The sequence below is a fragment of the Loxodonta africana genome, chromosome 4, assembly GCF_030014295.1.
Source record: "Loxodonta africana isolate mLoxAfr1 chromosome 4, mLoxAfr1.hap2, whole genome shotgun sequence".
NCBI classification, from domain to species: Eukaryota; Metazoa; Chordata; class Mammalia; order Proboscidea; family Elephantidae; genus Loxodonta; species Loxodonta africana.
This window is the reverse complement of record NC_087345.1, coordinates 15,567,016-15,846,937: the sequence shown is the minus strand read 5'-3', so window position 1 is coordinate 15,846,937 and position 279,922 is coordinate 15,567,016. Positions and strand designations below refer to the sequence as shown.

Here is a 279,922-nt window from a genome sequence, read left to right as displayed (position 1 = left end):
ACGGGGAGGTCATTACATGTGGGAAGGTCTATGGGGAACATCCATTGGCTAGAACTCTGCCACATAGCCTCCCTAACAGGGTGTCTGGGAGCTGAGAAAGAAGAGAGGAAGCACCATCTCTGCCCAACTCAATTCCCACTGAAATGTAAGCTCCCCAGTGCCAGCCCTTGTGCATCTTATTCAGAGCACTTGACACCATGCCTGGCACAGAGGGGACATTTGGTAAATGCTTGTGGACTCTACAAGTGAATGAATGGTGCTCGGATGCATCCTGGGCGTGGGACTGCGTGGACAGTTTCTTCACAAATGCCCTGTGGTCCCCAGGCTCAAACCCAGAAAGGCTCAGCTGCCAACACCTGTTCTTTCCATTCCCCAGCTGCCTTTCCACAGCGCGCTGGCTGACTCGGGGTCTGGTTATCTTCTGGGGTCTCGTCTCTCTCCTTTCTAGCAATCAATGAACCTGTGCTTGGACAAGGCGGGGGTTCCACCTGCATCTCATTCATCCCTACATACCCTTCGGCCACCAGCACAGCCCTTGAACACAGTAGGTGCTCAAACCATGTGTGAGGGATTAATTTGTTCATATTGGCTCAGGCTTCATGCTTTGATGCTTGCACAGTATGGGGCTATCTTACAACCTATATAAGGAGCCAAGTGAATATTTATGATACGGCCCCTGCCGTCTTCTGCAGCAGACCCAGCGCCTGCTCTGAAATACGGGTGAGAACTGTGTACATGGGGCCAAAACCACAGGTGTCAGCTGGCCCCCATCAGGATTGGACTATGAACCCCCTCCCCCCGCCCATACGCACATACACCTGGCCCCAGCTAGTCCCAGGAAGGAGAGTAGATGGCTGCACTGTGGGTTCTGTCCGTGGTGCTGAACTCTACCTTGCTTCATCTCTACCTCATTCTCTAACCCAGCAGCAATTTAGAACCTGGTAGTAGTGGTGGAAACCCTGGTGGTGTAGTGGTTAAGTGCTACGGCTGCTAACCAAAGGGTCAGCAGTTCAAATCCACCAGGCGCTCCTTGGAAACTCTATGGGGCAGTTCTACTCTGTCCTGTAGGGTCGTCGATGGCACTGGGTTTTGGGTTTTTTGAGTGTAGTGGTTAAGCACTATAGCTGCTAACCAAAAGGCTGGCAGTTTGAATCCACCCGGCACTCCTTGGAAACTCAGTGGGGCAGTTCTGCTCTGTCCTGTAGGGTCGCTATGAGTCGGAATCGACTCAGTGGGAAGGGGTTTGGTTTGGTTTTGGTTTTCGGAATCAACTCCACAGCAAAGGGTTTTATAGAGAGTGATGCTCGGAAACTGTATGGAGCAGTTCTACTCTGTCTTCTGTCCTCTAGAATAGCTATGGGTTGGACTCAACGGCAATGGGGTTTTTGGTTTAGGGAGCACTATGTGTCAAAACTGACTCAACAGCAATGGGTTCTTTTTTTTTTTAGGGGTCCAGGTAACAGAGATTCCCTGGCCCTTTCTTTGGTTACTCGGATTCTGAGGGTAGAAGGTGGGGCCCTGGAATATGCTTTCACCAGGAACTCTAAGCACCTGTGGTTCTGATACAGCCAGCTTGGCACTGGTCCAAAGTTGAATCATTCACCTAAACAATCACTAGGTCTTTGTGGAGTGCCTGCTGTGTGCCCAGCAGTGCGCCAGGCACCATGAGACGCAGAGATGAATCTCTCAGGGTCTCTTCTCTGGGAGGAAGGTATACAGCCATCCAGCAGGAGATGGAAGGAGCGGTGAAGGGGAGGTACCCCTCTGTGCAAGCTCCCTATTGAGGGCAGGGCTTGCTTGCACCTGACTTCCCTGTGTAGCATCTAACATAGAAACCATCCCCCTGAGAGGAAGAAGCAGTAAACGTTTCTTGGATAGATGACTGGTGAGAGGGAATGGAGGGAGGAATCTGCCCAATGAGCGTGCACAGGGAAAGTGCTACTGGGTTACAAAGCAGCTGGGACAGTACGCAGGATCAAAAGAAATCGGGGTGGGCCTCAAGGAAACCAGGCAACAGGCCAAATGCAAGTCAGGCAGGGGCCAGCCTTCAGTCAAGGTCTGCCTCTCCTTATCTGGGTGTTTGGGGAGAACAGGAAGGGAAGCCAGGACAGTTGTGCCAGATGAAAACAGATGTTCTCTGGGCCTGAATATGGGGCATAGTGAGGAGGGCAGGAAACGGAGGGGAGAGGAAGAGCCACAGCCAACAAAACAGAATATTCACAACCCCTCTTTTACTTATTTAATTTTACTTTTTATTATGGAAATTTTCCAACACACACAAAAGTAGAAAGAATAACACAATGTACCTATCTCTCAGGTTGAACAACTGCCCACATTTTTCTGTTATTTAATCCCTTACCCAATCATTTTTTTAAAGAAAATTCCAGACATATCATTTTACCCATAAATTTGAGAATGTGTCTCTCGCAGATAGGAATCTTTACAGAAATAATCTCAATGCCATTATCATACATAAAAAAATAACAATTCCTGAGTATCATCCAATACCTAGTCCATATTCAAATGTGCTCATTTTTTTCAAAAATGTCTTTCTAGGGTCTATTAATTTGAATCAATTTGTTATACTGTGGTGGCTTTTGTGTTTTGGCATTCCGGAAGCTATGCCACCAGTAATTCAAATACCAGCAGGGTCACCCATGGTGGACAAGTTTCAGCAGAGCTTCCAGGCTAAGACAGAGTAGGAAGAAAGACCTCGTGATCTACTTCTGAAAATTGTTGTTGCTATTGTTAGGTGCCGTCGAGTCAGTTTTGACTCACAGCGACCCTATGCACAACAGAACGAAACACTGCCAGGTCCTGCGCCATCCTCACAATCGTTATGCTTAAGCCCATTGTTGCAGCCACTGTGTCAACCCATCTTACTGAAGGTCTTCCTCTTTTTCTGAAAATTAGCCCATGAAAACCTTGTAAATCATGATGGAACGTTGTCTTACTTGCTTTGGACACATCAATTGCTAGAGGAGGATGCCAATTTTGGTGAAGAAGAGGGCCGTTGAGGGCAAGGGAGATCCTTGGTGAGAAGGATTGGCACAATAGCTGCAATGATGGATTCAGACATGCCAGTGACCATGACAATGGCACAGGAACAGGCAATATTTTGTTCTGTTGTACATAAGGCCACCATAAGTCAGAGCCGACTTGATGGCAGCTACCTAATTTGAATCAGGATCTAACCAAGGTCCGTACATTGCATTTGGTGATACATCTCTTAAGTCTCTTCTAATCTCTAAGAGTCCCTCCTCCCTTCTTTTTTTAGGCCATTTTACTGGTTGAAAAAACCATATCATTTGTCATGTAGCATTTTCCCCAGTCTTGATTTGATGGGTTGAACACTCACTCATGGTGTCATTCAACATGTTCCGCTGTTCCCTGTATTTCCTGTAACTAGTATTTAGATCCAGAGAATTGATCTGATGTGGATTCCATTATTTTGGCAGACAGACTTCCTGGGTGGTGCTGTGTCCTTCCCATCGCATCATATCACCATATAAAAAGGCACTTAATATTGGGCTTTCCCTTTTGGGTGATGCTAAAAATAACCAGTGGGTTCTGGTGTCACCAGCCTGACCCTTCAGGATAAAGCCCCCTGCCATCTTATCCAATAGTTTTAGCGCTTTTCAAATAATCTTAAAACACAGACAGTCAGAGCTGGAAGAAATCTAAGAAACCTACTCACTCATTTTTCTAATCATACCACAAATACTTGTTGAGCATCTACTAAGTCCTAGGGGTGAACTGCAGTGAATAGAACCAACACAGTCCTTAGGATCATGGAGCCAACATTCTGGTGGGGAGAGACAACAAATAAATACACAAGGAAGCAAACACATGAGCAAGAGGCATATCCGGGAAGGGAAGGCTTATGCAGAGAGTTACGGCAGGGTGAAGCGGCTGACAGTGACAAGGTGGCTACTTTATGAATGGGTGATCAGGGAGGGCCTCCCTAGGAGGTGACACTGGAGCTTGACAAGAACAAGCCAACTGTTACAGATTAAATTGCGTCCCCCTAAAATGTGTTGGAATCCTAACCCCTATACCTGTGGATGTAATCCTGTTTGGAAATAGGATTTTCTTTGTTGTGTTAATTAGATCATGTCCTAGTAGGATGGGTTCTAAATCTAATCACTTCTGAGTTACAAAAAGAGTAGATCAGACACAGAGACACACACACTATGGGGAAGAAGGCCCCATTTGGGAATCGTCTACAAGCCAAGGACCCAAGGAACACCCCGGACTACCAAGGAAGGAATCAACACAGCTGAAGCCAGTGATCAGTGCCTTGGACTTTTAGCCTCAGAACTGTGAGAAATACATTTCTGTTCTTGAAAGCCACCCCCTTGTGGTATGTTACTGCAGCACTAGGGAACTGAGACACCAACCAAGCAGGGGGAGAGTGCATTGCAAAGAGAGCGAAGAGCTGGTGCAGGCAAAGAACCAGACACATGCCAGGGGAAGCAAGGAGACCAGCATGCTCAGAGCCAGTGGCATAGGGGGTGAGGGGCTGAGGGGAGCGTGGGGGTCCCTAAGGAGGCTCCTGCCATAATCCAGGCAAGGGTGGCAGTGGCTGGGCCTTGGGTGGTGGAGTGGCCATGACAGTGACTCCAGCACCTGTCCCACCCCCTTTTACGGCTGAGAACATTGAGGTCAGAGAACAAAGGGGGTATTACTTATTGAGCAACTACTCTGCACCAGGAGCTTCTGTGCGGCATCACAAAGCCTCACAGTATCTTCCTCGGAGTCACTGTGCCTGCCTGACAGATGAGACCAGTGACAAGGGAAGTCATCTGCCCAAGAGTACAGAGCCTGAAGGGGGGAGAGAAAGGAGCCCAGGCCTGGTGGCCTCTTTGACCCTTCAAAGTCATCCCACATTGAGGTGACCCCTGTAGAGCCAGAACCTGGGCTCTGGCACCTAGGAGCCCACAACGTGGAACAAAGGCACTTCTTCCCCCTCTGTGCCTCAGTTTCCTAAACTGTAAAATGGGAATCATAATAGTACATGCCTCGAATGGGTGAGGATTGGATGAGCTAATTTGTGTAAGGTGCTTAGAACAGTACCCAATACCCCGTATGCACTTAATAACATAGACTTTTGTTTCTATTTGTATTGAGGTATACCTACAGCAGGGCAACTCGGAGAAACTTCGCCTCCTGCCTCCCAGTGTGGTGTCCATCCCTTGACTATACAAGGCCTGGCTCACTCACAGCAGGTAACGGTGCATCAATTAAGATGCATCAATTAACAAGTTGCTGGGTAGAAAGATGACAGGAGCTGCCATGGGCCAGGACAAGGGAGGCTCATACTGACCACCTGCTCAATCTCTGCTAGGGTGGGGGCTAGATGGAGGGGCGCAGATTCCTGTGGAATATCTCCAAGCTCCTTCCAGTGCCTGTCCCAGGCCAGGGCTCCCACCCCTCAGCCATTCCTCGCCCTTCCTTAGCACAGGGGCCCACTCTCAGCTGCCCAGCTCAAAGGTCAGTGGCCATCCACACCAAAATCAAACCCGTATGCATTAAGTCGATTCCAACTCATAGCGACCCCATGTGTTACGGAGTAGAAGTGCTCCATAGGGTTTTCTTGGCTATAATCTTCACGGAAGGCCTTCCATCCACGGCACCATTGGGTGGGTTCGAACTGCCAACCTTTAGATCAGCAGCCCATCACAAACTGCTTGTGCCACCCAGGGACCTGTGGCCACCCACACAGCCCTCCATTTTTCACAGCCACAGCACCCTGGGATGGGCTGGCAGGGCTTGGCAGCCCAGCTACAGGTGAGGAGCTGAGGGCAAGTACTTGCCCCAAGGCAGAGCAAGCCCAAGACAGGGCTAACAGATCTTGCCCCTCCCCTTCCCCTGCCCCACCTCTGTGCCCCTCAGCACAGGGCACAGGCAGCTTCACAACCTCCCACATAGACACACAAAGGGTTAAACCCCAGAACCCCCCTCCCTTCATCCTAATTCTGATCCTGCTCACTCTGCCCCTCCTGCCACCACCACCACCCCCAGCTCTTCTGGGACAATGGAGGCAGCAGATGGCCCAGTCCTGTTCCCATCACACCCTCAGGATCTGGGAACAACCCGAAAATCTGCTGCTCCTTCTAAAAGCAGAACTTCCACATGCGGGTGGGGAGGACAGCAGCCATGAAGCACCACTTCGTCTGTCCTCCGCCAGGCTGCCGGCCAGACCCAGACCGCCCCCACTCAGCTTGCATCCCACAAAACCAGCCTCAGGTCAGCCCAGAAGGAAAGGAGGCTCCGGAAGAGCCCAAACAGCCCTGCTCAGCACCTGGCTCACTGTGTGACCACAGCACATGGCCGTCCCTCTCTGGGCCTCAAGCTTCTTCCCAGAAAACCAGGGCTAAGGCTCTGGCGCTCAGTGGGTCCTTGTTTTGACAAGGCTTCTGGTCCAAAGGAGCCTGGGTGACGATTCTGACCTGCCTGGTCGGAGTCCCCCGACCCATGGCTCAGGATCTTTCCTCCCTCTTCCCCCACCCCAGAGTCCTACCGTGACCCTAACTCCCAACATGACTGGGCACGATGGGAAGAAAAGACTTCTTATCTCTGACCTTCCCCCACTTACGTGCCACCATGCCTGAAATTTCACCAGTCACTTTCATTCACTCACCCAATCTCTGTGGACCCCAGTACTCTCAGGACACCTGTGGTATTGAGTACCTACTTTGGCCATCAAATCACCGCTTTATCTATGCCTGAGGCTGAGTCCCTCAGCTCTGAGTCTCTACTCTGCCTCCCCTGATTCTCTGAGCCCCCAACCCAGGCCCTGAGGTCAGAGAAAAGGAAGAACAACTTCCAGCACACCAACACCTAATGGCGCGCACACACACTAACGTGTGTACCTCATGCACACATGTGTGACACTTGGGCACAAGAGCATACATATGCTGCACACATGTCCTTATGCACATACATGTGTAAAAGGGTACACGCCACCCACACATCCATGTACACCCTCACACACCCTGACATGCCGTAACACACACACACACACACACACACACAAATCACAGCCACCATTCACTGAGCCCTTCCTTTCTCCTCCCCAGACTCTGTGCTGTGTCCTGTATCATTTCATCTACATATCAACCCGGGAGGTAAATATCCTTTTTCTCGTCTGTAAAATGGGAAAACAGACCAGAGAGATCAAGTGGCCTGTCCAGGGTCATAGAGCCAGAGAGGGTAGAGCAGGGCGGTCTAACTGCGGAGCCTGCATCAACACCAACAGTGTCTCATATACTCTTCCGTAAAAGAGCCACCACGACAGATAGATCAAAGACCCTGCCCCAGTCAAGAGCACTTTGGCTGCCTATAACAGAAAACCTGACCAAGAGAGGCTTAAACAAATAAAAGTTTAATTTTCTTACAGAATCAGAAGCTAGAGGGGGCAGCTGTGGATGCTTATCTTGGCCTTTCCTTCATGGTGGCAAAGTGACTGTCTCAGATCCAGCCATTGTATCCACATTCACATCAATAAGATGGGGTATGGGACTGCAAAACCTTTCCCAGAAGCCTCTCTTGACTTTGCTTAGTTCATACTGGCCATAGCTGGGTCACATGGTAGCCCTTAACAGCAAGGGAAGCTAGGACAGTGAGCAAAACAATCATCATGATTGGCTGGGAACCATTATGGTCCATCATCTGGGCCTGGGCATGTTGAGGCTTCAGACAAAACTGGGTTCTGTTAGCCAGGGATGGGGGCCGTGAGCAGGGCGTAGGAACAACAGTACCTGCTGCAGATCCTGGACTTTACGTTTATTCCACCCAGGGTCCCTCAGTGGTTGGAGATTTGGCCAGGGCCGCCAGGGCTAGGCGGCCCAAGGTTTGAACCCCAAGGTAATGCCTGAGAAAACAGAGCCTGGGCTGGTGCCAGGCCCCACCTAGGGGCTCTCATCATTCTCTGAGGGTTAAGGACCCCTGAGTTTCATACCAGCTCAAATACCCTCCTCAGCTTTGTCTAGTTCAGCTGTCCAAGGCCGGTGGAAGGCCAGTCCCTGGGGTTTCTCTGGCCCTCACCTGGACCACCCTGTCCCTGGGCCACCCGACCCACTTCCCAGGGGCCTGGGATGCCTCTAACACCAGCCACCATCCAGATCCGGGGCCTGCCCACCACCTGGAGGCTTCCTGTGACAGCCAACACAGAGCACTTTCCAGGGGCCCCCAGGGCTGCCTTCAGAGGCAGAAGGACAACCAGAGGCCTCAGCCCAACCTTTGCCCAACAGGTCAGCGTCATCGGGCCACCAGCTGTGGACACCAGGGCGTATCTGGGAAGAGGAGACAATGGAGGGAACGAAACCTGTGAAGAGACCAGAAATGAACAAGATGGTCACCCCATTCCTACCTGCACCCCCAGGGTTCCTAGAGGGGAGCACGTCACAGAGATGGTGCAGAGCAGGGTTTCTCCGCCTCAGCACTACTGACATTCTGGGCTGAACAGTCACTCGTTGTGAGGGATGTCCTTTGCATTGTAGGATCCATCTTTGGCAGCTACCCACTAGATACTAGTAGTCTTCTCCTGTCCCCCCACCCCCACCCCGCACTGTGACAATCAAGTCTCCAGACATTGCCAAATGTTACCCAGGGTGGGGGGTGGGGGGTGGGGGGCAAAATCAGCCCCAGTTGAGAACGCTGGTTTAGAGAAACTTCCAGGCCAGAGAAGCCATGAAGAGAACTCAGCTGAGGCCAGACTGCCTGACAACACGTATCAAAGCCACCAGCTGACTCCAGTCCAATTAGGCAGGAACTTATGGATCCTAGAATCTTCAGGCTTGGTGGGAATTTAACATTAATTCTTAAACCTCTTGGCGGTACAGCCATAGCTTGCATACCTCCACTGACAGGGCGCTCACCCCATTAGAAGGCAGCTCCTTTTATTGTGGAATTTTGAAAATTTTTTTCCTTATATTGAACCAAACTCTGACTCCTTATAATGTCCAAATTGGTCAATTCATCCCTGGCCCCTGGGACCCTGAAAAGAGTTGTGAGCCCTCTACCCCAGGACAGAAAACTCTACAGGGCTTCAGAAGAGGGTCCTGGTCCCCCCCTCCCCGCCCCAGGGGTTACACACTTCAGAATAAATCCAAAGTCCTGACAAATCCTATAAGGTGTTGGGGAGGTTGCCTGCCACCTCCCCAACCCAGCGCGATGTCATTCCCGTCACACTGGCTTCCCTTACTTCTTTGAGCGCCTTGCTGCCTTTACACAGGCTGTGCTCTGCTGGAGCTGTCAACCCTCCCCTCTTCTGGTTAACTCCTTCAGGTCTCATCCTACATGTCCTCTCAGTACATGTCCTCTCAGAGAGACCTCCCTTCAGCAGCCTCCATCCCCAGTCTGTTCTTACACTTTCCCCAATGGCCTGCGCTTCCCCTTCCTGGCACATGTCTATACCAGTACCTATATCACCCATATCTATGTATACTTTGCTACTCTCCCCCCACCCCCTCCTTAACGACAGTGTCTCAAGTCCCTCGTCCCCCTGCACCTTCTCTGGACAAGTCACTGTCTCTCAGATGGGCCCAAGCTCATTCCCTCGCCTCCCCCACCTTCGCCTCCCTGCCTCTAATGGCAGGATCAGGGCTCCTGGCCTCACTCCCAGGCCCTCACTGACAGGGGCAGGAATGGGAGTACAGGGATGGTGGGACAATCAGGTCACCCAGAGACGGAAGAGTGCCATGGAAGGAGGAGCTCCCCGTGGCTGGAGGCATGCAAGCTGAAGGCAGCGCGTGGCTCAGCAGAGATGCTGGGAGGGGATCGAGCATCTGTTTCGGAGTTGAACTGTTGAGCTCAGAAATCATGTTCCCCCTCCAGTCCTCCACACTCCACCACCCCACCCCACAAGAAGCACAAGCCGCAGCTGGCCAGCAGCAGGGTGAGGAGGAGAGGACACTGGGGGTCACAGGTTGTGCTCTAAGACTTCTCTATACTAGCTAGGGGCTGAGTTGAGCAGCCCCCAGTCTCCCTGTGGCCTGATTTGGGCCAGAATTGGAAGGTGCTGGGTAACTTTTAGCCCCCATTCCAACCCCTACCCACCAAGAACTGTCGATGAATACCAAAAACCAAAGAGCCTAAAAAACATAAAATAAAAATTGCCAGCAGTGCCTGAAGTCCCACCACTAGAGCATCAATGAAGACCTTTCAGCCTTCTGGCAGCTCCTGAAGAATCCCAGAGGATCAGGGCTGGGAGAGCCCTTCAGATCCAGGACACCCAGCCTCCTTGTGTTCAAATGGGGAAACTGAGGCCCACAGAGGTCAAGACACTTGCCCACGGTCACACAGCAAGCCAGCGGCAGAGAGGAACTGAGATCCACTCTCAGTACCCCCAGCTCTGTGCTCCCTCCCCCCAGCTTACCCATCTTTGGATGCCCCAATCAGCCCCCACTCCTCCTATCCCATAGATTCAGCCCCCAGACCCACCTGGAGGGGTCCTCCTCAGGAGAGAAGGGACCCGGCAGCTTAATGACATTGAGTTTCCCCTCAAAGACACCATAGCTGAGGGTGACCTGAACAGACAGAAAGCGAGAAGAGGGTCAGTGTTGCCGGGCTGTCCCACCAGGATCTCCACTGCCCACTAGGGGGCAGCATTTGGCACAGGAAGAGAAGGCACAGAAGACATTTTGAAAGGCACAGAAAACGGCCCTCTTCTCCAGCCTGCTTCTGTGCCTGAAATTCTACCACTAGCAAGAGGGGCTTCACTAAAAGCCCACCCATTGGTGCTGTACTGCTTGTGGAGCACTTTCATGCCCATAATCCCATTCGCTTCCCCAGCAGTTCAGGTTACCTGGGAGGCTGGGACAACACCCTCATCCTAAACCAAAACAGCCAAACTCGCCGTCGAGTCCATTCCAACCCATAGCGACCCCATAGGACAGGGTAGAACTGCCCCCATAGGGTTTCTAAGGAGCGACTGGTAGATTCGAACTGCTGACCTTTTGATTAGCATCCAAGTTCTTAACTACTGTGCCACCAGGGCTCCACCCTCATTCTACAGATTAGGAAACTGAGGCTCAGAGAAGTCACCTTCCCAGTAAGTTATGCACATGGACTAGAACTGAGGTTTTCTGCTACTCACGGAGGGCCTTGGCAAAGCCCTCTCCACCCCAAGCCCCAGGTTCCTCTGCTCTACAATGAAGGTGGGATGATGACCTCAAGTAGAGCGAAGCAATTAAAGACTGGGGGCTTAGAGGCCACCCAGCCAGGGTTCAAATCCTCTTCTGCCCTGTATTAGCTGTGTGCCACGGTTAGCTCAGCTCCCTGGGCCTCAGTTTTCTCATCTGTAAAATGGGGATAAAGTTAGTAGCAACTTCATGAGGGCGTTGGAAGTCAGGCTCCCACAAGGTGCCTAGCATGACGGGTGTCAGAAACCCTGTTAGGATGTCCTGATTTTGGCTTCCCAGCATCTGCTTCATTCCTGGCTCAAGCCTCTCTCTCAGGTTCTGTGGTCCTAATGGGACCGACCTGCACCCCAGTTCCAGGCCTGGCCAATCAACACTGATTCCAGTCTGTAGAGGGCAGGTCATGTGGCCCAAGCTGGGCCATCAGACCAATGAGTACCAACCCTGGGATCTGGGGAAGGAAGATGCTCTTCCCACAGTTAGGGTGAAAATCTGGGGCTGCCACCTTGCCAATACCAGGGGTGACCTGCCTGGGGACGAGGTCATCATAGAGGAGAATTCACAAAGAGGAGACAGAGTCCCAGGATGCCAACTGAGCAACTAGACCCAGCCGACCTAGGAAGCCAAGCCCTCAGCTGCTCAGTTATTTGAACAGATACACTTCCTTTTTCGTTAAGCGGTCTATATTGAGTTTCTATCACTTGCAACCGAAAGGGTTCTGACTCAAACAGTTTGGCAGAAGACCTCAGGGGCCTCCCAGTCAGGCCCATCTATGGGGCTGGAACCCATGAGTTCAAGGGCAGCATCTGCAAGGCAGGCCCAGGTTTACCCACAAGCACCTGCCAGGTGGTGGGATGGGGCCCCATTCCTCCCCCACCTAACATTATGTCTGAGAGTCTCCATTCACGACAGTTTCCCAAGTAACACCGGGGTTCAAATGAAAAACAGGGAGCAGTGGACAGGTAAGCTTTAACGAAGGAGACCCTACCCATGGGAAATGCCAGACAGGGCTGCCCTGGGCCCTTAGGGGGCTGGGCTGGCCAAGAGGGATGTTGGGGGGGGGGTGGAAAGGTGGAGGAGGGACACAAGGTGGGGGAACAGGATAGTGGGAGCTTGAAGACAGGTTTCATCTGTCTGTGTAGGTCCTTCCAGCTGGCATTTGGGAACCAGATCATAGAATTTTCGCATCATAAATGCTGGAGCCCTTGTGGGTTAGAGGAGTGTCACCCTGGGCCTGTTTCCCCAGCCACAGGGGATGGCCCAGGCCTCACAGTCTAGGCTTCCAGGTTGATTTCAAACACTAGGAAGGAGGGTCAGGAGAGATCCCATGTTCCTTTGGGGGCACCTGGCCTTACAGCCCTTGCCCCATCTCTGCCTACCCCGAGGCCAGCTCACCTGCTCTGGGAGCTGGGCCACTCCGAGCAGCTGCAGGGTCTCCAGGTGGGAGTGGAAGAGGGGGCTAGGTTGTAGGCGGCCGCCCAGCTTGCACTCGACAATATAGCCCACAGTGCAGTCATCGGGCAGCCGGATGAGGGCGGATGTGTCCACAAAGCGGGGGCCACTGTGGGAGAGAGGATGCTGCGGTCACTGGTCCAGGCCCTCGACACCCGGAGTCCTCCCCACTCCCAGAAGGCCCTCCCCAGGGACAGCCAGGAGAGCAGAAGGCTGGTTCCAGCATCTGCCTCCCACGTACCGTGTGACCTCAGAAGCCTCAGTTTCACCATCTGTGAAATGGCCCTGCCCTCACAGTGTTGTGTGGATTAAGTGGAAGAATGGCAAGGTGAAGCCCCTTATAAATGAATTCTTTCCTTCTCTCCCTTTCTTTTCACTCATTCATTCATTCATAGTTGAGCATCTACTGGGGTGCCAGATACTGTACTAGGGCTGAGAATACAGAGAAGGGATGAGAAATGTCTTAGTTACCCAGGGCTGCTATAACAGAAAAACCACACGTGGATGGCTTTAACAAAGAGAAATTTATTCTCTCACAATTTAGGAGGCTAGAAGTCCGAATTTAGGGTACCAGCTCCAGGGGAAGGCTTTCTCTCTGTCAGCTCTGGGGGAAGGTCCTTGTCATCAATCTTTCCCTGGTCCCAGAGTTTCTCAGCGCAGGGACTCAGGGTCCAAAGGACACACACCACTTCTGGCCCTTCTTGCTTGGTGGTAATGAGGTCCCTCTCCTCTCTGCTCAATTCTCTCTTTTATACCTCAAAAGAGACTGACTCAAAACACAACCTAATACTGTAGATTGAGTCCTGCCTCATTAATATAATTGGCTCTAACCCTGCTTCATTAACATCATAGAGGTTAGGATTTACAACACATAGGATAATCACAACAGATCACAAAATTGTAGACAACAACACAATACTGGGAATCACGGCCTAGGCAAGTTGATACACATTTTGGAGGGACACAATTCAATCCATAACAAGAAAGAAATGCAACCTGCCCTCAACAGCAGATCCCATTCCAGGGAGAGACAGATACATGAGCAACTATGTCAGAGCGAGACTGGTGTAAGTCAGAGGGAAGCACTCAGCCTGTGGGATACAGGGAGGATGAGGCAGGCTTCCTGGAGGAAATGGAGTCTTACAGGATGAGCTGGAGTTGGCCAGGTGTCAGAGGGAGGGAGGCCCAGGGTTCTAGGCAAGGACATCACTGGGCTGTACATACCTCATCATGCCCCTGGAGTCAGGGCCGCCTGGTATGGTTGGGCAGGCTGCCGCCTGCACAAGATGCCTGGCTGAGGGGGTGAGTGGAAGCAGAATCCCAGCCCCGACTCTACTCCGCAGGCTGGGTGCTCTCAGGTTGTACCTGCCCAGTTGTTGCTGGGTGCTGTCAAGTCAATTCTGACTCCTATTGAACTATAGGACAGAGTGGAACTGTCCCATATGGTTTCGCAGGCTGTGATCTTTACAGGAGCAGAACACCAGGTCCGTTCTCCTGCGGGGCTGCTGGGTGGGTTCGAACCGCCGACCTTTCAGTTAGCAGCTGAGCGCTCAACTACTGTGCTAACAGGGCCCCTTCACCCACCCAGAGGGGGCTCCCTTTTCTAATTCACACAAAGGTAACGTAGAGTGGGCAGGAGCCCGGATGGGGGCACCCCAGGCACAGGAATGACCCCTGGTCATGTGCACACGCGTGCTGTGGACATACCCTAGGAAAATATGCCCACTCCGGCCCCGAGTACGAACCTTCCCTGGAGATCCCTTCTCATTCAGGGCTGGGCGAGGCAGGATGGTGAGTGAAGCACGAAGATCTTGGAGCCAAACCCAGAGCTTGAGTGACCTTGGATCAGTCACTTGCTTCACCTCCCAGTGCCTCAGTTTCCTCAGCTATACACAGTAAGCTAATACCACCTTCCTCCCTGGGTCCCACGAAACTCTAGGAGAACACAAGGCCTGGCTCAGAGTCCACCCTTAAAACAGGATAGTGACCACTGATACTGTTGTTAATAACAATAACAACCTGCCCAGGCAGAGGCCAGCCCTTTGCCACTTCCTCTCAGAACACCAGTACCCCCCAGTATTCCCTACTGATGGTTCCCACTTCCCCTAGGAGTCCCTCATCTGAGGCCCTCAAAGAACAGAAGTTCAGTGCTCTCCCAGCTCAAATGCCACCTCTTCCAGGAAGCCTTCCAGCGCTCCCCACCAGGAGGCCCTTCTCCCTCCCCTGAGTGCCCCACATGTGGTCTGACCTCCCCTCCTGTGCACTGCAGGTCAGAAGAGAGGTGTAAACAGGTCCTAATGCTTGCCTGCCACCTACCTAGGCGCCAGCCCAGACATTTTCTCATTGAACCCTTACATCAACCTCTGCTGTCCTAGTGACAGGTCCATTTTACAGATGAGGGGACTGAGGCTCTGGAGATTACGTGACTCGCCTGTGTGTGACAGGGGGTCTTAGGCGGCAAGCCACCTGAAGCAGGGGTGGCAGGAGGCCTGCTCACCACTAACCCCCAGGTCTGGCTCTGCAACAGAACCAGTGAGGGGCAGTTTCTTCTGAGCTTGCTCCTGGCCACGCACTCACACACACACAGCAGCAGCAGCTGCCCCTGCCCCACCCTCCCACCCTCCCACCCATGGGTCTCTGCTTACCTGGCCCACGGGGCCATCTTCAAAGCCAGTTTGCGGTTGATGCAGAAGCCAGCGCCCCCAGTGGCAAACCAGAACTGTACCAGCCTCTGGGGGAGAGGAGGATCAAGGTGCAGGGAGAGCCTAGGGGTGCGGGTGGACTGAGGTGACAGCCAGGCTGCCCCTCACCCCCACCAGCCTGGCTCAAAAGCTCTTAATTTCATATCTCACTAGATTCTCACTACAGCCTGGCATCATTATGCCCATTTTATAGATAAGAAAACCAAGGCCCACAGTCACATAGCTAATTAAGAGTACAGGGACATCAATAAGACCCAAATCTTTCTGGATTCTGGTTAAAGGAGACAGGTGTCATTTTTGTCCACCCAGCACGCCTTCCCTCCTTTCCCTGGGAGAGGTCTCTACCTCACTCGCTGCAGTTCCGAAGGGCCTGCCAAACACAGTGCCCACCCCCCTGAGGCCACAGGGGTGGTCAGGTGCCCCAAGAGTGGCTAATCGTAAAGCTCCACCCCCTATTCCAGTGATTGGTTCAGCGATGGGCACTTGACTTGCACTGGCCAACCAGAGCCCTTTCCTGAGATCTATATGCCAACTCTGGAGAAGAAGCTCTAGTCCTGACACCACCTACATCAGCCCCCACCACCCCTAATCCCTGGGACTAAGAAAGCTCTTCCGCAAAAGGAGGGGATGAGGCTTCTCAGGGAATAAAGAGAGAGAGGGGCAGGCCTCTGAGTCCATGAAGCCAACTCAATCACATGAACCTATAGCATCTCTTTCGGGTCCGCCCAGCATCACCACACCCCAAGACTTCTTCCCCTCCCTCCCATTCTGTGAGGACCCATGAATTCACCCATGAATCTCTCTAAGGCTTTTGGGAAATGTTTTACCCTTTTCAGGTGCACCATCTCTCGGTCTAACAAGTTTCCTACAGTTATCTTCTCCCAAGTATACAGTTGGTACTTAACCAAAGCATGTTGCATTGGGCTGAGTTATCCCCCACGATGCAACCGTGAGAGAAGCAGGGCATTAGGAACCCTTCCTCCACCACTGCTACATAGCTGTGTAACCTTGAGGAAGTCACTTCCCCTCTCTGAGCCTCAGAGCTAGTAGTACAAACCTCGGCTCTGGTTCTGAAATCTGATGGTTCCCCTGCCTGGAGGTGTCCCCCTCCTACAGACCTCTATTAGCTGACTTCTGGAAACTCTGCCCTTTTAGAGAAAGGACAGGACTCAGCAAGGCAGAATTAGGGGGTCCCTTGAGGACCTAACACAAAGAAGGTGCCCAATAAATGCTTGTTTAATGAGTGATTTCAGCTCCCAGGTAGTTGTAGTAATAGCAATGACAGTAGGGATATAAACGCCTAATCCTGAGCAGTGATGGTGCCATGCCCTATGCTAAGGGCTGGGCCTGCCTTCTCTCATTTTCCGTCTCCATGCCAGACAGGTTCCTGCACATTGGTACTGTGATCCACCAGTCCTCTTGAGCCCCACTTTGCAGAAAAGGCGACCGAGGCTCAGAGAGTCCACCCCAGGGGACCCCAGAGTCTGAACCAGCCCAGACATGCTAGGGTTCTGCCACACTCCAAGGAACAGTGTCCTGGGATCCCACTGGGGGCGTATGTGCCAAGAAGGCATTGGGGCACGTTGTGGGGACAGGCCTGAGTGTGCTCAGCAGGGCGCTGAGCCAGCAAAGGAAAGTCTGCTCAGAAATGCACAGTGGGCGGAGGCAGATACTGATGGCTAACACTTACTAGTGTCATGGCGCCACCTCCTGTTCCAAGCACCTGAGAGATTACCTCATTTAATTCTTTCCTTGATGCTCACAACCACCCTGTGCAGTGGGGACTGTTAGCAGCCTTGTTTAACATATGAGGAAACTGAGGCCCAAGGAGGTTAGGTGACTTCGCTCATGGGCAGGAAGCCAGGAGGTGGCAGGGCCAGGTGTGAACCCAGAGAATGAACCCAGGGACTCCGGCTCCAGAGTGGTGTTCCCAACGTCTAAGGCAAACTGCTCAAGCAGAGGTGAAGGTCAAGGGCGAGGGGGTGTGGGAGACTGGGGGACCCCTGCTCACTGGAATTAGCTCACACACATTCCTGCCTCCACACCCAGGGCAGTGTCCCAGGGCCCAGGAGAACACTACTTAGGGCTCAAAAGCTGATTCGCTTCTGAAAACTAAGGCTTTGTGTTTTCAGCTCCTGGTTTCCCCATTGGAGCAGATGGTGGCCTGGGCAGGGAGGGGGAGCTCCACAGAGGGCCCTAGCCTCGGGGCACAGCCTCTGGAGCGGAAATCCTCTGATCTGCCTTTTCCATGGGGCCAACGAAGCCTAGGAGCCTGGGCCACCCAAGGCCTGCAGCCTGGTAGATCCTGGGGGCAGAGGAAACCAGGTATATTTGGGGCATAAACCAAAAAAAAAAAAACCATCGCCCTCTATTCAATTCTGACTCATAGTCACCCTATTTGGGGCATGCTTGTTGTTTATCTGAAAGTCAAATTTAACTGGGTGTCCTGGCATTTTGTTTGTTTTCTAAATCTGGTAACTCTAATTAGTGTCCGTCCAAGTCTGGAGCTGGAGTTGGTGGGGAGTGAGCGGGGGGCCGTGGTGCCAGCTGTTAACTCTTTTGTTGGAGATGTCTGGAGGTGGGGACCCAGGGGAGGGGCATACCAGAGACTCAGGGCAGTGGGGACCTACCATGTGACCCCAAAGGACTCCAGCATTTTAACAACCAGTACAGCCACAGCGGTTAAGGGCTCCACTGCAATGGGTTTGTGTACAGCCACATGATGAAACCAGGTGTCGAGGGGCCCTGCCGTGGGGTCAGGACGCCCCAGCTCAGCCTCATGCTTGCTGTGTAACTAAGGCACACTCCTACTCCCCGGTGACTGAGGCCCTCCCATGCACCAGCTTGTGCCTTACCTGCGTGATCGCAATCTCCCCATTTCACAGAGGAGGAGAATGAGGCTCAAAGAGGCAAAGCCACCGGCCCAAAGACACAGGTTTGAAAGGGATGGGGCCTGATCTGAAGCCCAGAACCCAGCTCTCTCCATTCCCGCCCCACCCCTGGGATTGGCCTCACCCAGACCCAGCAGTCATTGGGCAAAGGAAGAAGGGAGAGACTGACCGTGCGGTTGCGGGGCTGAGGCTCTGAGGCATGGATAGGCCGGTTCAAGCTGGGTCTGCCCACGTAGACGTTGTGGGCTGGTGAGAAGGTGGCCAGCAGCTGCAGCAGCGCCCGTGGGTTCACGTAGTTGTCATCATCCACATGGCAGAACCACCTGAAGAAATGGAAGAGGGGACGATGAGCCTAGGAGCGTTCCTGGGGTCGAAGGGCCCCCACACCGGGTCCCCCGTCCTCAGGGTGGAGGTGGGGAGAGGAGAGGGAGGGAGAGTGTGACATCGAAGGCACCAAGCAACATCTCATGTAAGCTCGTTAAGAAGGTGTGCTCACATAACAGGTGAGGACCAAGACTCAGAGAGCTTAAGACATTAGCCCAAGGCCACACAGCCAATGAGTGGCCGGATTTGAAGCCAGATGGACTGACCAGCCCACTGAGCACTGCCTGCCAGGTGGGTGGGTGGATGGGGAGAGTCAGCCCCCAGGAGTCAGCCCCTACATAATTACACTCACTGGGCCTAGACCACTTCACTTTTTGACAAGACACCCCACTCAGAAGCTGGCCTGAGGCAAAGGCAACTCCTGTCCCCAGAGACCCAAGAGCACTCACCTCAGCCCACTGGCCAAGAAGGCATCGAATTCAGCAGCCATCTTGCAGGACAGGGCTGGGTGGCTGTGTTCTGCGGAGCAGTTGGTAACCACAAGATGGGGTCCTGGAGAAGTGAGTAGGGGTCAGGGGTCCCTGCCAGGCTCCTCCCCAGTGCCCTGCACACCATGAGAATGCACAGCAGGACTTGGCCTCGAAGAACCTGGAGCAGCCCACCCACTCCCGTTTTACAGGTGGGGAAAGTGAGGCCCAGGGAAGGCTGCCATTGTTAGGACCACAGAGTTAATCAACAGTAGACTGGGCCTTGTCCAGCACAGCCCCTCCCCACACCCACACTCTGTTTCCAGGGAAGAAACCTGCTCCCCTCCTTAGCAAAGAGGAATCCCCACATGCCAAAGGTATAGTCCTGTTCCCAGGAATTCCCAGGCCAGGGCACAGGCACCCCACCCAGGCTAGGCAATTAGTTACCCAGTCTTTCCTGGATGCTTTCATCTGGGCTGTCGGTGAAGACAAACGTCTGGGGAGGAAACCGAGGCGTCAGGACTCAGGTCTGCCAAGGGCAGCCCCAGAGCCAACCACACCCCCCACGGCCAAGTCCCTGAAGAACTGCCTGTCCAGGTGGACACCCAGCAGACTGCCATCCTCCTCACTGATGCGCGCACATCCCTCTCATGGTCACACACTCCTTTAGGATCATGTAATCTCCTCCGCTACCCCCTCCCACGGAGCACACACACATCCCAGCTTTTATAGCCACACATCATCACAGTCTACACTTCCCATTCATCTCACACACACCCATCCCCTCCACGGACCTGCACCACAGGGTCCAGCTGTGTTCACACATCCTTGGCAGAGCCACACCCTCTTCTGTCCCTCCCTCACAACACACACTCACCCACACACTCTGTTTCTGGCAGTTCCCTGTCGATATACTGCTGCAGCTGTTTTTGAATGATCTTCAGCAAAATTTTACTTGCATGTCATATTAATGATATAGTTCAATAATTTCCGCGTTCAGTTGGATCACCTTTTTTTGGAATAGGCATAAATATGGATTTCTTCTAGTCGGTTGCGAAACCCCATCAGTTTCGCAACCGTCCACGATCACATATACACGCACATTGTTGCTGTTGTTGTGTGCGGTAGAGTTGATTCTGGCTCATAGCAACCCTATAGGATAGAGTAGAACCGCCTCATACGGTTTCCAGGAAGACAAATTTTACTCAGGTAGGCATGTAGGATTCCATAATAGAAGATAAAATACAATGCGTATTTCCCACTGTTGAAATTGCTTGACGCATATTCCTAACTTTAATGATCACCAACTGCACAACAGAACACTCATTTCCATCCCTAAAGGGACTCAAAAACCCTCAGAGTGCAGCAATCATTCAAGAAAGACTTGATTCATTATCATGATCACATATGGAAGTAGACATTGTTCCTGAAATTTCAGGAGGTGCATATGCTCAGGAACCGATGGCACTGAAGGAAGATGTCCACGCTGCCCTGAAAGCATTGGCAAAAAACAAGGCTCCAGGAATTGACAGAATACCAGTTGAGCTGTTTCAACAAATGGAAGCAGCTTTGGAAGTACTCGCTTGTCTATGCCAAGAAATTTGGAAGACAGCTATCTGGCCAACCGACTAGAAGAAATCCATATTTATGCCTATTCCAAAAAAGGTGATCCAACTGAAAGCGGAAATTATTGAACAATATCATTAATATGACATGCAAGTAAAATTTTGCTGAAGATCATTCAAAAACAGCTGCAGCAGTATATCGACAGGGAACTGCCAGAAATTCAAGCTGGATTCAGAAGAGGACGTGGAACCATGGATATCACTGCTGATGTCAGATGGATTCTGGCTGAAAGCAGAGAACACCAGAAGAATATTCACCTGTGTTTTATTGACTGTGCAAAGGCATTCGACTGTGTGGATCATAACAAACTATGGATAACATTGCAAAGAATGGGAATTACAGAACACTTAATTGTACTCATGAGGAACCTGTACATAGAGCAAGAGGCAGTCGTTTGAAGAGAACAAGGGGTTACCGCGTGGTTTAAAGTCAGGAAAGGTACATGTCAGGGCTGTATTCTTTCACCATACCTACTCAATCTGCATGCTGAGCAAATAATTCTAGAAGATGGACTATATGAAGAAGAACAGGGCATCAGGATTGGAGGAAGGCTCATTAACAACCTGCATTATGCAGATGACACAAGCTTGCTTGCTGAAAGTGAAGAGGACTTGAAACACTTGCTGATGAAGATCAAAGACCACAGCCTTCAGTATGGATTACACCTCAACATAAAGATAACAAAAATCCTCGCAACTGGACCAATGAGCAACGGAGAAAAGACTGGAGTTGTCAAGGATTTCATTTTACTTGGATCCACAATCAACACCCATGGAAGCATCAGTCAAGAAATCAAAAGACGCATTGCTTTGGGCAAATCTGTTGCAAAAGACCTTTTTAAAGTGTTAAAAAGCAAAGACGTCACCCTGAAGACTAAAGCAAACCTGACCTAAGCCATGGTGTTTTCAATCGCCTTGTAAGCATTCAAAAGCTTGACAATGGATAAGGAAGACCAAAGAATTGATGCCTTTCAATTATGGTGCTGGCGAAGAATATCAAACAAACCATAGACTGCCAAAAGAACGAACAAATCTGTCTTGGAATAAGTACAACCAGGATGCTCCTTAGAAGCAAGGATGGCAAGACTTTGTCTCACATGCTTTCAACATGTTGTCAGAGGGATCAGTCCCTGGAGAAGGACATCATGTTTGGTAGAGAATCAGTGAAAAACTGGAAGACCCTCAACTAGATGGATTGACACAGTGGCTGCAACAATGGGCTCAAGCATAACAGCAGTTGTGAGGACGGCACAGGACCAGGCAGTGTTTCATTCTGTTGTACATAGGGTCACTATGAGTCAGAACTAACTCGACGGCACCTAACAACAACAGATACTGTTCGGCAGCTAAACTGTGATGAAATCATTGAAGAATATATAAGAGCAGAAGAACAAAAAGAAATGTGTCTAATTATAACATGTTAGAGATGAAAGATCTAAAAATAAAACAGAGTAATTTGTTGTAATATTTGTTTCCTGATCTTTGACTTTTCTTTTATGCCATCTCTTTTTTTTGTTCATTTATAATTATAGCAGTTATTGCAAAACAAGCATCAAAACTGACGTATGAGCCGTTTAGAGCAAAACTGGTGAGAGTCAATTTTTTGCTGTGGGAGATCAACAGAATTTTACATTGATTGTTGAAACAGCTAAGTTCACTGACTCATTTTCTTTGTTGTAGACTATGTGGAATAATCTTTTTGCAGAAAATGTGGCATACAGTAAAAATCTTGGCACCCCGCATCCACTAAAAATTTTATAATCCAGTTTATCTCATTCCTCTAAAGTGGCATATACCACTTTCAAATTCAGTCAATAATACTATAGTTCCATTTAAAAAGAAGTTACATCACAGATAGCTAAGACATACACACACACACATGCACGTGTATATATCTAAGTCACATTAAAAAAAACCAAACCCATTGCCTTCAAGTCAATTCTGACTCATAGCGACCCTATAGGACAGAGTAGAACTGCCCCATAGAGTTTCCAAGGAGAGCCTGGTGGATTTGAACTGCCGACCTTTTGGTTAGCAGCCACAGCACTTAACCACTACGCCACCAGGTCACATATCCCATTCAAATGTGTGAGTAAGCAGAGGAGGGGGCACTACAGATTATCAATGTTTAGGGCCCTCACATGCCTTAATCCAGCCCTGATTAGTATAAAAAAAAAAAAATTATTAAGGATTCTGTATGGTCTATTATGTGGGGAGGTCCACAGCGGTGACGGGCGAGGGGAGAGGGATAGGAGGGGTAGCACCAGGAGTTACCGCACTGGGTGACACCAACCCCAGCCACACCACTGCTGGCAGATTAGAGGCACGTAGGAGGGGGGTGATCTGTCACAGCAGCCCCAGGAAGCTCATAGAGCAGTCATGTAAGACTTACGACACTTGAAACAGCCTTAGGTTGGTCACACACAAGTGTTTTTAAATTCAAGTTATATATTTATGTTATTGAGGATTAGAGAAATCACACTAATGACATAGTGCTTCTCCTTGAAATTAAGCAAGTAAGTTGCTTTAAAGAAAAATAATAATAGTAACTATGTTGTTGTTGTTGTTAGGTGCCGTCAAGTTGGCTTTGACTCAGTGATCCTATGCACAACAGAACGAAACACTGCCCGGTCCTGTGCCATCCTCACAATCATTGTTATGCTTAAGCCCATTGTTGCAGACACTGTGTCAATCCACCTAGTTGAGGGTCTTCCTCTTTTCCGCTGACCCTGTACTCTGCCAAGCTTGATGTCCTTCTCCAGAGACTATGGAATGAGTCTTATGTGTCAGGCTTGGTGGTTAAGTGCTTTTTACATGTTCTAGATTTTTTCATCCTCCTTGTACAGCTGAGAAAACAGAGACCCAGAGAGGCAAAGTGACTTGCCTAAGGTCACACAGCTAGTCAGTGGCAGAGCTGGGGTTCAAACCCAGGCCATTCAGCACCAAAGCCCCTGCTCTAACCTGGATCAGCCTGTTGTTAAGTGACAGTAACATAGGACAAGAGGTGTATAGAAACAGCAAAAATCATGTCATCTCAGTAGTGTAGAAATGATCACCATTTGGGTAACTCTTACCCCTCAGAGATGAGGGCCTGATGGTTGAGAGGGAGCAGGGGAGAGAGACGGAGAAGAAAAACATAAAGACAGAGACGTGCCGGGCCCAAGACTGTACGACACCCATTCTAGCATGCACAGAGCCTCTTGGTGCCCACACAGATCCTCTCATCCCTGAGCACATCAAGTGCTGCCCCTGGCCCTAAGACAAGACAGTTTTGAACCCCATCCAAGTGAAGACCAATGGGAAGCCTTTCCAACTGTTTAAAGCTCCTCGGCTCCCCCATCTCCCGCTCAGGTCACACCTATGGACTACCCCTGTCCTCCCTCCAAGCTCAGAGCCTCCAGCTGCAGTGCCCCTCTGTGCTCATCCACAAACCCCTCCCTTCTTTCCAGGAATCAGCCCTTTGGATCAGAACAGCCCCGTCTGAAGCTTCAGTTTATCCACCTATAAAATAGGGAGGGCGGGGGTCAAGGTGGCTGTGGGAGTAAATGAGAGAGTGTGTGAAAAAACAAGGAAGAGTTGGGTAGTGAAGCGCTCAGTTCCTTGTATCAGGGGAGACTGAGGCATAGGAGGCCAGAGCCAGGGCTGGACATAGGGAAAGATGAAAGGCAAGCAGGCCTGTCTCCCCAAAATGCCTGGCCAGCTTATGTAAAACTAAACACCTCAAGAGATTTGGTTTCTTGGTTCAGAGGTTTAGGTTCATGGTCTCATGGGATATCCCAGTTAGTTGGCCTAATATCATTTTTAGCTCTTCTGTTCTGCTTCCTAGTTCATTGCGTAATGGCTAGGGTCTTAAAAGCTTGCAAGCAGCCATTCAAGGTACAGCAAGTGGTCTCTATGCACCTGGAACAAAAGTGGGAGAAGGAGAACAAGGAATAAGACGAAAGGGAATGTGCAGCTGATTGCCTGTATGAAAATTGCCTCCTTCGCCATGAGACCAGAAGAACTGAATGGTGCCCGGCTACCATCACTGAACATTTTGATCAAAGAACCTATAGAAGAATCTTGATCAAAAGGGGCTTGGGGGGAGGAAATACGGAATAGAATTTCAAATTCTCATGGAATCCAGGCTTTCTGGAGCCATTGAGGCTGGGAAAGCCCTAGAAACTATTGCCCTGAGAAACTCTCCAAACCTTAAACCAAAAATAAGTCTTTACACCAAACAATAGTCAAGCTTAATTAGTAAAGAATGTTTGCCTTGAGAATCGCGCTCTTTTAAAGAACTATGAAAGTAGGATTAGATCGACAACAGCAACTCAAAAGGTTGGACCGGAAGCTTGGAAGCAGTGAGTTTGTTAGTGGGGAGGAACAATTAGGAAAAGGAGGGTGAGAAGGGTTGTGCAACTTGAAAAATACAATCAATGTAACTGAATTATACGTGTAGAAATTGTTGAATTGGTGTATGTTCTCAGCAACAATAAAAAAAGGAAAGAGAAAAAATGGCCCTGGGCTTTCTTCTAAGCCACTATTCCCTCTTGCGAGGTTATTGCAAAACCTTGCCTTATGCCCTCAGGTCTGCTTTCCCGTCAGGATCAGTCATACAACACCCACACCAGCCATCAACCCGCTAACTTTGGAATAAAGTTATCGCTACTGCCATCCTACTACCCACCACCCTACTGTCTTTGGGATAAAATCCAGCCTCCTAAGTGTGGCCAGTGAGAGCCATCATGGTAGTAGCACCTGCTGCCTGCTCAGCCTCATTTTATCATTTCCTGCCCCACCCCTGGCTGGGGCTTCTCTTAGCTGGAAGGTCTTTCAGTTCCCCAAACATGCCACACACTCCTCCCAACCCTGGGGGTGGGGTGGGGAGCCTTTGCACATGCTGCACCTTCTTCCTAGAACACTACCTCCCCATCTCAGCTCAGGCATCACTTCCTCCAGGAAGCCTTCCCTAATACTCTTTGGGCTGCCTTAGGGGCCCCTCCCATATGCTCCCCAGTTTCCTGTTCCTCTTACGAACAGAAACTACTCAGGTATGGAAATTTATTTCTTGGTCTCTCCACCAACTGGTGACATCCTGGAGGGCACAGACCTGGTCTGATTCGCCTCCTGTCCTGGCACCCCTCTGGTAGGCCTGGCTGTGTCCACCTTCTGAGTCCCTCTCCCCTCGGGTCTGTCTCCCACTGTCGGCTTTAGCTAACACTGGGGTCCCTGGATTTCTATGGGGGAAAATATTGGGCCCCGCCTCCTCTGGTGATGCCATCCCGTCTCCCAGCTTCAAGCACCACCAATAAGCCAGGGCCTCCCACACTGACGCCTCCAGCCCCAGCCTCACCCCTGAGCTCCAGGCTCAAGTCCCACTGTGCAGGCATTCGCTCTGGCCTCCCCTCCCCGGTCTTCCCCATCTCGGCAGGTGGCAGCTCCAACATCCCGAATCTTGAAGTCACCCGCCCATGGCACCTCCCTTTCTCTCACCTCAAACCACTTCATCAGCAAATTCTGTTGCCCCAACCTTCAGATTATTCAGGGTGCCCCCTCTTCTCACCACCCCACGGTCCAACCCACCATTGTCACCTCCCCCCACCACAAGTCTGTTTTCAACACAGCCCCTGAAGGATCCTGTAAAACTTAAGTCAGACCTTTCTTGCCCGATTCCCTGGCGAACTTTTGCCACCAAACCGTGGAGCCCTCTTAAGTGCAGGGTACAGGCCACGTGGGCCAGGGAACCCTTGCCAATGAAGAACTGAGTAGATGGAATAAATAAGTGGGAAGTCGTGTGAGGGGAGGTGGGTGTAGAGACGGAGGGCAAGGAGGCACTTGAGGCTGGTGATTTCCATCCCTGGGAACCCTGAGGTGGGTGCGTGCGGCATGGAGCCCAGAGCTGCGTTTGTTTTGCTTAAGGAGGGGCCCTGAAAATGGTTAAACCCTCAGAGGCAGCGGGAAAACAAAGGGGCAGGCAGCCCGCTGGGGGCAGGGGAGGGGGTAGCCTGAGACCATCTGCTACGGAGAAGGAGAGCTATGGGGCTGCCGCCTACCCCCCTCGAGCAGAAAACACGCCTCCCAGCCCACCCCCTCCTCTGGAGACAAAAGCCACACACGAGCCCAAGACTGCTGCCACAAAGACCCACCTGCCACTGCTGCCCTTAACCAGCCTGTGAGGGCGCCAGTGTGGGAGTTAACCAGCTCAGGCCCGCTCCCGATGGCAGAGCTGAGAGAGGCCCAAGACCCTCGAGTACTGTGTGTAGATGGAGAAACTGAGGGCCTTGACCAAAGTCCCAGAGAGAGACAAACCAAAGGGAGCCCAGATGGGATGGCGAGCACGGGTGTCGCTGTCCCCCCCATCTCTTCTTCCATCTGCGAATCCTCTCTTCTTTCAAATATGCCTTAAAGAACAGGGTTTCTAGACTCTGCCCCTTGTCCTGGATCCAATGACTGGATTCATCTCCTCCTTCTGCTCAATCTTGCCAAGCCTCAGTTTCCTCACCTGTAAAATGGGATTAGCATTACCTACCACTTGGGGTTGTCGGGGAGATTAAATAGAGTGTTGTGTCAGATGTGCAGCCTCCTAGTAGGAGCCCAGGTGGCACAATCGTTAAGCACTCAACTGTTAACCGAAAGGTCGGCAGTTCTAACCTACCAGCGGCTCCAAGGGAGAAAGTCCTGTCGTTCTGCTCCCCGTAAAGATTACAGTCTAGAAAACCCTATGGGGCAGTTCTACCCTGTCATATAGGGTTGCTATAAGTCAGAATCGACTCAACAGCACCCAACAACAACAGATCCTGAGCAGCTGGCAGGTACCCCCCTGGCTGACTGTTTGGCATCTGGATGGCACAGGGGGTGGGGGACTGGGATGGAGTCCTAACCAAGGCCCTACACCCCACTTCACACACCCTGCCAGATGGGCAGGGGGAGATGGGACAGAGGGAGCCTTGATCAGGTGGGTCTGAGCAGGGGCTGGGGGAGGGGCACAGAAAGGGCTCGGAGTTTGCCTCTCCCCGGCAGGCCTAGTCCTGCCAGCCCAGCTGCCCAGGCTGCGGGCCCAAGGGCCCTCCCCTGTAGCCCAGGCACCCGGGCAGCTCTGGGCTCCCAAGCCCTAGCAGAGAGGGAAGAGACCCAGCAGGTGGGGGCCTGGTCCCACTCAGGCCTCCTGGGGTACTCTGGAGAGTGTGTCCTCCTCTCTGGCCTCAGTTTCCTCATCTGGGGCCAGGGCTAGACCAGACAGGAAAGGGCCTTGGACCACATGAGGCCACGCTCCCGGGTACACACAGGCTCAGAGGCATAAACAGGAAGGTCTGTGGGAAGGGCCAGGCTCTGCAGCTTCCGCGGGCGGAACCAGAACCTCCCTGGCTTGAGAAGCTCTGTGGGGCCCCAGGAAAGAGCCAGGGGTGTCTGGGGCCCCTGCTGGGAAAGGATTAATCTAGGGTGCTAGGGGGTGCCAGGGGGCCTGACCAATTCCGGGCACCACCTCCCTCTCTCTGTAGTCTCTCAGAAGCCCCCAGCTCCCCCGGATGGCTCAGTCACTTTCTCCCACTGAGCCAGCTGCCCAAGTGGGGGACAGTGTGTGTGTGTGTGTGTGTGTGTGTGTGTAAATCCACCCCTCCCCCTCCCCCAGAGATGGCCCCCAATGCCCCCAGATTGCTGACTTTGCTTAAGGAAGGTAGTGGGTGTGGGGACGGGAAGGGTAGAGGAGACTCTGCTGTGAAAGCTGCCTCCCCTGAAAGGCATAAGCCACACGCTTCTTGTCATAGCACACCTAACACTGACACTTTGGCTCCATGCACATGAGCACACACACTTATATACACACTCACATACACACACAGGCTCACACTCACACTCATACACACACACATACTCGCACATGCTCACACTCACACACACTCACAATCTCACACATACTCACACATATACTCACACACACACAATCCACGTGCCAGGCCTCCAGCCCCCCACCCTGTGCCCACCACTGCCTCAGTTACCACTAGCACAGCACACACGCCCTCCTCTCCTCCCTCAGCAACAGCCCCACAGGAAGTGAGCACAGGAGGGGAGATGTCAGCTCCTCTGGCACAGCCTGGGCAGCAGAGGTGTGGGGGCAGGGCTGCCAGCATGCCTGAAAGGACTGGGGGCTCCCCCTCCAGCTCGGGGTCGGACTCCTCGGCAGCCTCGGCCCAGCGGCACGGCATCCACTGCTGTCCCCGGTGCCAGGCTGGGCCAGGCTGGGCAGGAGTGGGAATAGAGGGTACCCCCAGGAGTAACCCAAGGGCCCAGGGCGGGGGCCCAGTCTGGCCCCTGAAAGAGTCGGAGCCCTGGCCTGAGGAGCTGCTGGCCATGGCACAGAGGCTGGGGATGGGGGAGGAGTGGGAAGGTGAGCCCAGATGGGGCAGGTAGCCAAGGTCGCCAAGGACCCCAGCCCAGGGGAAAGGCCTCCATGAGCCCCTCAGGCCAAGGGTCACTCCCAGGGCTCCAGTCCCCTACTCGTCACCTGCTCCCTGGTCCTGGAGACCCACGTGTCGAGCAGCAGCTCCAGGCGCGAGTGGTGGAAGGCCTGGGTAGTCTTGATGGCGATGAAGATGTCCCGCATCTGCAGCTCAGGGGGTCCAGGTCTCAGTGGGCGAGGCTCAGGGGTCACCTGCACCCCCTGGGGGGACAGGCTCGGGTGGTACCGCAGGGACAGGAGCCCCATGCATAGGAGGGTCAGAAGGGCTCCAGCCAGGCCCTGGAGGAGCCGGCGCTGCATCAGCCCCAAAATTCCAGACGGGCAGGAAGGGGGGCTGCTCAGGCGGGGGCCCTGGCAGAGGCCAAAGTCTGGCCGGCATCAGAGGCAGGCCGGGAAGGGCGACCAGGGGGCTGGTGCTCTGAACCCTGAGGCTGAGCCATGCAGCCGGCCAGCCACCAGCCTCCACCTGCTCCCTTGGCCTCCGCTGCCGGCTCTGGGGCTGCCTGGCCCCGCCCCTGCCCCAGAGCAGCCCGAGGGGCGGGGCCGTCCCAGGGAGCCCCAGAGGTGACTCAAAAAAAGACACCGGCTGAAGGGACAGCCCCAGCCCTGCCAGCTGCTACGGTGGGGGTTGGGGTGACAACAAACCTTCTATGCAGGGATGGAAAGGAGGGGCCCTCCAGCCGTCTCACTCCCCAGGGACGTGTCAGCTTGGCGCGATTCAAGCCCCATTATTGCAGTGTCCTGCTCTACCCAGCCTCTGCCTTGTATTCATGATGTTGTTCCTCCTGAAACTCTTCCCAGTCCTCTGCCATGCTCACACACATCCCACCCCGCCCCTCCACCAGTATGAATTCTCCTTGGACTTTAAGACATAGCATAAGTGTGCCCTCTTCCAGGAAGCCTTCCATGATGTCCACCCAGCCTCAGTGGCTCCCACAATACTTCCTCTGGTCTTAACAGCACTGGGATTATTGTTCGCAGTCTATAACTGAGGACATAAGGCACAGAGCGAAGGTGATCTGGTAACTCAGTGACACAGAGTGGTTAAAGCCAGGTTCGTGTCTGGTCCCTCATCTAGGCCACAGGAGGCCCCCGTGGCCACTTGTCCAGCTGTGACTGCCCCATGTCACATCTCTTTTGTCAGTCTCTGTTGCTGCCTCTCTCCCTGGCCAGGCCATCCCCAGACACCATCTCCATCTCGTTTTGCACAAGGTCAGTCACATCCTCCTCACCTCAAAACTTGCACTGGCTCCCAGCTCCCTCAGAACAAACATCAAAATTGTACACCGGTCTAAAAGGCCCCTCTGACCCTCCAGCCCCATCTCCCACTACCCTCCCTTGGCTCCCTCCACTCCAGACCCCCTGGGCTCCTGGCTGTTCCGGGCACACGCCTACCTCAGGGCCTTTGCACTTGCTGCTCCCCCCACCTGGGGTGCTCTTTCCCCAAAAACAGGCACATCTCACTACTTCACCTCCTTCAGGTCTTTATGTACATGTCACCTCCTCCAGGAAGTCTTCCTTGACCACCTTATTTAAATTATAAAACCTTCTCCCCATCCCTTCCAGGCTTTCAGCCCTGCCTTCCTGGGCCTTCTTCTCTGCTGTATATTTTACTGTTTGTCTCATGCAAAGGTCAAGGCAGAAAAAAAAATTTTTTTTAACTACCAATTCCTCAGTACCTCACACAGTAGAAGCTCAATGAGTATCTGTTAATTAGATGTATGAAAGTACTACTGGCTGGTGAATTAAACTGGGCCGCCTGTGGGCCAGCCCTGTATTAGGACTCTGGGGTGAGAGGAAAGGAAAAGCCACCCTCTCCAATCACCCTGCCATTATGGGCCGGCCACATGCCAGGTCCCTTCACAGCCCATCTTCTCAGGACATCACCAAGGACAATCCCAGGCTTTGTACCACACAGATCAAGGTTCATTTCTTAACTGGGCCACTCATTGGCTGTGTGACTCTGGACAAGTTACTTCTCCTCTCTGAGGTCTGCTTTTATCATCTGTAGAATGGGACAAAAATGCAACTTGTTGAGAGTTATGGGGCTAGTGGACTTCTTCACTCCATGGGAAAGTGGCATCTAACACAGTGTCTGGGCGAAGGTGGCTGGGCCACTAGGCTCCAGCATATGTCCACAGACCAGCCAGTGGGCCAGGCACATGGAAAGGTTTTCCTGAATGAGCATGACGAGTCCCCATGCCCAGGGAGCCCAAGGCCACTCACAGAGACAGCCACGCAGACCCACCATCCTGCAACAAAGCAGAATGTGGCATCAACCAAGAGAAGTCCCAAGTGCTGGGAGGGCCAGGTAGGCTTCCTGGAGGTGGTATGTGAGCCAGCCCTCAAAGGACAGGTAAGATTTATATGGGAAAAATGGCTCAGGCAGGGTGATCAGTGTGAGCAAAGGCATGGTGATAGAAAAGCTAAGGGCAGGCCGACCAGGCACAATTGGTCTCTATTCACTTGGAGCAGCAGATGAAGGAGAGTCAGAAATAGGAAGAGGAGGATATGAAACATATACCTTAATTGCCTCCATGAACAACTGCCTCCTTTACCATGAGACCAGAAGAACTGGGTGGTGCCCTGCTACCATTACCAAACATTCTGATTCAAGATTCTATCAAATCCTGACCAAAAGGGGGAAAATGCAGAAGTCAAATTCTCATGGACTCCAGATTTTCTGGAGCCATGGAAGCTGGATGAACCTCTGGAACTATTGCCCTGAGGTCATATTTAAACCTTAAGCCAAAAATATCCCCTGAAGTCTTCTTAAAACCAGACAATAACTTAATATAGAATCTCTGCCTTGAGCATTATGTTCTTTTATGAACTATCTATATGGGAACAAACTGAAAACAACTCGAAAGATAGGAACCTTAGGGGCACTGAGTTGATGTTAATGGAGGAGGAACAACTCAGAAATGGAGGATGAAAATGGTTGTGCAACTCATCAATGTAATCAATGTCACTGAATTGTACATGTAGCAACAGTTGTCTTGGAATATGTTCTGCTGTGTATATTCTCAACAACAAAATAAACTACAAACATCTCAGAAAGAAAAAAAAAGCTAAGGGCAGCTTCAGGGGGTCACCAGCTGAAGAGACGATGTGGCTGGAGTGACAGATGGCATGTGGGTAAGGTCTACACTCCTGGGCATGGGGGCTGCCCTTCCTCCAGGGGAAGCACCCTTATCAAGTGTCCAACTCCCCAGCCCCACCCCATACTGGTGATGGTTGGGGGCCTCAAGCTCTAGGTCAAGGCCCCTTCATTTCCCCTGTCCCATCCAATCTGCACCCTGTTATGGGCACCCCCTCTCTTGGGGGAGCAGAAAGTGCTGAGTTTTTGTGACCAATGGCTTTCTCCTAGCCACACTCACCCAGCCTGGCCCTGTCCACAGCTGGCACCTCCGTTCCAACCCCCACCATCTCCACACACAGTACTGGGCACCTCCACTCTACTGGTGAGGACCCAGAGCGCAGAGATGCAGTCTGGTGCAGCCTGGGCCCCCTCCACCCAGGTGACTCCTTGCCTACCCTCCCCATCTCCTTCATCCCTCCTGGTCCACTTCTCCCCACCCCTCAGCCCTCCTTGTTTCCTCTTCTTCCTCCCACTAAAGATGGGGCTGCAGCCCCCCCACCAGCCACCCAGCCCTCATCTCGGTTTTTCGCTCCCCTCGATACCCACCACCCCAAATCCCCAATCCTGCGCCAAAGCTCAGGACCTGTTTCCACCTGCCTGCCGAGAACGAAGGTCCAGTCCCAAGCACTCACCTTCCCCAGGCCCAGCCCATCTCGAGTCTTCTGCCTGCTCCTCCCCTCCACTGCCCAGATCCCCACTCAGGCGCCATCGTCACCCCACCTGCCTCAGACCCAGAGTTGACCCAAAGCAAAGCTCCAGACAAGCCCCTCCGTCCTGCTCCAATGCCCTTGGAGGCTCCCACAGCCCACAGCCAAGCACCTCAGCCTGGTGTCCCGCCCCCAGCCCCACCCACCTCCCAGCCTTATTTCCTACCACTCCCCAAATGGCCAAGTTCATCCCATTTTCCACTTCTGAGCCTTTGCTCTTGAGGTTCCCTCTACCTAGTATGTCCCCACTTCCCCAGAGCACGGGCCTCGCCATCAAGTTCATCATTGTGGCCTGCACCAAGGACAGTCACCTCCATGCTGTAGGTCCAAAAAATATTTCTTGGAGAGAGGACTCCCAGCCCCCAAGCTCAAGTGGCACCTCCTCCAGTAAGCCCACCCAGATTTCCCACATCTGAGGTGGTCGTCCTCTCTCTAGGGGAGCTGACTGTGCACTCAAGGGTTGCCCTGGTCCCCTGGCCTTGAAGCTGGGCCCCTTCCACCCGAGACCATGCTAGCGCCCCCACTCCAGGGCCCACTCTGGGGATTGACAGCAGGCAGGGCTGGGCAATGGTGGTCCAGCTGTGAGGCCTTCCTTCGGTCACTTGGGGGACAGGTAAAGTGATGCCAGCACAGATGGCGGGCAGCTCCAGGATGCCTGAGGAGTGAAATTCGACCCTCCCCACAGGCGGGCCAGCACCTGGCGGCTGGCATCAGCCTGAGGTGGGGGTGGGGACAAACCGGGCCCCAGGCCGGAACACCCGCAAGCAGAAGACCACCAGCTTCTACGACAGTGTTTAATGTTCATATTTGTGCAGCTTATGAGTGAAAAAGGCCCGGTAACCTACGAGCCATACATTCTGGTACATTCCAGTGGTTGAGCAGCTGGCTCCTCCCCAGCTGCCCGAGAGAGGCAGGACACAGGGCAGAGAGTGGGCGCCGTGAAGACATGGTCCTGCATGTGCTCACCAGGAACACACACGTGGTAGTGCACAGGTCACAGGGGTGGGGACATGACATTTACACAGGAGAACCACTGACACGTGTTTAAGAGGACACACACGGGAGAGGACACGAGGGGCACGTACTGTGGCAGTATCGTGGATGGGAGCCCATGACGCCCACACGTGGAGGCATCCACAAGATTGCGTGCGCACAGGGGGACATCACACGTTAGCTGGCTTGCCACCCCGTGAGCAAACTGAGAACTGCACACACGGGGTACACCCCTATGAGGGCTCGTGTGCCTGGGGGTGGGGGACAGAACGTGAGCCCGCCCCAAGGAGAACCTGGGTGTGCAGACATGTGCACATATGAGAGCCCGGGTGCTCCAGGGAGGCAGTTACGGAGAGGATGAGGACTCGCGTGGGAACATGGAGATGCAGTGGGACTCAGGAGAAGGCCCGGAGCAGCAAGAACGGACAGCAAAAGCTCTCGCCACCAGGCTCCCACAGCCTCAGCAGGACCAGCGATGAACCCAGGTGAGAGCTCAGGGCCCAGGGCCCGGTGTCTGAGAGCCCAAAGGCCTAGAAGGCTCAGGATGGAGAAATCCAGTTCCACCGCAGACACCAGAGTCCCCCCTGGCAGCTTCCAAAGTGCTGGAGGACGTCAGGGCACCCAAGGGAGATGCTCAGGCCTCGCTGCTGCCGTTGCGGCCTCTGCTGCCGCTGCTGCACTCAGCCCACACGAGGCGGGCCTGCTCCTGCAGAATGCGGCCGCGCACCACCTTGGCCAGCTCCTCCGCATGGGCCCACGCATCGGTGGGCACCTGCACCCAGGAGCAGGGCAGCCCCCACAGCACCTGCTCGGAGCCTCGGCACTGCCGAACCAGCTCCGAGTCCCGCCAGCCCGGCCGACCCAGCAGGCCCCTGCAGAGAGGGGAGGGGGCAGCGGTTAGGTGGATCAGGGGACAAAGATGGACAGAGACAGAGGGACAAAGATATGGAGAGTCAGAGAGAGAGGAGGACAGACAGACAGAGAAAAAAGAGAGATGGCAGACAAAGAGGGAGGCAGCCAGAGAAAAAGACACACATACAACAGGTAGCGAGGACAGAGAGACACAGAGACATAAACAGGAGGAAGGTCTCAGGGTTCTGCCCATCCCCGCTCCCCTCCACCCACCTCACCTGACTTCCCGGACATTCTTCTCAGTCACCTCCACATGGATGACAATGGGGTAGATTTCATTCAGGACCAGCTCCCGCACGCCGCGCACGCCCAGCTCCAGAAGGCAGTGCTTCTTCTCGGGGGGCCAGGGAGGATTGAGACTACAGTTTAGTCCCAGCCCAGAGACACTGACCTCTCCACACCCTCCCCTGACCTCCCGCTTCCCCTCCACCCAGGAATAACCCTGACAGCAAGGAAAGAACTCAGAAGGGGAGGCGGGAGACCTGAGGAGATAAGTCACTTCCCCTCTCAGGACCTCAGTCTCCCCACCTGTAGGATGGCGCTACTCCCACGAGACCCACCTTCGCAGCTCCTGGCAAGCTCCCAGGGTAGTGGCAAAGGCAAGGACGAGGTGTGTCAGTACTGTGTCGGGAACCAAACACCTCAAGGATGACCCACACAAGGTCAACTGACCCAACCCACCCATTTCACAGGTGAGGAAAATGAGGCCCAGAAAAGGGAAGGGACTTGCCCAGGGTCACCCCACAACCGAGCAGTAGAACAAGGCCTGCACTCAGGCTCTGGCTCCTGGGCCCAGGATGGCAGCCCCACCACCTGTACCCCATCCAAAACATGGTACCTTCCCGACAGATTCCTGGATGGCGCGGATCCTGTTGCCCAGGCCAAGGGTGGCAGGCCGGGCCTTGGGGGCCCCAGGGGCTGAGGATGTGCACTGCTCCTCCCCAGAGAGGCTTTCTGCAAAGGAGGGAGGAAGAGACAGGGATGACAGGTCAGTGTGCCTGGCTGCCCAGGGTGTCAGCCACCTCCCTTCCCAGCCCTCAGGCTCACCCGCTGGGCACACATGGAAGTCTAGCCGGGAGCTGGGCAGGTCGAGCAGGTTACGAATGAGCCGGGGCGCCAGACACTCAGGCAAGAGCACCACGGGTCGCAGAGCAGACACCAGCAGTGGTCGCACCAGGCTGTAGGGTTTGAGGCTCCGCTCTGGCTCTGGGGTGGGGGCAGGGACAGAAAAGACAGGGTGTAGGCAGGGCCCAGTTCCTCTGACACCCAGAAATTCCATCGCCTCCCCCCACCCATCCCCTCCCACCTCCTATGTCCCGTTGCTGCTTGTCTTGCAAATGTGCACAAATGCAGGTACAAGCACCCAGCTGCTGAGACCATCACGGCACGCGCCTCACTGCTCCCTTGCCTCACCCTTGCCCCCTACAGGTCATTCTCTACTCTGCAGACAGAAGGAGCTTTTTAAAACTAAAGTCAGATCCTATCACTGCTCTGCTTTCAATGCAACGATGACTTCCCATGATTCTTAGAGAAAAGGGCACATTCATCACGTGGGTGACAAAGCCCTGCAGGTCAGCCTGGACAGGCAGCGAGCCACGCACCCATCGGACTCCACCCTTGCTTCACAGACCATCTTTCAGTTCCTCCACCTGAGAGTGCTGCCTCCAATCACAGGGCGTTTGCATGCGCTGGGGCCACCCGCCCCCACCCCTGCACCCCTCAGCCCCTTAACTCTTAACTCCCCCTTCAAAGCCCTGGTCACACAGACAGCAGGACTGCTGGCATGTGCTCCTCCATTACCCGCCTCACCCTCTGTGTAATGATGTTCACGAGGGCAATTATCTGACTGGCGTGTGCCTCCCCATGGCGGTGGCCCCCATGAGGGTGGGGACCACTGCGTTCACCGGATGGAGCACAACGCTCATGGACCTGGTGCCTGATGCACACACTTACTGAGCTGAATGTTCTCTAAACACACCACCCACATCACTGTGCCTTTGCACAGCTGTGCCTCCCACCTGAAACAAACTCCTATTCATCCTTGAAGGCCCCAGTTCAAATGCTACCTCTTCCAGGAAGTCTTCCTCTGAACTCTCAAAGTTGCTACTCCTTCAGTGGGCTCCCCCAGTGCATTCTCTCCGATCTGGTCTAAGGCCTCACCCTACTGCTCCAGGAACCCCTTCTCTGGGGTCCTCACGACACCTGCACCATACACGTGCAAAAGACGCAGCTATACACGCTTTCCCAGATTAGAATGGGCCCATGCTTGTGTGTGCCTCAAACACATCCAGACCCACAATCACAATCATACACATAGCCTACTCCTCTCATCTCCCCACCTCTCTCAACCCCAGCAGCCTATCTTCCACCAGGGGGAGCCCTGCCTCTCAGGCCCCCAGCATGGGCCCCACCTTCCAGTGGAACCCCCTCAACAGGCCCTTCCAGGGACACCATGCACAGCACAGGTCTGCACCATTACGCCTGGGCACTCACCTGAGCAGGGCTCCAGCTGCAGCTGCTCCGGGCAGTCCCCTGCAGGACTCCCCACAGGCTTAGGCTTTACCAGTCGGAGTTGGTCCAGGGCTCGCTTCTTCAGCTGGGAAAGAGTCAGGAGGGGTACCTGAGAGCTCAGCTCCACCCCACCCTCAGGGAGTCGGGAGAATAAACGGCCTCCAGAAGAGGGTATCCCCCCAACCCCCCACCGCCTGGGTCAGCACAAGGCCCCACTTCCCCACCAGGCCCATCCCAGGCCCTTGTCTGGCCCAGGGCCACTTCCTAGGCAGGTGAGGACAATCATCGCTAAGGGTCCAGAGAAGAGCCCAGTCAGAGCCAATTAGAGCTGGAGGAGTCTTAGGGATTGGCTGGTCTGCCCCCACTTTATAGATGGTGAGACTGAGGCCCAGAGACAGGAGAAGCCTAATGTCGCATATACTCCTTCCATTCCTTTTGCCACAGCCCTCACACCAGCCACGCGGGCTTGGCTTCAGCCAGTGGGGAGGTGGAAATTCTGCCCGGGGAAGCAGCATGGTACAGAAGGGACAAACTTTGGGGGCTCTGTCAATGAACTAGCAACATGACCTTGGGTAAGGTTAATTGGCCCAATAACACTGGCACTTATTATACCAATACTTAACACGCATCACATGCCTACATCATGCCAGACGCTAAGCACCTGACATGGGGTTAACTCACTGAAGCCTTATACTACCTACTGGGTAGATAGCATAATTGCCCCCATTTTACAAGTGAGGAAACAGAGCCTTAAGGGAGGCTAAGGTGGTGGTCTAAGGTCACACAGCTGGTAAGCAGCGGAGCTGGGATTTAAGAGCCCACGTTCTCAACACCTCTCTAGCGACAGAGCCTCCTGAGTATTGAAGTCTGCTGAGCCCCAGCACACAGTGGGGACGATCGCCCAGCCTAGCCCTATCCAAGAATGGCAAACAGATGTGATGGCTGTTTGCCAAGTGCCTGCTATGGGCCAGGCATCCTCCTAGCACTGGCACACTCTGGCTCATCCAATTCTCTCAGCTAGCCTGGATGAGGCCCTCTGTTGTTCTGTTTGTTTGTAAAGCGCTAAGAAAACACATGCTAGGTGCTTATTAGATGACCACCTAAGTCCTGTGAGGGGGGACCTCCCTCCTCTCCTCCCCCAGGGCTGCCAGAGAACAGAGCCCACCCTCTCCGTTTCTCCAGGCCCCTCCTGCCCACCCAGGCCTGCTTACATTACTGCGGGGACCTCGGTGCCGGCTGGAGGGCAAGCATTTTTCCTGAACTTCCAGGAGCTGCTGGGCTCTATGGAGGTGGAGGGGAGTCATGTCATGTGTTTGTAGGGACCATGTGTTTGCAGAGACATGGGGAGCCCCCTTGCCCCTTCTCCTCCTGCCTCCTGGACCACCCCAGAGGATGGTGAGGGATTGCAGGGGGGGACCCCCACCCCAGTTCCCGCTCCCAGTGGGACCAGTTTCTAGGCTCCTAGTTTTTGTCACCTCTGATAATTGGGCACAGTGCCTCGGTCCAGGTCCCGTAGTGTGAGGGGGTCAACCCGTATACAGAACCACTCCTGCCGCCGCTTGTACGCCGGGTCCAACAGCCGCAGGATCTCCTGGGCTTTCACGCACAGGGCATGGGGGTCTGCCCGCTCAGGCAGAGTGAGGTTGGCTCGAATGTAGAAGGGCTCAGTGCCCGGCCCCTTTGCCCAGGCATCTAGGGCCTCGTGGAAGGACTGGCAGGCTGAGCATGAGGTGGACAGGGGCAGTGGGGGGAACAAGAGGAGAAAGGTGAGGCCAGGGATCGGCTAATGGTGAGACCACCAGCATGGCCCTCTAGAGGCCTGAGCTGCCAAGACCCCACCTCCCCCTTCTTAGAGTGAGAGTCTGAGGTCCAGAGGGGGTGGAGACTTGCCCTAGACCACGCAGCCCACTAGGGACACAACGAGGACTTGAATCCAAGTTCCCGGACTCCTCATCAGTGCACTTTTCACCAGACGCTGCTTACTGAGGACAGGGCAATAGCACAGGAGACAGGGTGACTGGGGTGGGGCCATCTCCCTCTCTAGCCCTCAGTTTCCCCACCTGCATCCTGGACTGGTCCCAGTCACTCCCCAGCCTCCATGCAAGACCAGGCTTACCCTTGGAATCCACCAGGAAGGGGTGTGTGGACACCTGGCTCCAGGGCGAGGGTCTCTGCTGGACCTCCGCATCCAGGCATGACCCTTCCAGGCCAGCAGCTTCAGCCCTTGGCTGGGGAAAAACCCAAGCAGGGAGGGAATGAAGCGACCCTCCCAGGTCAGGACAACTGGGAAGCTAGAGGAAGACCAGGGTGTGGGGGCGACCATGTCTCACAATTCAGACCCCACCTCAGGGGGCACATGCCATGTCCAGCCCAGTCAGGCCCTGTTCCCACCAACAGGACTCTGGAATCAGGCTTCCCACCCCACATACCCCATCCTGGTCAGGTGCTATCAATCCGCCCCACCTGGAGTTCCTGCCCAATCAGACTTCCTTCAACGCTGGCTGGGGCGGGGCAAAGAGCAGCTAATCACCCATCTCTCTCTGCTCTAGCCAATCCCCAGAAGCTCCACCCAGTGACCTTCATTCACCAATCAGAGGCTGCCCCACCCAGGCTAACGCACTGACTCCACCTCCAGCCCAGGGGAGAGGGCCCTCACCTCTCGGGGTTCTGCCCGGGCAGACCCCGGCCCAGAGAGCACCCGCCGCCTCACGGCCCCAGACCAGCTGTCCCCAAGGAACGAAAGGCCGTCTGGGCTCTTGTCTTGGGGCTCAGGGCCCCCTGGGGGGCTCCAGCCAGACAATCGGACAGCCAGCGACCTGAGAAGGCAGAAGAGGGGTGGGAATTAAAGCCCAGTAGTATTTTCATTCCCATTCAACATTCTTGCAGAAGGACAGCAAGCACAAGAGTCCCTGGGTGCCATGGCTCCCCAGCCGCTACACCTGAGGGGCCCTCTGCCTGGGATGCCCTTGCCCCTCTCCTCAGCCAGGCAGTCTGCTCATCCTTCAAAGCCTAGGTCAAAGCGGCCTCTCCTCTGAGTGCCCAGGGAGGTGGGAGCTCCCTGGACTAGCACTTGCCTTTGCCCTTGCCCTTTTGTTTCTTCCATCAGGAAAAACAACCTGAGAAGTCTGGGTGGCACAAGTGGTTTGCGATTGGCTGCTAACCTAAAGGATGGCAGTTCAAACCCACGCAGCAGCTTTGTGGAAGAAAAGCCTGGAGAACTGCTTCTGTAAAGATTACAGCCAAGAAAAAAAACCCTACAGAGCAGATCTACTCTGTCGCATGAGGCCACCATGAGTAGGGGGCTGACTCAGTGAAAGCAAACAAAAGACAACAAAATCAAATACAAAAAAAAAAAAATCCTCAGAACCAGACTTCTGTGGTTGTCCAACTCTGTACCCCTTATACCAAACACAGTGCCTGGCCCACCAAACCAAAACCCGTTGCCATCGAGTCGATTCTGACTCATAGCGACTCTACAGGACAGAGTAGGACCGCCACACATAGTTTCTAAGGAGCGCCTGGTGGATTCAAACTGCCAACCTTTTGGTTAGAGGCCGTAGCTCTTAACCACTGCGCCGCCAAGGTCTCTGCCTGGCCCACAGCAGATGATTAATAAATCTCCATCCTGCCCACGGTCTGGGGAGGGAGGTCAACTAGAACCCTAAGCAGACCAGAAAAGGGAGCCAGCTGGCCACGAGGCAAAAGGGGAGCTTCCCAGAGGAAGGGGTACCGAGGCTCCCCCTTCATGGAGAAAGGTGGCGCTTCAGTGATGGATGGAGAACGAATAGCATGAGCAAAGGCGTGGAGGGCAGAATACAGGGCATGGGAAGAATTTGATAACAGTACTAACAGCAGCAGCAAACACTGGCACTTCCCATGGGCCAGGCACTGTTCTCAGCTCCTAATTAACTAACATCCTGGGAAGCACCTCCCAGAAGAGACAAGCTGGAGCCAGCCTGTGGAGGACGCAGAACGAAGGTGTCTGGCCACCCCGTGGGCAGTGGGAGCCACTGAAGGTTAAGACAGTCACCCAGGTCCCCATCACAGCAGGGCTCTCTGCCTGTTCCTGGGTGAGAACTAGTGAGGCCCCATGGTCCGTTCAAAGACAAACGGACCTGAAGTCCCCTCCGGGATCCCCTGGGTGAGGGGAGGCCCAGGTTAAAAGGTGTGCCCCAGCCAAAGACGTGGCTCAGGCAGAGTGCCCACATCCCCACCCACACAGCTGTGGCACAGATACAGCCACACTGCCCTCTGCTGCCAGCCTGGGATAGGCAAGGCGGGAAGGACCTTCACCTGGGCACCACTGCTGGGGAGCTGGGAACCTGGGCCATGAAGAACCCCTGTCGCAGCCCCAGCCCTCCATGCTCTCACCACCCCCTCGGTCGCTCTCAGACAACCAAGCCCAAGGGGCTAGGGCTGAACACTGGCAGTGGAGGCATCGATGCTGTGTTCATGGGCTCCTTCAGCCCTAGACTCACCCTGGCTGCACCAAGGGGTTGCGGAAAGGCCTGAACCACAGAAGCCTGTGGCTGGGCTGGCTATGCTGCCCTGTGGCTGGAGATGGGCCATGAAGAAACAGCTATGGCTCCAAAGCCCAGCGCTAACCGTGCCTAGACTCGGGTGCGTGAGCTGACCACATTCGTAAAGTGAGGAAAAGATGGAACCTGTCTCCCAGTATGGGTGTGAGCGAGGGGAGGGAGAGTCTGAGCAATGAAAAACAATGCAGGTAAACAGGTGGAAGCAGAGGGCTGCGGGGGGAGGAGGTTCCAAACTGCAGGCCTGTCCCTCGGGGTGTGGAATTGACTGGGCCAAAGCCGGCACTGTTTTTAGCGGAATGCAACAGAAAACATAAACCAGCCTCCTACCAGGTCAAACCAACTGCTGTCTCATGACCCTTTAGTTTCAGGCGTGTGGACTAGGTTTCGATATAAAATAAATTTCTCACTGTGGGTTGTGGTCAGAAAATTTGACCGACAGTGGTATGGAGGTCATGAACAGGAACTCTGGGCCAGACCGCCCAGCAGCTTAACCCTCCGATGTCCCCAGCTGCACCCACTCACAGCACTGAGGAGTTAAATGAGTGAAAGCACCAACAGTGTCAGGCATGCTGAGTCTTTAATAAAAAGCAGGCATTTACTGTTATCAGGTGTGACTCAGAACAGATCAGCTCTCTCTCGGCCTTTGTCTTCCCACCGCTTCAAACCCACCGAAAGACCATCACAGCCACCCTAGATGAGGGCCTAGCCCTCCCACGTTCTTCCACTCTCCCTGTAATTCAAGATGAGGACCGCAGTCCACAGGCCGACGGCTCTTCCCTTAGGGCCTGCCAACTGCTGCCGCTCCCTAAAAACCCAGCTCAGGCATCCCCTCCTCCAGGACACTCCTGCCAACCTCCCAGACCTCCCTGAGGGAGAAACTGCCTTCTCTGAACCTCCACCTCCTTCTCGGGCTATTGCCCTGAGCATGCTCAGAAAACGCCTGGGGGCCTGCTGAGGGCAGGAACCAGATCCTCTCAGGCCCAGGCCTCACCCCACAAGCAGGAGGGGGTGGAGAGGGGAGCAGGGTGCGGGAAACGGGCTGCCTGCCCAACCTCCCGGAACTCCTGAGCAGTGTGGGAAGGATGGGGTTTCCCATCTACCCAGTGAGGGCTCTCAGTACTGCACCTCCAGGAGGGTCAGGAGGTCAGGTCACAGGCAGAGGAAAACAAGCAAATACTTCACTCTCCCAGCTCTGCCCTCCCTTCCTGCCCACCACCCCAGAGCACTGTGGGAAGATCTCCAGGCAGTATACAGGATGCTTGAGTTCCTGCTCAGAGCCCTATAATGCTTACAGAAGCCAGGCCTACCTCACTTCTCTCCCACCCCCGCCCCACCAGCCCTGAAGGCCATCCCAGCAAAGGCCCAGTATGACCATGTCACTCCCCAGCTCCCAGAGCCCTCGTAGCTCCCTATTACCCACGCTCCTTGGCCCCATACCCATGGGCTCTTCCACCTGGCCCAGCCTCTTCTCCAGACACTCCCTCCCATTCCTGTCCCATGGTGCTCCAGTCTTTCCAGGGTCCTGTTTTCTCAGCCTCCAAGCCGTTTGCACACACTGTTCCCTCAGCCTTGGACTCCTTCTCTGCAAGTCTGCCCCCACTCTGCCCAGTGCATCTTACCTTCCCCCTTGTCTCACCATTTTCTCCTTCCCTTTTACCTGTGTGTGGGTCACCACTTTCTCACTGTTCATCTTTCCACCCCCTGCCACACTCACCCCCTCCAGGCAGCCCTCCATGACTGATCAGCCAAGCTGTGCGAAGATTCTTCCTATTCCCCTCAGCCCCCATGCTATGGCACTGATGTTGTTGTTGTTAGTTGCCCTCAAGTCAATTCTGACTCATGACGACCCCACACGTGCAGAGTAGAACTCAAAGCTGTGACCTTTCACATGCAGATCACCAGGCCTGCCTTCCAAGGCACCTCTGGGTGGGTTTGAACTGCCAACCTTCCAACTAGTAGTCGAGCGCTTAACCATTTGTACCGCCCGCTCTGCTGAAAATGGATACTCGCTGGCTGACGGTGTGCCAGGAGCCGCGCTGTGTCACAGGTTACTTCCTTTAATTCTGACAACCCTATAGAAGGCACGCTGATTCTTCCAATGAGGAAAACTAAGACACAGGGTGGTTAGTACCTTGCTGAGAGTCACACCGGTGGTGGAGTCAGGAAATGAGCCCACTCTCTTAACCACGGCCCCCTAGACCTATCAAACCCTCTCTGAGCAAGGACAGGTGCCAGAGATCCTCCCAGTGCCCTGTCAGCCCTCCTCAGGTCCTCACTTTCACTCCTCAGCTCTTCCTCACTGTCTCCCTGCCCATCCATCTGTCTGTTCATCCTTCAGCCTGCAGGCGCACCCCCACTGTCCATCCATGGTCTGCCCCCACGAAGGCCCCAAGAGCAGAGAAGGGCAGGGAAGACCAGAAGAGGTGGCAAGGAGGCTAAGGAGAAGAGATGGGCAGAAACTGGGAAAGGGACAGGCGCCCGGCACATAGCAGTGGCTCAGCAGAGAGTCGAACTTATATGGAAAGAAGGCACATTGGAACCCCCAACTCCACCACCAAGTGGCCTTATGACTTGGACAAATTCCTGACTCTGAGTCTCAGTTTCCTCATCTGTATAATAGGGCTAAAAAGACCAGTCTTTACAACTATCAGTCTCTTCTCATCCGAAGCAAAAGAGAAAGAAGGAAACCAAAGACTCAAAAAACAAGAAACTAGTCTACGGGACTAACAGCCTACATGAACCATGACCTCATCTACCCTGAGACCAAAACAACTAGATGGTGCCCGGCTACAACTAGGCCGTTCTCATCAAGGCCACAATAGGTGGATCCCAACAGAAGGGGAGAAAAATGTGGAGCAGAACTCAACTTCCTAAAAAGTCCAGGCTTACTATACCGGTTGAGACGAGAGGACTCCCCAAGACTACTGCCCTTCAATGCTCCATAAACCTTGAACCAAAACCACCCCGGTGTCACCATTTAGCTAAATAACAGACTGGCTCATAAAATAAAGAATATCACCAGTGAGTACTGAGCACCTGTACAAAATCATCTGTATGAGACCAAACCGTCAACAATTACTCTAAAGCAAAGATGAAAGGGGAAGGGGGAAGGGAAACCAGATTACTAGAAATGAAATATCCAGAATGGAATTAATGAGAATGTTAACACATTGTGAAAAAATGTAATCAATGTCACTGAACAATTCGTGTAGTAACTGTTAAACGAGAAACTAATTTGCTGTGTAAACTTTCACTGAAAACGCAATAAAATATTAAAAATACATATATATATTAGCCTTCAAGACTGCTCTGTGAGTTAAACAGTAGCAATCGTATTAACAGCTAAGAGCTAACATGTATTTACCACTTTTTTTTTTTATGAGCCAGGCAAAGAGACCTGGTGGCATAATAAGCGCTCAGCTGGTTCAAACCCATCCAGTGGCTTAGCAGGAGGAAAGGCCTGGCAATCTGCTTAGGAAACTTTATGGGGCAGTTCTACTCCATCCTATAGGGTCTCTAGGAATCCCAATTGACTCGAGGATATACAACAGTATGAGCCAGGCACTGTTCTAAGCACTTGAGATGGAATACTGGAACCCCCCACAATAACCCTAGGGACAGCCACTATTGTGGGTCCCATTTTACAGAGCAGGAAACTGAGGCACTAGTAAACGAAGCGACTTGCCTGAGGCCCTACAGTCGCAAGAGATAGAGCCAGGATTTCAGCCTAGGTAGCTGGCTCCAAAGTCCACTCTCCCGGCTGCACAGCGCCCCACCAGGGCACCAGGCACAGTTAGGGCCCCCGACTCTGACAGTCCACCTCCTTCTCTCTCGGTCCCCCACTCCCTCCAGCACCCCCCATTTCTATATCTCTCCCACCCCCACCTCAACTCCCTCCTCCCCAGGCGTGGGCAGCAGGAGTGACCCCATGACCCCATGGGTGGGGGCTGAGACAGCCTCCTGCCCACTCTCCCAGCAGCCCCTGGACAGCAGCCAGGACCCCTGCTATAGCCAAGCAGGAGGAAGGGAGGAAGGGCCAAGGCAGGCAGGAAGGGAGGTACCTCCGCCCCTTCCCCTGAAGCACGTCCTGCGTCTAAGAAACAATGTCACACAGGGCCGGCTGTCTAGCCAGGGCGAGGTGGGGGCGGGAGCCTGACCACAGGCTGGCCAAGCTGCTTCCAGGAGGCCACTAGTCCTACCCCACCCATGGTTTTTGGGTGACCTCTTCCTCTGGACCCAGCATCCCCCCATTCCAGTTCCACCATTCAGTGCTCCCCAAGCCCTTGTCTAAAATCTAGATGGATCAGTTCATTCTGGACCTTGGCTCAGGCACTTCCCAGCTGCGTGACCTTGGACAAGTCACTTAACCTCTCTGAGCCTCAATTTCCATCTCTAAAAAACAGGGATAATCCATATAATGTCTACATCCCAGGACAGAGAGGACACTGTGGAGCGGCCATGACTTGCTGGTCTTGCATTTAATAGCTGAACGCTCTCAGGTCTCCCAGAGTCCACAAGCCAAAGTCCACACTTTCCTGGCCTGACACAGAGTCTACGGTGGCCGGCCCAGCCTCAAATTTCACCTTTCCCCTCACCTCCCTCCTTGTGCTCCAGTCTCAGCCAAATCACGGGCACTTCCCTGGATTCCCTCTGCCCGCTCCCTCTGCCACAGTCACCCAGCTCTTCCCCCCACCTGCTGAGCTCCCAGCCCCCACCACTCCTGAGAGCCACTGGCAGTTCTGACCAGGGAGCCACTCCTTGGCCAGCGCTAACAGAGCCCAGCGCCTGCACTCTGAGCTCCCACAGTGGCCCAGCTGCACCCACAGCACAGAGTTTTGCTGGATGGCTCAGTCCTGTCCAGAGTGTTGGGCCAGGGAGGCCTGGCAGGCAGGGATGTTGATACACGGGCAGCCATTTACTAAACACCTATTGTGTGCCTGACAGAGTTATGAATCAGGAACCTCAAAACACCCACGTGTAGAAGAGATCACTGTCTCCCGTTAACCAACGGGGAAGCTTGAGGCCCACAGAGGTAGAGTGACCAGCCCAAGTCAGGGACAGTGAACGGTGGTGGCTGGATTTAAACCCCAAGGTCTAAAGTAGGGCTTTGAACCAGTTCGTTCTGGTTAGAACCCCTGCTGAGAATATGCATTTCCACCCCAGATACACTGAATCCGATTCTACAGTTTAACAAGATCCCCAGGTGATTCTTATGTACAATAAATTTTGAGGCCCACTGTCCTTCCAGTGGTTCTCAGAGTTGGTCCCTAAGCAGCAGCATTAGCAGAGCCTGGGAACTAGTCAGAAATGCAAATTCTCAGCAGGGGTTCAGACCAGAACTAACCAGTTCAAAGCCCTGGCCTAAAAAAAAAAAAAAATTTTTTTTTTTTTTTTTTTTTTTTGCCTAAAGACTTCACTATTTTGGCAAAGGCTTAGCTGCCTCACCCCTGCCCACCCTCTCAAGAAAGCTGAGGCCCAAGCCCCCCAGCTCCTGCCCCAGGCAGCTGCCGTACCTGTTGAAGAAGTCCAGGCCACAGCCCCGGACCAGGAGTCCATCCGGCTTGCCCAAAGGCCACACGCTGTCAGAGGACGAGGACGAGGATAGGCCGGGGGACCAAGGCTTAAGCGTCACACTCCCTGGGGAGGAACAACGAGGGTCAGGGGACCCGGGCTGGGAGACGGGGAGGCAGGGGGCATGAGCAACCAGAGCAACCCAGAGGTGTGAGCTGAGGCCCCAGGAGCACATCAGACCCACCGAACTCAGAGCTGGCCCAGGGCCTTTTCGGTGGCCCTTCAGTTTCCCAGGGAAGCGTGGGGGCAGGTGGGGTCTGAGGAGGGGCCCGTCCACCACAGCCAGGATGGCGATGTGACCAGGACTGGGCTCAGGGTGAGAGGTGGGAACCAAACGCCCCAGGGCCACAGTGTGGTCTCCGAGAACAGTGGGGCTTCGCCCTCAACAAGGGCGTCTCAGGTAGAGCAGGTGGCATAAGCCTCAGGTGGGTTGAAAGCACTCCCTCAGATGACCCATCCCCACAGAGTTCGAGGGCATTACCTGTGATGTCTGACATGCTGCTGAAGGACCTGGACAGAGAGAGGGTGAGGAGGGCGCAGGAGATAAGGCACAGCAGACACTCTGCCCACTCTGTCCTGCCCCATGCCACCGCGGTCCTGCAGCCCCCAGGCAAAGGCAGAGAGACCCAAGGCAGGGGTCCCAGGCACAGAGCACCCACACCACCCTGCTCCCCCAAGCTCATGAAGCAAGAAGCTAAGACTCAGGCCCCTCCTGCAGATTCTTCCACCCACAGTGCCCTGGCCTGGCCTTCAAAGCCAGCCCCAGTCCCCTTCTTGGACACTCGTATCTCACTCACTTTCTACCTTGAACTGCCACTACAGGGTCTACCTCCTCCCTCCTCCCACCTCAGTCATGGTGTATTCATGACTCTGATCAGGCCCATGTTGATCACACCTCCTGGTGCCCAGCATTTCATGAGCAAATGAACAGATGACGGGCACCTTCTAGGGGAAAGTAGTACAGGGGAACGACACCAGGAGGCAGGGTATCTCCTGCCCTTGGTCTTAGCGCCAGCAGACATAGCTTGGTCCCTGTTCGCTGCTGTTGGCTAAACCTGGGGCCAGGCTTCCCTGGCTGAGTCCCTGACCCCCTGAAACATTCTCCACGTCCCCTAGTCCTGAACCACATGGCTTCCCCCGGGATTTAGGATCCTCAAGGCTTGACTTTCAGTGATCTCCTTTCAAGGGACTCAGCTGAGGCTGGGTCCACTCTGTCCTTTGGACTGCCTTAACCCCTGACCTCAGTCACTCAGAGGATTGTGGGGCCTGGGTCTGCAGAGCTCCCTGTTTAAGGGTAGTAAGGGGAGGTGACTGCCTGGACTTGACTCTGCACAGGGAAGCTGGGAGGTGGGTCTGTCTTTCAGGAAACAGCAGCCTCACCTCCCTGGGCCCCTACTGCTCTCTCCAGGGCCTGTTTACCTCTTAGCAAGTGCGGGGTCTTCCTCACGCTGCCGGCGGAGAATGGAGCCAGCGCTGGGAGGGAAGGGCAGGATGGAGAGCCGGTTGATCTCCTTCTCGCTGTCTGTGGCCTCTTCCTGCAATGCCACATCAGGGCCTGGGTCATCTACCCTGCCCAGCACCTTCCCAAACTTCAGAGCAACTGGTTTGTGCCCATTCCACAGATGAGACCATAGCCCAGAGTGGGGAGTGGGCTCAGCAAGATTACAGCATGTGAGGGGCACCCCTGGTCCCCTGGCACCCAGGCTCAGCACCAAGCTGGCTCTGAATGAGCCCAAATAGGGCACTTGGATTCCCCGGGCCTCTATTTCTTCACCTGTGAAATGCGACTGTCAGAAACTGAAAAGTACTCTACAAATCAGTAGCTGTATGAAGGTCATCAGCAGCCCCCCACCCCATATCCGGGGCAGGTGGGCATCTTACCGAGGTATGGGGCTCAGATCCCCCTGCGACAGCTACCTCCCCCGTTGTGTCTGAGCCCCCCAGCAGGGAGGGGAACTCGCTCAGGCTCCAGGTGCTGCTGAGGTTGGAGCACAGGGAGTGGGAGGAGGCACAGGCCTGGGAGAGGAAGGAAGGAGGCGGTCAGCAGGGCTGGGCCCAAGCCAGCCACCATCATCCCGTGAGCACCACCCTGGGCCAGGCACAGGGATACAGCAGGAAACGGAGCCAGACCGCTGCCCTGGCAGAGCTCACAGACTAGAGGGGAAAACAAACTGCAAACATGAATACAATAGCCCCAAGTTGCAATGAGAGCGGAATCCCTGGGTGGTACAAATGGCTAAGCACGGCCACTAACCAAAAGATTGGAGGTTCGAGTCTACCCAGAGGTGCCTCGGAAGAAAGGCCTGGCGATCTGCTTCCAAAAAATCAGCCATTGAAAACCCTATGGAGCACACTTCTACTCTGACACACAAGAGTCTGAGCTGACTCAGTAGTAGCTGGTTAACTGAGGTGAAGGAAGAAGGTGCCTGGGGCCAGAAGGAAACGGCCCGGGGGCCTCGGAGGGCTTTCCAGGGAACTCATGGTTTGAACTGAGAACCCAAGGGTAAGTAGGTGCTAAGTGGGGAAGGTGGAGGAGGATGTGTCAGGCAGTGGAAACAGCATGGGCAAAGGCCCGGAGGCAGGACTGTGACACATTCCAGGATTAAAAGGGCAGTGTGGCTGAAGCACAGAGAACCAGGCTAGAGAAAAGGAGGGACTCACCCTGTAGGGCCTTGTAGGCATGATCAGGGGCTTTGTCTTTACCTAAGAGCCACTGAGAGTTTCAAAAAGTGGGAAACCATAGATTCACGCTTCCTTCATCCCATTCTGCCAGGCATCATCGCACCAAACACCTGGCTGGTTGAACCCTTCTTCAAGCAAATACAAAACAGGAAAAGGCAGAGCAACCCAGCAGACACCTGAAGGCCAGTGTGTCTGTGCCCAGCTCCAGCACTGGCTGGCTGTGTGGCCCTGGGCAAGCCCCTAACCTTCTCTGGGCCCTGTGCAATGAGGGGTCTGGGCTAGCTGGACTCCGAGGAGCTTTTAGGTCCCATGTTTTGTATTTCAGGATGCTCTCAGCCCTTGTGCAGCCAGGCTTCCCAAGTCTGTGTTGAGAGAGGCTTCAAACAATTCTCAACGGCCTAGGAGCAACCCCAGGAACTCAGAGGCCCATACGCACCCACCACTCCCTGATACAACAAACCATACCCACACTGGCCTGGGCCCAGGTGTTTCCACCCCAGCCAAGAGCTCCCATCAGGGCCTGTGCATTCCCCACCCTGCTGGAGAGCTCCCTCCAAGACCAGTGTGTTCCTGGCGCACGGTGAGGGCGCCTGCCAGGGTTCATGCATTTCCATCCAGGACCTGGATATTCCCAGCCAAGAGCTCCCACTGAGCGTATTCCCAAGCCCAGTCAAAGGCCCCCACCAGGTCGTGCCTGTTCCCATGCCTGGCCAAGGGCTCCTGCCAGGATGCTCGTGATTTCATAGGACCCTCTTGTTCCCAACCCTGCTCACCTTGAGGCAGGAGCCTCCCTGGGCCCGCTGCAGCTGTGCTTCCAGCAGGGCCTTGGTGCCCTCCAGGCTGGTGAGTGTGGTCAGCAGTTCGTCCCGCTCAGCCTCCAGGCCCCGCACCTGCTTGCGGTACTGATCCTTCTCGATGAGGCTCTGTGAGTACTGCAGCTGGATCCGGTCCCGGCTCTGGATGGCCTGAGGGGAGCGGGCGGGGAAAACGCTGGGGACCGGCAGCTGGGAAGCCGCACTGGCTCAGCTGTCCTGGCCTCTGACCCCAAGAATGGGCCGATAACAACGAGAGCCATTGTTACTGTCAGTTGCCCTGGAATTGGCTCTGCCCCATGGCAACCTTACGTATAACAGAATGAAACGTTGCCCCATCTTATGCCATCTTCACGATCGTTGGTATGTTTGAGTACAACAGTAAGAGCAGCTAACATTTATTGAGCACTTCCTGTGTGCCAGGTGCTATGCTAAATATCAGCACTAGGAGGAGTTGGGTATTGTCACCTCACAGATAAGGAAATCAAGGCGTGAGGGTTACACAGCCAGTAGGCACGGAGCTGGGACTCAAACCCATGCTCTAGTCTCCTTGCAGAGTCCAGGCTCCTGCCACTTCACTAAGACAACTTAAAGCTCTCCTGTGAGACCTATTGTTGTGGTTAGGTGTCATTGAGCCAGTTCCAACACATAGTGGCCCTATCTGCACCAGAACAAAACACTGCCCAGTCCTGCACCATCCTCACCATTGTTGCTATGTTTGGACCCACTGCTGCAGCCACTGTGTCAACTCACTTCCTCTTTTTTGCTGACCCTCTACTTTACCAAGCATGGTATCCTTCTCTAGGGACTGGTCCCTCCTGATAACACGTCCAAAGTACGTGAGACAAAGTCTCACCACGCTCGCTTCTAAGGAGCATTCTGGCTGTACTTCTGCGAGACCTACTGTGTGCTTTATTCACAGCATCCCGTTAGTGGAACAGCCAGGTTCAAGCCCAGGTGGTTGCAACCAAAGCACTTTTTCCCATAACGAAGACCAGGGTCCCCATGATAGTGGGGCCCATGGCCCAGACTTGCTAACATTGCCTCGGAGGGAGCTGGGGCTGGGAACAGCCTGGTGAAATGCAGACTCCTGGGCCCCACCCACCCCCCAACCTGGAATCAAAATGTCTGGGGGTAAAGCCCAAATTGGCAATTTCACCAAGCCCGAGGTGGGGCTCTGAGGCCCATTCAAATGTGAAGGTTCCAACTCCTCTTGTGGACCTGAACCTGAGCCAAGGACAAAACCTCCTGCCTTTCCACTCTACAAGGGGCGCCTCACACAAGGCCGGCTGGGGGCCTGGAGGAACTGGGCTTGGGATCGTCACCCCACTCCATGGCCTCAGAAGAAGACGAGGCCACGGTGTCCAGGGACTGGGAGCCAGAACTCTGGGAAGTTTTTCATCAGCAGAAATCTGCATGCACCTCCTCTGTGCAGGCCTTGTCCTTGATATGCCAGAACAAGGGACTCAGAAATGAAGGCCACTGGGACCAACTCCTGCAACTGTCACGGGAGCACAGGTGAGGCAGGTGCCTTCAGGTGCAAGGTCCACAGATCTTAAGTACTCAAGGTCCCACGTCTCTGTTACTCTTTGGCCCACCTGCTCCGTCCTAAGCCAACAGTGCACCGTCAACACCTTTTTCTGACCTGTCCGCTTCTCCTGCACTCCCCTGTATGACAGCCAGGGCCTGGTGCACAGCAGGCTAGGGCTCACCTGGTCCCGCTCCTTCTCAATCTCCTCCAGCTGGGCCAGTACAGTGGCCATGCGGTGCTTATACAGGTCACAGTCCTTCTGCAGTGTGCGGTGTTTCAGTCGCAGGTCCTCCATCTCCTGCAGGTACTGTGGGTAGGGCGGGGCCTAGTCAGAGCAGGGCACTGGCCAGGGACCCTGAGCATGTGTGGGCGAGGGGGAAGTAACCAGCAGGTGGCCACATTCCACTGAGGGAGGCTGAGCTCCCTGGTCAGACAGGCCTGAGCCCAATTTCAATTGCCCAACTCTCTAGCTGGGTGGTCGAGCCACTAATTCACTGGACCTCAGCTGCCTAATCTATAAAATGGATGTTTAAGAAAATTGTCACACTACCCATCTGGCTATTTCCACTGCAACCCGTCCCTCTGCGTCTTCCACAGTGCCCTCATCCCCTACTGCACAAAATGGCTGACTTCTTACTACGTGTATGTCCAACTCTGAGCCCCTGCTAGAACTCACACCACAGAAGCAGGGACCTTTGCTTTGTTCACTGATGTCCCCAGCGCCTAGAACACTGGCGCCTTGATAGATTATTTGCAAAGAAGTGAATAGATAGTTCTTAGCCCACTGCCTGGCACACAGAAGGTGCTCAGGGTTGCCTGTCGCCTTCTGCCCCCAGGAGCCGGGCTGTTAGCAGGTGGTCAGGAGGATGGGGGCGGGACGGGGCAGGCGACAACTACCTTGTCCCGCAGCGCCTCTGCCCAGTGCAGCTCGTCCTGCACGTCATGTAGCTTCTGGCACAGCTCCTGCCTGCTGTCCTGTGCCTCCTGCCAGTCGTGCTCCAAGATGTCCAGGAGGATACGCTCCGAGCCTGGGGCCCCCGGCCGGCTCATCTCCTGGGGCCAGAGTTCAGGGCTGCCTTGAGCGTGGGGAGGAAGGAGGAGACAAAGCCCCCAGCCCTCGGACATACCCCACTAGCTTGGCCACCCTGGCCAAGGGCCTGGATCTCTGGGACCTTCTGTAGAGTGAGTGTGACTGCACCAACCCTGCCCGGCCTCCAGGGAGCATCTGAGTTAAATGGATGAGGGTGAGCTCTAACAAGTTCGGCCAGGATTTCATTCTTAACAAGAACCAGCTGCCTTGCTCAGGCCCCCACCCAAGGCTTAGGGCGGCAGAGTGCATCTATTTCCAAAGCCTATTCCTGCCCCTCTGATAACGGGTCTTCACAGGGGCTGAGTCTGACCGAGGAGATGGGCCCTGGGCCCAAGATCCAGCCCCTAGACCCAGAGCCCAGCCAGGTACCCCGTAACCCCATGAAATACACCAGAGCCCTGGCTGCCATCCCTCCACTTCCTGTGTAGTGATGAGCAATGAGCAAGAGGCAGGCCCACGCTGCCACTGACCTGCCACAGGCCATTAAGCAACCCCCGGGACCAACCACACCTCAAGAGTCTCAACTTTTTAGCGTCACAAAAAATCAAACCACATCAGCTGCCATCAAGTTGATTCTGACTCACAGCGACCCTATGTCTGTCAGAGTAGAACTGTGCTCCACAGGGTTTTCAATGGCTGATTTTTTTGGAAGTAGATCATCAAGCTTGTCTTCCAAGGTACCTCTGGGTGGGTTCCAATCTCCAACCTTTCGTTTAGCAGCAAATCGCTTAACTGTTTGTGCCACCCAGAGGCTCCTTTGGGATCACAAACTACCCTAAAAATCAAAGGAAAGCTGGAGAACCTCATCCCAGGAAAATGCTCACCAAGGAAATGAGTCACATGGTTTCTGGGAGTTCAGAGACCCCCAGGAAGTCACCCCTAGACCCCAAAGCAAATGTCCAGGAAAGCCAAGCTCTAAGGGCCCTATACCCAGCAGGATGCCAGTCAGACCTCAGACTCCCAGTTCTGGGATCCTCACCTTTCCAAGAGTCAGGAGGACGGAGTAAGGAACAGGAAGGGTCCAGCAAACATCTACCCCCCACACCCCACCTGTACCACCCCGGTACCTGCTGCAGGCCCTCCTGCAGCTCCTGCAGTGACGCCGTCAGCCGCTGGTTCTCGGCTTGCAGCTCGGAGACAAGGTCCGTGCTATCTGGCTCCTTCTCCTTTTCCTTCTCCTCCGCCCCTGGGAGCAGCCCCCTGGCCCTTCGCAGCAGGGTACACTCCTCCTCCAGCCGGCTCACCTTGAGCTTGAGCTGATCCACCTGCAGCCCAAGACATGGGTCAGCCCAGGAGGGAACACTTCAGGAGCCACCAGCAAGGCCAGTGGGGAGAGAAGCCCTGCTCCTTCACTCCTGGGCAGTCAAGATTCCCAATGGGCCAGAGCAGGAGTCCTCCCCAAACTCGTCTATGGAGAAGGGATGGGCTGGGCAAATACCAGGAGGGAAAGGGGACAGTGAGGCAAAGGCCACCTCCCCCCACCACCCCCGGACTCTCTGCTTCAAGGACTTCAGGGTGGACATGCTACGTTACAACATGCTCACTTGTCGCACAATTCCACTGAATACAGGTAGTTCCCAACTTACAACGTATTCGAATTATGACAAACCACACTTACAACCATCTGGTTTTTGTTTTTTTTTTATATACATCTTATCGTTAGTAATACGTACTATGTGCCACGTAGCAGCGCGATGTGGAATAGCTCACAGATCACCAAGAAGGGGAACCGGCAGACCAGGACTTAATGGATTTTGGAAAGGAAAGAAATACTGAAGAAGACATAACGAAAGACAAAGGAGAGAAGTTGCCAAAAAATTTTGCAGTGAAAGGATTAGCTAAAGTTTTAGTTTAGAACTAAATCAGGGGCTTCAGTTGCTTGAAAACATGGATCCGAACACTGGTCGTTTTGCTAAAGTTGACAGGTAGATTCAGGAAGCAGTGAGATGTTACCAAGAAATACATGAAGAAAAAAAAGAAAAGGACCGTTCAGATGATTCTCATTAATTTTCTGACTAGAAACACCACCCCTAGTCTCAGGGAAAACCCAGATGATCCAGAACCTTCCACAAATGAAGTTATTACTACAAATGACAAAACGTCAACATTGTCCAACTCTTCTTCATCATCGGAGTAAATTTTTATGATTCGTGTATTTTTTTAATGTATGTATTAAAACATACCTGTAACTTAATGTGTACTGTTTCCAATTACAAAGACAAAGATGGGATCTATAAAGGTACTCATAATAAAAGGCAATAATAATGAAAACTAAAAAAAAAAAGAGAGATTTGACTTACATTCAAACAGACTTATAACGGAGTCACTGGAACCACTAAAAGGAACCCCATTATAAACTGGGGACTGCTTGCACAGTCAATTAGCCAAGTTATCAGTGTGACGGAAGGGAAGGAGGGCTGGACCAATAATAGGAGGAACCAGGGCCTGGGCCCTGCTCTGCCTCTAACTTGATGTGACCTTGGGCAAGTCACAGCCACTCTCTGTGCCTCGGCCTCCTCATCCATACCTGGGGGAAGGGGGTGGTGGTTCTGAGGGTCTCACCTAGCCCAGGACTGAAACTTTCTTAGCAATAGCAGAAGCCAACATGTCCCCTCCCAGCTCAACACACGCTTATGAAACGAACTGGAGTCTGATCCTGCCTTCAAGAAATTCTTAACAGAACCTCGTCTTGGAAAGCCTCAGTTTCCTCATCACTAAAATGGGCCCAATTAGATCAAACTGACAACGGCAACTCGAAAGCTTCAATGAGAAGTTCAGGGGCAGTAAGTTTATCTTAACAGTGGTGGAATAACTTGGAAAAGGACAGTGAGAATGTTTGCACAACCTGAAAGAATGAAATCAACATATAGAAATTGTTGAATCAGTGTCTGTTTTGCTGTGCGTATTTACCACAAAAAGGGGGCGGGGGGGCAGTCAATCCTCTGCCCCCACCTGTCTCCCAAAGTTGTTGCAGGAATCAAATAAAGGAGTAGATGAGCAGAGGCCTTCAGATGGTAAAGGTGCAACTGTACAGCTGCCAAGGGTATGACTATGGCTGTCTTCACAGTTTTAAATAAAGTCCCAGAACCCCGACTGTCACCAGCTCAACCTGTGTAGCCACAGGCTGGCACAATACGGTGGTGGGCAGCTGTGTGGAGGCTGCCTGGCTGAGGGCAGATGTGCACGGCCCGTTTGCTGGTCTGTGCATCCACTCCACGGGGTTATCACTTTCCAAATTCACGCGGAGTCTGAGGTGGCCAGACAATGACGAGTGCAGCAGCAGGTGGCAGGACATGAAATGAAGTCATTGTTGGAAAGAGTCACAATGAGCTCTCATGGTGTCGAGTTCAGGCGTGCCAAGGTCTGGTGACCTCGAGTGTCCCTGACTTCTCTTGGAAAACGACTTGCTGTCCCCACCCTTCTGAGCCGAGAATGGCACACCACACACACACACACACACACACAGAGCAGTCTGGAGGCTGGGGCGGGCAATTCCACAAATTAACAGTCCATTCCTCCTCCGCAGAAGACTGAGAAAGAAATTCATGACTTCGCATTCCTTTCCACTCACAAAATATGCTTTGTGAACTGCCAGAGAAAGACAGCTAGTTACAAGGGCAAGCACGGTCAGGCCCTCCCCAGCAAGCCGCAGCCACACACCACAGCCTCCAGCCCACCCCTCAGCCGGGCCAGCTCCCCCGGCGTCAGCCCAGGGAACGGGGCACCTCCAGTCTGCATTGCACACCAGGAAATATGGATGCATTTAATCCTGGTGTACAAACTCACTTAGCTCAAAATTACAGCGTTCGTGCTTAAGTTTATGTTCCTTAGAAATAACAGCTCATTAAATTTGCACCTTATAAAACAAGGTATTAAATCACAGCCACAGGCGCACCTGTCCATGGGGGGAGAGGACCCAAGCTGCCAAGCCAGGCTCGCTTGATCAGCTGTTCCGTTAATATCCACCTGCAGCTCCTTTGTTAATTTGCGGCGGAAAATCTCCGAGAAGGTAACGCAAATTTACAGTAGCAGAGTTTTCGGTTTTATTACTGTGGTGAAAATATAAAAAACATTTGCCAATTCGTCATTTCTAGAGGGAGTCCCTGGGTGGAGCAAATGGTTAAGCATCTGGCTGCTCCCCGAAAGGCTGGCAGTTTGAACCTACCCAGAGGCACCTCAGAAGACAGGCCTGGAGACCTGCTCCCAAAGGTCACAGCGCTGAAAACCCTACAGAGCTCTCCATGCTGTGCAACCGTTATTGGTTAGCTAAGTTTTAAACAAAGAAAATCTTATTTATCAATTTAATTTTATCCCTTACCTTCTACCCCGCCAAACTGGGAGAAAGCAGCCATTATCTGATTCTAATGGCAGACCACCCTCCCCCCAGCTGGTCATACTACGCGCACCTGCAGCTGACCTGAAGACACACAGAGGCATCTACAACTGCCTCGCTCTCCATCCCCACTGCCAGAGCAGATTCTAGATGGCTGGGCACACCCAGGACACTCCCCCAAGTCACAGGCCCACACCCGCCAGTCCTCAGGTCTCAGCTCACCATCACAGCTGACCCAAAGGTGCAAGTCATGGCAGCCACAGCCTCTACCAACCACGCAGCCAGTGGCCATCACTGTCCTCACTGAAGCCACAAAGCCCTCTCCTCTGAGAAAACCTGATGCCAGCCTATGTCTGTCTCACATCTGGGTAGAGAGGGGAACCTCGGCTTTCCCCTCCCGCCCCCTACCCCACCACTGGGCACTGCCAAAAGCAAAGTCAAGAATTGCTCAATCTTGAGAAAGTGCTCTAACCAAGCTCTCTGTGCCTCAGTTTCCTCATCATAAACGGGGAAAATAGCAGCGCCTCCCCTAACGCCACAGGATCGCTGGAAAATTAAAGAGGTTTGCACATGGCAAGCCCTTAGGACCGCGCCTGGTGCACAGGAAGTCTTTTATAATTGTTACTTTAAAAAAAAAAAAAAAATTGCCGACGAATCAATTCCAACTCACAGCAACCCTATAGGACAGAGTAGAACTGTCCCATGGTTTCTGAGGACCATCCTCATTAACGATCTCCCGCTCTGAGGCTGAGGAAACTGAGGCACAGAGAGGGAAGGAAGCCTTGCCTGTGCCACACTGTTCCTCAGCGGCACAGTCAGGCCTGTGCCCTGCATCCCCTGGCCCTGCCAGCCACCCCTCGCTCAATCTGCAGCCAGTCTGTGGGCCTCAGGCAGCCTCTACCTCACACCAAACATCAAGCCAACCCTCAGAAAACAGCCTCACGCTCGCCTCACACGCCTCACAAGCCCGAACTGGCCACCAATGCCCTCAAGAGGGACCAGAGATCTGGGCCCTTCCACGTGTGGCTTATCGCCCCCAGTCAGAATGCGTTTCCCCCAGACAACAACCTGCCCAGCCACGCACAGCTGCGGGCACTGACACACTAGTACACCCACAGCCTCACGTGTGCCAACTGTCGCCATGGACACATGCCACCCTCTGCAACACCGCAGCCACAGCCCAAGGCTCGTGGTGGGAGGGGACTTCAAATTCCACAGTCTGAGTCCCACTTTGGGACCTCACACAACATTCCTGGAAAGAGTCTGCTGTGTGCTGTGGGCACTGGCAAATAAGCCCTTGACATGGATTTGTTCATTAAATCCTTGGGGCAACTCCCTGCAGCAGTAAAATACCAATATTATCCCCAAGCTAAATCCAAGAAGTAAAAGCAAGTGAGGCCTGGTGTCCTGCCTGTACGAGGCATGGCCCCACTTGCTGCCGGAGACAAACACGTGGGATTTCACTCAGACGGTGAGCAGGCAGAACGCCATCCCCATTAGTGGCCAGCACTGTGCCAGGAGGCCCCGGCTCAAACCCAGGCTGTGCCTCTTCCCAGCTGCGTCACCTTGAGCAAGTCCCCCTGACTCTCGGAGCATCCATGTCTGTATTTTGAAGCGAGAACCTGGCACTTTGTTTTAGTAAAGACTGAATGACGTGATGCGTGTAAACTGCACAGCACACTTGCTAATAACGTCAACAACAGCAACTAACAATGCTACACGTTTTGAGCACTGAGCTGAGTGCTGTGCAGGCCTTAAACCCACTGAATCCTCATAACCCAGAGTTTCTTAACCTCAGCACTAGTGCCATTTGGGGCCAGATAATTCCTCGTTGTGGAGGACTGTCTTGTCCCCAGTAGGATGTTTAGCAGCATCCCCAGCCTTTAATTCTAGATGCTAGTAGCATCCCCCTAGTTGAGACAACCAAACATACTTTCAGACATGGACAAAAGTTTCTACAGGGCAAAGTGGCCCCATCTTGAGTACCGTTAAACTCCAATAAATGTTATCAACATCCCCATGGTACAGATGAGAAAACTGAGGCCAGAGTGACTTGGTCACCGTCAAGTAGCCAGAACATAGTGGCTCTGGAACACGAGTTGGTACCACAGTACCATTATTTTCCACAGAGGCTGCCCCCTCCCCACCTGCCCCACCTGCTCCCCAAGGCCTACCAGCAGCTGTAGGTCGCGGCTGCGCAGCACGGCTGAGTTCTTCTCCTCGCTAAGCTGTGCCAGGCGCATGGCGATCATGTAGTTCTCATCCTTGAGCCGCAGCAGCTCTAGGCTGCCCGCCTCCCAATCCTCCCGCAGCCGCTGGCAGCGCTCCTGGGCCTGCTGCTGCTCCCGCAGCCGCTGCTCCAGCCCTGCCCGCTCCTCCTCTAGCACCCGGCCCCGGGCCTGCAGCTGCTGCTCCCGCTGCAGCTGGTTCTTGCGAGCCTCCCGCAGCCGCCGCACCTCCGTCATTAGGAACTGGGTCAAGCCCTCAGGCCCCTCCTCATCTGCCGAGGACAGGGGAGAGAAAACTCAGGTCAAGAACACAAAATGCAAGGGGATAGCAGACTGTGCAGAAAAACACAAACCACAAAAATACTAGAAGAAAATTCTGGAATCTATTTTTATAATTTTGAAAGTAGGGAAGATCTTCCTAAACAAGGCAAAAGATCCAGGTGCTAAAGAGAAAAGTTGGGCAAACCCATGCAAAAAAAAAAAAATTTAACCTCTGAATGACAGAAAGCATAATAACTAAAAGACAGGTAATAGAATAGAAAAAAATATTTATAACATATACAATAAAGGATTCTGAGCCATAATACAAAAAGAGCTCCTACAAATCAATAAGACAAAGGCAAACAATCTAATAGAAAAAAGGCAAAAGCTATCAATGGGCAAGTCCCATAATATAAATGACTAACAAACATAGGGAAATATGCTCAAACTCACCAGCCATAGTAACAGTAGCCACTAACATTTGTTGACTTCATTTTTCACACTAGATTCATATGTTAACTTATTTAATCTTCGTGATGGCACTATAAGGTAAGTACTGTTATTATTCTCACTTTAAATATAGAAACTGAAAGGTCAAGCCATTTGCCCAAGATTCACGAGCTAGTAAGCTGTGAACTGTATGTCTTGAGTACAAATTTAAAACAATTATATACTTTTTTATATATCAAACTGGCAAAAACGTTTACAAGTGATCCCCAGGATTCATGAGAATAGAGCAATGCCAGAACTCATACACTGCCGGTGGGAGGTATGTTGGTTTAATGTTTAAAATACACATACTCTGAGAAACTGTGCTTCTCTGAACCTGTCCTCCTGAGACACACTCACATTTGCACAAAGGCCCCTGGGATGTTCCCAGTATCACTGTTTATAATGCTGCAAACTGGAAACAACCTAGATGTCCAACAATAGGGGACTGATTAAATGAATAATGGCCAAACTTCACTAATGAGCACTATGGAGTCATTTACAACAAGTGTAACAGGTGGGGAAAAATCACTAAAAGCAGTTGGTCTGAAAAAAAGCAGAACACGGGGCAACACGTGTACAATGATCCCAGGTGCTCGTGTACACACACATGTACAAACGCAGACAAAAAGGAGACTCTCCCAACTTGTTACCAGCAGAGCGAGCTGAGGGAAGGAGTGAGGGCCTCCTTTTACTCTAAGCATTTTTCTATTTCTCTCTTGATTCCTTCTCTTACCCACTGGTTGTTTCAAATTAAACCTATTGCCATAGAGCTGATTCTGAGTCCCAGTGATTCCACAGGACAGAGCAGAGCTGCCCCATAGGGTTTTTAAGGAGCAGCTGGTAGATTCGAACTGCCAACTTTTGGCTTAGCAGCCAAGCTCTTAACCACTACACCACGAGGGCTCCACTGGTTGTTTAGAAGTGTGTTATTTATTTCCACATATTTGTGTATTTTCTCTTTTTACTCTAAAGTCTCCTGCAATCTTTGAATATTTTACATAAGAAACTGTAAACCCATGTATGCCCGATACATACATGTCTGAAAACAATTTTAGAGTAAAAGAGCAATGACCCCACCCCACACTCAGCTTGCTGTGGGGCCTTGGACAAGGTGCTTCAGCTCTCTCTGCACCTCAGTTTCCCTAATCTGTTCGACAGGGATAATGAGAGTGCCCCCCCCACCCCCACCCACATGAGGGCAGGGTAAGGAGCCTCTGCACTGTGTCTGAGCCACGGCAGCCCCACTCACCGAGGATCATGGAGCAGCGCTGGGCGGCTTCCTGGCCCGTGAGCAGCGTGAAGTGCTCAGGGTAGTAGAACTCCAGGGCTTCCAGAAAGGCCTCATAGCCCCTCTTGCCACGGCAGCGCAGGATGTCCATCAGGCGCCCTGGGGAGCATCGGCAGTGAGGGGGTCACAAGGTGAGAGCCTCCCCCAGCACCTGGCCACTTCTTCCCCCCATGCCCCAGGGCCTGCGTTCCCCAGATTTTTAAGCCACTGACACACACGGGCCTGTTCGAACACATCAGGGAGGGGAGCCTGTCTGCCACAGCCAGGAGAGCTGGGCCCCCCAGGGCACCCCCTAACCTCTCCACATACTCACAGATGCAGGGCCAGCAAATGCAGCCTGAGACCCTTCCTATGGCACAGAGAAGCCCCCTTCATCCCCAAAACAAAGAAGTATTTCTCCTGGTGACCACTGCCTGAAATCCACAAGACCCTCATCCCTTTTCCAGCTCAGGTTCAAAGACACACCCTGTGGTAAAGGGAACCCTCCTAAGGCCGCACTGGGTCTTGGACACTTGAGGAGAAATAACTATCCAAAGAGTGTGTCAGACACAGGAGAGGAGACAGACAAAACCAAAGGGATCAAAGGGCACAGAAAAGGTGACAATCCTCCAGCTGTGACCAAAAGGCCCCAGGCCTAGCCAGCACAGGCAACCACATCCAACCCCCTCCTCTAACATGAGCTCCGGAAGTGGGTGAAAACCCCAAGACAGACAAAACCCTGACGCCGGTGTGGGCACGGTGGACCGGCTGCGCCCCTAATGGTGGTTCAGGAGAAGGCGAAGTGGTTGGGCACACCCAACCGGCCCACTCTACAGATGTGGACACGGAGGCCCTGGGAACCTGACCCCTGGCCTCGCGCTCCAGGGCTCAGTGCTCCGCGCTCCGAGGAGTCATGGTGGGCTACGGGCAGGCCTCAGGCACTACCCGCTCCAGCTTGACCCGGTGGCTCCCCGTCGGCTCACCGGTGCGGTTGACACGGCACGGGAAGCGGTAGGTGCTCAGGACCTCCTCCTCGTCCTGCTCGTCGATGACCCGGCACTGGCGCAAATACGGCGTGAGCTTGGCAGGGTTCAGGGCGCGCGTCAGCTTGTGCCGGACGCCCTCGATACGCTCCCACAGCGCATCCTCCTCCGCCTCGGACCCCGAGCCGGCCCCGGCCTCCTCCTCGGCTTCCCCAGCCTCGGCCCGGCCCGGCATGGCCTCGTCCTTGGGGTCTGCGGGGAGAGGCGCGCGGGAGTCAGCAGGGGCTCTCCGGGGCCGGGCGCGCCTGCCAGTCCCTCCTCGGGACGTCGCCCTGGAATCCAGTCGCCGCCGGAGCCCCTCTCCACGCCCCGTGGGCCGACGGCTGCGTTGCCCCGCGCCCCGGGACTCACCCCGCACGCCGCCACCTCCGCCTCTGGCTCCCGGGTCCGCGCTCGGGCGGTGGCTCCGCCGGCGCAGGGGGGCGGCTCCCCCGGCTCCGCCCCCGTTCCCAAGGCCGCCGGGGCTGCCCGGGCCGCCCCACATCGTCGCCCCGGCCCGGGCCAGCGTCCGCCGGCAGCCGTCCGCACGTCCGCCCGCACGCCCGCCTCCGGCTGTCCGGCCGCGCGCCTCCCCCGCTTCCTGTTTCCCGCCGCCCGCGCTCCCTGCCCGGCGCAGCGGGGTCCGGGCGGCCCGCCCACACCTGGCGGGCTCCAGGCGGAGCGGGGCGGGGCGGGCCACGCAAGCTCACACCCTCCGCACGCCGCGACACACCTGGGGGCAGCGCTGGAGGCAGCGCGCCGCTCCCGCGGCCACAGCGCGCCCACCTGGCCGGGACAGCAGGCACACAGCCACATACGACCACACGAACACCCTGTGCGAGCCACAGGCCCACCCTGCACGACACCCACATCTTACACAGCCCCGGCAGCAGCCATGCAGCGTATACGTCACACCAACATACAGGTACACACCATACGGGCAGCGTCACACAACATACCGTGTCACGGCATACTACTCACACCCAACACACCATGTACTCACACACAGGGCTCACCTATCACACCCGCTGCACAATGGCCCACACATAATGTGCATCTCACCCCCACCCTGGGCGTATGCCACACACCTGGTCACAATCCTGCCTGCTCTGCTTCCCAGGAAATGACCATCAAATAGCGGAGGAGAGCTCTGGATGCTTCCAAGAACGCCTCTGTGTGTCTGTCCCACAGCTCCCCTCCTGCCCAAAGCACATCTGTGGCCCTGGTCAGCTGTGGGGCCACTGGGGTCCTCTGTGTGAGGAGCCCTGCCTGGGGGCACTGAATCTTAATTCCAGCCAGGCGGCTGACTCACTAGGGGAATCGGAAAGGGCTTGCCCTCTCCAGGCCTCTCTCTCCCCAAACTGACCTCAAGCCTCAAGTCAGCCCCTGAATGGGTAGCAAAGGGCAGAGGTCACCACTGCCTTCTCAGAGATGAGAGTCTGAGCCCCCAGGGCACCATTGCTAACTCCTCCATAAAGTCTCGTGGTGAAAGTGGGGACCTGGAACCTCACATTTCCCAAAGGGTGTCCTCGAGATGCTGATCCCAGAGATGCAAGGAGGGAGGGGTTCTGTGGTCAAGGTCGAATGAGTTTGAGAAATGATGTATCTACACCCTGCCCCCTTGGGAAACTTGTGATTGCTTACCATGATACAGTCTGTGTCTGTACTCTTTATCAGCTGGCACCTGCGATACCATCTCTCTATGCGCTGGAAGCAGTTGCCTGCTGGAGGTGAGGGGCAGAGGGACACAGCTGGTACAGAAAGGAGGCACACTGTTCCCCAAGCCTCTTCCAGACCTTCTGGATTAGATGCCATGTGCACCTAGATTACTTACCCAAAGACTTAAAAGTTTTCAATGGATAAAGGCTCTGACAAGTCCTGCAGTAAAGAAATCAGTTTAACTTTATATGTCTTGGGGTCATTTCCCAAACCTAATTGCCACAGAGGTTTTTATTGTTTTTGTTTTGGGTATTACCTGTTTATATCCAGGGGAAATGCTTTGGAAATACTAATTTCTGGTAGAAATTCCTCAATTCACAAAGGAGGAAGCAGAGGTGAAAAAAGGGCAAAGAACTGGCCCAAATTCACGGTGAGGTGGCAGTGGGCTGCAATCAGAGCCTGGCCCCTGGCCTGTCTTTTTCCCTCCCAAGCTCTGTGCCCAGACACACACCTTCCCTCTCTGAGCTCCAAATGCCCTTGGCCTCCTGCTGCCCTCCCACAGGGAGTGACTCCTCCTACCAGCAGCCCCGCTCATTGTGGATGTTTTTAACTTGGCCATTAGAACAGAATGAAAGCCTTGGAAAATGAGCCTATGGTTAATCATTTTCTCATCAAGAAGCCTAGGCAGGGCCTGGAGATAAGACACGGAAACCAAGGGACCAGCAGATAAGTGGATAGGGAAGTGAGGGGGTTCAAGGTGTGAGCAGGGTGCAGGCTGGGTGCCCCTGGGTACCTGACCCTCCTGGAGAGGCTGGACAGTTCCCATGGGCACCACGCTCACAGACTCACACTCACTCATGGACACACACAGTCATACACCCACTCAAACACACTCACATACATGGTTACACACTTCCAGACACACATACAGTCACACACACCCATGGACACACACACATCAAGGAGACACTCAAACACACAGTCTCTCTCACACACAGGAACACACTCACAGACACTTACCCACTGTGGGCATCGAGCCAGGCGTAGGCAGGAGGGGATGTACTCGTTTCCCCACAAATGCACTGTCTCGGCAGAGCCTTTTCCTCCATCTGGGCACCCACAGCACTGAGGGTGGAAGTGCTGAGCATTACCTCCGTTATTGTCTTCTTGTGGGTTCTGCTACATTCATCTTGTCTCTACAGCGAGGAAGGCAGGCACGATGTTGGGGAAACAAGGAGGTGTAGACCTCATACCTGGGGACCTGGGTCCTATCCCAGGCTTGCCCCCAGGAGCGCTGTCCCTCCCTGAACCTCGGTTTCCCTGTCTGCAGAAGGAGGGTAATGTAGCCACATCTAGAGCAGAAGACCGTCTAGGAGCTGAGAAAGTGCTCCGGGGCCTAGGTTTGACCTTAGCTAAGTCTCCTTGGCCAAACCCCTTCCCCTCTCAATTTCTATATCTCTAAAATGGGATAATAATCCCCACATGGCAGGGAACTTGGGCGCCTCAAGTGAGAAGGCCAGCACAGACTAGGTGTTTGGTAGATAGATGAGCCCCACGGAGGCCGGGTGGCTTGTCCCAGGCCTCTCCCCCTGCAAATGGATGGCAGAAGGGCCAGTTCAGTGGCTAGAAAGCTCCACGGATCTCCCACAGCCCACCAGACCAGCAGACTCATCCATGTCCAGCTCCCACAATCCTCCTCAGAAGGTGCAGCTGCTCTAGCGAGCTCTGCAAGGAGAGCTCAAAGCCCCCTGCGGCCAGACGGGGAGGCCCAGGGAAAGTGAGGGGCCTGGGTTCCGGGCCTGGGTTCCCCAATTCCTAGACCCTGAGTGCCTCTGAGCTGCAGTCCCCTCCACGTGAAGCGGGCACAGAAATGTCTGTCCTCCTCCCGCCTCACAGGGCTCTGTGACAGTCAGCGGGAGAAGCACGTTTCACAAAGTCCTCTTCTGACCACCTCTGCCCCCACTCCAGTCCGCACCTTGAGCCCCCTCCCCACGGGACCCCAGGCTACAGCCCATTCCCCACTCTGCAGTCAGGGAGAGCACTTTAAAAGCAAACAGGCCTCTCCGTTCTTAAACCCCTCCAATAGTTCCCCACCAACCTGGAATTTTGGAATAACATGCAAACTCTGTCCCAAGCCCTGCCCACTGCCCCACTCCACTCCCCCGATTCACTCTCCAACTTCCAGAACTGGCCAGCTTTTTCCACCTCGGGGCTCTCGTCCAGGCTATTCCCTCCGCCTGGTATGCTTGTCCCCCAGCTTCTTCCAGCCATTCAGGTCTCAGATCAGTGCCACCTCCCTTGGGGCGAGAGCCCCCAGGCTGAGCTCCTCTGCATGGCTCCCAAGCTGAGTGCGGGCACCCGTCCTCAGTCAGCCCGGGTGGGCCAGAAGGTATTGGAAGCAGTGAGGATGAGAAGTGGCATGAGGGAGGAGAGAGTGGCAAGGGGGCAGCAGGACACCTTGAAGGTCATTAACAGGACTTGGCTTTCACTTTTATTAGTCACAATACTGTTGTCTTCTCCAAATAGCCACAAACCCCATAGAAGCAGGGATCCCCCTTTTCGTTCATTCATGGACGCCACTGGCCTAACACTTTCTCTGTTCCTCGGCAGCCCCTGATTGCATCCCAGGAGTTTGGGTCTTAATTGATCTTGCCTCCTGGACTGTAAAGGTGGGTGCATGGTGGTGACCTAGGCTCCCCACCTCAGGCCCCAGACTAAGCTCACTTTGTCAGGCCATCTCTTCTCTTCAGTAAGAACCGGGGCCCAGCACACGGCCTGGTGCACAGCAGGGGCTCAGTAAGAGGCTGTTAATGGACCAGGACTGGGGACAATTCCTTAAAAGGTCTGCCCCACACCAGAGCCAGGCTGCCCAGCGTTCAAATCCCAGGATAATATGTGCTTCTGATTTTAGGCAAGTCTCTATGCCCTTCTGTACCCCTCATCAGAGGGGTCCTGGCACAAACCTGAGCACAGGGGAGATGCTGAATTAACATATTAATTGAACTCCCCCAGAAATGTCCCTTCCCCTCCCTGCTGCCCAGTGTACCTACAGCACCTCTATACAGTAAGCCTTCCCTGGGACTCATTCCAGGAGGGTGGGTGAGGGCAGTGTCTGCTGTGGCCAATCACAGGAGTCAGGGCTGGAAGGATCTGTGAGACTACCGTTTTACATTAGTTAGGGAAACTGAGGCCCAAGGCCAGGGCCCCAGGAAGCAGAGCAGGGAACGGCCAGCAGGAGCCATGCCCTGGCCTAGGGAAACTGACTACAACTCCTGCTTGTACTTGCAGGGTCTCTGGCTGGGCAGAAGGAGGGAGGAGGGGCGACCTGTCCCGGCCTCCTCTTTCCGCCATGGCCACCCTCCCACCCCTACCCCACCTCCAACCCTGTAGCCTTGACAGTGGGGAGTAGAAACGCTGAACACTGACTCACCCTTACCCCAAGTGAACCAATTACAGAGATCTGCATGCCTGACCTTGGGCTGAGTGTGAGGCTGGGTTGAGGGGCAGGGGACAGGCCTGGAGTAGGAGGTGAAAGTCAGGACTGGGAAGAGCTGGGAAAAGACATAGGAGTAGGCCAGGGCTCGAAGCTGGGCTTCTCTGGCTGGGCCTCCCCTTATTGTGTCACCTCCACCTCAGACATGACATCAGCCTCCTCTGTGACTCAGTTTCCCCAAGTACACCATGAGGGGATAAAAGGGAAAGTCCCCAGAGCCCCTATCTGCCCAGTTAGCCATCAGCCTTCCTCTGAGAGAGGCTGGTGACCCCAGCCAGCTGCCATAGTAAGACAGGGAGCAAAGGCCCTGAGATCGGTGGGTGCCTGTTTGAAGAATAGCAGAGGCCGGTATGGTTAGAGGAGAAGCAAGTAAAAGAGAGATAGGCTATACTATCAGGAAGGTAATACGGGGGGGGGGGGGGGGGTGGTACCTAGGGACTTAATAAAACAGAGCAGAAAAAATCTGCAAAGTAACAAGAAAAGGGGCAGGGCGCAGAAGCAAAGCCATTCCCTAGAACAATGGGGCAAGGTATCAAAAAATAGCCAGCAAACTTCTTTAAAGTTGTCTTTTTCAGAAGCAGCTGGAGAAAACGAGCCCCGAGGACATATGCAGAACATCCACCTGTGACCACTGTGTGACCTTCCACCAGGGGCAGTGAGGGGATGTAGCAGCAGCTGGGAAGACTGTGCAGGAGCGACACCCCATAATAAGTCCTGCTAAGAATCCCAGAGGCCTTCGGGACAGGAGCCATCTTGGAAAACTGCTGCTGCGCGCTTGCACGTGGGCACGTGCGCGCTGTAGTTAACATATCCCCGCCTGTGCCTATGAATAAACATGAATCTTTTCTGCCCAGGAACTTTTAAAAACCCAGGCCCGTCTTTTGTTCTGTGAGATGGGGGTATACATTGCTTTAGGCCCTCCTTGTCTCCGCTTGCAATCCTCTTCAATAAAGCTTTGCCCATGTGGAAAACTCTACATGCCTTACCTGCTCATTCTTGACCAGCAAGAGACAAGAACCTTATTCCGGTAACAACAGGAGCTCCAGCCACCTGTAGGAATCTGCAGGGAGGACTTCCTGGAGGAGAAGGCCGTCTTCCGGGGATGCCACCTGGGGCCCAGAATTCCGGAGAAAGGCCCTCAGAATCATCAGGTTTGAGTCAGTGAGAAAGGGCGGGCCTGAGGCCCTGCAGGCTCTGAGTCACCACAACCGGCGGGCTGGTGTGCTTTCCCCGCCACCAGCCCAGGCTGTGGGGTCACAAAGACCCGGGTTCAAGTTCCAGCTCGCCGCTTCCGTGAGGCCATGACTCTGAGCAGGCCTCCCAGGCCAAGCGGAGAAGTAGGGACAATTACAGCTTTGTCTGGTGCCAAGTTGGTGCTCAGTGACAACAACAGCAAACATTTTTGATAGCTTATTATGTACCAGGCATATTATACACTAGCTCTTTCCAAGTTTAACTCCTTAAATCTGCTGAACAAACCTGTGAGGTAGGTCTTCCTATTACCCCCATTTTTCAGATAAGGAAACTGAGATTGGGAGAGGCTACACAGCTATACATGTGGAGCTAAATAGGCCTTATTATTGGTGTTGGAGCCCTGGTGGCACAGTGGTTTGAAAACTTGGCGGCTAACCAAAGGGTTGGCAGTTCAAATCCACCAGCCGCTCCGTGGAAGCCCTATTAAAAAAACCACAACCAAACCCACTGCCGTCGAGTCGATTCCAACTCATAGAAACTCTATAGGACAGAATAGAAATAGAACTGTCCTATAGAGTTTCTATGAGCCGGAATCGACTCACAGCAACGGTATTGTTGGTATTGTGTTAAGTAGGGGAGTGGGCCTGCCTGCCCTGCCTCTCACCCTGTAGTCCAGGCTGTGACCCTCCCTCACCTGCCAGCATAGTTCGCCACCTAGCATCTGAGCCCAGCCCTGCGTGAAGCCCTGAGGATTGAACTGCATCCACCCGAACCCTGCCCTGGGGAACAGGCCCACAGCCAACCACTTTAACGCTGTAGGTTCAGTTGCTTGGAGCTATAGGAGGAGGGAATCATCAACTCTACCCAGAGCTATCACAAACTGAGGCTCAGGCAGAGAGCAGAGGGCAGTCCAGGCAGAAACAGCAGCCGGCGCAGAAGCCCTGGTCCCACTCACTTGCTTTAACTTGCACCATTCCAAGCCATCAGTCCTGTTTGCCCCAGTCCCATGACTCAGCTGCCCCCTCCCCACCCTCACCCCCCAGGAGATGAGGTGAGTGGGCAGTCCCTTCCGGAAGGCTGGTGAATAATTGTCAAACTAGTGCTCAGGGAAGGAGCACCGCTGCCGGACCAGGTGCTAAACTCGTTCATTCTCACGCAACCCCCCGGGTGCAGGGTCTGTTACTATTCCAGATACAAGCAAGGAAACTGAGGCCCAGGAAAGGCCAGGGACAGAGTTGTCCCTTCCCAACCAGTAACCTATGTTGCCTTCAACACTACCTCAGGAGAACAAGCAGCCTTGGTGTGGATAAGGAATCCTGGGTTCAAATCTCCACTCTGCTTCTCACTTGATACTGGGCTTTGAGGAAGGGTCACCTCCTTTCTTGCGCTCATTTTCTCCATCTGTGCAGTGGGGGTGGCCTGAACGAAATGAACCTGCAACACAGAAGGTGGCCAGGAGCACAGGCTCTGCCTGCATTCAAACCTCTCCGATCACCTGTAAAATGGAACAGATAATGATATCATCCTCAGGGTTCCACTGAGGACAAAACGAGTGAATTCGTATAAAGGGCTAGCGCAGTGTCCTGAGAAGAGCAGGTGTTCACTAAATGTTGACTGTTATTCTTGAGTACCCTACCTGCTTGGAAGACCCTTGGTTCTAGCAGTGTGGGATGGTCATCTATTTCCCCCCCCCATGCCTCCCCCACCTCCACGTTCATCCTGCCCTACCTTCTGGCACAACTTTCTTATGATGGGCTCTGTTACAGATTGAATTTTGTCCCCAAAACTACGGTTGTAAATCCTAACCCCCATACATGAAATACATGTGAAGTTTTTCAGTACAAATAAGCATAAATAAGCCGGTGCTTACCTTGTTGTTCTTGTTAGGTAGCGACCCTATGCACAACAGAACAAAACACTGCCAGGTCCTGAGCCATCCTTACAATCATTGTTATGCTTGCGCTCATTGTTGCAGCCACTGTGTCAATCCACCTCGTTGACGGTCTTCCTCTTTTCCGCTGACCCTGTACTCTGCCAAGCACGATGTCCTTCTCCAGGGACTTATCCCTCCTGACAACATGTCCAAAGTATGTAACACGCAGTCTCGCCATCCTTGCTTCCAAGGAGCATTCTAGTTGCACTTCTTCCAAGACAGATTTGTTCATTCTTTTGGCAGTCCGTGGTATACTCAATATTCTTTGCCAACACCACAATTCAAAGGTGTCAATTCTTCTTCGATCTTCCTTATTCACTGTCCAGCTTTCACAGGTATATGATGTGACTGAAAATACCATGGCTTGGGTCAGGCGCACCTTAGTCTTCAAGGTACATCTTTGCTTTTCAACACTTTAAAGAGGTCCTTTGCAGCAGATTTGCCCAATGCAATGCATCGTTTGATTTTTTGACTGCTGCTTCCGTGGCTGTTAATTGTGGATCACTTTAAGTTGTCAAGGATTTCATTTTACTTGGATCCAAAATTAACAGTTCTTACCCTGCTTACGGGGTATTCCGTCCCTGTCAGGGATGATAAATTTGAAAAGAGGCTTTGATTCTGTAGGAGGGTGCTGTAGGGTTGGGAGAGAGACAGATGCCAGCCATACCTACAAGCAGAATCTTTGGAGTGATAAAAAATGTGGAATTGTTCAGTACATACGATGTGGTAAGCCAGGTAAGCACCGCACTTATCTTGTCTATTGGATAATCCACCCCTGTGTGGCAGTCGGCTTCCGTAAATATTTACAGCCTTGGAAACCCTATGGGGCAGTTCTATTCTGTCCTATAGGGTTGCTATGGCAACACGTTTGGTTTTTTGGTATATTGTCGTTGTTAGGTGTCTAAAAGTCAGTTCCGACTCATAGCGACACTATGTACAACAGAACAAAACACTGTCTGGTCCTACGCCATCCCCACAATCGTTATGTTTCCACCCATTGTTGCAGCCACTGTGCCAATCCATCTCATTGAGGAGGGTCTTCCTCTTTTTCACTGACCCTTTACTTTACCAAGCATGATGTCCTTCTCTAGGGACTGGTCCCTCCTGATAACATGCCCAAAGTACATGACACAAAGTCTCACCACCCTCACCGCCCAGGAGCATTCTGCTGTACTTCTTCCAAGACAGATTCGTTCATTCGTCTGGCAGCCCACGGTATATACAATAATCTTCGCCAACACCATAACTCAACGCATCAATTCTTCTTCAAGCTGCACTGAAGGCATTGTCGAAAAACAAGGCTCCAGGGATGACAGAACACCAACTGAAATGTTGCAACAAGCTGATGCAACACTAGAAGTGCTCACTTGTCTATGCTGAGAAATTTGGAAGACAACTACTTAGCCAGCCAGCTGGTAGAGATCCATATTGGTGGCTATTCCAAACAAAGGTGATCTAACAGAATGCAAAAATTATCGAAAATATCATTAATATCACACACAAGTAAAATTTTGCTGAAGATCATTCAAAAGCAGTTGCAGCAGTACATCGACAGGGAACTGCCAGAAATTCAAGCCGGATTCAGAAGAGGATGTAGAATGAGGGATATCATTGCTGATGTCAGATGGATCTTGGCTGAAAATAGAGAATACCAGAAAGATGGTTTACCTGTGTTTTATTGACTATGCAAAGGCATTTGATTGCATGGATCATAACAAAGTATGGATAACACTGTGAAGAATGGGAATTCCAGAACTCTTGATTGTGCTCATGTGGAACCTGTACATAATAGACCAAGAGGCAGTTGTTTAAACAGAACGAGGGGACACTGCGTGGTTTAAAGTCAGGAAAGGTGCACATCAGCATGTGTCTTTTCACCGTACTTATTCAAACTGTATGCCGAGCAAATAATTCAGGAAGCTGGACTATATGAAGAAGAATGGGGCATCAGGATTGGAGGAAGACTCATTAACAACCTGCGATATACAGATGACACAACCTTCGTCCTGAAACAGAAGAGGACTCGAAGCACTTACTGATGAAGATCAAACACTACAGCCTTCAGTGCAGATTACACCTCAACATAAAGAAACAAAAATCCTCACAACCGGACCAATAAGCAGAATCGTGATAAAGGGTGAAAAGATTGACGCTGTCAAGGATTTCATTTTTCTTGGATCCACAACCAATGCCCATAGAAACAGCAGTCAGAAAATCAAACAACATATCGCATTGGGCAAATCTGCTGCAAAAGACCTCTTTAACATGTTAAAAAGCAAAGATGTCATTTTGAGGACTAAGGTGTGTCTGATCCAAGCCATGGTATTTTCAGTTGCCTCATAGGTACGTGAAAGCTGGACAATAAATAAGGAAGGACAAAGAAAAATCAATGCCTTTGAATTATGGTGTTGGTAAAGAATATTGAATATACCACGGACTGCCAGAGGAATGAACGCGTCTCTCTTGGAAGAAATATACCCAGAGCGCTCCTTGGAATTAAGGACGGCGAGTCTTCGTCTCAAGCACTTTGGATGTTATCAGAAGGGGCCAGTCCCTGGAGAAGGACATCATGTTTGGTAAAGTATAGGGTCACGAAAAAGAGGAAAACCCTCAACAAGATGGAGTGACACAGTTGCTGCAACAATGGGTCCAAACGTAAGGATTATGAGGGTGGCATAGGACCAGGTAGTGTTCTGTTGTACATATAGGGTAGTTACGAGTTGGAACCTACTCAGTGGCACCTAACAACAACAACAAACTGAGAAAATAAATTTCTCTTTGTTAAAGCCAGCACTTATGGTATTTCTGTTATAGCAGCACTAGATAACTCAGACAGGCTCCTACATACCTTTCGGTTCTCTGTTCACATGCCCCTCCTCAGAAAGGTCTTCCTGTCCACCCTGTGGGAAGGACACACTCCAATTATTTTTTTGTCTCAACTCCTTGTTGCTTCCTTTTGGAGCTCGCATATTCTGTGAACTCTATTATGTTTTGCCCACTTCCTGGTGTTTTGTCTGTCCACCCCCAATAGAATGAAAGCCCCTGAGGGCACAGACAGTGCCCACCTCTTCACTGCTGCATCCCTAGAGCCTAGCTCCATGCCAGGCATACAGATGACACTCAAGAGCTATGTATAGAACAAATAAGCAAATCAATCAGTGAATAATACATACTAGGTACCCAACAAGTCTCACGCCCTGAGTGCGTTCCCAGAGCTCAAAGATGACGGGACCCCAGGGCCTGGGAAAATAATGATTGCTGCCATTATTGAATGCTTTTTGTGTGCCGGGAACTGTCCTGAATGCTTTAAATAGGTTAATTCCTTTAATCCTCACAACAAACCTGTGAAGTAGGCACTATTACTCTCCCCATTTTACAGATGAGGAAACTGAGGCTCCGAGTTAAGTAATTTGTCCAAGGGCGTCCAACAGGAAGGCACAATCTAGTTCTGCTTGTGTTTAAACACTGCCCCATATTGCAAGCAGGACGGCTTCCTGGAGGAGGTGGGGTAGAAGCGGGGCCTGGAAGAGAGGAGCAGACTCCTGCACCACAGATTGGGGAGGGCATTCCTGGGGCAGGGAACCACGCGTTTCCGGGTGCAGCTGGCATGAGTGGGTATCCAGAGGGCCTGAAGGAAGCACTGGGGGATCAGGTTACTGGATGTTCCGATTATCTAATGCTGCATAGCAAAGCACAGTATCATAAGACAAGGACAATCATTGACTTAGCTCATGAATGTGTGGTTGGGTAAGACTCAGCAGGCACAGTTCAGCTCTGCTCACATGACATCAGCCGGGACAACTCAAAGGGCAGCTAGATGCTGGACAGCTGGGGCTACTTAGCACAGCTCGTCTCTCTGGCTTCACCACATGGCCTCTACAGCACGGTGGTGTCAGGGCGGCCAGACTTCCGGCAGGGTGCTTCCCAGTTCCAAAGACTGGTGTCAAAGGGAGTCACAGGACACTATCGCCTTTTGTGACCTGGCCTTGGAAGTCAGCCAGTGTCACTTCTGTTGTACTCCATTGGTCAAAGCAGTCCCGAGTCTGGCAGGTCCAGGGGGCGAGGGGTGGGACATAGACACCATTTGCTAAAAATGGAGTTTTGTATGGCAAAGTTCTGGAAGAGTATGTGTGGGCTGGAAAATCCGTTCTATCACAGCAAGTGGCTGGGGCTGATCAAAGTGTTGGTCGAGGAACCTGCTCTGCCTGTGCCGGACAGAGCCAGCCCCAGAACCTTGTCTTTAAGCTTTTCTTTTCCCTATTTTATTTAGGTATATATATATAAAAAACATTGCCGTCAAGGCGATTCCACTCACAGCAACCCTATAGGACAGAGTAGAACTGCCCCATGAGGTTTCTAAAGAGCGGCTGGTGGATTCAAACTGCTGACCTTTTGGTTAGTGGCTGAGCTCTTAACCACTGCACCACCAAGACTCCTGGGTTTTTACTTTCTCTGGGTAGTGCAAATGGTTGACTGCTCAACTACTAGCCAAAAGGTTGGCGGTTCAAACCCACCCAGAGGTACTTTGGAAAATAGGCCTGGCGACCTGCTTCTGAAAGGTCACAGCCTTGAAAACCCCATAGAGAAGTTCTACTCTGCACACGTGGGGTCACTACGAGTGGAACTGACTCAAGGGCAATTAACAACAACAACAGGTAAAGATCTTTAACATGGATCTTCCCAGTCAAGACCTCCCCCAGAGGCAACTGTTCTGTCTTCTATGGCCACAAATCAGCTTCACCCGTTTCCACATAAATGGAATCAGACAACCTGTGCTCTTCTGTGCCTGGCATCTTACATTCGTTCACCATGATGTCAGCAGGATTCTTCCACGTCATTCTGTGTGTTTGTAGCTCGTTCATTCTCATTACTGTATAGTATTCCACTGTGCAAACACATTGTTGACGGACATTTGAGTAGTTCCTTCCTATTTGGGGGCTGTCTTCATTACCTAGGAGCCCTGGTGGCACAGTGGTTAAAGGTCAGCAGTTCAAATCCACCAATCGCTCCTTGGAAACTGTATGGCAGTTTTACTCTTTCCAAAAAAAAAAAAAAAATTTTTTTTTTATAGGGTCGCTGTGACTCGACGGCAACAGGTTTGGATTTTTCTTTTCTTGATTAGTTACCGAATGCTGCTGGTAAGAGAAATACCACAAGCAGGTGGTTTTAAAGAAGAGAAATTTATCTTCTCACAGTTTAGGAGGATAGAAGTCCAACTTCAGGGCACAGGCTCTGGGAAAAAGCTCTCCCTCTGTTGGCTCTCGGGGAAGATCCTTGTGTCCTTCAGTGTCTGTACCCCCGACTGAATGCCTCTGCCTCCCCAATTTGTACTGGTTTGTCTGTGCCTAATCTGCTCTTTTTATAGCTCAGAAGTGATTTTAGACACACCCTATACTGAAATGGCCTAGTTAGCATAACAAAGAAGACCCTATTCCCAAACTGGATTACATCCACAAGGATAAGGGTTAGGATTCCAACCCATATTTTGGGGGACACGATTCAATGCATAACAGAAACTATTAGGAATAGTCCTTCTGTGAGCACTCACGTATACTTCCTTCCTCCTCCCCGAACCCCAGTATAGAAGCAGCTGGTTTTATTAATGAGGAAACTTAGGTCCAGGTTGGTGAAGGGACTTGCCAGTTTGGCCCACATAGGTAAGTCCCTGATAATTTAAGTTCAAATAACCAGGTCACTGTCGGCATCAACCCATTTTTTCACTGCTTTTTTTTTTTTTATATATATATATACGGAAATCCTGATGGAGTAGTGGTTAAGTGCTGTGGCCGCTAACCAAAAGGTTAGCAGTTTGAATCCACCAGGTGCTCCTTGGAAACTCTGTGGGGCAGTTCTACTCTGCCCTATGGGGTCACTATGAGTTGGAATCAACTTGATGGCAACACGTTATATATATGTATATACTTTTTTTAATTCACTACATAAATATCCCTGTTCTCCTAAACTGAGTACACAGAGCAGAAGTTACTCCTTTCTTGATGACAGAAATGGTCAACATGTTGTTGTTAAGTGCCATCGAGTCAGTTCAGAGTCATAGCGACCCTGTGTACTGCAGAACAAAGCACTGCCTGGTCCCTCGCCATCCTCACAATCGTTATGCTTGAACCCATTGTTGCAGCCACTGTGTCAATCCATCTCTTGAAGGTCTTCCTCTTTTTCGCTGACCCTGTACTTTTCCAAGCATGACGTCCTTCTCCAGGGCCTGATCCCTCCTGATAACACATCCAAAGAATGTGAGACGAAGTCTCGCCATCCTTGCTTCTAAAGAGCATTCTGGCCGCACTTCTTTCAAGACAGATTTGTTCGTTTTTCTGGCAGTCCATGGTATATTCAGTATTCTTCGCCAACACCATAATTCAAATGGTCAACCTATGTGTCCGTTATTTGTTCTGATGTAACAGGGATGCAGTGGGGAGGGACATTCCTCCCCACATGAAATGGCTCTAGACTGTGGGTTTTTTTTCCCCTAAACTTTGTTTATTTTGTTGTTATTGTTGAGAATATACACAGCAAGATATACACCAATTCCATAGTTTCTACATGTACACTTTAGTGACACAGATTACATTCTTCGAGTTGTGCAAGCATCCTCACCCTCCTTTTCTGAGTTGTTCCTCCCTCATTAACAAAAACTCACTGCCCCCCTAAGGTTCCTATCTAATCTTTCGAGTTGCTGTTGTCAGTTTGATCCCGTGTAGGTAGTTCTTAAAAGAGCTTACTGCTCAGGGGGCAGACATTTTTTACGAGTTAAGCTGAACTATTGTTCAGTTTTAAGATGACTTCTGGGATACTTTCGGTTTAAGGTTTAAAGGTTATCTCAGGGCAGTAGTTTCGGGGTTCATCTACACTCCACGGCTCCAGAAAGTCTAGAGTCCATGAGAATTTGATCAGGATTCCTCTATGGAATCTTTGATCAAAATGTTCAGTAATGGTAGCCAGGCACCATCTAGTTCTTCTGGTCTGTGTCCACTTCCTTTGATGGCATCTACAGTGAAACCTGTGAGAGCCGGAACTCGATGCGACAGCCTTGTTTTTCTGGTTCTCAAAAGTTTTCCACCTTTGACAGGGTGCAGTGTTACCACTTCTCTCTGGCTCTTTTTAGTGAAAATATTTGCACTTTCCTTTTCTGACTGGTTTCTGCCTTACACAAGTTCCGGTTTTCGCAGGTTTTACTGTATCTGCATTCCTCTTGAGTACATGACCATGTTGTTGTTGTGTGCCATTCAGTCGATTCTGACTCATAGTGACCCCATGTTTCAGAGTAGAACTGCCCTATAGAGTTTTCCAGGCCGTAATCTTTATGGGAAAGAGCCCTGGTGGACCAGCGGTTGAGCATCTGGCTGCTAACCGAAAGGTCAGCGGCTTGAACCCACCAGCCGCTCTGCAGGAGAAAGATATGGCAATCTGCTTCTGTAAAGATTACAGCCTTGGAAAGCCCTACGGGGCAGCTCTGCTCTGTCACAAAAGCCAACTATATGCTTTTATAAGAGACATGATTTAAACATAAGAACACAGAAGGTCGAAAATGAACAGATAGAAAGATTTATCACACAAACGGTAACCAAAAAAAAAGCCACTGTAGCCACCCCGATGTTAGAGTAGAATGTAAGGTGAGAAAACCGCTAGAACTAAAAGGGACATTTGATGATGATAAAGGGGTTAATCAAACAGAAGGGTATCAGCATAAGCCAAACGTGTATGCAGAGCGCCAGAATATAAGGAGTTAATGGAACTTACAGGAGGAATAGACAAATCTACTTTCATGTACAAAACATATCTCTCAATAAATTCTATGATTTTAGCAAAGTTGCTAGATATGGGGTTTGTTATGGACTGAATTATGTCCCCCCCCCCCCAAAACATGTGTTGAAATCCCACCACCGTACCTGTAAATCTGAAGTCCCTGGCTGGTAAAAACTATTAGGCACTCAGCTACTAACTGAAAGGTTGGCAGTTTGAACCCACCCAGAGGCAGCTGGGAACAAAGTCCTGGTGATCTGCTTCTGAAAGGTCACAGCAATGAAAAGCCTATAGAGGGAAGTTCTACTCTGAAACATATGAGGTCACCAGGAGTCGAACTGACTCAATGGCACCTGGCTTGGTTTGGTTTTGGTACCTGTTAGTATGACCCTTTTTGGATATAGGGATTTTGTTTGTTTGTTATATTAATAAGGCCATACCAGTATAGGGCAGATCCTAACACTAATCACGTCTGAGTTATAAAAAGACCAAAATAGACACAGAGATACCAGAGGAGGAAGACAGATGCCATGTAAAGGTTGTCTACAAGCCAAGGAATGCCAAGGGTTGGCAGAGACACCAGAAATTAGGTGACAGGCCCACAGAAAGAATTGAACTGTGAGGAAATAAAATTTCATTCTTTAAAGCCACTTCCTCATGGTATTCATACTACGGTAGCACTAGGTAACTAAGATAAGATCAATACATACCATCAATTGTATTTCTATCACCTAAAGCCACAAGCAAATAGAAAACAACATTTAAAAAACAAAGTCATTGTCAGGACCATCAAAAACATCAACTTCCTAGGAATAAACCAGACAAAAGACATGCAAGATCTCTACACTGAAGAGTGGAAAACATTATTGTGTAGTGCTCATTTGGGAAATGAAAACCAAACCACAATAACATAGCGCTTAATACCCACTAGGACGGCAATTATCAAAAAGACAGACACTAACAGTGTTGGCGAGGACGTGGAAAAGTTGCAACCCTCGTACGTTGCCGGCAGGAATGTAAAACGCTGCAGCTGCTTTGGAAGGCAGTTCGGTAATCCTTCCAAAAGGTAAACATAGAGTTACCATGAGACTCAACAGTTTCACTCCTAGAAATACACACAGCAGAACTAAAAACATATGTCCACACAAAAACTTGTACACAAATGTTCAAAGCAGCATTATCCAAAAGAGTTAGAAAGTGGAAACGACCTAAATGCCCATGAATTGATGAATGGATAGATAAAATGTGGTATATTCATACCAAAAAACCCAAACCCATTGCCGTCAGTTCTGACTCATAGCAACCCTATACCAAAAAACCAAACCCATCGCTGTTGAGTCAATTCTGACTCACAGCAACCCTATAGGACGGAGCAGAACTGTCTCATAGGGTTCCCAAGGAGCAGCTGGTGGGTTTGAACTGCCAACCTTTTGGTTAGCAGCCGAGCTCTTAACTACTGTGCCACCAGGGCTCCGTATTCATACAACGGAATATAATGCAGCCATAAAAAGGGATGCAGTACTGATCCATGCTACAACGTGGATGAACCTTGAAAATATGCAGGGTGAAAGAAATCAGACACAAAAGACACTGGTAGGAGACCAGTCATAGGAAAAGCCCAGAACAGGTAAACCATGGAGACAGAAAGACGAGTGGCCGCCAGGGGCTGGGGGGACAGAGAAATGGGGAGCTACTGCTAACGGGTACGGGGTTTCTTTTGGGGGTGATAAAAATATTCTGGAATTAGATAGTGGCGATAGTGACACAATTTTGTAAATATACTAAAAATTACTAAATTTTACACTTTAAACAGGTAAATTCTGTGATATGTGAAATATATCTCAATTGTTAAAAGATTTAAACAATTATTGTGTGAAATTAAGTAAGACCTAAATAAATGGAGGAATTCACATTGTTCATGGACTGGGAGACTCCATGTTGTAAAGCTATCCATTCGCCCCAGATTACAGATTCTATACAATCCCAACCAAAATCCCGTCCATTTTTTTCCCTAAAATTAATAAACTGATTCTAAAATGTATATGGAAATGCAAAGGAAAAGCCATTTATATAAAGTTCAAAGACAAAGGACAAAACCAGGGGACTTACTGAACCAGATATCAAGAACTATTACAAGGTTAGCAGTTTAGACCATGTGGTATTGGTACAAGAATAGACCAACAGAGTAATGGAACAGACTAGAGCCTGGAAAGAGACCCACACCTGCAGCCACCTGATTTCTGACAAAGGTGACAATGCAGAACAATGGGAAAGGATGGTCTTCAATTGGATAGAATCTGGGGGAGGACCGTATCTTGGCCTTGTAGTTTCCCGTGGCTCTGTAACATGCTCACAAAGTCAATTGCTCAAAACAACAGAGCTTTATTCTCCCACGGTTCTAGAGGCCAGAAATCGGAAATCAGTGTCAAAAAAAAGAACCCACTGCCATTGAGTCGATTCCGACTCACAGTGACTGTATAGGACAGAGTAGAACTGCCCCATAGAGTTTCCGACAAGTGCCTGGTAGATTTGAACTGCCAACCTTTTGGTTAGCAGCCGTAGCTCTTAACCACTAAGCCACCAGGGTTTCCAATCAGCATCAAGGGGCCAAAATCAGGGAGGTTTCTTCCCTCCAGAGACTCTAGGGGAGATTCTGGTAGCTGACAGCATTCCTTGGCGGCATCACTCCAATCTTCAGGGCTACCATCTTCAGATCTCTGTCTGCTCCCTCTTCACATGGCCTTCTCCTCCATGTGCGTGGGTGTGTGGGTGACACATCTCCCTCTGTCTTCCTAAATGTGATGACTCTGGGCCCACCTGAATAAGCCAGGATAATCTCTGCATCTCAAGATCCTTAACTTAATCCCATTGCAAAGACTGCCATATAAGGTAACATGTACAGGTTCCAGGTATTAGGACACGAGTATCTTTGAGGAGAGGGGCATTTTTCAGCCTCTCTACCTCATGCCATAAACAAAAATAAATTCCAGACCTAAATGTAAAAGATTTAAACAATAAAGTCTTAGAAGAAAGCACAAGGGAGTATCTTCATGACCTTGGAACAGGCAAAGGTTTCTTAAACCAAAAACAAAGCACTACCCATTAAAAAAAAAAAAAGAAGCAGCAGCTAAATTGGACTCTGTAAAAATTAAGGACTTATATTCAACAACAACAACAAAAAAAAAAACACTGTAAAAAGTGAAAAGGCACCCCACAGAGAGGATGAAGAGACTTAGAACACACATATACAGCAAACAGCTTCCACTCAAAATAGAGAAAGAACTACAAGTTAGTATGAAAAAGGCAGACAACCCCATAGTAAAACGGCAGAAGACAAACGAGGATACCCAAATGGCCAATAAACACACGAAAAGGGGCTCAACTTCATTAGTCTTCAGGGAAATGCAAATTAAAACCATAATGCGATTGCACTGTATACCCACTAGATGGCTAAAATGAAAAAAGCAGAAACTACCAAGTGTTGGCAAGGATGTAGAGCAGTAAGAACTGGCGGGGTTGTAAATTATGATAATCACTCTGGAAAACTTTTTGACACTTTCTGCTAAAGCAGGACATATGCAGACCCTTTGGTCCAGCCATTTGCTCTACAACTGAACAAATACCCAACAGAAATGTGTATACATGTTCACCACGCTAGGATACTCGTGTGATTGTTACTTGTTGTCAAGCTCATTCTGGTTCATGGTGATTCCATGCGCTACAGAGCTGAACTGCCCCACAGGGTTTTCTTGACTGTAATCTCAACGGAAGCAGATCATCAGGCCTATTTTCAGTGGTGCCGCTGGGTGGATTCGAACCAACAATCTTTAGGTTAGCAGTTGAGAGCAAACCGTTTGTGCCACCTGGGAGCCTCTATGATGTTCACAGCAACACTTCGTAGCAACGCTATCTGTAACAGGCAAGATATGAAAACCACCAAAGTGTCCACCAATAGTACCAAAAACCAAACCTGTTGCCTTCAAGTTGATTCCAACTCATAGAGACCCTATAGGATAGAGTAGAACCACCCCATAGGGTTTCCAAGTCTGCTTATGGCGGCAGACTGCCATATCTTTCTCCTGCATAGCGGCTGGTGAGTTCGAACCGCCAGCCTTTCAGTTAGCTGCTGAGCACTTAACCACTGTGCCAAAAAGTGTGGTATACTCACATCGGAATACTACACAGCAATGAGAATGAATAACGTACAACAACAGAAAACAACACAGATAAATCTCACACACAGAACGTTCAGCAGAAGAAGCCACAGACAAAAGGGAATATACTGAAAAGGATTCCATCTACGCAGGAGACAAAGCCTTGGAGGGAAGTTGTTGGGAGAAGACAGGAAGAACGATTGTGGGGAGCTGGACACCTTGTGTCTCTATCTGGCTGCTGACTACAGGGTGTGGTCATTCGTGTATACCTGTGATTTGTGCTCTTTTATAACCATTTAATATTTAATTAAAACTTGTACTCCCAAAATGAGTAAACTATATGTGTCGTTGTTGTCTGTGGTCAGGTCAGCCCCGACTTGCAATCTCATGCACAACCAAACGAAACGCTACCAGCTCTGCAGGTCAGGCAATGTTCTGTTGTGATCCATGGGATTTTCATTAGCTGGTTTTCAGAGGTAGATTGCCAGGCCCTTCTTCCTAGTCCATCTTAGTCTGGAGGCTCCATTGAAACCTGTCAGCATCCCACACAGGCCTTCCACTGACAGATGGGTGGTGGCTGCACTTGGGAGTACACTGGCTGGGACCCAAACCAGGTCTCCCACATGGAAGGTAAGAATCCTACTATCAAACCACCAATGCGTCCCCAAATTATATGCAATCATACAGAATAACTGTAAAAATATCATTGACAAAAAAATACAGAAATACATTGAATTCCAATGTTTGTTTAAAAAAAAAAAAGCAGGGATATATATACACACACCTGCATAGGCATAGATCATCCTTGCAAGAATGTGAAAGAAGCTTCCATCACATACTGCCTTTCAGAGGGGAACTAGAGACCTGCATAAAGTTTTCACCCAGAAAATATATTTTTTTAATTATTAAATAGTTCACACATATGAAAATGTTTACAGAGAAACGATCAACACTCAAAAATTCAAAAAAGACCAATGTTCCAAAGACTTAAGACCAAGGTTTGGGAAGTAAGCTGAAGCAAAGAGACCCACAGGACACCTCAGCCAAGGGCTGTCTGGGTTCTTCGGGTTTCTCTCAGGGTCATAGCACCGGGGAGAACCACCCTGGGGGGCTCATCTGCGCCTCTTCACAAATGAGGAAACGGGACGCTGAGCAGCCCGCCCGACCCCCACACAGTCTGGTTTCTGCTCGTCGGTTAGTGCTGTGCTGCTTTGGAGTTGAAGGCTGTGTGACCTTGGCAAGTCTCAGTCTCCTGGTCTGAAAAATGGGGTAATAACTCCCACTTCATCCCGTCACGGACGCCTGTGGAGTGGCTGGCACATAGCAAGAGCGCTCTACGTAGTCAACGGGCCTCCGGCCGCACTGCTCCCAGATGGACACACGGTGGCGCCCGCCCCCGCAGGTCCAGCGAGGTGCCAGCCTCTGACCGTGACAGTTACCGGAGCCAGAAGCGACTTACTAGAAGAGTAAAATCCCCTCCATATGAAATGGAACTGTCCTGGAATTTTTTAATTCTCTTCCGGCAGCTCAACCAGCTGACCCCCAGTCCCTATCGTCTACAGGATGGTGCCCAAGACCCCCAACTTCTGAGCCCACCTTGTCCCCAAACCCTAGCTCCACCACGCTCACCGCTCCAAACACCCAGGCTCTTTCACCCCTCCACCCTTTGCTCTTGGTGAGCCCTCTGTCTGGGCTGCCTTTCCTTCATGAGCCCCCCCAGAGAACTCCTATACACCCTTTAAGGTCCTCAAACACCCTCTCTTCCTAAGTATATTAGTAAACCCTGAGTCAGGGGCCCTTAGTACACCTGAAGCCCTCCATTTCCCTCAGCCCACTGTGTTTGCTGTTAGTTCAGCTGCACGTCCCACCACTACTCCTCATCCCCTGACCTCTCCACCCTCACAGCTACTACCTGAGTTCAGGCCTCCCCATCTCTCACCAGGACTCCTGTGCCACCTCCTCACTGGTCTCCCTGCCCTAATCCAGCCCCTCCAGTCCATCCCCGCTCTGTAGCCTTGGTGCTCAGATTGACCATGTCACTCTCTTGCTCTAATGCCTTCCATGGCTCCCTGCTGCCTTGAGCAGAATGTCCAAAGGGAATGCCAGCAACTTCAAATACCCTTTCTGCCCTTCCCCGTTTTTCTCCCCATGGATTCCCAGTACACCCACGTGCTGGGTCTTCACACTTGGAGGTGCACTTCACCTGGATACCCTCTCCCCATCTTCCAGACATGCTCTTCTATATGTCTCAGACAGCACCCCCCCTTGGTACCTGCCACTCAGCAGTGACAACAGCTAACACATCACAAGGCTGACCATATTCCAGGCACTGTTCTAAGCCCTTTACACACGTTAACCCTTTGAATTTTCCTAACAACCCCAAGAGAAAGGCACCATCACTATGACCAGTTCACAGGTGGGAAAACTGAGGCCCAGATGAAAGAAGACCCATTCAGAAGGGGCAGAAGGTCTGAACCTAGCCGGCACTGCCATTCCTCCTGGTAGGGGCTCCAAAACCATTGAACTGAACTGTTGAAACGTCTCCTAACTTGAACTCCAACCACTCAACCCTAAATTAATCTCTTTCTCCTCCATGGGCTCGGAGTTTTCTAACGCCATGCTGTGTAGGAATTGCCAGATCACACGGTGGTCTCCCCACCGGGAAGCTCCTGGACAACTTCATCTTACTTCTCCAGGTCCTGGTAGCTGACTCAGTGTAAAACCAAAACCCATTGCCGATGACTCAACTCAGACTCACAGCAACCCTATAGGGGTCATCAGTGTGGGGGTTCAATAAACTAGAATGAATGAGTGAATAGCTTCCAGGGAAGTCAGGTCCTGGGGCTTCCCACCCTCCTCAAAGATAAGGACAAATGATGCAAATTCTCTGGGACCAGGCCCTCTGTATCCACCCATCCCACTCTCCCTCCTCCTTGCCCCCCCCAGTCCAGGTTTCTGGGAGGGCGGCTGGGCTCACCAGAAAGTGCCCCAGGCTCTCTGGTGGCCCGTTTCCTGATTACAGATGAAACTAGAGCTGAAAGCTGGTGAATCACCTGCAGCCGCCAGCTGGGGCGTGTTGGGGTGTCACGCGGGCGGGAAAGAAGAGGCCAGGCTCCCTGTCAGCCCCCCCGCCCATCTCCCACCACCCCCAACCTCGCCATCGCACTCCTGACCTCCCCAGCCACTGGACTCTCGGGGATGCGTAGCTGGGAAAGGGTATAGCCTAGGGGCAGGTGAGTGTGAGCAACTCCTGGACTGCCTCCTCCCTGAAAGCCACCACCCCCAATAACCCCAAGGAACCCACAGCCTGAACGGTTCACAAACCCCCTTCTCATCCCTGGACTCAGGTGACTCAGTGATGACACCCAGGGAGGTGCTATCTCCCCGTTTTAGAGACAGGAAAACTGAGGCTCAGGGAAAAGGGACTACCTGAGACCACCCATAGCAAATGATTAGGGCACAGGAGTATGAATCCCAGTCTTCCATGTCCGGGTGGAGTTTAAAGTGGACTGGCCATTTCTTGGAGCCCTGCTGGTGCAGTGGTTAAGAACTCAGCTGCTAATCAAAAGGTTGGCAGTTCGAATCCACTAGCACTCTTTGGAAACCTGATAGGGCAGTTCTACTCTGTCCTACAAGGTCGCTGAGTTTGGCCATTTCTTGATGCAAGGGTCACAACCTCAGAGGGCAAGCTAGGGACAAGTGCAGATTCCCAGCGCCTACCCCGGGATGCCTGGAGGCATTTTATCTAGTGTCCCGGGGGGCACTGAGGCAGGTGGGAGGCTACAACCTAGCAGTTAAGAGCAAATGTCCAGGTCCAAGCCCCAAGTCAACTCCTTAAAAATCACAGGGCTTCTGTGACCGTGGCAAGTTTCTTAGCTTCTGTAGGCCTCAGTTTCCCCATCAGTAAAATGGGAATAACCCTAAATTCCTACTGCATCATAGGACTGCGATGAGAATTCAAGGTTTAGACGAGCACCTGGCCAACAGAGCATGCTCAGTAAACAGCGGCTTTTTATAAAGAGGTGTTTTAAAGGAATCGCTTCCAAGGAGGAAGCGTTTGGAGCAAATCGTTGTTGTCACCAGAGAGGAATGTTCTCCACACCTGTCTGGTCTTGGGCTCAGGCCTGGGGCCTTGCTGTAAATCCCCAGGCAGGTCCCACTCCAGACCTGCCTGGTCAAAGTCTGGGAGAGGGAAGCTGATATTTTCAACAAGCCCTTTAGGGTTCCTTGGATCAGGCAAGTATGGGAAGCCCAGGAACTAGGTATCAGGTCCTTTTTTTTTTTTTTAAGACATTTCTGCTAAAACACCTTCCACCCACCTGTCAACATGTCCTTGGGAAAGAACCAACCTTCTCTTTTTTTCTCAGATAATAATACTTGCTAACTGGCATAGCACACTCACTAATGCCAGACCTGTTGCCAAGTTGATTTTGACTCACAGCAACCCTATAGAACAGAGCAGAACTGCCCCATAGGTTTCCAAGGAGCCTTGGTGGTGCAGTGGTTTAAGTACTCCACAGCGGAAAGATGTGGCAGTCAGCTTCAGTAGAACTTACAGCCTTGGAAACCCTATGGGGCAACTCTACTCTGCCCTATAGGGTTGCTATGAGTCAGAAAAGACTACGGAAGCAGACTGCCACATCTCTCTCCCGCCGAGCAGTGGCTGGTGGGTTCGAGCAGCCAGTTAGCAGCCAAGGGCTAAACCAGTAAGCCACTCCAGGGGCGTTGCTAAATTAACTCATTCCTTCTATCAACAGCCCTCTGAGGAAGGCACTCTCCTTAGCTCCATTTTTCCGAGCCATAAGTTGAGGCTCCAGGAAGTTAAGTCTCCCGGCTGGAAGCTGCCAGAGCCGGGTCTCTTCTTGAGAACTAACCCAGAGAACTAGCTCCCTTTATGGCCACAGTGTGGCCCGTGGAAGCGGCGCCCGCACGTTGGTGAAGGGCCTACGACGCGCCGGGTCAGGAGCAAGGTCTCGCGGGGGCCGGAAAGCCTGCGGTCCGTGGAGCTTGGAGCCGGCTCGCAGTCGGGATCCCCAGGCCCAGCCACTCGCCATAACGGTACCCGCCCGGCCTCACCGAATTGCGGCCGTTCCTTAGCGCGGCTCCCCTCCGCTTCCCGATTGAGGCGAGAGAGGGCGCCCGAGAGCCATAGTGGGAAGCCCGGCCTGCGAGCCAGGACGAATGAGCTCATCGTCCTCCACCAGCCCTCCTCCACCAGCCCTCCTCTCCCACAAACCTCTCCTCGCTCCCGCGTCTGCGCCCTTTCTCCAGCCCCTTCATCTTGCTAGCATTTCTCTGGAAATGTCATGCCTTTGACAAAGCTGTTTCCCGGACCAGGCACACCCTGTCCCGACTTCAGAACCGCATTATGAGGGTGGCCTCTCCCAGGCAGCCCTCCCTGACTGCCTCTTCTGAAATAACTGACTTCCTCGGTGCTCCCGTTACCTCAAGTATGACACTGACCACTTTGCGCCCTAAAGGTCTGTCTCCAGGTATTCTGAGCTGGGAGGTGGGGAGAACAGAGGACAGAAGTTGCCAGCCTCCTTCTGGCTAAATGGGGCGGGATAGGCAGTCTCCCTCCTCCCAGTGGTGACCCCCGGGCCTCGGTCAATACCTGTTGGGCAACCTGAGGGCAGATAGTACAGGCTGCCTGGTGGAGGGGGCGGGGGAACGGGCAGCTGTGTGCCTCCCCTGAAGCACCTTTGACCAGCCCCACATCTGCATCTGCCCTGGCCTGGACCTGAACCTTCCAACGTGGAGGAATTCTTCAAGATGTAAGGCGACATCTTGATCCGAGATCTCAGTTGGGAGGCAAGGACACCGCAGGACAAAACGAGGGAAACGGTGCAGGAGTAGGGAATGACCGAGGAACTGGGCCAGCACCCCCGCAACACCCCGCTGCCATGTGGATGGAGAAACCGAGGCCGGCAGAGCTGGGTCATGATAAAGCACAAGCTTGTGGTCTCCAGGGGACAGGAAGGCATCTGGTCTCCTCCTTCGTCTCCCTCAGACCCTCCCCCATGAAAACAGGGGAAGGGCTCTGGGGAGACAAGGGGGGATTGGGGCGGGGCGCCAGACTTGCAAGAGGGTGACGGCCCTGGAGTTGCGGTTGCTTCCTGCGGACATTCAACTCCTACATTCCTGACCATTCCCAAGACTCCTCACTCCTCCCGCCCCTCCCTCACTGAGGGGTGAGGGGGCGGCCTGAGTCAGAGCGGCTGCGCTGGGCCTGGAGGGGCGGTGGGTGGGGGACTTTCTTATGGGGGGGGTGGGGGAGGTGGGTACCAGGGTCTAGACTAGAGCGGCTGCCCCAGGAGGCCTGTCTGGACACCGCCCTGGGGGTCCGTGTGCATCTCATAAACAGGAAGCCCCCCCTCCTCGCAGGCTGACAGGCCCTGTGTGTGCAGACACGGTGCTGGCTTGGAGGCCTGTGGCCCTTGACCTCTCCAGCTGCATTTCCTGTTAGCTGGGCCAGAGGAGAGAGAGGGAGACAGAAAAGGCCTGGGATGGGGGAGAGGCCTGAGGGAGTGACTGCAAAGAAGAAAAGAACAGGAGGGCTGAGAAGAGAGAAGCCAGAGCAGGCCTGGTAAGTAGTAGGCACACAGTAAATAACTTGCACCCTGAGGAGAGAAGCAGCCCTGGAGAGAAATCATAGTTGCTTGGAAGAGAGGCTGGAGGTTCCCACCCCACTCTCACTCAGTTTTGACACACAGTAGGTGCTCAATAAACATTTGAGACTTATGTTTGGGCTAGGTTGTGGCGGGGGGTTTCTTGGGATAGCAGCACTGTTGGAGGGAGAATGGGCACCCCCCAACTCCGTCCTGACCACAGGCGGCAGACTGCCCCCAAGCTTCAGCAGCCCCCCACATTGTCCCTGTCTGGCCCCCACGCCGCCCCATGTCTGGCTGGGCCAGGCCACTGTCTCAAGGCCCTTTATTTTTAAAATCCCTGTGGTGTTCCCGCCCCAAACCAAACCGAAGGAGCAGTGCCAGCCACAGCTCGGCCATGAGGCCTGGGCTCAGGGCCCGGAGGCACCAGGGGTGGGGCATCCGGCCACCCTGCAGCTGCCGAGTTGAGGAGGGCTGCCAGGCCAAGCGGCCAGCCTGCTGGAGCAGGGTAGAGAAGCCCCTGGGACTCCACCACACTGGCCCTGCGAGTTAGTCTTGGGTAGAGCAGCAGCAACCACTAGGGTAGCGACGGGTTTTGTTATGTTGAATTCAGTGGCATATTCACCTGCAAAGGGAATCTGTTCCCCATATGCCACCAAACAAACATGTGCACAGGCGTACTGTGTGGAAGGAAGAGGCACCGTGCTCCACCTTGTGGGGTGACAAGGAGGAGTAAGACAAGTTTTTCTTTCCCAGGGAGATGGGGCCAGCAGAAGAGGCTGCACTGCAGTCATGAAGTGGTTCTGGAAAGAGTCTTGGACTGGAATCCAAGAGGCCTGGGACCGAGGCCTGGCTCCATCCATTCCCAGCTGTGCGGCCTTGGGCAAGCTGCTTGACCTCTCTGAGCCTCTGGCTCCTCCCCTTAGAGATGGAACAGTAACAGCCACCGCGGAAGGCTTTGGTCCCTCAGTCAGTAGCATCTCAGGCACCGTTCTCAGCACAGAGCCCTCCGCAGCAAAACCAGGCGGACACAGTCCACTTTCTCAGAGCTTATGTCCTAGGGAGGCGGAGGCAGGGATGATCCCCCAGCTGAACAAGACCATAGCAGTCACCGAAGACACAAAGCAGGGGGAAGGAAGGGAGGGTGCTGGCGGGCCAGGGCTGAGGGGTTGGGGGAGAAGGTCATTGAGATGGGTGGTCCAGGGAGGCCTCTGAGGTGGTAACTTTTGAGCTGAGAAGGAGGCAGACTTGCATTGATGGGGAAGAGAGTTCTGGGCAGAGGGAACAGTACTGCAAAGACTCCGAGGCAGGAGGTGGTGTGGATGACCTGAGATAATGTGTGTGGAAGGACTTTGTAAACTGTTAAGGGCTGTGCACCTGAAAGGAGGTGTTATGGGTACATCGAGTCTGGGGAGGAGGCAGGAATGTCAGGCAGATTCCTGCCAGCCAACAGCTGCCCCTGCATTCCTTCCCGGACACTCATTCCACCTAGAGAATACCAGGCTGGTGGGCCAGTGGTGTGTGTGTGTGTGTGTGTGTGCGCGCGCTTGAACTTCAAAGGGCATTCACTCCAGCCCAACGCATTTCTTTCTTTGATCCTCCCGACAGCTGTGAGGTTGAGGTAGGGAGTATTATCATTATACCCATTTGATGGATGAGGAAACTGAGGTGGGGGTGAGGGGCTGGCTGAGATCACCTAGCTCATTAATGGTAGAGCTAAGCCACACACCCAAGTAGCCCAGTTCCCAGGCTGGTTTGTCTACTCTTCAGTGGTCCCTTGTGTGTCCAGCCTTGACCCCCCCAATAAACAACTTCCCTGCCTCACCCCAGCATCTGTCCCAGCACCCACAAACCAGTGAGCTCCTCTCAAGCACACAGACTCCACCAGGAGGTGCCAGCCAACCCCCTGCCCAGGCTCCAGTGGAGAAGAATGCTGCTGGACCCTCCCTGTGGGAGCTCCAGCTGGCAGGCCTTGGCAGCTGAGTGGCCGGCTGAGTCAACAAGAGCTTGGCAGGGCCTCAAACTGCCCACCAAGGCATAGTCAGAGACCTGAGGGGGCTGCCCACTCCCCAACCCTCCCTCACCATGAAACCTACCCCGTGTTTGTCTGGGCACCAGCCAGCCCAGTTAACCTCTGCAGGCCCCACAGGAAAATAGCCTGGTAACAACTAATTGGTCAATTACCCAGCTGCAGAAAGGTGCTGTGGGACCTCAGATAGGTGACTTCACCTTTCTGGGCAGGCTTCCTCACCTATGAGATCCTCTACTTACGTAAAAGGATGCTCACAGAATTTTTATGAATTAATAAAGGTGGTTTTTGTTAGGTGCTGTCAAGTGTGTCCAGACTTAGAGCGACCCTGTGTACATCAGAACTGAACACTGCCTGCTCCTGCGCCATCCTTCCAATCGTTGCTGTGTTTGAGCCCGTTGTTGCAGCCACTGTGTCAGTGTATCTCGTTGAGGGTCTTTCTCTTTTTCTCTCACCCTCTACCTCACCAAGCATGATGTCCTTCTCCAGGGACTGATCCCTTCTGATAACACATCCAAAGGGTGTGAGACGAGATGGAAGACGCGCCATCTTCACTTCCAAGGAGCACTCTGGCTGTACTTCTTCCAAGATGGATTTGTTAGTTCTTCTGGCAGCCCATGGTATATTCAATATTCTTAGCCAAAGCCATAATTCGAAGGCTTTAATTTTTCTTCAGTCTTCCTTACTCATTGTCCAGCTTTTGAATGCATAGGAGGCAATTGAAAATATCATGGCTTGGGTCAGGCGCACCGTAGTCCTTAAACTGACATCTTTGCTGTTCGATACTTTGAAAAGGTCTTTTGCAGCAGATTTGCCCAATGCAATACATCGTTTGATTCCTTGATGGCTGCTTCCTTGGACGTTAATTGTGGATCCAAGTAAAATAAAATCCTTGATAACTTCTTTATTTTCTCCATTTATTATGATGTCGCTTATTGGTCCAGTTGTGAGGATTTTTGCTCTACCTTGGGATGTAATCCAAACTGAAGGCTGTGGTCTTTGATTTTCATCAGTAAGTGCTTCAAGCCCTCTTCACTTTCAGCAAGCAAGGTTGTATAACGTGCATAACACGGATTGTTAAAGAGTCCTACACAAATCCTGATGTCAGTCTTCTTCATATAGTCCAGCTTCTCGGATTATTTGCTCAGCATACAGATTAAATAAGTATGGTGAAAGGATACAACCCTGAGGCACACCTTTCCTGGTTTTAAACCACGAAGTATTCCCTTCTTCTGTTTGAACAACTGCCTCTTGGTCTATGCACAGGTTCTTCATGAGCACAATTAAGTGTTCCGGAATTCCCATTCTTTGCAATGTTGTCCATAATCTGTTATGATCCACACAATCAAATGCCTTTGCATAGTCAATAAAACACAGGTAAACATCTTTCTGGTACTGTCTGCTTTCAGCCAAGATCCATCTGACATCAACAGTGATATCCCTGGTTCCACGTCCTCTTCTGAATCCAGCTTGAATTTCTGGCAGTTCCCTGTCGATGTACTGCTGCAGCTGCTTTTGAAGGATCTTCAGCAAAATTTTACTTGCGTGTGATATTAATGATATTATTCAATAATTTCTGAATTCTCACAAATCACCTTTCTTGCAAATGGACACAAATATGGACCTCTTCCTGTCGGTTGGCCAGGTAGCTGTCTTCTAAATTTCTCGGCGTAGACGAATGAGTACCTCCAGGGCTGCATCCATTTGTTGAAACATCTCAGTTGGCATTCTGTCAATTCCTGGAGCCTTGTTCTTCACCAATGCCTTCAGTGCATCTTAGGCTTCTTCCTTCATTACCATCGGTTCTTGATCGTATGCTACCTCCTGAAATGGTTGAACGTCAACCAATTCTTTTTGATACAGTGACCGTGTGTTCCTTCCATCTTCTTTTGATGCTTCCTGCTTCATTCAATATTTTGACCATAGAATCCTTCAAAATTGCATCTTAAGGCTTGAACTTTTTTCTTTAGTTCCTTCAGATTGAGAAATGGCGAGCATATGCTTGCCTTTGGTTTTCTAACTCTAGGTCTTTGCACATTTCATTGTAATATTTTACTTCGTCTTCTTGAGCCACCCTTTGAAATCTTCTATCCAGCTCTTTTACTTCGTCATTTCTTCCATTCGATTTAGCAATACTTTGTTCAAGAGCAAGTTTCAGAGTCTCTTCTGACACCCATTTTGCCCTTTTCTTTCTTCCCTGTCTTTTTAATGATCTTTTGCTTTCTTCATGTATGATGTCCTTGATGTCATCCCACAAGTCGTCTGTTCTTCGGTCATTAGTGTTCACTGGGTCAAATCTATTCTTGAGATGGTCTCCAAATTCCGGTGGGATATACTCAGGGTCATATTTTGGCTCTGGTGGAACTGTTTTAATTTTCCTCAGCTTAAACTTAAACTTGCGTACGAGCAATTGATGGTCTGTTGTGCAGTCCGTCCCTGGTCTTGTTCTGACTGATGATATTGAGCTTTTCCATTGTCTCGTTCCACAGATACAGTTGATTCAATTCCTGTGTTTTCCATCCAGTGAGGTCTACACATATAGTAGCCATTTATATTGTTAAAAAAAGGTATTTGCAATGAGTAAGTCATTGATCTTGCAAAATTCTTTCATGTGATCTCCGGCATCGTTTCTATCACTAAGGCCATATTTTCCAACTACCGATCCTTCTTCTTTGTTTTTAGCTGTCTCATTCCAATCATCGATAATTATCAATGCATTCTGATTGCATGTTTGATCAATTTCAGACTGTAGAAGTTGATAAAAATCTTCAGCTTCTTCAGCTTTGGCCTTAGTGTTTGGTGCGTAAATTTGAATAATAGTCTTTTTAACTGGTCTTCCTTGTAGGCATATGGATATTACCCTCTCTCTGACAGCGTTGGACTTCAGGATAGGTCTTGAAATGTTCTTTTTGACAGTGAATGTGATGCCGCTTCTCTCCAATTTGTCATTCCCGGCATAATAGACCATATGATTTCCTGCTTCATAGTGGCCAATTGCAGTCCATTTCAGCTCACTCATGCCTAAGATATTGATCTTTCTGTGTTCCGTTTCATTTTTTACAACTTCCAGTTTTCCTAGATTCATACTTTATACATCCCATGTTCTGAATACTAATGGATGTTTGCAGCTGTTTCTTCTCATTTTAATAATAAAAGTTACTCTGCGCAGAAAACCTTGCAAACCATTGTGTCCTGTCTCTGCGAGCTGGGGTGTGAATTCCCGAGTTCAAAGGCGGTGCCCTGCTGCCAGGTGCCCAGTAGGTGCTTAATGTGTCTTGCTGTGATGTGACAGTTACATCTGTGAGACAACTCAGAAAAGTACAAGGAGCCTGAACAACTGCAGTGATGACGGCGCACACCCCCAACCGGTGTTTATAAAGTTCCCATCCCAGCCACCTTCTTGGATCACAAGCATTATCATTCCCATTTTACAGATGAGAGGACTGAGGCACAGGTAGGCTAAGGAACTTGCCCAAGTTCTACAGCTGGGACTCGTTGGAGCCAGGTCTTCTGGCTCCTGGGCAGACATTCGGAAAGGGCATTCCCCAGGTGTATCTCTGCAGCCCCAGGAGGTGGAAGGAAAGTCAGTTAGGGGGGAGGGTTATGGCAAGGGGATTGCTGCTCCATTTCAGGACAAATTCATGGCTGGCAGAGCTGTCTTTCTTGGTGAAGTAGTGAGCTCCCCGTTACCAAACAGGTGTGAGTAGAGGCAATAGCTGTCGGTCGGGGATGCTTGGAGGAGATTTCTGTCCAGGATGTGTGGGCGGCATGTGAGGTTCCTTCCCACACCCTGAGACCAAGAGTGAGCCATCGTCCCCTCCGTGGGTAGCCTCAGAGCCTTCACCCTCAAGGCAACAGGACTCGGGATGCCCTAGAATCCAGTATGCCCACTTGAAAGCCCTGAGATCTTGAGGATGTTACTTTACCTCCTTGGCCTCAGTTTCTTCATCTGTACAATTGAGGTGTGAGGTTTAGAGCCAATGTAAGTAAAACACCAAGCATGGTGTCTGGCACTTAAGAGAGACTCAGTTCACACTCTCCCTGTTTCTCTGATAATCCTACTCTAATGATCAGCCCAGAAAAGCGAGGTGGAAACCAGGAGCTAAGAAGCAGAAAATGAGTCCTGGTAGTGCAATGGTTAAACCAAAAGGTCCTCGGTTCAAGCCCACCAGCAGCACCAAGGGAGAAAACACCTGGTGATCTGCTCCCCTAAAGATTACAGTCTAGGAAACCGTATGGGGGAGTTCTAATCTATCCTGTAGGGTCACTAGGAGTCGGAATCAACTTGAAGGCATAACAACAAGGAAGCAGGAGGCTGGGGGGATCATTGGATGAACCTAGGACTTGGAGCCAGGAGCTCTGTGTTTGAATCCCAGCTCTAGAGCGAACAGGCTGTGTGATATAGGCAAGTTGCTTTCCCTCTCTGGGCCTCCATCTCTGTCTCCACCAGAGGAAGGAGAGCACAGGAAAGCTCTTCATCAACCAACGTGGGCAGGCTTTTAGAAGAAAATAGAGCCACATGTCCAGGAAAGAGCTAGTGGTTGAGAGGGGGAGGAGCCCCCCTACCCGAAGGGTCAAGCCAAGCCCCAGGGGCTGGGCTAGGCTGGAGGAGGGATGCTGGAGACGGTCATCACAAAGCAGGGCTGGCCTCCAGCCCATGGGCCTATCTCTTGGGCCAGGCTGGACCTCAGAGAATAGGCCATTGTTTCTGCTCCCTGCACACTTTTCCTGTCCCCCCACACTCCCCTCCACCCTCCAACCCCCTCCCCTTGCCCTGAGAACAAAGGTCTCCTGAAAGACCCCTCCCCACCGTCCCTCTATCCAGGTCCACCTTGGGAGAGCCCACTCCAAAGCCTCCGGATGACAGGGTCACTGACCCCGACCCCTCTGCCACCGTTCCCCACCTCCCACAGCTGCAGGCGCCTCAGACCCGCACTCTCCCCTCCATCCATCCGTCTGTCCTCCTGAGGGGTGGAGCAGGAGGAACTGACCCCACATCCTTCCTTAGCCTGTCTAATGTCTTGTCCTGTTCTCCAGGAGAAAGGGAGCCGGCAAGGTGGGGGCCCTTCCCGCCCACATTTCCCTGCAGAGCAGTGAACAAGGAACGGGAGCTAAGATAGCCTGAAAGGCTCTGCCTGAGAAAAGTCTTCCACACAGCCCTTTTCCCAGAGCCTGGAATTCCAGAGGCGTTTCCGGCCTGACAGCTGTCTCCAGGAGGTATGCTCTCCCTGTGGGCCTGGCGGCCACTCCCTCCAAAATACCCTTGGAATTAACTCCCCTCTTAAATACCCTTGGAATTAACTCCTCTCCTGACCCTACTGCCCCTAAGAACCCACTCACACCCAGGCATCACCCTGAGACAGCCAGGAACTAATCTGCCATCACTCAATCCTCAGGCCCAGCCCTCCGCCTCCCCCCTAATGTCCCAGAATCTCAGTTATCTCACCCACTGACACCCATGGCTGGGCACACCCGTGTCAGACACACACACTCAGCAGCACCTGGCCCGGTTCTCCTGACTCTCATCCTGCAGGTTTGCGTAGCCTCAGACATCTGTGTACAATCTTGGCCCACCTCCTCCAGGCAGCCTTCCTGGATGCTCTGCCAAGTCAGTGCTCTGTCTGAGCCCAAACTATCTGTAAGCCTGCTTGGTCCTGTAGGCTGGGAGCTGTCGCACAGTAGGCACTCAACAGATGCTCTCCCACATCAAAGGCAGTGTGGATTTTGCGGCAGCTCCCGGCGCCACTACAGGCTGACTGCACAACCCTCGCAAGGCCTTCTCTCTCCATCCTCAGCATCTCCAGAAGCTGGCTGAGGACCCTGAAGAACCTCCCATCCCCCAGTGTTGCCTCTTGGGGGCTCTGGGGCAGGAGGAAGGAGCTAGAGGGCTGAAGGTCCTTCCCCTGGTACTTTTTGGACACATTCCTGTCCTCGAGGCAAGCAAGGAAAAACAAACATTAGGCAAGGCTGTCCACGGCCTCTGCCAAAGAGAAACCCCATCAAAGATTCTGAGCTGCCCCAGGGCCTAGGATTCCTGACGGCAGCCGTCTCTGGGGCGGGGCAGTGGCCCCAGCCCAATATATGCCACAGAGGGTCCTGCCAGGGCTGGAGGCCCTGCTTACCAGGGGCCAGGCCCACTGTCCCACCCTCCCTAGATGCAGCATTCAAGGCCTCTCCTGCCCTCATCTTCCCCACTGTCCCACCCTCCCTAGATGCAGCATTCAAGGCCTCTCCTGCCCTCATCTTCCCCACTACCTTCCCAGCTCTTCCTCTCTCCTCCCAATACCGTATCACCCATCCTTAGGAATGTCAGTTCTCACCCTCCCCCAATTCCAAACCTAAAAAAAAAAAAAAACAGTTGCCGTGGAGTCCATTCCAACTCATAGCGACCCTATAGGACAGAATAGAACTGCCTCATAGAGTTTCCAAGGGGTGCCTGGTGGATCCAAACTGCCAACCTTTCGGTAAGCAGCCATAGCACTTAACCACTGCATCACCAGGGTTTTCCAATTCCACCTAAGGGCCATCTTACTCAAGACACTAGGCACAGCTCAAATGTCACCTTCTCCAGGAAGCCTCCTTGGATCTCCTCCATCAGTCGTCTGGCTCCTGGCCCCTTTTAATGTTATTTTGGCCTTTTTTCCCCAATGACATCTTGGCCTCTGTCTCCCCTGCACCACACCACAAGTCTCTTGGGAGCAGGCTTCCTTTACTCACCACTGCCTCCTCCTAAGGCACCCAGCCCAGGTCCTGGCCCACAGCAGGTATGCACTTATTGTTTGCTAAATGAAATTACCTTCTGGGAAAAGGAAAATGATAACAATAGTAATACTAATAATAGCTACCCTTCCTTGACCATTAACTACGGGTCTGGCAGTGAAATACATGCTCTAAGGCCCTTTTTTTTTTTTTTTAAGGCCCAGGAGAGGAAGGACTTGCCCAAGGTCACTCTGCTGCTAAGAGGCAAAGCCAGTATCTGAATGCAGGCTTGACTAACTTGGAAATACATGCTGGGTCATAGAGATGAGAACAGGGGGTCCAGCCCCTGGCCCCATTGCCGGTCTGTCCCGTGCTGGAGGGCGCCTCTGGAACTAGAAAGCTCATCAAGGATCTGGAGCCGCCCCAGAGTCTGGGATCCCTGAGGACAACCATTGCTGCGACACCAATCCTTTGGCAATAGCACAAGCATCTCTCAGAAGATCCAGCACAGCCCCCTCCTTTCCCTGCCATGCTCAGCTGGCTCTGAGCCTGTGCCAAGGTGAGTGGCCCCAGGAGGAGGGCTCCTGCCCTAGCGGTGGTTGCAGTCCACTTGTGGGGATAAGGCTCCCCTCCATCTGAGAGCGCTGACCATCCATTCCCCCAAACAGGTCAGGAGTGGACACACATGTCGCCATCCCATTGGAGATCTCACAGGGTAGTGACAGATGCCTAGGAGGAAGTGACATTTCATAGCAGCCTTCCAGGATGTCCTGCCCAAGGGTGTCCTACTGATGGAGGTGAGGGGGTGCATGTGTGTGAGTGTGTCCACACAAGAGGAGGACGTGGTTCAAGATGCAGGTTGGCCAGCAGAGGCCAGGTATGAGTGGATGGAAGGGAATCGCAGGATGGGAAGGGAGATGAGTGGGGTGGGTGAGTGATTTGGGGTGGTGGATGAATGCATGGGTGGACAGATGGATGCATGGGTGGGTGGGTAGATGGGTATGGGTGTGGGCAATAGATCAAGGGAAACTGGATGGATAGAGTAGATCAGTGGATGTAGAGGTGTGTAAATGGACGGGGTGGGTGGGTGGGTAGGTGGATGGATAGATGGGTGGATGAGTAATGGATGAATGGATAAGGGTGTAGGCAGGGGGTGAAAGGGGGTGGGTAGCTGGCTAGGTGATTGGATGGGATGTAGGTAGTGGGCAAGCAGAAGGATGGGTAGATGGATAGGTAGAGGAGTAGGTAGATGGATGGATAGGGGTCTGTGCAGTGGGTGGATGGATGGGTGGCTAGTGCACAGGTGGGCGGATGAGCCAGTGGACACTGAAGAGATAGAGGACCAGAAACACCAATCAATGGGTCACTGAACAGATGCATAAACTGACAAAAACCCAGCCAGATCTGGAGAGGAAAGGGTGCATGCTCCCTTGGGAGGGGCTGGGGTGGGGCGGATAGATAGATGTGGCCAAGCCGGCTGGCTCAGCAAAGGCTCCCACTCCAAACCTCACTGGAGCACGAGAAGCAGCCACTGGCATCCCTCTCCTGCTCCGCCTGGCTCAGCAAAGGACTCCCTGCCAGAAACTGCCTCCTTCCCTTACGTCCACTGCCTCGGCCCACCCAGTCTGCAGGGGTGAGTTGAGGGGGCAGTTCAGCTCCCTGACTATGGTGCAGGGGCCCTCCTTCCCCCAAGACTGGGGAAGAGATGGAAGTTCCTGGGTTCCAGGCACCTAGTCCCACCTAGCAGCCCCCAGTCTCCAGCTGGGAGGCATTTGTTCTGCATTCTGCATGGTGATTATAGCTCGGCTAGAGTTAACCCCTGCACCTCTGGGCACAGCCTCTCGGCAGGGGGAGGAAGGAGACTGGAGGAAACCGGGAAATGGGGACTGCCCATCCCTGCATCCTTCGCAGGGATGCCAAGACCCACCCACCCCATTTCTCCCGTTTTCCAGAGGGGAAAACTGAGCTGGACCATTGAATCAGTAGATGCAGCTTACATGGGGAGGGACTTCCATCTGGGGACAGGCTGTGATTGACGGGAGAGAGCTCCTCTCAGCCTTAGTTTACCCATCTGCAAATTGGGCGAAGTATTCCTGCCTCCCAGGGTTGGTATGGAATCAATAGGCTGGCAGACGCAAACTGGCCGGCACATAGTATGTAGGTTCTCAGCCAATGGTTGTTCCTCTCCTTTCCTGCCCCTCCTCAGCCCAGGGGTAAAGAGGATGAAGTGAGGGTGAGGCAGGTTGTAACCACTTCTATTGAGATTGCTTTCTCAGCATTCTCTCTGGGGCTTGCAACGCTCCTGCGGGAAGTTAATACCCACACTGGTATTACACCCATTTTATATGAGCAACTTGAGGCCCTGAGAGGCTGAATGCCTTGCCCACAGTCACACAGTTAGGAACCGGAAGGGCCGGGATTTGGGCTCAGGGCCTTCAACGATCCATCAAACTGCTTCTTTTGCCAGCTACTACTGGGACCCTCCGTCTAGAGTGACGTATAATTTATTGTCTAACCAGGTCACCTTTGAGAGTAAAAGGAAGTGCTAATTAATAATACTATGCTGGGACAATAGGCATAACCTGGGACTGTACTGGCCAAACTGAGAAGGATGGTCATGCTGTCATGGAAGGAGGCTTCAAGCACGTCATCGTCACTTCTCCAATGGCAGCATCACCCTGCAGGGTTCTCACGAGGATTCCACAAGACAATGCACTTCAGAGGTGTATAGGGTTTGGTGTGCATCAAATGCCCAATGAATGCCGGCTATTGGTACTGCTGTTACTGGTGAGAACCACGGTTCCATGGATTCCCTGCCCCCATCCTTTCTTCACTCACAGTCAGAGCTTCTAAATGCTCGTCTGAGCATGCCACCCTGGTTCCCCACCCTTCCTCAGTGAGGCTGGACACCTGGTCCATGGTAAGCCCCCAAGACCTGGGCAGTTTCCTTCTTGCCTGTGCCCCCCACGACCCTCTCCCTGGTCTCGAAGGGGCAGCCTTCCTTCCCCTCTCACTTCATGCCCTGCAGTGCCTCTGAGATTTTGTGGACACTGTTCCCAGTTCTCCAGGGAACAGAGCACTGCCAGTTCTGACCCCAGGAAAAAAGCCCCTGACCAACTGGAGTTCCAGCTTGACTTTTGTGCCACTCGAGCAGATGCTGGAATTCTTTGTGTCTCAGTTTCCCTCATCTGTCCGGCAGGGAAAATAATCGCGTCCTTGGTGGCTGGCATGAGGATTCAGGACGTCCTCGTTCTGTGTGTGTGTAAAAATGGTCCCTCATCTACAGCCACGACAGGATGCGGGCTGTCTCTTCCAGCCACACCTGCCTCCTTCAGGGATCCTTAGCTCCAAGCCTGCGCTCTTGCTGTGTCTCCTGCCAGGTGTACACATATGGCCCTTTCTTCTGCCCACCTGTCCTTCAAAACTTAACTCAGGTATCACCTCCTCCAGGAAACCTTCCTAAACCCCTTCCCCTCCACTGCAGGTGGGTTAGGGATCCCTCTGCGCCATGAAAGCCCTCAAGACTTCCTGCCTGTCCTCAGGGAGCTCACAGTCAGGGGAAGTACTCAGAGGAGGGCAGAACCACAGGACTCAGGGAACAGAGAGCTCTCTCCCCTTCTTGAGGCTGGTAGAGGGTCCAGTGCATGGCTGATACACCACACACACACACACACACACACACACACACACACACACACACACGGGGGTGGGGGTTTTGAACAGAGCTCAGTAAAGGCTTCTGAACCCATTTGAAGTGTGACCTCATTTACCTGTTTAACAAGCCTCCTAGGTGCTGACAAAGTGAAGAACACCTAATAACATCTGACATGTTATTACTACCCCATTTTACAGAAGTGGAAATTGAGGCACAGAAAGGCTAAGTAGTCAGGACAGGATAGGGACCCAGGCTGTTGCACTCCAAGGCCCACAGCACTGACTGCCAAACCACAACACTCTGAAGAGGCCCAGTGTGGCCTGTGCCCCAGTCTGGCGCAAGTCTGTGTCCTGGCCCCATGGGGCCTGTATCAGTTTGAAAGGAACAGGGAGTTGGCAAAAAAGGGAGTGGGGATCTCAGTCTTGTAAATTCAAGGTCAAAATGAGTTTCTCGGGCATTCAGGGCCTCTGAAATGGAGCCCCCTCGTTCCCCAAACACCCCCAGGGAGTGGGTGATGGGCCCAGAAGCCGGAGCTATCAGGCCTGGGCACCCCAAGGCCGTGCGGGTGCTGGTGGAAGATGGGGGTGGCGGCCGAGGACCGGAGTCCCGTCCTCGGAGGGCCTGCACATTCCCCCGCTGCCCTGCCCCACCGGGCGTCAGGGGTCGGGCTGGCGCCCCGCGCGCCCCCTCTAGCTCCAGCCGCAGCTCAAAGCGGCTTGGACGGTGCCCGGGAGGGGGGCCCAGCCCCGCCCGCGGGGCGGAGGGAGGAGGCGGAGGGAGAGCCCACACCCCGCCCCCGCCCCCGAGCCCGCCCGGAGCCCGCGGCCAGGGCGGTGCAGACCGGCCCAGCGACTCTCGGGCTGCGCGCCTGGACGCGCCGCTGCCGCCACTGCCGACGAGGCCGCCCTTCAACTCCCGCCCCGGGCTCGTGGAACGAAGGTAACCGCGGGCCGGCCGAGGGTCCCCGAGCCCTGGGTGGGCGTGGACGCAGCTGGCGGCTGGGGTGCGCGGCAGCCCCGGGATGGCACCCTCCTAGGCCCTTGGGGCCGCGGTGGGGGAGGGAGCCCAGCCACAAAAGGCGCCCCGGTGCCAACAGACAGCCTGGAGCGCTGGCCGCGAGAAGGCTCCAAATTTTCGGGCTGTTTTGTGCTGTTCCCAGCGGCGGAGGGGGCAGAGAACAGAGGGATGAGGGTAAACGGGTGGGGGGGGGGGCGAGCAGGGCCGTCTGTGCTCCTTCCTGCGCTGGGAGAGGAAGGGACGCGGAGAGGGCCGTGGCCGGAATGCCTGGCTCCTCCGCGGAGGGCGCGCAGGAGCGGGAAGTTGGGAGGGGGGGGCGCCCGCTGGGAGATGGACCAGGCACCCTGCCCCCCGTCACCGCTGCATTCCAGGCCGGAGCCGCGGGTGAGATCATCCCGTCCGGTTCGCCTTCAGCCGAGGCACCCGGCTGCCCCCTCCCCCGAGGAGCGACCCCAGATGGAATGTTTCATGGCTTCAGCCTTTCCCAGATTTCCAATCCCTGCTGCCCTTGAGGTTGTCCTATAGGCGTCCCAGCCAAGCAAGATACTCGCGGCTTGGTCTCATTTTCTAGACCGGGAACTGAGGCTCAGAGAGGCAAAGGGACTACTCTGGAGACCACAGCGGCCCAAACGCGTGGCAGGGACTGGACCCCAGGGCTAGGGGAGCCCTGGGCCTGACTTGGTTCTAATTTGGGGTGGTGAGGCAGGAAGCGCCCACAGCCCCACGTGTCGCCCCCTACAGCCTAAAGTGTTCCTTCTTTCTCCTCCTCCTCCTCACCCGCTCAGAGTCCTGGGAACTGGGGTCCCCGCAGTGTGGCTGTAGAGAGCGTGCTACCCGTTTCTGGCCTCAGTTTCCCCGTCTCCACCTTCAAGCCCCTGGACTTAAGGGTGCACAAGAAGCTGGCACCGGGGAGTTAACCCCTTATTACAGGGGCCACATGGTTTGGGGAAGCCCCATTCCCAACCCTAGTGGAGACCTGCTATGGGGGCCAGCGTCACCCAGTTGGACGTCAGCGGGGAGGGGGCAGCATGCATGCGAGCAGTGGCCTCGAGTTAAGACGTGGCGCCGTCCACGGGCACGGCAGCGTGCGGGTGACCCACAGGTGAGCGCCAGGGGGCACCCGACACCTCTAACCTCGTGTGTCCCCAGACCTCCCGCCCCTCACTACCTGCGCCTCCACAGCGCCCCTGCTGGCCTTCTGTAATGCAACCCGCCCCAAAGCTTGCCCTTGCCGGTCCTATCCCCAGTATTGAGTGAGCGCCTGCCATGCGCCAGGCCCTGACTGTCCTCCCACAGAGCAAATATTAGGACTCCGTTTGAAAGACGGACACCGGGGCGTCGTGGTCACAGGTCACAGGCACTGAATCGGAACAGCAAGCCTCCTCTGCCTCCCAGGTCTGCCCTCCTTGCACTCAGTGGCTGGGTATCTGCCTCCTCCAAGAACTCTTCCCCGAGCCGTAGTCTTCACCCCCACACACCCTCACTACCCCCGGATACACACACCCCACATTTACTGTTGATCTGGTTAGAATCCTAGGCAGAATTCTACCGCTGCTTTTTTCTCTCTCTCTCTCTGATCTGGGGCAAGTCACTCCTCTTTCTGAGTAAACGGGTGCTGTGGGCATTCAGGAAGCCCTGGGTAGTACACCTGGACTACTGGAGCAGGTGAACCCTGGCCAGGATACCCAGAGCCCTACTCACTCCAGCGCCAGATGGGGCGACCCGATAGCCAGCAACACCCTGCAGTTGGCACCAGGTGCCAAGTGGAATGAAAGACGTTAGTGTGAGGGTGTGCATTTGAACCCGGGGGCTGCACTGCTCCAGGATCCGAAGGTTTGACTGCAGCACCTTCCACCCTTACGACTGCCCTGGGGCTGGGGGGCCAGCACCTGGGGGGCTGTTCCCAGTCTCCACGCGGGCAGACAGGCCTGAGTGACAGTGCCCTGTCCTTGGCGTAGCCATCTGGATTGTCCTGCTCCCTCCCACCCGGCACACAGTTTGGCTCAGCACGTGGGCCGTTGCCGGAGGGTGGGAGGAGATCTTTTGGGGGTGCCCAGAGGCATTTGAGAGGTGGTATCATGATGAGATTGGGAAAGAAGCTGGTCCTGCAGTCAAAGTGGCCATAGGGGTTGGGTAGGGGTGTGAGCCCCCTTGGCTGGGAGGGAAGAGGCTGCTTAAGGAAGCCAAGGAGTTGGGGCAGGGGAGAGGCAGATGTGGCCACATGGCAGACAGGTACTGTGACCCCAACACATGGCAAGTTCCTTCCCCAAGAGATTCACCCTTGACCCCAATGTGCAGGGAAACCTGGCCCCTGCTGGGTGACCTTAGACAAGTCCCCTCCCTCTGAACCTCCACCGTTCTGTTCTCTTAGGATGGGCTAGCCCTCCAGCTCTGCAGAGTCGTTGGAGAATCAGATGACATCACGTAATGGTTGGCGCTTCATAACTTCAACAAACATTCCACGAGGCCTTCTGGGTGCCGGGGGGTGCCAGGAAAAGAGATGATTCAGACTACCCCCCCAGGGGGAGGAGTTAGGGTCAGGGGGAGGATCCGATGGTGGGAAGGAAAGAGAATGTGGTCAGAAAACAAAGCAAGCTTTGTCCTGTTGCCTCCATTGTTTTTTATCTTCTTTTTTTTTTTTTTTTTTTAATTTAACCTATTTTGAATTTCAAATAACAGTAGAAGGCAGTGTTGAGAGTTTTATGCTTGGAAGTGGCAGCGAAGGTTTAAAAAAATAGTTGCTACTCCTTCCAGGTGTTCTAGTTAAGGATCCTTATCAATTTAGCAGCTGCAGATCCCAGGCCCCTGGAGGTAAGCGGCCAGCCCAAGGTCACATGGGGAGGACACTGAGTCCCCAGCCTGGCCTTGCCACCCCTGGCAGGTGGCAGGGGGTGATCCTTTGGTATGAAGGTTATCACAGAGATCTGTGATTACGCTGGTATTGATTTGGCACTTGCTGTGTGCAGAGCCCAAGCTGGGTTCTGGGAGGGCAGAAGATGGGCCAATCCAGGCAGCTGCCCCACCCTCAAAGTGTGTTGCGGACCTGGGGAGACAAGACTGGGCTCCACAAGCCAGTCAAGGGCTACGTGAGTCAGAGGCTCTGAGTTCAGGTCTCGACTAGCTCCTCTGAGCAAAGTTGGTCCTTTTCTGGGCCAGAGGAAAACCCGGAGGTTGGACCGTAGCATGTTCCTCCAGCCTGGACTTTCTATGCTACTAGAAGGGATGGGGTCAGATGGAGAGGACAGTGGGAGCTTAGACAAGGGTGGGGCTGGGTTGGGGGCGAAGGTCCGGAGGGGAGAAAGAGATAGCTTTTGGCACCAGCTGAACTTTTCCCCAAACTTGTTCTCTGACAACAAGGCTCCTACATCAATTTGACATACTGTGATAAAGTCTTTTCCTGCAGGCCTTTTCAGAGCCTTGAATATGCTCAGGCATATAGGAGGCAGCTGGAAAAAGCCACTTTATCCACAGGCTCCCTTTTCCGGGAACCTTTGCTGAGGCTGTTTACACAGCAGTTCACAAGGCCTTCACCAAGGCACCTCCTCTCCTCCTGGTGCCTCTGGGCTGGAGAGATTTTAACCCACATGCCAGCAGGAGGCAATGTAGCCTGGAGCTCAAGGGCTCTGGGGCTTGGGGCCCTGCTTCACCATTTCCTACTGTGTGGCCTCGGGGAAGTCACTTCACTTCTCCATTCCTCAGTTTCTCTTTTCTAATAAAAATGCCTCCCTCAGGGCCGTTGTGTGTGTGAAATGAGAGTGGACCCTGTAAACGGAAAGCTGAACCTAACCTGTTGCCATCAGTTGATTCCAACTCATAGCAACCCTATAGGACAGAGTAGAACTGCCCCATAGGGTTTCTGAGGAGGGCCTGGTGGATTTCAACTGCCGACCTTTTGGTTCGCAGCCGTAGCTCTTAACCACTGCCCCACCAGGGACCCTGTGGAATTATCATTTATACGTTTTTTTCTGACGTATGGTATACATCTAGGAAACCCTGGTGGTATAGTGGCATACAGCTGCGAACCAAAGGGTCGGCAGTTCGAATCCACCAGGTGCTCCTTGGAAACTTTGGGGCAGTTCTACTCTGTCCTATAGGGTCGCTATGAGTCAGAATCGACTCAATGGCACTGGGTTTGGGTTTTGCATTTTTTGTGCCCCCTCTCAGTCAATGGAGCCCTGGTGGTGCAGTATTTAAGAGCTTGGCTGCTAACCAAAAGGTCAGCCATTTGAACTCACCAGCCACTCCTTGGAAACCCCCGGGGGCAGTTCTACTCTGTCCTGTAGGGTCGCTATGAGTGAAAATTGACTCCACCATAACAAGTTTGGCTTTTGGTCCCAGTCAATACCCACTCAGTGGCAACCACAATTCCCATTTGTAACGCCATTGATTGGTTCTGCCTGTTCTTGAACTTCTTCTCAATGGAATCGCTCAGTGGGTCTTCCTTTGGGTCCACCTTTGCTTAGCATTTTGTCGGTGAGCTCCATCCATGTTGTTGGTTGCAGTTGTTTGTCTCTTTAGCCCCCACAGGGCCTACCACCTCACCTTCCTCTCTCTCCTTCTTCCAGGTCTCGGTCCCCGAGCAGGAGAGGAGCCGTCCACGTGTGAGGCTCTCTGTCCTCTGGCAGAACATCTATAGCTGCTTTCCCAAGACCAAGACCGGGAGCCAGTACTCAGACGAGCCATGGGCCCCCCACAGCCTCAGCATTTGGGGGCAGCACCCTAGGTGGCCAAGGGACAGCCTCCGCCTGGCACCTTCCACTAGGAGGGAGAGAGCTGAGAAGTGGGTCCCTGAGCCCGGCCTGCCTCCCTCCCCCAGCCCGGCGGGCATGGACCAGTAGCTGTGAGCAGCCAGAGCTGATGCCAGGTCCCCAGGGGGCCAGAGGAGCCCCCACCATGAGCCTCGGCAAGCTCTCACCTGTGGGCTGGGTGCCCAGCTCGCAGGGGAAGAGGAGGCTGACAGCAGACATGATCAGCCCCCCGCTTGGGGACTTCCGCCACACCATGCACGTGGGCCGCGGCGGGGACGTCTTCGGCGACACCTCCTTCCTCAGCAACCATGGAGGCAGCTCTGGGGGCACCCACCGCTCACCCCGCGGCTTCCTGGCCAAGAAGCTGCAGCTGGTGCGGAGGGTGGGGGCGCCACCCCGGAGGATGGCCTCCCCGCCGGCGCCCTCACCCACCCCGCCCGCCATCTCCCCCATCATCAAGAACGCCATCTCCCTGCCCCAGCTTAACCAGGCCACCTACGACACCCTCGTGGTGGGCAAGCTCGGCTTTGACAACAGCCCTGCCATCTCCACAGACGGCAACTCCAGTTACGGTGAGGGCCTGGGTTACCTGCCTGTTTTCAGAGGCTGAAGCCCAGAGGGTTTCGATGGTTCAGCCAAACCTCCAAATCAGTCTTTTTCCCCACAATTGTTTGCCCAAACCCCAGAGCATGGATGGGTGGTTCCAGGATAGGGACGAGCTTAACTCCCTAAAACACTTCGTGGTTGAGAGGTGAGGAGATGGGGTTTGACTTCTAACTGATCCTAACTTGCTACGTGACTCGGGCAAGCCACTCCCCTTCTCTGGGCCTCAGGTGGACCAGCTCACTCGCTTTTGCCCCCTCCAGCCAAAGCAGTTGCCTCATGTCACAATGATAACAGTGGAGAGGTTAAGAGCCTAGGCTCTAGATTATTCGAATCCTGGTTCTGCCCGACTCAGCTCGGTAAACTTCAGGTCCCTGCTGTGTAATGGCTCCCTTGGGTCATTGCAAAGATTGACTGAGCTGGGGGATGTAATGGGTGTGGCGCAGAGCCTGGTACATAGTAGGTGCTCAGGGCATGTGACCCTTTGTTATTTGAACAAAGGTTTCTGTAACGTGACAAATTTGGAAAACCACTCACATGGACAGAAGCCAGAGGCCCTTCCTGTCCCAGCAGGGAGTGGCAAGGGCCACCTTGGCTCTGCTGGAAGGAGAGAACTAGGGAACCGTGGACTCACGCTGCCACCTGGTGGCCGTTCCCTGCCCTGCGGCTTTGCCTCCATCAACAGAAAAAACCCCAACACCCAACGGAGGGTTCCTCTAGTGTTCCCACCCAGGTGGTGGCTCAGAACCTCAACGAGAACTGGTTCACAGTATCCATTAGGTCTCAGGCCTGGTAGTTCTGGAGGCAGGGGGCCAGGCCAGATGACCTTTGGAGGGCACGTGCTGTCCTTCGAGTCTGATTTCTATGCAGTCAGACCCCCAGTGCTGGTTCTATCCCTGGGCGTTCAAACCTGCCCATGTGCTATGGGTTCAACTGCAGCCATTGTTCAGAGCCATGCTGGGGGTCAAGGTCAAGTTCACAGTTGGAACTGCAAGTCAGGGGATTTGCGCTCCAGGCCAGGCTCTACCTTATCACACTGTGGTCCTGGGCAAGCCCCTTCTAGTACCAAACTGAGTCTTAGTTCCCTCATCTGCAAAATGAGAACAAGGATTGTCAATGTTAAGATTCTAGGGTTGATGGGAGGATCACACAAGAGACCACTGGGTCCCTCGTATTGGAAAGATGGGAAAACTGAGGCCAGAGAGGGAAGTGACTTGCCAGAGGCCACAGAGCAAGCCAAGGTTGGTCCCAGCTCTCTGCTCCCAGTTCCCAGTTAGGGTCTGACTCTCCCCACTTCTCTTCCAGGCCTGGACTCCGGGTTCTGCACCATCTCCCGCCTGCCCCGCCCAGAAAAGCCCCGTGACCGAGACCACGATAGCTCTTCCCCCCCGGAGCCTGAACTCCGCCGTTCTGACTCTCTCCTGTCCTTCCGCCTTGACCTTGACCTTGGGCCCTCCCTCCTCAGCGAGCTGCTGGGGGTCATGAGCCTCTCAGAAGCCCCTGTGGCGGAGACCTCAGCCCCAGTGCCCATCACAAACCCCCAAGCCCCAGTCCCTGCCACAAACCCCCCACCCCATGGACACTGCCCCAACGGGGTAACCGCTGGGTCAGGCCCAAGGACTGAGGCAAGGCCCAGTCCATCTCAAGAAGGTCCCTGTGCACCTGGTCACGTGGCCTCCGGCAGGAGCTGGGGAGCAGGTTTGGGGAGCAGCCGCCACTACAACAAGATGGATGCCCAGCAAGAGATGGCAGAGAAGCTGCCCCCAGCACGGGCCTCCTGGGAAAGCCTGGACGAAGAGTGGGGGGCCTCCCAGGCTGGCGGCAGGGCCCCAGTGCCCAGCACAGTCCAGGCGAATGCTTTTGTGTTTGCTGACGCTGAAGAAGACGATGAGGTCAAGGTGTGAGTGCTGGCCCATCGGCCAGGGCATGGGGCCCAGATCCCAGCTGCCTTGGGGGCTTCCTGTGAAGAGACAGCTGCTGCCCCAAGCCCCTCCACGCCTCTACAGGACAGACATGGTAGGGAGGACCAAGGGGACCAGACTTGCTTGGGACCTAGGTGTTCCCAGTAGGCCCCGCTGGGCTGACCTGCCTTCCCCACTGCCGCTCTGCACCCAGTGGCCATTCCTTGGGCCCCACCCCTATCCCCGTGCTGCCCCCACCCTGCCCAGCCTCACAGTACAGCCTTTGTGGGACACTGTCCTCATTGGGTGGGAGGTGGGGACATGGCACACAAGGCCATTGTCTCCCAAAGGGATGCCTGCACCCAGCTCATTCTGGAGCTGCTCCAGGCAGGGTCCCTGCTGTGTGCCAGGGCCCCACCCCAACCTGTCAGTCATCCCGGAAGCCTTGAGAAAGGTCAGGTGTGACCTCCCAGGGGAATCATCCTGCCTTCCTGTATACCCTAGACCTGCCTCTGAGGCCTGATTAAAAAGGGCTTTTTGATAAAACAACGCACCCTGTGAGATGCTTGGGGACCTGTGCAGGAACTGGGGGGAACAGCTTCAGCCTTACCCACCTAAAGGACCCCCCTCAGGGCCCCCAGTGAGGGCTGAGGCAGGGGGTAATGAGTAACCAGGCTGGAATGTCCCGGCGATAAGCTGCCCAGGTGGGAGCCCTTATCTGCAGTTCCGGGAACAGTTCTGGCCCAGGTGCCTGGAGCCAGAGTCTGCCCCATAATCCCACAGGGCAGCGTGGGCAGTGCTCCAGTGATCATACAGCACAGGTAGGCAGGGCCAGAGGGGTCCTTGGGTGGCACAAATGTTTAAGCTCTCGACTACTAGCCAAAAGGTTGCGATTCAGACCTACCCAGAGGCACCTCAGAAGACCGGCCTGGTGATCTTCTGAGAGGTCACGGCCTTGAAAGCCCTATGGAACGGTTCTACTCCGCACACTTGGGGTTGCCGTGAGTTGGAATCGACTTGATGGCAGCCAACAATAAAAGCAAGTGCTTTGAGGTGGTTGGGAGCCCCCAGTCCCCCCCCACCATGGCAGTCCTGTGTCCTTGTGCCTCAGTTTACCCCTCTTACATGAGGGTGTCATGAGCATTGAAGTGCTTAGAAAGCACTGACTACATTTCCTGCCACAGAAAGGCATAATCCAGGCAGATTCTTTGGTTTTCTTTTAATCCTTGTGGGAGGAGAATAAGCGGGGGGCGGGGGGTACTGCAGGTGGGTGAGGGAAAGGAGGGATAGAGCCTGGCCCCCAGCCTGCTGTGATGAGGAAGACTTGGCAGAGAATCTGGTCCCGGGTGTTTTATTATGGCTTTCAGTAGAGGTACCCACTCAGTCCAACTTAAAGGAGGAGATCTTGAACCCACCCTTCACACCCAGGTAGCTCAGGTGGCTGTGGCCCAGCCTATTGGGAAAGGTCAGCACGTGTCCATCTGGCAGGGTCACCTTGAACTGTTTGTTCTCAAAGGTCACGGTGAACTGTGGAGAGGAGGGAAGCTGTTAGGGAGGCAGGGGTTACCCTCAACAGGCCAGGGCAGTGTCTAGTGGCTCACATGGTGCCCAGTCTGGGGTCCCCTGCCATCTGGCCTCTCCCCTTGACATCCAACCCAGGTCCCTTCCCCGTTTGACCTCACCTTGACCTCTGACCCTGGGCTGAAGCACAGGTGATTTGAACGTTGCTCCTGGCCCCAGCTGCCATCGCGAGAGTTGCAGACAATGGTGGACTCATTGAAGCGTGGGTTGAAATGCAGGTTCAGTTTCTCAGCCCCCTGACCTAGGTTAATCACAAAGCTATAGGAGGAGGGTATTAGGTGAGGCTTAGGGGGTCACCCCCAGGGAAAACAAGTTGGGGGGTTTTTGGTTGACCACAGGCTGGAAGAGTCACCAAAGAAATGTTGCATAAATCGAGGTCCATGCCTTAAAACAAGGGAGGTGACAACCCAATCAGACTTGGCACCAGAGCATCACGTTCCACTTGGAACACAGACCAAGGCTGCTAATAGGAGGGTAACTAATAATGACAGTTCAAAAAATTGAAAGTGTCTTATCTTGGAGGTCAATATAGCTGTCCTTAGATCTCTGCAGACCCGTTAAGTTTGGTTATAAAGAGCTGAAAACCTAAGGTGGTGAGCTTCCTGTCACTAGAGGTATGCAGCTAGGGTTGTGTGACCTTTTGACAGCATTGCTACAGGAGCCTGGGTTAGACCTTTGGGATCCTTGAGAGCAGGGGCATTCTGGATTGAGGTCTCAAGCCAGGAGTACTCTACATTTCTGCAGTCTCAAAGAGCCCACAAAAAACAAACCAAACCCTTTGCCATCGAGCCAATTCCGACTCATAGCAACTCTATAGAACAGAGTAGAACTGCCCCAGAAAGTTTCCAAGGAGCTCCTGGTGGACAGAGTAGAACTGCCCCATAGGGTTTCCAAGTCTGTAATCTTCATGGAAGCAGACTGCCACATCTTTCCCCCGTGGAGCAACTGGTGGGTTCAAACAACCTTTCTGTTAGGAGCTGAGTGCTTTAACCATTGTGCCACCAGGGCTCTTTTTCAAGTAGGAGCAAGGAATCATTTTTCCCTTGGCTGCTACTCCAGGCATCTGTCCGCACCCCCTTCACAACCAAAAGCTGATGGGGATCAGTCCCAAGAAATGCTGAAATTATGAGCACGGGAAACCTCAGTGCTGAGTTGTATTCCCGGGAGTTAGATAAATGCCTCTGGTTCAACGCAAATGGGGGAGCTGCAAAGGGGAAAGCACTTGACGCCCCCTGGTGGCTGCCCGTGGTTTAACGTGCCTGAAATGTGGCTAAGCAGTCCTGGAAAGAGGGGTGTCCCTGGGGGATTGGGCTTTCAGTAGAAGCTGGGAGCTGGACAGGGCTCCTCCACCTGTCCCTTCAGTGGCTGTTGGGGTCAAGGAACTGAGTATATGGCGTAGGCCTTGAAGTTCTGAGGGTCCTCAAACCCAGCTTCATAATATGAGATCCTAACATGAGAGAGCAAGGGCATCCACAGGGCCCCCTTGGCCTGCGTGCTCCCATAGTCTGACCCCGAGGCCACCATGGTGTTCTTCACGGGGTGCCCAGCCTGTCCGCCATCTTCCCAGCCTACTCCAGGACTGCGGGTAATCCCTCCCACCCTTAAAAAAAAAAAAAAAAAAAAAAAACCATTGCCGTGGAGTTGATTCTGACTCACAGCGAGCCCTTGCCTTTACCCGCTCTACTCACCCAACAGCATCATTGGCGATCTTGCCCTTGATCTTTAGGGTTGCCCCCAACTTCATGTCCATGTTCTTGATCTCAAATTCTTCCTGAGCCAACATAAAAACATTCCACTAGAGTTGCCCCAGGAAATTCACCTCACTGTGCCCAGCGCTCTTCTGTGAATGAAGCCCATTCAGGAGCCTGACCGGCTGCAGGGCTCACATCCCCCTGCCGAGGTGAAGCCACGGAGGCCTGGAGAGCACTCCAGGCACACCGGGAAGGAAAAGCACCACAGTGCACTGATCCAGGCTTTCCAGAGCCCATCTGCTTTGCTCTCACCCACCCAGCCCAGCTAGCAGAACAGCTGGATCTGAAGGCACAAGGACCAGCTGGCGGAGCCTCAGTTTGCCCGTATATGAAATGGGTAAAGTAGTCCCTGCCGATCTCATAGGATGCCTGAGAGTGACAAGAAGCTTCATATAGCATTTCCCACCGATGCAGGTACAGTGCCCTTGGCAGACCCCCTGAAACCAGGATATGTTTAGTTCCTGCGCCAAAGGAGTCACTTTGCTAACAGAAAATAGTATGAGAGACCCGTCCATAACTAAGCCTATATAAATGCCTGAGTCACATATCCGAATGTGTCTACTAAAGTCCCTTTCCAATCTTCACTTCCCTTATCTGTAAAATGGGTTTATTTGATTAAGTAATTCAAAAATAGTTTTTAAGGCACCGAGGTTAAGAGCTCCCATCTTCCAGCTGCTTGGGGAGGATGTTAGATACTTGCAAAGCCCCAAGCATCAGACCTGGCACCAATTAAAGGCCCGCTGAGGGTGGCCGTCGTTGTGATTACCTGTTGTTACTAGCATCTACCCCTTGTTTTCCTTCCTTTCTGGGCAGTGCCTGGATTTGTACATTGCAGCAGCTTGGCGCTTTCTGTGGCTGTGCTATGGTCAGGAGGAAGGGTCTCGAAGCTGGGCTTTCAAAGCTCATTACCCAAGAGTGAGACAATGTCCAGTTTTCACATCCATGACTGGAAGGTGGGGGGGGTGATGGTGTTGGGCCGAAAAGGAGGCAGCAGGCACCGGCGATTTCCAACAATATATGGAGAACACTTTCAAACTAGGGGGTTTCTGATCGCTGGTCTGTTTTTTTCTGGGAGGGAGCATAATCTGAGAAGCCCTGAATCAACCCATCGGTCACAGGTCAAGGGCAGTGGCTGTGGAGATGATCAGTACCCTCCACAGGCAGCTGCCACTGCCCTACAAAGAAGAATGTGATCTGGGGTCACGGGGCTGGGGGTCGTAAGATATTGCCCAACTATCCTGGAGGCAGGGCATTTTAAAGGGAAGGCCCAAGAGAGGCAACGCTTAACCCAGGAGAGTGTAGCTCTGATGGTGCCATGCCAGGTGCGGTACACCTCAGCCCAGGGGTTCTCAGCCTTGGCACTGTGGACACTGGGGGGCTGTGGTGGGGGCATGTCCTGTGCATTGTAGTATGTCAAGCAGCATCCCTGGCCTCTGTCCACTAATGCCAGGGTACATCATACCCCCCCGCCAAGTTATGATCACCAAAAATGTCTCCAAACATTGCCCAATGTCCCCTGGGGACAAAATCTCCTTGCCCGAGAGAGATGGGGGGAGTTCAAGGTGGGACACCTAACCCCCCATCAGTGTTTAATGTAAGAGCTGGAGCCCAGTCTTTGGAGCCAGACAGACTGGATTAATACGCTCGTTCAGCCTCTTACTGACAAATGAATTTACCATTTGGAGATGACGTTTATCCAGTGAGGATAATAGGGTCTCACAAAGGGGTCGAAATGGCATTGCTGCCACAGAGCCGGCGCTCATAGATTTGTGTTCTAGGCACATGCACGATGCCACACATCATGTAAGAAGCTGGAGTCTCCCAGTCTCCCCCATGTTTCCCTGCCCCCCCCATGTGGGGTGGGGTGGGAGAGCTGGGGCTGGGTGGGGAGGAGCCCTCACTCTCTTATACAGCACCTTGAAACGCTATGGAGCAGTTCTACTCTGTAATACATGGGGTCACCGGAGTCGACTCGATGACAGCAGGGTTTAGACATGTAGTATGCCCATCCATGATCCTTGCCCTCCCTTAACAAATGAGGAGACTGAGGCCCAGAGAGGGGCAGGGACGCAAAGCAGGGCTGGGGGGCAGTTCATAGAGCCCAGGGGCTGCAAGTCGGGAATCCCAGCCCTGCCACTAGCTGCTTGAGTGACCCTGAGCCCAGCCCCTCCCCTTCCTGGGCCTGGGAGGATTTGGACTAGGTGGTCCCTGGAAAAGGAAGGAGAGACGAAAGCAAGGGGAGGGATCAGGCAATGAAGAAAAGGAGAAGGTGGGGAAGTGAGACACGTATGCTCCTCTCCAGGCTACAACCCTCCTACTCCTCACAGGGTGGCAGCCGTGACCCCATGACACAGATGCGAGTGACTTGCCCAAGGCCACACAGCAAGCTGTTGCAGAGCCAGGTTTGAAATCGAAATACCAAGGGCTTCAAAAAGGGTCCACATTACCCTCTGCAATTTACAGATTGTGACCTTGGGCAAGTCCATCTCTGAGCCCCAGTGTCTTTATTATTAAAAAGCTCAATAGATGTTGTTGTTGTGTGCCATCAAGTCATTTCCAAGTCATAGCGGCCCTGTAGGACAGAGTAGAACTGCCCCATAGGGTTTTCCTAGTCTGTAATCTTTACAGAAGACCTCCCGGTCTTTTCTCCCACAGAGAGGCTGGTGGGTTCGAAATGCAGACTTTTTGGTTAGCAGCCCAGAGCTTAACCACTGCGCTACCAGGGCTCCTTCAACAGATGTTAAAAACAAAAAAACATAGCAACTGTAATTATTGTTATTATTAATATCGATGAAAAACAAGGCTGGAGAGGGAAAGAGATGGTCCCAGCTCCCGCTGCAGATGGGTGGTGGAACATGGACACCCTCAAGGCCAAAGGGCTAGGGCACTGACCTGTCCAAGTCCCTCACTCTACAAATGGGGAAGCTGAGGCACCCCACCCCCACCCAAAGGCATGCATGAATGGAAGTAGGTGGGCAGCAGGGGCCCCTAGGTAACCTCACCGACATGGCGACAGCTCCAGAGGCAGCTCTGGGACTTCTCAAGACCTATGCTCAGGATCTCACTTCACAGTCGAGCTTATATTCCGGAATATTACACATTAACTCCCCTGAGACCATAAATGGAAACTTTGGCCCCTTCCACCCAGGTATCTCCTGTCCCCCAACAATCCACACCCAGAACAAACAGAAGAAAGCTTCCCTACTGCCCCAGCCCAGCCCAGAGCACCCTGGGGCCTCCCTCTCCAGGGCTGGAGGCGAGGCTGTCCCAGCTCTGCTCTGGCACAGCCGCTGTGTGGCTCAGCAGGCCACCCACCTCCCTGAGCCTGGCTTCCTCATCTGTAAAAGGAGAGACTTACTGTGCAAAAAATCTCTAAGCAGCTGATTTTCGATAATGCCCTGATTCATTCTGGGAGAGTCTTCTTTGTTTTCTCCCCTCACCCCATTTTTTCTCTGTACACGTAAGTTTCACAAGTAATACGCGGCGAATTCAAAGAAAACATCTAGAAGGATCTACAACAAACTATTAAAAGAGGAGAAGGGAGTGGGATAAGGTGAGGTGAGGGGTCACGGGGGTTTAAACACTTTGCTCTTTACCTGTTGCTTATTCATTGATGTGCCTACTCTAGAAAATTGGAGATAACAAATAAGAAGGAAAGCAATCACGCATAATCCCCCACCAGGAGGGAATCTGCCTAGTCTATTGACGTGTTTCCTGCCAGGTGGTTTTCTACGTATTCTGTATATTGTAGGCACCCCTCTGTCTGTATAATTTATCCTGCTTCATTCCATAAACGTTAAAGCCCACAAATCTTTATTTCAAAACTCTACTTGATAACAACAAAAAATATATATACGGGTACATAGGTAGATATGGATGTATATATGTGTACACGAAGCCATATGCAAGTACATGCCCGTGTGAACAAGTGTATCTGTATACATAGTAAAGCTCATAGGGGACACAGTTACGGAGACTTCCTGACATAGCAAACAACTCAAGGGATGGGTTTACTGGGTTAAAAGGTTTAGAACCACAGTCTCATGGGACGACTTAGTCAATTGGCATAACAGAGGGCATGAAGATAAAAAAAAACGATATTTAAATGGCTGTGAAATATTGCATCCTTCAAGGACTTAATTTATTTAACCAATTTCCTTTTGTGGAACACTTAATTCTAAATTTTAAAATGAATTCTAAATTTTTGTTATTAAAAATACCGCCTCATTAAATCAATTTGCATGTCCAGTTTGGCTACATCTTGACAGTTTGTGTAGCACAGATGTCCGGGAATAGGGCTTTTAGAGAGCCCGGAATCCAGGGTTTTCCATCAGTCTTGGCCGTGGCCGCTCTGGGAGGAGGGTCAGGAGGAGGCCGCTGGGGGCCATCATCCATGCCAGGTGCTGGCCAGCGGCTGGGTGCCCTGCCCTCATATAGCACCCCGCCTTCAGTCCCCTGCGGCCCAGAGTGGCAGTGATTTCCTCATTTCACCCACCAGGAAATCTGTCCCTTCTCAGCCTTTCTGCAGAGGCACAGTGAAGCCCCAACAAGATAAAAAGCTTTGAAGTACTTTCCACCTTTCAAACATGGTATTTTTCTGATTATAATAGTAATATTCTAATTCAATGTAGAAATACTGGAAAGTGCACAAAATCAAATATTTAAAAGTTCACTTGTTTTAGAAGACTGTTTAAAGACAGGAGAACGTGACCACGTGTAGGATTCCTGCACTTTTCTGCGTGTATGTTTTTACATCGGCCCTGGGTGGTGTCTGTTGTCCTGTACCCTTCAGTCCATTTCCACCCCATGTGTGACAGAGGAGGACCGCCCCATAGGGTTTTCTTGGCTGTAATACTCATGGAAGCAGATCCCCAGGCCTTTTCTTCCAAGGTGCTACTGGGTGGGTTAGAACCACCAAACTTTTGGTTACCAGCCAAGCACAAACCATTTGTGCCATCTAGGATTAACGCACTCAGTGCTAACCAAAAGGTTAAAGGTTTGAGTCAACCCAGAGGTGCCTCAGAACAAAGGCCTGGTGATCCACTTCCGGAAAATCAGTCCTTGAAAACTCTGTGGAGGGCAGTTCTACCCCAGCACGCCTGAGGTCACCATAAGTTGGATTGACGAGACAGCAACTGGTTTTACTGGTTTATGTTTTACATCAATGAAAGATTTTAAAAACAAAGACGAGCATAAAGGAAACAAACAAACAAAAAAAAAACATAAAAATCACCAACACTCACACCTGAACCTTGTGTTCTCTTAACAATGGCTGCTTTCTGGGGGGTATTTTACAGTTTGCAAAGCACTGCCTCCAAGCTTCATCTCATTTAACCCTCTCAATAAATTCTCAAGGTGACCTTTATTATGGTCCCATTCTGCAGATGGGGAACTAAGGGTTTACACAGCTAGTAAGTAACAGAGCTTAAATTACATCCCCCCAAACAATATGTTGAAGCCTTACTCCCAGTACCTGTGAACAAGACCTTGTATGGGCTTAGGGACTTTGAAGATACTATCAGTTAACATGAGGTCATACTGAAGTAGGGTGGATCCTAATCTAATCTGATCGGTGTCCTTATAAAACAGGAGAAGAGACGCAGACACAGAGGGAAGACGACCTTCTGAGGACAGAGGCCGAGATTGGAGTGATGGGTCTTCAGGCCAAGCAATGCCAAGGATGGCCAACCACCACTAGAAGTTAGGAGAGGGGCGTGGAACAGATGCGCCCTCAGAGCCCTCACAAGGAATCAACACTCTGACTTCAGCCTCCTAGCCTCTAGAACTGTGAGGCAATAAACTTCTGTCCTTTTAAGCTCCCCAATTTGTGGTACTTTGTTATAGCAGCCCTAGGAAACTAATAGGAGCTCTGGTGGTGCAGTGGTTAAGTGCTCAGCTGCTAACTGAAAAGTTGGTATTTGGAACCCACCAGCCGCTCTGAAGGAGAAAAGACCTGGAAATCTGATCCTGTAAAGATTACAGCCTAGGAAACCCTGTGGGGCAGTTGTACTCTGTCCTACAGGGTCGCTCTGAGTTGGAATTGACTTGACGGCACACAACAACAACAACAAGAAAAGGAAATCAATACATTTTTCTGCCAACCCCTTGCTCAGATGTCTGCCAAGGCATGTAGGTCTGTCCTCATTTAGCAAAAGGCGTATTTGCCCTCCAGGAGTATAACTTTGAACCCTTTGTGTGGTGGCCTCAGAAGATCCCCACCTCCTGGCTTTCACTCCCTTGCATACTCTGCTCCTCTCGAGTATGATTGGACCTGGTTACTCACTTCTAATTAACAGAGGGAAGCACACCAGGCTGTGAGCGGCCCACATGGCAAAGATCTGATGTCTCCAGCCAATAGCCTGTGAGGACCTGAGGCCTGCTGACAGCCACGAAAGTGACCCTGGCAGTATATCTCCCCCTACTTGAGCCTTGAGGTGATTGGTGCAGACCATACCTTGATTGCAGCTTTGTGAGAGACCCTGAGCCAGAGGCACCCAGCTAAAGCCATGTCTGAAGCTGTCTTAAGTCACGAAATTTCGGGACAATTTGTTACACAGCAGTAGATAACTAATACACTTTGCCAAGCAATTCTTATCAAAAGCTTGGGGAAAAAACGAGTTGCCTTTGCCTTAAACTTTGTGCTGTTCTTAAAAACTATCTATATGGGATGAAACTGACAACAGCAACTTGAAAGTTTAGCTAGGAAGCTTGGGGGGCAGTGATGTTAATGGAGAGGAACAGTTTGGAGAAGGAGGTGAGAACGGTTGTACAACTCAAAGAATGTAACCAATGTCACTGTACATGTAGAAATTGTTAAATTTATGTATGTTCTGCTGTGCATATTTTCAACATCAAAAAATTTTTTTTTTATGTGAAAAAAAAACAATTCCTGTTGAGTCAATTACAACTCATGGCGACCTCATGTGTGTCAGGGTAGAACTATTCTCCGTAGGGTTTTCGATGGCTGATTTTTCGGAAGTTGATCGCTAGGCCTTTCTTCTGAGGGACCTCTGGGTGGACTTGAACCTCCAACCTTTTGGTTAGCAGCTGAGCACATTCATGAAATCCTCCTGCCTAAAGAATCTGCAGCCTGTACATGTCCCTAGACAGTCTATTATATTGATCTTTTTATAGTGGTGAAATACATATATAACAAAATACATATATAACAAAACACTTGCCATTGCAACCACCTTTATGTGTGTAATTCGGTGACATTATTTACACTCACCATGTTGTGTGCCCATCACCACTATTGGTTTTCAAATTTTTTCATCACATTTAACAGGAGCTCAGTACCACTTGAGCCATACCTTCTCATTTCCCCTCCCACCTGCCCCTAGTAACCACAAATATCCACTTTGGTCTCTATGTATTTGCCTATTATGTTGATCTTTTTAAACAACTAGTTCTTGATTTTGTTTTCTTCATTATTTTTTGGCTTTGTTAACTTTCGGTTTTAGTTTTCATTTTATTTATTGCTCTTTGTCTTGCTTCTTGAGTCAACTGCTGAGTTCATTAATTTTTCGTCTTTTCTATATACTGCTATATGCATTTAAGGCTATGTATTTTCCTCTAACTACCATTTTGGCCACTTCTCATAAGTTTTGAGATGTTCCGCTCAATATTCTAAATGTTACCCTTAAATCAATTTAGGTGATCAGAGAATTATTCTCAGCACTTAGTAAGTGTTTAATAAATACTTATTGGCTGACTTACTAAATCGCCAAAAAAAAAAAAAATTTTAACTAGGGAGGAGTTGAAATTTGAAACATAAATAATACAAGATTGGCTAAGTAAATGATGCTACAAAATATAGCTGAATTATGATGCAGCCAGGGGCAGTGGTGGTTTAGTGGTAGAATTCTCGCCTTCCATGCAGGAGACCTGGGTTCAATTCCCAGCCAAAGCGCCTCATGTACAGCCACTGCCCATCTGTCACCAGAGGCTTGTATGTTGCTGTGATGCTGAACAGGCTTCAGTTGAGCTACCAGACCAAGACAGGCTAGGAAGAAAGGCCTGGTGATCTCCTTCTGAAAATCAGCAATGAAAACCCTCTGGATCCCAATGGTCCAATCTGCACCCTATCAGGGGGATAGCACAGGACTGGCCAGAATTGCATTCTGCTGTGCCATGAGTCAGGAGCCAATTCAACAGCAGCCAACAACAACATTACAGCCATCAAAAGTTACATTTTGGGGGACCCTCTGTGGCCATGGATCATTCTCACACTGCGGTGTTAAATGAATTAAGAGCTACAGTGCAAGTTCCCAGGATTTCACTAGGGGCCCACCCACAATTCAAGCTGCTTCCTTCACTGAACCGACATGAGCCCGCCAGGCTGCACTCAGAGGCAGTGTGAGGAACAACCATGACAAAGTCTGTAAAGATGGCAGCGTGACATCAGACTTCCTCTAGCTTCACGAGGGGGAGGACGATCCAGATCATAGCCCCGGGGCTGATCCCTATAGGGCGGAGCTCAGACAGACCTCCTCTCTCCAGCCTTTTTACCAATTCTAACACCAGCTGTCCCTCCCAAGCCACTCCTCTGCAGGGTTCAGTAATTCGTTGCAATGGCCACATGAAACTCATACTCATCATTACGGGGTTTGTTAGGGAAGTGACAAGTTACAACTCAGGATCAGGACCAACAGGCTACAACTGGGGATCAGCATCAGGAAGCAGGTAGGAAAAGTCTCCCTTCTTCAGTGCAGGGCAGCTCTCTCAGCTTCTCTTGGCCATGCAGGGCTCCTCTTGCCCCCTCAGGACAGGCTCCCCTTGACCCCCTCAGGATAGGCCTGGCCTCTGCCCTGCTTGGTCAAATGTGACAAAGCTCTTTGGCTCTGCCAATAAGCGCCCAGAAGCACCCCACTCTGCCAGGAAGCCTCTTGCCCAAAGGTGCTCAGCTCTCTCACTCTGTGGGTCGGCAAGCCTATGCCCACCAACAGGTGCCTGGAGATACCCCACTCCATCAGGAAGCCTCCTGTCCAAAGGCTCTCAACTCTCTCACTCTGAACATCAGCACGTCCACTGTTGCCACCTTGCTCTGTGGGCTGTCTTCCTCCAATCTCCTGGTTCTGCGGCTGTGGTTTCTCTGCCACTGGTTCTCACCGTCTTATACTGTCTCTGGAGTTACAGCTCTCTGTCTCCTGGGTCTAGGAGGTCCCCAGCCCAGGGACCCTGGGTCCAAAGGACAGGGTCCATTCTCAGCTCTTCTTTCTTAATGGTAGTGAAGTCTCCCCCTCCTGCCCCTGGGATTGGCTCATTTTAACCCTAGCAGAAAGGCAAAACTGACCAGTTTCCATGTCAGGGTTCCATACACCTTATTTGCATTGTTAGTAAGCTGTCCAATCCCCTTGGTGGACCACAAGCACCTTATCTGCATAGTTCTACTCAATCACTGCATGGGAGTTACAAAACTATGCATAGCTAAAAGGGCCATATTAAGTAATTCACTGCACCACAAAGTCATTAATGTGTATGCCTCTGTGGTGCCAAGGAGGACATGACCCTGCTGGTCCCACAAGGTCTCCCTAATGTCTATGCATGCACATACGAATCTGTTGAAGTGCGTGGGATTGAGAGCCTACATAGAAGCACCAAACACAGCCAGACCTTAAGGAGACCAAGTCTAGCTGGAGAGACAAGCTTGGGCACAGGGAACAACTAGAGGACAATTAGCTATGCCCCACCCAGCCTGATGACATGACCACAGCTCTGGCAGGGAGGACTCGAGACAGAGTAGGACTTGAGTCATCAGGGATAGCTTTAGAAAGTCCCAGAATCCTGGGGCAGAAGGGACCCTCATAAGTCATTTGGAGGGCAGCACAGGACTGAAGTCTTGGTTCCACGACTTCCTCGCTGTGTGACCTCTGGCCAAATTACTTCACCTCTGAGTCTGGTTTCCTCCTCTGTAAAGTGAGAACAATAATGTTACGAGGATTAAGGGAGATAAAGGCTGGCATTTGGTTAATAGTCAATAGATACTATTTATCATTATTATCAGGAGCCCAGCGACCCCACGTGAGTTAACTCGGGGGGCACCACCTCATCCTCACCTGGTTACTGGGTGTGTGAGCACTCAGTCTGTGGGAATGTTCTCCCTTATATCCTCCCAGGGCCTCAGTATGACTTCCGTGTGTCCGAGACACTTCTGCCTTCGTGGGCTCCTTCTTCCATGAAATATATGTGTATACCATTGCCATCGAGTCAGCTGCGACTCATAGCAACCCTAGAAGACAGAGTAGAACTGCCCCACTGGATTTGCAAGGAGCAGCTGGTGGATTTGAACTGTCGACCTTTTGCTTAGCAGCCAAGCTCTTAACCACTGCACCACCAGGGCTCCATATATGTATGTGTATGTAGATATTAACAAGAATGCACCTTAAAGAAGTAAAATTATCTCTATTTGCAGATGACACGATCTTATACACAGAAAACCCTAAGGAATCCTCAAGAAAACTACTGAAACTAATAGCAGAGTTCAGCAGAATTTCAGGTTACAAGATAAACATACAAAAATCAGTTGGATTCCTCTACATCAACAAAAAGAACATCGAAGAGGAAATCACCAAATCAATACCATTCACAGTAGCCCCCAAGAAGATAAATACTTAGGAATAAATCTTACCAAAGATGTAAAAGACCTATACAAAGAAAACTACAAGGTACTACTGCGAGAAACTAAAAGGGACCTACATAAGTGGAAAAACATACTTTGCTCGTGGATAGGAAGACTTAACATTATAAAAATGTCTATTCTACCAAAAGCCATCTATATATACAATGCACTTCCGATCCAAATTCCAATGACATTTTTTAATGGGGAGGAGAAACAAATCACCAACTTCATATGGAAGGGAAAGAAGCCCCGGATAAGTAAGGCATTACTGAAAAAGATGAACAAAGTGGGAGGCCTCACTCTACCTGATTTTAGAACATATTATACAGCCACGGTAGTCAAAACAGCCTGTTACTGGTACAACAACAGATACATGGACCAATGGAACAGAATTGAGAATCCAGATATAAATCCATCCACTTTGACAAAGACCCAGTATCAGTTAATTGGGGGAAAGATAGTCTTTTTAACAAACGGTGCTGGCATAACTGGATAAAAAAATAATGCATAACTGGATATCCATTTGCAAAAAACTGAAACAGGACCCATACCTCACACCATGCACAAAAACTAACTCCAAATGGATCAAAGACCTAAACATAAAGACTAAAACGATAAAGATCATGGAAGAAAAATAGGGACAACGTTAGGAGTGCTAATACAAGGCATAAACAGAATATAAAACATTACCAAAAATGACAAAGAGAAACCAGATAACTGGGAGCTCCTAAAAATCAAACACCTATGCCCATCTAAAGACTTCACCAAAAGAGTAAGAAGACCACCTACAGACTGGGAAAAATTTTTCAGCTACGATATCTCCAACCAGCACCTGATCTCCACAGTGGTCCTGCCTGGAACCAGAGCATGCGGGGCGAAAAGGAAGATGCTGGCAGCTGGCCATCAGTTCTACTGTCTCCATGGACATCTGCCAAGGGGACCAGATACCCATGCTAGCAAGTCAGAGACCGTGTCTCCCCCAGACAGCATTAGGGCCCATGACCTGTTCTTCTGTCTCCATGCAGATTGGAAGCAGCTGTATTCCCACAGTCTTTCTTCAGGCGTGTTAGCAGCCGCCACAGGGTGGTCTTTCTACAGCTGTGTGACCTTGGGCAAGTCGCTTAACCTCTCTGGGCTTCAGTTTACCCAGCTGTGAAACGGGCAGTATAACCGTCACACCTCACAGGTAGATGTGAGCTGGTGGGAAGAACGTACGTGCAGCACTAAGCACAGGCCGACCCATAAAAAAAAAAAGATGGTGTTAAATCAATGCTCACTGTTATGAACATTATTACCAGGCTTGCTTGGACATTCAGGCTGGCCGAGCAGATGTCCAGCCCTGCTCCTCCTGCTCCAATCACCCCGGCAGCCTGTTCTCCAAGGGACGTCCACAGAGTCCTTGCCTCCTCCATCCCAGGATCTTCCTTGTCTAACCTGTCCGCCAGGTTCCATGGCCCCTCTCTGAACCCAGCTGCTTGGCTGCACCAGGCCTCCCTCCCAGCTGGCTGCCATCCCTCCAGGCCCGCCAGGCCTTCTGGAGCTTGGTGGGCTCCTAGGTCATCTACACTTTCCCTGGAATTGGGGCTGGGCCTTGAGGGAGGGAGGAATCTAGAGTGGTGGGAAGAGGGGATGGCCACCGCCACCTAGCTGTCTCCCTTCTCCACCCCTGATTCCACAATCCTTCCACCACTCTCTGGGCCTTTGTAAAACGTGCATCCCGCCCTCCTGCTTTAAACCCCCCAGTGGCTTCAACTCCCACTCAGAGCAAAGCCCAAAACCCTTCTCTTGGCTGACCAGGTCCCCAGGACCTGACCCCTGTCCACCTTGCAGCCTTGACTTGCCCTGTATACCCTGCTCACCGCGCTCTGGCCACCTGACCTCTCTGGCCCTGGACTTCACCAAGCCCCTTTCAGCCTCAAGACTTGGCACATACTGTTCACTTCCCCTGGAACTCTTCCCCCACTCCTGGCTGGATTCAGCTCCTCATCATTTTGATCTTCACTGGAAGGTTACCTTTTCAGAGAAATCTTCTCGGCCACTTCATCTAGAGGGTCCCCACCTAGTCATTCTGTCTGACCCTTTGCCCTGTTTTATGTGAAATCGTCTCATTCATTTATTGATTTACATCATGCACTCTCAGCAGGGATGACATTGCCCCCAAAGGAGTCAAAAGTGTTTACTGGGGGAAGGGTGAAAAAATATAACTCTTTTTTAAGTATAAACCACAGAAGCAGTGCACATACAGAAATCTGTAGTATTAAAATTTCATGGGAGGCAATTAAGAAAAATATGTCTAAAAAGGCTCTTTAGGGGATGATTTCCATGCAGGAGACCTGGGTTCTATCTCCAGCCAGTGCACCTCATGTTCAGCAATCACTCGTCTATCAGCGGGAGCTTGTGTGTTGCTGTGATGTTGTGATGGTTAAGGTTGTGTGTCGACTTGGCTGGGCCATAATTCTCAGTCATTTGGCAGTTATGCAATGATGTAGTCATCCTCCATTTTGTGATCTGATGTAGTCATCCCCAGTTTTGTGATCTGATGTAAGCAGCCAATCAGTTGAAAAGGGAGTTTCCCTGGCAGTGTGGCCTGCACCCAATATATACAGATGTTCTGCCAAAACTTACTCTCTCTGGGTCCTGCATTCTACTCTTTCTTCATCCTCTGACCTCTGGTTCTTGGGACATGAGCCAGCAGCCTGCCCACTGACCTGCCAATTTTGGGGTCATCAGCCCCTGCAACTCCGTGAGTCAGAAGAAGCCTCCAGCCTGATGCCTGACCTACAGATTTGAGACTTCTCAGCCTCCGCAACTGCATAAGCCATTTTCTTAACATATATATACATATATATATAATCTTAGGCTGGGTTCTCTAGACAAACAAAACCAGTGAAATGTATAAATATATATATAGATTTATGTCAAAGAAATGGCTCCCATGGTTGTAGAAGCTTCCCAGGTCTGCGGGTTTATCTGGAGGCTTCTCCTGACTCACGTTGGATCTCCTCTCCAGGATCTCCCGGCCATTGCTGTCTGTGTAGAAGCGTCCATTCTTCTCCAGCATCGTGTCAAAATGACTTGATGACCTCCTTCCCCCAGCTGTCACTTCACTCAGTGAAAAGATGGGATTGTGAGTCTCGCCTAAAAGCCACCCTGGCCTTGCCCCCACCGCTATCCCTGTCATGATACTCATCTCACAGGTATTGATCCCACTGTCCACTCAAGCTCCAGGTACCTCTGTGCCAAGTACAGGCGAAGCACTTGAGAACACCAGGCTGAGGAGTTCTGGAGCACCTTCTGCACTAAGGCGGTCTGCAGGCACGTGGAGGGTGGATGAGCCCTAGAAATCTCAGCCCCTGCTGTGAACCCCACAAAGGCCTACATCAGAGTCAACCCAGCTAACAGATAGCATGTGAACCCCACCAACCTCCCCCACCTGCCTAGTCATGGCCACATAATTTTTGAGTGTGGCATACATCTTGTTGACCACTATTGCTACCATCTCCCCTCCTTTCATGGTAATAGGAATCTAGCTTGGCACATGGCTATGCGGAGTAGGCTGTATTTCCCAGTATCCCCTGAAGCTATGAGTAGTCCAGTATGCACAATGGAAAGTGTTCAAAGTATATGAATAGCTCTCCCTTGATCCTTTTTTTTCTACCACTGGCTCAAATGCAGCTGGGAGGGCTGGAGCTTGAACAGCCATCTTGGATCATGGGTAGAAGCTGAATGTTGAAGAAGGCAGAACAACAAGATGGAAGGGACCTGGGTGACTGTAGAGCTGCCTCACCTCGCTTGGACTGCTCAGCCAGACTTTATGTTAGAGGAAAAGAACAGTTAGATTTGGATAGCTCCGTTACAGCAGATAAAACTTTATCTTAATACAGGGACCCAGGTATGCAGAGGCTTACCTCAAGGCAAGCTGAGGAAACATTGACTACATGCGCTGGGAAACTCCCAGTACACTTGTGGAATACTGTCTTCCCAGCCAGGTGCACCCTCATATATGAACACCAAGTGAGACTTGCCCACGTGTGAACTCTCAAATATTCACGTCAGATAAAACCCTCATACCACATATCCCTGGTGAACTTCAAATAGCTGTGACCGGCCTCCTGTTTTGTGAACCAAGTAGGAACACCCTGCCCCCAATTTCCAAAGCTAAACATAATTCTGACACCCACAGCAGGTACAAATGCCTTCAGTATGTGCTTCCTCAGGCACACACAGATACAAAGGCCAGCCCACAGGGGGACCCTCAAATATTACCCTCAGGTCTTAGCACCTTTATCTAATAGAGACGTGAATCCTTCCCCTCGCCTTACCCTGCCTCATACACATGGTTTACCCTTCCTGCCAGGCTTCCTCACACTCTATACCTAATCCTGGAGCTCCCACCACCCCCACCCCCACTTGCCCACTCATCATTCCTGGCCAAAGACCTCCACCAGGCGAGTCTCAGCCCTGCGTCTCATGGGCAGCGGCTGTACTTGGTTGGCTCTGAAAATGGAGGCACCTGAGACCTTTTTTTCTTTTTTTTTATTGTGCTTTAAGTGAAAGTTTACAAATCAAGTCGGTCTCTCATACAAAAATTTATATACACCTTGCTACATACCCCTAATTACTCTCCCCCTATTGAGACAGCCCGCTCTTCCCTCCACTCTCTCTTTTCGTGTCTATTCCACCAGCTTCTGACCCCCTCTGCCCTCTCCTCCCCTCCAGATAGGAGATGCCAACATATAGTCTCAAGTGTCTACTTGATCCAAGAAGCTCATTCTTCACCAGCATCTTTTTCTATCCCATTGTCCAGTCCAATCCCTGTCTGAAGAGTTGGCTTTGGGAATGGTTCCTGTCTTGGGCCAACAGAAGGTCTGGGGGCCATGACTACTGGGGTCCTTCTAGTCTCAGTCAGACCATTAAGTCTGGTCTTTTTCCAACCTTCTAGTCTCAGTCAGACCATTAAGTCGGGTCTTTTTCCAAGAATTTAGGGTCTGCATCTCACTGCTCTCCTGCTCCCTCAGGGGTTCTCTGTTGTGTTCCCTGTCAGGGTAGTCATAGGGTGTAGCTGGGCACCATCTAGTTCTTCTGGTCTCAGGCTGATGTAGTCTCTGGTTTATGTGGCCCTTTCTGACTCTTGGGCTCATGATTACCTTGTGTCCTTGATGTTCTTCATGCTCCTTTGCTCCAGGTGAGTTGAGACCAATTGATGCATCTTAGATGGCCGCTTGCTAGTGTTTAAGACTCCAGACGCCACTCTCCAAAGTGGGATGCAGAGTGTTTTCTAAATAGATTTTATTATGCCAATTGACTTAGATGTCCCCTGAAACCCTGGTTCCCAAACCCCCGCCCCTGCCACGCTGGCCATCGAAGTATTCAGTTTATTCAGGAAACTTCTTTGCTTCTGGTTCAGTCCATTTGTGCTGATCTCTCCTGTATTGTGTGTTGTCTTTCCCTTCACCAAAGAACTTCTTATCTACTATCTAATTAGTGGCTACTCCTCTCCCTCTCTCTTTTCCTCCCTCCCTCCCTCACCCCTCTTGAAACCATCAAAGAATATTTTCTTCTCTGTTTAAACTATTTCTCGAGTTCTCATAATAGTAGTCTTATACAATATTTGTCCTTTCACAACTGAGTAGTTTCACTCAGCATAATGCCTTCCAGATTCCTCCATGTTATGAAATGTTTCACAGATTCATCACTGTTCTTTAACAATGTTCCATTGTGTGAATATACCATAATTTATTTATCCATTCATCCATTGATGGGCATTTTGGTTGCTTCCATCTTTTTGCTATTGTAAACAGTGCTGCAGTGAACATGGGTGTGCATATATCTGTTCATGTGAAGGCTCTTATTTCTTAGAATATATTCCAAGAAGTAGGATTGCTGGATCGTATGGTAATTCTATTTCTAGCTTTTTAAGGAAGCACCAAATCGATTTCCGAAGCGGTCATACCATTTTACATTCCCACCAACAGTGTATAAGTATTCCAGTCTTTCCACAACCTCTCCAACATTTATTATTTTGTGTTTTATGGATTAATGCCAGCCTTGTTGGAGTGAGATGGAATCTCATTGTAGTTTTGATTTGCATTTCTCTAATGGGAACTGCCAGAAATTCAGGCCAGTTTCAGAAGAGGACGTGGAAGCAGGGATATCATTGCTGATGTCAGATGGATCCTGGCTGAAAGCAGAGAATACCAAAGGGTGTTTACCTGTGTTTTATTGACTATGAAAAGGCATTCGACTGTGTGGATCATAACAAACTATGGATAACATTGCGAAGAATAAGAATTCCAGGACACTTAATTGCATTCATGAGGAATCTTTACATAGAGCAAGAGGCAGTTGTTCAGACAGAACAAGGGGCTACTGATTGGTTTAAAGTCAGGAAAGGTGTGTGTCAGGGTTGTATCCTTTCACCATATCTATTCAATCTGTATGCTGAGCAAATAATCCGAGAAATTGGACTATATGAAGAAGAACGGGGCATCAGGATTGGAGGAAGACTCATTAACAACCTGCGTTAGGTAGATGACACAACCTTGCTTGCTGAAAGTGAAGAGGACTTGAAGCACTTACTGATGAAGATCAAAGACCACAGCCTTCCGTATGGATTACACCTCAACATAAAGAAAACAAAAATCCTCACAACTGGACCAATGAACAACATCATGATAAATGGAGAAAAGATTGAAGTTGTCAAGGATTTCATTTTACTTGGATCCACAATCAACACCCATGGAAGCAGCAGTCAAGAAATCAAAAGAGGTATGGGTCTTGTTTCATGTTTTTGCAGATGGATATCCAGTTATGCCAGCACCATTTGTTAAAAAGACTGTCTTTTCCCCATTTAACTGTTTTGGGGCCTTTGTCAAATATCAACTGCTCATATGTGGATGGATTTATGTCTGGATTCTCAATTCTGTTCCATTGGTCTACGTATCTATTGTTGTACCAGTACCAGGCTGTTTTGACTACTGTGGCAGTATAATAAGTCCTAAAATCAGGTAGAGTAAGGTCTCCCACTTTGTTCTTCTTTTTCAGTAATGCTTTTCTTATCTGGGGCCTCTTTCTCTTCCATATGAAGTTGGTGATTTGTTTCTCCATCTCATTAAAGAATGTCGTTGGCATTTGGATCAGAATTCCATTAAATGTATAGATCGCTTTTGGTAGAATAGACATTTTTATAATGTTAAGTCTTCTTGTCCACGAGCAAGGTATGTTTTTCCACTTATGTAGGTCTCTTTTGGTTTCTTGCAGAAGTGTACTGTAGTTTTCTTTGTATAAGACTTTTACATCTCTGGTAAGATTTATTCCTAAGTATTTTATCTTCTTGGGGTCTACTGTAAATGGCATTGATTTGGTGATTTCCCCTTCGATGTTCTTTTTGTTGGTGTAGAGGAACCCAACTGATTTTTTTATGTTTATCTTGTATCCCGATACTCTGCTGAACTCTTCTATTAGTTTCAGTAGTTTTCTTGAGGATTCCTTAGGATTTTCTGTGTATAATATCACGTCGTCTGCAAGTAGAGATAATTTTACTTCTTCCTTGCCAATCTGGGTGCCCTTTATTTCTTTGTCTAGCCTAAATTGCTCTGGCTAGGACCGCCAGCACAATGTTGAATAAGAGCGGTGATAAAGGGCATCCTTGTCTGGTTCCCGATCTCAGGGGGAATGCTTTCAGGCTTTCTCCATTTAGGATGATGTTGGCTGTTGGCTTTGTATAAAGGCCCTTTATTATGTTGAGGAATTTTCCTTCTATTCCTATTTTGCTGAGAGTTTTTATCGTGAATGGGTGTTGAACTTTGTCAAATGCCTTTTATGCATCAATTGATAAAATCATGTGTTTCTTGTCTTTTGTTTTATTTATGTGGTGGATTACATTATTTGTTTTTCTAATGTTGAACCATCCTTGCATACCTAATGTGAATCCCACTTGGTCATGGTGAATTATTTTTTTGATATGTTGTTGAATTCTACTGGATAGAATTTTGTTGGGGATTTTTGCATCTAAGTTCATGAGGGATACAGGTCTATAATTTCCTTTTTTTGTGGTGTCTTTACCTGGTTTTGGTATCAGGGATATGGCGGCTTCATAGAATGAGTTTGGGAGTATTCTATCCTTTTCTATGCTCTGAAATACCTTTAGTAGTAGCGGTGTTAACTCTTCTCTGAAAGTTTGGTAGAACTCTGCAGTGAAGCCGTCCAGAAAAGGGCTTTTTTGGGGGGGAGTTTTTTGATTACCTTTTCAATCTTTTCTTTTGTTATGGGTCTATTTAGTTGTTCTACCTCTGTTTGTGTTAGTTTACGTAGGTAGTCTGTTTCTAGGAAATTATCCATTTCATCAAGGTTTTCAAATTTGTTAGACTACAATTTTTCATAGTAATCTGATATGATTCTTTTAATTTCAGTTGGGTCTGTTGTAATATCGCCCATCTCATTTCTTATTCGGGTTATTTGCTTCCTCCCCTGTTTTTCTTTTGTCAGTTTGGCCAATGGTTTGTCAATTTTGTTGACTTTTTCAGAGAACTAGCTTTTGGTCTTGTTAATTCTTTCAATTGTTTTTCTGTTTTCTATTTCATTTAGTTCTGCTCTAATTTTTATTATTTGCTTTCTTCTGGTCTCTGAGGGTTTCTTTTGTTGCTCTCTTTCTATTTGTTCGAGTTGTAGGGATTATTCTTTGATTTTGGCCCTTTCTTCTTTTTGGATGTGTGCATTTATTCATATAAATTGACCTCTGAGCACCACTTTTGCTGTGTCCCAAAGGTTCTGATAGGATGTGTTTTCATTCTCATTGGAGTCTATGAATTTCTTTATTCCATCCTTAATGTCTTCTATAGTCCAATCTTTTTTGAGCAGGGTATTGTTCAGTTTCCAAGTGTTTGATTTCTTTTCCCTGCTTTTTCTGTTATTGATTTCCACTTTTATGGCCTTATGGTCAGAGAAGATGCTTTGTAATATTTCAATGTTTTGGATTCTGCTAATGCTTAATTTATGACCTAATATGTGGTCTATTCTAGAGAATGTTCCATGTGCACTAGAAAAGGAAGTATACTTGGTTGCTTTTGGATAGAGTGTTCTGTATATGTCTATGAGGTCAAGTTGGTTGATCGTGGCATTTAAATCTTTCGTGTCTTTATTGAACTTCTTTCTGGATGTCCTGTCCTTCACTGAAAGTGGTGTGTTGAACTCTCCTACTGTTATTGTGGAGCTGTCTATCTCATTTTTCAATGCTGATAGAATTTATGTATCTTGCAGCCCTGTCATTGGGTTCATAAATATTTAATATGGTTATAGCTTCTTGGTATATTGTCCCTTTAATCATTATATAGTGTCCTTCCTTAACCTTTATGATGGATTTAACTTTAAAGTCTATTTTGTCAGAAATTAATATTGCCACTCCTGCTCTTTTTTGATTGTTGTTTGCTTGATATATTTTTTTCCATCCTTTGACTTTTAGTTTGTGTCTCTAAAGTCTAAGATGTATCTCTTGTAGGCAGCATATAGACAGATTGTGTTTTTTAATCCATTCTGCCACCGTTTGTCTCTTTATTGGTGCATTTAGTCCATTTACATTCAGCATAATTATGGATAGGTATGAATTTAGTGCTATCATTTTGATGTCTTTTTTTGTGTGTTGTTGACGGCTTCTTTTTCCCATTTAATATTTTGTTCTGAGTAGTTTATCTTTATGTATTGTCTTTTCCTCATATTTGTTGTTGTTGATTTTGTTTCTGCTGAGTCTCTATTTTTTTCTTGCATTTTATTTTGATGTGTAGGATAGTTTGTCTCCTTTGTGGTTATCTTAATATTTACCCCTATTTTCTAAATTTAAATATAACTTTCATTTCTTTGTATCGCCTTGTCTTCCTCTCCATATGAAAGATCTATGACTACATTTCTTACTCCCGCTTTATTGTTTTAATGTTGTCTTCTTTTATATAATAACATCGCTGTTTCCCTGTTCTGAGCGTTTTTTTATCTTGATTTATTTTTGTGATTTCCCTGTCTGGGTTGACATCTGATTGTTCTGTCCAGTGTTCTAGTCTTGGGTTCATACCTGATATTACTGAGTTTCTAACCAAAGAACTCCCTTTAGTATTTCTTGTAGTTTTGGTTTGGTTTTTACGAATTCCCTAAACTTCTGTTTATCTGGAAATGTCCTAATTTCACCTTCATATTTGAGAGACAGTTTTGCTGGATATATGATTCTTGGCTGGCAATTTTTTTCTTTCAATGCTTTATATAAATCATCCCCTTGCCTTCTTACCTGCATGATTTCTGCCGAGTAGTCCGAGCTTATTCTTATTGACTTTCTTTTGTAGGTGACATTTTGTTAAATCCCTAGCTGCTCTTAAAATTCTCTCTTTATCTTTGGTTTTGGCAAGATTGATTATAATATGTCTTGGTGACTTTCTTTTAAAAATCTACCTTATGTGGAGTTCAATGAGCATCTTGGATAGATATCTTCTCATTTTTCATGGTATCAGGGAAGTTTTCTGCCAACAAATCTTCAACAATTCTCTCTGTATTTTCTGTTATCCCTCCCTGTTCTAATACTCCAATCACTCGTAGGTTATTTCTCTTGATAGAGTCCCAAGTGATTCTTAAGGTTTCTTCATTTTTTTTTTTTAATTCTTTTATCTGATTTTTCTTCAAATATATTGGTGCCAAGTGCTTTATCTTCAAGTTCACAAATTCTGCCTTCGCTTGCTGAATTCTGCTCCTCTGACTTTCTATTGAGTTGTCTAATTCTGTAATTTTATTGTTAATCTTCTGAATTTCTGATTGCTGTCCGTCTATGGGTTTTTCCAGCTTAGTAAATTTTTCATTACGTCCCTGAATAATTTTTTAATTTCTTCAGCTGCTTTATCTGTGTGTTCCTTGGCTTGTTCTGCATATTGCCTGATTTCCTTTCTGATGTCTTGAAGGGTTCTGTATATTAATCTTTTGTATTCTGCATCCGGTAATTCCAGGAAGGCACTTTCATCTAGAAGATCCCTTGATTCTTTGTTTTGAGTGCTTGTTGAGGTGATCATGGTCTGTTTCTTTATGTGACTTGATATTGACTGTTGTCTCTGAGCCATCTATAAGTTATTGTATTAGTTTATTTTATGTTTGCTTACTGTATCATAGCTTTTTGCTTTGTTTTGCTTTGATTATGCCCAAATGGGTTGCTTGAGTAGATAGCTTGATTATTTTCGCCTTTGGAGCTCTGACGTCCTGTCCCCAGTTGGCTACAGCTGTTATCAGGTATATCAGTCTAGGAGGCTATTCACTTTTCTTGTATGAATTCAGCTCAGGTGTCCAGGTAGCTGATCATCAAGTGTGGTGTACAGACTCTGTCCTACAGTCTTAGAGGGGCAGGGGTGATTGGTGTAGGTACCGGTATCTGGTTGCAGCAGGGGGTCATGCTCTGAACAAGGCAGGGGGCTGAGAATCACCCCCGAATGTCTCTGAGAAAAGCGCATCACTCTTCCCTACACTGTACAGGTGGATGGGTTCTACAGATGAACCATGGGCACCCAATGTTTTTGGTTGTAAGGACTGGGAGGTACCAGTTATCTTTGGACCCCTGTCGCAGGTGGCTGAGTGGCCTGAGTGGAGCCACCAGTCCTTAGCCCCCTGATGTGGGTATGTGAGGACCCTGTTTAGGAGGCTAAGAGGTGTCAAACATCAAACACCCACCTATCCACAGCACAGCTGAAACAGTTGTAGTCTGCCAACAAGGGCTATTCTTCTGAAATAGGCCCACACAGGTCCATGCAGGGGGAAAAGTACTCAAAGTTCACAGACCATTTATGCCTGGACAGGAACCACTTCTGTCCTGAGCTCCCCTAGTTAGTGAAGCTGGCAAATTATCTTTTCCCCTAATTGCAAATTTGTTCCTTCTCCAAGGCTGGGAGGATGGCTCTTGGCGCTCAACAGGGCCTATCTCAGGCCCAGGAAACTCAGCCGCTGAAGCCAGCTTGGGAGCAAGGGGCACAGTAAAATATACGCAAGTACTTAGCTTTTGCTGAGAGCACCATTCTTATCTGGTTTTGGAGGTGTGAGTAGGCGGTGTGGCTGTCTGCTTCTCCCTGAGGAAACTGTGGCCAAACACTAGTATCAGCCTGCCACCCTGCTCCCAGGAATGGTGCCTGAGGGCTTCCGGCGATTCAGGTCTGGTAACTCTTCTCTGCTTCTGAACCGTCTCTTCCTCCCCCTGCCCCTCAGTTCATTTTCTGACCTTGCCTTTGATGTTCAGGGCTCCTAGCTTGTCACAAATATATTCGTTTCACTTGGTTTTTTGGGGGGTTTGTTGTAAGAGGGATTGCAGCAAGCGTCTGTCTATTCTGCCATCTTGGCCCCGCCTCTCCTGAGACCTTTTAATATCTGCATTTCTAGCAACATTGTGTTGCTGGTGCCATATGTATTCTCTAAGACAATAGAGACTTTCTCTATAGCTCTCCTTACTTCCTTCTGAGCCCTCACCAGAATCCCCTTTGATGTCCATAATTCTACTGTCTTAGTTGTTTAGTGCTGCTATAACAGAAATACCACAACTGGATGACTTGAACAAAGAGAAGTTTATTCTCTCACAGTCCAGTAGGCTACAAGTCCAAATTCAGGGTGTCACCTCCAGGGAAAGGCTGTCTCTCTCTGTTGGCTCTGGAGGAAAGTCCTTGTTACGTATCAGTCTTCCCTTGGTCTGGGAGAACCTCAGCACAGGAACCTCAGGTCCAAAGGTCCAAAGGTGCTCCTGGTGCTGCTTTCTTGGTGTTATGAGGTCCCCACTCTCTGCTAGCTTCCCTTTCCTTTTATCTCTTGAGGGATAAAAAGTGGTGAAGGCCACACCCCAGGGAAGCTCCCTTTATATCGGATCAGGGATGTGACCTGGTAAGGGAGTTACAATCCCACCCTAATCCTCTTTAACATAAAATTATAATCATAAAATGCAGGACAACCACAGAATACTGGGAATCGTGGCCTAACCAAGTTAATACGCACATTTCGGAGGGGACATAATTCAATCCATGACATCTACCAAAAGTCTTTTAAAGGCAATCTAGGCTTTACTGTTGTTGTTGTTGTTGTTAGGTACCATCGAGTCGGCTCTGACTCATAGCGACCCTATGTACTACAGAACGAATCACTGCCTGGTCCTTCGCCATGCTCACAATCATTGTTATGCTTGAGCCCGTTGTTGCAACCACTGTGTCAAATCCATCTCTTTGAGGGTCTTCCTCTCTTTTGCTGACGCTTTACTCTACCAAGCATGACGTCCTTTTCCAGGGACTGATCCCTCCTGAAAACATGTCCAAAGTACGTAAGACGCAGTCTCACCATCCCTCCTTCTAAGGAGCATTCTGGTTGTGCTTCTTCCAAGACAGATTTGTTTGTCCTTTTGGCAGTCCATGGTGTAATTAATATTACTTAGCAATGCCACAATTCAAAGGCATCAATTCTTCTTCAGTCTTCTTTATTCATTGTTCAGCTTTCACATGCGTAAGTTGCGATTTAAAAATACCGTGGCTTGAGTCAGAAGCACCTTAGTCTTTAAGGTGACATCTTTGCTTTTCAACACTTTAAAGAGGTCTTTCAGAGCAGATTTGCTCAACACAATGCATCTGTTGATTCTTGACTGCTGCTTCCATGGGTGTTGATTGTGGATCCAAGTAAAATGAAATCCTTGACAACTTCAATCTTTCCGCCGTTTATCAGGATGTTGCTTATTGGTCCGGTTGTGAGAATTTTTGTTTTCTTTATGTTGAAGGGTTATCCATACTGAAGGCTGTGGTCTTTGATCTTCATCAGTAAGTGCGTCAAGTCCTCTTCACTTTCAGCAAGCAAGATTGTGTCATCTGCATAACGCAGATTGTTAATGAGTCTTCCTCCAATCCTGATGCCCCATTCTTCTTCGTACAGTCCAGCCTCTCAGATTATCTGCTCTGCATACAGATTGAATAGATATGATAAAAGGATACAACCCTGATGCACACCTTTTCTGAGTTTAAACCACGCAGTATCCCCTTTTCTGTTCAAACAACTGCCTTTTGATCTACGTGCAGGTTCCTCATGAGCACAAATAAGTGTTCTGGAATTTCCATTCTTCACAATGTTATCCATAATTTGTTATGATCCACAGTCAAATGCCTTTGCATAGTCAATAAAATACAGGTAAACATCTTTCTGGTATTCTCTGCTTTCAGCCAGGATTCATCTGACATCAACAATGAGATCCCTGGTTCCACATCTTCTTCTGAATCTGGCCTGAATTTCTGTCAGTTCCCTGTGGTTGTACTGCTGCAGCCACTTTTGAATGAAGACTTTTACTATTCATTAAAAAAAAAAAAGGGCACCTTAAAACTCAGCCTGTACCCATCATCCAATTCGAAAACCACTGCCACACACCCAGTACCAAATTCTGTCTTAGTTATCTAGTGCTGCTATAACAAAAATACCACAAGTGGACAGCTTTAACAAACAGAAATTTATTCTCTAACAGTTTAGGAGGCTGTTATTAGTTCTTGTTAGGTGCCGTCACGTCGGTTCCGACTCATAGCAACCCTATGTACCACAGAACGACACACTGCCTGGACCTGCACCATACTCACAATCGTTGTTATGACTGAGCCCATTGTTATGGGCTCAGCCCATTGTTATGGGCTCAGTCCATTGTTATGTTGCAGCCACCATGCCAATCCATCTCATCAAGGGTTTTCCTCTTTTCCACTCACCCTGTACTTTACCAAGCTAGAAGTCCAAATTCAGGGTGCCAGCTCTAGGGGAAAGATTTTTTTCTCTGTCAGCTCTGGAGGAAGGTCCTTACCTCCTTTCAACATCTGTGGGCCTGGTGTTACTTGGAGATCTTCACATTTCTTGGTATCAGTCTTCCCCTAGGTCTAGGAGGTTCTCAGCACAGTGACCCCAGGTCCAAAGCACTCCACTCCCAGCTCTTCTTTCTTGGTGGTAGTGAGGTCCCTTTCTCTCTGGTGGCTTTTCTGTCTTGTAAGATAAAAGGTGTGACTCAAGCAAGGGTGGTGACTTCAGTAATGGTAGTGTCTTAGTCATCTAGTGCTGCTATAACAGAAATACCACAAGTGGATGGCTTGAACAAACAGAAATTTAGTCTCTCACAGTTTAGGAGGCTAGAAGTCAAAATTCAGGGCACCAGCTATAGGGGAAGGCCTTCTATCTCTGTAGGCTCTGGGGGAAGGTCCTTGTCATCAATCTTCCCCTGGTTTAGGAGATTTTGAGTGTAGACCTTTGGTCCAAAGGACATGCTCTGCTCCCAGCTCTTCTTTCTTGGTGGTAGGAGATCCCCATCTCTCTGCTCACCTCTCTCTCCTTTTATCTTTCTTAAGATAAAAGGAGATACAGGCCACACCCTAGGGAAACTCCCCTTACATCAGATCAGAGCTGCGACCTGGGTAAGGGTGTTGCATCCCACTGTAATCCTCCTTAACCTAATGTAATCTTGCCTCATTAATCACCAGCAGAAATGAGGATTTACTACACATAAGAAAATTCATCAGATCATAGAATGGAGGACAACCACACAATACTAGGAATCATGGCCTAGCCAGGTAGACACATATCATGGTGAGACACAATTCAGTCCATGACATAATGTTAGCTGAATCATGTTAAGCACAAGTATGACTTCACACTTGCCTTTATTTAGAGATTATGTATGGTTTAAGGAGATGTATACAGGTGCCAAGTTGACAAGGGGTGGACTGTGATGGTTAAGGTTGTATGTCTACTTGCCTAGGCCATGATTCTCATAGGTTTGGCAGTTATATAATGATGTAGCTTGGCAGTTATGATCATGTAGTTTTCCCTCATTTTGTGATATGATGTGAACAGCAAATCAGTCAAAAAAGGAGTTTACTTGGGGGGTGTGGCCTGCATCCAATATATACAGATGTTCTGGGAAAGCTTGCTGTCTCTGGATCCTACGTCCAACTCATCATCCTCTGACTTCTGTTCTTGGGATGTAAACTAGCAGCCCGCCACCTGACCTGCAGATCTTGGGATTCACCAGTTCTTGCAACCCCATGAACCAGCAGCCTTCTGCTTGACCTTCCGATTTTGAGTCCAACCACCCCTGCAACCACGTGAGTCAGGAGAAGCCTCCAGCCACACTGGGATTGGAGGAAGACTCATTAACAACCTGTGATATGCGGATGACACAACCTGGCTTGCTGAAAGTGCAGAGGACTTGAAGCACTTACTGATGAAGATCAAAGACCACAACCTTCAGTGTCGATTATACCTCAACATAAAGAAAACAAAAATCCTCACAACTGGAGCAATATAAGTCACATCATGATAAATGGAGAAAATAATGAAGTTGTCAAGGATTTCATTTTACTTGCATCCACAATCAACGCCCATGGAAGCAGCAGTCAAGAAATCAAGTGACATATTGCATTAGGCAAATCTGCTGCAAAAGATCTCTTTTAAAGTGTTAAAAAGTAAAGATGTCACTTTGAGGACTAAGGTGCACCTGATCTAAGCCGTGGTATTTTCAATTGTCTCATATGCATGCGAAAGCTGGACAATGAATAAGGTAGACTAAGAACTGATGCCTTCAAATTATGGTGCTGGCGAAGAATACTGAATATACAATGGACTGCCAGAAGAACAAACAAATCTGTCTTAGAAGAAGTACAGCCAGAATACTCCTTAGAAGCAAGGATGGCAGTTCTTCGTCTCACATACTTTGGACATGTTATCAGGAGGGACCAGTCCCTGGAGAAGGACATCATGCTTGGTAAAGTGGAGGGCGAGCGAAAAAGAGGAAGACCCTCAAGGAGATGGATTGACACAGTGGCTGCGACAATGGGCTCAAGCATAGCAACAACTGTGAGGATGGCACAGGACCAGGCAATGTTTCATTTTGTTGTATACAGGGTCTCTGTGAGTCAGAACTGACTCAACGGCACTTAACAACAACAACCTATATGTATATACACACTTCATTGATTTCGCTCCTCTAGAGAACCCAGCCTAAGACAGATGCTGAACAGGTTTCAGTGACGCTTCCAGACTAAGACAGACTAGGAAGAAAGGCTAGGAGATCTACTTCTGAAAATCGGGTAATGAAAACCCTGTGAAGCATAATGGTTTGATCTGCAAGCGATAGTGGAGAAAGTGCAGGACTGGGCAGCATTCTGTCCCACTGTTCATGTGGTTGCCATGAGTTAGCGGCCGACTTGACAGCAGATAACGGCAACAATGAAAAATAGTCTCCCCACTAGAATATAAGCTCAAGGGGGTAGACACCGTGTCTCACTTGCTCACTGCTGTATCCCCAGAGCTCAGCACAGGCCCTGGCATATAGGTGGCACTCTACAAGTGTTTGCCAAAGGAATGAATTGATACCTGGGCAACAACTCCGAATGGTGGACAGAGTAGCCCAGACCTGGGTTCGAATCCTAGCTCTGCCACATGCTCACTGAGTGACTTGGCAAATTGGTTAATTTCTCTGGCCTTGGTTTCCCCATCTGTGAGATGGGGAGAATCATGGCCATCTCTTGGAGTGGCTGATGAGATTAAATCAAAGCAAATCCATGTGAGAGGCCTTGGGGCTTTTTGGCCAGTGACAGGAAACACAAAGAAGGGCTTCATTCTCACCTTGGGAAGAAGGGTGGGTGGAAGAAGGGGTCAGGAGGGCCTGTGTTTGCAGAGCTCTGGACATGCTGTGACATGCTGGGTGGATGTCGGGCGAGGGGGTTGGTTGCAGGTGGCTGCAGGCCAGCTGTTTTCCAGAAAAGCGGGATAGAGACACAAACCACACCCTAGAGACACCAAGCCCAAAACCCATTGTGGTTGAGTGCATTCCAGCTCACAGTGACCCTATAGGACAGAGTAGAACTGCCCCAAAGTATTTCCTAGGCTGTAAGTCTTTACAGAAGCAGACTCTCCCCCAGAGCAGCTGGTGGGTTCAAACTGCTGACCTTTCTGTTAGTTGCTAAGCACTTTAGCCACTGTGCCACCAGGGCTCCTTGAAAGATACCAGGCAGAGGAGAGTATTTCCCCGGGCACAGACCCTCTCTGGATGTTCCCCACTCAGCAAGGGCAGGGAGGGGATCTAGGGGCTCAATTATTCCAGTGAGGGAAGGAGCCCAGTGGGCTAGAAAAGAAAAAGTTTAAATGCTTCTCACTCCTTAAATGGGTTGGTGGTGGTTGTTGTGTTAAGTCAATTCCCACTCATAGTGACCGCATGTAACAGAGTAGAACTGACCCATAAGGGTTCCTAAGTTATAATCTTTACAGAAGCAGATTGCCCGGTCTTTTCTCCCACGGAGCTGCTGGTGGGTTAGAACCTACCACCTTTCAGCTAGCAGCCAAGAGCCTAGTCATTGCACCACCAAGCCTCCTCAAATGGGATGGAGGCCTGGGGAATCCTAAATGACACATCACCTTAGCCCTCCATCCCAGCAGCAAAGGAAACCACAAGGGCTCTAAGCCAGACAGACTGGGTTCTAACGCTCACTTGGCCACTACCAGCTGTGGGAGCCCAGCTAACAGCCTGGCCCTTCTGAGCCTTGGGATCCTCCTCTGTAAATGGAGATTATAAATCCCACTTCCCAGAGGGACTGTGAAAAAGCAAATGAACCCACCGAAGTTCAGTACTGCACACAGCAGGCGCTCAGCCAATGTTTGCCTACCAACCACCATATGAGGCAGGCACGGCTCTTCATTATAGTGCATTTTATGGATGAGGGAACAATGCAACGAGGTGAGGTCACTTTCCCAAGGGTTCAGGGGAAGTTGGCTACTCCTGGGTAGCAGAATTGGGAGGGAGAGAAGAGGAGGATGGAATAATTGGTGAGAGGAGACCCCCTTCCTGAGTTTGAGGGCCTAGAGCAAGCTGGAGAGAGAAGGGGAGGGACAGAAAGCAAAAGCCTGGGCCTCTGGGATTCTCCCATCACCTGTGGGCCTGGAAATCCTGGCTGCCTTCTCTTCCTGCTCTAAGATGGCAGCCGAAAAGAAAAATGAACTCCAGTTGCTCCAAATCATGGCAACCCCATGTGTGTCAGAGTAGAACTGTGCTCCAAAGGATTTCCAGTGGTTGGTTTTTCATAAGTAGATCGGTCACCAGGCCTTTCTTCCAAGAAGCCTCGGAGTGGACTTGAATTTCTAACCTTTCAGTTAGCAGCTGAGCATGTTAATCATTTATGCCATACGGGGACTCCTAAGATGGCAAAGGGGTGAGTAATATAAGGGGCCCCAAGGACTCTAGGGAATGGCAATAGAGCAGGGACCCACTCAAGTCTGGGTCTGGCCCCCTGAGAGCTGTTAACACCCCAAATTTGGGAACATGATCAGGAGACACCCTGATGGCTGAGTGACCTTGAGTAAGTCCCCTCTCATCTCTGGGCTGTCTCCCCAGATGCGGGGAGAAGCTTTATGAGGACCCTCTGGGCTCCAATGGTCTGTGTTTCTCTCAGGATAGCCACCATCACTGGGGAGTCCCTGTTGCCACATGCTGGAGGGGGGGATCTCTGTAAAGAGATGTGAGCTGTGTGTGCCCCCAGCCAGTCTCCTGCTAAGACAGGAAGCAGGTGCTCACGGGAAACCAACTTGCAAGGCAGGGTTTGCCGCTGGAGGCCAGGAGATAAGAAATTAGAGGGTAATGAGGTGTCTTCCTTCTGTGCTCACTGAGAACAGGGGAAACTTTTAGGGACACAGACAGGTGTAATTTGTGGGGTGCCAGATTGGCCTCCCTGGCTGAATGGAGAGTGTTCCCAGGAAGGAGGGAAGTAGGTGCTTAGTAAATGTTGGCTAGAAGGGTAGGGGTGGGGGTGGGGTGAATGCATGAATGCATGGGCAAATGGATGGGTGGATGGGTGGTTGGATGGATGGATGAACGCCCCCCATCCCCAAGCCTGCTTCTCTCCAGGGGGAGCAACCCTTATTTCAACACCCACTTCTTACTTGAAGGTCTGAGAGAAAATATGATTCCAAATCTCGTCTTTTTAGCTACCCTTTTCAAATTGGTCAGTTGATTCAACAACAGTATTTGATAAGCTTTGATTGAATACCTACTGTGTGCAAAACCCTGGGGTGACATTGGTTAATAAAATTCAACAGAATCCACACCCTCCTTCTTAAAGCATGATGACCAGAAAGGAAAAGGAGAAGTGAACAACGGATGTTTACGTGGCATTTGCTGTATGCCAGGTGCTTTGCACATTGCTTCTCTTGATCTTCACAGGCTGTGGTGAAATGAGTTCCCTTATGTGGCCTTTTGCCTTGGTTCTTTGGAAAATAGCTTGAGAGATTTTTCCCCTAAGCCTGAGGAGTCGCCTTTGCCCTAGTTTTCTATCCCAGAGGGTTTGTTACTTTTGTTCAGGTTGGTTGACAGACATTTCCTGGGTAAACTGTAAACAACCTGATGGTTTGATACTTTTTGTCTAGTCCTGGGCTGCAGCCTGCCCTGTGATTGGTAAGCATCTTTTCAGGGATTGAGCAATACACTATGCAAATGAAGTGACTATACCCAGTGCTGTCGAGTTGATTCTGACTCATAGTGACCCTATAGGACAGAGTAGAACTGCCCCGTAGAGTTTCCAAGGAGCGCCTGGCAGATTTGAACTGCCGACCCTTAGGTTAGCAGCTGTAGCACTTAACCACTACTCCACCAGGGTTTCCGAAGTGACTATAGACTATGCAAATCAAGTATCTGTGGCCTACCTAGAGGGGATTGGTCATTTTGTGGCCCTGGTGGGAGGGCCATGCTTTGAAATTGACAAGGACTTTGTGTATATATGCAGCCAACCCCACAGAGGTTTTTTCAAACAGAAGCAGAACGGAAAGAGAAGAAAAAAGAAGCAGAGAAAGAAGGGGAAAGAAACCTCCTGAAAGAGCTGTAATGTGAGTCAAGGGCTGTGATGCTGAAGGTAGTGACAGGCCTGCAAAGGGTCCTGTGGCAGAGTCAGTAATTACAGACAATAGGGCCAAGGGAGGCCTGTCACAAGGGAGTCAAGAGGAACCTGTCTTCAGGGGCTGAGAGGAGGCCTGCACAACAGAGACAAGAGCCTGCGTGCTTGCATAGCCAAGGGGAGCTGAGAGCTTCCTGCACTGAAGAAAAGAAATGTTGCCTGCATGCTTTCTGATCTTGATCCCAATCCTGAGTTGTACGCTGTTGATCCTAATCCCAAGTTGTACTTCTTAATAAGTCACTTAACTGTAAATATGGTCTGTGAGTTCTATGTGGCCATTGCAATGAATTACCGAACCTAGAAGAGAAAGAGTACAGTGGGAGGAATGGCTGGTGTCAGAATTGGTAAAAAGATTGGAGAGTGGAGGTATGTCTGACCTCTGGCCCATAGGAAGCAGCTTTGCACTGATCCCAGTCATTATCCCCCCTGAAGTTAGACAGGTCTTGATGCTACTCCTACCATTTTACACCAACCCTCAAAAGTGTTACTATCCCAATTAAATGGATGAAGACACCGAGGCTCAGAGAGATGAAGTGACTTGCTTAGTCACACAGTTGTTGAAGCATAGCAAGGTCAATGTCCTCCTATATCTCCAACTGCCTGTAGGGGCTGAGCACCAGGTTCCAGAAAGAGTGGCCTGATCAGTGGGGAGAAGGGCCAGGTTACACCTCCTCCCCCATATCAAAATTTCAATGCTTCCAGCAGACTGGAGTCAAGGAGCCTGGGTGCAAGCCTCTGTCAATACAACTGTGCTTGGCATCGTACCCACCCACTAGCATTTATGGAGACCCTGAACCATACAGGCACTGTGCTAGGCCCATCAGGGGGACGACAGGGGATGAGCTACAGATCCACCTGGGTCTCAGTCCTAGTCCTGAGCCAACAGCATCCCCCATTAGCTCCAGGCTGTGCCCATCACCACCTACCTACCTCCAGGGCCTCCCATCCCAGAATCAGACACTGCAGGACTCCAGGGACCCTGAGGTCATTGAGCCCAGGCATTTAGGGAAATGTCCATTTCAGAGGTCTGTCTTGCAGTGGGTGGAAACCCTGGTGACATAGTAGTTAAGAGTTCATCTGTTAACCAAGATATCGGCAGTTTGAATCCACCAGGCACTCCCTGGAAACCCTATGAGGCAGTTCTACTCTGTCCTATAGGACCACTATGAGTCAGAATCGACTTGATGGCAATGAGTCTGGTTTTGGTTTTGGTCTTGGGGTGGGGGCAGCTCCTGGGCCCTGTAACACCTCTGCAGGTCACATTCACAATCTCTGAGACCCACCAACCAGAGCAGTGGTAGACTTCACTCCACCACTCTCCGAAACTCCCAGAAGCCTGGGGAGACCATTGCTTGCCAGAAAGGTACTGGAAGAGACCACAGAGAACGGTAACTCCATGCCCAGACTTGGAGTGGCACCAGCTCAAGTCCTCACTCTCTTTCTTGCTGCTGTGTGACCCTGGGCAGGCCAGGTGGCCTCCCAAGCCTCCTTCCTTACCTGGAAGGCAATTCTAAAGATTTCTGCTTCACGGGATTGCCATAGGGATAAACGAGAGAAAGCATGTAATGAGCGTGGCATACAGAAGCTGGCATATAATAGGTGCTCAGCTATTACTATTCTGTAGATAATAGCTCATAGTGGGAGCCCTAGTGGCACAATGGTTAAGTGCTCAGCTACAAGCCAACAGGTCAGTTGTTCGAACACACCAGCCACTCCACAGGAGAAAGATGTGGTAGTCTGCTTCTGTGAAAACTACAGCTTTGGAAACCCTTTGAGACAGGTCTACTCTGTCCTGCAGGGTCACTATGAGTCAGAATCCACTGGACAGCAACGGGTTTTTGGATTTGGTTAGATAATAGCTAATCGCTGGAGCCTTCCCCATGGATTGGGCCTTTGTGAGGCCCCTCACCTACATCGTTAGATTGGTTGTAAGGTGCTCAGCTGGGGGCCGGCACAGAGCTGGCCCTCAGGAGACAGCCATTCTCTCTTCTGGCCACACAACAGCCCCAAAACCCACTGCTGGGCCTCAATCTCCCCAGCCACAGCAGGAGTTGGTCAAGAAGACCTCAAGTCTTGAATTCTTCTGCTACATGCCCCTCCCCCTAGCACTCCCATCAAGGACTCGAGGTTCCACTGGCCGCCTCAAAGACCGCTGCTTTTCTTCCCTGCAGAATTCTAGAGTCCTCTAGCCCCCCACACGCCCTGCCTGTCTTCACACCCTGGTCCTCAGCCCAGCCCACAGGGGTTGATTTTACAACAAGGACGAGTGACCTCACCATCACTTCCCCAGAGTCCATCCATTTCCTAACAAGTGACAAGTTTTAAAACCTGTCTGGTTTTAAAAACCACGGTTTCCTTAGAGTTTTTTTTTTTTTTGAGACTATACACAGTAAAACATACACCCGTTCAACCATTTCTGCATGTACAATTCAGCAACACTACATTCTTCGAGTTAGGCCACCATTCCCACCTTCCTTTTCGGACTGTTCCTCTCCCATGAACATAAACTCACTGCCCCCTGAGGCTCCTGTCTAATCTTTCGAGTTGCTGTTGCCAATTTGTCCTTATAGAGATAGTTCTTAAAAAAGCCTAATAAGATCATGGAAGAAGAAATAGGGACAACTCTAGGAGCCCTAATACAAGGCATAAACAGAATACAAAACATTACCAAAAATGACGAAGAGAAACCCGATAACTGGGAGCTCCTAAAAATCAAACACCTATGCTCATCTAAAGACTTCACCAAAAGAGTAAAAAGACCACCTACAGACTGGGAAAGAATTTTCAGCTATGACATCTCCGACCAGCGCCTGATCTCTAAAATCTACATGATTCTGTCAAAACTCAACCACAAAAAGACAAACAACCCAATCAAGAAGTGGGCAAAGGATATGAACACACACTTCACTAAAGAAGATATTCAGGCAGTTAACAGATACATGAGAAAATGCTCTCGATCATTAGCCATTAGAGAAATGCAAATTCAAACTACGATGAGATTCCATCTCACTCCAACAAGGCTGGCATTAATCCAAAAAACACAAAACAATAAATGTTGGAGAGGCTGCGGAGAGATTGGAACTCTTATACACTGCTGGTGGGGATGTAAAATGGTACAACCACTTTGGAAATCTATCTGGCGTTATCTTAAACAGTTAGAAATAGAACTACCATACAACCCAGAAATCCCACTCCTCGGAATATACCCTAGAGAAACAAGAGCCTTCACACAAACAGATATATGCGCACCCATGTTTATTGCAGCTCTGTTTACAATAGCAAAAAGCTGGAAGCAACCAAGGTGTCCATCAACGGATGAATGGGTAAATAAATTGTGGTATATTCACACAATGGAATACTACGCATCGATAAAGAATAGTGACGAATCTGTGAAACATTTCATAACATGGAGGTACCTGGAAGGCATTATGCTGAGCGAAATTAGTCAGAGGCAAAAGGACAAATATTGTATAAGACCACTATTATAAGATCTTGAGAAATAGAAAAAACTGAGAAGAACACATACTTTTGTGGTTACAAGGTGGGGAGGGAGGGAGGGAGGGAGGGAGAGGGTTTTTTTATTGATTAATTAGTAGATAAGAACTGCTTTAGGTGAAGGGAAAGACAACACTCAATACATGGAAGGTCAGCTCAATTGGACTGGACCAAAAGTAGTTTCCGGGATAAAATGAATGCTTCAAAGGTCAGCGGAGCAAGGGCGGGGGTTTGGGGACCATGGTTTAAGGGGACTTCTAAGTCAATTGGCAAAATAATTCTATTATGAAAACATTCTGCATCCCACTTTGAAATGTGGCGTCTGGGGTCTTAAATGCTAACAAGCGGCCATCTGAGATGCATCAATTGGTCTCAACTCACCTGGAGCAAAGGAGAATGAAGAACACCAAGGTCACACGACAACTAAGAGCCCAAGAGACAGAAAGAGCCACATGAACCGGAGACCTACATCATCCTGAGACCAGAAGAACTAGTTGGTGCCCGGCCACAATCGATGACTGCCCTGACAGGGAGCACAACAGAGAACCCCTGAGGGAGCAGGAGATCAGTGGGATGCAGACCCCAAATTCTCATAAAAAGACCAGACTTAATGGTCTGACTGAGACTAGAGGAATCCCGGCGGCCATGGTCCCCAGACCTTCTGTTGGCACAGGACAGGAACCATCCCCGAAGACAACTCATTAGACATGAAAGGGACTGGACAGTGGGTGGGAGAGAGACGCTGATGAAGAGTGAGCTAACTATATCAGGTGGACACTTGAGATTGTGTTGGCATCTCTGTCTGGAGGGGGGATGGGAGGATAGAGAGAGTGGGAAGCTGGCAAAATTGTCATGAAAGGAGAGACTGGATGGGCTGACTCATTAGGGGGAGAGCAAGTGGGAGTACGGAGTAAGATGCATGTAAACTTATATGTGACAGACTGACTTGATTTGTTAACGTTCACTTGAAGCTCAATAAAAGTTAATTAAAAAAAAAAAGAGCCTAATAAAGCTAAACTATTGATTGGATTTAAAAAAAACTTCAGGGGATATTTTTGGTTTAAGGTGTAAAGATGATCTCAGGGCAATAGTTATGGGGGGGTTCTTCCAGCATCCATGGTTCCAGAAAGCCTGGAGTCCATGAAAATTTGAAATTCTGTTCTGCATTTCCCCCTTTTTAATCAGGACTCTTCTATCAAATCTTTGATCAAAAGGTTCAGTAATGGTAGCCTGGCACCATCCAGTTCCTTGGCATTCTTAATGGCAATTACTTTCACTGCTTTTCTCTTAAAGGTTCGAGGCCAGACTCAGGCTCTAGCTCCCCGTCCCAGCTCAGCCAGGCAGAGAGCAGTCACCATGGTTCCCATGGGGTGGTTTAAGCTTTAGAGATAGAGCATTTGACTCCCCCTGCTGGCCACTAAGACAATAATCTAAATTGGAAAGAAAAGGATCTACCTCAAAAAACATGAAAGAAAAAAAAATTAAGACACACGTGTAACCAAACATGGGGATGGCGCAGGACAGGGCAGCGTTTTGTTCCATTTTGCATGGGGTCGCTGTGAGTCGGGGGCCACCTTGACAGCAGCTAACAACAACAACGGGGGACTAAGGAATACTTTACACAGCTCAGTCAGGTTTTACAGTGAAAAGCAAGTATCCCAGGCCAGGGCTCCAATCCTCGCAGCCACCCCGGTGAGAGCAGGCTATATTTACTGTCCCATTACCTTCTGTTTTTTCTTTTAACCAGACATCTTGGAGATTGTTCCATAGCAGTAAATAGAGCACACTTTTCTCTTCCTAACGAACCCTGGTGGCGCAGTGGTTAATCACTTGGAGGCTAACTGAAAGGTTGGCAGTTTGAACCCACCAGCCGCTCCATGAGAGAAAGATACAGCAGTCTGTTTCTGTAAAGATTTACAGCCTTGGAAACCCTGTGGGGGCAGTTCTACTCGGTCCTATAGGGTTGCTATGAGTCAGATCACACTCGATGGCAATGGGTTTGGTTTGGTTTTTCTCTTTCTAAAGGCTGGGTTGTAACCTGTTTATGGCTGTTTTTAGCCAGTTCCCTACTGGTGGCCATTTAGGATGTATCTAATTTTTGGCTTTTAGGAGCAAAGCTGCCCCATCATCCTAGATGTGTCCACGAGTGGGTCGTGATATCCAGGGGATAAGTCAGCACTTACTTTTTATATGCATGCTTTCTTTAACCCATAGCCCCTCCCCCAAAAACCCCAAACCCACTGATTCCAACTCATAATGACCCTACAGAACTGAGTAGAACTGCCCCATAGGGTTTCCAAGGAGCAGCTGGTGGATTCGAACTATCCGTTTTATATAACTTGCTCAAGGTTACCCAGGAAGCAGGGACAAATGCCTGCCTGTAGGGTTGATGGCAGCCCATACTGTGCTTTTGTGTGAATTAGAAAAAAAAAATCCCACCCCAGGGTGAGAAGTTTGGCAGATGAAGGTGGGCTGGATTTCAGAGCCTGCTTGAACCCTTGACCAGGTGCTATTGTGCGGTGCCCAGCTTGCCCCATTCTTTGCACCAGTTCTGTGGGATTCCTGAGTTGTCATCTGAAGGTGAACTGTGGCATCTGGTCCAGAGAACTGGGAGAAAGTGTTGGATGTGAACGGGATAAGGACGAAGTGTTTGCTTTTCCTCATTCCATTCATTCAATCACCATTTACTGGGAAAGCACGCAGACATGACTCCTGCCCTCAGGCAGCTTCTATCCCAGCAGAAAAGCAGACCCACAGCAAAGGGCAGCCAAAGGGCAGAGATGTTTAATGGGGAATAGAGAAGTGTATATATACAAATATGTATAGAGAGATTTATCACAAGGAAATGGCTCACACAGTTGTGAAGACTGGCAAGTCCCAAATCTGTGGGTCAGGAGTCAGGCTGGAGGCTTCTCCTGACTCACATGGTTGCAGGGGCTAATTAACCCAAGATCAGCAGGTCAGACAAACAGACTGCTGGCTCAAGTCCCACATCGGAGGTCAGACGATGACAAGTCAGATGCAAGGGCCAGAGCAAAAGCCAGAGAGCTTTGCCAGAACTTCCATATATACTGGATGCAGGCCACACCCCTGAGGAGACCCCCCTTACAACTGATTGGCTGATCATATCAGATGATATCACAGAAGTGACTACATTGTATTATTTATGAAAGAGGAATCAGTCCAATGTTTGTCTAACCACTGAGAATCATAACCTAATCAAGTTGACGCATAACATTGACCATCACAGGGAGCAGAGGAGGGAATCATAGGCTGGGAGACAAGGGACATACTTTTGGGATGCTCTGGTTATGTGATCCTGGACAAGTCATTGCTCCACTCTCGGACAAACTAAGACTTGAACCAGTGTCTTCAAAGTGCGGGCTGCAAAACAGAACAAAATAGAAAATACCAGTCTGTGGGGTGTGTAGTCAAGGAAAGTATTGTCACCTGAGGCTAGATTTATGTTTATATAAGCACATAAACAATACAAGTCCAATCAGAGATGGGTTTACCATGAAGATAATGGAACTTAACTGCTCTTAACCACTGCGCCACCAGGGATGGATAAAAACAATATACGTGTGATGGTTCCACTGGGGCACTAACCCAGGACCTTCTACGTGTAAAGCTGACATGATAACCACTACACTATGGAACCTTCACCATAAAAGGTCAACAGTTCAAATCCACCAGGCGCTCCTTGGAAACCCTATGCAGCAGTTCTACTCTGTCCTACAGGGTCACTAGGAGTTGGAATCCACCGCAACGGGTTTGGTTTTTTTTGGTAATGGAACTTAAGCTCCAGGGTTCCTCCCTTGCTTTGGGAAAGGCCTCAGGAAAGTGTTCATATGGTCATATGTTAAACAATTAGCAAAAGTAAGAGATTTACATCACAACTATTTAGGGCAGCTGACTCTTTCCACTGCCATGTTCTCTGTCACACTTCCCCTTACGATACTAGAGTGTTAACAAGCATTTCTGAGACCCAACCAATGGGAAGTTGAGTTGGACATACATTTGGTTTAACATTAGTGGGTTATAAGATTCGCAGTCACTTCGGTGGATAGGTAAGTTGTTGCCAGCCACCCTAGTGTAGGAAGGGCCTCCAGACCTATTCCTATGACCAACTCTGTTGACTCACCTGGTGTCCTGAATGAAGGTGTAGGAACAGAGGACATATTATTACTATATGACCAAAACATGTGCCTAACCTGTCCATTCCGACTCATGGCGACACCATGTGTTACAAAGTAAAACTGCTTCATAGGGTTTTCTTGGCTGTAATCTTTATGGAAACACATCGCCAGGCCTTTCTTCTGTGGTGCCACCAGGTGGGTTCAAACCAACCTTTAGGTTAGTAAAAAATCTGCTGCCATTGAGTCGATTCTGACTCACAGTGACCCTATAGGACAGAGTAGAACTACCCCGCAGGGCTTCCAAGGCTGTAAATCTCCATGGAACCAGATTGCCACATCTTTCTCTCATGGAGCAGCCGGTGGGTTCGAATCACCGAACTTTCTATTAGCCGCTGAGCACTTAACCACTGGCCTACCAGGGCTCCTTTTAGGTTAATTGTGGAGCACAAACTGTTTGCACCCACCCCCTCCCCCCACCCCCAGGACTTTGTATAAGGCCAAGGCACTGGAAACCAGAAGAATGTGAGGAATGCAGGAGAAACAAAGTCTCCATCGTGTGCAGCCAGAAGCTAGTCTATGGACATTTCTTCCAATCGTCAGATGTGTAAAATCCTAAGTGGAGGACTCAGTTCCCATTGACACTGTGTCTCAGCAGAACTCCACACCTACTAAGAACACAGTGAATAACCCAGCATGCATCATTATAAATGCACCACCTACTATTTTTTTTCCAAATCACCTGAAACAGAATTGTCTGAACTTCTGTACAGGAGGGCAGAAACTGGTAGCAGTACTGGAAACGGCAGGTACCTCTGTGTGCGTGACATCAGATGTTTTATGTACATCTCGACACATGGGGTTGTCTCTTATTGTGTCACATTTCGTTCTGACAGAATCTGGCAGTGAGTCACTTTCTTCTGTTACACGTGGGGTCGCTATGAGTTGGAGCTGACTCGATGGAACCTAACGACGATGACAGAGGAAACAATACGCAAAATTAGCTTTCCCCAAATCTGACGATCTTAAAAATTTAAGATTTACCTGGCAATACAAATTACAGACTGTGAGGTTGAGAGAAACTTTTCTAAACTATCAATAAAAATTTTCTTGATCAACCATGCTAAAAGGCTGACTTTTCTTTCCTCTTTATAGAAAATATAATAAAATTACTGCCTGATGAAGAACATACAGTTAAAAATTATTATTAAAAAAAAAGACATTATAATGGCATGTCAGTACCTTGGAACCCTGGTGGCGCAGTGATTAAGAGCTACGGCTACTAACCAAAAGGTTGGCAATTTGAATCCACCAGCTGCTCCTTGGAAACCCTGTGGGGCAGTTCTACTCTGTCCTATGGGGTCGCTATGAGTCGGAATCAACTCAATGACAACGGGTTTGGTTTTGGGGGTCAGTACCTTATTTTTCTGTTTTTTTCTTTAAGTAGATACTATTATTTTTATTATTCATAGAAAAAGAAACTAAGAGGTAAGTAACCACCAGGGTCACACAAGTTGTAAGTGGTGACGCTGGATTCTTTTTTTGGGGGTGCGTGCTTAAAACAGCACACTGGGTTAAAATCAGGGTGTCTGCAGAGCTGTGTTCCTTTTTTTTTTATTGTGCTTTAAGTGAAAGTTTACAAATCAAGTCAGTCTCCCACACAAAAATTTATATACACCTTGCTATGCACTTCTAGCTGCTCTCCCCCTAATGAGACAGCATAATCCTTCTCTCCACCCCATACTCCCCGTGTCCATTCAGCCAGCTTCTGCCTTCTCATCTCCCCTTCAGACAGGAGCTGCCCACATAGTCTCACGTGTTTACATGAGCTAAGAAGCTCACTCCTGACCAGTATCCTTTTTTTAGAGTCCAGTCCAATCCCTGTTTGAAGAGTTGGCTTTGGGAATGGTTCCTGTCTTGGGCTAACAGAAGGTCTGGGGATCATGACCTCTGGGGTCCTTCTAGTCTCAGTCAGACCATTAAGTCTTGTCTTTTTCCAAGAATTTGAGGTCTGCATCTCACTGCTCTCTTGCTTCCTCAGGGATTTTCTGTTGTGTTCCCTGTCAAGGTGGTCATCGGGTGTAGCCGGGCACCATGCAGTTCTTCTGGTCTCAGGCCAATGCAGTCTCTGATTTTTGTGGCCCTTTCTCTTGGCTCATGATTACCTTGTGTTTTTGGTGTTCTTCATTCTCCTTTGCTCCAGGTGGGTTGAGACCAATTGATGCATCTTAGATGGCTGCTTGCTAGTGTTTAAGACCCCAGACACCACTCACCAAAGTGGGATGCAGAATGTTTTCTTAATAGATTTTATTATGCCAATTGACTGAGATGTCCCCTGAAATCATGGTCCCCAGACCCCTGCCCCTGGTACTCTGGCCTTCAAAGCATTCAATTTATTCAGGAAACCTCTTTGCTTTTGGTTTAGTTCAGTTGTGTTGACCTCTCCTGAATTGTGTGTTGCCTTTCCCTTCACCTAAAATAGCACTTATCTACTATCTAATTAGTAAATACTCCTCTCCCTCCCTCCCTCCCCACCCTTGTAACCATCAAAGACTACTTTCTTCTGTGTTTAAACTATTACTTAAGATCTTATAATAGTGGTCTTATACAATATTTGTCCTTTTGCAACTGACTAATTTCACTCAGCATAATGCTTTCCAGATTCCTCCATGTTATGAAATGTCTCACAGATTCATCATTGTTCTTTAACAATGAGTAGTATTCCATTTTCTTGCAAAATTCTATTATTCGATCTCTGGCATTGTTTGTATCATCAAGGCCATATTTTCCAACTACTGATCCTTCTTTTTTTCCAACTTTCACATTCCAATCTCCAGTAATTATCAATGCATCTTAACTGCATGTTCGATCAATTTCAGACTGCAGCACCTGATAAAAATCTTCTATTTCTTCATCTTTGGCCCCAGTGGTTGGTGTGTAAATTTGAATAATAGTTGTATTAACTGGTCTTCCTTGTAGGCGTATGGATATTATCCTATCACTGACAGCGTTGTACTTCAGGATAGATCTTGAAACGTTCTTTTTGACGATGAATGCAACACCATTCCTCTTCGAGTTGTCATTCCCAGCATAGTAGACTATACGATTGTCAGATTCAAAATGGCCAATACCAGTCCATTTCAGCTGACTAATGCCTAGGATATCGATGTTTATGAGTTCCATTTCATTTTCGATGATTTCCAATTTTCCTAGATTCATACTTCGTACATTCCAGGTTCTGATTATTAATGGATGTTTGCAGCTGTTTCTTCTCATTTTGAGTCGTGCCACATCAGCAAATGAAGGTCCCGAAACCTTACTCCATCCATGTCATTAAGGTCGACTCTACTTTGAGGAAGCGGCTCTTTCCTCATCATCTTTTGAGTGCCTTCCAACCTGGGGAGCTCATCTTCCAAATATCTTCTTTCGCCAACATAAACGGCGACTATACACATGGACCTCGCCAGATGGAACACACAGAAATCAAATTGACTATGTCTGTGGAAAGAGACAATGGAAAAGCTCAATATCATCAGTCAGAACAAGGCCAGGGGCAGACTGTGGAATAGACCATCAATTGCTCATATGCAAGTTCAAGCTGAAACTGAAGAAAATCAGAGCAAGTCCACGAGAGCCAAAATATGACCTTGGGTATATCCCACCTGAATTTAGAAACCATCTCAAGAATAGATTTGATGCACTGAACACTAGTGACCGCAGACCAGACGAGTTGTGGAATGACATAAAGGACATCATCTATGAAGAAAGCAAGAGATCACTGAAAAGACAGGAAAGAAAGAAAAGACCAAGATGGATGTCAGAGGAGACTCTGAAACTTGCTCTTGAGCGTCGAGCAGCTGAAGCAAAAGGAAGAACTGATGAAGTAAAAGAACTGGACAGAAGATTTCAAAGGGCCTCTCGAGAAGACAAAGCAAAGTATTATAATGACATGTGCAAAGAGCTGGAGATGGAAAACCAAAAGGGAAGAACACGCTTGGGGTTTCTCAAGCTGAAAGAACTGAAACAAAAAATCAAGCCTCGAGTTGCAATAGTGAAGGATTCCATGGGGAAAATATTAAACGACGCAGGAAGCATCAAAAGAAGATAGAAGAAATACACAGAGTCATTACACCAAAAAGAATTAGTCCATGTTCAACCATTTCAAGAGGTGGCATATGATCTGGAACCGACGATACTGAAGGAAGAAGTCCAAGCTGCTCTAAAGGCATTGGAGAAAAACAAGGCTCCAGGAGTTGACGGAATATCAATTGAGATGTTTCAATAAACAGATGCTGCGCTGGAGGTGCTCACTCATCTATGCCAAGAAATATGGAAGACAGCTTCCTGGCCAACTGACTGGAAGAGATCCATGTTTATGCCTATTCCCAAGAAAGGTGATCCAACCAAATGTGGAAGTTATAGAACAATATGATTAATATAACACCCAAGCAAAATTTTGCTGAAGATCATTCAAAAACGGCTGCGGCAGTATATCAACAGGGAACTGCCAGAAATTCAGTCCGGTTTCAGAAGAGGACATGGAACTAGGGATATCATTGCTGATGTCAGATGGATCCTGGCTGAAAGCGGAGAATACCAGAAGGATGTTTACCTGTGTTTTATTGACTACGCAAAGGCATTCGACTGTGTGGATCATAACAAACTATGGATAACATTGCTAAGAATGGGAATTCCAGAACACTTAATTGTGCTCATGAGGAACCTTGACATAGATCAAGAGGCAGTTGTTCGGATAGAACAAGGGGATACTGATTGGTTTAAAGTCAGGAAAGACGTGTGTCAGGGTTGTATTCTTTCACCATACCTATTTAATCTGTATGCTGAGCAAATAATCCGAGAAGCTAGACTGTATGAAGAAGAACGGGGCATCAGGATTGGAGGAAGACTTATTCACAACCTGCGTTATGCAGATGACACAACCTTGCTTACTGAAAGTGAAGAGGACTTGAAGCATCAAAGACCACAGCCTTTAGTATGGATTATACCTCAACATAAAGAAAACAAAAATCCTCACAACTGGACCAGTGAGCAACATCATGATAAACGGAGAAAAGATTGAAGTTGTCGAGGATTTCATTTTACTTGGATCCACAATCAACACCCATGGAAGCAGCAGTCAAGAAATCAAAAGACGCATTGCATTGGGTAAATCTGCTGCAAAGGACCTCTTCAAAGTGTTGAAGAGCAAAGATGTCACCCTGAAAACTAAGGTGCGCCTGACCCAAGCCATGGTATTTTCAATCGCATCATATGCATGTGAAAGCTGGACAAGGAATAAGGAAGACCAAAGAAGAGTTGACGCTTTTGAATTGTGGTGTTAGTGAAGAATATTGAATATACCATGGACTGCCAAAAGAACGAACAAATCTGTCTTAGAGGAAGTGCAGCCAGAATGCTCCTTAGAGGCAAGGATGGCAAGACTGAGTGTTACATACTTTGGACATGTTGTCAGGAGGGATCCGTCCCTGGAGAAGGACATCATGTTTGGCAGAGTACAGGGTCAGCGGAAAAGTGGGAGACCCTCCACAAGGTGGATTGACACAGTGGCTGCAACAATGAACTCAAGCATAACAACGATTGTAAGGATGGTGCGGGACCGGGCAGTGTTTCATTCTGTTGTGCATAGGGTCACTACGAGTCAGAACCAACTCAACGGCACCTAACAAGAACAAGATGTATCCCATTGCATGAATACACCATAATTTATTTATCCATTCATCTGTTGATGGACACCTTGGTTGCTTCCATCTTTTTGCCATTGTAAACAGTGCTGCAGTGAACATGGGTGTGCATATATCTGTTCATGTAAAGGCCCTTATTTCTCTAGGATATATTCCAAGGATTGGGATTGCTGGATCGTATGGTATTTCTATTTCTAGCTTTTTAAGGAACCACCAAATCGATTTCCAAAGTGGCTGTACCATTTTACATTCCCATCAGCAGTGTATAAGTGTTCCAGTCTCTCTACAACCTCTCAAACATTTATTATTTTGTGCTTTTGGGATTAATGCCAGCCTTGCTGGAGTGAAATGGTATCTCATTGCAGTTTTGATTTGCATTCCTCTAATGACTATTGATCGTGAGCATTTTCTCATGTATCAGCTACCTGAATGTCTTCTTTGGTGAAGTGCCTGTTCATATCCTTTGCCCATTTTTTAATTAGGTTATTTGTTTTTTTGTTTTTGCAGTATCGTGTAGATTTTAGAGATCAGACACTGATAGCAAATATCATATCTAAAAACTTTTCCCAGTCTGTAGGTAGTCTTTTTACTCTTTTGGTGAAGTTTTTGGATGAGCATAGGTGTTTGATTTTTAGGAGCTCCCAGTTACGTAGTTTCTCTTCTGGTTTATTTTTCTGAATTTGTGATGTTTATTTGTCAGCTTTTTAATATGTGTAATTCATGGGGATTTATTTTTTCATTCAAAATAAATGCCCAGTTTTGTGCCTTATTTTGCACAAGTAATCTTATATGCTCTTTTTTTTAAGAGTTCCCAAATATTTTTACAAACTGCAGAGTCCACAACTTGAGTTACTGGATCTTGTAGTAAAATGCATTTCTTACATTGACTATCTGTCAAAAAAAGGTTGAAAAGCTTGGACTAGATGATCTTAAAGACTTTTTCCAGCTCCAGAACTCTTTAATTCTGTGGGAAAAGTGCCCTGTTCACCTTTCCCCCAGCAGCCGTGACTGACAAAAAGAGGAGGAAGTCCTTTTTTGTAGCTTATCCAAGTTTTTCTTGCTGTCCTTGGAGACCATGTCTTTCAGGGAGGCAGGGAGACAAAGTGCCATTGTTCAGAGAGCCCAGGGGAAAGGTGAAGACAGATATGCCTGGGGGAAGAGGCCAGAAGTGAAAGGAAAACTGTTGGATCAAAGCCCCAGTAAATGGAATTGAAGGCCTCTCCCAATTTAATGTCGCCCTGGTAGCACAGTGGTTAAGAGCTCACCTGCTAACCAAAAGGTCAGCAGTTCAAATCCACCAGGCAGCCAGTCCTTGGAAACCCTATGTGGCAGTTCTACAATGAGTCAGAATCAACTTGGTGGCAATGGTTTTTTTTGCAGGTGGAGAGGTACGTTGGAGGGCAGTGATGGTTCAGGGGTAGAATTCTGGCCTCCCAGTCAGTAGGCCCTTGTTCCCTGCCAATGCACCAGTGGAGGCTTGTGCATCGTTACCTGCTGAACAGGTTTCAGCAGAAGTTCCAAATAAGAAGGACTAGGAAGAAAGTCCTGCCAATCTACTTCCAAAAATCAGCCAATGAAAACCCTATGGATTACAACAGACCCATCACAACCAATCATGGCGATGGTGCAGAGTTCCCTTCTGCTGTGTATGGGGGTCACCAGGAGTCGGGGCCAGCTCCATGGTAACTAGCCACAACGGTCACCGTGTAGACCTTTATTTGGCATTTATTGAGTGCCTAGTTCTCAGCAATAGAGGCTCAGAGAGGTGAAGTGACTTGCCCAAGGTTACACAGCTCTGCTCTCTCTCCTGCCCCCTAAACCTTTCTCTCCAGTCATGTCATACTTCCCGGGTTCCTAAAGATCATACTTACCTTCACGCACACTGTCTTCTTAGCCTTGGAGAGGAAATTCCTCTTTGTTTCTCAGTTCCCTGCTCAAAGCCCACCTCCTCTCTCACCCCTCACACCACTCGTAGAATTACTGGTCTCTCTCTCCTCTGCAGCACTTGGAACAAACCTGCACAGGACTTGGAACAGCCCCAGAGCCTCACAGCTCCCTGGTTGACTGTTTTCATGGCACCTTCACGATCTGAAATTATATTGTCCATTTATGTGTTTATTAGTTTACTAGAACGTCAGTCAGTTCCACGAGGGTGATGCCTTGTCTTATTTACTCCTGTATCCCCTAGCTCCTAGTACAGAGGTTGGCATGAAGTGGGGATCTAATGATTCCTTTCAAGCACAAACTTTTCCTCAGAGTTACTCAGTAAACCCCAAGTCCCAGAGCACAAAGCATGAATGGTTAAGTATCTGTCCATCAGCCATTAATGAGAGGCAATATTTGCATGTCACCCTCCTATTGGTGGAATCCGGGACTCTAGTTTCAATTAGTCTTGTGGGAAAGGGTATTTCGTATGGCCTCAGTGGCTTGTTGTATTCTGTTGAGTGGATTCCTACTCACAGTAACCCCATGTGACAGAGTAGAACTGCCCCGTGGGATTTCTGAGGCTATAATCTTTACGAGGGCAGATTGCCAGGTGTTTTCTCCCGTGGAGCTGCCAGTGGATTCAAACTGCCTACCTTTTGGTTAGCAGCCGAGTGCTCAACCATTGCACCGTCAGGGCTCCTTCCTCTGTGGCTACATCCCCTCATCCCTGTAAACCTGATCTTCCCACCTGATGGAAAGGTGGGGGTGGGGGTGGGGGTGGCAGGGATGGGCTAAGCTACTCTCCAGCCCCTTCTTCCACCCCGCACACAATTCAGTCACCTGCAAGTCTGACCCCGCCTAGCACACCTGAGCATCCAGAGCCAGGAAAGGCTGATGTTACAAAGAGCTGGGGCAGAGGGAGGCCAGCACCAGGTTCCCACTGTGCTGTGGAGGGCAACCACACCATGAAGTCAGATCTTTGGGTGAGCCTGTGTCACCCTGAGCATGCTCACCTGGGACCTAAAATCCTTGGGGAACCAGAGCAGGCCGGTGCAGTGGGCCCAGGGAGCAGAACGACTTGGTTGGCGTGTTCCCGGGCCACAGCCCCAGACAGTCCAGGCATATCTGATCATGCCCAGGAGCCTGCATTCTTAACTAGCTCCCCAGGGAAGTCCGACACAAGCGTCATCTGCAGAGAAAACGGCAGAGTACGCCAAGCGCAACCTTGCAAATCAAACAGAACTCGCTCCCACTTGCTTGTGGCCTCTGTCAAGATTGTCTTTGTTAACTGCTCTGGGCCTCAGTTTCCTCCCCCGTAAAATGAAAAGAAAGGCCTAGCGATCTACTTCATGAAATCAGTCAATGAAAACCCTATGGGTCACAACAGAATAAAAAAAAACAAAACCAAACTCAGTGCCGTCGAGTCGATTCCGACTCATAGCAACCCTGTCCAATAAAAAAACAAACCCATTGCCATCAAGTCAATTCTGACTCATAGCGACCCCATGGGACAGAGTAGAACTGCCCCACAGGATTTCCAAGGAGCAGCTGGTGGATCCCAACTGCTGACCTTTCGCCTAGCAGCAGAGTTCTTCACCACTGTCTAACAGAGTGCTGGAAAATGAGCCCCGTAGGTTGGAAGGCTCTCAAAATACACAGTGGCTGCAGCAATGACCTTGACTATACCAATAATCGCCAAGATGGAGCAGGACTGGGCAGTGTTTCCTTCACTTGTACATGTGGTTGCCGTGAGTCAGAGCAGACTTGACAGCAACTAACAACGACAACAAATACCTACCTCAGAGAAGTGGTATGAGGCTTGGAGATACACATGCCAAGGTCCTGGCGCATCGCAGGTGAATCAGTAAATGATGCCAAATTATCTTTATCATGAATCAAAACAAAGGCAGAGAAACAAACTGTCACAAGGGAGACATGGACATGGAAAAGCCCAGTGAACACATCCATTTCACCGGTGGCCACCATCCTCTCTTCACACACAAGAATCAGCCCGTTCTCCCCTGGAACAAACCCTATTCTTGCTGTCCCATTATTTCAGAGAATCCAGACTTTCTAGGCCAGGCTTCAGCACAAACAACCAATTAGATCATCTTCTCTCCTGAATTTGTTTCCTTCCATCTAAAAGGTCATTCTTTGCAATACAGAGAATTTATTAAATATACAAGGAAATGCCAATGAATTTTAATACTTAGTGAGCTATTTCAAATATGTAAATTCATAAATCAGGGCAATAATCTTCCTTACACTGCATGGCCTAGTTCCGATTCAGAAAACCTGAACGCCTCTCCGGGCGCCTGCACACACACATAAGAGGTTGAACACATACCTTCTATGCGATCTAGCATCTTCTGACGTCTGCTCTCTCCTCAGCAGTGGCACCTAGAATCATGGCTAGGTGCAGAGATTCAAATTTGAGTTCAAATTCTGCCTCCGTTCTTAGCTGTATGATCTCCGGACATTTGTGCTCGCTGTACCCTCTGCCTGAAAACCCTTCCTGCAGCTGGCTCCTTTTCAGGGATCAGTTTAAATGTCAACTCCTCAAGAGGCCTGCCCAGGCCATGCCCTGCATGGCCTCCTTCCACTGTTCTCGAACCAGTGTATTTGGGAAACTATCTTGTCTGGGTTTCTTTCCAATGATCTCCATGTGTTTTGTTTGCTTTCATGCTTTCGTGGGTCCTTGTGATGGAGGCTGTGTGAGAACCTTGGCCAACCACATCTTCATTCAAGGGCCTCAGATTTCTCTTCTGCGAAACACGGAGAATAATACTCAACTCTGAGAGCTGTGTGAGGATTGAAGGGGACAATTGGCAGCTGTGGTCCTCAGTGCCCCTTCCCCAGGTATCTGCCTGGAAGGGAGCTGTGAGGCAGGGTCTTGCTGCAGCCGCAGGGGCTGGAGTAGGGTCACATCTCAGCTTGTTCCCGGAACCTTCTACAGTGCCCCCCATGAAAGGATTGGACACCCCCCACGAGCTCTCCAAGTTCTCAAGGATGCCCACCTTCCCATCTCCTCTTTCCTCCTCCCCCACTCCATCCTCAGGAGCATTTGCAGAGGTGGTAGGGTTTCCTTGGGAAGGGTCTGAGGTGTTAATCCTTTAGAGGTCAACATCGGTTAAATGATTGTAGCTGCATCAAAGACAGCTCATCTTTACTTGTAGCCTCTCAGGGGTTGTGCATGCTCAAGTCTCTCAGAGCAACAACACATTTGCAAATGGTGGGGAAAGGGTAGGAACACCTGCCAAGAGCCAAATTCCTGCACTTCCTGTTTCCTGAGTTCCTCCTTCATTTCACTTTCGAAGGAGCCATATGGAAGGAGGAACCTGAGGATAAACCAAAGGTTTATCCTCAGGTTCCTCCTTCCATATGGCCTCCCCTGACCCCCAGGCTGGGCCAGGCCCCACCTGCACAGCCACAGCTCCGGAGTCTCCCTTGCCAAGGCCTGCTCCCCAGGACTTACTGAGGCAGCCTTGTGGTCGGCCTTGCTCACTGGGAGACGCTGGACACATTCCTGCAGCCCTCCACTAAAAAAAGGTATGAATAATGATTTCCACTCTATCATTTATTCAATAGGTAGTGAGCACCTACTATGTGCCAGATACTCTTTTAGGCCTGGGGATACATCGATGAACCAAAGAGATGAAATTTCTTGCCCTCTTGGAGGAAACCGTAATGAAGTGGATTAACATGATAGCTGCAACAATGGACTCAGACATACCAGTGACCACGAAGACAGTGCAGAACTGGGTAACGTTTTGTTCCGTTATATGTGAGGTTGCCATGAGTCAGAGCCAACTGACAGCAACAACAGCATGGAGTTTGGAGCTTCCTTCTGGTGAGGAAGAGAGACAAAAAACACAATGAGGAAATGAAACATATACCGGAGATAAATGGTGAGAACAGTTCAGCAGGAGAGGTGGGCAGGGAGCCGGTGTTGGGAGATTCATTTTGCAGACACCTTTTCACTGAGTTCTCAGAGAGGATAAGAGACTTCCCTAAGGTCATACAGCTTAGGAAGCAGTAAAGCCAGAATTTGAACCCAGATCAGATCTATGCTGTCTTTAAACAGTGACACTGGGGTGAATACCCCCTAAATCAAAGTGGTCAAGTTTGTATTTTATTTCGATAATAATTTATTTCAGGAATTAAAAAAAAAAAAGCAGTGGGAAGTACATATTGCTTTAGGGCTCCTACGGAGGAATGTAATATACATATCAGTTTCCTGTATAATTTTAATGGCCTGCGGGGGAGAATTTAGAAAAGCGTCCTAGGCTGCAGAATGGTTGCGTTTAGGGGGAAAACTGACCCACCGCAACCTCCTCATCTCCGAGATGAGGTCACTGCGGTTCTGCAAAGTGAATCGAGGTGACACACGGAGGCGGCGGGCGAGCCGAACCGGATTCGCCAGATTCCCAGCGGCTCTCAGTCTCAGTCCGGCTTTAATCCTGGGGCGGACAGGGCGGCTCCAGAGGGCGCCACGGGAGGGTTCCCAGTCGGGGGGCGTCGGAGCGCAATAGGACCCAGGTGAGCCAGAGGAAGACTGTGCGCCCCTGGGCGGGACGTCACCAGGAGGGTCTGGGCCCCAAGTGGAAAAGGTAGAGATGAGAGTCTTTGGCGGCAGGAGAAATGGCAAGAGAAAAGGCACCGTGACTAGGAATTGTTCATTCTGCCCTCCCTGACTTCAATCTGGCCCCCTCCAGTATTTTCTTCCCATTGTTGCCGCCTGGACCCCTCTGAAACAAGAACCTGACTTTTTCACACCCGTAAAACCTTTAATGAGACCCCCACAAGCATTGCTTCCGGGAAAAAAAAAAAAAAACTAAACACAAGTCCTGCGTGATTTTGTTCATAGCTACCGTTGAGTCGGGGCTCTTGGTGGCCCGGTACACAACGGAATGAAATCGGACCATTGTGATCCATAGGGTTTTCATTGGCCGTTTTTTGGAAGTAGATGCCAAGCCTTTCCTCCCGGCCCATCTTAGTCTGGAAGGTCCACTGAGACCTGTTCAGTATCATAGCAACACGCCAGCCTCCACTGACAGACAGGTGGTGGGTGCGCATGAGGTGCACTGGCCAGGAATCAAACCCAGGTCTCCGCCGTGGAAGGAGAGAGTCCGGCCACTGCACCACCACGGCCTCTACTGTGTGATCTTGCCCCAGCCTAATTCCAGACCATCTCTCCTGCAATCTCCCCCTGGAGCAGCAATGAAACATTTCATTTCCCTGAACTTATCTTACTCTCTCTCCCCTGTGAGCCCCGAAACGTTTGGTTCCCTCCACCTGCAATAACTTTCTGCACCAGGTCTACCTGGAAAATCCCTACTGTCTTTCAGCTAAACATCAGCTCCTCAGTGAATCTTCCCTGACACCTTCCTCCCAGCCCCAGTTTGGGGTGGGGGCACCTCCTGTGTTGCCACTGCCCCAGGGATTCGGCAATACATTGTGCAATAAACATCCGCCATGACTTTCTCTTCCAGCGCATGTCACAGAGCATACAAATGCAGAGTTCATTAAATGCTTTCAGAATAAACACACGAAACAGTAGCACAGGCTTCAGGCTCTGCCGCTTACTCGTGCGACCGCAGGCAAATTAATTATCTAGCTTGTGGGTTTGTTGTGAGAAGTAAATGACTTAATGCATAAAAAATGCTTAGAACAATGCCCGCCACACTGTAAGCACTCAACGAAGTTTGACTTATCTTCCTCATCATTTTCACAGAGGCCAACGCACGTCATTGCCCTTTTAAGAGATCCGCCCACTTTCGCACCTAAGCGGAAGTGCGCGCTCAGGGCTCCGGAAGTGAGCTCAGAGCCCCTCAGAAAGATGGCCACTGGGCATGCTTCCGGAAGTGGTCACAGGAATCTCCGTGACGCAAAACGAGTTAGAGCGTCCCGTGGGGTTTCCATGGTGCCGTCTTCAGCCCCCCGTTCCTCCGCTTCCTCTCCCGCCTGAGCGCCGTGAACGGGAAGGCAGACGGCGGGGCCCCCAGCGACCGGACATCACTTAGGGGAGGGGGTAGAAGAGGTGACGCTCTAGGCGTGCTCATTCGCCTTTCGATGGTACCGAGCCATCAGGAGAGCCGCTCACGCGCGTCGCGGCGGACGTTGCCCCTTTAATCGACGCAGGGCGGTGACGAGAAGGTCCCGCGAGAGTTGCGGGGGCGGGGGGCGGTGCCGAGGCGGGGGGCCCGTGGAGGATGGAGCCCGAGATGGAGCCGGAGACTCTGGAGGCGCGAATCAGTGAGTGTCCGGGCGGGGCGCGGGCCGGACCGGAACCGGAACCGGGGGCACGAGGCGGGCCCCTTCTCGGCGGGGGCGGGGTACGGGGCGCCCCCTCCTCACGCCCCGCCCCCGGCCCAGGAAGGGCAATTCCCCAAATCTACTCCTTGGACCCTGGGGACGGGGAAGACCCCTGCCGGCCGGGTGGACCCGGAGTGGGAGCGGGCGCCTCCCACCCCCATCTGATCCCGGGGCCGCGACCCCCGGGGAAGCAGTTAGCTGCTTGCGCCGCCCAGAATCTCCGGAACGGAGGGAGCACCCTTCTCAAGCTTAGCTCGCTCGGCCAAGGAGCGCCCCCAGGTCTTCCCTTAGGCTCGGGGAGAGAACGAGTGAGCGGCCCCCGGGGCTGCACCTCGGACCCGTAGTTCGCCACTTTCCGGCCCTGCCTGGTGTGGCTTCCTCCCTTCTGCTTTTCACGTCTGCAGCTACCCAGGAGGGAAGGACCCATCAGATAGATCCCCCCAGCTCAGACTACGGGAGCAATCCCGGGGTGCCTATCACTACTCTCAGTCTAGCCTCTGAGGCTCTGCACCGCCCAGATACTCCTTTCCCAGTTAAGCTGAGCTCCTCCAAAGGTCCTGCGCCCGTATCCTTGTTCCTCTTCAGACACAGCTTAACACTACTCAGGTTCAGAGCCCCACACCCTCCCCTTGAGCTCCCGGTCCTCCAGTGCTGATGACCCTCACGTCCCTCAACCCCATTCCTGAACTTTGTCCCTGAAAAGTGCTGCCTGACTTCTCCCTGGTGTGCGGACAGCTGGTTCCCAAGTTTGTACCTCCCTTTGGGCCCATGTCTTGGGCTTCAGGGAAGCCCCGGGGTCAAACTTCAGCCCAGCCCCATGGATCCAGGCGGGAGCTGCACATAGTGGTTTGGGACCGTGGCCAGCCCCTATTAAGCCAGTCAGTCATTAGCAGAGGTGAACCCCGAGGTCGGCCCCAGAACCACAGGCCTCCAGGGACTTTCCAGAGCCAGTCTAGCCATTGGAGGGGGGAGGAGGAAGGAGGCACTCAGCGGCCATTGAGAACGTTCAGAAGTGCCCCAAGTGTCCGAGTCTCAGCAACTTGGTGGAGGAGGGGCGTCGGCAGGCTGCTCTGACAGCCTACAGCACTTGAGCACCAGGGATTACAAGACAGTCACAGTTTTAACAGCAAGGCGGGTTTTCTGAGAACCTGATCAGAGAAGGAGGCAGCAATCCAGGACACCTGGATTTGGCCTGGGCTAGGCCACGATAGATGGAGACTGAAAACTGTCCCCTCTCGGTGGTTGGAGGCAAAGAGTGGGTTCTGATGGAGTAAATGGTGACATTGTCATCACCATGGAGTAACAGGGTAGAGTCACACCCTGTTGTGAGACTGGCTGGGCCCTTCACCCTCCCAGGCTGCTCTCCCTGCTGCCTGCCAGGGAAGCTACCCCCACCAGTAGAGGGAAGAGCGGGAGCCAGGGAAGTATCTGATCTCCTTGGACCCAGAAGCCCTTCCTCTGTGCCAGATGCCGGGGAGAGAGCTGACGTCCACTACGCCAGTGCTCACTCCTGACCCCGGAACCCTCTCTAGCAGCTTCTCCGTCCTCATGTGGACTCACATGTCTTTGACACTTTAAGGGACTTCCTCTTTTAGGGTCCCCGAGCTAGGTATCAAGTGGGAAAGATCCAGCTCCATTTTCTTCTTTGTCCCTCCAGACTGATGTCCCCACCTCTGGGGACACTGTGTTGGGAGGCTGATTAGAGGGTCATCCTTACCCAGGGTGGGCTTATTCCTGGCATCCCCGACGCAGTCAGCAGGGGCATCATTTCTCGGAGGGACTGGAGAGTTCTACAGGGTTCCTGAACAAAGATTTGTACTCAGAGTAAAATGCTTCACTCAGACCTCTGCTCAGCGTACCTCTGAGGGCCCTCCCAGAAAGCACCCCCCTCAGCGCTTTGTAAGCCTTCTCTTTGCTCTGTTTTTCTCGGCTGTAGGACTTTGCAGCAGTATACAGTATTCTGTGTTTATTTGTTCATCTGAATAGTCAGTGTTTTTCTTGCTGGGCTGTGAGTTCCAGGAGGGCAAGGGTTTTGTCTTGGTAACTGCTCTATCATTGGCACCCAAAAATATTACTGAATAAATAAACATGAGTTCAGCGAATGGCTGCCTGGCTCTGGGATCCTAGGGCCCCAGCCCCCTGCCAAAGCTTAACTCGTTGCTAAAAACCCGTTGCTGTCGAGTCAATTCTGACTCATAGCGACTCTATGGGACAGAGTAGAACTGCCCCATATGGCTTCCAAGGAGCGCCTGGTGGATTCGAACTGCTGACCTTTTAGTTAGCAGCCGTAGCTCTTAAACACTATGCTACCAGAGTTTACTGCCGAAGCTTAGGGCCCATGAATGGTGAGATGCCACCTGCTGGGTCCCCAGCCTCCTGTCCACAACCCTGCTATGTCCCACCTCCTGGGCTGTACTCCCTGCAAACCCTCTGGTTTGATGCTCAGGCATGAGCAGAGCTGCCTGGGAGAGGGTGACACTGTGGAGAGGTGGCGAAGTCCCAGCCATGGCTACCCCCACAGTTTTACCAGGCGGAAAGGATTTGGTCATCCAGAATACATATTGCACTCTACTGTATAACTGGGGAAATGGAGGTTCAGGGAGGTTGGTGGTTGTTTAGCCAGTGGTAGGGGCTGTGGGTGATTATCTGGTCTTGTTTACTTTCTCTCTCCTGGAGGCCTGTCTCCCCATTCCTGGCCACTTCCCATTCCTGGATTCAGACCCCCCTAGAACACCACCCCTGCTGGCCAGCAGCTGAGCCCTTATCCATTCACACACTTTCCTGGGGAGAAAGGATACAGTGTGATGGGGGGGGCCCACAGCAGAGTTCAGGTCTGGGGAAACAGAAGAGAGTGGTGACCCCATAGTGCCACCCAGGCCGAACCCAAGGCTTAGGGAAGGCTACATGGAGGAGGCGATATCTGAGCCTCTCCGAGGGGAGAAGGGCTTTCCAGCCCAAGAATAAAATTCACATTGCTTGCCAAGGCCCTTGGTGCTCTGCCCCGGGCTCACTTACCCCTGAGTCTTCTCTCCTCACACAGCCCCTGAGCTGTTAAGACATGCCATCCCCAGCTTGGCTAACTTCCAGCCTCTGCTTGAGTATTACCTCTTCCAGGCAGCCACCTGGGCCACTAGGCTGAGCTGAGTCTCCTCTCTCGGTTCTGTAGCTCCTTTGTGTCTCCTGCTGTCACTGTATTGAAATCCTGGCTTTCCTTGGCCCACTTCTGGGCCTCTCTGCTCCTAGCGGGCAGGACCATGACTTCTTATGTTTACCCACTGGTTCTCTTCTGAGCATAAATTCGTGAGAGCTGGGACAATTTTCAGGAGTAGCATCAGAGGGGCAGGGCATAATGAGCGGTATAGCTGCAGGCTGGGCGATGGGGCGTAGAGGAAGGACTCCTGGACACAGACTCTAAAAGGGGGGCCTTTGATGAGAAGCTGCACAGGGAAGCCAGTGGGCCTGAGCTCATCTGTCCAGCCCTCAGTGAAGCATCAGCGCTCAGACCTCAGGCTTTTGAGACAAGAACTCTAGGGGAGGCCTTTCACGGGCTCAGTCACACCACCTGCTGACCAAACCACTGCAGTGACCATGGGGTGGGGAGCGCGGGTGGGGGGGCACGGATCCCTTCACCACCACACTGACCCTCTTTCTCTTACAGACAGAGCCACGAACCCCCTGAACAAGGAGCTGAACTGGGCTAGCATCAACGGCTTCTGTGAGCAGCTCAACGAGGACTTCGAGGGGTAGGCAGCCTCCCTCATTTTTGCTCTCATTTTCAGCAGAAATTGCTGTGCCCGCACCAGCCCCAGCCTCAGGCACAGGGACATGGGTGGATGGAGACCCGGTTTCTCTTCTTAACGTGTTCACTAATTAATAATCTTAGTGGGAATTGCCCTGAGCGCCACGTGTGTGCCACCCTTTGAAGTCGGCCTTTCTGGACCCATTTACAGATGAAGAAACTGAGGCTTGGCGGCTCAGCAGTCTGCCCCAAGATCCCACAAAGAGGAAATGTCCTTCCTGAGCGTGATCAAACTCAGGCCTGCCTGACCCCCAGCCAGGCTTGGTTGGCAAGAGCTCCCCAGAGGGAGAACCCCAAGCTCCCCAGCTGGGAGGAGCCAGCAGGCCTTTTGCTAAGGAAAAAACAGAACTGAGTTAGAATCATCTGGGGTCTTGTCAAAGTCCACCTGCTTGGGCTGTGCCCAGACTTGGACCAGCATTTCCAGAGGGGAACTAGGGGGTCCGCATTCTCAGCAGGCTCCCCACTCTGGCTGAAGTTCAGGAGCACAGCTCCGCGCGCTTGCCCATACTGCTTCCTCTGCCGGAAATGCCTCCATTCCCCCCCTCAACAGTCCAGCGGCTCCATGTGGGGAAGCCGTATAGCGTGATGTCTGCACCCTGGAGGCAGACTGCTTTGGGTTGGAATTCCAGCCGGCAGCGCAGTGCTTAAGCACCTGACGGCTAACCAAAAGGTCGGAGGTTGGAGCCCACCAGCCGCCCTGAGGGAGAAAGCTGTGGCAGTCTGCTCGTGTAGCGATTACAGCCCTGGAAGCCCTAGGGTGCAGTCCTGCTCTGTCCCGCAGGGTTGCCAGGAGTCAAAATCAACTCGATCGCCATGGGTTTGGTTTCGGTTTTTTATTAGCTGAGTGGCGGCCTGGATGGCACAAATGGTTAAGCACTTGACAACTAACCAAAAGGTTGGTGGTTCAAACCCACCCAGAGGTGCTTTGGAAGACAGGCCTGGTGTTCTGCTTCCAAAAGGCCACTGCCTTGAAAACCCTATGGAGTACAGTTGTGCTCTACACACATGGAGTCGCCATAAGTTGGAATAGACTGGACAGCAACTAACAACATTAGCTGAGTATCGTTGGGCAAGTCACTGAAGCCTCTGAGCCTTGTTTCTGCAGTGGGAAGTGGGGATGATCGTGCTGCCTGCCTCAGAGGGCTCTTACGGAGGGAAAATACCTGTGAGGCGCCTGGCACATCGTAAGTGCCCAGTACGTGTCAGCTGTTAATATCATCAGCGGCTGGCCTTTTATGATCTGGTAGACAATGTCACCACGTATGTTCGTTGCCACCTGGAGTTCCCAGGGAGCTCTAGCTGTCCATCTCTTGTGGCGCATTATCACGTTCTGCTCCCAGACTGGCTCTTTGAAGACTGTGGTTGTCTCTGTACTTGTCTCTCCTTTCGCCGAGGTCGAGGCGCATCATGTTGTTGTTGTTAGGTTTCATCGAGTTGCTTCCAACTCATAATGACCCTATGTTCAACACAGCAGAACACTGCCCGGTCCTTCGCCAGCCTCACAATCATTGCTTTGCTTGCGCCCATTGCTGTGGCCACTGCGTCAGTCTGTCTCGTCAAGGGGTCTTCCTCTTTTTCGCTGACTGTCTACTTTACCAAGCATGCTGTCCTTCTTCAGGAACTGGTCCCTCCTGGTAACACATCCAAAATACATGAGGTGAAGTCTCACCAGCCTCGTTTCCAAGGAGCATTCTGGCAGTACTTCTTCCGAGACAGATTGGTTCATTCCTCTGGCAGTTCATGGTATATTCACATTCTTTGCCGACACCATAATTCAAAGGCATTAGTTTTTCTTCAGTGTTCTTTATTCATTGTTCAGCTTTTGCATGCATATGAAGGGATTGAAAATACCGTGGTTTGGGTCACGGGCACCTTAGTCTTCAGGGTGACATCTTTGCTTATTAACAGTTTAAAGAAGTCTTCTGCAGCAGATTTGCTCCATGCAGTATGTCGTTTGATTTCTTGACTGCTGCTTCCATGGGCGTTGATTGTGGATACAAGTAAAACGAAATCCTTGACAACTTCAGTGATGTGGCTTATTGGTCCAGTTGTGAAGATTTTTGTTTTCTTTATGTTGAGGTGTAATCCATACTGAAAGCTGTAGTCTCTGATCTTCATTAGTAAGTGCTTCAGGTCCTCTTCACTTTCAGCAAGCAAGGTTGTGTCGTCTGCAAATACACATTGTTAGAGTCTTCCTCCAATCCTGGTGCCACATCGTTCTTCATACAGTCCAGCCACTCGGATTATTTGCTCAGTGTGGCATGTCATAGTTCTTAGTAAAGTTGTCTGAGGGACTGAACTCATGCCTTTCGGAGGCATTCCCTGCCTGGGCCTGCCCTGCCGCCCTCCTTGTCAAGCTCCCAGCCCCCATCTGATCTGGCAAGGAAGCTGGGCTGCATCTGCCTTGCAAAAGCCTGGAGGGTTAAAGTCCGGGGTTAGCGCCCCTCCTTGAGTGGCTGGGCGCCGCCGGGGTGGTGCACCCCATGGCTCCATGGCGATTCTGCCTCTGTCGTTCCTCCCACCCAGGCCTCCACTTGCCACCCGGCTGCTGGCACACAAGATCCAGTCCCCGCAGGAGTGGGAGGCCCTCCAGGCCCTAACGGTGAGAAGGGAGAGGGGCTGTCGGGGCCCTGGACCATGTGGCTGGCACCAGGGGAAGGCCAAGACTGAGGTTGTTGGGGTCCCACCCGACTCTTCATTAGAACCTAAGGGAGCTGTATCCAGTTGGGGTTCTCAGCTCGCCCTGAGGGGCCCACGGCAAGAAGCAGGCTGTGCCCCGCCCCAGACCCTGCACGGTTGGGCCTCTCTTGGGGAGAATTCCCCCTAGGTCACCTGGTCCAGGGGTCTGCACTCCAGCTGTGCATCTGATCTCCAGGAGGCTCATTACACGAAGGGGCCCCGCACTTCCTGAATCGCAGTGTCCTGTGTGGCCCAGGAATCTGCATGTTTATCAAGCTCCCCAGGTGCTTCACAGGAGCCTGTCCAGCCCATCAGTGTCCTTCAGACACAGGACAGCACTGTCCTTCCCACAGGGGCGGGGTGGGTGCCTGGCTCAGGCCCGAGGCTTTGGAGCGTTGCCAATAGCAGAAGACTAGAAGGGGCAGCGCCTGCGGTCCTCAGGCGTGGGCCACGTGCTGACGAGGGTGCACAAGCTGATTTTAAGTGGTGCTGGATCCACAGTTCTTTTAATAACTCCATGTTCATTTGAACGTGTTAGTTTTTTTCCCCCAAATGCACGTCAATCCTGTGATCTCACAGCTGTGCCTTAGGATAAAGCCAAGGTGGATGGTGCCTGTTTAAGTTTTCTTTAAAAGTAAAAAAAAAATTAAGAACATAGCGTAAAAGCGGAATTCAGATGTGGTCCAAGCCGTGGAGAGGCCGCCGCAGTGCTGCAGGCTGGGCATTGCCAGGCACCACAGATCACCATGACCCTGTTTCCCCGGGGAGGTGACCAGCCCCAGGGTCCTCTGTCGACCTCAGAATCCTCTCATCCTCACGGGTCCTTCCATCCCCGGGCTCTGGGCCCTGGCCCGTGTGGGAGGGGGCTGCCTCCTCTGCCCCCCAAGGCCCCCTGATGCCTGCCCTGCCCCAGGTGCTGGAAACATGCATGAAGAGCTGCGGCAAGAGGTTTCACGACGAGGTGGGCAAGTTCCGCTTCCTCAACGAGCTCATCAAGGTCGTGTCTCCCAAGGTGGGTGCACCCAGGTCGAGCCTCCGACCTGCTCTGCCCCCCATCCTGGGCCCTCTACCACCTCAGCCCCCTTAGAATCTGACTGAGCACAACACGGATCACCCCTCCTGGTTCCCTTCACACAGCTGAGTTGGGGACATGGGTCTTTGGAGGAGGCTTCCAGGCTGGCCGGTGGAGGGCAGCTGCAGAGCCTCTCAGGGAGATGGTTACAGGAAATGCAAACAGCTGTCCACAGTGACCCCAGCCTGGGCAGCTCTGTTAGCGAGAGTACCACCCCAGGCGGGCCTGCCACGCCCACCTGGGTCTCTGGAGAGGGTCACCCTGCTCTCCCATGCAGGAGAGCCTCCTCGTGTCCTTGGCTGCTGAGGCCCCAGACCTGACTGCTGGAGCAGATCAACCACACCCCTGGCTCTGGCCTTTAGCCCAAGGAGACCTCCTGTAAGGCCCATCCCCTTCTTCCTTTTTCCTGCCCTTAACCAGGGCAGCTATATGACCACCGGCCCCCCATTCCCTCAGGAGGGAACTCTGGAGAGAGCTGGTTCCTTAAGCCCAGCTTGTTGCTGGGACAACATGTAAGTGGGGCGCAGGGCTGAGTAGTTCCATGCCTGCCACTTCCCTGGTCAGCCCTGAAGTCTCAGACTCCTTCCGAGGTCACAGTTACTCCTTTCATAAGCTGGCTGTGAGCTGCCCTGTGTCAGCACACTGCATCCTCACTGTGCTGCTGCTCTTATCCTTCCTATTTAACAAATAGGGAAGCTGAGACATGGGGCCCACACAGCTAGTAAGTGGCAGAGCTGGGAAGTGAATGAACTTGGCCTTCTCCAGGCTAATTGGGTAGGAACATGAGGAGCTGTAGGCCAGAGGGCTTCCGAGGGAGCCTGGGAGGCAGCCAGGCTTGGCTGGGGTTGGGGCTGAAGTAAGTGGGGGTAGGCAGCGTCACAGGCCTCCCCTCCCCTTCCACCCTGAAGTACTTGGGCTCTCGGACGTCGGAGAAGGTGAAGAGCAAGGTCTTGGAGCTCCTCTACAGCTGGACAGTAGGCCTGCCCGAGGAGGTGAAGATTGCAGAGGCCTATCAGATGCTGAAGAAACAGGGTAAGACACCCACAAGGTGGGACGGTGACCTGTGCCTTCCTCACCTCTTCCCTGAGCTGGGGCTCCAGAGCTCTAGGGGCTCCTGGGCCAACAAGGTCATGGGCCTGCCCTTCTTCTCCAGGAGACCATACTGCCAGCGGGGCCTTTACCTGGCTCTGCCTGAGACTAGCTTGGGTGGAGGCAAGGTGGATTTGGGTCATGCTTCCCCTCAGAGTGGCGGGTGCCCAAACCCTCTCCCACACAGCAGTTTGACCTGGTAGGGTGGTAGCAGGCCCTGGCCCACCAAGGTCAAAAGCCAGCGTGCTGCAGAGAGTCTGACATCACCTTCCACCTTCCACCTTACTCCTGCCTGCCCCCATCCCCCCACCCCTGCTCCGGGCCTGGGCCCTATTGCCAGCCTTCCCACCACCTGTCTATTCCAGGGATCGTGAAGTCCGACCCCAAGCTTCCAGAAGATGCCACCTTCCCCCTTCCTCCTCCACGGCCCAAGAATGTGATCTTTGAAGATGAGGAGAAATCCAAGGTGAGACCCCAAAGAGACGACGGGGCCGCCAGGGCCCCCGGGGTTGTGACCCAGCCCCTGGCTGCCCTGACCTCGGCCCTCCAAGCGGGGGCGTGCGCTGAGCAGGGCCGCAGTGGTGGGGGCTTGCTGCGTATTCAGCACTTGCCATGTGCCCAGTGCCGTGCCGGGTCCTTCCCGTACTGTCCCCACAGACATGCAGGAGGGTGTCCCTGGGGCGGTTCGAGGCTTTTTATAGGTTGACCAGGAGGTTACAGATCTTCATGTCTTTGTCTGACCTTTTCAACAATAATTTTATTAGTTTTTTGTTAAAGAAGCACGTGCTTATGGGTAAGCCATTAAACAGCACAGAAGGAGAGAAGATAAAAAGTAAAAGCTCCTGTCTCACTGGTCCCAGCCCCAGAGGGGAACTGCTGTTAAGTTTCCTGTACATCCTTCCAGAAAGCTCTCTAGCAACAGTAATGTCCTGAGCCAGCCTGTTGAGGGCTGATTTCCTCAGGCACTGTGGGAGCACTTGATATGCAGTGTCCTCTTGTCATTATGGTCACCCATCAGGTGTCAGAAAATTCTCACCATTGCACAGGGAACTTAAGTAACTGGCTGTGGTCCCTCAGCCAGGAAATGGGGAGCCAAATGTGCCCCCGTCTCCTGAGCCCAGGCCGAGCCCTCGCCCCAACACTGCCCTCACAGTTCCACCCGCTCTCTCTCTGCAGATGCTGGCCCGCCTGCTGAAGAGCTCACACCCTGAGGACCTCCGAGCGGCCAACAAGCTTATCAAGGAGATGGTGCAGGAGGTGATGGCTGAGTCCATAGCACAGGGAGGCGGCGGGATGGGGACACTGAGCAGGGCCACCAAGGTGGGGGTGTGTGTGTGTGAGGAACCCTACAGTGACCCAGTTAATGGCCGTCACAGAAGAGGAGCTAACTGACTCTGAGGGACCCTACCTAGCAAGGCCAGGGATACTGTGCGGAGGGGAAAACGTCCCAGCACCCTCAGCCTCTGCCCTGATGGCTTCTGGGGGGCAGACTGCCTCTTCTGTAAAAACTGCCCCAGCATCCTGCCCAACAGCCCTGAAGGGAGCCTCCTGATGGGGAGGGCTGCTGGGCTGGGGAACCCCCACCTCCCCCAGAGCGTGGCTTCCTCTCGCCCACTTTCCCCCTGGCCTCAGAGCCACCACTCTCCCAGGACTGCTCTGCCCCATCCTGATGCCAGCCGGCCTTTGTGGGCTTGGTCTCCAGAATGCAGACCATGGCGTGCTTGGCCAGATTACCATGAGCTCTGTCTTGTATCTCAGACAGCTAGGAATAAAAAAAATAATAATAAGTTAGGCCTTATCGTATTTAATGTGGAGCCCTGGTGACGCAGTATTTAAGAGCTCGGCTGCTATCCAAATAGTCAGCTATTTGAATCCACCAACTGCTCTTTAGAAACCCTATTGGACAGTTCTTCTCTGTCCTGTAGGGTCACTACGAGTTGGAATTGATTCCATGGCATTGGGTTTGGTTTGAGTTTTTGGTATATATAACGTGGAGTCCCTGGGTGGTGCAGACGGTTAACACTCTTAGCTGCTAACCAAAATGTGGAGGTTTAGATCTACCCATAGGTGCCTCAGAAAAAGGCCTGCCCGTACACTGCTCAAAGACCACAGCCATTGAAAACCCTCTGGAGCATAGCTCAACTCTGACACACATGGGGTTGCCGTGAGTCAGCATTGACTCGAGGATAACTGGGTTTAGTTTTGTTTTTTGGGGGTGTGTGTGTGTAGACCTGGTGGCGCAATGGTTAAGTGGTTGGCTGTTAAGCAAAAGGTTGGCAGTTCAAAACCCAAGCCACTCCGTGGGAGAAAGATGTGGCAGTCTGCTTCCGTAAAGATTTACAACCTTGGAAACCCTATGGGGCAGTTCTCTTCTGTCCTATAGGGTCGATATGGGTTGGAGTAAACTCAATGGCAGTGGCCTTTGAGTTTTGTGTGTGTGTGTGTGTGTTCCTAAACATACACTACATATAAACGTGGGTGCCGTCGAGTCAGTTCCGACTTGTAGAGACCCTGTATACTACAGAACCAAACACTGCCCGGCCCTGTGTCATCTTCGTAATCATTGCTATGCTTGAGCCCGTTCCTGCAGCTACTGTGTCAGTCTGTCTCATCCAGCGTCTTCCTCTTTTTCACTGATCCTCTACTTTATCAAGCATGATGTCCTTCTGCAGGGATCGATCCCTCTTGATAACATGCCCAAAGTTTGTGAGACAAAGTCTTGCCATCCTCACTTCTAAGGAGCATTCTGGCTGTACTTCTTCAAGACAGATTTGTTTGTTCTTCTGGCAGTCCGTGGTATATTCAATATTCTTTGCCAACACCACAATTCAAAGGTGTCAGTTCTTCTTCAGTTTTCCTTATTCATTGTCCAGCTTTCGAATATATGTGAGGCAATTAAAAACATCATGGATTGGGTCAGGCACACCTTAGTCCTCAAAGTGACATCTTCGCTTTTTAATGCTTTAAAGAGGTCTTTTGCAGCAGATTTGCCCAATGCAGGATGTTGTTTGATTTCCCGACTGCTGTTTCCATGGCTCTTGATTGTGGATCCGAGTAAAATGAAATCCTTGACAACTTCAGTGTTTTCTCTGTTTATCATGATGTTGCTTATTGGCCCAGTTGTGAGAATTTTTGTTTTTTTTATGTTGAGGTGTAATCCATACTGAAGGCTGTAGTCTGATCTTCATCAGTAAGTGCCTCAAGTCCTCTTCATTTTCGGCAAGCAAGGTTGTGTCATCTGCATGATGCAGGCTGTTGATGAGTCTTCCTCCAATCCTGATGCCCCGTTCCTCCTCGTATAGTCCAGCTTTTTGGATTACTTGTTCAGTATACAGACTGAATAAGCATGGTGAAAGGATACAGCCCTGCCCCACACCTTTCCTGACTTTAAACCAATCAATATCCCCTTGCTCTGTTCAGATGACTGCCCCTTCCTCTGCGTACAGGTTCCTCATGAGCACAATTAAGTGTTCTGGAATTCCCGTTCTTTGCAATGTTATCCGTAATTTGTTATGATCCATACAGTCAAATGCTTTTGCATATCAGTGAAACACAGGTAAACATCTCTCTGGTATTCTCTGCTTTCTGCCAAGATCTACCTGACATCAGCAATGATATCCCTCATTCCACATCCTCTTCTGAATCCGGCTTGAATTTCTGGCAGTTCCTGTCAATGTACTGCTGCAACTGCTTTTGAATGATCTTCAGCAAAATTTTATTTGCCTGTGGTATCAATGATATTGTGTGATAATTTCCACAGTCCGTTGGATCACCTTCTTTGGAATGAGCACAAGTAAGAATTTCTTCCAGTCAGGTGGCTACGTGTCTGTCTTCCAAATTTCTTGGCATAGACGAGTGAGCACCTCCAGCGCTGTACCCGTTGGTTGAATCATCTCGGTTGGTATTCCATCCATTCCTGGAGCCTTGCTTTTTACCAATGCATTCAGTGCCACTTGGACTTCTTCCTTCACTACTTGATCGTATGCTACCTCCTGCACTGGTTGAATGACGACCAGTTCTTTTCAGCACCGTGACTCCGTGTATTCTTCCCATCTCCTTTTGATGCTTCCTGCATCATCATTTTCCCTGTTGAATCCTTCAACATTGCAACTCAAGGCTTGAATTTTTTCTTCAGTTATTTTAGCTTGAGATATGCCAGGCGTGTTCTCCCCTTTTGGTTTTCTAACTCCAGCTCTTTGCACATTTCATTATAATACTTAGGCTTTTCACGCTGCCCTTTGAAATTTTCTGTTGAGCTCTCCTACTTCATCGTTTCTTCCATTCACTTTAGCTACTCTGTGTACAACAGCAAGTTTCCGAGTCTGACATCCGTTTTGTTTTTTTTTCATGTCCTGTCTTTTTTAATACTCCTTGTTTTGTTCATACATAATGTCCTCGGTGTCATCCTACAACTCGTCTGGTCTTCAGTCACATCTATTCTTGAGATGGTCTCTAAATTCAGGTAAGATATACACAAGGTCATATTTTGGCTCTTGTGGACTTGCTCTCATTTTCTTCAGCTTCAGCTTGAACTTGCACATGAGCGGTTGATGGTGTGTTCCCCAGTCATTCCTTGGCCTTGTTCTGACTGATGATACTGAACTTCTCCATCATCTCTTTCCACAGATGTCGTTGGCTTGATTCCTGTGTATTCCATCTGGCAAGGTCCATGTGTATAGTCGTCGTTTATGTTATTGAAAAAAGTTATTTGCAATGAAGAAGTCGTTGGTCTTGCAAAATTCTGTCATGCCATGTCCAGGAGCATTTGTACCACCAAGGTCATATATTCCAACTACTGAGCCTTCCTGTTTCCAACTTTTGCATTCCAGTCACCAGTAATTATCAATGCATCTTGATTGCATGTTTGATCAATTTCAGGCTGCAGAAGTTGATAAAAATCTTCAATTTTTTCATCTTTGGCCTTAGTGGTTGGTGCGTAAATTTGAGTAATAGTCGTATTAGCTGGGCTTTAGGCGTGTGGATATTATGCTGTCGCTGACAGCACTGACTTCTGGATGGATCTTGAAGTGCATACACACCCACATACACACACACACACACAGTGAGACAGAGTAGTGTATGTTTAATTTGTAAGGATAAGTAAGTATACGTAAGTTGTGGGCACATGCTGAAACATTTTAATTGATAAGGTCATCAGAAAGGTTTGCAGATTTAAAAGCAGGTCAGAGACAACAGCACAGATGAGAAAAGATAAAACATTCAGACTTGAGGTTCCAAGGCTTGGGGTTAACAACTGGGAAATAAACTGAGGCGGGTGCAGCTGTATAGCCAGGACCACAAACCAAACATCCCAGGGCAGGGAGGGTGGGCTCTGGGTTTGCGTATCTGAAGCACCCACCCAGCTCCAGCAGGGCCAGATCATCAGGGTTTTTTGTCTTTGAAGATGACCTGGAAATCTGGGTTTTTGCATAAACTCTCCCAGTTCGTGAATGATGGCAGCTACTTCCGATTTCTGGAAACACTATGTGGGCCAGACAGACTCTGCCTGCTCCTCTTGCTCAGAGGCACATGCAGCTGGTGGGCCGGTTGGTTGGAGGGATGAGATGCTTCCTGGATGACCAACCACATCCAGGCGCCCCCCTGGGGTATCCCCTCAGCAGACTGACTGGAGAGGGGTTGGCAGCACAGATAGCTGAGGATGTTTTACGCCTCCCACCGGGAGGGAATGAGTTCTGGGTTGTCTTCTGAGGGCTGAGAGCTGCCCTGATGGCCGAGAGCAAGTCAGGGGTGGCCCGTCAGGGAGAGTGCTTCTGTCAGATCGGCATGGCACGAACTCACCTTTTATTCAGCAAGGGAGGAACGGGCACAGTACACAAAGGGGGTGGAGGAAAGCCGGTCACGGCCTATAGCCTGCAGCGGCCTTTCAGGGCCCTGAGCTTCCCAGCTTTACTGGTGTTGATGGACACTAGGGGGTTGTACTTGGTGATCACCCAGGTCCTTTTTCACACTCAAATATGGGAACCTTCTCGACCGACAACCACCAAGAGGGCAGGAGTCGTTTGTCAGCACAGGTCTAGGCCCTGGACCTTCAGAACCACCTGGCCTGGACGTTGGGGTACAGGGGTCGTTGGCGGAAAAGAGGCCACGCCCACAGGGTTGCCAGAGGGCTTCTTGGGCCCGAGCACCCTGTGCTAGATGTGATGACCGCTCTCCGAGTCTCACCTGACTCGCAGCCAGCCCTCTGCCCGGACCCCAGCATACTGTCTCCAGAGCGCTGTGGGCCGTGCTGGCTTAGGGCCTCTTTGCCGTCCCTCCTACAGGACCAGAAGCGGATGGAGAAGATCTCAAAGCGGGTGAACGCCATCGAGGAAGTGAACAACAACGTGAAGCTGCTGACAGAGATGGTGATGAGCCACAGCCAGGGTGGCTCAGCATCAGGCAGTAGCGAGGACCTCATGAAGGTGTGCCTGCCTGCCCCCCCTCCCCGCCCACCACGCCGGCCTTGTTGGCCCTGACCCGCCGCCTATCCTCTGCCCCAGGAACTATACCAGCGCTGCGAGCGGATGCGGCCCACACTCTTCCGACTGGCCAGTGACACAGAGGACAATGACGAGGCCTTAGGTGAGCCCAGGGCAGGCGTTGGGGTCAGGTCCCCAGGCCCAGAGTCCACACCACCTCTGAACTCCTTCTCCCCAAAGCCCAGGTATCTGCAGTTGGAAGGAGCCACCACCAGGGGGCCCCCTTCACCAGTGCTCACCCTTTGTGTCTCCAATGAGAGGAAGGAAGCAAAAAGCAAGGGGCTGCCATGGTTGAGGGACCACCCTGCCCCTTCACAGGATCTCCTTACTGGCCACGCCACCCTGCATGGAGGGAGCTCTGTCCCCACTTAGGGCTGGGCTCAGGGAAGGAAGTGACCCAGATGACAGAGCAGCGCAGGGACAGGCAGGGTGGACCAGGGCTGTCTGCCTCCAGACCCAGCCTCTCTGGTAAGGAGGAGTGAGGAACCTGAGAGCAAATCCCACAGGCCCGAGCAGCTCCAGGCTGAGCCCAGTGGTTTCTACCAGGGCCATGTCTAGGTTCACTTTCTGCTCTGCCACCGTGTCAGCCAGGACCCCCTTGGGCAGCGATCTGGGCACCTTTCATCCCCTTGTCCGGCAGGAGCCACTCAGCAGCCCCCAGGTGCCAGTATCTGGTCCCTGCCCAAGAGGCTCTTGCCCTGAGCAGCCCCTCTGAGCCCTGGCACCTGAGGAGGCTAATAGTGGCACAGGGCTGGTTGGTGACTGGCAGTGTTCTAGGTCTTGGGGATACGGCAGTGAGCAAAACAGACAAAGCCCTGACCTCATGGAACTTCTAGTCTAATGAGATAATAAACCAGATACATTACCTTGGCTGAAGAGAGGGTGGGAGGGCAGGAGGTAACAGGGCCAGACGCTGGGGGCCCGAGTAAGTGGGTGAGATAGGAGGCACCTTGCCCTCCCTCACACAAGCTCGCTTGGGTGTGGGATGCTTGACTCCCCCGCCCTAGGGACCCACACATCCCCTCAGCCTCACCTCTCTCCTGCTTGTTCCAGCGGAGATCCTGCAGGCCAACGACAACCTCACGCAGGTGATCAACCTGTACAAGCAGCTGGTGCGGGGCGAGGAGGTCAATGGTGACACTGCTGCTGGCCCCATCCCTGGTGAGGAGGTGGTCATGACTGCAGGGTGACACTAGCCCCTTAAGATAGGGAAGGCCTGCGGAGGGAGCTGGGGGACGTCTGTGCCAAGCCTGCAGCTGTGAGGGGAGAGAGTCTGGGTTTCGGAGGACTGGCGAAGAAGGAAGGCCTTTCTTTCACTTGACAAATCGGGCACCTGTTGTGTGGGGCTAGAGGAGCCTCCAAGGGTTCCTTCAATTATCAGAAGGCTGGGGGCGGGGGCTGTTGACATATAAACATCACAGGCTAGGCTCTCATCAGGCTGAACGAAAGCCCTGGGACCCACAGAGGACGGCAGAATCGGCCCTGTTTAGGAGAAGGGGTGGGGGTCTACACAGAAGCAACAGAGTGTGAGCAGGGTCCTGAAGGATGGGGAGCAACTTGCCAAGAAGAGTTAAGAGAAGGAAACACATTGTGGATAGAAGGAACACCGTATACTAAAGAAAGGGCCTGGTGAGCAGATTCTGGGGCCAGGCCAGGGTTAGGGCTGGTGTGGCCGAGAAGGGAAAGCAGGAGGCAACCTGGGAAGGGTGGGGTATGCCCAGGACTTGCCTGATTCTCCTCTTCCACCTTAGGGAGCACCTCGGCCCTATTGGACCTCTCAGGCCTGGATCTGCCTCCTGCTGGCACCACCTACCCAGCCATGCCCACCTGCCCCAGTAACCAGGCCAGCCCTGAGCAGCCCAGCGCCTCAATTTCCCTGCTTGACGACGAGCTCATGTCTCTGGGTGAGGAAGGGGCAGGCCTGGGGCCAGGTGGGGTATGCTCCCCGCGGCACCCCTTGCAGCTTGTAGAGCCCTGCCACCAGCCTTATGCCCTGTCAGTGCACGGGAACCTGGCTGTGATGAGGCAGCCATACCCAGCTCTGGCAGCCTAAGTGAGAACAGAGGGGTTTCCCTGCAGCAGGCTAGAGCCCAGAGTTGGGGCTGCCCAGGCAAAAGTTCAGCAGTTTCCGCACCCACCAAGAGGAAGAGCAGGAGAGCTCTGTGCCCAGAAGCATCCAGAGGTCCAGGGGAGGGGGGCAATGCTTGCCCCCAGCTCCCTGGGGCCAGAGCCAAACCCCCGGCCTGCTGTGACTCCAGGGCAGGGCTTGGGGCTTCAGAGTCCAACAGGAGGCCAGGCTTATCCTGGGGAAGACGCACAGGGGTCCCAGGTGGCCAGGCAGAGCTTAGACTTCAGCTTCCTCGAGGGCAGAAGCACCTCCCCCCATCCTCCTCATAACATCCACTGAAATTAGGAAGAAAGCAGAGGTGTTAGGGCCATCCAAGGGATCTTGAAGAATATGCTTGAAAACTGTAACGTGGAAACCAAGAGTCAGGCTGCATTCCTCTGAACCACTTCTGAAGGAACAAACAAATCCAAAGAGCTGAAGAAGCCACGGGTACGCTAGGATCCCAGGCAGAGTCCACCCAGGGTTGAAGGCATGCTTCCTGGGCTTGGGAGTCCCTGGGTGGCACAAACAGTTAAGTGCTCAACTACTAACCAGAAGGTTGGCTATTCAGACCCACCCAGAGGTGCCTCGGGAGAAAGACCTGACTATTTGCTTCTGAAAGGTCACAGTCTTGAAAACCCTGTGGAGCAGTTCTACTCCAACACACAGGGTTACCTGAGTCAGAATCGATACGATGGCAACCAGTTTGGTTTAGGGTTCTTCCCCTGGGCCTGAGCTAGACACAGTGCCAGTTACTGCGCTCTGTTGTGTGGTTCTTAATCCTCCCAACCACTCGAGGTCAGTGCTGTTAATATCGCCCTTGTATAGATGGGGAAATCAAGGCTTAGAGAGGCTAAACTAATTAAAGGGGAGAGAGCATAAAGGTTGGAAGTAGGCCTCTAACTCCAAAGCCACACTCTGAGCTGTTCTGTTGTTCTGACTCATTGTTCCATTGTTTCTAAGCAAGAAAAGGCCGAGGAGGGCTCGGTGGGGAGCGGTGAGGGGAAAGCGGATGCCCTACGATGGAGGGTCTGACCACAGGGTGTCCAGGGCCCCACCCACAAGTCCTGCCCGCCTGCCTCCTCTTCATTCAGTGCCAGGGGGTGACTTGGGGCATACACCCTTACCCCGGATAAAGGATGGTCCAGTGGCGAGAAGGCTCATCGTCCCCAGCAGAGCCAGGCCTAGGGGCAGCTCCCTGACTGGGCAGCTGGTTGATAGGGAGGTAACGGCTTGGCTGACCCAGGGTGGTTGGGACAAAGCCTTCTCCACATGAGAAGCGAGGTGTGCTTTGCACTTCCTGCCCCCAGGTTGCTTCAGCAGAGCCCTGAGCCTCCAGCTTCCTGCTTTTCGAAGGCCAAGAGAGTATAGGAACAAGAACCAGAAGTGCCAGGGTAGCACCCAGCCCAGCGGTGGGGGTAGAGGAAGCCTCAGGACCACAAAAGGCTCCTCCTAAACCGTTCTCTGGGGCAGGAAGGGTAGGAGGAAACCAGACCTCATGGTCTTCACCAGCTGCACGGGATTGGTCACGCTTTCCCAGCCTTGGCCTGTGGGGTGAAGGAACTAGTGGAAGGTGTGGGAGCACCCACACCATGCTGGCCTGGGATTGGATCCCAGCTCCACCACTTCCCGGCTGTGTGACCCAGGCGCATTCTTCCCTCCTCGGCCTGTGTTTCCTGTCTGTCAGAGAGTGTTGCAGACACTGTTGAGGCACTTTATCCAATTTGTTAATTACAACAAGCCTCTGCTATAGGTACTGCCATTGTCTCTGTGTTATATGAGGGGACGGAGGCACAGAGAGGTTACGTCACCAGTCCAAGGTCACACAGCTAAGTGGCGGAGCTGTGTTCAAGCTCTAGCAATTCTGCCATGCTCTAGTCAAGTCCGGACTCTGCCACTTTCCAGCTGTGTGACCTTGCTCAGGTGACTTAACCTCTCTGAGCATCCATTTCCTCGTTCCGAAAAGGGACAAGCGCACCCCACACCTTTTTTTTTTTTTTAATTCTGATGCTTTTTGTCTTTATTAGGGAAATTGACGTTCATACCTTTCGTGACAATAGATTTATTTCATCTTATTTGACTTTTTTGTGGTAAACACATTTGTAACAAAACATTTTCCATTTTAACAGTTTTCACATTCATTCCATTCACCATGTTGTTCAGCCATCACCATTATCCGTTCCCAGACTTCCCCGTCACCTTTAACAGAAGCTCAGTGTCCCCTAAGCCTTGGGTTCCTCCTCTCCCTCTTCCTCGCACCTGCCCCCAGGACCACTGATAAACTTCGGTCTCTAGACACTTGCCCACTCTAGATACTCCCCGACCCCTACCTTTGAAGGTGGTTTGGGGGTTAAGTGAGACCCGAGTCTAAAGACCCTGACACAGCAGGAGGGTGTAATACATGGTGTCAGTTAGATCTTCTTGTCCCTGATCTTAAAGAGATGAGCCTAGAGGAGGAGACACAACAGCCCCTGCTCCCTGTAGCCCCTGCCTCTCAGGTGGCATCTCAGCTTGAACCTCACTTACTCCCGATTTGCTAGAAACAGGAGAACTGGTTTTGCTTAGGACAAAGCTGAGGTGAGCTCGGCTGGAGGTGTTTCAGGGCGGAGGGGGCTGACTGGTCCCATACTGCCTTCTAACAGTAGGCTGCTTAACAAACCTTTTATTTAGAGCCATGTCCAAAGACCCACCTCACGCTCTCCGTTGCGCCACTCTCTCAGGCTGGCCCTCCTTGGCACATGTCAGGGCTGATGGCCCAGTCCAGCCCTGTCCTGGTACAGATGGGACCACCGAGGCTCAGCCGGTGCGCTGCCTTGCCTGCGGTCACTTAGACTCCAGGGCAGGCCTGGGCCCAGGGCCCTGTTCCCCACATGGCAGTGCGCACCTGACTCAGAGGGCGGGTGCAGAGTGCTGACCCCTGCCCTCCTGGATCCCCAGCACCCCGCGCCGGCTCTCAGTTGCCAGCTGGTGAACACAAGCAGGACGAGAGTCCCCGCTTCTGTATTGAGCCAGTGCCAAATGGCCTGTGAGAGGAGAAGGGGAAGCATGGGGGCCCCTGACTGGGCTGGCGGGGTCTTCGGTTTCTGTTCCTGCTCTGCTGCAGGTTCCCTGTGGAAGTGTGGGCTTTTCCCCTCTGAACTGAGCTCTTGGAAGGGGGGAGAGGAGGAGAGATGTGTGAAGCCCCAGCCAGTGCACACCCCCCGCAGCGAGTCCAGCCTCCTCATCTCTGTCTGCTTTCCCCTCAGGCCTAGGCGACCCCACACCCGCTTCAGGCCCAGGCTTGGATGGTGCCGGATGGAACAGCTTCCAGGTAGGAGGGTGCTGGGAAGCAGCCTGACCTGTCCCTGTCCTGGGACAAGCAGCCTGAAGGGAACAATGACAGGCTCTGTGCAGGAGGGCCATGGGGCAAAGGCAGGCTGCTGGCGCCTGGGGCTGGTGGAGGAAGGCAGGCTGTCCTCCCCTCACCTCCAGCTGCATCTCCCCAGCCCAGCCCCTCACTACCTCTGGGCCTGCCTTGGAGCCGCAGCCCAGCCTCTGGGGCAGAGATGAGGGTTTCCAGTTCCCATACTGTTGAGGTTGACTTTGGGGTCCCTGGAGTGTGACAGTCTCTGGAGTCGAGCCACAGGCCAAGCTCAGTCCCCTGCTGGCCATGAAGAGAGAAGGGTCCTGGGTCCCGCAGGCATGGTGTCATCCCAGGTCCCTGCATCATGGGTGGGAACAGTATGTTGTCTGCATCCCTAGTGCTGCTTCCCTACAGGTCACCTGCACAGGGGAAGGGGTCTCCAGGCAGGGCCAGGTGACACTGACACCTTCTCGGCACAGCCCTGCCCACCCACATCCCTTGTATGCCCAACAGTCATCTGACGGCGCTGAGCCTCCAGCCCTGGCCCAGGCCCCCGGCGCGGATAGCCGGCTCCCGACGCAGACTCCCTTGCCAGCCAGCAGTGGTCTGGATGACCTGGACCTCCTGGGGAAGATCCTTCTGCAGCAGTCACTGCCCCCGGAGTCCCAGCAAGTGCGGTGGTGAGGACACGCCCAGCCCAGCCAGGGGGCTTCCCTGCCCCCTCCTGAGCTCTCCCTTGCCCAGACCCCACCCAGGCCCTGCAGGAGAGCCCGCTGCTGGCTTGTGCACACGGGGAGCGTGTGCTGCTGCACCTACCATGTGTCCAGCACTGCGCTTGGCTCTAGGGACACAGCAGTGACAGGGAGGCATAGTGCCCGCCCCATAGAGCATGGAGTTCATGAGAGAGGGGGTCTACCCTCTGCTCACATAGCCTCCCCCAGTCATCCCCAGCCCCCCAGAGAAAGACTGAAGGCCCCAAGAGCTAACGACAATGAGGACACAGTCTGAGCGGCCAGGTGGAGGGCAGAGTAAAGGTCAGCTTTGAGAGAGGGAGGAGAAGGGCTCCCCGCTCCAGAGGAGAAGAGCCCCAAGGCCAGGGAGAAGGGTGGTCTGAGCCAGCAGTCAGGGACCGAGCCAGAGGCCCAGTCTTTCCTGTGCATCTGACCTCAGGGGTACCAAAGAATCCCCTCCTAATGCATCGTCCCCAATAAGGGAGAAGCAGCAGCCAGCCCCCCGGCTCACGCTCCGGGACCTACAGAACAAGAGCAGCCGCAGCTCGTCCAGCCCCAGTGCCACCAGCCTCCTCCACACTCTGCCCCCAGAGCCCCCTGGGCCTCCACAGCAGCCCACACCAACCGAGCTCTCGCTGGCCAACATCACTGTGCCCCTGGAGTCCATCAAACCCAGTGAGTACCTGGCGGGCTGGGGACCACCCACCTCATCTATCAGGAGCTGTGTCTGGGGAAGGAGGTGGGGAGCAGAACTCTCCTCCCAGCCCCCGACTGACTGATTTAGTAGGGAGCTCTGGAGAAGACCCTTCCCTTTACCAGGACTCAGTTTCCCTATCTGCCCCAGAGTGCTGGCAAAACTGCTCTGTAAACTCCAGGGGTTACACAAGCAAGTGACTTCTTGTGGGATGGCTCCTGGAGCCCTTCTCTCCCCAGGAAGGCAAGAACCAGGACATAGAGAGGTTTGGGGTTCCCCCAAGATCATGAAACCAAACCAGAATAAAGGTCCAGACCCACAACTGGAGCTCTTCCTGCCCAGGAGCAAGAGTGGGCCAGGGGCCTCCCAGGCACCAGGCTCTGAGACGAAGACTGGCCTGTCCCCAGTGTTGTCAGCCCCCACGAGCTTACTGCACCGAGGGCATCACACTCTCCATATCCCCAGGAGGTGGGGAACAGTGTCCCCATTTTACCAGTAAGGTAAACTGAGTGCAGGGAAGCTGAGTGACCATACCAGGGTCACCCAGTGAGTGTGTGACCCAAACTCTCACCTGCACTCCACCATGCCAGGAAGCAGCTGCACAGTGCTGGGGGAGCCCTGGGCTGTGGCAGGACCAGCAAAGTCCTGTCTCAACCATCATACTCTAGCAGTTCCCCTGCCCTCCGGGCGCCAGTGTGCACCTTGATGCACTGCCCAGGGCCAAGGCCAGGTCAGTCTGCACCCTGCCTGTACTACCCAGGGCCGAGGCCAGGCCAGCCTGCACCCTGCCTGTACTGCCCAGGGCCGAGGCCAGGCCAGCCTGCACCCTGCCTGTACTGCCCAGGGCCGGGGCCAGGCCAGCCTGCACCCTGATGCACTCCCCAGGGCCGAGGCCAGGTCAGTCTGTACCCTGCCTGTACTGCCCAGAGCCGAGGCCAGGCCAGCCTGCACCCTGCCTGTACTGCCCAGGGCCAAGGCCAGGCCAAGCCTGCACCCCGATGCATAGGCTGAGGCCAGGCCAGTCTGCACCTTGATGCACTGCCCAGAGCTGAGGCCAGGACATAAACTAGAGGGTTTGTTCATCTGTCCCCAGCAGAGCAACATGTGCCTGCTGTGGGCCAATGGGGAGAGCTGAGCGCCCCAGCCGCCTACCGCCCCACTTTCTCCCTGCCAGGCAGCATCTTGCCTGTGACTGTGTATGACCAGCATGGCTTCCGCGTCCTCTTCCACTTCGCCCGAGACCCGCTGCCGGGGCGCCCCGATGTCCTGGTGGTGGTGGTGTCCATGCTGAGCACCGCCCCCCTGCCCATCCGCAACATCGTTTTTCAGTCAGCTGTCCCCAAGGTGACACGGGCAGGGGCAGGACAGGCATGCTTCCCTCTCAAGGCAGGGTGACTTGGGGCTTGGTGGGGTGCCACCTGGCCTGGGGCAGGAGCAGGGGGCAGTGCGGGGTCAAGGGGAGCCCCAGACAGACCCCCAGGCCCCAGCCTGGCCCCCGTGGGTCTGAGGAGGGAAGCCAGGGCTAGTTGTGCCTGTCCTGCCACTGCCCACAGGTCATGAAAGTCAAGCTGCAGCCACCCTCAGGCACGGAGCTGCCAGCATTTAACCCCATCGTCCACCCCACAGCTATCACCCAGGTTCTGCTCCTCGCCAATCCTCAGAAGGTGAGGCCCAGCTGTGACAGGCCGGGCTCTGTGGGTGGGCTGGCCTCCTGGCCTGCTCTGACTCCTCCTCCCCTCTGCTCCAGGAGAAGGTCCGCCTCCGCTACAAGCTCATCTTCACCATGGGTGACCAGACCTACAATGAGATGGGGGACGTGGACCAGTTTCCCCCACCTGAGTCCTGGGGAAGCCTCTAGGACAGAGGCTGGGGAGAGGAGGGGGCAGAGGGCCTGGCCATCGAAGCCTGGTGGAGGCTGTGGTAGCCTGGGACACCCTTTGTCCCCATGGCCATATACCCCACGGCCTGGTGCTTCTCCCCTCACCCCAGTGGCCCCCAAGTGACTCTTCTCCCTCCCCCCTGCCCTTCCCCTGCTGTGAGCCAAACCCAGCAGGAGGCTGGGCCTGGGTTTGCACTGCTGGGCCTCCACACAGTGGGAGCCTGGAGCAGGGAGGGGCTGCACGGCCCTGGAAGGACTTGGGGTCCTGGGAAAGAAGCGAGGCTGTCAGGGACGGCCAGGAGCCCAGCCTGGGTGGGGCCTTCCCCACCTGTCTCTTATGCCTTATGGGAAGGCCCAGCCATAGCTGGGGGGACATGCTGGATCCAGGGACCAGCTCAGGCCTCCCCTGCAGGAACCCGGTGAATGTGGGGTGGCACTTGCGCCCCTAGCTGTTTGCACTTCCCTGGTGTTTGGTTTGATGCTCTTTTGTTTCTGAGTAGGCCCTGTGGTCACGGTCTCAGGGGTGGTGAAGACTGAGTTGGAGGGCCCCACGTGTCCCCCACTCCTCCTGGGGGCTCCCTTCACCCACTCAGTCCCTGCTGTCAGCCTCCTCAGGGGCTGTGGAGTATGTGACGGCAGGCCAGGGGCTGTGCACTGGAGTCCACCATGTCTCCTTCGTCCGCTGGCCTCTGCTGGGGCCTCCCACAGGCATCTCCTGTCTCTGTCCATCTGTCCGTGGTCAGAGTGGGGTCATGTGTGCGTGAGAGCAGGAGTATTTATGAAAATAAAACATCCTTTTCCTGGACAGTTACTCTTGTAGCCCTTCTGAGACAAGGAGACAGGAAGGGTCAGGGGTCCCCAGGCAACCCTGCACACCTCTCAGCCTCCATCTTTGGGGATCGGGCCCCGGTCCCTCACCCCACACCGGAAGAGGCCCTGCTGGGGGCCTGTGGCTGGTGCTGAGTCACCAGACAGACAGGCTGTGGTGGGCCCCAGCGCTCCCAGCTGGAAGTGAGCAGCCTGCCAGGAGCCCCATCTGCTGCAGTCGCCTAGGGAAGGCCCCTGCCACTGGCAACTTCCTCCTGCTGAGCTCAGCCCTCAAAATATAACTTTGAAGCTGCATCCACGCCCAGGGCCTACACCTCAGCTTCTCCATTTCCCAGAGGCTGCTCCCAGAAAGCAGAGAGCGGATTGCAGCTTGTTTCAGGAGGCGCCGGGACCTGAGTGGGGCCTCTTGCCAATGTCAGCTGCAGCACCCCCAGCCCTGCCTATCGGGGTCTGCCCTAATAGGGCAGCTGGGGTCCAGGCCCCGGGGCAGCTGAGAGAGCCAACCAATTGGGGAGCAAGCAGGGAGGTAGCCCGGGGGGACTGGCCATGTTCTGTGGCCTGCCACCTGCCCGCTGTGCTTTGGGCAGGCGTTCCCGTCGAGTTTGGGGAGGGCTGCGCATGGTTTCTCCTCCCTTGTAGAGGAGCGCATTAAGGGCCCTGGCAAGTTCTGCATTTAAGAAACAGATTTCACTTTGTCTCATCTAGTGTTTCCCAGTCTGAACTTGGCCTCCGAGTCCCTCTCTGTAGATACTGCTGGGACATGCTGGACGTGATGGCCTAGGGCCCAGCGCCCCAGACTCAGGTTGTGCTTGCCTCCATTCATCCACACAAAGGCACCTTCTCTGGGCAGGCCCACACTGGCAATGCAGGGTGAGCGGCTAGTCGCCGTCCTGCTCGGACACTAGACGGGGAGCAAGGCCTCCGAGCGGTGCTGCTCCCACCCGCTGGCACCTGCTGACAGATACCTAGTGTGGCTTGAGCCTTGGAAACAGCCCTCCCCTCCAAGCCACGGGGCCTCATGTCTGCCCTGCTCCCCAGGCGGAACTCCTGCCTATGATGTGTGTGGAAGGCAACACATTCCCTGTGCGTCTCTAACTGGAAGTTTTTCTTTGTAATAAAACCGTATTCCCTGTAACGTCCACCTGGGCTCCCAGGATGCCCATCTGGGGCCTAAGACACCTGGCCAGTCATGGAAGGGCTGCAGGGTAGTGGGAGCCCTGCGCGACACCGACTTGGGAGTCTGGGGTCTAGTTGTGGCTCAGTCACTGGCTCGCTGTGTGACTTTGAACAGAGTGCTTCCCTCTCTGGTCTTTAGGTTCATTGTGTAGGTGGGACCCCGTGATCTTTAAGGCCCCTCTGAGGCCTTCTGAGGAGTCCATGAGCACAAGGGTCTCCCCAGCCTGTCGGTTTTGGGGGGATGGAGAACGTTACAGGGGCAAAGGGCTCCTTTGATCTTGCAGACCATCCACCTTCCCTTGTTCCTAGTCCATCCACCCAGATGTCTGTCTGTGCTGCAAGTGCAGGAGCAGCCCCTGTGCCAGGCAAAGCCCTGTCCTCAGCTCAAAGCCTGCGGGACGCGAGCCAAGAGCTCAGCATGAGTGCTGAGTGCCAGGAGGGAGTGGCCACCAGGTGCCACAGGAGCTCATCCCGAGAAGGGGCCCTGGGCCTCCACCGCCTAGAGGTGCCAGTCCCAAGTGCAGTGTGTCCGTTCAGACAGGCACGGTGTGGCACATAGTCCGGGGCCTCTGGCATTCTCAGGCTGGCACAGGGTGCCTGGGGTGGGGGGGGAGGTGTATGCTCTGTCTTTTGAAGAGTGGCCCGCGCCACCCCAAGAGCAGTGGGACTTCCCAGAGCTGGAAACCACACTTCCACTTCTACTCAGACAGCCTGAGGCAGCAGTTAATTTTGATTTTTTGCAACCTCGACAAGCTGGTCATCTGTTCAGAGCAGCCAAGAGATGTGGAGAGGCCGCTGCTTGCCTGCGGAGCTGGCCCCTCCTGGTCTCCTGCTGCCCCACCCCATCTCTGCAGACCAGGCATGGCAGGCAGATAATGAGGAAAGTCAGCCCAGCCTGGCATACTTGCTCTGTGCAGCCTCTCCCCCGATCCTTACAACTGTCATGTGAAAACGGGAAACTGAGGCTCAGAGACTTAAAGTGCCTGAGGCCACACATTAGGGGCTGATGCAGGGCTGGGGCCAGACTGTGGCGCCAGCAGCTCTGAGAGGCCCCTTCCTCCCCAGCTGCTCCTTTGTTTGGGCCACTGTCCTCTGAGTCTAAGTGTAGATGCACCCCCAGGGCTGTCAGGATTGTGGTGAAGGCCTCCTCGTGCCTCAGCCCCAACCACGGCTTCCTGGGAGGGCCTTTGGGCTTGGGAAGGGGGCGCAAGCCCCAGAAATCATACCACGCCCCCAGCGGCTCTGAGAGAAAGCCTCCACTTGGAGGGCAATACCACCATGGCCACAAACAAGCTGTCTGTCAAAGTGTCTCAAATGGGACACTTGGCCCAGTCCTGCAGCCCCGTATCTGACCTCAGAACAGTACCTCAGCCCTGCCCCCTGGGCTCCCTGCCCACATCCTGTTCAAGCTTCCCCATATGCTACCAGACCATCACAGTTCTGCACAGATAAATCTGTTCTGAGGCTGCTGGCCCCTCGAGGTTGAGGGTGGGACGGGGACCAGCATTTCTGGAGTTCCTAGGCAGTGTCATTGGTACAGCAGGTGAGCAAGTGTGGGCTCAGGAGCCTGTCAGATCTGCTTTCTGACCACTTAACCTGTTAGGGACCTTGGGCCCAGGAGCCTCAGCTGCTTACCTGTAAAATGGGGATAATGATACTGACCTCACTGGAGGATTCACCAAAGTACAATACAATGAATCCCTTTGTCCCAAGGCAGCTGGACACATATAGGGGCAACTGAGGCAGAAGCGAGGGTAAAGAAAGGGTCTTTTCATTCCTGACTTTCTGGGCCCTGAATCAGCATAATAACAAGAAACCATTCCAGGCACCGTTCTAAGCATTTTGCAGACATTAAACATTTAAACCTCACAACAACCCACGGGTAAACCAGTCACCACTGAGTTGATTCCAACTCACTCTGCCCCTGTATGTGTCACAGTAGAACTATGCCCCACGGGGTTTTCAGTGGCTGATGTTATAGAAGTGGATCGCCAGGCCTTTCTTCCAAGGAGCCCCTCAGTGGATCTGAACCTCCAACCTTTTCGTTAGCAGCTGAGCACATTAACCGTTTGCACCACCCAAGGACTCCCAACCGCAGGTAGCTGCTGCTGTTTTTCCCATTTTACAGAGGACGACACTGAGGCTTAGAGAAGTGAACTGCTTTGCCCAGGGCCACCCAGCTAGTGAGAGACTGAGCCAGGCTGCTGGCTCCATCCATGCCCTTAAGCTCTGTTCTTGCTGTCTTTTGGGTTGGTGATAAGTGTCCAGTGGTGTGATGTCTTTACTTCTGGTTCAGCTCAGCCGTGTTTTATCGAGCTCCCGTGGATATGGCACAATGCTAGGCCCTGGAGGACTCAACATTAGCCAGATAAGGCCCAGGCCCTCCAGGAGCAGGCCCAGGCTGGTGGAGACCTGCCCAAGTCACAGCCCTAACAATGCCACATGATAAGGGTTGGTAATTGGGGAAGGGCCCTGAGAGGGGTGGGCTGACTCTGAAGTCCCCTTCTGTGTCTGCAGTTCTCAGGAGCCACTCTGCCAACATTCACTGATAGAAACTTCTGAGTCCAAAAGTCTCTGATGACAACATCCTTCAAAGTAACAGCCTATGACCCGACCTTCAGGGTTTCCACTCTTCTATGATTCAACATCCCAAGTGTGACAAGGAAGGCCCTCAAATATTCCCATCACCCGGCCAAGGGGCACAGCAACCTCACCCAGGCCAGACCTAGAAAAGCCAGTCACCTTTCCTGCCCAGGCTCTCAGTCTCCTGGGGGGCTGGGGGGGGTGGTGCTGGAGCCCAAGTGGGATGCCAAGGTCTATTAATGTGGCTCCAGGGGTTTCCACAGCAGCTGCTGCTAAGACCCATGTGCACTGACCTCTCCCCTGCCCAGGGCCGTGCCTCAGGCCTAGGCGAGCCTAGGAGAGACAGACAAGCAAGCCAGGCCTTGCCCTCAGGGACCTTCAGACCAGCTGAGGAACAGGACAAGACCAGGCCCTGTGCAGTCCAAGCTGGAGGCTGGGCTGGAACAGGGTGGGGAGCAGCCATGTAGTCCAGAGACTTCCCGGAGGCCAAGGCCAAGGTGGAGGTGGCATGCCTGGTGTTCCACTGTTGGCTTGAGAGTATTCTGTTTCCTAACAGTGCACACAGTAGATTCTGCCCACTGCAGAGACACGGGGCACTGAGCCACAGCGAAGTTCTGGGGGCTAGCCAGTGGGGAAGGTGGAGAGGCAGGGGCCAGAACCTAAACATTCCAAATCCCTGCCTTGCATTTTTTTTTAATCTTTTTTTTTTTCATTGAACTTTAGATGAAGGTTTACAGAACAAACCAACTTCTCATCAAAGAGTACACACATTGTTTTATGTCACTGGTTAACAACCCCACAACATGTCAACAGTCTCCCTTCTCAATCCTGAGTCCCCTATTACCAGCTGTCCTGTTCCCTCCTACCTTCCAGTCCCTGCCCCAGGGCTGGTGCGCCCCATTAGTCTTGTTTTGTTCCATGGGACTGTTCAATCTTTGCCCAGCCCTGCATTTTAAGAAGCCAGGTCTATACAGAACTCCTGCATCCAGGCAATCGGCAGGACAGCTTCTCCCTCCACCCAGGCATTCCTCAGGCTCTGTTCCCTTTCGAGAACTCCCCCAGGGGCTCCTTCAGTGTTCCTCACTGGTCCAGCAGCCTTCCTGGTGGGAGAAGAGTGGCAGGGAAGGAGCCTGGCCTAGGATCCCCTCATCAGCCAGATCCTGGGACCTCACTTCCAGCCAGGAGTCCCTACTCAAGTGGGCTCCCAGCTGGGAGGCTCCGCTCAAGCAGCAGCAGCTAGTAGGTTCTCTGTCTCATGCCCTCCCCAGCGGGAGTATTGGGACAGCCAGGTACAGTGAGTGCCCATTACGTGCCAGGCCCGGGCTGGGCCCTGGGAATGCGAGTGTCTGGGGCCAAAGCCCAGCCCTCAAGAAGTGCTCAGACTGCCCGAAAGCAGAAACTCATACTCCTGCCCAGGCACACACACTCAGTAAGTGCTCGAGTAATCCTTCTAGAGCTGAGCAAAAACTATGACAAAGCAAAGTGTAATAGGCTTGGCGGACTCCACCACCCCACACCCCTTCCCTGTCCCCACCCTGGGACTCCCAATGCTCCAGGGATGCAGGGGTTCAGGGTAGAAGAGTCTACCGCTCCCAAAGGCTCTCATGTCTTATATCAACTAGCATTCACGGAGCACCTACTGTATGCCTAACCCTGTTCTGGGTGGAGGGCCAAAGAGATCATGGCTACCAAGTTTGGGGGGAGACCAGAGCAGCACCCATCACTGCCTTCCAAGAAGGAAAGGCAGGACCTGAAGGAAATTTGAAGGAAAAAGGCTTTACAGATGGAGGGGGAACGGTCAGCCAAGGCCGGCAGGTGTCAGGGAACCACTCTGGGGGTGGGGGGTGTCGCTGTGGCTGCAGGGTGGTGTGAACCCCTCTTAATGGGGCAATGAGAGCAGGCAAGCTCTCCTGACCACTTCAGGTGGGCAGGGTAGGGCTGCTGGCCCGACAGGTCACTGGAGACATTGAGTCCCAGCTCCAGGGACTTGCCCAGGGGGACACAGCACAGGGTGGCCCCAGGAAGCCAAAGTGTCCAGCCAATCTTGCAGCAGGGATGTAAGGGTGATGGAGGGGCCCTTTGGCGTGGGAGTCCCCAGGCCCAGGTGGGCCAGGACAGGTCGGAGAGGCCTGTCCTTGGCCTGCTCCTCCTCAGGAGGGAACCCTCTTTCCCTTTTAGGGAGTGCAAAGGTTATTTATACCCAGGACACGCAGGCAGGCGGGGCAGAAACCTGGGAGGCCCCGGGGGTGCGGTGGCAGGAGCCGGCTTACCTGCTTCCCGCCACCTGGGCGGGGCGAGAGGAGGAGAGGGACGCACAACCTTCGGACGGCCAGGCGGCCGGTTGAACAGACATTCGCGGGGGGACCGGCCGGGTCTTGGGGGCCGGAAGACGGGGGTAAGCGAATAAACAAACTTGGCGAGAGGAGTGACCTGGGGGCCGGGGGCGGAGTCGCGGGCGGCACGGGGTGGGGAGAGCGCGGCGGCTGCGGCGGCCCAGGAAGCGCAGCGCGCCGCCCACCCATCCAGGCCCAGCGGCGCTGCGGGCAGAGGCAGGCTGGGCCGGGGGCTGCTGCTCCTCGACCCCTACCCTGACCCGCAGCCCCCAGTCCGGCCCCAAGATGATGAAGAGACAGCTGCATCGCATGCGGCAGCTGGCCCACACGGGCAGCCTGGGACGGTGAGTGCCAGGGTCCCCCTGCGCGGGACCTGAGGGGTATAGGGGGTGGGGGGGGACACCGGGGGTGGGGAAGCTGAGGACATCTGGACAGCCACTCTCTCACCCGCCAGAACCCTGCTCTTCTGCTCCCTCTACATCCCAGGCGGCGCTGGGGGGCAGACGTGGGGCTTTGGGGGAAGGAGCACCACCACCTCTGACTGGAGGGGGTCCAGGGGAAAAAGCGCTCTCACCAAAGACGCTGGGTCCTTCTGCCTCCATGAGCCTCTGAGCAGACCATCCTCCCTGGCCTCACTTGTCCCCTCTTGTCAATGGGGACGGTTAACCATCTCTGGTGGTTGGGTGAGGGAGGAGGAAGAGCAGATAAGGGCCCAGATCCTGGGGGAGGGGAGGAGACAGGTCCTGGCTTGGTGGGAGGAGGGCCTGCCCCTACCCCGCTGTGTCCCTCCAGTCCCCACCCCCAGCCCAGAGGCCTCCTGCTTCTCTGTCTTGCTTCTGCTTTTCCAGACTCAGGTGAAACCATCCCAAGGTCTCCCGGCCCCTGAGCTGGGGAGTGAAGGCCGGAAGTTTGGGGAGCCTCTAAGGGCCTGCCTTCTCTTCTCTTCCCCCAGCATAGGGAGTTCCCCTTCTCTGGGCTCAGGATGGGGCTGGGTGTTCAGAGATCTGCTTCCAGTCTCACACCCATGTGAGCCTGGCAGTCAGGCCACCTTGCTCTGGGCCACAGTGACCCCATGTGTCACAGGCAGGGGCGTGGGCCCAGGGCCTGCCTGCCAGTGCCGTCCTGAGGCCTGTGGGGCTGATGGGCCAGGAATCTGAGCTCCAGCACTTCCCGTTCTTGGGGCCAGACTAGGCTGCCCCTCCCCGGGTGCAATGAGGATTTGGAGGGTGGGCAGAAGAGAGAAGCTGCGCCCTAGGTCCCAAAGCTGGACCTGGGGTGGCTCCCCTGACCCCCCTCCAGTTTCGACCGCCCTGTCTCAGGGCATAGCCCTGGGTGGAGGAGGAAAAGCCTTGTATCCTATTCCCGCCCCATGGAATGTGCTCTGACTGGGATGAGGCAGACAGGCCACCCAGGGCGGGCCCCACCTGGGAGAGGCACACGAAGCAACTGGGGTCCAGGTGCCCTGCTGGTGGGCCAGGAAGAGACAGGGGGCCCCTAACCTGGGCCAGCCCAGCAGAAGCTCTCCCTTCCCACAGCACCCCGGAGACGGCCGGGTTCCTGGGTGAGGACCTACTGCAGGTACGGGTCCTGGCGGGCATCGGGCATCGGGTAGGAGGCAGGCCTGAGTGGCTGTCAGCAGGGGGAGGCCAGTTGGGGACCTGGATGGAGTCATGCCCCAGACTGTTGGCCCTGGGTCCCCAGGAGGAGGGAAGGGAAATGATTCCGGCTCTGGAGAAGAATAGGGCAATGGAGGTAGAAGGAGCTCTGGTGGCACGACGGTTAAGTGCTCAGCTGCTAACTGAAAGGTTAGCAGTTCAAATATACCCAGCAGCTCCATGGGGGAAAGACCTGGCAATCTGCTCCCATAAAGGTTACAACCTAGAAGACCCTATTGGACAGCTCTACTCAGTAACATACAGGGTTGATATGAGCCGAAAATCGACTCAATGGCGCCACCACCAACAATGGGGGTAGGGGGCCACTTCTCATGATTCATAGCCCCCTGCACCCTCTCCCAGGTGGAGCAGCGGCTGGAGCCAGCCAAGCGAGCAGCCCACAATGTCCATAAGCGGCTGCAGGCCTGTCTGCAGGGCCAGAGCGGGGCAGACATGGACAAGCGAGTGGTGAGTGGGGTGCCAGGGAGGAGGGGCCTGGGAAGGGGACCTGGGTCTGTACCTCACTCTGGGGTAAGCCCTGTCCCCTCTGTCCAGTGGGGGAGTGAGCTGAGGACTGGGGTGTCCCTGTCAGGTGGAGCCTCTGGCACGGGGAGGGTGGAGGCTACTGCCCCAGGGCTCCTTGAGGGCTTCACTCCTGAGACCCTACCTCTTTCCCGCACCGGTTTTGACCCCACCTCCCTCTGCACCAACCCCCATGAACCAAGGCCAGGCCTCCGACAGCACCTGAACTTCTCTGTCCAATCAGCCCCCAGGGCTGGCTGTCTTAATTGGAGCAACTGGGAGGGCTTCCTGGAGGAAGGGACATTTGGGCTGAATTTTGAATGATAGTCACTTATATTAATCAACAGCCGCCGTTTATCTACCCATTACTGCTAGACAGTTGCTGAGATGTGTTTATGCATCGTCTCAGCCACGCAAGAGCCCGAGGAGAGAGCTACCTTTATCAGCCAGCCCTGTTTTACAGATGAGAAAACAGGCTTAGAGAGTTCCTTGCCCATGGTGCCACAGCTAGAAGTGTCAAAGCTGAGACTTGAACCCTGAACTCTGATCCCAAAGCTAGTGTTCTCCATAACTCTAGGTGGGACAATGTGGGACATGTTTTGGAATCAGTCAACGTTTCACCTTGGCCAGAGCACTGGGGAGGGAGCAGGCGTTAGTGGAAAGCCAGGGAAGGTTTCGAGCTCAGCAATGGCCAGGCTAGCCACATATGCTGAGCCAGGGGAGGGAGCCCCAAGGCCAGGTGGGTTCCTAGCTCCTTTGTTTTCCCTCCACTGTGTGACCTTGGGCCAGCTCCCTATCCTCTCTGATCTTAGTCTCCCATTTGGGATGGGGCTTGCTCATTCCTCCTTGCCCAATAAGTGGCTTCTGGGAGGAGGAAGGAGCCCTGGTTGCACAGTGGTTAAGAACTCAGCTGCTAACCAAGAAATTGGCAGTTCGAATCCACCAGCCACTCCTTGGAAACCCTGTGGGGCAGTTTTACTCTGTCCTGTAGGGTCACTGTGAGTTGGAATCAACTCAGTGGCGACGGGCTTGGTTTTGGTTTGGCAGGGAAGAGGAAGGGATTCCCTGGGTGATGCAGATGGTTAATGTGCTCAGCCACTGACCAAAAGGCTGACAGTTCGAGTCCACCTTTGGAAGAAAGTCCACACCTTGGAAGAAAAGCGTGGCAATCTACGTCTCAAAAATGAGCCATTGAAAACTCTCTGGAGCACAGTTCTAATCTGCCATACATGGGGTTGCCATGTGTCAGAGTCGACTCGATAGCAACTGGGTTTTTTTTTTTTTCTGTTTGAGAGGAGGAAAGGGGACCCCAGATGGATCGGGGCTTTGTACACCATCATGGGGAGATGTCACCCCTGCCATGCCTTGTCACCATGCTATTTCCACTCCCCATCCCACCTCCAGAACTGCGGCCGTCCTGGGTTCCCTTCTTCCCTGCCCACCCATGCCCAGTGCCTTCCGTGGGGCTCTGTCTTCAAGGGCTTGCTGGGTGCTTGGGCAGGGTGGAGGGAGGCTGAACAGGCGAGCACACATACAAACACACACACACGTGCGCGCTCCCTCCTTTTCATGCTGGCCCTCCCCATCCCCTCCCCTCCCTGCAGAAGAAGCTGCCCCTCATGGCTCTGTCCACCGTGATGGCCGAGAGCTTCAAGGAGCTGGACCCTGACTCCAGCATGGGGTAAGCACAGGGTAGGGGCCCAGCCTCCACCTGGGGATGCCAAGAAGGGATCTGAGCCACAGGGGGTCCAGATTGGCAAGTGCTTCCAGGCTAGAGGGGTGACCAGGCTGGGGACAGGGTCCACGTCAGAGAGGGCAGCTCAGTGAAGACAGAGCAAATACAAAGAGAACAGGAGCTAATGGGGAAGGGGACCCCACCAAGTGTTCCAGATGGGTCACAGGCTGGGGGAGCCTGGGCGCACTGGGTGCTGCATTCCACAGGAAGGCTCTGGAGATGAGCTGCGTCATCCAGAACCAGCTGGCCTGCATCGTGGCCGAGTTTGAGATGGTCCTGGAGAAGGATGTCCTGCAGCCTCTCAGCAGGCTGAGTGAGGTGACCTGCCCCCGCCAGCTCCTGGCTTCCCCAGGCTCTAACACCTGCCTCCACCACCCACTGAGCCCTGCCCCATGCCTGCCCCCAGGAAGAGCTGCCAGCCATCCTCAAGCGCAAGAAAAGCCTGCAGAAACTGGTGTCCGACTGGAACACTCTCAAGAGCAGGTAGGAGCCACAGCCACTGGGTGGGGTCCGCACCTGGGTTAGTCCTTCCCCACACTCATGCAGTGTGTGTACTGGCACACACGTCTGATCTGTGGGAACACATTTGCTGAGGGTACATGGGAGTTACACCACCTGGTGCCTGGGGTAGCCCCAACACCTAGGATAGCCATAAACGGTCCTTTGAGATCCCTGTGGTGGGAGGGCCCCATTCTCCACTCTGGGGCTGGGTGGCTGTAGTCACCAAGCCCGCCACCAGGGGGCGCTCAGAGCACTCATGGGCCAGGTTGGGCCAAGGCTAGTGGGGCTGGTGTGTCTATAGACCCCAGAATCTATGTTCTCAGGCATGTAGAGGGGGCCCTGGGCTCTGGATATGCAGCGAGGCCAGTGAGCACCCCACCTTGGGACTCTCCCCAGGCTCAGTCAGGCAGCCAAGAACTCAGGTGGTGGTCAAGTCCTAGGAGGCGTACCCAGCAGTTACAGCCACATCACCGCAGCCAACAAGGTGGAGACACTGAAGGAGGAGGAGGAGGAGCTCAAGAGGAAGGTGGAGCAGTGCAAGGTGAGGGGCACTGGGGGCTCCTTGGATAAGGGGTGACAGGGGTGGGACTGTCCCCATTTCACAGGCGAGGAAACCAAAGCTCAGAGATGACATGACCTTCCCAAGGCCACCTAGGAGGCGGTAGAGCCAGGATTTGAATCCAGGCCATCAGACTCTAGGGTCCATGTACTTAGCCATTACCTCACAGCCTCTTCAGTCTATGCTGCAGACATAACATTTCGGAAGGACTTGGTTTGTCCACCAGAGCCTTGGTGTGTTTGCTAAGTGAATGAATGAATGGTGTTTACTGAGTGAGTGAATAAATGAAAGGTAGGTAATGCAAGGCACTGTGGTAAGGGTATGGGGACACAGGTGAGGACTAGAAGCCGTCAAAGCTCTCAAGAAAGTTCAAGGGGGTTACTGTGGGCCAGCCCCAAATACAAACCTTGACAGAGAGGGGAGAGCTCATGTACCAGCTATGTGACCTTGGACAAGTCACCAACCCCTCTGAGCCTCAGCTCCCAGTCCAGGACCCCAGCCTCACAGCGTAAGCCCTCTCCTCTCTCCCCAAAGGATGAATACTTAGCCGACCTGTACCACTTTGCCACCAAGGAGGACACATATGCCAACTACTTCATCCATGTGAGTCCAAGACCAGGGCCATCTGGAGCTCGGGGTGAACACCAGAGCCAAGGACCAGTGGGACCCTCTTTGAGATGTTGGGAGGGAGGTGTCTGCTCTCCTAGGCTCTGGGGGAGGAGGCTCAGCTTCCCTCACCTTCCCGCTCTGGGGGAGGAGGCGCAGCTTCCCTCACCTTCCCCTGGGGGTGTTCCCTGGTCCCCACAGATCCTGGAGATCCAGGCTGATTACCATCGCAAGTCCCTGAGCTCCTTGGACACGGCCCTGGCTGAGCTGAAGGAGAACCACAGTCAAGCAGGTATGAACTCGGCCGGGCTGACCTGCACCCCACTCTGCCCTGCACAGGGCATGGTAAGAAGCTTAGGCTTCCTTCTGAGGGGCACTAAGGAGCCATGGGTGGTTCTGAGCAGGGGAGGGCTGGATTAGGTTTGTGATGGAGAGATTGCCGTGGCTGCTGTGTGAGGCTGGAAGGAAGGGGGCAGGACTGGAGCTGGATGGAAACTTGTTAGGAAGCAGAAGGGAGGTGGTGGAGGCCTGGACAAGGGCAGACACAGTGGAGGTGGACAAATTCAGGAGATACACAGGATGATTTTAGGGTGTGTGGCAGGAATGGTTCGGTGGGAGGTGGTACCACTGGCCAAAGCAGTAGCCCTTTGAGAATGTCTGGGGGTGCCCCTGTCTGCCCTGGCTTGGCTGCCCAGGGGTGGGAGGGCCCTGGGCCGCTGATCTGTCTCGTCCCTGCAGACCCCTCCCCCTCGATGATGGCCACCCCCTTCTCCAGGGTGTATGGGGTGTCACTGGGAACCCACCTGCAGGAGCAGGGCCGGGACATCGCCCTGCCCATCGAGGCCTGCGTCGTGATGCTGCTCTCTGAGGGCATGAAGGAAGAGGTGGGGCCCCTGGGGCAGATGGGAGGGCGTGGGGCCTCGTTCTGTCATAGACCTCTCACATGCTGACCTGTCCTGGTGCCTGTAATTCCACCATCAGAGCACAGAACCTGGGAAAAGGCCTGGCCTCCTGTTGCTGAATTGACACTCCCTTCCTCTGAGGAGTCCCTGGGTGGTGCACATGGTTAAGTGCTCAGCTGCTAACCAAGAGGCTGGCAGTTCAAATCCTCCCAGAGGCACTTTGGAAGAAAAGCCTGATGATTTGTTTCTGAAAGAGCAGTTCTACTCTGACACACATGAGGTTGCTATCAGTTGAAATCAACCCTGGCAACTGGTTTCCCGCTTAACGGTGCTCACGTGTGCCCGGCACTGGATTCTATGCCCTTTGCATTACTTGCTCTGTTTAATATCCCAGTGACCTTAGAGAGAGCCCTCACTGGCTTCCTTTTACAAGGGGGAGACAGGAGCCAGGAGGTAAATGTGTCCAGAGTCACATGAAAAGGTGGTGTTGGAACCAGTGCCTCCAGAGGGCAATCACCGTGACCTACCAGTCCCCCCAGGTCCTTCCCACCTTAGTGTTGTTAGTGCATCCGCCCGTTCCTGACGATAGACCCTGTTACAGTTACCTAATGCTGCTGTGACAGAAATACCACAAGTTAAGTGGCTTTAACAGACAGAAATTTATTTTCTCACAGTTTCAGAGGATAAAAGTCCAAATTCAGGGCACCAGCTCTGAGGAGGGCTTTCCCTCTCTGTCAGCTCAGGGTGCGGGGGTGGGTGCTTGTCTCTTCAGCTTCTGGTCTTTGTCTCTTCAGCTTCTGTTCCTTGGCTTCTTGGTGATCTTCATGCGACATGGCATCTACCTTCCCCCTTCCCTGCTTGCTAGCTTGCTTGCTTGTTTAATCTTTTGTATCTCAAAGAGATTGATTTAAGACACACCCTACATGAACTGTCTCATTAACGTAACAGAGAAAACCCATTCTCAAATGGGATTATAACCACTACAGGGGTTGGGATTTATGGCACATATTTTTGGGGACACAGTTCAGTCCCTAACAGACATTAAACTAAAAACCAGGCCAGTTGCCATCAAGTCGATTCTGATTCATGGTGACTCCATGTGTTTTGAGTAGAACTGAGCTCCACAGGGTTTTCCATGGCTGATTCTTTGAAAGTAGATCACCAGGCGTTTCTTCAAAGGACCTCTGGATGGACTAGAACCACCAACCTTCTGGTTAACAGCAAGCGTGGGTGCACCACCCAGGGACTTCCTGAGGATGGGCCCTTAAAAAAAAAAAAATTTTTTTTTTGAGGCAGAAAATACTCAGAGGCAGACTTAGGCCTCTCTTGGATCTGCTTCTTCCAGCTCCCCCCAGACTTCCCACCCTGCGCTTTGCTCAGATCTGAGACCTTGGGAGTTGAAGGATCCATAGACACTGTGGTGGCCGCTCTGCCCACAGACCAGGGGGGACACTGAGGCCCAGAGACAGCCAGCAACCTGCCCCAGACCATGAGCAAGCCAGGGCCTCCCAGCCAGAGTGCCCTGCCCTGCCCCTGCTCTGCGGCCTCCACCTGCTCCCTCTCCCACCTAGGGCCTCTTCCGCCTGGCCGCCGGGGCCTCCGTGCTGAAGCGCCTCAAGCAGACGATGGCCTCGGACCCCTGCAGCCTGGGGGAGTTCTGCTCTGACCCCCATGCCGTCGCAGGTGCCTGCTCCCAGGAACCCTGGGGAGAGTGGGGGGCTTCCCCACGGCTGCGGGAAATGACCCCAGGGTAGCTTGGCTTACAGCCTGGCGTTCTGCTGAGAAGACACCAGAGCAGACACAGGAGTTCTTTCTTAACGTGGGGTCCATGTTGAACCCCCGACATTATTTTAAAACTGCATATGTATGTTTTTTCTGGGGACAAGATCACTAACCTCCCTTATTTACTCAGAGGGGGCCGTGGTCCAAGGACATGATCAAACCTAGACACTTTAGTGTGAACAAGGGCTGGAGGTTCCTTCCAGATGGAGAGAGCTGAGGACCGGGGGTTGGGTAGGGGCCTGGGAGATTGTCTCTGACCTCCTCCTTCCCTTCAGGTGCCCTCAAGTCCTATCTGCGGGAACTGCCAGAACCCCTGATGACCTTTGACCTCTATGACGATTGGGTGAGGGCAGCCAGGTGAGGATGTGGGGGTGGGGGAAGACAGAAAGGAGGAAGCTACAGGGGCGCAGCCCCAGGCTTGGCTCACCAGGTCTCTCCCTGTCCTCAGCCTGAAGGAGCCAGAGGCCCGGCTGGAGGCCCTCCAAGAGGTGTGCAGCCGCCTGCCCCGTGAGAACCTCAGCAACCTCAGGTGAGCTCGAGCCCCTCGGCCCTCTGCCAAGGCCAAAGCCCAGCAGGGCCTGGGGCCCTGGGTTTGAGTCCTGGCTCTGCCATCCCATGCTGCGTGCCCTGGGGTAGACCTCGGTGGCCCTCAGGGCTTAGTTCACCATCTGTGAGGTAGTTAGGAATTGGGCGGGACAGGGCCTCCCAAACTTCTGGCACGTCCATGGCCCCTTTTTTACCATCACTTTCTGAAATATCTGATTTAAACAGACTCACTCTTTTATTCAAAAACCTTCTTTAGCCTCATCCTAAGGACTATTTCTAAAAACACAGCTGTGATGTGCCAGTCATGTTTGTTTATACTAGAGACTGGAATAAACATGTACCTTAAGCCTTTAAAGCCAGACCACCTGGCTTCAGGCCTCACCCTGCCCCTGTCTGGCCTGGGCAGGTGACTTAACCTCTCTGTGCCTCAGCGTCTGCATTTGGAAACTGCAGATTGGGACAGTCCCTGCCCCACACGGTGGCTGGGAGGATTCCCAGCATAGCTCAGTGCCTGGCACATAGTTGGCTCTCAGTAGATCAGCTAAGTTAACTGTTAAATATTCAAAAGTCATCTTGTGTGGTATTGTTCAGTGGTGTTTTTCCCACTCCAGAAGCCCTGGGCTGGGAAATTCTCAGACCCCTGGGGCTTTGATGGGTGAGGCATTCGTGGCCCAAGCTGCTGAGATCTGACCCAAGTCCACGTTCATCCCCCAGGTACCTGATGAAGTTCCTGGCCCGGCTGGCCGAGGAACAGGAGGTGAACAAGATGACACCTAGCAACATCGCCATTGTCCTGGGGCCCAACCTGCTGTGGCCGCCCGAGAAAGAAGGGTAAAGGGCCACAGGCTGGGGGAAGGTGGCAGAGGAGGAAGGCTGCCCCCACCCCAACCTCCTGCTGCTTATTGTCTCCCTGGGCCTCAGTTTCCCTAGCAATTCCTATTCTCCAGGCGGCACGAGGACCCCACAGGGCTTTGAAATGGGCATTCTGGCTAGCAGCATCATGGGGTGCTTAGTGGCCTTGCGTAGGGGCCTGAAAGCCCCGAGATCTGGTTCCAGCTCCCCATTCCACCTTCCAGAGATGGGCCTGGGAGAAATCACTCTCTGGACTTCCATTTTCTCATCTGTGATGATTATATAATGGCTGGGGAAATATTTTATAAACTATAACATGCTATGATACATGAAGAGTTATTATTATTCATCTGGCCATGGATGGAAAAAATATTTCATCCCATGTGCTGAGTGCAGTTGGTTGGTAAGGGCTGCCTAGAGCCAAGAGCTATGAGGAGAAGAGTGCCATGATTGACTAGTGATGCCTGTCATGGGTAAAGGAAGGGAGAAATATGGCGTGTGAGCAACACATTTGCCATGAACTGGTGGTCTGTGAGCTTTTTGAGAACAGGGACTCTTGTGGGATTCATCCTTGTGTCCCCAGTGTCCAGCACAGGGCCAAACAAGAGTTGGGGGTCAATGCAAGTTTGCTAAATGGATGACTCAGTTTCTTTCCCTTTTTGTTCCAGGGACCAGGCTCAGTTGGATGCAGCCTCAGTGTCTTCTATCCAGGTGGTGGGTGTGGTCGAGGCTCTGATACAGAACGCAGACACCCTTTTCCCTGGAGGTAAATTCCTGGTTTTGTGAATGGCCCCATCATGCCCACCCTCTACCCACCTCGGTACCCTCCAGACTCAGGTTCAGTTCCTGGCAGCCCCACAAACTCACCCTGAGATCTGGAGGAAGTTGCTTCTCCACTCTGAGCCTCAGTTTCTCCTCTGTAAAATGGGGATGCTACCATCTGCTTTGTGCAATTGTTGAAGGCTCATGTGCAGGTGGAAAGGCAAACTATGATCTGAATAATTTCAGGGAAAAGGGTATGTGGCCCTAATTCTGGCTGAGGTGGGAGGCTGGCGAAGGCTCTGGAAGTTAAGACATACTTCCTTCTATCTCTAGACATCAACTTCAACATATCAGGCCTGTTCTCGGCCCTCACCCCCCAGGACAAGGTCAGCAACAGGCCGGCCTCTGAGGAACTTCCAACCGTTGTCATCCCCACCCCCGCCACCACCCCAGCTCCAGCTCTGGCTCCGGCCCCAGCCCCAGCCCCGACCCCAGCCTCAGTAGCCACCAAGGAAAGGTGAGAACTGAGGAGTCTGAACGGCCCCTGGCCTGACCCCGTGGGCCCCCAACCTGAGGTATTATCTTTCATGACTGCCAGTTACATTTTAGGAAATACAATTATTGATATTTTTATTGCAAAGACCAGGATTCTCAGCGGTATGGAGACTTGGAGGTGATATTCCTCCCAGCCTCTGACTTGTTCTCTCATTCGTTGAATGGTTATATACTGAGTACCTACTGAGTGCCAGGTACTGTTTTAGGCCCTGGGATTTAGGGGAATTAAGGAAATTCTCATTTTGGGATATGGAAATGCCTTCTAGTCTTCCGTTTGGTCCTTTAAATCTGGAAGGAAGGGCGTGTAGCCCGTGTGGTCTCCATACCAGGCAGATGTTGTTCACTCTACCACAGACTGCTGGTGCCCAAATCACAAATTTCCTCAGACAAGCAAGACAAACAAATGCTGCCCCTGGAACTTGCCTTCCATGGGGTGGGAGAGATCGGTAAGAAACAAATACACTGATGAACGCTTAGTGCGGAGTCAGGTAGTGGGGAACAAAACACCAACCCACTGCTGTCGAGTCAATTCCCACTCATAGTGACCCTACAGGACAGAGTAGAAGTGTCCCATAGGGTTTCTAAGGAGCGGCTGGTAGATTTGAACTGCCAACCTTTTGGTTAGCAGCCAAGCTCTTAACCACTGTGCCACCAAGGCTCCAGGTAGTGGAGAGAAGGCCAGAGAAGGGGCTAGACGGAAAACCACTTCACTTCGGGGTCAGGAACAGCCTCCCTGAGGATGTGACAACTGGGCAGAGACCTGTAGGAAGTGAAGACTGAATGGCTGCATGGACTTCCTTCTGCTTCTCACCCACTCTGGCTTCTAGATCACATGGAGGCCAGGAGCTGAGGCTCTGGTTTCTACTTCCCATCCTGGCCCTACCTGCTGGGCAGGCAGGGCACCCTCTTGGCCCACAGAGGACCATGGATACTGTCCCAGGTCACACAGCAACCAGGGGCTCAGTGGACACAAACCCTGGCTAATTCCAAAAGTGCCTTCCCAGGGGGCCAGGCCTGGGGACAGATCCCAGGCACAACCACAGAGCAGTGGGGAACAAGTCCTGGGAGGACCTAAACTCCACCTAGAGACCCCTAGAAGATGACCAAGCCAGACCTGACCCTGCCTTTCCCTGGACAGGATGGAGTCTGAGGCACCCCCCAGACCAGCCTCCCCCAAGGTCAACAGGAGCCCCCCAGAGGCAGCTGCCCCAGCAGAGGAAATGACTCGGAGAGGTGAGTTGGCTGTGGGAAGGGCTGGGGGAACAGAAGGTGAGCAGCAACACAGGGCAGTGGGCAGTCCCAGCTCACCGCATATTTGGGAACCAGGGGGCCCAGAAATCAAGGTAGTTAAGGGCCCAGAGTTCACTGCCTGGCATTCTGGGTTCAGATGGCAGCTCTGCCTCTGCCTTCCTGGCTGTGTGACCTTGGGCCCCAGCTTCCTCCTCTGTGTAATGGGAACAATAGCTGCACTTACCTTGTAGGGCTGTTTGGAGAATTAAATAGTGATGCAAAGAGAGTTCTTAGCTCATACTTGCCTCATAGTAAATGCTCGATAAAGGTTAGCCACTGTGAGCATTAGTGGCACTGGAGTCTGGTCCTCAAGATGCCCAGAGATCACACAGTGAAGAGAGAATGGAATTTTCAAGGGACAATGAAGGAGGGAAGGTGGAGGTGGAGGTGGCAGGAAGGCTGGCGCCTTCTCAGCCCCTCTGATGCACTCAGCTGTTGACTTGTTCCAAAGCTAGACAGGTGAGAAGGCCACAGGTACAGGTGGCTAGTCATTACCTGTTCTGGGCCAGGCTCTGGAGGCAATGGCGTTTTCCGCCTGGCTGTGCACCGTAGACCCCCAAGTAGACGAAGCAGCTACAGGAGCTGCTGGACCAGCAAGAGCTGGGAGGTCCCACAGGAAACGCTTCCTGGAAGAGGGGGTGTAACAGGCTATTCACTCACCTGAGTACAGCACTTTTAAGTGCTGGAAGGGCTGTCACCACCTCACCTGGGCTGGTCCTCATGTCAGGGAGGTCACGTCTTCCACCGTGTCTTTCTGATGAGGAAACTGAGGCCCCAGGGGGCAGGTGATTCACCCTAGATCCCACAGTGGGTGGAGGGAGAGCTGGGACCAGAGTCCAGACCTCCCAGCACTGTGCGGTGGGTGCTTTGAGAGCTGAGTCAGGTGGTTCTGGTGGGCTTCTGAGAGGAGTGAGCAAGCCCCAAGTGTCATAGAGGAGGGGGAAAGCAGCATTCATTTATTCAACTAATATGACTGGCCTCCTCTGTACCAGCACCCTGCCGGGCAGCAGCCTCTTAGCTGCCCTCACTTAGATTATGTTCTAGTCAGAGAGACAGGCAATAATCAAGTCAAATAAAAACTGACGAGATAATTTCAGAGTGTAAAAAGTCATGTGAAGAAAACAAAACAGGGAAGTGTGACAGAGAAATGGGAGTGTCCTCTGAGGATGAAAGGACATGAAGAGAAACCTGAATGAGGAGGAGCCAGCCACAGAACTGTGTTGCTGGCAGGAGGAATGGCGGATAGAAAGGTCCTGAGGTGGGAGTAAGCTTGGTGGATTCACCACAGGCAGTGCGAGTGCGTAACCTCCCCCTTTCCTTCCTCCACAGTCAAGCGCCAAGCACCTGCCCGGCCCATCATGCCGCCCCCCCAGGTCTCCAGCACCCGCTCTTCCCCTCCAGCCCCACCCCTGCCCCCTGGCTCTGGCAGCCCTCTGACCCCCCAGGCTCTGCCCCGCCGGCTGGTTGGCAGTAGCCTCCGGGCTCCCACGGTGCCACCCCCGTTGCCCCCTGTGCCTCCCCAGCCTGCCCGGCGCCAGAACCGGTGTTCACCAGCCTCCCCAAGCCCAGCCTCCCCAGGTCCAGCCTCCCCCAGCATTCCTGTGCAGGGGGACCTGGGGGTGGCCACAGAGGAGGGAGGGGCCCCTGAGGCTGTGGGTAGGGTCACTGCTCCACCAGCTGTTCCCCCTCAGCCACGGCCCAGGAGCCTTGCCACAGAGACTGACTGAGCTGGTGGCTCTTTCCTAACCAGCCCCTCGGTACCCCCTTCCTCCTCACCTTGTCCTCCCAGGACACAGCACTTGCCACTCCCAAAGGGTGAGGGCCTTCAGCCTTTGCCTACAAGTGCCTCAGTGACCCCTCTGGGCTGGCCTCCGTGGCGAAGAGGACTCAGGACAGTTCCCTCGCCACTTCCAGACTGTCTCCTTTTCCACGCTGGGCTTAGGGGGGCCCCAGGCCTGACTCCACACTTTGGCAGGGGAACGTCAGAAGGAAGGGGAGGCTTGTCTGCTCCCACAGGACTTTTATTTTTCTCTTGCCGATGTATTTTTTATAAGGCTGGTAAATAAATTATTTTGGACAAAACTGGAGCAGCAGCCCAAATGATAGTTTTATTTTCTGTCCTTGAAATAAAGAAGCCATTTTCATAAAGGCAAAACAATTACAGATTCTTTGCCTCCTTTCTTTCTTCCTGCCTGAAATACTAACAAGTCAGCGTTTTTAGCACTTACTATATACGCCACACTGTACTTTTATGTGCATCATTTCCATCTAATCTTCTCCCTGTGAAGTAGATACCATTGCCTCTTTTTACAGGGGAGGAGACAGGCTCAGAAAGAAATGTCCTGCCCAGGTCACATGGGTTAGGACCCAGGTCTGACTAAGTCCCAAGCCTCATATCCTGGGCAGCTTACACTCTTGGTGCCCCCGTTTTCTCATCTGTGAGGTAATGTAACAATTTCCACCTCTCGGTGCTGTTCCAGGAGTCCCTGGGTGGCACAAATGGCTAGGCAGCTGATTGCTACCCGAAAAGTCCTGGGGGTTAGAACTCACCCAGAGGCACCTTGGGAGACAGACCTGGTGATCTGCTTCCGAAAGGTCACAGCCTTGGAAACCCTATGGAGCAGTTCTACTCTGCACACGTGGGGTCACCATGAGTTGGAATCAACTAGACGGCAGCTAGCAACAAGTGTTCTGAGGGTTAAGTGAAACGCTCTATTTACAGACCAAAGCACCACCCTTGGCACACAGAAGTGCTCAGTAAACGTGGGCTGCTGCTGCTGCTGCTGTTTCTCCCACCCAGCTGTGCACCCAGGGAGGGCACAAATAGATCTGTCCACAAACCCTCCGTGGTGAGAGCTGCTCTGGCCAGAACCTGGGCTAGGTCCCTGACTCAGCCCTACTCCCAAGAAGCCCCTGGGAACAAGCAGACAGGCAGAACTGACAATAGAATCAAGTGTCCTGACACTGGCAGCCCAAGGGCAGGACATCTAACCCAGAGTGATGTGTGTGCGGAGGGATTGGAGTGTAGTTAAGGAAGGCTTCCTAGAGGAGGTGATTCTAAAGAGCATCTTTCAGGAGTTGGTTGAATGAAAAATTTAGCTAACCATTCTAGCCCTGGGAGACCACCTATCCAAGGGCGAGGAGCAAAAGGCCTGGGTCTTTGAGGAACAAAAAGCATCTGAATATCAAAGCCTGGGTGACACGGTGTGTCTTTTCCCAGGTCTTTGATGCTCTAGTTGTTCCTGGGAGTCAAGCAGGTCTTCAGCACCTTCTCTGAGGTTGACAGACACCCTCAAATTGAGACCCTGTGGGGTCACAATTCATGTCACCCCCACACTTTAAACCACTGGCTCTGAAATGTCCCGAGACCTGTGGTTTCCTCCACACCAGAAGCCCACCTCCCGGACAGGGAGACTCAGGCAACCCAGTCACCGCCCTGGGCAATTAGCTTTTTTAGCTCTGGCTCCTTCCATCCCCCTGTGACAGCCTGCCTCTACCCCAGGGCTTCTCCACGCTGGCCTCACAATAAATCTCTGAGTAAATAAAAACAAACGCCTCGGCCCCACCCAAAACAATTAAATCAAAATCTCTGGACTCCAGCCACAGTATTTAAAAAAGGCATTTGTAAAAAGCCATCGAGCTGCACACTTAAGATCTAGCATCTTACCCAACCAAACCCAGTGCCGTTGAGTCGATTTCGACTCATAGCGACCCTGTAAGACAGAGTAGAACTGCCCCATAGAGCTTCCAAGGAGCGCCTGGCGGATTTGAACTGCCGACCCTTTGGTTAGTAGCCGTAGCACTTAACCACTACTCCACCAGGGGTTCCAGCATCTTACTGTATGTAAATTATATGTCAATTTTTTTTTTTTTAAAGTTCCCCAGGAGACTCTATTGCACAGCCGTGGTGGGGAACCACTGGTCTGGTCCAAAGGCTCCAGCGCCTGACACTGGGCGCCTCTCTCCCCATCACACCCACATGTTTCTCAGGCTTTCGCTCAGAACTGGGGCGTCCATGGTTCAAAGGGCAATGAAATGACCCAGACATCTCCCTTAGCATCCGCTTTCGCCCAGCAACCAGCTCCCCTACGCTTCTGATTGGCTGGGGAGCACGGGGCTAGACGTTTTGCATTTTCTATTCGCAGCTCCTTATTTTTTAAGAAGAGGAAGTATCCCAGCCTCCCACCCCTGTAAGAGGTTAGTCGATGTGCTCAACCGCCTTCCACGATACCGTGTGGGTTTGTACTCGGGCGTGACTGGCGCAGCCTAGCTAAGGGGCGGGGCGAAGGAGCAGGCTAGTTGTTCATTGGTCACCCTCCGTGGCTGCCGTGACTCCGCCTTTTTCTCCGCGCTCCGTTAGCTCACAGCAGCCGTCCCCTCCGAGGTACTCGCCCCCATTGGCCGCGGGCCAGGCCGTGACCCCGCCCTTCAGCCCGTCCGGTGCTCCAATTGGCTACCGTGGTCCTGCCGCAGGCGAGCGCGCTGTGCCCACCGCGAGACAGCGGCGCGGCGCGGGCGTGCGGGCGGCCTGCTGGCTGCATGGCGAGCTGTGAGCGGCTGCGCGGCGCGGCCCTGCGCGACGTGCTGGGCCGGGCACACGGCGTCCTGTTCGACTGCGACGGGGTGCTGTGGAACGGTGAGCGCGTCGTCCCGGGCGCCCCGGAGCTGCTGGAGCGGCTGGCGCGGGCCGGCAAGGAGGCGCTGTTCGTGAGCAACAACAGCCGGCGCGCGCGGCCCGAGCTGGCCCTCCGCTTCGCGCGCCTCGGCTTCGAGGGGCTGCACGCCGAGCAGCTCTTCAGCTCCGCTCTGTGCGCCGCGCGCCTGCTGCGCCAACGCCTGTCTGGGCCGACCGACGCGCCGGGTGCCGTGTTCGTGCTGGGAGGCGAGGGGCTGCGCGCGGAGCTGCGCGCCGCGGGGCTGCGTCTGGCGGGGGACCCCAGCGAGGACCCGGGCGCGGGCGACAGCACGGCCCCACCCGTGCGCGCCGTGCTCGTGGGCTACGACGAGCACTTCTCCTTCTCCAAGCTGAGCGAGGCGTGCGCGCACCTGCGCGACCCCAACTGCCTGCTCGTGGCCACCGACCGTGACCCGTGGCACCCACTCAGTGACGGCAGCCGAACCCCTGGTGAGCGCAGAGCGGACAGGGAAACTGGGGGTGCGCCCTGCACTTTTACCTCCGCGTCTGGGGCGGGAGTAGGAAGGACGGAGAGTGGGCGTCTCCAAGGGACCAGAGATGGGAGGCCTCCCACCCAACAAAAGCCCGGGGTTCCTTCATGTCCATATCTGGTAATTCTTGCAGCCCGTGAGAAGCAGCGGTGGGCTAACCTTTTGGCAGATAAGGAAACTGAGGCCCATTGTGGTTTAGGGAATCATTGGCTACTCCATATCTCCCCAGTCCATGCCTTCCTGAACCAAACTCAAGGCCTCCTGTCATTTGCCCCACCCACCGTGGCAGTGAGGTTGGACGGCTGGGGACATAGCCTGGAAGGATTGTCCCAGTGTGAGGATTGGATCCTCATCCCTGGAGGCAGGAGGAGGTAGGGAGGTGTGTGGGGAGGGTGGGAGGCGGAGCTTGACCTGAGTTTGAATTCCAGCTCTGGGTAATCTTGTTAACGTTACATAACCTCTCCGAGCACCTTTGTCCTGGGTGCAAAATGGAAATAACAACCATGCCACTTGCATCTGAGGGTAGAGTGATCCAGGTCAGTGGCTGGCACATAGCAGGTGCTCAGATGTAAGTTGTATCTGAAGCCCTCTTGTGTAACAGCTTTATAAAGCACGTTGGTACCTGCCATTCTTATTTGGTTTTCAGGTAACTCTGGAGATTGAGGTTATTGTCCCCATTTTTCAGTTAAATGGAAGCTAAGAGAGGGAAAGTGAGCCAGTCTGGGGCACACAGAATCAATGACAGAGCTCAGGGACTTGAACTTGGCTCTTGTGACCCCCTGTCCAGAGTACTCTTCATTGTGTAATCTCCTTGGGTATTGTGCCCTGCAGAGAGGAGAGAAGCAGTCAGAGCCCTACAGCATGGGGGCTTTGAGTCAATAAGAGCAGTTGGCAGCAGAGGCTAGCTGGCTGTAGTGAGTATGTGTGGACAGTCAGTAGGCCGGGGGCAGGGACAGGCCTCCATCACCTCTTCTCTGCTGGCCACTGACCCAGACAGTCATCAGTACCAGATACTGGGAGACAGGGTGGTATTGATCTAGAAGGAGTAGACACAGTGTTCTGATGGGTGGTGGAGAGGGCCAGGCACTGAGGGGATCTGGGAAGACTGCCTGGAGGAGGCATCTTGCAGGGCAGGAAGCTAAGATGCTGACCCTGGAACAGGGCTTGGGCCGTGTTAGAATCAGTACCAGGTTGGGAATCTATAGCTCTAGGCCTCTCCTAGCTCTGCCACAGACCTACTTACTGTGCGACCACCTCAGCCTCAAACCAGAAAACCCAGCCCGTTGCCATGGAGTCTGTTCCGACTCGTGGCAACCCAATGTGAGTCACAGTAGAACTGCACTCCATAGGGTTTTCAGTGGCTGCTTTTTCGAAAGTGGATTGCCAGGCCTTTCTTCTGAGGTGCTTCTCGGTGGACTGGATTCAAACCTCTAACCTTTAATAGCTAAGCACTTAACCTTTGCACCACCCAGGACCTCCTACCTCAGCCTCAGTTCCCCATAAATGCAAGGTGAGGACTCTGGTCAGGGCTCCCAGCTGGCAGCTCCTGGCCACCCTGGGCCGTGCTCTGAAAAGCAAGTTTTTCTCTGGAGGCCTAGAAGCTCAAGCGAAGGTTGTGGGCTAGAGTCCCCCGAGGCTCAGGAAGGAGGAAGCTGAGGAGCTGGGGTGAAACTGAGGCCTGGCTCATGATCCTCAGGGTGAACCCAGGCCCCCTTGAGTCTCAGCACCCACCTGGCTATGCCCTTCCGACCCTGCTGGTCGCTCCCACAGCCTAAAGGGGGAGGCAGAGGCCTAACAAATACAGCATTGCAGGCACATTTACGCACAACTGAATGACACAGCTTTGAAAGCGTGGCAAAAAAAATCAATTATGCATAAAACCTGAAATAATGCAAATCTCCACCCCCACCCCCCCATGTTTCCTACACACATGCCACTCCTAAATTATGAGTTGCATTTATCTTATTGCCACATGGCAGCCACCTGAGCTGGTAAATAGAAATGCCCACTGTTTTAGGAATACATTGCCAGCATAACTTGCGACAGCCTTGGATTACAGAATGTTGAGATAAGAGGAATGAAGTTGGTCTGAGAGACAGTTGTGTTCATAGACTGCTCCTAGGATGCCTGCTCCCCAGGGCAGGGAACATTGTTGTGTTCACTGCTCTATCCCGGCACCTGGCACAGTACCTGGCATGTGGTTGGGCCTCCGTAAATAGTATTAGCTGAGTGAATGAAGTGTGACATGGGAGGTTGTTGTGGATTGAATTGTGTCCCTCCAAAATGTGTGTCAACTTGGCCAACCCATGATTCCCAGTATTGTGTGGTTGTCTGCCATTTTGTGATTTGGTGATTTTCCTGTGTGTTGTAAATCCTAACCTCTATAATGTTAATGAGGCAGGATTAGAGGCAGTTATGTTAGTGAGGCAGGACTCAGTCTACAGGATTAGGTTGATCCTGAGTCAATCTCTTTTGAGATATAAAAAACAGAAGCAAGCAGAGAGGAGTAGGACCTCATGCCACCAAGAAAGAAGTAGCCAGGAGCAGAGTGAGTCCTCTGGACCCAGGGTCCTTGCACTGAGAAGTTTCTAGACCAGGGGAAGATAGATGACAAGGACCTTCCCCCAGAGCCGACAGAGAGAAAGCCTTCCCTGGAGCTGGCGCCCTGAATTCAGACTTTTAGCCACCTAGGCTGTGAGAGAATGAATTTCTGTTTGTTAAAGTCATCCACTTGTTGTATTTCTGTTCTAGCAGCACTAGGTAACTAAGACGGAGGCCAAGAGTCATCACCTCTGCCCTGGTGGGAAAGGAAGGTACTTACAGCTGAGAAAAACATTGAGATCAATCAACCAAGCCCTTCCTGTCCTGGAAGGACTCTCTAACTCAAGAAGCCAACAGCTTTTCTTCCCTACCCAGCTCTTAAGAGAACGTCCCAGAGGGGTTGCTGGGGGCTGGCCTGGAAGCCTAGGTTCTGGTCCAGCTCTGCCCTGATCCTGTGACACTAGGGAAGTCCCTCCTTGTCTGGGGCCTCAGGGCTGAGAATTCTCACCATCTGTGCCAACTTTTTTCTTCTGTGCCTTTGGCTTGACTAAGTGAAGTGTTGTCCCCTGGGGACAAGAGGGTGCAGGTAGAGGGATTTCGGGTCAGAGTAACGGAATGCTTATAAATGTTCAGCAGCCAGCTGAGGGGGAGCCCTGACTTGTACCGTTTGCCAATTCCTGTGGTGTAAATACTCCCACTGTCACCGATCTCAGGCTACCAGTGTGTAGTCACTGAACACAGAGTTGGGAAGGGATGCATAGTAGCACCCCTTTATGTAGTATCCCCACCATTACAGATATAAACAACCTCAAGAGCATAGATAACAATAGAGTGTGGTGAAATAATTAGGGTGTGGTGACTGTTACACATATTACCTCAGTTCTAAAAATAATTCATTTAATATATAAGTCGATTTTTGATAGTGACTGTTTAACAACCAGCTCACACAATTCCTGAAAATTAAATGACCAGCAACTCCCCAGCCTGTACAAGCTGGCCCAGCACACGACTGGGTCAGACCCGCCCCCCAACCTCAGATCCTTTTTCTGTCCCTTACTGAGCTGTGCAGGCCTTACCGTTTGCCACTTTTCTGAGCCTCAGCTTTCTCATCTGTAAGATGGGCTTCCGCGCACTCCCAGCACAGCCTCTGGCACTTTAGAATGTGCTTAGTAAATGGTGACTATTACCAGCATCATTTATTCAGGAACATTAGTATGAAGGCAGAACATTCTGGCACAAAGACTTGCCTGTGGGACAGTGGACTGATTGTGTGGGGCAGGATAATACCAGGCTGGGAGTCAGGACTGTCCTTTTCTAAACAGTCTTCCTATTGTTAGACACTTGGGTGCCTTCCACAATTTTGTTTATTATAGTTACTGCCGCCGCAGACATCTTCAAGCACGTAGCTTTTTGCCTCCAGTTTGAATTCTTTTCCTGCGATCACTTTCCCAGCGGAGGCCGACTGGGTCAGAGTGTGGACATTTCTGTGCCTTGCTCTGTTCCAAAAAGGCAGTGCCCCTTTCCCATGCCAGGGGCGTACATTCTTGTAGCAGTAACCACAACCGCTGTTTGCAAAGTGCTTTTCCGTTTCCAGAGCACTTAGCCCTGTGATCCCCACAGCACCTCATCCAAGGTAGGCGTTACTTGGATCCTCCTTTCGCAGGAGTCCAGGGAAATGCAGAGAGGTTGAGTGGCTTGCCCAAAGACTCGTAGCTGCCAGAGTAAGATGACGAGCATTGGGAGGGACTGAGCCAGGCCCTGTTCTAGGTGCTTTACTGCAGTGGCTCATTCAGTCCTAACAATAACCACACAACGTAAGTGCCATTGTTGTTGTTAGGTGCCGTCGAATTGGTTCCCACTCATAGGGACCTATATACAACTGAAAAAAATACTGCCTGGTTCTGTGCCAGCCTCGCAATCATTGTTATGCTTGAGCCCATTGTTGCAGCCACTGTGTCAGTCCATCTCATTGAGGATCTTCCACTTTTTCGTTGACTCTTTACTTTACCAAACATGATGTCCTTTTCCAGAGACTGCCATTAGCATCCCCAAAAGGTTGACAGCACAAACCCACCCAGTGGTACAGCGGAAAAAAGGCCTGGCAGTATGCTTCCGTAGAGATTACAGCCAAGAAAACCCTACAGAGCAATTCTACGTTGTTAACACATGGGGTTGTCATGAGTCAGATTTGACTCCACAGCAATGGTTTTAGTATCCCCGTATTAGAGATGGGAAAACTGAGCGACAGAGAGGTTAAATAGCCTGCCCCAGAGTGGTGGCAATGGAGTCTGAACGCAGGCATCTGGGGCCAGCGTTTGTACTCTTGGCCGTCACACTCTCTTGGATACAGCCCTTTTGCCCTGTTTCAGGGCCTGGCTGCCTCTCCTGCCAACCCTGCTGACTGAGTCTCCCCTCTTCCCGCAGGCACTGGGAGCCTGGCTGCAGCAGTGGAGACAGCCTCGGGTCGCCAGGCCCTGGTGGTGGGCAAGCCCAGCCCCTACATGTTCGAGTGCATCACGGAGCACTTCAGCGTGGACCCTGCCCACACGCTTATGGTGGGCGACCGCCTGGAGACCGACATCCTCTTCGGCCACCGCTGTGGCTTGACCACCGTCCTCACGCTCACAGGCGTGTCCCGCCTAGAGGAAGCCCAGGCCTACCTGGCAGCCGGCCAGCATGACCTCGTGCCCCATTACTATGTGGAGAGTGTTGCGGACTTGATGGAGGGGTTGGAGGACTGAGCCCACCGACCTGCAACTGCAGCCCCTCCCCTAGCAGATCCTGATCCCACACGTGGAGGCTGTGGGTCAGGAGCTGCATGAAGCACCATTAGCTCGCTAGCCCGTTTCTACACCCTGGTGAGGCTGGGACCCAGGGAAGTTTTTAGAGCCCTTGTACACCCTCCTCCCAGCAATGGCTGGGTACTCTTTGCTGTCCCAGAAGCCACCCGCTCCCTCACCGGTTCACCCAGACCTGTCCAGCCAGGTGGCCTGATTTCCTGCCCTGCCACCCCCCCGATACCAACTGAAAATCTTCTCCAACTTTGAGCACATAAACTTCTCCCTCCTCCCAGGGGCCCGCTACACCTCTACCTGCTCCTTGGTCCTGGCCCTTGGGTTCCTGTTGACCAATCAGAAGTCTGGGTAACCATAAACTGTTACTGTCCTGAGCCCTCAGTGGACCAATCAAAAGGCTAAGTGATTTCACTCATTGATGTTGGGCCCTGAGTGGACCAATCAGAAGTCTTAGTGATGTTGGGTCACTTCTTGATGTTGGGTCCTGAGTGGACCTCGGATCCAAAGGAGCCCTGTGGCACAATGGTTAAGTGCTCAGCTGCTAACCAAAAGGTTAGGGATTTAAACCCACCAGTGGCTCCGTGGGAGAAAACAGCTGGCCGTCTACTGCCTTAGAGGTTACAGCCTAGGAAACCCTCTGGGGCAGTTCTTCTCTCACATGGGATCACTATGAGCTGGGATCAACTCAGCAGCACACAACAATGGGAGCCTAAGTAACAATGACTGATGTCCTAGAGCCTGAGTGGACCAATCAGAAGGCTAAGTGACAATGCCCCTTTCCTGTCCTAGAGCCTTAGTGGGCCACTCAGAACACCAGTAATAATGACCCATCAGTCTCTCGTATCCTAGGTAGACCAACCCATAAGCCTGGGATACAGTCATCTCTTGTCAGTCTGGGTCTGACTGGACCAGCCAAGGGTCCGGATTCTAGTCGATAAATGAGAGTCCAAGTTCCAAAGACCCCCCCCTCCCCCCGCCCCATTCCATAAAGGTGGTGATTCTGTGGCCCCTCAGTGGCTCTGGGGCTTCTGTGCCTGTGAGCCCTGCCCTCCCCTGATGATGGTAGCCCATGTTGATGGTGGTCGCAGCTTCTGGGGGGCCTCTTGCGCCCTCCCTGTGCGGTTGGTGTCTGCTGTGCCACCTCTCCCCATGCCCACCCCCAGCTATTTATTTATTTATTATCATGTGCCAGTGCTGGTGGGGGTGGGGGCCGGGTCTTCCCGCCACTCCCCGCCCCACCCCCTGCTGTAATCAGCCCTCCCGTACTTAATAAAGTGGGAGTGAGAGTGTCTGTGCGTTCAGTCTGGACCCAGGGTGGGAGGAGGAGCCTCCACCCAAGCCAGCTCTCCCTGAAACCTTCCCCTGCATGAAACAGTCCACCCTGGTTTCCTGAGTGTACTCTGTGTGGTAATGCTGTGACCCAGTAGTTTGTACGTTGTTGAGTCTGTATATACCCCTTTGTTTCAGTCCTGGAAACCTAGCAAATTTGTATTCCTCACCCCATTTTACAACTTAGGAAACATCATAAATGTGATGTTAACTTACAAAGACACACATGTCATCACCTTAGGCAGGATTTGAACTTGGGTTGCTAACTCCAGGAGGCTGCAGCAGCCTCTCTGTAGAGAGACTGAGGGAGAGACAGGAAGGGGGAGGATGCGGTCCTCCTGATCCGCTGACCTCAAGGAGCTCAGGTGGGATGCTGCTGAGTGCCCTTCTTAAAAGCATCCATCACACCTGGGATGCTGGTGATTGTCCTGCCTCCCCAAGCTCCTCCAGGTGTGGCTGCGGGTTTCACTCTTGGCTGTGTCCCCAGGGCTCAGCTATGAGCTGGCCGAGGGCAGCCCAGAGAGGCTGAGTGGGGAGATGCCGTGACTACTCCAGGCCTGTCCCCAGCTATTCCAGGAACTGTGCAAGCCCCTTCCTGCTCAGCCTCAGCTTCCTCATTTGTACAGTGAGGGGTGAGACTTTGATGGAGGCTTGACAGAACCCTGCGGGTGAGACTTAGGCTGGGTCATGAAGTCGGACCAAATGCGGTGTACTCTTGGCGATTTGGACAGAAACAACTTGGCTAAGGCATAAGGGGACTTGTTGGCTGTCCCCATGAGGTGGCCCAGCATCCTCCAGGCGTAGCCTTCTCAGTTCTGATGCCACAGTGGACTGTGGGTGTCTCTCACCTAACCAGTGGGCAGACAGTCACTGGACTGGCTTGGGTCACATGTCCATCTCAGAGCCTGTGCCCAACAGAATGGAACACAGCTATTAGCCAGCGTGGATCATGTCCCTCTCCCCAAAGGGGAAGTCCTTGCCTCCCAGACCGCATTCTGAAACCAACAGCCATTTCCACTTCCTTGCTGACAGAATCCTGATTTCTTGGACACAGCATGTGATGGCATGTGTGTCAGAAGGGGAAGGCACCCCCGTCCCAACTACTGAGTTTTGATTGGTTTAAAGCTTGAATCTAGACCAATCACCGTTATTTGTTTCCTCTGGCCAGTGATTGGTTTAGTCATGGGCACTGTGGTATACTTTTGGCCAATGAGACTTGAGGGGAGATCTACTGGAGCCTTCTGAAAATGTTTGCTTCACTTTTTTTTTTTTAAATCAATTTTGTAATAATTCTGGATTTACAAGACAGTTGCAGGCAGTACAGAAAGTTCCATGTACCCTTCACCCAACTCCCCTAACTAACGTTAACATCTTACATTACCATGGTACATTTGTCAAAACTGAGAATTAGTAAAATACTATTAACTAAACCATTCAGATTTCATGTTTTTCTACTCTGTTTTGCGCTTCCTTATTTTCTGGCAGTACAAGATACTCCAGATTTATCATGTATTTTGCCTCACTTTTAACAGACATAGAGGAAAGACTTACTCTTCTGGCCTTTGGATGTGGTGCTGGGGGCTGTTGCAGCCATTTTGTGATTATGAGGTGTAACCCTGCAAAGTACTTAAGGTAACAGAGCAGAAAGATGGGAACAACTTGGGTTTTTTTTCCCTCCAACTTTTAATTTAAAAAATTGTCAAACCATCAGAAATTATGCTAGAATGGTACAAGGAACACCATATGCCCTTTACCTAGATTCACCAGTTAATATTTTGCTTATTTGCTTGATGGCACTTTATATATTTGCATTTTTGGCTGAACCATTTGAAAGTTGGCAGATGTGAAGACAGTTCACCCCAAATCCTTTAGCTTGCATGTCCTAAAAGCAAGGTCCATCTGTTGTTGTGTGCAGTTGAGTCGATTCCAACTCATAGTGACCCTATATGACAGAGTAGAACTGCTTCACAGGGATTCCTAGGCTGTAATCTTTAAGGAGCAGATCACCAGGTCTTTTCTCCTGTGGAGCAGCTGGTCGGTTCTATCTGCTGACCTTTCAGTTAGCAGCCAAGTGCTTAACCATTACACCACAAGCTCCTGAAAAACCATCTACATGACCACAATTCATGATCACTGTAGTGAGTTTGAGGGAATTCTGGGCTAATCAAGGAAACAGATATGACCATGAGATTGCAGCATTGCATAACAAGCTTATAAAAATGGTGGGGAGGCTGTGTTTGACCTCCTCTAACATTACAAGGGGGAAGGAGAATCAAGATCAATAGCCCTAGGCTGAGTTCGATAATTCATTGCAATGGCCACAAAGAATTCACAGACAATACTCACCATTATGGGGTTTATTAGGGAAGTAATGGGTTACAATTCATGTTCAGGAAGGCTCAGGGTACAATCCTTCCATCAGAACAGCCTCTTTTCAGCTGTGCTCGCAGGCACACCTCTCTCTGGCCCTAGGCCTCTGCCCTGCTGAGGCAAGTGTTACCAAGCTCTTTTAGCCCCTGCCAATAAGTTCCCAGAGGCATCCAAGGCACTCAGCTTTCTTGCTCTCTGGGCCAGGAAGCCCATTGCACAGTCTCCTGCCAGTCTCTCCTGCCATGGCTTCTCACTGTCTTTAGGGTTACAGCTCGCTCTCTCAGTCTCCTGGTTCCAGGAGCTTCTCAGCTGGCTGTTCTTTCTTGGTGGTGGTGGGATCCCCTCTCTCCCACCAATGGAGTGGCTCATTTCAAGTCCAGCGGGATGGCAAAACTGACCAATGCCTCTTGGTGGGCCACAATTACCCTGTTTGCACAGTGGGTGGAAGTTACAAGACCACTGCAAGCAAGGCTGCACAAAAGTGATCCATTATGCCACAAAGCTATTCACTGGGACTCAGACATCGACGGTTCCCCATAGCAGGAGAGGTGCAAGAGACACAGAGAGCCATCAGAGGGGGCAAAGGGCCTGAAACTCCCAGGAAAAGAAGGGAAGGGGGGAAACTGCAGCAAGATAGGGGGGAGCCCCTGGGTCAGAGAGCTATGAAGGCCGCAGCACCTTAGGGTCCTTATACCTACAGAGTTTTAGCTTATCTATGGGTAGCAGATGTAAGGCGCCATTTCACAGGGTATGTCAAGGAGGCCACCTCTGGCTAAAAATCTGCTTATTTCGTAGGGTTATTTTTACAACTGGATATATATACATTTGAGCTGGGCACTGGTGGGGTTTTGGGCTAATGGACCTGTTAAGAAGAAATAAACAGTCTGGGGCCAATACACAGAGGCCATTTTTGGTTCATTTTTATAACAATCACACAAGAGCTGAGACCTTTCATGATTTCTTTGAGCCACAGAACTAACCTGCCACAGAAACACTCTACCTCCAGTCTTCCTGTTTTATGAAAGACGTGTTCCTTCATTTTTAAGTTATTTCCAATGAGTTTTCTGTTGTTGTTGCTAGGTGCCATCGAGTCAGTTCCAACTCACAGTGACCCTATGTACAATAGAAGGAAACACTGCCCATTCCTGCACCATCCTCACAATTGTTGCTGTGCTTGAGCCCAACAGCACCCACTGTGTCAGTCCATCTCGTTGAGGGTCTTCCTCTTTTTCGCTGGCCCTCTACTTTACCAAGCATGATGTCCTTCTCTAGAGACTGGTCCATCCTGATAACATGTTCAAAGTATGTGAGACCAAGTTTCACCATCCTTGCTTCTAAAGGGCATTCTGGCTGTACTTCTTCCAAGACAGATTTGTTCATTTTTCTGGCAGTCCATCTTTGCTTTTTAACACCTTGAAGAAGTCTTTAAACCCTTCAAAGATGAAGTAAAAGAGCGAAGCAGAAGATTTCAAAGGGCAGCTCGAGAAACAAAAACCCAAACCTGCTGCTGTTGAGTCGATTCCAAAGTAAAGTATTATAGTGAAATGTGCAAAGACCTAGAGTTAGAAAACCAAAAGGAAAGAACAAGCTTAGCGTTTCTCAAGCTGAAAGAACAGAAGAAAAAATTCAAACCTTGAGTTGCAATGTTAAAGGATTCTATGGGCAAAATATTGAACGATGCAGGAAGCATGAAAAGAAGATAGAAGGAATACAGAGTCACTCTACCAAAACGACTTGGTTGATGTTCAGGTTTCAGGAGGTAGCTGTCATGGATCGAATTGTGTCCCCCCAAAACACGTGTATCAATTTGGCTAGGCCATGATTTCCATTATTGTGTGATTGCCCACCATTTTGTCACCTGATGTGATTTTCCTATGTGTTGTAAATCCTATCTCTAAGATGTTGATGAGATGGGATTATTGGCACTTATGTCAACGAGGCAGAACTCAATCTACAAGATTGGATTGTGTCTTGAGCCAATCTCTTTTGAGATATAAAAGAGAAGCCAGCAGAGAGACGTGGGAACCTCATACCACCAAGAAACAAGAGCCAGGAGAATAGCACACCCTTTGGACCTGGGGTCCCTGCACTGTGAAGAACCTCCTTGATGGGAGAAGGCTGATGACAAGGACCTTCCCTCACAGCCAAAAGACAGAAAGCCTTCCCCTGGAGCTGGAACCCTGAATTCGGACTTCTAATCTACTAGACCGTGAGAGAAGAAACATCCCTTTGTTAAAGCCATCCACTTGTGGTATTTCTGTTACAGCAGCACTAGATGACTAAGAGAGTAGCATATGATCAAGAATGGATGGTATTGAAGGAAGAAGTCCAAGCTTTTGAGATGTAAAAGAGATTAAGCAAGCAATTGAAAGAAGCAAAGATGGGGTGAGACCAATGCCAGGCCACATGGAGATGCCAAGCCAGGAAGCGGAAGCTGAAGAGACAAGGACCTTCCTCCAGAGCTGACAGATAGAGAAAGTCTTTGCCAAGAGCCAGAACCTTGAATTCAGACTCCTAGCCTTCCTAACTGTGAGAAAATAAACATCTGTTTGTTAAAGCCATCCACACGTGGTATTTGTTACAGCAGTACTAGATGACTAAGACAGCGCAAAGGGGGAGTGGTGTCATCCGTTGCCACCACTAGGCCCTCTTGCCCTTCACAGAGCAGGAAGAAAAGATGGTTGGATTTTTGTTTTTTCAATTTGTGGTGAAGATATACACAGCAAAATATACATCAGTTCAACGCTTTCCACATGTACAGTTCAGTGACATCGGTTACATTCTTCAAATTGTTCCACCTTTCTCAATATTCTGAAAAAAAGATAGTTTTTGAGGTCCAGGTACCAGCTGGGGACCACAGTGTTCTTCTTTCCTTGACTCAGCAGATAACAGGGCTTTGGCTCTAACTCCTGTGTGACCCTGGCCAAGTGGCCACCCTCTTTGGGTATTTCCTGCATCGTCAAGCGGGTGAGTAGGTCAAGTGCAGTACCTTCAAGGTCCTTCCCTGCTCTGACTTCTGGGATTCTGGCTGGCTTTGACCACCAGCATCATCCTCGGCTGGGCAGCAGGGTTGGCAGGGGGGTGTGGATGGTGCTCTATGGGCCCACCAGCCCCGCCCTGTCTACTGCCAACCGGAGGAGGTGCAGCCTGCTTGGGGCTGGGCAGGAGCCTGCAGGCTGGGAAGGACTGCGCCATCTGGAAGAGCTGAGCTCATTTCTCAGGGCAGCAGCCAAGATCCTGCACGGGAAAAAGGATTCCAGAGAACTGGAGGCCTGGGCTGCAGGGCTGCCACGGGGGAGGAGAATCCCAGGGGGAGAGGGCCTTGGCCTCGGGCGAGCAGGAGGAGAACTAACGGACACATCTCTCAGGTACATCACCTTCCAACCAGCTGGTGAATGGGTACCACCCCCCACCTTCCAGACTGGAGACAGGTCAGAGAGGTCAAGGAACCCGGCTGCAGTCACAGGCAGGCAGCCACAAAATCAGGACTTGCTGCTCTCCTGATTCTAACTGCAGCCTCATTTCTGGGCCCCAGCCAGTTGGCAGACACAAAATAGGGGATCAGAGAGGACAAAGTGAAACCATGTGTGCAAGCAAGGCGCCAGGCACAGGCCCTGGACAGATAAGTGGGTGCTATCACCAGGAGCCCTGAGGATGGATGGGCTTGGGCAGGGCGTGGGGGGGCGGATGAGATGCAGTTTGTCCCTCCCAAAACCCAGGAAAACCATAATACTTCTTACAGGGGACACTGAAATCTGGAGAGACACCTCCCCGGCCTAGGCAGGAGGGGACTTGTTGAAGATAAAGTAGGGGTAAGGGGGAGACCACCCAGAGATGCAACAAAGACCCCAGGAAGTTGACTCAGCCTGGAAAAAAGGACAAGGGGGAGGTTAAAACCTTCTGGGGTTCCATGAAAAAGTAATCATAGATTTAGTACAGCAGACCTGAGTTCCTCTCTGCACTATCCTTGTGTGGGAGAAAAACGGTTTAACCTCCCCAATTTACAGATGGGAAGGCTGAGGCAAGCAGGAAGAAGCGACTTGCCAGGATGCCATGGTGCGGGGGAGGTGTGGCAGAGCTAGGAGCAGAACCAGAGTCTCCAGACTCCCAAGTGGGGGCCTTTAAGAAGCAAACTTTCCACCATGCCTCTCGGCCAGGCCAGGCCCAGGAGAAGACTGAAGCAATACCTTTGTGAAACGGCAAACATCTCTTGGCACCTCTGATGCTGGGCCTGGTTTCCAGATTGTGGTGAAAAACGTAGCAGCAGCTCCAGAGCCCGTGGGAGCCCAACGAGCAGACTGTAGGGAAGCACCAGGTGTCCTTGCTCCAGGTCCCTGCCTGAAATGCCCCAGGACTCCATAGGGGAAGCGCTTGCAGAGGAACACAGCAGAAAGGCAGTGGAGTGCCCCCTGTTGAGCCCTACTGAGCCCTCCCTAGACTGAGGTTTTGGAGAGGACCCGGAGGAAAAAGCGAAGCTGCTGCGGTTGGTTAGTAAGGCAGCCAGCTTGGTCTAGATGGGAGGGTACAGGCCCACAGGGGTGCAGCCCAGCCCCCTTTCAGGGCCAGCTTTGGCCCCACCAGGCCCCTCTCATCTTGCACCAGGGCGGACTTCAGTCATCTGGAGGAAGGTGCCCCACCAGGTGGAGGCAGAGGAGGCGGGGCTGGGCGGCAGGGCAGGACAGGGCAGGGCAGGGTGGGTTTGCTGGCCCCGCAGCCAAATGTGAATCACCGCTAGGTCTGAATCTTCCTCCCTCTTTGGTGCTGGCAGCTTTGGAAAGGGGAGTATGGAGAAGGAGGTCCTCAACACCCCTCCAGCAACACTCCCCTTGACTAGTGCTCCCCACATCCCTCCCTCCACCTGGTTCCTGGGTGTGAGGTGAGCCCCCCTCCAGCCCACCCTCCACTCTATTGATAGTAATTTTCCCTGCAGCCCAAATCTGGTCTCAATATTCCCCTCCCTATAACCTACCCTATACGAAGAAGAGCTGGGCATCAGGATTGGAGGAAGATTCATTAACAACCTGTGTTATGCAGATGACACAACCTTGCTTGCTGAAAGTGAAGAGGACTTGAAGCACTTACTGATGAAGATCAAAGGCCACAGCCTTCAGTGTGGATTACACCTCAACATAAAGAAAACAAAAATCTTCACAACTGGACCAATGAGCAACATCATGACAAACAGAGAAAAACTGAAGTTGTCAAGGACTTCATTTTACTTGGATCCACAATCAACACCCACGGAAGCAGCAGTCAAGAAACCAAAAGATGCATTGCATTGGGCAAATCTGCTGCAAAGGACCTCTTCAAAGTGTTGAAGAGCAAAGATGTCACCTTGAAGACTAAGGTGCACCTGACCCAAGCTGTGGTATTTTCAATTGCATCATATGCATGTGAAAGCTGGACAATGAATAAGGAAGACTGAAGAAGAATTGATGCCTTTGAATTGTGGTGTTGGCGAAGAATATTGAATATACCATGGACTGCCAGAAGAACGAATAAATTTGTCTTAGAAGAAGTACAACCAGAACGCCCCTTAGAGGCAAGGATGGTGAGACTGCGTCTTACATGCTTTGGACATGTTGCCAGGAGGGATGAGTCCTTGGAGAAGGACATCACGCTCGGCAGAGAACAGGGTCAGCAGAAAAGACAAAGACCCTCAACGAGGTGGATTGACTCAGTGGCTGCAACAATGAGCTCAAGCATAACAACGATTGTAAGGATGGCCCAGGACCGGGCAGTGTTTCGTTCTGTTGTGCATAGGGCCGCTGTGAGTTGGAACCAACTTGACGGCCCCTAACAACAACAGCAACATAACCTACTGTGGCTCCCCAGCACCCTCAGAAAATACAATGTCCAAGCTCTTTACCTGGCCCGCGAGGCCCTTCATGATCCAGCTCCTGTTGGCTTCCCAGCCTCACCCCCCGTCTCCCCCTACATCCCCTAAACTCCAGCCGTGCCTAGACGCTCACGTTCCCCAGGTCTGTGCTTCCTCACCTCTGAGCCTTTGCCCATGCTAGAATGCCACCTCCTTCATCCATCCTTCAAGACCCACCTTCTTGGCATCTGGACAGTCTCCAGCCCCCACGGCACTCGGGCCTGACTTCCCTTTAGCTCTCATCATACTCTTCATTTTTTTTTTTTTATTGTGGTGAAACTATACATAAGAAAACATACACCATCTCAACAATTTCCAATGGGCAATTCAGTGACACTGAGTACATTCTTCAAGTTGGGCAACTATTCCAATCTTCCTTTGCCCCAAATCATCCCAGCACCGTTGACATAAACTCACGGCCCCCTAAACCATGCTGCTTCTTAATCACATTCACGGTTGGATTCTGCCTGGAGAGCGGCTCCATGGCAGGGACTGGGAGGGGTTCATCTTGAATCCTCAGAGGCCACCCCCGGGGCCAAGGCTTCAGGGGGTTGCTCAGTAAAACATCTGCTGTATGGATGGCAAAAGGAAGGACTGTGCCTGGCCTTGGTGGGGGAGATGTGCGTGGGGGTGCACAGAGTGGGGACCCCAGCCCCTCACAATCTGGTCCCCCTTGGGCCCTCTCGGGCTGACACTCTCAGACAGCCTGGGCTGTCTGAGGAGCGCCAGCTGGCCCCTCACGAGGGCTGAAGCCTGAGGCCCGAGCCAGGGCTGGTGGCCTCAGGCCTGGCACCCAGCCCAACCTTTCTTTAGCCCTAGTAAGGAACACAGGCAGCAGCCGCCATCTCTGCTTCCGGGGGAGGCCCGGGTGGGGCCAGGCCTCGTGGTTAATGGATCCTCCCACCTGCAGAGGCCCACAGAGCCGGCCACACCCTGGCCCCTGCCAGGAAGCATGCAGCATCACCTACCCAAGCTCCAGTCACTGAAGGACCTGCATCCCCTCAGCCATCTTCTCTGGGTACCCCCAAGCTCAGCCTGCTGGCCCCAGGCCCCCTTCCCGCCAACTCTTGGGCCTAGCTCATCCTCAAACTATTTTCCATTGGCTTCCTGCAATCCCTGCCACAGCATAATTCTGGGGGGATGGGGTGGGATGGAGGAGGAGACTAGGGAATGGAGCTTGGACCCTGGGGGTGTGGCTAAAAAGGGGTTGAGGGGGTGTCACTCTGATTGGTCCTCTCTGCTCCAGAACTGGCTTCAAAATTCCACTGACCCCGCCTCTGGTGGCCCACAGCCATGTCCTGACCTCCAATTGGCCACGCTTCCAGGGGGCGGGACTCACCAGGGTCTGGTCCAGTTAAAAAGGTGGGAGCGGCCCGGGACCCATCTCTCCTCTCGGTGGAGTCTTCAGACAGCTGGTGCAGCGGTCCCAGGATCACCTTCTACCCTCAGCCATGGCCTGTGTGAGTGTGGGTGCCCCACCCCAAAGCCCAGGGAATGAGATGGGAGCAGTGGGCAGATCAGAAGGTCGGGTCTAGTTGTATCTGTGTGATCTTAAGCAAGTACCTTCTCTTTTCTGGGCCTCAGTGGCCATGTCTGTAAAATGGAGGTGGGTGCTATGGTCCCCAAAGGCCCTCTGGAGCTTAAGAATTTTCTGGATTTCTCTGGGGCCTGACAGCACAGTTATTTCTGCCTAGGTCTTACATTCTGCAGCTCTGTAGCTCTCTGAGAAGTGAGAGTGGAAGGGTGTGGCCAGCTGGGGGGGGGGTAAGATGGCACATTGGTGACGTCCAGGCACTGTCCTCTTCCCCTCCTCCACCTCCAAGAGCCTCCTGTCCCCTCCCCCCTGCAGCTGTCTCCAGTCACCACGCCAGGACAGAGTCAGGCCTCTGCTCCAAAGAGCTCTGAAAAGTCAGAGCCAGGAGCAGAGACAGGCTGCTGGGGAGGGAGCCTGCTTGGGCTGAGGGGATGAAGGATGGTTCTGGCCCCGCTGAAAAAAAGTGGGGCTGAATTTCAAACCACCCACTCCCTCGAGGTGGGAGGTGGGGGATGGTAAGGGAGAGAGAAGGAGTGAATCTTCCCCAGGCCCCCAGGGAAAGGGTTCAAGTTTCTGGCAGAAGGAACCACTCATACCCACTAACTCCTGCCACCAGCCTTGGGCACCACGGGTGGCATGCTAAGTGGGAGGGCAGCTCCACCCACCCCAAGCTTCCTGGGCTGCAGATTCCGGACCTTGTTTGTGCTCCCCACTCCTTTGAAGGGCCTGGCCATGCTCCTGGGGGTCTCCCACAGGGCCTTGAAGAGGATGACGGGGAGCCCCCAGTGGCGGCCATGGCCTCTTCAGAGGGGACCCACCTACCTTCATTTACCTTCCGTTGGACCAGGTGCCAGGAGCCCTACTATCAACTGCCCATCCCAGCCTGGTTCTCTCCCTCTGTTAAATGAGGAGATGGCATAGCACCTTGCCTCCAAGGCCACTCTGAACCCAATCCCGCGCCCCCGGAGCTGAACCTTAAAAAAAAAAAATTTTTTTTAAAGCTTATAAATCCTGTTTTCTAGAAGCTCACCCAGGTTACAGATAACAGACCCTGCTGGGCGTAGGGACTTAGCCAAAGCCACACAGGTTCCCAGACTCCCTAGGCTCCCAGTTGGCCTGGTCAGAGGATGCAGGGTGGGGACGACCCCCGCCCCCCGCCTCCGCCCGGGCAACTGGGGGCAGCGGAGTCCCGCGTCCTCTAACCGACTGGGCGGGGTCTTGTCTGCGCAGGGTCTGGTCGCCAACAACCTGAATCTCAAACCCGGGGAGTGCCTCCGAGTGCGGGGCGAGGTGGCCCCTGACGCCAAGAGGTGAGGGGGCCAGGCGGGGTGGCGGGCGGAGGGGCGCTGCCCAGGGTCCAGCCGGGCGTGGCTGGTCTGGGCGTGGCCGCTGCGACTCTGCTCCTCCTCCCGGCCCGGAGGGGGTCAACGTGGCCGCTGGCCGAGGCTGCGTTTTCTGGGTGACTCACTTTCTCTGCGGGGTCTGGGCGCCCCCGCCATTGTCGCTTCCCCTCCCCCCTCCCCCTTAAACGAAACCAGCTGCAACCAGCTGCGGCCTCGTCATCTCCCTCGGCTTGGCCCCTTCCCCCGCCCTGGGTGGGCAGGGCTGTAGCTGGAGAGGGAGGGCAATGAGAGGTGTCACCCCCAGGGCCCTCCCTCTGTGGTCCTTCCTTCCTGCGTTTGCGTTTGGTCATTCATTCGCTCAATCTTTCCTTCCTCACCCCTTCCTTCACTCATTCATTTAGCCAGCTGGCCTGTTTTCTCAGCAGCCGAGTGACCTTGGACCAGTCAGCCAACCTCATCCAGTCTCAGTTTGTTCTTCAGTGAGACAAGGGGAGATTGTCGGCTGAAAGGAATGCCATGCTGGCCATCTCAGTGACCAGGGTGATGATGTCTGGCCAGATACCCCAGTGCAGAAACTCTTAATTCTTACCAAACCCTTAGGTTATCTCCACTCCAACAAAGATCTTATTTATTCATTCGCCCCACAATTATTGAGTGCCTTTTGTGTGTCATGTAAAGTACTGAGCACCAGAGATACAGAGACATCCAAGGCAGACAGGACACTTGCTCCCTCCTGCCCCCAAAGGTCGCCATCTGGAGGGACTCTCTGCCCTTGAGCAAAGGCACTGGGACACAGACTAGTGTCCATGAGAGTCTTGCGGCTGTCAGCAGAGCAAGACCTTTAGAGACCCTTCTTGGCTGCCCCCATTCTACAGATAAGGAAACAGACCCAGAGAGGGGCAGACTTGCTCCAGGTCACACAGCAAGTAGGTAGCAATGAGTTCTCCCAGGTAGCTGCACTCATGGTAGCACTGGGTGGAACAATCCTACCACTTTTCCCCTAGCTTCGTGCTGAACCTGGGCAAAGACAGCAACAACCTGTGTCTACACTTTAACCCTCGCTTCGATGCCCACGGGGACGTCAATGTTATCGTGTGTAACAGCAAGGACGGTGGGGCCTGGGGTACCGAGCAGCGAGAGTCAGTCTTCCCCTTCCAGCCTGGCAGCGTTGTGGAGGTGGGCTGGGGACCGGGGCCTGGGGGCTGGGCACTGGGTAGGCTGGGGTGGAGCTGGGTTAGTGGCTAGAGGCCCAGGCCTCGCCTACCGTCTCCTCCTTCACTGTGTGATCTCCGGTGAGTATCATCCTCAGCAGCCCCACCCGCAAATCTGGGCTGTTGTAAGGGCTGCATGGAGGAAAGGGTAGGACACAGGCCATGGCTCTGGCCGCAGTGCCAAGGCTCCCGCTGCAGGGTCCACCCCAGGCCCAGCTCACTGCCCTTCCCCCCCTGCCAGGTGTGCATCTCCTTCGACCAGGCTGACCTGAGCATCAAGCTGCCAGATGGATACTCATTCAAGTTCCCTAACCGCCTCGACCTAGAGGCCATCAGCTACATGGCGGCCGACGGCGATTTCAAAGTCAAGTGTGTGGCCTTTGAGTGAAGCCGCTGACCCACAGTCTCCAATAAAGGCTGCTGCCTGTCATGCCCCTGAACCAGCCTCTTGTGTGTGTGTGTGGCGGGGGGGTCCTCCATCTCCCCAGGCTCTGCCCCTTTTCCATCTCCATTCACTTCCTCCTCAAACACCTCTTAAATGCAAGTGGCATCTTCTTCCCCTGGTCCCCTGGGCCAACAGAGAGCCCAATACACAGCAGAAGACTCAGTGACTACTGAATAAGACCCAGTCCCTGCCCTTGAACTGTCCCAGGAGGGCCCCAGCACACAGTAGGTGCTCAAAAAATGTTGCCTAAGTGAAACCAGGGGAAAGAAGCAAGGACAGACTGATTGGTGCCATGTGATGGGGAGCACAAGGGGAAAGAGACCTGAGATCAGATAATACGGGCTACCAGCTGTGTGGCTTTGTGCATGTTAACGGACCTCTCTGAGCCTCAGTTTATTCATCATGCAAGGGGAATAATGATAGTATGTGCTATTATTAAACGAGATGTTGCATGAAGGAGGCCAAGTTCAGTGCCTGGTGCTTGGTAATCACTCAGGGTCCAATACTGCACTACTGTTTGAGATATTAATACCCAAACTTGAAGGAGAGGAAATGGGTTCTGAGTGGCGAAATGACTCCCTAGCCTGTACCAGGCCCAGCTGAGCCTTGGGGGAGGGGGCGGGCATCCTAGCTGGTGCCTCCGAGCCCGGGTACCCTCCTTTGCTGGGATGTAAGGGCAACCAGGGTGCTAGTCTGGAAGCTGCTGGCTCTGTGGCCATGGGCAGGTCCCCTGCCCCTGGGGGCCTCAGTTTCCCCACCTCAACAATGGGGAGATGGGCTTGGGTGATGGCCCCAGTACCCCACTGCTGGCCTCAGTTTCTATGGTAGAAGGAGGTAGGGTGGGTGTGGAGGCCTGTATTGGGCCCTGCAGAGAACCAAGAAGTAGAGTCTGGCTAACTTGAAGCCCAGCCTCCAGGCTCCCAGAAGCTGTTGCTGCACACAGCCTCTTTCTTGGGGAGCAAAGGGGTGAGGGAAACTCCATAAGCCTGTCCTCTCCTGGGTTTCCAAAGAGAATGTCTCTTCTGAGACCAGCCCAGGTCCCATTACCTTGGAGGGTAATGTGCTTAACTCAGCCCTATCACACTCACCCATGACAAGTGATGGGATGTGGAAGGATGACTGGGGCGCCCTACACAACCAAAACTTCCTTGCACCCTTCTTCCTTCCTGCTCGCAGCTGCAGTGGGATCTTCCCAGGGCCCCTGACTTCTGGGGAAACAGCCACGGCAACTGGGCCAAAGTTCAGGAAGACTTAGAATCAGAACCTCATTGGTCTCCCCCAAAACCCCACGGCACTGTCTCCTGAAGTGGCCGGGGAGGGGGGGGGCAGCTTGGCAAATGTCCCTCTCCAGGACAGCGGCACCAGCTGAGGGACCCTCAGGGTTTTCCACCCCCCGCCTTACTTTCCTCGTATGTAAAATAAACCGCTTGTTGCTGTCGAGTCTATAGGACAGAGTAGAACTGCCCCATAGGGTTTCCAAGTAACAGCTGGTAGACTTGAACTGCCTACCTTTTGGTTAGCAGTCAGCACTTAACCACCACACCACCATTTCACTCAGGCCTTTTTGGGTAAAGGATTCCCATCTCAGTGCACTCCCTGGGGCCTGGGAAGGGGACAGGCCTCTAGGAGAGGGCCAAGGAAGGTGAGACACACATGGTGGGCTCACACTAGCCACACCCAATGTCCAGGCTGTCCTGGGAATCCCAAGCAGCCACCCAGAGGAGTAGTTTTGGAACCTGGTTGTGTAGGGGCGCCCTCTGCTGGACATTTGCAGAAGCGCCACCTCAGCCTCCTTTCTCTAGTCCCCATGGTTCACCCACACCTATTCTCCCTACACTGGCTGAGCACCCACTATGCACCAAGACTGAGACTATGACCAGCAGAGGAGAGCCCTGGGACTAGATGAGGATACAGGTCATTGGGTGTGGAGGAAGGAGACTGGGCTTGGAATCAAACCCCAGCTCCACCGCTGTGTGCCCTTGGACCAGTTCCTCAACTTCCCTGAACCTGTTTCCTCATATGTCAAATTGAGTTAATACTAGTACCTATCCTGTGGGGTTTCTGTGAGGATTAACTGAGCCATGTGTACAGACATGTGTGCTGCCTTGCACGTAGTAGGGACTAAGTAAATGTTGGTTCCCTTCACCTCTTTTAAGACTTGGTGTGTTCCAAGATCCTATCTATAAACCTGGGCACAGAGGATTTAGAGCTCTGGCCTTCAACTGCCTGGGCTCCACCCTCACCACCTGCTCTTCTTGCCTTTGTGACCTCGGGCAAGTGACTGTACTTCTCCAAGCCTCAGTTTCCTCCTCTAAAACAGGGATCATACCACAAAAAGAGATAATCCTGTAAAAAGCTAATTAGATGGTAGCTGCTATTGTTATTCTTTATACTCATTGTCTTAGTTATCTAGTGCTATTATAACAGAAATATCACAAGTGGGTGACTTTACCAAACAGAAATGTATTCTCTCACAGTTTAGAATGCTAGAAGTCTGAATTCAGGGCACCAGCTCTAGAAGAAGACTCTGGGGAAAGGTCTTTGACTCTTTTCAGCCTCTGTTCCTTGGAGCTCTCATTTGGCATGTATCTTCTGCCATCTCTGTTCTTTTGCTGCTTGCTTGATCTGCTTTTATATCTCAAGAAAGACTGATTTTGGGAGACACAACTCAAACCATACCACTCATTTCCTCCATCATCATTTCTATTAAGAGAATGAACTCTCTCTCAACAAATGTAAAAATAATTTTAAGGAGACACCAACCCAAAAAGGGTGGTGGACATTTAGACCATAAGCTGTAGTAAAGGGTTGTCAAGCTTTTGGGATCTCTGGGCCATGCCTGCCTTGGGGTGGGGTTGCCAGTCCCTCAACTCCTTTCTTGTTGTAAAGGGACCTGAAACTCCCTAGGAAGAGCTTGGAGCAACAGTCCCTGCCTGGGGTGGGTGACTTCCCACTGCACAGGGAGTTTTCTCAGATGAGCCTCGCGTCCCCAAGCCACAGGTGGGCCGGCAGCTTGGGCTGAGAGAGCTAACTGCACAGAGCTCCCCACACTAGGCTGCGTCCAAGCAGCTGTCTCCTGCCTTGTTCCCTGTCTCTAGGCCAGAGTGGAAACTCTGAGTGCAGAGCCATGCTGTGTACAGGACTCTAGTACTACCCTTACTAACTGGGGGACTTTAGTCAAGCCACTTCCCCTCTCTCAGCCTCCTTTTCCTCATCTGTAAAATGGGCATGATAGTAGCACTGTGAGGATTGACTGAGATAATCCGCTTGAGGCCCCAAGAACATCCCTCAGTACAGAGGGAGTTCAAATGAGTGAACTGTGAAGAAGGGGCCCAGGAAGGGGGTGGGTAAGAGAAGCAGGTTTATGATTTATCAAGCTGGATGGCAGACTCTGTTTTCAATCTGCTGCCAGTCTGGAGGGTGGGGTAGGCAGAACAGGAGGGGGCACTGATGCATGGTGCCAAGGACCCTCAGCAGCCCCCCAGGGGCTCGGTGGAGGAGGCAGCCCAGATGCAGCAGGTGGCTCTTCAGGCATCTTCAGGGGGCAGGGCTGCAGCCTCGGTGATGCCTTTACCCAGAGGGAGGCAACTAAGGACAGCATTAGGCACTGCCACTAGGGGGCAGAGGAGGTTGGTTGGGCAGAGGCGCAGTTGTCCTGCATGACTGCAGCCCCACCATTAAGGCAGCCCCCTCCTGTGCCCTGGGCCATGGCGGGTGGAAGGCAGGACTCACAAAGTTTTGAGGATAACTTCCTCTCAGCACCCAACATGGGATTCCCACAAAGAGGACTCTCTGGAATGAAGTCAACATTCACTGAGTGCTGCACCTACTGTGGCCTGGCTCCTTCCAAACTTCGTGGTCAGGGCCTGCATCTTGCCCTCCAGAGGGGGCATGTTAGCTACTGGAGGTGTGAACTCTCAGCCCATCAGGCCAGGGAGCTGAGCTGGGAGGCCAGAGATCCAGGTTCAAGTCCCAGCTTTGCCACAGAGTGGCCATCTGACCCTGGACAAGTTCCTTCCCCTCTCTGGGATAACAATTCCTTTTTTTGAGTGCCTGGCACACAGTAGGCACTCATAAATGTGTGCTTCCTTGCCCTCTGGGTTTCAGTCTCTCCACTTGTCAAAGGGGAGGATCAAGTCCTAAAAGTCTGGTATGACTTGCCATATTCCCCTGGTAACTCTTCCCTTAGCCAGTTCTGGGGTTACCTGGGAAGCAATCCCTGATTTCCCATACTGGAGGAGTAAGCCCTGGGCTCTTGCAGCCTCCTGTGCTCCCACTGTCAGAGGCATCATTCCCCGGTCTGCAATGATTGTTGACCCTGTGCGACCTTGAGGAGAAGGGCAGCAGCTGTGTCTGCAGCACCCAGTACAGGGCCTGCCAGGAAAAATATCTGCAGGGTTGAGAATGGGGATTCAGGCACACAAACCCGGTTACTAAAAATCCCCTTCACATCCACTTAAAAAAAAAAAAAGGATGTGTTATTTCACCTCTATTCCATACTTGGGGCCCTGGTGGCGCAGTGGTTAAATGTTTGGGTGCTCACCAAAAGGTTGGCAGTTCAAACCCACCAGCTGCTCCGTGGAAACTCTATAGGCGGTTCTACTCCATCCTATAGAGTTGCCATGAGTCGGAATCGGCTCTACGGCAACGGGTATTCCATACTTGGGGAAACTGAGGCATAGAGCAGTGGCTTGCGTAGCAGACGCTTGTGTAGTATGTACCATGTTCTACACACTACATAAATCGCTTATTCCTCACAATCATGGTTCTCAAAGTTTAGTCTGTAGACTAGCACCATCCATCGGAATCTCCTGAGAATTTGTTAGAAATGCAAATTCTCAGGCCCACCCCAGACCTACTGAATCTGAAACTCTGGGGGCTAGGGTCCAACAATCTGTTTTTTAACAAGTTTCCAGGGAGTTCTGATGCTCGCCATAGTTTGAAAATCATTGCCTTACAACAACCCTACAAAGTCACTAGAATTATCCCATTTTACAAAAGGGACAACTGAGGCACAGCAAAAGTAACTGGTTCAAGATATATGCACACCCATGTTTATTGCAGCACTGTTTACAACAGCAAAAAGATGGAAGCAACCAAGGTGCCCATCAATGGATGAATGGTTAAATAAATTATGGTATATTCACACAATGGAATACTACGCATCGATAAAGAACAGTGAGGAATCTGTGAAACATTTCATAACATGGAGGAACCTGGAAGGCATTATGTTGAGTGAAATTAGTTGCAAAAGGACAAATATTGTATAAGACCACTATTATAAGAACTTGAGAAATAGTTTAAACTGACAAGAAAACATTCTTTTGTGGTTACGAGAGAGAGGAGTATTCACATATTAGATAGTAGATAAGAACTACTTTAGGTGAAGGGAAAGACAACACACAACACAGGGGAGGTCAGCACAATTGGACTAAACCAAAAGCAAAGAAGTTTCCTGAATAATCTGAATGCTTCAAAGGCCAGCATAGCAGGGGCAGGGGTCTGGGGACCTTGGCTTCAGGGGACATCTAAGTCAATTGGCATAATAAAATCTATTAAGAAAACATTCTGCATCCCACTTTGAAGAGTGGCGTCTGGGGTCTTAAATGCTAGCAAGCAGCCACCTAAGATGCATCAATTGGTCTCTACCCACCTGGAGCAAAGGAGAATGAAGAACACCAAGGACTAAGGTGATTACAAACCCAAGAGACAGAAAGGGCCACATGAACCAGCGACTACATCATTCTGAGACCAGAAGAACTAGATGGTGCCTGTCTACAACCGATGACTGCCCTGACAAGGAACACAACAGAGAACCCCTGAGGGAGCAGGAGAGCAATGGGATGCAGACCCCAAATTCTCATAAAAAGACCAGACTTAATGGTCTGACTGAGACTAGAAGGACTCTGGTGGTCATGGCTCCCAGACCTTCTGTTGGCCCAGGACAGGAACCCTTCCCGAAGCCAACTCTTCAGACATGGATTGGACTGGACAATGGGTTGAAGAGGGATGCTGGTGAGGAGTGAGCTTCTAGGATCAGGTGGACATTTGAGACTATGTTGGCATCTCCTGCCTGGAGGGGAGATGAGAGGGTGTAGGGGGTTAGAAGTTGGCGAAAAGGACATGAAAAGAGAGAGTGGAGGGAGAGAGCAGGCTGTCTCATTAGGGGGAGAGTAACTGGGAGTGTGTAGCAAGGTGTATATGGGTTTTTGTGTGAGAGAGTGACTTGATTTGTAAACTTTCACTTAAAGCACAATAAAAATTATTAAAAAAAAAAATAAGTAACTGGTTCAGGACCACGCAGCTGTACAGAGTACCAGGATTCGAATCCTGGCAGTTTGCCTTCAGAGACACGCTTTTGGAGACGTGTGTGTGTGTGTGTGTGTGTGTGTGTGTGTGTACAATCAGCTTTCTTTGGCCATTCAATAACAACTCTGTATTGAGCACCTACTTTGAGCCAAGCACCGTAGTAGGTGCTGGGGCCAAGGGCCCTGGCTCTCACAGAAACTAGTTTAAGGAGAAGGTGGGATATGGCCTCTTAGAGTAGGTAGAGACCCGCACGTTACACCCTTGAGGCCGGGCTGGGAGACCCCTTTAAAAGGCGGGGCCTGGCGGCGGAACTGTGGAGCTTCGCTGAGAGGAGCGTCCGGGAGGCCTAAAGCACTGCACCCGGAAGTAGTGTGGGCAAGCGGGAGCTGTGCCGCCGGAGGCCTCACCGCTATGGGCCGCAACAAGAAAAAGAAGCGAGATGGCGACGATCGGCGGCCCCGGCTCGTTCTCAGCTTCGACGAGGATAAGAGGCGGTGAGTGGAAAGGCCAAATCGAGTTCCTCTCCGGCCGACCGGCAAGGCTAACGCAGGTCCGGGCCGCCACGCCCACGTGGAGGCCCTTCCGGCCCCGCCCCCTGGGCGCTCTGGACTCCTTTTCGACTTCCATCCGGTCGCGGAATGGAAGAGCCCGCTTCCGACCCCAGCCGTGCGGACGCGAATGGCTCGTCCCCGCTCTCGGTCCACCCTTCGTGGCGCCCCCCAGCCGCCCAGCGCCTACTGTATACACCGAGAGCTGGGCACTCGGGTTGGCTTCGATCCCCACAACCCCGCCCAGGGCTTTTAGCCGTTGTTGATGAGTGAATAAGTGAATGAAACGAGAATGGCTTAAGTTCATTCATTCCTTCACCAGACGTTTATTGTGCTCCTGCAGTGTGCCGGGCCTCGAGCCAGGGAGCAGAGCTTCTGAACTTTAGCGTCTGGTCCTTCAAATGGGGGGACTGGGTGCCACCGTGGCACATGGTAGTGAATAAGCGGAAAGCCCAGTGCTGGGTGCTGGAACGGATGGGAACTGACTCCAGGGAGACGAAGAGGCCAGGTGTCACATAACCCCAGTTGCAGTCCAGTTCCCTCCAACTCATGATGACACCGTGGGTGTCAGAGTAGAACTGTGCTCCATAGGGTTTTCAATGCCTGATTTTTTGGAAGTAGATCGCCAGGCCTTTCTTCCAAGGCACCTCTGGGTGGACTCAAACCTCCAACCTTTTGGATAGCATCCAAGCACATTAATCGTTTGCACACATAGGGACTTCAGATATCAAATTAAAAAAAAAAAAAAGTTGGCACGGCATTGATTCTGACTCACAGTGGCTGTATAGAAGTAGAACTGCCCTGTAGGGTTTCCGAGGCAATAATCTTTATGGATGCAGACCGCTAGGGCTTCCTCCTGTGGTGTGGCTGGTAGGTTCGAACCACCGACCTTTTGTTTAGCTGCCGAGCACTTAACCATTGTGCCACCAGGGATCCTTAAGATATCAGATAAAACTGGTTAAAAATCCATTGCTGATGAGTCGATTCCAACTCATAGTGACCCTACAGGACAGAGTAGAACTGGCCCATAGGCTTTCCAATGGCAGCTGGTAGATTAGAACTGCCAGCCTTTGTGTTAGCAGCTGTAGCTCTTGAGATATCAGATGGGGGAAATGCTGAGACATCATCAGGAAGCCCCCAGAGGAGCATCAACAGACCCTCCAGGTAAGACAAGGTTGCAGGTGACCTGGGCAAATGGGGTGTTGGTTAGTGGAGGGTCTCTGGAGGTCTGGGTGAGGGTGGCCTTGAAGGCCGTGCTAATAATTTAATTCACTGGGTAATGGAGCCGTGGAAAGGGTCCTTTGCCTATTTTGTGTGTGCCCACAACTTATGCCCACCACCTGGCCCAGTTGCTTGAAGCTGAGAGTTCTGGAGGGTATTGAGTGAAAAGAGGCAGCATCCTCCTCTTTCTCCTAACCTTATACTCTCTGCAACTTTGGGTAAGCAACCTAGCTTCTCTGTGCCTCAGTGTCCCCATTTGTAAAATGGGGAGTAGCACTCGACTACTAACCAAAAGGTCGATGGTTCGAACCCACCACTGGCTCTGCAGGAGAAAAGACTTGGCGACGTGCCCTCGTAAAGGTTACGGCCTTGGAAACCCTATGAGGCAGTTCTAGTCTGTCCTGTAGGGTCGACTTGACGCCACCTAACAATAACAACAGCTACTACACAGTGTGTGTGAGAATTAAGTGAGTTAATGTCTGCAGATCTTTGAAATGGTACTGAGCGCAGTGTTGACTGCTTTTCTCTGCCTGGAGCAAGCTCTTCTTTCCTTGCAGCCCTTGCTGACTGGCCCTGCCTCCTTCTCACAGGGAATACCTGACAGGCTTCCACAAGCGGAAGGTGGAGCGGAAGAAGGCAGCCATTGAGGAGCTCAAACAGCGGCTGAAGGCAGAGCAGAAGAAGCTCCGGGAGGAGGTGCGGAGGGGGAGGGCAGGAGGCAGTCTCCGTGTGTAGCTGAGGGGCAAGGGGGGTGTTGGCAGGACTGGGGAGCAGTTCATCCAGGTGGAGAGATACCTGGGGCTTAGGATGTGATCTCCTCCTGGTCTTGCCCTCTGAGCCATGGTCCCACTCCCCCTAGAGGTGAGCAATGTCCCTGCCCAGGGTTGGGCTGAGAGGCCATACTCACAGTGTTCTCTTGCCTTTGGGTTTCAGCGCCACCAGGAGTACTTAAAGATGTTGGCAGAGAGAGAGGAAGCTCTGGGTAAGTCCCATCCTTGACCCGACATGGAGAAGAGCCAGCAGACGTAAGGTTATCTGTCCTTTGTGGTGAGGGGGCTGCACAGAGGCTAACTGCCCCAGCTCTCAGGGTCTTAGTAGTGGCTTGGGGGCCAAAGAGTTCTCAGGCACCTCTTAAGTATGAGAGGTTCAGAGACCAGGAGGAGACCTAAAGCTCCAGGTAAACTGATCCTGAGCAGACAGCCCAGTTTCTGGGGCCTGGAGGAACTGGGGGTGGCAGCTCCAGTGTCATGCAGGGTCTGTCCAAGGGGGGAACCTAGTGGTCTAAGGTCCCCCTGGAGCATGAAGGAAGGAGCAGCTCTCTTACTTTCAGCCACAGGCCAGGCTCTGGGACCTGTTTTTTCACTGATGCCCTCCCCTAGAGTGGCGAGGCTGTCACACTCCAGGGCAGGGAGGGGGCCTGAAGCCCGGCTGCTTGTGCCCTGGGGTTGATGACCAGGTCTGTGCCCACCCCACACAGATGAGGCAGACGAGCTGGACCGGCTGGTGACGGCAAAGACAGAGTCGGTGCAGTACGACCATCCCAACCACACAGTCACCGTGACCACCATCAGTGACCTGGACCTCTCAGGAGCCCGGCTGCTCGGGCTGCCCCCGCCTGAGGTGAGTCCCAGTGACGCTGGCTTGTCAAGGGGCTGCTGAGTGCTGGTCCATGGCTTGGGGATTCTGGCGCAAGGGGCTCATCCCTACCGGGCCCCTTCAGGGCCTGGACAAAATCCGCATGGCTTCCGAGGCCCCACCACAAGTGGCTACAGGAGCTGGACAAGTGTCAGTACATTAGGGGTTGTTCATAGTACCTGGCTCACGGGGCTGCTGTGGGGATGGAAGTAGCTAATCCACGTACAGCACTCCACACGGCACCCAGCCTGGAGTGCGTGCCTGCTATAGGTGTGGCAGTGGAGGGTGGTGAAACAGCTCTCCTGGGGTGTACGCCCTGTCCCAGGCCTGTGAGGTAACAAATCACATCCCTAGTGACAGAGGCTGATTGCTCAGGGTGCCCACCCAGGCCTCCGATCGTCCACTCTAGAACAGTCCTTTCTCCTGTGCTGCTTTAGCAGGGGGCGGGGGCCGAGGAGGAGGTGTCCTCTTTGGAGAAGCCAACCAAAGCCTTACCCAGGAAGTCCAAGGACCCCCTGCTGTCCCAACGGTGAGCCCTGCCTGTCCTCTGCTATGGTCCCTCTCCTCATGGCTGGCATTGGTGACTGGGCCTGTGGAGCCATCTCCCACTGACCCGTGGTGGGTGGCATGGGGCAGATGTGGGACCGAGAGTAGCTCTCTGCTCTGCTTTGAGTGGTCCTCAGCCTCTCATCACTGTCCTTTCTCCTCTGAGAAGGTCCACCCCCAGGTGCTCTTGGTGCCCAGGTGAAAGGCCTTTCTGTTGATGAGCTGAGGAGCCGGCAGGCCCACTGGGGTCAGAGCAGGCCGGCTTAGGGATGAATTTGGTGCTGCAGCATCCGGGCCCTGTCATGACCCCCTTCCCTGGCTGTCAGTCACCCCCAACCCAGCCTCCCTCCACTGCCCTGCTCCCCAGGGTGAACTGAGGCCCTGGCCTCACCAGCCTTCCACCCTCCCACAGGATCTCCTCCCTCACAGCATCACTGCATGCACACAGGCGTAAAAAGGTCAAGAAGAAACACCCCCGACGGGCCCAGGACTCAGCTAAGAAGCCCCTGAGTGCCACTCGCACCAGCAAAACCCAGCGCCGCCGGCTGACAGGCAAAGCCCGACACAGCAGGGAGTGAGCCTGAGAACCAGGCCGCACCCAAGCTTCCACTGCCAGGACCTGTCCTGTCTCCCCTTGGCTCTCCTAGGTAGTGACTCCACGGCCCAAGGGTGGAATGCTAGGACCCCTCAGGGGGCAAGTTGCCTCTGCCTGAGGACCACCCTTTGGAGCCAACCTTGGGGCGTGTCCCATATGTCTGCCCCTCTCCCAGCACTCATCAGGTTGTGAAGCTACATCCGTTTGTGGTTTGTTCACCCCGGCCTTGGTTCTGTGAGTCAGGAGTAGGCTTCTGGGATGTAGAGATGGTTAGGGGGTAGTGGGTCCTTCCTTATTCTCCAGCAATTTTCCCTGTAGTATAAGCGTAACCATTGGTAGATCCAGAGCCCACCTGCTGGTCCGAGGAGCAGGCACCAGGCCAGGGTGGGTAGCAGTGACCAGTGCCAGCTCTGCCCTCAACTGGCTGAGACTTTGGGTCGGTCGCTTGTTGGTCTCGTCAGTCTCCTTAGCTGAGTTGAAGGGGTGGAAGCAGGTGAGTTCTGGAGCCCTCCCCAGCCCCAAGCTGCAGCTTCCCTAGGCTTCCAGAAGCTCCCAGATGGAGCCTAACAAAGAAGGAGCAGTTCAGCCTTACTTTTTAGAGAAGATCTGTTTCAGTTTGTGTAACAGTGTAGCCTTCAGGGCAGGCTTATCAGGAGCCAGGAGGTGTGCCGGCAGAGACCGCCATTGCTCTAGACTCCTTTCAGATCTTCAAGTGTGGCTTCGCAGCCAGTGAAAACCAGCCTGCTCCCTTCTTGTCCCAGCTTGTGAGTGACCCAGAAGGAGGCTCTGCCTCACTGCCCTGAAGGCCCCTCAGCTTCCTTCTGCTCTTCCTACTGCCCACTGCCTTCCCCTGTGCTTAGGGTGGGGTGACTCACCCTGCTTGGCTGCCTCCATGCCTGACAGAGGGTGTGGTCTGAGGCAGAGCTCTTCAGGTGATTCTGGAACTCAACTCAATGCATCACATGTGGGCCCTGCCCACCCAGACCCCAGTGAGTATGAGCAGGGCTGAGCCCTGGGAATTAGCAAACACAGCAAGCCTTGAATCTGGGCTCTGCCATGTCCAATGGGTGAGCACCTTGCAGTGCTGACCTCTGGGTCTGATTCCTTAAATGAGACCACGGGTATGAACTTCCCATAGCACTGGCACTCCCTGGGTGCACCTTCAGCGGTGCTCACAACTGCTGCCATCAGCTCACATCTGACCCAGGTTCTGTCACCCATCTCCAATGACATGGGGTCATTTACAGCTTCCATTTACAATATGTAATGTTTACAAGTATTAAATTCTCATCCGCTTCCTCCCGTGTATGCCGTCAGTTCTTCCAACAAACCAGGAAGATTGAGTCACAGTGATTTGGCCAATGTGAGGATCAGGAGTGGAGGAATCGATTCCCTGGAGAACCAATGTCAGAGGCATCCTCTCGTGGCTAATAATACATGGTCCTCACATCTGGAGGACACAGACATACGGAGGTCCCCCTGGAGCTCAGGGGCTTCAAGTGTTAGAGGACAGACACCTATCCAAGTCCAGGGCGGGGCACAGAGCAGGGAGAAGTGCATTGAACAAGGCTTCACCACCTCAGCTGGAGCTGGGATTTAAACTGTCGTGGCCTCTGGCTGGACACGAACATCCCCAGGGAAGGATCCAGAGGGTAGAGGGGCCCAGGCCACATCCCAGGTACATGTATTAACCCTGCCAGACTAGATGAACAACCCCAAGGAAACCCAGGCTCTGAGATCAGAGTATGACCTCCAGGAGGTGCCACTCAAATGATCCACAATGTGAAAGGTGCCCCAGGAGCCTTGCAAGTCCTGCACAAGGTGCCAGTGGAGTGGGCCCTTAAGGGAGGGGAGGCCCGGGAGGTCTTCCTAGAGGGGATTATATTTGAGTCAGAACTAAGGAAGTGAAAATCTGTTGCGGTGACTGTTTCAGAGGTACTTTGCATAGAGTAGAGAAGGCCAGGAGATGAGTTTGGCTTGACTCAAAACTTCAAAGATATTTTGACTTAATTGCAATATTAAAAAATCTTGAGATTTCCTATCAAAGTTCAGATTTCTGTCTTCTCCAGTAAAAAGGCAGACCTGTCTGCATTGGGTCACCACTTAATAGGGTCGGATAGGCTAGAGCCAGCCAGCTGCCCTCTTTAGAGACTGACCCGTTGGCCCCTGCTCCCTGCCACCACAGGCCTGCCCAGAACATTTGACTCTCCAGCAGGCCTGTGGGTGGGGTGAGTGACTTGCCCTTGGCTTAGACTTACTGGGTGGTGAGACCGCACTATCCGCAATCCTTTCCCCCATCTCTGAAGGGGGTGTTCCAGCCAGAGGGCACAGCATGAGCAAAGGTGTGGAGGTGAGCAAGCATGGGATCTTCAGGGGGCAGGAGGAGGGTGAGGCTGAGATGAATGGTGACAAGTGGTGATTGCCCTGGCTGCAACCTTTACACCCCTAGCCCTGCAGCATCACACTGTCATCAAGTAACTGAGTGGCTCTGGGCAACTTGCTTGAGCCTTGAGTTTCCCTTCCGTAAGGTGGTGATAATGACAGCTGCCCTTCACTGTGTCACACACTAATGTGTGTGCAGGGAGGGCCACCTGGTCCTTTTGGGAAAAAGAGGAGCTATTAGGACTAAGAGCCCCTTGTCTGGCCTCAACCACCCTCACTACCACCATCTCCCCAAGAACAAGGGGCGGAGGGGCTTCTTCCAACAGTCACCTTTGCTCTTCGCTAACACACCTTTGGCTGCTTCCAGAAAACAGTCTCGAGAGGTTACACCCCACCTCACCCATTGTCTTCCAGTCGATTCCAACTCATAGTGATCCTGTCAGACAGTAAAACCGCTCCATAGGGTTTCCTAGCTGCAATCTATGAAAGCAGATTGCCTGGTCCTGTGGAGCAGCTGGTGGGTTTGAACCACCAACCTTATGGTTAGTAGCAGAGTGCTTAACCACTGCACCACCAGGGCTCCTTTGGAATGGTTAAGCAACACCAAAAGTCACCTTCTCATGGCTAAGACACCGTCCTCACATCTCATGGAGGAGACACATGAGGTCGAGGGTTTAATAACCCCTTCTCTGTCTTCTCATTCTCTCTCCTTCCAGGATGGAGTCTGCTGCCCACCTACCCACCATCTTCCCATGCTCTTGAGGGGCCCCACTCATCTCCAGAGCGAGGGAGAACACTCAGGCCCACCCACCAACCTGGCCCCATTGACTTCCCCTCGGGCCTCCCTCCACTAGTCACCTGGCCTCCTGTTTCTCAAACACACCAGGCGGGCTCCTGCCTCAGGGCACCTGCGCTTGCTGTGCCTGCTGCCTGAAACACTCTTCCCTCAGGGGTCTGCAGGCTCTTCCTCGTCTCCTTCAGGCCTTTGCCCAAATGTCACCATCTCGGTGAGACTGAATACCACGCACCTTATTTGCATTCTTAGCAAGAAGATACTTGGTGGGCCACAAGTATCTTCTTTTGCATAGTCCCACCCAATCATTGTGTGGGAGTCACCAAGACTACGCTGATTTAAAATTTAACACCTCCCACTTCCAGCCCCCTTCCCTGCTTCATTTTTCTCCTTAGCACCTATCACCAGCCAGCACACTCCATATTTGCGTATTTCTCGTTTGGGGTCTTTTCTCTCCACTGGTAAGAATGTAAGTAAGCACCATGAAAGTTTTTGTTTGCCGATGTCTCTTCAGCACACACAACTGATAAAGTCGGGGCCCATAAGGATTTGATGAACCTTCAGGAGTGCCACCCTGAGGCAGCTCCAGGTTTTACTGATGGGTGAGGGCCAGGGGTAGAGGGGCGGGGCCATCCCCTGCGCGGCAAACTCAAACTGAGCTTCCACCTCACCCCCGCACTGCCTCTGGGACAGGCTCTGGCTCCACTTACCTTATCCAAGCTTCATAATACTCCTATGGGTATGTGTGGTTCAGTGAATTACTTAATAGGGCTCTTCTAGCATTGGTTTTGTAGGGGGTCAGTGAAAAAGAGAAAGACTCTCAATGAGATGGATTGACACAGTGGCTGCAACAATGGGCTCAAACCAAACAACTATTTTGAGGGTGGCACAGGACCCGGCAATGTTTTGTCGCTATGAGTTGGAACTGACTTGATTGCACATAGCAACATAACAACAGCATAGTCTTTATGACTCTCACACAATGATTGGGTAGGACTATGCAAAGAAGATACTTGTGGCCCACCAATGGGGTTGCTAAGAATGCAAATAAGGTGCATGGCACTCTTGTGGGGGTGTGGCCATGCAAATAAGGTGTATGGAACCCTAAGGAGGTGATTGGTCAGTGTTCCCATTCCACTAAGGTTAAAAGAACCAATCCCAGAGCAGAGGGAGACCTGACTACCACTAAGAAAGAAGTGGTAGGAGTGGAGTGTATTCTTTGGACTCAGGATCCCTGCCCTGAGAACCTCCTAGAACCAGGAGACGGAGAGCTGTAACCCCTGAGATGGTGAGAGACAGTGAGAAGCAGCAGCAGGGAAATGCTGGCAGCAGAACCAGGAAACCAGCAGGAGACTGCAGGATGGGCTTCCCAGCCCAGGGAGCAACAAAGCTGAGTGACTTGAGGCAGGAGACTTGCTGGAGGACTGGGGTGCCCCTGAGCACTTACTGTTAGAGCGAAAGAGCTTTCTAACACTTGTCCAGGCAGGGCGGAGGCTGAACTGAGGGGCCAAAGGCCAGAGAGAGGCCTGCCTGTGGTACGGCTGCGAAGTGGCTGTCCTGATCGAAGAAATGTATCCTGAGTTGTCCCTGATCCTGAATTACAACCTCTTCCCTAGTAAATGGTTTAACTGAGTAGGGTCTGTGAGTTCCGTGTGTCCATTGCAACAAATTGTTGGACCCAGCAGAGAAGTAGAGAGTGCCATGGGAGGGACAGTCAGTGTTAGAACTGGTAGAAAGGTTGGAGAGAGGAGGTATGTCTGAGCTCTGCCTCGGAGGAGTTGGCCTTGAGCTGGTTGTGCTGACAATGATTCTCCTGCCCCGTTGTGCGGTGAGGGGAGGTCAGGCATCTCCGCGTGCCATTTTTACACCTGGCGCCATTTTTACAGTATGTATGTTTTATTATCCCTCCTTTACTGTAAAACTCCTGACTATGAATCGGAATCGACTCCACAGCAACAAATTTGGTTTGAGGTTTTACGGTAAAATAGTAGTAGTAGTAGCATCAGAATCTAACTTCAGGAGGGATAATCAGAGTCTCCATCAGCATAAAGCTGAGCCTTGCGAGGTGGAGGTCATGTTTCCAGTCCTCCAGGTCTCGCTAAGCATGACACTGAGACACCAGCCAGGTGAAAGTGAAAGAAGAAAACTATTTGGTTGGCCAAGCAAGGGAGCACACTGGGACCTGCGTTGCCGACAGGACTCCCCAATCTGCAGGCACAGGGGGTTTACGTGGGGAGGAAAGTGGGGTGGGCTCTTCCGGGCGTGTTCAGGAGCGTGGCCCATCAGGATTGGGGCACAGCTCCTGTGATGGTGCTGATGTCATCAGGTCGGTGAAGTTGCACTGAGGCCGGAGGGAAAATGGCGGCTTAGCTCCTCCCAGCAGCTGCCCATCTCAGTCAGATATACCACCACTCTCCAACCTTTTTACCAATTCTGATACTAGGAGTTCTTCCCACAGCATGCTGTACTTCTGAGTTTGATAATCTGTTGCAGTTACGTGGTTTATTAAGGAAGTAACAGGGTACAACTGGGGATGAGGATCAGGAAGCATGCAGGTAGTCTGGACGGCTACCCCAAAGAGGAGAGCACATCCCTCCGCTCTTGAGTGCAGGACAGTGTGCTCAGCTCCTCTTGCCCCTTCTCTCTGCCATGCACACCCCCTCAAAGCCATGCAAACCTCCTCTCGTACCTCTGAGGACAGGTTCCTCTTGGCTCTGCCATCGGTCACTGCCAACTCTGCCTCAGAGCCCATTCCACGCCTATCATCACCTTCAGTGTTATAACCCTTGACCCATGTTACAGCTCTTTTAGAAGGTTCCTTGCCCCTTTTCTTGTTGCTTCTCTCTTGCCTTTTGCCCTTTCTGCTTCTTCCTGCTTTGGGTTTGAAAAATCTCTGTGGCATTGGCTGCATATATACACAAACTCCTCATCGATTTCAAGGCAGGGTCCTCCCACTGCGGACAAACTGACCAATCCCCTCTGGATAGGCCACAGACACTTCATTTGCATAGTATGCTATAGTCACTTCATTTGCATAGTATATTGACCAATCCCTGCAAGGTGCATACCAATCACAGGGCAGGCTGCAGCCAAGGGCCAGACAAAAAATATCAAACTGTACTTGTTTATAGCTTACCCAGGAAATGTCAATCAACCTGGACAAAAGTAAAAACTCTCTGGAGTAGGAAACTAGAGCAAAGACTGTTGATGTGGTGAAAAACATGTGAAACACATTAGTAAATAAGCACAAATAAGTCCATGCTTACCTTGCTTTCTAGGTACTCTGTCCCTGTCAGGGATTGTGGATTTGAAAAGAGGCTTTGATTCTGTAGGAAGGTGCTGTGGGGTGGAGAGAGATGCCAGCCATACCTAGAAGCAGAATCTTTGATGTGGTGAAAAAACGTAAAATTGTTCACTACAGATTAGTAAGGAAGCACAAGTAAGTCCGTGCTTACCCTGTGTAGTTTTAGTCCTGCACGTGCATTCTGCGCTTACTAGATGCCCAAACTGTTGGAATGCACTTCTTACTTTGTATGATTTCATTTCGTCCTCACAGCAACGCTATAAGCAGGTGCCATATTTTGGACTGCCAGAAGGACGCATCAGTCTGAGCAGAAATACAACCAGAATACTCCTTAGAAGCAAGGATGGCGAGACTTGGACATGTTATCAGGAAAAAGACATCATGCTTGGTAAAGCAGAGGGCAACATATAAAACAGGGGGAACCCTCCATGAGCTGGGGTGACACAATACCTACAACCATGGACTCAGACGGACCAAGGATGACGAAGATGGCTCAGGACCCGCCTGGCAGCGTTTCCTTTTATACATAAAGTTGCCATGAGTCAGAGCCAACTCGATGGCAACTAACAGCAATCCCCATTTAATAGATTTAATAGCTATTACTATCTCATTTTATAGATAAGGAAACTGAGGCACAGAAGGGTGAAGTCTCTAGCCCAAGGTCTGAGTTAAAGGTAGTCTAGTGGACTGTGGCAAGCATGAGGAAGCGGGCTGAACCTAGGGGAAAAAGATCAGGGAAATTGATCTCCACCGGAGGCGAAATCTGCCAGTGCCAGTCCTCTCAAGGGTCCCCTGGGGACCCTGACCGGGGAGCGGCCAGGCTAAACGTGCTGCGGGTCCCGCGCTCAGGAGGCGTCTGGGACCCGCCCTCATCGGCCCCGCCCCTTGTCGTCGAATTGCCCAATCCCACAGCCTCCATGCAAATGAAGCACCTAGAGAGAGCCTATGCGAGCGCATCAGGGGCGTGGTTTCCCGTTCCCCTCCCGGGTAACGTTTTGATTCATTGTTAAAATAAAGAGGCCGTGACCCCCGCCTCCCACCCGGCACCCCAGTGCGTGGAAACCCGAGCCGAGGTTCGTATCGGGCGGCGGAAAAATGAGGACTGGGAGGACAGGGCGGCAAAGGATACGGGGCGGGACCGGCTGGCTGGCTGGCTGCAGAGGTCCAGGGGTCCTTTCTCTGGGTGGGGCACGCGTATCCTCTAAGGTTTTTCATTACTACATTCACGTCTAAAGTGCACTTTAGAGAAAGGGTCTGCACGTTGGGGGTGGAGGGAATGGGAAAGCGAGGCGAACGTGGAGCAGAACCTCCACCTCACCCCCAGCCCCCGGGAAAATGAGCAGCGTTCTCCGTCCGGAGCGATGCTCCTTTTTGTGTCCGGCCTGGGAAAGAACCGCCTAGGCTGGGCGCGACAGATGCGCACTCCCTCCGCCACGGGAGCAGGGAATGACCTGGAGATGGCCGCCCCAGGAGAGTCCAAGAGCCCGGAGCCGTGAAGGTGCCAGTGGGTGCCCCTGCCCCACGCGGAGCCCTGCCCCAGTCCCATTCCATACCCCAGGTCTTATGGTGGAGAAGCCTTCGCCCTGGCTGCCCCAGGAGAGGACGTGAAATTGCCCAGCTCTCAGCCGAGATTGGTAGCAAAGGCCTGATCCCCTGGGCCGCTTTGGAGGAAACTCACCAGGAGAGGACAGGTATGGGCAGGTGACCTGGGGGCACCATAAAGTGCATGTTTGGGGAAGTTGGATTCCTCCCACTCTTCCCAGACCACCCTCCACTCCCCTCCTCGGGCTCTGTACAGCTGGGGAGGAAAAGAGGGCGTCTCCAGTTATTCTTCCAAGGGGTGGATGTTGGAGCCCCGGGGGAACCCAGAAGGGAGAGCCCTGGGCTCAACAGAATACTAATCTTCTCTTTGGCTTTGCTCTGCAGTAAACTCGCTGTGTGACCTTAGGTTAGTCACTTTTTCTGAGACTCTCCAAATGCCTGCCCAACATTTTGCCTCACACCCTGTTTCCCAAGGGACCCTGTGATATGTCAGTGTGATCCTGTGCCCTTACCTCCACCTCCAAGAAGGCAGAGAGGCACACAGACCTGGATTTGAATCCAGCTCAGCTACTGTGCGCTTGAGCCAGTTATGCCATCTCTCTGAGCCTTAGTTGCCTCGTCTGAAATGGTATCTATGATGAATATTGATAATTAAATATTATGTATCATATCATCTACAATACAGGTAGCTGTAAGACAAGGGCACTCAAACTTTGCCATGCTTTGGAATCCCCTGTGGGGCTTGTTTAAAATACACACCGCAGGCCTCACCCTCAGAGATTCTAACTGGGTAGGTCTGGCAGGGAACCAGGAATCTGCATTTGTGGGAGCAGCCCAGGAAAGTCTAAGGCAGGGTTCTGGGAAAACACTTTGAGCAATACTGCAATAAGGACTAGAAATCAGGCATCAAATGCTTGACAGAGTCTGGTGCTTAGTAGGTGCTTAATGAGTGTTTGATGAACGAATAAATGAACAGAGGGATGGATGGATGGATGGATGGATGGATGGATGGATGGATGGATGGATGGATGGATGGATGGTTGGATGGATGGGTAGATTATTTTTTGGGTCCTTGTCTTGACTGGAGCTCTGGTGGTACAGTGGTTAAGAGCTTGGCTGCTAACCAAAAGGTCAGCAGTTTGAATCCACCAGCTGCTCCTTAGAAACCCTATGGGGCATCTCTACTCTGTCCTGTGGGGTCACTGTGAGTTGAAATTGCGGCAATGGGCTTGTTTTGCTTTGCTTTTTTGTCTTGACTGGGGCAAGCTGCGGCTGGGGTTCAGGTGGAGGCTCAGTCAGCCATCTGATCCTTGCCTCCCCCATCTTCCCAAGCCCCACCAAGAGGGTCTGCTTGATCACAGAAGCTGCTCTGGCCTGACTCATCGACATGGAACAGGTGGCTGGGAATATCCCCTGCGAGAGCTTTGAGACCAACATGTTTGCCCAAAGCCTCTGCCAAAACTGTTTTCACCCTGAGGAGGTCCATGGAGCCAGGCACCAGGTGGGCTGGTTTTCTTGAGGGGCTGGGTAGCTTGAAATGGGAGTTGGCAGTGTGGCCAGGCCTGGCCAGTAACTTGCAGTGTGAACCTTGATGCTGGCCTTCCTCCTGGGCAGAGCCTCAGTTTTCCCTTCTGTACAGTGAGATAGTTGGACCATGTTCATATTTCTTAAACATCAGTCGTTCTGCTTTGCTTTAATGAGTTTTTGCCACGCCTCATCTAATCTATTACTTTATTATTCTTTCAACTGACATCCTTTTTTTCACTTATACTGAAACAAAACTGTATGTCACCACCATAAATGGAAAACCAGTATCATGTCCAGAATATAGAAAGATAGAGAAGTAAGAGTAAAAAATAGAAATAGAAATGTTATTTCTGCTGTCTCTTTGTTAAAAAGGGAGATGAGAGATTAGAGAGGTGTTAAAGATACCCCAGCACCCAGTGGAGACTTTGTCCTTGAAATAATCGAAGGAGCGAAAGGGTTGAAAGGGGAGGTACTGTCTCACTTTGGGATCAGTGTGCTCTGATGCCAAGCCCTATACATGTAAACCTAGGGCACCAGGTACACAAGCTGTGAGAAGCAGCAGTTTAAAAAAACAAAGTTGCTGAGTTGATTCCGACTCATGGCAACCCCACGTGTGTCAGAATAGAACTGTGCACCAGAGGGTCTTCAGTGGCTGACTTTTCACAAGTAGGTTACCAGGCCTTTCCTTTGAGGTGCCTCTGGGTGGCCTCCAACTTTCTGGTTAGCAGTGGGGCATTTGAAAAGGAGATTCGCACCACTCAGGGACTCTTATGAGAAAGAAGCACAGACCTGTGAATTTCCAGACCAAATTGACCCCCTGTGGCTCTGTCATTCCCTGCAGGGCCTGAGGTTCTTGTTGAGCTGATGGGTGGCTTTATGCCAGGGTATTGGGAGATGTGGGGGGTTAGGCTCTGAGAAAGAGTCATTGTAAGGGAACTGCCCTGCAGCTTTGGAGCCGGGCAGGCCCGAGTTTCATCCTAAGTTTGCCGTTTACCTGCTGTGTGACCTTGTGTCATTTAACCTCTCTGGAGTCGCTCTTCTCATGGGTAAAATGGAGGCAACAAGACAATCAGGGTATCTAGCTCTTAGGTAGAAGTTTACACAGCAAATTGGGTTCCCATTTAACAATTTTTACACAAACTCACAATGTAGCATTCTCATTATTTCCATTCTGTTTGTTCTGTTTCCGATGATCTAGCTCCCCTGCCCTCCCTTGCTTTCTCATCCTTGCTTTCGGGTAAATGTTGACCACTTGGTCTTGTATAGTTGATTGTTTGAGGGAGCACATTCCTCACGGTGATATTATTTATTTTATAAATAAATCTATTATTTGGTTAAAAGGAGTCCTCCGGAAGTAGCTTCAGTTCCAAGTTTAAAAGGCATCTTGGGCAATAGTCATGGGGTTCCTCTAGTCTCTATCAGTCCAGTAAGTCTAGTCTTTTTTAGGAATTTGAGTTTTGTTGTACATTTTTCTTCCACCTTCTTTGGGACCTTCTATTGTGTCCCTGGTCAGAACGGTCGGTAATTGGGCACCATCTAGTTCTTCTGGTCTCAGGTTAGAAGAGGCTGTGGTTCATGTGGGCTATTAGTCCTGTGGACTAGTTTCTTCTTTGTTCGGTTTCCTTCATTTTTCTTTTGCTTCAGACAAGTGGAGACCAATGGTTGTATCTTAGAAGACCACTTGTAAGCTTTTAAGACCCCAGATACTACTTATCAAACTAGGATGTAGAACACTGGAGATTCTTTTTCTACCTACCGTTACATCTGTAGTAACAGCCTCCCCACCCAACCCCCAAGGTCAGAGAACAGATGCCTGAAAGTCCAGTGGGTCCATCTCCCATGACCTTCTCCCAGTGGGTGGGGAGCCAGCAAGCATGGAGTGGGAGGAAAGCCTGGATCCAGACAGATGTGAGTTCTAGTCTCAGTTCCACCACTTCCCAACTCTGAGACCTCGGGCCAGTTGACGTATTCAACACATACTGAATGAGAGCTTAAAATGTGCCAGGCATTGTGCCCAATGTCTGGGAAATGGCGATAAATAAAACAGACACATCCCTGCCTTCATGGGGCTTGTGGTCTAACAAGGGAAACAGTAAAAATGTCATCATGCCAATAATGATTTAATCATGGTTACGATAGATGTTGTAAAGGAATAGAAAGTGGTACCAGAAGTAAATGATAGGGCACTGGGGAAAATTTCTCCAAGAAAATGACATTTCAGGTGCTTGGTAAAGGCTGCATGGGCACTGGCCCAGTGATGTTGGTGGAAGGGGAGAGGACAAGAACAGCACATGCAAAGGCCCTGAGGCAGAAAGGAGGGACGCACCTGGGAGGACTGGAGAGGCCAGCAAGAGGGAGGGGCAGAGGAGCTCCAGGACAAGGATGGAGATGGAGCAGGGCTGGGTCTCACTGGCCCTCGTGGATATGCTGAGGGCTTTGGACTTTACCCTGAGGGCGATGGGAGCCACTGGAGATTTTAAATAGGGGAGTCATGATCAGATTTGTATTTTTCTAAGTTCTTCTGACTGCTGGGCAGAGAATGGAGTACAGGGAGGTGAAATTGAATCAGGGTGACCGGTAGGAAAAGGTACAATTACTCATGCAAGAGATGATGGGGGCTGAGGGATGGAGACAGATGAACACATTCCAGAACTAACTGCATAGGAGAATCTACAGAATTGGGTTTCTGAATAACAAGAAGGTGGAGGGGTGGGGGAGGCCCATGGCTGACCCCTAAGTAACTTCCTGAGGCAGGGTACTCGGGATGGAAAATCTGTTTGGGGTGTGGTGAGTTTGAGGTGCCTGTGGGACACTCCAGTGGAGATGAAGCCATTAGCCACGGAGTTGACTCCGACTCGCGGTGACCTCAAGTGTGTCGGAGTAGAACTGAGCTCCATAGGGTTTTCTTTTTTAATAATTTATTTTATTGCTTTTGTTGTTGTTGACAAAGTACACAGCAAAACAATTCAACAGTTTCTACATGTACAATTCAGTGACATTAGTTACATCCTTCAAGTTGTGCAGCCATTCTCACCCTCCTTTTTCTGATTTGTTCTTCCCCCATTAACATGAACTCACTGCCCTCTAAGTTTTATAGGGTTTTCAGTGGCTGGTTTTTCAGAACTAGATTGCCAGGTCTTTCTTCTGAGGCACCTCTCTGGGAAGACTCAGATCCCCAACCCTTCAGTTAGCAGCCCAGTGAGATGAGGGGAGGTAACTGAATATATGGGAGAGAGGCTTGAGAGTCATCAGGATCTGGCCCTGCCTAAAGTTGTGCTCATGGATGAGCCACTGTCTGCAGAGGGGAGCGCAGAGAAAGTAGACCAGGAGAGGGCCTGGGGCGGGTGCAGGCCAGCGGAATCCAGCTTTTAAACACAGGTAGCAAGAAGGCTGAGACTATCGGGATGGAAATGGAGTGGGAAGAGAGCTCCAGGTATTTGCCCCCTTCTCTCTTGGAAACCTTGGTGGCATAATGGTTAAGTGCTACAGCTGCTAAACTAAAGGGTCGGCAGTTTGAATCCTCAAGGCGCTCCTTGGAAGCTCTATGGGGCAGTTCTACTCTGCCCTATAGGGTCACTAGGAGTCGGAATCGACTCAACAGCACTGGGTTTGGTTTTGGTTTTTCTCTTAAGCAAAGACAAGAGATGGTTTCAAGATCTGGGAGGGGTACTTGTGTCAAATCCTTTGCTTCTTTGACCTTCCAGTTGCTCTGAACACCCCTGGGTCCTGGGAACGCACAAGGGTTGGCGGTTACATCTCGGAGCCAGGCCCCAGGACCAGACCCTGGGCAGGGGACCGTTCCCAGAGGCTGGCAACCACTTTTTCTTGACTTTTCCATTTGCCTCCCTGTCCACCCTGCTGCCACCTGGACTCCACCTGGAATCTGAAATACAGCAGATCCTCCACGGTTGGGTGTTGATAGAATGAGTAGACGTCTCCCTGTTGCTCTCCCAGGGACACGGGTTGCTTGCCCTAGGTGCCCGCTGGGTCGCCCCGGCTTGCTCTGCATCACCCACTCTCTCCCCATCTGCCTGCAGTAGCAGGTCTCCAGTGAACCAAGTTTTGCCAGTTTTTCCTCCAAGGGGGCTGGATTCTGGAACCTTGGCCTGATTTGCCCTTGGCTTTAACTCAAGAGATTTCATACATGGGAAGTCACAACATCTGTATGTTAGAAAGCAGACCTCTGGCTCACTGGAGCTGCACCATTCCTGACCTGGATCCCCAGTTACACCTGGGCACAGGCTACTCCCTGTGGGGCTGGATAAAGGCGTTCCCAGGAGCTCAGCAAAGAAACGGAGCTGGGTCCAGCTCTGACATCTTCATCCACCCGAGAATATGCAGAAAGGGCCCCAGGTCCCAGAGGTCCCTGAAGCTTGACCGGCTGATCATGCAAAAGGCCCTGGGGAGCCCCCGTTCTGCAAGTCCCTGCTCTGCTCTCCCTGACTCTCCCACAGGCTGGGAGGTGGGGGAGGGTTAACTCTGGAAATCATACAACCTTGACCAGGTCATGGCCAAGTGCTGGAGGGGTGCGGGGGGGGGGGGTCTAGGTGGGCGGCTCCTGCTGTAAGACAGGCACTCACATACCTTTCCGATTTGTTTGTTCTTAATTGCATTTGACATTATTCTATCTATTTTACCTTTATAAAATTGTATTTAACATTTTTATATCATTTATTTTAGTTAAGATGTACGGGCCAAGCACTGTCCTAGGCTCTTTACAAATATCAGCTCATTTCATTCCCATGGCCAGGGGCATTGGTGAATTCCAGCCTCCCATGTGGGAGACCTGGGTTCCATTCCTGGCCGATACGCCTCATGCACGACCGCCACCCGTCTTGTCAGTGGAGGCCTGCGTGTTGCTATGATGCTGAACAGGTTTCAGCGGAGCTTCCAGACTAAGATGGACTAGGAAGAAAGGCCTGACAATCTGCTTCCGAAAACCAGCCCATGAAAAATGAAAACCCTATGGATCACAATGGTCCGAGCCAAAACCAGTCACGGGGATGGCAAGACCAGGCAGCACTTCGTTCCATTCTACGTGGGGTCTCCATGAGTGGGGGCTGACTTGGCGGCAGACAACAAGGACAGCAGCTTCTCACAGCATCCCAGGGGGTGCACCCTGTTTCATCCCTGTGGTGCAAAGGGGACAGCTGAGGCCCAGAGAGAAGTCACTTGTCCTAGGTCTTGGTTTCAGTTCCTCTCCATTTCAGAGTTGAGAAAACTAGGCTTACAGAGGGGAAGCCACCAGGCTGAGGTCACCCAGCTGGGAAGTGGAGGAGCCAGGATTGGGCCTGAGGTCTGTCTGAGGCCAGAGGCTGTGCTGACCCGCCAGACAGGAAATCAGAGCCGAGGACTGACTGCTGGGTGGGTGGTGATGGGGGCCGGGGTGGAAGTAGGAATGAGATGCCATTGCAGGCCGAGGGTCCTGCCACACCCAGCTGGGCTGGGACCCCTTGGTGATGCCCGAGAGCCACTCCCTCCTCATTCATGCTGTGAGGTCCCCAGGGCAGCCGAGGCGCCAGGCCGGGCGTCGGGTCTGATGCCTCCCGCTGCCGAGCTCTGATCAGAATCTGGCTCCAGGGTAGGGGAGAAATTGAACCCAGGCGGGCCTGCTCTGGCCTGGATGGTACAGCAGACATCTGGGCCCCTCTCCTTGGCAGTGCCTAGACCCTGTCAGGGGTGGCCGTCTTGGAACGCGGAGAGCCTGTGCCCACCCCAGCCCTCTGGCCAGGCTGCGGCCTAGGCCTTGGGCTGTCTGGTCTCCAGGGAGCACTGGCCCAGGCCCCCGCCTGCCCGCCAGCCTTTCAGGTGAGCCGGCTGGATCGGGTTCCCGTGGTTTCATGTCCCGCATCGTTCTTGGCTGGGCCCTGGCTTATGAAACAGTAATGAGGGGCCCCTGCTCCTGAGGCTGGCCCTTCTAAGGTTTCTGCTGTGTCGGCCACCGCCACCACGGCCTGGAGTTGGGGCCTGGGAGGGCAGCAGTGCGGGGGCCGGAGCCGGAGCCCCCCGGGGACGAGGGTGCTGACAGCCACCAGCTGCCACCGCCGCTGGAGCCCGCCGCCCAGGTAACCTGAGAGGAGGCGGGGCGTGGGGTGCTGTGGCCACAGTCTCCCACCACCAAGGGAGGGCCCTGCCACCCGGGAAGTGGGGAGGGATGGGGGGGCCTTCCTGGAGGTGAGCAGCCGTTCCCCCTGGGTGAGCCCAGCACCAGCCCTGGCAAGCAGGTGTGGCTGTGCAGAGGGCGGGAGGCAGACAGGAGTGGCAGTGGCTCAGGCCCCAGCCGTTACCCCTTGGCCTTGACCCGCCAGCCCTGGAGCCCCCTGCCCCTCCTTCAGTGGTCAAATCTCTCTTTTCTTCCAAGGTCTTGCTCTTGCACCTCCTCCTCCTCCTCCCTCAGACTACCTCTTCCTCCCTCTGACCTTCTCCCATTCTCCAGGCCAGCTAATCCCCCACCCCTTCTTCTTCACTTCTTCACCTTTTCTTCTGGCTACAGAAGACTGTTTGGGGTCCTTCTGCCCATGTCACATCCTTAGGCTCATGCACACACACACCAACATACATGCATAAGTGAGCGTATGTGCACTTTGTGAACATACGTTAATGTATGCACTAGACCTGCCGGCACACATGCACATAGGCACACATGGATGCAACCCCCCCGTGCACATATGTGCCCCAAACAAGCACACACTGGCCTGTACACGTGTACCTGCACCTAAACCCATATGTGTACACACACAAGCGTGCGCACACACCTGTGTACCCTAGGCCAGCCCCGCTTGGGTCCCAAGGGGCTCTCACAGCCTGATGGGCAGCTCTCCTTGAGAAGCGTGAGATCCTGGGAGGAGATGTTGGAGACTCTCCTAGCCTGCCTGGCGAGGGAGGGGCTGTGTAGGGGGAGGGGAACCCCCACGTGGGTGCTGAGCTGCCTCCTGTCTCCAACTCTGTCCCAGGAGCCTGGGAGCCCTCTGAGTGCTGAGGCACCCTACTGCGAACTGCCCTGCCGCCCGCCTGCGCCCCAGGACCCGCTCAGCGCTTTGACCTCTGGCTGCCAGTCTGTGGTGGGCCCAGGCCTCAGGTCAGGGCCTGAAAGGTGGGTACAGCCCCTGAGCTCCCTGGGGTCGGATGCCCTCACCCACTCTACCCTACACCCCTTCACGATGGCAGCGTCTGTCTGGGGTGGCTGTTGGGGTGGGTCAGTCTCTGGCCTGGGCACAGGCGGGCAGATCACACTGTCCCTGTTCATACCCGGACCTCTGAGCCTACCCTCCCTACCCTGGCTGTCTCTCCCCGTGGCTTTGCCCACCCCACTGGCGCTGTAAGACCTGGCTCAGCTTTACTCCAGGGCATGGGGCAGTCACGCCCACAGCCCGCTCACATTTCCTGGTTTCCTTTGCACACCCAGGGCCCCTGTCACCCACCTACCTGGCCATGCGCTCCTCTAGGCCCCGGATTCCATCCATGGCCCCTCCTTGCCCAGGCCTGAGCCAAACTGAAGTCCCCTTTTGGGGTCATGGGACCTGGGAGGGCATGGCCTTAGGGTTTAGAAGCCTGGGTTCCAGTTTCAACTCCGTCGCTGACAGGCTGTGGGATCTTGGGCAAGTTTAATCTTTCTGTGCCCTCAGTTTCCCTGTTTGTAAAATAAGAGGTTGAATTAAATCATCATTGCTTTGGGAACATGTGTGCCTCACAAATAGGTGCTACTAAGGAAAATGGCTCAGTCATCAAATATGTTTCAGAGAGTCTGGGATAGGCAAAGTTGAATATCTTCCCTGCAGGACTTGTCAGAGCCTTTAGCTGGCAGGTGTGCATTGTGGCTCTTAGGTGGGGGGAGGTAAAAGGAGTAGGCAGTGTGTCCCAAACTTGTTTGGCCACAGAACTCTTTCTCAGGGTCATCATCCATTACCATCTTATAGGTCATTCTGTGATCACTCATGGGGACACTGCCAGCTCTGAGCCTAGAGGCCAATTGGCTTCTCTATAACTAGTCTTTCTCTGCAGTTCCCCCTCTGCATTGAAGCTGGTAGCTCTCTCATGCCCCAGAGCCCTGCTGCCTCTCAAAGCTCCCCCCCCTTAGCCCAGCATGCTTCTGTCTTGTTAGACTGACTGATGTTTGGGATCCCCATTCTGGTGCTGGTGACAGTGAGCTGGGGCTAGGGCAGCAGCCCTGGTTTACAACGCAGCACCGCCACTTTTAGCTCTGGGATCTTGGCCAGTTTTTTTGACCCCTCTGAGCCTCAGTTACCGAGCCCGGGTGGTCTGGTGATTAAGTGCTCAGCTGCTAACTGAAAAATCAGCAGTTTGAACTCACCAATCAATTGCTCCATGGGAGAAGGATGTGGCAGTCTGCTTCTCTAAAGATTCTAGTCTTGGAAACCCTGTGGGGCAGTTCTACTCTGTCCTATAGGGCTATAGGGCAGCGGGGGTTTTTTTTTTTGAGCCTCAGTTTTTTCATCTATAAAATGGGTACCATTACACTCACTTGAAAGGGAGGCTGTAGTAGCTAAATGAGCTACCCATGTAAGTGCCTGGCTACCTCTTCCATGCCACCATGCAGATTCCTGGCCCCTTGTGTGAATGTGTTGTGGAGGGGGGGACATCACTCCTTTTTGGGAAAAAGCCATGGGTCTGTGTCTCCTCTCCCAGAGGCCCATCATCAGGGTTCCCTGAAGAGAGCCCAGCAGCCGCCCCCAGGACCAGGAGCCCGGAACTCGAGGCGGTGCCCTATCTGGAGGGCCTGACCCCCTCCTCGTGTGGCAGCCAAGACAAGGGCCCCAACTCTGGCACCAGCTCCAGCCCCGACGGTGACACCCCTGATGATACCAGCAGCTCGTCCTCTGTGGTGAGCTGGGGGCGGGAGGCAGGGGACAAGAGCAGGTCACGCCTCTGTCCCCAGCCCCAGGGTCCCACTCAAACTGACAGACAAGGCCTGACTGAGCCTTTCACATCAGTGAATTGGACCAAGGTCTCCTGGAGATTCAGCTGGCCACCCCAGCTAGCCACCCAGACTGCGTGCTCCTGGGATGTACAGGGGGCTCTGCCTGGGCCGGCCGGGGTGGGGGTGGGGCTGGCTGTGAAAAGGAGATGGAAGAAGGGGTTCCAGTTGCTGAGCTCAGGGTGAATCACCAGCAGGCTCAGGTTGCCAAAAATGCCTAGGGCACTAAGAGCCCGGACAGTGGGCGTGGTGTCCAGAGCAAGGAAGGCACTGGGCCACTGGGCCCTGCCCTGGTCATATACTGTTGAGCCCCAGGACCAGCCCTGGCACAGATTTTCAAGGAAGAGAGGGAAAGGAGCAGGCTTGGAGGTCTTGGCAAGGGCTGGGGCGGGGGGGCATTTAGCCAGCAGAAGACTTAGGGGCTCTTCATCTGAGCATTCACCCCTAGAAGGACTGTCATGAGCAGAAGAGGCAGGCCTTTTCCAGGAGACCCCCAAGAGGAAGTGGCAGGAAGTACAAGCGGGCTCAGAACAGAACAGCCTAGCCTTGCACGCACTAAGTGACAGGCTGTATGCTAAGTGTGCGGCAGGCATGTGCCCAGGGAAGGCTCACCACCACCCTCTGCGCTCAAGGCTCTCACAGGCTCATTTTGGGGTGAGAAAATGGAGGCTCAGCGAAGGGAAGCAACTTACTACCCGAGGCCACACCTCTAGGCAGTGGTGGGGCTAGGATTTGAACCTGCATCTCTCTGGACTCTGGAGGTGTCTCCAGGGGGCTGCTAGGCCAAGGTCCTCCCACCACATGAAATCAGATTGACCCGGGGTCAAGTCTCCTCCCAAATATGCCACTTCCCAGCTGTGTGACTTTGAGCAAGTTCTTCACTTCCACGCAACTGCCTATCTCATGGGGTTGATTGCACATGAGTGAGCTGATACCTACAGCAGTGCTGGGCATATGGCAGGTGCTATTTAAATGTTAGTTCCCTTCCCTTCCTCCTACCCAGCTCACACTGGGAGGACAGGCCCTGGGGCACTTCTTCTTCCTCCCCTAAACATGCTCTCTCCTTCCCTCCCTTGGTAGGACTGGGACACTGTTGAGAAGCAGGAGGAGGCACCCAGCACAGACCAGCTTACCATGATGATCCCACGGAGGCCCCAGGAGGGGCCGAGGGCTGACAGTGGCCGAAGGTCTCCATCTCTCCTCACCAAGCCTCCCGTGGGAGGAGACACTGCAGGCCAGAGAAAGGAGGGTGAGTCCTTCCACCAGGCGGGGTTGGTCCCAGTGACCGTGCGTGTGGTGATGGCCTGGGCCCAGGCAGCCATCTTGCTGACCACCTGGGCCTCTGGGCATGGTTTACTCTGGGGGCCCAGGTCTTAGTAACAGTAACAGTTCCCATATAATTATGGGGCAGCCATAATATTCCACACTACCTGCTTTAAATATATTGTCTCACAACTGGTGGGTTAGGATCTTTGGATTCTAAGTGACAGAAGCTGGCTGAGTATAAATAGAATGACTCACATAAATAAAAATTCTGGAGGCACTGACTTCAGGCCTGGCTGGATCAAGGTGTTCAAATAGCATCAGAAAACTGGTCTTTGCTCTGCTTTCTTCTGGTTGGCTTCATCTCAGCCAGGCCCTCCCCCAGATAATGGTATGATGACCAGCAGCAGCACGAGGCTGTATCCTACCTGCTTATCGTGTCTCATGGAAAGAGGGTACCATCTTCCCAGTGGATGTAGCTAAAGTCTCAGAAGGGTTGGGGGGCCAACACTGGGCCAGCAGGGCTCATGTGCCCAGCTTGGTGGTAGGGGGTGGGGTCAGGCCTTGTGCAAAACTCATGGCCTGAGGGTGGTGGGAAGGGGACTCCCCAAAGGAAAACAGGGTGACGTTCGCAGAGACAGGGGAAGGCTGCTGGTCAGGCTAAGCCCACAGATGCCCCTGACAGCTGGTGAAGAACTCCCTGGCATGTGAGCCCAGCATGCTGCTCCTCAACACTTGGGCCCTCAGTACTGCCTTGTGCTCCCTCCTGCTCTGTGTCTTCAGCACCAAGAAGATTTGAGGATTTGGGGCCAGGGAATCCAGTCCTAACCCCGCCTGGCAGTCCTGGCTTCCCATGATCCCTCTAGTACCCAGCCATCAAGTATGCATGCACTGGCTGTTTGTAAAGCCTGGTGTAGACACCTTGGGATTCGGGAGGAGTTAGACATGGTCCCCGCCCCAGAAAGCGCATCGTCTAGTAAAGCAGGCAGATGGGAGATGATGAGCGGCGGCCCAGGACAGGAGCAGCAGAAAGACGAGCCACGTTGTGAGTGAAGAAGTGAGCTAAGAGTTGGGACGGGGGCAGGAGCAGAGAAGAACGAGGTTCATTCCAGCCAGGGAAGGATCACAGAGGAGGGCCTTCTGGGCAAGGGATGGCATGCTAGCTGGGGAAGCAGCCTGGGCGAAGGCTTGGAGGTGTGGCATGGGAGTGTCCTGGCATGTACGGCTTGAACATAAATGGGGTGCACAGATGAGCCAGACTGTATTGAGCCTCAAGAGCCTAGCCAAGGAATTGGGACTTTCTTATCTAAGTAGTACGGAGCTATGGAAGGTCATTGAGGAGGAGCGTGATGTACTCGGATCTGGGCCTGGGGAATTTCACGAGGGCACAGTTGTGGAGGATGAATTAGAGCAGGCGAGGCTGAAGGACAAGACACCAGTTAAGAGACTATCGCAGCTGCTGCAGTAATAAGTGGTTCTGGCACAAATCATCGGCTGATGCTATGCCGCCGGGTGACAGGTTGTCGGGGAAGAGGATATTCACATGCTCTCCAAGTACCACCCCTCAGATTACGTACTGATTACAGCGGCAAAAGGCACCCTTAGGATGGGGAGAGCTGGCAGACACCGCCTTAACCAAGCGGCCGCTCAGCATCCCCTGGGGGAGCAACCCAGCCTTAGGTGCCCCTGACTGATGCCCGGGGCAGGACGCGGCATCTCTTCCTGCTAGCAACGCCTTGCCAGCGTCTAATCTGGAGGGAACATGAGACCAACTCAAACTGAGAGGCATTCTGCAAAATAACCGGCCTGGGATCTGCGAAAGACACAGAAGGCCCGGGGAAGTGTTCTAGCTTATAGGAGACTACAGGGTCAGTGGTAGAATTTCTCCTCCCCACACAGGAGGCCTGGGTTTGATTCGTGGCCAGTGCACCTCAGGCGCTGCCATCACCTGTCTGTCAGTGGAGGCCTCTGTGTTATTTTGATGCTGAACAGGTTTCAGCGGAGCTTCCAGACTAAGACAGACTAGGAAGAAAGGCCTGGCAGTCTACTTCTGAAATCAGCCATTGAAAATCCTATGGCTCACAATGGTTGGATCCTCAACTAATCAAGGGGCTAGCACAGGACTGTGCAGCGTTTTCGTTCTGTTGTCCATGGGGTTGCCATGAGTTTGGGGCCAACTTCACAGCAGCTAACAACAACAACAACATCATAGGAGACTAGAGAGTTTTGGAAGGGAAATGCCATCTATGATCCCGGGCTGGGCATCATACATGTGGTTAGGAAGGAGAATGCCCTTGTTCTTAAGAGCTGCCTATGGAAGGGCTGGGGTGGACTGTCATGATGTCGTCAGCTGGTTCAGCAAGATGGATGGATGACAGATACGTGTACAGGGCATTCATTTCCTGGTGCCTCTGAAACAAAGCACTACAAACCCGGTGGCTTAAAACAATAGAGATTTATTCTCTTACAGTTCTGGAGGCTAGAAGTCCTAATCAAAGTGTTGGCACTGCCATGCTCCCCCAAAGGCTCCTGGGAAGGATCTTCCCTTGCCTCTTCCAGCTTCTGGTGGTCCCAGGAGTCCTTTGGCTGTGGAGGCATCACTCCAACCTCTGCCTCCGCCTTCACATGGCCGTCTCCCCGGTCTCTCTCCTTCCCTTCCCCTCCCTTCCCCTCCCTTCCCCTCCCTTCCCTTCCCTTCTCTTCTCTTCTCTTATGAGGACACCAGCCAGATTGGATTAGGGCCCACCCTACTCCAGTATGGAAGCCCTGGTGGCAGAGCGGTTAAGTATGGCCTTATATGAACTTAACTAATTACATTTGCAAAGACGCTTTTCCAAATAAGGTCATATTCACAGGTACCAGGGGCTAGGACATCAGCATATCCTTTTGGGGGACACTGTAACAAGTAGGTAGATAGAGAGATGGATAAATCACATGAGACAACATGTTAACCACTGGTGACTCTGGGGGAAGGGCAGATACACGGGTGATCGGTGCACTGTTCCGGCCCCCCTTCTGTGGCCTGGTGCAGTTGTCCAGGTTGGAGTTGGATGGACCTAGATTAGGGCTATGCCTGTGGGATGAAGAGGGGACAGAGAAGGATTTAGGAGGTGGACTCAATGGACTAGGTGAGTTGCTGGATTCGTGGGGAGAGGAGGCTACGTGGTCCAGCTCCTGGCCTGGGTGTCTATGTGGACGGTGGGGCCTCTCGCTGAGAGGGGGGAGCTGGGGAGGGGCAGGCAGGGGAGAGGATGGGAGCAATGCTGCCCCTGCTGGACTTGAGAGCCCGAGGAAGAGCTGCTGACACTGCCGGTGCTTAGCAAAGTGTCGGGGATGGGGATGGAGGTGATGTTCACCCGGCTGCTCACCAAACATCTACTTGTTGCCCACAAGCTGATTGCAGTTGAGCAGATGAGATAATCATGAGAACAGCAGTAGCCATGACAACCAGATCAGCATTGCCTTATACAGGATCCCACCTTTCATCCCAATAAAACCCACTGATCTGTTCTGGGACCCCCCGACTTCTCTCCTGGCTCTCCCACTTCCTCACTGTCTGGTTCTTCTCCGTCTCCTTGGCCATTGCCTCGTCTTCAGTTGAACCTTTAAATTCTGGCTGCCCTGAGCCCAGTCCTGGGCCTCTCTGTTCTCTCTCTGCACACTCAGCGCTCAGCTTTCAGTACCATGTAGAAGAAACTGATGACTCTTGAGTCCACCCCTCTAGCTTTGATCTCTTCCCTGAGCTTGTCCATCCAACTTCCTACTGACCTCCACTGCGTATCTGATGGCACCTCAAATTCGACACAGCTGATACAGCACTCTTTCACACATTTAATAAGCACTTATTGAGCACCTACTGTGTGCCTGGCTCCTTCCTGGTGCTGGAGAAACCCTGGTGAACAAGACTTACAGGGTCCTGTTCTCATGGAGCTGACAATCCAGTGGGGAGGTAGACAGAAAACAAATTAAAAAACAGACCTGGGAGTGGCAGCAAATATCAGGAAAATCAAGACAGGGTGCTGTGGGAGCGAGTGACCCGGTGGACAGGCAAGGCCTCTCTGGGGAGGGGCACTGCAGTTGAGATCTGAGTGGTCAGAGGGAGTCGCCAGTTCAGAGGCAGAAGGAGCAGCCAGTGCGGAAGCCCTAAGGTGGGGACAGCGGTGGTGGGCTTGAGGAGCAGGCTAGTGCAGTGGAGAACCAGCCCTTGGATCCGCTCTCCAAACCAGGTTCTCCTGTGGTCTGTTGAATGTCACCATCCATCCAGCAGCTCAGGCCCCAAATCTCAAGTTGTCCCAGTTCTTCTCTTTCCTCACCCTTTATGTCCAAGTCATCAGCAGTTCACGTCAGCACCTCCTCCAAACCAGTTACCGATTGCCATCAAGTCAGTCCCGACTCATGGCGACCCCATGTGTGTCAGAGTAGAACTGTGCTCCATACGGTTTTCAATGGCTGATTTTTCAGAAGTAATGGCCAGGCCGTTCTTCTAAGGTGCCTCTGGGTGGACTCAAACTTCCTACCTTTTGGTTAGCAGCTGAGTGTGCGTTAACCATTTGCACTACCCGGGGACTCCCCTCTGCCAAAATGTTCCCTAGGTCTGTCCTCTCCTTGCCATCCCCACTACCACTCCGTGGCCAAGCTACTGCTACACCCTGCCAGGATTACTGCAGCGCCTTCTCAAGGCCTGCCCGTTTCTGCCCTGGACCCCTTCAGTCCATTCTCCACCCCCTCCCCGCCCCCTCGCTGGCAGCTGGAGCCATCTTTTAAAAACACTCTCAGATCTTGTCACCTCCATCTCCCAAACCCCCTGCCCATGTCAGGCCCTGGGGAGAGCGTGGGAACCAAATGCCTCCCTAGGGTGCATGCGGTCGGAAAGGACAAGCTGGATTTTGTACCAAATATCCACTTTCTTTCTTGCTTTTAAGCTCATGAGGCAGTGGTGCAGGGTGGGGGTGGGGGACTGACTGTGTGACCATTTAATCAAAGGCTGTCCCCACTGTCCACTTGGTGGCAGGTTCCCAAATTGCAGACAGGAGGCCATGGCCTGGGAGGAATTAACTTCTATGATGGGGTGAGGGGAATAGGGCCTCCCAGTTTGCAAACTGCTCTCTGAGGGGTGGCTGTGCAGAGCCCAGTCGGCTGAGCGACATGGCACAGACTGCTCAGCTGCAGAGCCAGCGCCATGTGCCCCCTAACGGGAATGCAGCTCGTGAAGACGGGTCCTGGTGGGCTAGCCTCAAAGATGGATGGGTAAATTGTATCCCTCATCCACAGCTGGTGGGACTGCAAAATGCTGCAGTCGTTATGGAAAACAGTTTGACGGTTCTTAAAAAATTAACACAGAATTACCATTAAAAAAAAAGCCCTGTTGCCTGGCCAAGTCAATTCTGACTCATAGCAACCCTACAGGACACAGTAGAACTGCCCCATAGGGTTGCCAAGGACCAGGTGGTGGATTCAAACTGCTCACCTTTTGGTAAGCAGCCAAGTTCTTAACCACTACACTACCAGGGCTCCAAAATTCCCCTCCTAGGCGTACTGTTGCTGTTAGGTACTGTAGAGTCGGTTCTGACTCATAGTGACCCTGTTCTGTGCCACTCATGAAATAGTAGGTATGTTTGAGCCCATCGTGGCAGTCACTATGTCAATCCATCTCATTGAGGGTCTTGCTTTTTTCACTGTCTCTCTATTTTACTAGCATGATGTCCTTCTTCAGGGACTGATCCCTCCTGGTAACGTGTCCAAAGTAAGTGAAACAAAGCCTCACCATCCTGTCTTCTAAGAAGCATTCTAGCTGTACTTCTTCCAAGACAGATCTGTTTTTTTCTGGCAGTCCCTGGTATAGTCCATATCCTTACTTAGCCAGTGAAAACCTAGGTGTACAGCCAAATGAAATGAAAGGAACAACTCCATCAGATACTTGTGCACCAGTGTTCATCATAGTGTTGTTCACAATAGCCCAAAGGTGGAAACAACCCAAGTGCCTACCAACAGGTGAATGAACAAAATGTACGTATGTGCAATGGAGTCTCCCTCAGCCATAAAGAGAAATGAAGTTTGAATATATGCTACCACGTGGATGATTGCATGATTCCACTTACGTGAAACACCTAGAATGAATGAGTGGAGACAAAAAGTAGATTAGAGGTTGCCAGGGGCTGGGGAGAGGGGTGAGAAGGGAGCCATTGCTTAATGGGTGCAGAGGTTCTGTTTGGGAAAGTCTTGCTCCTGATGATTGCACAACATTGTGAATGTAATGAATGCCATTGGATTGCACATGTGAGAAGTGTTAACATGGCAAATTTTATCACAATTAAAAAAAAAAAAAATGGGTGGGTAAAGTCAGAAGCCAGACCCAGCTATGAGCCACTAGGAGTGATAGCAAACGCCATCTCAGCCAGCACCCATGCTCAAGGAGCACCCACTGTGCGCTAAGCATGATCCTAAGCCCAGAGGATATGGTGGAAAACAAGAAGGCACGGCCACTCCTCAGACAGAGCTTATCAAAGAGCGTGATTAAATAGATGCATTGTGTGATTTCATGGAGGAAATGAACAGGGATGCTCCTAGCAGGCTGACCAGGGAAGACATCTCTGAGCAGGTGACATTTAAACAGAGACCCAGAGTACGAGCAGGAGCCAGCCAGATGAAAAGGGAAGAGTGCTTTGGCCAAGGGAACTGCAAGTGCAAAGGTCCTGGGGTGGGGAAGTGTCTGTGGAACTGAAGGGAGAACAAAGCTGGAGCGTGGTGAGCAGGATGAGGGCTGTGAGAGGCCGGGGTGGGCTGGAGGGCACAGACAAGACCCTGCAGAGCTTTGCTGGTGGCAAAACAAACAAACAAAAAACCCCTGGGTTTTATTCTAAGTGTGGCCAGGAGCCCCCGAAGGTTTTTTGTCTTTCTTTACTTTTTATTTTGATATAATTGTAGATTTCAGAAGGGTTGCAAAGGTAGTACAGAGAATTGCCCTACGCTCCTCCCCTGGGTTTCGCTAATGTTAACATCTTACATGACCACAGTGCAACAGTGGTTAAGCTGCTAACCCACAGGTCGGCAGTTCAAATCCACCAGCCGCTCCTTGGAAACACTATGAGGCAGTTCTGCTCTGTCTTACAGGGTAGCTATGAGTCAATCGACTTGACGGCAACGGCTTTGGTTTTTTGTGGTTTTAACAATACTATTAATGAAACTACAGTCTTTATCCACCAGTTTTTCTACTCATGTCGTTTTTCTGTTCCAGGATCCCAGGTGCCATTTAATCTTTGCGTTTCTTTAGTCTCTTCCAGTCTGTGACTGTTTTATTGGTCTTCCTTGTCTTCCCCTGAAAGGTTTTAAGCATAGATCTTCCTGATGGAGCAATGGCATTGGGACCAGGGTGCATGTGTTGGGGGCTGTTGCTACCATCCAGAGAGAGATGAGGGTGGCTTGGAGTGGGGAGATAGTGGGGAAGTCAGACAGATTTGAAACTTATTTTAGGATGGCTGCAGGGTATGTAGGGGGCATTGGTGGTTCAGTGGTAGAGTTCTTGCCTTCCATCCAGGAGACTGGGTTTGAAATACCAGCCACTACCCGTCTGCTTGCGCGTTGCTATGATGCTGAACAGATTTCAACAGAGCTTCCATACTAAGACAGACTAGGAAGAAAGGCCTAACAATCTACCTCTGAAAATCAGCTAATGAAAACCCTATGGATCACAACAGTCCAATTCGAAACCAAATCGTGGGGATGGTGCAGAACCAGGCAGCGTTTCATTCCATTGTGTGTGGGGTCGCCATGCAGCCATCAGGGAACAACGGTTTTGAGTGCTGCCACGTGCTTTGTTCCATGCTAGGCACTGAGAATCCAGCCTTCAGTCACTCCAGCTCACACTTGGAGTAGTGAGCCTTACGCAAGTCACAAAGGGTCTCCCACCCTGGTGCCCATCCATCCTTGTGGCAGCTCTGGGGTAGGGTCCTTTGGGGTATAAGGAACAGGAGCTTTCCCACATGGAAAAGCTCCTTAGTAGAAACTGAGGGACTTCCTTGTGATCAAATTGCAGAAATAGAACCAAAAACTGGAAGGTTGCCAGTGTAGTTGCTGCAGGGTCCCCTCTCCCTCTCTAGGGTCACATGGGCAATTGTCAAAACTGCTCCCTGGGATTTTGCTTCTTCTCTGACTTGCCTGTGATCCCCCAGACTGTGTGACCTCCCAGATCTGAAGCCCACTCCACCTGTGTCAGTCGGTCTCAATCCCAAATTCTTGACCTCAGCCCCTCATACAGTCAGCCTTGGTCACAGGGGTTGGTCACTTGGTATGGACGGTGAGGTCTCTAAGAAGAGTGTGTGTGGTCTGCCCTGATCATCTGTCCCAGAGGACAAAGAAAGGTAGGCTGTGGGAGTGGCTGAGTCCCTCCTCTTACCTTGCGCCTCCCTATTCTCTTTCCAGACACCAGCTCTGGGCGACAGCACTGGGCCAAGCTCCGGGGAGAAAGTGGGTACTTCTCCTTGGACAAGCTCTGGTCAGCACCAACCCAGGCTTCCTGCACAGTACCACAGAGTGGACCTCAAAGTGCCACCCCCCAGGCTTTCTTTTCCCATCGATCTGCCCAACGGGACGTTGTCCAGGCTGCTCCTACCCAACGGGACAACCCCCGAACCTCCTCTCCCCTCCGAATCACCCAAAGGGACAATCCCATAGCCTCATCCACCCAACAGGAGACCCTCAGAGCCTCCTCTCCTCCCCGAACCACCCAGCGGGACAACCCTAGAACCTCTTCCACTCAAGAAAACAATTCTCAAGTTTTCTCTCCCTCCAGAACCATCCAAATAGACAACCCCAGAACCTCTTCTACCCAACAGGACAACCCCAGAACTTCTCCCACTCGTACTCCCCAACGAGACAACCCCAGAACATCCTGTGCCCAACGGGACAATCTCAGAGCCACCTCTCCCAGCAGAACTACCCAATGGGAGAACCCCAGAACCTCGTGTGCCCAACGAAATAATCCAAGAACCTCTTCTCCCAACCGAACCACCCAAAGGGAAAACTCCAGAACATCTTGTGTCCAACCGGACAATCCCAGAACCTCTTCTCCCAACCAAACCATCCAACGGGACAATCCCAGGACATCTTGTGCTCAGCGGGAAAATCTCAGAGCCACCTCTCCGAACAGAACCACCCAATGGGAAAACCCCAGAACCACCTGTGCCCAAAGAAATAATCCAAGAACCTCTTCTCCCAACCGAACCACCCAAAGGGAAAACCCCAGAACATCTTGTGTCCAACGGGACAATCCCAGAACCTCTTCTCCTAACCAAACCACCCAACAGGACAACCCCAGGACATCTTGTGCCCAACGGGACAATCTCAGGGCCACCTCTCCCAGCAGAACCACCCAACGGGAAAACACGAGAATATCTGGTGCCCAACGAGACAATCCCAGAACATCCTGTGCCCAACAGGACAACACCAGAACCTCTTCTCCCAACCGAACCACACGACGGGACAATCCCAGAACAGCCTATGCCCAAAAGGACAATCCCAGAACCTCTTCTCCCAACCGAACCACACGACGGGACAATCCCAGAACAGCCCGTGCCCAACAGGACAACACCAGAACCTCTTCTCCCAACCGAACCACCCAAAAGGACAATCCCAGAACATCCTGTGCCCAACAGGACAATCCCAGAACCTCTTCTCCCAATCGAGCCACCCAACAGGACAACCCCAGAACTTCTTTTACCCAACAGAACACCCTCAGAACCTCTTTTACCCAACGAGATGACCCTAAAACCTCTTGTACCCAAAGGGATAACCCCATATCATCTTGTTTCCAACGGGGCAACCCTCACTGCCCTTCTGCATCACAAAACAACCCGCATTCCTCTTCCTCAAAGCGGGACAACCCTGGAACCTCCTCTTCTCAACGCTGCACCCCAAAGGACAATCGTAGACCGTCATCTCCCCATTGCTCCACTCGACGGAACAATCCTAGGAGTTCCTCTCCCCATCGTACTAACAAAGACATCCCCTGGGCTTCCTTTCCCCTCCGGCGGACCCAGAGTGATGGCCCCCGAACCTCTTCACCATCTCGCTCCAAGCAAAGTGAGGTTCCCTGGGCATCTGTTGCCCTCCGACCAACCCAAGGTGACAGGCCTCAGACCTCATCTCCCACTAGACCAGCCAAGCGTGACCCACCCCAGTCCTCCTCTGGCCCCACACGGCACAACTTACCATCCCAGGCCACCTCTTCCTCCCATAGCCCAGGCCACCACAGTGCCTCCTGGACTTCCTCTCCTCTGTACCCCCTTAGCCGTGGTGCATCCCAGACCTCTTCTGATCCCTCTCAGCCACCATGTGCTGTGTGCATTGGGCACCGAGATGCCCCTCGAGCCTCTTCTCCACCTCGATATTTGCAGCATGACCCCTTCCCCTTCTTCCCAGACCCCCGTGCATCTGAGAGCGATTCTGTTCACCATGACCCCCCCTATATGCCACCTGCTGTATGCATTGGCCACCGGGATGCCCCGCGGGCTTCCTCACCTCCCCGCCATGCCCAGCTTGACCCCTTTCCCTTCCTCCCAGACACATCAGATGTTGAGAGTCAGTCCCCCCAGCATGACCCTCCCCAGTTCCCCCCACTTGTGTGTATTGGGTACCGTGATGCCCCCCGGGCCTCCTCCCCACCACGCCAGGCCCCAGAGCCCTCACTCTTGTTCCAGGATCTCCCCAGGGCCAGCACTGAGAGCCTAGTCCCCTCCACTGACTCTCTGCATGAGCCCCCCCACATTCCCACTCCCGTGTGCATCGGGCACCGAGATGCACCCTACTTCTCGTCCCCACCACGCCAGGCCCCCGAGCCCTCCCTCTTCTACCAGGACCCCCATGGGACCAGTATGGAGAGTCTGGCCCCCTCCACTGACTCTCTACATGGTGCCCCTATGCTGCTCCCCCAAGTGTGCATTGGGCACCGGGATGCACCTCGAGCCTCCTCCCCACCCCGTCATCCACCCAGTGACCTAGTGCTCTTGGCACTCTCACCTCCACCAGGCAGCTCAGGGGGCTCTCGGGGCTCGGTGCCCCCTGGGGAGATGAGGCACAACTTGGAAAGGGAGGAGTACACGGTGCTGGCTGACCTGCCCCCGCCCAGGAGGCTGGCACAGAGGGAGCCAGGGCCCCAGGCACAGGGCAGCAGCGGGGGCCGCACCCGCAGCCCTGGCCGAGCAGAGGTGGAGCGCCTCTTCGGGCAAGAGCGCAGGTGAGCCCAGGGCGGGGTTGGCCAGGTGGGCTGGGGAGGAGGTGCCTTGTGGCAGCAGGGCAGGTGGAAGATTAAGTGGCTTAGATTGCCAGACAGAAAGGGTTCACATCCCTGTCCTGCCACTTACTTGTGACCTTGGACAAGTCACTTCATGCCTCTGTTTCTGCATTTTAGCTTTTTTGAGGATTAAGTGAACAGCCTAGTGGTTAAAGTAAAGACCAGGGTCAGGCGGGCTGGGTTCAAATCCTGGGTCAAAGCCACTCACCAACCTGTATGACCTGGTAAAATGATTTTACCTACCTGAGCCTCAGTTTCCTTATCTATAAAATGGGGAGAACGTTAGTACGTTACTTTACATGAGGTTAAACTCCCAAATGCTTTGTCTGATCCAGAACCACACGCGTACTTGTTTTGACCTTGCATGTGGGAGAAGATACAGATGCTCCTGATTTTCTCCTGCTTTAGCAAAGAAAACTCCCAGGCCTCTGTCCGTCTCAGAAAACCGATATGTCAGCATAAAACTTATTGCCAGAGCCACATGTTTTAAATAAGAGAACGGACAGAATTGCAGCCTTTTTAGACTTTAAACGTTACTTTCCCCAGACACACCGTGACAATGCCTGAAGTCAGGGGTCTGGCAAGTCTCCTTGGTCAGCAGTACCCCTCGCACGGGCAGTTCACAACCCAGACGGGCGTCTGCTTCTCTGCAGCCCTGCAGGAGGGGAGCTATTTTCTCCTGTTGTGTCTGAGATTTCTCTCCCTGCGGTTCCAGGTCCGGGGTTTTCAAGGATCAGGGCTGGTCAATAGGTCAAAAAATAGATAAAAAGAAATAGGCTTGGACGTCTCAAAACTGTAAATGTATGATTCAATTAATTTTAGTATATTTACTAAGTTGGACAACCATCACCACAATTTAATGTTAGAACGTTCCCATCACCCTAAAAAACAAACAAAAAAAAAGCAAACCCGTTGCCTTCTAGTCGATTCCGACTCATTACCTAAAGGGGCACGTAATATTTTGCAACTAGAATCCCTCTATTTGGAGGCCCGTTTCTCTTAGATTTGAACTTGCGCGAGAAACCTTATCTCTTATTCTTCAAATTTCCTTTTCCAGTAAGCTCGATTAATTTAACATCCAGGTGACAACCTTTGTGGGCTCCAGCATGAGTGTAATTGTTTCTTTGGCCTTTTTATGGTTACTAGTTTTGGTCTGATGTCAACTTGGATACCTTTCGCTTCAGCTGATAACTCAGTGGTGACACAAAGGTCTTTAAGCCAAATCTAAATTTTCTTTTTTTCTTACTGGGAAAACTTTTGGAGAAAGAGTTTATCTTAGAAATCAGGAATATGCTTATTTCATAAATCACGTCATTATTTGTACACAGTTATTTCCATACATTTTATTTTACTCTTTTCAAAGTGGATTATTTACCTTTTAACCAAGGTTTTGTAACTCTATTAAATAATTTAAAAAATTTCCCCTTATATGGCATCTTTTCCAAGTAGAAAACCATTAGTCCTCTGAAGAGGACTTTTTAAACCTAGCTAACTATCTGTGTAGCCCCTCGGTGGGATAAAGGGTTAATGTGCTTGGCTGCTGAGAGGTTGGAGGTTTGAGTCCACCCAGAGGTGCCTTGGAAGAAAGGCCTGGGAATCCACTTCTGGAAAATCAGCCATTGAAAACCCTGTGGAGAACGGTTCTGCTCTGACACATACGGGGTCGCCATGAGTCAGAGTCGACTGGATGGCAACCGGTTTGGTACAACCATCAGTGTCAGTGACAGACCGGAATTTATGACTAGGTGGCTGTAGAGCCATGCTTTTTTATTTTTCTCCCATTTATTCATTCAACATCTATTTATTGAGCATCTACTCTGTTGGCATTGTTCTAGCTGAGCCTGGAGAGTTTTTCTTCAAGGGCTATCACATTAAAACGTTAGTAGTTTTAGCTTGATATCTTAATTTTTTTCCCTGAATGCCTCTGAGATCTCTTAACGTAGAATCGTGTAAGCATTTTGTAGTCTCTTAAATTCAAAATGAGTATCTGGATGATAGAAATGGTTTAAGCACTTGGCTTAAGTTGGAGGTTTGAGTCCACCCAGAGATGCCTCAAAAGACAGCCCTGGCAAACTGCTTCCCCCAAAACCAGCCATTGAAAACCCTACAGAGCACAGTTCTGTTCTGACACACGTGGGGGGACCACCAGGAGCTGAGTCAACTCACGGGCAACTGGTACTGGTACTAAATTCAAAAGAGGTACTGGTTTTAAAATCCACTGACTTTGCTAGTCTTGACTTTTGTTCTTGAATGTTCTCTGGAGGTCTGAGAGCCCATCTCTGCTTCCAAAGGAAACACCTTTCCTTTGCCATCCTTGGTATGGCCACACCAACCCCCCAGGAGCAGGTGGTCGAGGAGACGCTCTCGCTTCAGCATCAGAAAGCCTGGGTCCCCCCAGGGTCCAGAATCCTCCTGAGTCCTTCATTCTTCTCTCTCAGTTCCCCATGGGGAGGAATGATTCCATTATGGAGCAAGTCAGCAGGCTGGAGTTTATATGGAAGATGCACCCATTTGAAAGAGAGCGCACTCTTGCCTACCCACCTGCACTAGGAATTCTCCTCCATCATCTCCCGCTTAGGGAGGATGGTCCAGCTAGTCCTGTTTGGGGCTTTTCCTTCCCGGAGGCTCCTGTACTCCAGCTCTGGGGAAAACTCACCCGGCAGGCCTCAGCCCTCACAGAGCAAGGAACGTTGCTCACCCCAAAGCAGATTAAAAATTGAACCTGATCAGGCGGCTCTCAAAGTAGAAATGCTTACTCCAGTGTAGGGAACTTTGAACCCCCACTGACCCATCTGCTAAAAACTCTAGTTACTTTATGGATCAGATTCTAATGACACTGGAAAAAGGCGTAAGACAGCATCAACAACAAGCCCCAAGCCTATCCCATAATTTTTCACTCTCCAAAGGCTCTGCAGAGTTCCAGCACCGTTCTTTAGCCAGAGGCAGACTGCAGAGAACCAGCTTCGTGGCGACTGCAGTAGAGGTTCCTCTTCCCTCCCTTTTTGCAGCTTGTGCCTGGGCTCAGCACAAGGGCGTCTCCTCCTGCCTTCTCCTCTGGGTTCAATTCAGCCACCCAGGCATGGCCCCATTTGTCATTGAAATGAAATCTGATTCTTAAGCCCCACTGAAATCAACTTCCTCCGATTTCGTTTTACCCCCTTGCATGTGGGACCGGAGAGATACAGCCAGATCCTGTTTGGCCAAGTGTTCCTACCTTCTAGCAAACAGGGATGTCGCACTGATTATTAATTACTAGTGCTACCAATTATTACGCAAGACAACTGACTTGAACTAGAGACTTTTTACAGGT

At 52.0% G+C, this 279,922-nt stretch overlaps 10 protein-coding genes, 3 long non-coding RNA genes and 1 other non-coding gene across 26 annotated transcripts; 7 read left to right on the top strand and 7 right to left on the bottom strand.

Moving 5' to 3' along the window:
- Positions 1-6,075: 6,075 nt before the first annotated feature.
- On the bottom strand, positions 6,076-29,548 carry MFNG (MFNG O-fucosylpeptide 3-beta-N-acetylglucosaminyltransferase). Of its 3 annotated transcripts, none has more exons than XM_064283581.1 (8): positions 26,734-27,000; positions 19,428-19,476; positions 18,963-19,065; positions 18,359-18,512; positions 15,242-15,327; positions 12,540-12,705; positions 10,447-10,532; positions 6,076-8,297 (listed from the first exon to the last, which is right to left on the bottom strand). In XM_064283581.1, exons 3-8 carry the CDS (start codon positions 19,001-19,003, stop codon positions 7,991-7,993), a joined length of 840 nt encoding a protein of 279 aa, XP_064139651.1. In that variant the 5' UTR covers positions 19,004-19,065; positions 19,428-19,476; positions 26,734-27,000; the 3' UTR covers positions 6,076-7,990. The 3 variants fall into 3 exon arrangements, with proteins under 3 accessions (XP_064139651.1, XP_064139650.1, XP_003419826.1); XM_064283580.1 differs by lacking the exon at positions 26,734-27,000 and adding an exon at positions 29,091-29,548 and having other exon boundaries at positions 6,563-8,297; XM_003419778.4 differs by lacking the exon at positions 26,734-27,000 and adding an exon at positions 29,091-29,548 and having other exon boundaries at positions 8,144-8,329.
- A 4,135-nt stretch (positions 29,549-33,683) lies between these two features.
- CARD10 (caspase recruitment domain family member 10) lies at positions 33,684-63,339 on the bottom strand. Its single transcript, XM_064283579.1, has 20 exons — positions 63,099-63,339; positions 62,098-62,235; positions 60,042-60,367; positions 54,602-54,799; positions 53,342-53,497; positions 52,626-52,751; positions 50,875-51,066; positions 49,301-49,435; positions 48,839-48,954; positions 47,901-47,929; positions 47,362-47,485; positions 39,967-40,126; positions 39,427-39,538; positions 38,786-39,029; positions 38,522-38,591; positions 37,293-37,395; positions 35,847-36,005; positions 35,638-35,753; positions 35,018-35,130; positions 33,684-34,759 (listed from the first exon to the last, which is right to left on the bottom strand). The coding sequence occupies exons 1-20, from the start codon at positions 63,331-63,333 to the stop codon at positions 34,522-34,524; spliced, it is 3,090 nt and encodes a 1,029-aa protein (XP_064139649.1). The 5' UTR covers positions 63,334-63,339; the 3' UTR covers positions 33,684-34,521.
- A 39,853-nt stretch (positions 63,340-103,192) lies between these two features.
- Positions 103,193-111,137, top strand: CDC42EP1 (CDC42 effector protein 1). The gene is made up of 3 exons (XM_064283572.1): positions 103,193-103,258; positions 107,902-108,656; positions 109,993-111,137. Exons 2-3 carry the CDS (start codon positions 108,194-108,196, stop codon positions 110,589-110,591), a joined length of 1,062 nt encoding a protein of 353 aa, XP_064139642.1. The 5' UTR covers positions 103,193-103,258; positions 107,902-108,193; the 3' UTR covers positions 110,592-111,137.
- Positions 111,138-111,806: 669 nt separating this feature from the next.
- Positions 111,807-127,602, bottom strand: LGALS2 (galectin 2). Its single transcript, XM_023538662.2, has 4 exons — positions 127,534-127,602; positions 113,858-113,940; positions 112,271-112,427; positions 111,807-112,115 (listed from the first exon to the last, which is right to left on the bottom strand). The coding sequence occupies exons 1-4, from the start codon at positions 127,600-127,602 to the stop codon at positions 111,969-111,971; spliced, it is 456 nt and encodes a 151-aa protein (XP_023394430.2). The 3' UTR covers positions 111,807-111,968.
- A 23,992-nt stretch (positions 127,603-151,594) lies between these two features.
- LOC111753240 (uncharacterized) lies at positions 151,595-166,687 on the bottom strand. The gene is made up of 4 exons (XR_002788117.2): positions 164,473-166,687; positions 162,538-163,504; positions 153,854-154,077; positions 151,595-152,359 (listed from the first exon to the last, which is right to left on the bottom strand). It is a non-coding gene; the product is annotated as an uncharacterized LOC111753240 (long non-coding RNA).
- On the bottom strand, positions 152,564-152,636 carry TRNAV-UAC (transfer RNA valine (anticodon UAC)). Its single transcript has one exon. It is a non-coding gene; the product is annotated as a tRNA-Val (tRNA).
- Positions 166,688-166,808: 121 nt separating the features above from the next.
- GGA1 (golgi associated, gamma adaptin ear containing, ARF binding protein 1) lies at positions 166,809-191,737 on the top strand. Of its 5 annotated transcripts, XM_064283569.1 has the most exons (17): positions 166,809-166,994; positions 170,713-170,797; positions 173,380-173,455; positions 174,446-174,544; positions 175,513-175,636; positions 176,059-176,159; positions 176,870-176,950; positions 181,975-182,115; positions 182,194-182,275; positions 183,226-183,333; positions 183,924-184,076; positions 187,525-187,589; positions 188,136-188,302; positions 188,835-189,028; positions 190,222-190,391; positions 190,601-190,711; positions 190,795-191,046. In XM_064283569.1, the coding sequence occupies exons 1-17, from the start codon at positions 166,952-166,954 to the stop codon at positions 190,903-190,905; spliced, it is 1,911 nt and encodes a 636-aa protein (XP_064139639.1). In that variant the 5' UTR covers positions 166,809-166,951; the 3' UTR covers positions 190,906-191,046. The 5 variants fall into 5 exon arrangements, with proteins under 5 accessions (XP_064139639.1, XP_064139636.1, XP_064139637.1 ...); XM_064283566.1 differs by having other exon boundaries at positions 190,601-191,737; XM_064283567.1 differs by lacking the exon at positions 190,222-190,391 and having other exon boundaries at positions 188,845-189,028; positions 190,601-191,737.
- Positions 184,066-197,964, bottom strand: LOC135231165 (uncharacterized). Of its 2 annotated transcripts, XR_010321691.1 has the most exons (3): positions 197,784-197,964; positions 190,234-196,613; positions 184,066-187,979 (listed from the first exon to the last, which is right to left on the bottom strand). It is a non-coding gene; the product is annotated as an uncharacterized LOC135231165 (long non-coding RNA). The 2 variants fall into 2 exon arrangements; XR_010321690.1 differs by lacking the exon at positions 184,066-187,979 and having other exon boundaries at positions 190,392-190,844.
- A 46-nt stretch (positions 197,965-198,010) lies between these two features.
- SH3BP1 (SH3 domain binding protein 1) lies at positions 198,011-212,997 on the top strand. 4 transcript variants are annotated; one of them, XM_064283565.1, is made up of 19 exons: positions 198,011-198,190; positions 199,382-199,424; positions 199,865-199,969; positions 201,628-201,704; positions 201,965-202,076; positions 202,165-202,241; positions 202,656-202,800; positions 203,353-203,421; positions 203,626-203,716; positions 204,163-204,308; positions 205,898-206,009; positions 206,384-206,465; positions 206,557-206,637; positions 207,369-207,485; positions 208,175-208,272; positions 208,602-208,785; positions 209,962-210,067; positions 211,763-211,774; positions 212,100-212,997. In XM_064283565.1, the coding sequence occupies exons 1-19, from the start codon at positions 198,132-198,134 to the stop codon at positions 212,214-212,216; spliced, it is 1,833 nt and encodes a 610-aa protein (XP_064139635.1). In that variant the 5' UTR covers positions 198,011-198,131; the 3' UTR covers positions 212,217-212,997. The 4 variants fall into 4 exon arrangements, with proteins under 4 accessions (XP_064139635.1, XP_064139632.1, XP_064139634.1 ...); XM_064283562.1 differs by having other exon boundaries at positions 209,962-210,056; positions 211,443-212,982; XM_064283564.1 differs by lacking the exon at positions 199,382-199,424 and having other exon boundaries at positions 198,061-198,190; positions 209,962-210,056; positions 211,443-212,980.
- A 1,655-nt stretch (positions 212,998-214,652) lies between these two features.
- PDXP (pyridoxal phosphatase) lies at positions 214,653-221,555 on the top strand. Its single transcript, XM_064283574.1, has 2 exons — positions 214,653-215,238; positions 220,245-221,555. The coding sequence occupies exons 1-2, from the start codon at positions 214,653-214,655 to the stop codon at positions 220,559-220,561; spliced, it is 903 nt and encodes a 300-aa protein (XP_064139644.1). The 3' UTR covers positions 220,562-221,555.
- A 1,589-nt stretch (positions 221,556-223,144) lies between these two features.
- On the bottom strand, positions 223,145-233,041 carry LOC135231166 (uncharacterized). Its single transcript, XR_010321692.1, has 2 exons — positions 232,930-233,041; positions 223,145-232,700 (listed from the first exon to the last, which is right to left on the bottom strand). It is a non-coding gene; the product is annotated as an uncharacterized LOC135231166 (long non-coding RNA).
- LGALS1 (galectin 1) lies at positions 231,519-234,720 on the top strand. Its single transcript, XM_003419774.4, has 4 exons — positions 231,519-231,652; positions 232,957-233,036; positions 234,074-234,245; positions 234,522-234,720. Exons 1-4 carry the CDS (start codon positions 231,644-231,646, stop codon positions 234,666-234,668), a joined length of 408 nt encoding a protein of 135 aa, XP_003419822.1. The 5' UTR covers positions 231,519-231,643; the 3' UTR covers positions 234,669-234,720.
- A 6,647-nt stretch (positions 234,721-241,367) lies between these two features.
- NOL12 (nucleolar protein 12) lies at positions 241,368-246,000 on the top strand. Of its 3 annotated transcripts, none has more exons than XM_003419842.4 (6): positions 241,368-241,528; positions 243,394-243,499; positions 243,737-243,785; positions 244,281-244,423; positions 244,876-244,967; positions 245,397-246,000. In XM_003419842.4, exons 1-6 carry the CDS (start codon positions 241,446-241,448, stop codon positions 245,560-245,562), a joined length of 639 nt encoding a protein of 212 aa, XP_003419890.1. In that variant the 5' UTR covers positions 241,368-241,445; the 3' UTR covers positions 245,563-246,000. The 3 variants fall into 3 exon arrangements, with proteins under 3 accessions (XP_003419890.1, XP_064139646.1, XP_064139645.1); XM_064283576.1 differs by lacking the exon at positions 241,368-241,528 and adding an exon at positions 241,557-242,746 and having other exon boundaries at positions 244,879-244,967; XM_064283575.1 differs by lacking the exon at positions 241,368-241,528 and adding an exon at positions 241,564-242,746.
- Positions 246,001-264,549: 18,549 nt separating this feature from the next.
- On the top strand, positions 264,550-276,559 carry LOC135231164 (TRIO and F-actin-binding protein-like). The gene is made up of 3 exons (XM_064283577.1): positions 264,550-265,311; positions 267,148-267,166; positions 273,751-276,559. The coding sequence occupies exons 1-3, from the start codon at positions 265,197-265,199 to the stop codon at positions 276,557-276,559; spliced, it is 2,943 nt and encodes a 980-aa protein (XP_064139647.1). The 5' UTR covers positions 264,550-265,196.
- The last annotated feature ends 3,363 nt before the right edge of the window (positions 276,560-279,922 follow it).

Coding starts and splice junctions, on each gene's coding strand:
- NOL12 (XM_064283575.1), top strand. CDS start 242,622: ATGGCAGCTGGTAGATTAGAACTGCCAGCCTTTGTGTTAGCAGCTGTA. Junction 242,747..243,393: donor AGCATCAACAGACCCTCCAG/GTAAGACAAGGT, acceptor TCCTTCTCACAG/GGAATACCTGACAGGCTTCC. Junction 243,500..243,736: donor AGAAGAAGCTCCGGGAGGAG/GTGCGGAGGGGG, acceptor TTTGGGTTTCAG/CGCCACCAGGAGTACTTAAA.
- CARD10 (XM_064283579.1), bottom strand. CDS start 63,333: ATGCCGGGCCGGGCCGAGGCTGGGGAAGCCGAGGAGGAGGCCGGGGCC. Junction 51,067..52,625: donor TTGAGAAGGAGCGGGACCAG/GTGAGCCCTAGC, acceptor CGCTCCCCTCAG/GCCATCCAGAGCCGGGACCG. Junction 37,396..38,521: donor ACCGAGGTCCCCGCAGTAAT/GTAAGCAGGCCT, acceptor ACTCTTTCCCAG/CTGAAGAAGCGAGCCCTGGA.
- PDXP (XM_064283574.1), top strand. CDS start 214,653: ATGGCGAGCTGTGAGCGGCTGCGCGGCGCGGCCCTGCGCGACGTGCTG. Junction 215,239..220,244: donor TGACGGCAGCCGAACCCCTG/GTGAGCGCAGAG, acceptor CTCTTCCCGCAG/GCACTGGGAGCCTGGCTGCA.
- SH3BP1 (XM_064283561.1), top strand. CDS start 199,221: ATGTGCTCTGACTGGGATGAGGCAGACAGGCCACCCAGGGCGGGCCCC. Junction 202,801..203,352: donor GGAAGGTGGAGCAGTGCAAG/GTGAGGGGCACT, acceptor CTCTCCCCAAAG/GATGAATACTTAGCCGACCT. Junction 210,057..211,442: donor AGAGGAAATGACTCGGAGAG/GTGAGTTGGCTG, acceptor CTTCCTCCACAG/TCAAGCGCCAAGCACCTGCC.
- LOC135231164 (XM_064283577.1), top strand. CDS start 265,197: ATGATGATCCCACGGAGGCCCCAGGAGGGGCCGAGGGCTGACAGTGGC.
- GGA1 (XM_064283566.1), top strand. CDS start 166,952: ATGGAGCCCGAGATGGAGCCGGAGACTCTGGAGGCGCGAATCA. Junction 173,456..174,445: donor AGGCCCTCCAGGCCCTAACG/GTGAGAAGGGAG, acceptor GCCCTGCCCCAG/GTGCTGGAAACATGCATGAA. Junction 188,303..188,834: donor GAGTCCCAGCAAGTGCGGTG/GTGAGGACACGC, acceptor GTCCCCAATAAG/GGAGAAGCAGCAGCCAGCCC.
- MFNG (XM_064283580.1), bottom strand. CDS start 29,345: ATGCAGCGCCGGCTCCTCCAGGGCCTGGCTGGAGCCCTTCTGACCCTC. Junction 19,066..19,427: donor AAGCATCCAGGAAAGACTGG/GTAACTAATTGC, acceptor TCACTTCTCCAG/GACCCCATCTTGTGGTTACC. Junction 8,298..10,446: donor CCTGAGGAGGACCCCTCCAG/GTGGGTCTGGGG, acceptor TCCTCTTCCCAG/ATACGCCCTGGTGTCCACAG.
- LGALS1 (XM_003419774.4), top strand. Junction 233,037..234,073: donor GTGGCCCCTGACGCCAAGAG/GTGAGGGGGCCA, acceptor CTTTTCCCCTAG/CTTCGTGCTGAACCTGGGCA. Junction 234,246..234,521: donor AGCCTGGCAGCGTTGTGGAG/GTGGGCTGGGGA, acceptor CCCCCCTGCCAG/GTGTGCATCTCCTTCGACCA.
- LGALS2 (XM_023538662.2), bottom strand. CDS start 127,602: ATGCTGGAGAAGAATGGACGCTTCTACACAGACAGCAATGGCCGGGAG. Junction 113,941..127,533: donor TCCTGGAGAGGAGATCCAAC/GTGAGTCAGGAG, acceptor ATGTTGGCTCAG/GAAGAATTTGAGATCAAGAA. Junction 112,116..112,270: donor GCCCAGGGTCAGAGGTCAAG/GTGAGGTCAAAC, acceptor TCCTCTCCACAG/TTCACCGTGACCTTTGAGAA.
- CDC42EP1 (XM_064283572.1), top strand. CDS start 108,194: ATGCCAGGTCCCCAGGGGGCCAGAGGAGCCCCCACCATGAGCCTCGGC. Junction 108,657..109,992: donor AGACGGCAACTCCAGTTACG/GTGAGGGCCTGG, acceptor CTTCTCTTCCAG/GCCTGGACTCCGGGTTCTGC.